We start from the raw sequence: 282,395 nt of genomic DNA, 5'->3' as shown, positions 1-282,395 counted from the left end.
CAGTAGTGAAGGTGGTAGCAGAATTTGAACCCAGAACTGCCTGGCTCTTAAGCTCATCTTCAAAGACCCTCAAAACCATCAATTCACATAGATAGGAGAATTGTAGCCTTTTGAGTGCCAGGCATTGCAAGAGGGTGTATTTATATCCAAGTACTACTTCAGGAAACCTTTCAAACCTTGTTAGTGACACAATAGGGGCTGGAACCCATACACAACGTCCCAAAGAATTCTCTTCATTTTTTTCTATAGACACACAGACCAAATAGTTTTTACTGCATGAGGGGGCAAGTAGCTGAAAATCTGTTTGTTTTGCAACAACAACAACAAAAGGATAAAGAGAGCAACTGTAGACCATTTTGTTGTTCCCGAACATCTACTGTGCCTCTCAGGGGTAGATCCAGGATGGCTTGTACTTCCCTCACTCCTTTGACAACACGCTTGATCATGTAACTTGTATTAGCCACATGAAATGTGTGAGGGGCTATATGAACCACTTTCAGATAGAAGCTTTAAGAGTCAGTGTGCTTCACTGTGTTTTCCTTTCCTGCCGTGCTGATGACCAGGAACATTCAAGGCTAATCTGTCTGCCTGGATTCCAGAGTGAAGACAACGTACAGCAAAGCTACAGCTGACTTAGGAAGGACACAAAGCATAAGCAAAAAGAACAACTTTTGCTGACTGAGTCATTAAAATTTGGGAGTTACTACCACAGTGTAACAGAGTCTATCCTGACTAATGCAAACTCCTGTTGAATTTTTTCCTTTTGGTGATCCAAATTTCTGGCGTCATCCCCAGGTATAAAAGGTTGTTTGGGAAGTAGGAGAAAATATAGGAAATGGAATGACTGGTGTAATGTAGTGAAAGCCTTTAAAAATAGAAAAAAAAAATTTTTTAAGATTTTTATCTTTTTTAAGGAATCTCTACGCCCAACGTGGAGCTCGAACTCACAAACCCGAGATCAAGAGTTGCATGCTCCACTGATTGAGCCAGCCAGGTACCCCATAAAATAAAAGATTTGGAACTCAGTCTTGATCTATGGGCTCAGACAAGCCTTTATAAGATAGGTTCCATAGACCATTTTACGTCTGAGAGAAAGTTACAAAGATAAAGATACGGTCTCCGTTCCTGAGGCAAGGGCTATCCTCATATTCTTTTTTTTTTTTTTTATTTTAGAGAGAGAGAGAGAGCGAGAGAGAGAGAGCACGCACAAGTGGGGGGGAGGGGCAGAGGGAGAGGAAGAAAGAAAGAGGGAGAGAGAGAGTCTTAAGAAGGCTCTACGCTCAGTGTAGACCCCTTGTGGGGCTCAATCCCACAACCCTGTGGGATCATGACCTGAACCAAAATCAAGAGTCAAACATAACCGACTGAGCCACCTAGGCACCCTTCAGATTAAACCTAGCGCTCTACTGGGTGCCTGGCACCCACAAGACTCTCCATAAATTTTTATAAATTTTTCTTGAACTAATGTAATGGAATGATCTGGAATTATAACTCATGTCTCTTAACTCTCCACCAAGGCTCTTCCTGTGTTGTGTATTGCCTATGTGGGCTAAGAGATCTTAGAGGGTAAGCCTATAGTAATGTCTTTTTCGTTTTACTGAGAAATAATTTACGTATGTCAGTCTATAAGTTTAAGGTGTGCAGCATGATGGTTTGATTTGCACATATTGTGAAATTATTACCACAGTAGGTTCAGTTACTCATCTTCTCATACAAATGCAATAAAAGGAAAAGGAAAAAAGGAAAAAAAAATGTCTTGCGATGAGAACTCTCAGGATTTACTTCTTTTTTTTTAACGTTTAGTTATTTTTGAGAGAGAGAAAGACACAGTGTGAGCGGGGGAGGGACAGAGAGAGATGGGGACACAGAATTTGAAGCAGGCTCCAGGCTCTGAGATGTCAGCACAGAGCCCAACACCAGGCTTGGACTCACAAGCTGTGAGATCATGACCTGAGCCGAAGTCAGATGCTCAACCGACTGAGCCATCCAGACGCCCCAGGATTTACTCTTTTAACATCTTTCCTGTGTACATGCAGCCGTGTTAACTAGTCATCATGTTGTACACTACATCCCCGGTTACTTATTTGTCTTATAACTAGAAGTTTTTACCTTTTGGCCACCTTTCTCCAAGTCCCCCTCACTCCACCCTCTGCCTCTGTTAGCCACAAATCTGCTCTTTTTCTATGAGTTTTATTTCATTTTAGATTTCACATATAAGTGAGACCAGATAATATTTGTCTTTCTCTCTCCGATTTATTTCACTTACCATGATGCCTTCAAGGTCCAGCCATGTTTTCCCAAATGGTAAGATTTCCTCATTCTCTTTTATGGCTGAGTAGCATTCCATATGTGGCATATATACCGCAACTTTTTTTTTTTTTAAATAAGGTTTACAACAACATGGGGCTTGAACTCTTGACCTTGAGATCATGAGTCACACACTCTACTGACTGAGCCAGCCAGGCATCCCCTATACCACAACTTCTTTATCCATTCATCCATCAATGGGACACTTAGGTTGTTTCCATGTCTTGGCTATTGTGAGTAATGCTGCTGTGAACATGGAGGTGCAGATATCTTTTTGAATTAGTGTTTTTGTTTTCCTTGGATATATTCCCAGAAGTGGAATTACTAGGTCATATGGTAGTTCTGTTTTTAGTTTTTTGAGGATCCTCCCTACTGTTTTCCATAGTGGCTGTGCCCATTTACAATCCCACCAACAGTGCACAAGGGTTCCCTTCTCTCCACGTCCATGCCAGCATTTATCTCTTGCCTTTTTGATGATGGCCATTCTGACAGGTGTGAAGAAATATCTCACTGTGGTTTTAGTCTGCCTTTCCCAAATGACTGGTGGTGATGTTGAGCATCTTTTCATATACCTGTTGGCCTTTCATATGTCTTCTTTGGGGAAATGTCTACTCAGGTCCTCTGCCCATTTTTTAATTGGGTTATTTGTGGGTTTTGCTATTGAGTTGTATGAGTTCTTTACGTATTTTGGATATTAACTCCTTATCATAGATACAGTTTGCAAATATTTTTTTCCTACTCTGGAGGTTTTGTTTTCACTTTGTTGATGTTTCTTTGCTGTGCAGAAGTTTTTTAGTTTGATGTAGTCTCACTGGTTTGTTATTTGTGCTAAATTTGTTATTCGTGTTGTGTTATATACTTATGGTAATATTACTACTAATTTTTATATGATACCTTATCATTTTTTTTTATTTTTTTCAACGTTTTTTATTTATTTTTGGGACAGAGAGAGACAGAGCATGAACGGGGGAGGGGCAGAGAGAGAGGGAGACACAGAATCGGAAACAGGCTCCAGGCTCCGAGCCATCAGCCCGGAGCCTGATGCGGGGCTGGAACCCACGGACCGCGAGATCGTGACCTGGCTGAAGTCGGACGCTCAACCGACTGCGCCACCCAGGCACCCCTACCTTATCATTTATATGCACTTCATTTATTTGAAATGCCACATAAATGAAAAATGTCTAGAACATTAGCATCCGCTGGGCTGGAGCATAGTAGGCACTCAATAAAGTGCACAAATCTCCCTCAGTAAATTACAAAGAGTAGAAAGCCTTGAAGAGCCCAGGGGACTTGGCAATAAGAAATCCAGCCTGAAGTGTACTATGAATCAATTTTTTAATGTGACCAGACTAAGAGAATATGCAGGAGAAGGTTAAACCCATACAAACAAAGGTACAGGGCCCTGAGGCATCTCCAAAGAGTACAGAGCAGTAATTGAAAAACTTTCCATGGAACATCCTTGAAGCAAGCATTGAAGAAAGTCATGAAAATAAATTAGGACTGCCCAAATCTGTGGATCAGTCCTTCAAAACCAGAAAGAGATTCAACCTGGTATTACTACTATTCATTTAAAAAGCTAAGATACTGTAAGTATGATTTGCATCTAATACTGAAGTAGAACAGGGTTTGGGCATAATTAGAATATCCAAAGAGCTAATACAAAGCAGAGAAATGGAGAGTTATCCAGGGAGCCTGTTTGGGTTAACCTTAGCAGGTTAACCAAACTGAAAAACATGTGCAAAAAGATTCTTAAATGTTTATTTATTTTTGAAGGAGAGAGAGAGAGAGAGAGACAGTGTGAGTGGGGAAGGGGCAGAGAGAGAGGGAGACACAGAATCCAAAGCAGACTCCAGGCTCCGAGCTGTCAGCACAGAGCCCGCTGCAGGGCTCAAACTCACAAACCGCGAGATCATAACCTGAGCCGAAGTCGGACACTCGACTGACTAAGCCACACAGGCGCCCCACAAAAAGATTCTTTATATTTTTTGCCAGGAGACCACATTGGGGATTTTTTTGGTAAAAAAAAATAAATAACAGAAATTTTTGCAACTGAAATATTTAAATTTTTTTTCAACGTTTTTAAATTTATTTTTGGGACAGAGAGAGACAGAGCATGAACGGGGGAGGGGGAGACACAGAATCGGAAACAGGCTCCAGGCTCTGAGCCATCAGCCCAGAGCCCGACGCAGGGCTCGAACTCACAGATGGCGAGATCGTGACCTGGCTGAAGTCGGACGCTCAACCGACTGCACCACCCAGGCGCCCCAACAACTGAAATATTTAAAATGAACTAACATAATGTCTGGGATTTGCTTTTAAATACTCCAGGGGGAAAAAATGTGGGGGAGATCTGTGAAACAAGACTGGCAAAATGTTAATGTCTATAGAAGTTAAGAGGAGGGAACAATGGCTCCCTCAGGAATAGGAAGTGGAAAAAGGAAGTAATATTTTGTCTTACTAAACTGCTATAATGATACTAAGTTGGAGATCATCATCCCCACTTTACAGGCAAGGAAAATTGAGGTCATATTGCTAGTGAATGACATAAAAACTTGAGCCTCAATACCATGACTTCAAAATCCCTTTTGCTTATACCCCTTATTGATTGTCTAAATATATTTTTTCGGATTCTGATATTTTAATGGAAATGGTGAAGAGTTGTTTTTCTGTATAATGGAAACTTATTTGCAATTCCTCCACCTTTCATTATAGGTTCTCATCTCTACTGTATTGTTGCTGTTGTTGTTGTTTTTACATTTTTTTTTTTTTTTAGGTAACGTCTATATGCAACATGGGATTCAAACTCATGACCCCAAGATCAGGAGTCAGATCCTCTATCAACTGAGCCAGCCGGGTGCCCCTCTCATCTCCACTTGTGAGCAACTATTTTGAATACTTTCTGACTCATGAAGTTGTTTTAATTTCATTTAATCTGAATTCATGATCCATCTGTGGTTTGCTTCCATTATTCAGCATAGAATGAATGTGAAATGGTGTTTTTTCTTTTTTGCAACAATTCTCAAAGCAGGAGATGCCAAAATGCCTGCATGCACATGCATATCCACATGTAAACACAAAGCTTATGTATACGTACTTAGGTATAGTTTTTCCTTTTTAACTACTTAGCGATTTATGTGTGGCCTGCTATGCCCACTTCCTCTACCCAATCACTTTTTCTGCCATGTAGGTATAGCCAAGCTTAACCCTTCTAGTGGGCTTTGTTCCTTGCTACCATGAAAGACATTTGTCATCCTTGTGCCTATAAATTGCATCTGGATTTGATCCATTTCTAAAATGACATTTACTAGAAAGGCTGATGTGATGGCTATCCATTCATTCAGTAAACATTTATTAAATGCTGACTCTAGGCTGGGTCCTGTGCTCAGGGTTTGGAGCACAAAGAGAAAAGCAATAGTTTGGGGACAGTACAGCATAATAATAATTAAATGACTACGTGGTTGTGATAAGTAAGCACTAGTGAATGCTAGGTGAATAGGGGCTCCCTTACCTAGGGTGAAATCCCAGCCCTGCCAGTTAGTAGCTCAATGACTTTAGTTGGGCAAATTGCTAATCTCTCTGAGCCTCAATTTCTTCATCTGCAAATGGGTAGAATAATAGTACCTACTGCATAGCTATGTTGTGAGTTAACTGAAACAATTGCACATGTAGAGAGCTTAACGTGGTGTTTAGATGTTAAAAAGTGTTATAAATGGGAGCTCTTTCTATTCCCCTGTGTGTTCATAGAGGAAGGAGAGTGGAGGAAGAAATTTGACCTGACTGGGGATGGAGTTTTTTGAATTTTTATTTAAATTCCAGTTGGTTAACATACAGTGTAATATTAGTTTCAGGAGTACAGTATAGTGATTCAACAGTTCCACACGTCACCCAGTGCTCATCACCCAGTGTACTCCCTAATCCCCATCATCTATTTAACCCATCCCCCCACCGATCTCCCCTCTGGTAACCATCAGCTTGTTCTCTATAGTTAAGAGTCTGTTTCTTGGTTTGCTTCTCTCTCACTTTTCCTTTTGCTCATTTGTTTTGCTTCTGACATTCTACACATGAGTGAAATCATGTGGTATTTTTTTTCTGACTTATTTCACTTAGCATAATACTCTCTAGTTCCCTCCATGTTGTTGCAAATGGAAAATTCATTCTTTTTTACGGCTGAGTAATGTTCCATTGTACATATATACCACATCTTTTTTTTTTAATGCTCATTTATTTTTGAGAGAGAGCAAGTAAGTAGTGGAGGGGCAGAGTGAGGTGGGGACAGAGGATCTCTAGTGCACTGTGCACTGACAGCAGCAGGCCCGGTGTTGGGCTCAAACCCATGAACCACTAGATCACAAACTGACCCAAAGTCAGACACTCAGTCACCTGAGCCACACAGGTGCCCCTACACCACATCTTCTTTGTCCCTTCATCAATTGATGTACACTTGGGTTGTTTCTGTAATTTTGCTATTGCAAATAATGCTGCTATAAACATTGGGGTGCATGTATTCCTTTAAGTTAGGATTTTTGTATTCTCTGGGTAAATACCTACCAGTGCAATTGCTGGATCACAGGGTAATTCTATTTAAAAATTTTTGAGGATCCTCCATACTGTTGTCCACAGTGGCTGCACCAGTTTGCACCCACCACCAACACTGCAAGAGGGTTCCCATGTCTCCACATCCTGGCCAACACCTTGTTGTTTCTTATGTTGTTGATTTTAGTCATTCTGAAGGGTGCGGGGCCATATCTCATTGTAGATTTGTTGGTTTGTTTGTTTTTGAGAGAGAGAGAGAGTAGGAGCAGAGGAGGGGCAGAGAGAGAGGGAGAGAGACAATTCCAAGCAGGCTCCACACTCTTAGTGCAGAGCCCACATGGGGCTTGATCTCACCAACCATAAGATCATGACCTGAGCCGAAATCCAGAGTTGGATGCTTAACCGACTAAGCCACCCAGGCGCCCCTCGTTGTAGTTTTGATTTGCATTTCCCTGCATAACTGATGTTGAGTATCTTTGCACGTTGTCTGTTGGCCATCTGTATGTCTTCTTTGAAAAAATGTCTATCCACATCTTCTGTCCATTTTTTTAATTGGATTATTCATTTTTAGGGTGTTGAGTTTTTAAGTTCTTTAAATACTTTGGATACTAATCCCTTATCAGATATGTCATTTGCAAGTACCTTCTCCCATTGTGTAGATTGCCTTTTAGATTTGTTGATTGTTTCCTTCACTGTGCAGAAGCTTTTTATTTTGATATAGCCCTAATAGTTTATTTTTGACTTTGTTTCCCATGCCTCAGGAGACCTATCTAATAAGAATTGCTATGACCAATGTCAAAGAGGTTCCTGCCTGTATTCTTTCCTAGCATTTTCATGGTTTCTGGTCTCACATTTATGTCTTTAATCAATTTTGAATTTATTTTTATGTATGGTATAAAAGAAACTAATTAAAATGTCTATGCCACCCAAAGCAATCTACACATTTGATGCAGTCCCTATCAAAATACCAACAGCACTTTTCACAGAGCTAGAACAAGCAATCCTAAAATTTGTACAGAATCACAAAAGGCCCCAAACAGCCAAAGCAACCTTGAAAAAGAAAAACAAAGCTGGAGGCATCAGAATTCTGGACTTCAAGTTATATTACAAAGCTGTAGTGATCAAAACAGTATGGAACTGGCACAAAAATAGACACATAGATCAATGGAACAGAATAGAAAACCCAGAAATGAACCTACACTTACACGGTCAATTAATCTTCAACAAAGCAGGAAAGAATATCCAATGGGAGAAAGAATGTATCTTTAACAAATGGTGCTGGGAACACTGGACAGCAACCTGGGGTGGATGTTTTAAGAAAAGTTCACAGACACAGAAACATTTGAGATCAGCCTTGAAGGCTTAGTTCAAGTTTGTTGGGGCAAGGGAAGGAGGAGGGTGATGTCAAGTGTAAAGACCTGGCCCCAGTGCTCCAGGCTGTGTATATTTGAAGGGCCCTCCTATCTCCTGAGCTCCCTAGGTGTTGGGGGTAGGGGTGCTGGATCAGATGACATCTGTTTGGCAACTGGATCACAGGTCAACTCTTTACTCTGCCCATTCCTCTTTACTGCACTCCCCCACGAGAAATATCACAAAAGCACACTTCACCCCCTCTTGCCCACAAACTCCCTATCAGAGTCTGTTTTTTTTTTTCTCAAGGAATTTAACCTACAACATTATGAATGATAATAATTGTACTTTGAAGTGGAAAGATATCATTTGTGTGTACATTGTAGAAACCTCACTGTGGAGGACAAACAAGGGGAGACATATACATTAATTTATTTGTTAAACCAACACAGTGTATTCGTCCAACACTGCAGCATGGAATATTCTGTGCTTCTTTACATCCGAGCATCTTTATTGTGCATACAATCTTGGATAAATGCTCTTCCTGTTTTAAATATGATTCTTTAATCCTCTTCAAACAGAGGCAAATAGACAAATAATACAATGAACCTTCCTCATCATCTAGCACCAACAGTTGTCAAATAGTAGCCAATCTTGTTTCATCTAGATCCCCACCCTCACCTTGCCCCTTCTGTGTTATTTTAAAGCAATTCCAGATACCATACTTCATCAATACACACATATCTTAAAGCTATATCTGCAAAAAGTTAAGAACAGTTTTTGTTTTAATGTTTATTTATTTTTGAGAGGGAGAGAGAGAGAGAGAGAGAGAGAACACGTGAGCCAGGGAGGGGTAGAGAGAGAGGAAGACACAGAATCCAAAGCAGGCTCAAGGTTCTGAGTTATCGGCACAGAGCCCGATGCGGGACTCGAACACACCAACCTCGAGATCATGACCTGAGCCGAAGCAGGCTCATGACTGAGCCACCCTGGTGCCTCAATAACAGTTTTTTTTTAAACAAATCATACCATTCTCTTATCTAAGAATTAATGGAATCTTTGAGGTCAGAAAATAAATTAAAACATGTGTTAAGATATATCTTTCATCCATCCTGTCAGTGTTTAAATTTCCAATCCCCTTATGAATTTCTTAAAATTTTGTTTGTTTGAGTCATGGCTCAAGTAACATCCACAAATGGAAATTGGATGATATGTCCCTTAATTTTTTTTTTTTTTTTTTTTTTTTTTTTTAGGGAGAGAGAGAGAGAAAGAGCATACATGTATATGCGTGAGTGGGGGAGGGGCGGAGAGAGAGACTCTCAAGCAGACTCCGGACTATCAGCACAGGGCCCCATGGGACCCATGTGATCATGACCTGAGCCGAAAACCAAGAGTTGGATGATTAACTGACTGAGCCACCCGGGTGCCCCAAATCTTTTTTTAATTTAGAAGTTCCTTCTACTTCTTTTTTTCTTGCAATGTATTTGTTGAAGAGACTACACTATTTTTCCTGTAGTATTTCTCACAATCTGGATCTTGCTGATTGCTTCCCTGTGGTGGTTTTTAACGTGCTCTGCCCTCTGCGTTGTAAATCAGTAGTTGGGTCTAGAAGCTGAATCAGATTCATGTGTGATTTTTGAGGGGTTGGGGGGGGCACAACTACTCACTGGTAGTAAGTTCTTCTGTCAAGGAGGCAACAAAATATGTGGTTCTCTCTCCTCTCCTTTTTCCTCACTAAACAGTTAAAAATTTTTTTTCTCCCAAGAAGTTACAATCATCATAACTTGGATTGCAAGCTAAGAATTGCAGATGAGGTGGGGTGCCTCGGGGGCTCAGTTGATTGAGCGTCCGGCTTTGGCTCAGGTCATGATCTCGCGGTTCATGAGTTCAAGCCCCACGCTGGGCTCAGTGCTGACAGCTCAGAGCCTGGCGCCTGCTTCAGATTCTGTGTCTCCCTCTTTCCCTGACCCTTGCCTCTCACTCTCGGTCTCTCTCTCTCAAAAATAAATAAACATTTAAAACATATATATATATATATACACACACATATATACATATGTGTATATATATGTGTGTATATATATATATAAAAGAATTGCAGCTGAGGTATAGTTGGGCAATCACAGGACAACTGATCTTTAAGGACCCTGAAGATTAGATCTAGTTCTACTGTTATCCTATCATCTGTCATCATTGTCTTATTGTTCACCAGGTATTCCTAAGTGCTAATCATGGCATCCAGGACTGGGGCTGGGCACAATGTTATAATAATTGGAACTATTTATTGAGTCCCTACCATAGGCCAGCTGCTTTATTTAGGTTATCTGTAATCACCACAACAAACCCACAATGCAAGTTTTATCATCCCCATTTTATAGAAGAAAACTAAATTTCAAGAAGATAAAATGACTTTGCTAAGGCCACACAATTGACAAATGACAGAAGCATACGTGGTATGCAAATGCAAATTTGTCTAGCCCAAAGGTCTTTTTGGTCTCTTTTTTTCCACTAACCCCCAATCCTTTGAAAACATAACTGAATTATACGAATGATCCCTGCCTTCAACAGGATTATATCTATATAGGAGAAAGAGATAAATTGCTAAAATAATTAAAGACTATCAGGCAAGAAAACACTATATAGAACATGAACAATGAAAATGTGTGCACTTTACAAGCAGTGATTGCTATAAATGAACAGGAAGGAGGAGAGGGGCCATCAATGCTGATTGAAGTTCCTGGGGGAGGTTTCATCAAGCAATGCAAGAATTATTGCAAATATAAAAGCTTTACCAATGAGCAAAGGGTCCTTTGCACAAGCATCTTCTCCCTTGGGATCCATGTCACACTGACACAAAGATTTTGTCACCATGGCAACTGGTCATTGGACCAATGAAATAATCAGTTGTCATGGTAACATGATCTCCATCTTACTCCCACCAGGCACCTGTTCCAAATCGTCACCATCCTCCAACAACCTCATGCCACCTCAGTGATCCTTTCTTTTTTCCCTAGTCACCCTGTTATCCCTAGCTACCTATGTCTGAGCCCCTAAATTTATGGCTAACTATATATTTGAGACTATTAAAGCCAGAGCAAAGGAAAGCGACTTTGTAGTGTAGAGCTTCACTACAGATGGGGGAACCCCCTAAAATCTAAGAGTTGAATAAGCCAGAGTGCTGAGGAAAAAAAGTATATGATGCGTCCCACCCCTCACCCCCCACATTTCCCTAAGTAAAATTCCTTTGGATTTTGAAACATTGCATTATTCTGATTCTCCTCCTACTTATGTCTATTCATCCACTGGGTCCATTTCCTCTTCCTATCTCCTAAATGCATATGTCTCTCAAGGCTCCACCCTTTGTGTCTGCTCTTTCTCTAAACAGGACTGTCCAGTTCGGCATCCACCAACCACGTGATGGTCATAGAGCTCTTGAAATTATAGATATACCGAACGGAGATATGCTGTGAATATAAAATGTGTACAAGATTTTAAAGACTTCATACAAAAAAAAGAATAAAAAATATCTCATTAATAATTTTGTAGTGATTGTATGTTGAAATGATAATAATTTGGATATGTTGAGTACGATTAAATATGCCATTAAATTTTAATTTTATATCTTCCTTTTTAATGCTTTTAACACGGTTCCTGAGAAATTTAAATTGCAAATGTGGCTCACATTCCTGTTTTGTGTTCTATTTCTATTGCACAACATCGCTCAAAATTTTCTCTTTCAAGCCATCTCCCCCATGCTTCAGGTGTCAGTGCCTCCTCTATGAGATGATTCTAGTATCCCAAATCGCACCCTCTTTTCTGAGATCCAAACCCACATTTCCGATGGACTTCTGGCCCTTTCACAAATAACCACCTGCTCCTTACCTCAGCAAGAGCAAAGCCATGAGCCTTCCTTCAAAACCTTTTCTTTCTCCTGATTAGTTTTATTAACCTTTTGTGTTATTTTCTTATTGTTGCTGTAACAAATTACCACAAACCTGGCTTAAAATAACACAAATTTACTAGCTTACAGTTCTGTAGGCCTGAAGTCTAAAATGGGACCTACTGGGCTAAAATCAAGGTGTCTCCAGGCTGCGTTTTCCTCTGAAGCCTCCAGGAAAAAATCCATTTTCTTACCTTTGTCAGCCTCTAGAGGCTGCCATTATTCTTTGGCTTGTGACCCCCTTCCATCTTCAAAGCCAACAATAACTGGTCAAGTCTTTCTCAGGCTGCATCCCTCTGGCACTAACTCTCCTGCTTCCCTCTTTGACTTCCAAGGGCTCTTGTGATTACCCTGGGCCCATGAGGATAATCCGTGATAATCTCCCCATTTAAACATCAGCTGAGGAGTGCCTGGATGGTTTAGTCGGTTAGGTGTCTGACTTCGGCTCAGGTCATAATCTCATGGTGCATGAGTTTGAGCCCCACATCAGGCTCTCTGCTGTCTGCACAGAACCCACTTCAGATCCTTTGTCTCCCTCTCTCTCTGCCCCTCCCCCGCTCATTCCCCCGTCTCAAAAATAAACAAACATTAAAGAAGTAACTAAAATTAAAAATAATAATTAAAAATAATTAAAATAATCAGTTGATTAGCAAATTTATTTCCATCTTCAATCTTAGTTCTCCCTTGCCGTGTAACATGACATATTCACAAGTTCTAGGGATTAGGGTGTGGGCTTCTCATCTGAAAGGTCTGGGCAGAGGGGGACAATCTGTGTGCAAGGCCAACAAGAAAAGAAATGTAATCAGGGCAGACCAGATAGATAGCTCCCATTGCTTTCAGGGCAATTGCTGATTTATATGAAACAGTTAAATTCCATATGGCTGGTGTGGACAGCAATGGTCTAACACCTTTCTTAGTTCACTGCAGAATATACCTCCTCTAAGACTTCTTTCCTGATGACTCCTTTTCCCCAGTTACACCTCCCCTCATGACAGTTTTTGTACATCCTAGACATCTGTCTTACCTTTTTGTATCATGATGATGTATGTATGCAGTTGGTCTTAACCTCTCTACTAGGTTGGAAAATATTTTGTAAACAGGAACTATTTGTTCATGCCTAACATGGTACTTAATGTAGTTTCTCAATAACGATTTCTTGAATTTAGTTGAATGGAGACAACTCATGTTGACTTACAAAGTGTGTGCTTTGTCGCCACAGCCACCGATTTCCTTAAACCGAACGCTTTTTAAATTGACTTCCACTTAACCAATACTCTCAATTCTGTTTTAAAAGGACCATCAGGGGTGCCTGGGTGGCTCGGTTGCTTGAGCAACCAACTCTATGATTTCGGCACAGGTGGTGATCCCAGGGTCATGGGATCGAGCCCTGTATTGAGCCCTGTGTTGGGCTCCACACTAATCATGAAGACTGCTTGAGATTCCTGAATTAATTAATTAATTAATTAATTAAAAAAAATAAAAGATCTATCAGTGTGGGGCGCCTGGCTGGCTCTGTTGGTAGAGCCTGTGATTCTTGATCTTGGGGCTGTAAATTCGAGCCCATATTGAGATTATGTAAGCATAAAATCTTTAAGAAAAAAAAAAAAGAAAACAATGGGGAACCTGGGTGGATCGATTTCAGCTTAGGTCATGATCTCACAATTGGGAGGGCCTGCTTGGATTCAATCTCTCTCTCTCTCTCTCTCTCTCAAATAAATAAACATTAAAAACAACAACAACAACAATCAGTATAATACTTGTAGGTAATGGGCTGCTGTGCACTTGTGACCCTGCTCATCCGGGGTCAGCTGTATTTGATTTCATAACCTGATGCCAGGTGTACTTAAATAATATAATATAATGTAATTTAAAGTTATGTATAGCAATGTAATATGAATGTCAAAAGAATGAGAATTGTTTCTATGAAGACTAAGTTGGTTATCCAAAAAAATGAAGGAATTACAACAACCTAAAATCTATTGATATTATATACCACGTGAACAGATTAAAGGAGAAAAATTGACCATGCCAGGAAATGCAAAAAAAAAATCAACAAAATTTAGCACTAATTCATGATTTCTAAAAATCTTTAAAACTGAGATTAGAAGACCATTGTCCTTATTTACAGATAAAATGATTGATTACATACAGAATCCCAAGATAATTCATAGAAGAGAATCTATTTAAACTAATAAGGGAGTTTAGCAAATTTTCTGTATTTGAGATCAATACGGAGAAATCAGTAGTGTTTCAACATCAGTAAATAATCAGAACTTGTAGCAAGAATGAAGATCCCATTCACAATAAGGACAAAAACAAGATTACTAGGAATCAATCTGACAAAATTATCCTTGTGAAGAAAATTACAAAATTGAAAAACACATGTACATATATACACACAGAGAGATCTGAGTAAATGGAGAGATCTACCAGGTTCATGAATTGGAAGATTCAATGTCATAAATATGTATGTAAATTCTTCTCGAATAAGTTCATAAATTCAATACAATTTTAAATAAAATCAAAAAATGACTGTGAAACTAAACAGACTGGTCTTAAAATTCATTTAGAAGAAAAAAAGGATAAGACAGTTTTGAAGATGAGAACAAAATAGACTCTCCCACCAGATAGCAACTTATTTTAAAGTTACAGTTAACATGGCATTATATTGGCTTAGGGATAGACAAATTGGTGAGTGGGATGGAAAAGAGACTCTGGAAAGAGGTCTGTGAACATATGCAGACTTTGATATATTCAAATGTGGCATTATAATGGGGGGGAGGGTGGAGAGGATGAACTATTCAATTATGAGAAAATTGGTAGTAAAGAATCCGAACGATACACCTGGACCCACCCGTCCCAGGAAGCCCCCAGTCACTATTGACATTTCTTCGTCTAGTACTTCTAGTTGTCTCAATCTCACCATAGAGTGAGAGCCTGCCTTCGTGTGGTCTCCATTGTTCCTAGTACAGCAGAAGACACAATGGCTCTGATGCCCAGGTTGCCCCCCTACCAGACTCATGGAGGATATATGCCTCTTCCATCACTGTCAGGCTCGGGTAAAGCATGAAGCTCTATATATAAGCACTGGAGGGGTGCCTGGGTGGCTCAGTGGGTTCAGCACCCCCCTTCGGCTCAGGTCATGATCTTGTGGCTCATGAGTTCAAGCACCGCATCGGGCTCTGTGCTGACAGTTCAGATTCTGCGTCTCCCTCTGTCTCCCTGCCCCTCTCCTACTCTCTCTCTCTCTCTGTCTCTGTCTCTCTTTCTCTCAAAAATAAAAAAAAAAAACATTTAAAAAATTTAAAAAATAAATAAATAAAGGCACTGGAGACTGGTTTGCCCCCTGGCTATACAGAGAAAATGTGTAACTCAACCCAGAAGTGAATTAAATCCCTGTGGAGTAAACTTCAACCAAGAACAGGGAGGAGAAATTTATCCAGCAGGTAAATTGTTCACCCTTCTTCCTCTCCCTGATGGACTGTTCTGAGGTGTGGTGCTTACACAGAACTTGTCGGGAAGATGTCCTAGGTGACCAAGGCTGGATTTCCTTGGGAGGCTATAGCCAGCTTGCTACCCTAACATATCAACTTGCTATTTGTTTTCTTCTACTCCTCACTTCTCTTTTCCTTAACTCTTGCTGCCCTGGGATTGCTCCTCTCAATACTTCAGCAAGAGTGCCTTGGGTTCTATTTTTCAGAGAACCTGGGGTAAGATAATTCTGTATATAGAAAAAAAGAAAGCTAGGTCCCTACTCCCACACCACACGGAAAACCATATCTAAGTGGAATAAAGACCTAAATATTAGAAATAAAACTTCAGAACATTTTGAAGAGAATGTTAGGAGAACCTTTCTCTCAGAATAAGCAAGTATTTTTTTAAAACCCAAAAGCACAAACCATGACAGAAAAGATTGGTAAATGTGATTACCTACAATTTAGAAACATTTATTCAACAAAAGATGACATGAACAGGAATGCCTGGCTGGCCCCACTGATGGAGTGTGAGACACTTGATCTCAGGATTGAGAGTTAGAGCTCCGCATTTGGGCACAGAGATTACTTTAAATCTTTAAAAAAAAAAAAGATGATATATGCAAAGTTAAATTACAAGCTGGAATCTGAGAAAGAAAGGTATTTGCAATTCATTTGATTGACTAGGTATCCGGAATTTAACAACAATTTCTACAAGTCAAGAATAAAAGACAACAGAGAAATGAGCAAAGGACAGAAACAAGCAATTTCTAGCAGAGACTTCTGGATGGCCAATAAACATATGAAAAGATAATGAACCTCATTATCGATTGGGCAAATCAAAGTAAAATCACTTAAGATACAATTTCACCCCCATCTAACTGGGAAAATCTTGAAAGAATGATAAGGTGTATTGGGTATGGAGCAATGAACTCTCACACGCTGCTAGCGAGAATGTAAATTGCTACAACCGTGTTAACAATTAATTTGACGACATACTTGTGAGGATGTGCATGCCTTTGACTCCCAAATTCCATTTCTTGTTATATTTTCTAGGCTAGAGAAACTCCCACATATATCTACCAGGAGATTTATGAAGGAATGATCACTGTAGTGTTGTTTGTAATAGAAAAAATGGAAATAGCTCAAATGTTCGATAAGAGAAAAAAACAAAGTTTTGGAATATTTGCAAAATACTACAAATTAAATGGAAATGAATTAACTAGAGCTCTATCAACAAGGATAAATCATAAATGCATAACGATGAGAGAAAATAATCAAGTTGCAGAATAATGCATGTAGTATGATACTATTTACATATAGATGCAAAATATGTAAAACAAAGCCATACACTTATCAGCACACATATGTAGTAAGTATAAAAACTCATATGGAAAAGGTAAATGCTAAATTCAGGACAGTTGTTATGGATGGGGAAAGTGGAATAGAAATGAAATCAGGGACGCGTGGGTGGCTCAGTCGGTTGAGCATCAGGCTCTTGATTTCAGCTCAGGTCATGATTTCACAGTTTGTGGGTTCAAGTCCCACGTCTGCATCAGCGCAGAGCCCTCTTGGGATTCTCTCTCTTCCCCTTCCCCACCGTCTCTCTCTCTCTCTCTCTCTCTCTCTCTCTCTCTCTCTCTCTCTCAAATAAATAAAAATAAACATTTTTTAAAAAAGAAATAAAATCAGGAGTGTGCAGGAGTTTTCAACTCTATCTGTAATGTTTATTTCTTTTTGTAAAATCTGAAGCAACTATAGCAAAACATTAGCATTCATACAGCTGAGTGTGGAAACAGGTGTTCCCTCTGTTTTTCTCCTTGTATGTTTGCAACATTTCATTAAGTTTTTTTTTTTTTTACGTGGAATGCTTTGAAAAGATTCAGTAAAAGCTGAGTCACTGAAAAACCAAAAAACAAAAACAAAAACTACCATTGAAATAAGTGTGGGCAAAACAATTGTAAGAAGTTGGGTAAATAATTCTAACCACGGTAATTTCAAGTCCCGCACACAGACTTCCTTCTCAGGTGTGTTGAAGTTCTTGTTCCATTGTAAAGAACCCAAAGTGGGGCACCCAGCTGGCTCAGTCAGTAGAGCATGAGACTCTTTCTTGATCTGAGGATCCTGAGTTCAAGCCCCAATTGGGTGTGGAGCCTAATTAAAAAGGAAGGAAGGAAGGAAGGAAGGAAGGAAGGAAGGAAGGAAGGAAGGAAGGAAGGGAGGGAGGGAGGAAGGAAGGAAAGAAAGAAGGAAGGTGGGAGGGAAGGAAGGTGGGAGGGAAGGAAGGAAGAAACCCAAAGTAGAAATCATCAAAATGCATATTGTGGGTGTAGTTTGCTCAAGAAAGATAATGCAGAGTTCCAAACAGTGGACTCATTCTCAACCTTGCCTTACATCAAATATTGATGTATATAAATATGCTTGAGAAGCATCTGGGTGGCTCAGTCAGTTAAGCATTGGACTCTTGATTTTGGCTCAGGTCATGATCTCACAGTTCATGGGATCGAACCCTACACTGGACTCTACGCTGATAGTACAGAGCCTGTTTAGGATTCTCTGTCTCTCTCTCTTTCTCTAGCTCTATCTCTCCCCTCCCCTGCTCATGCTCTCTCTCTTTCTCTATCTTTCAAAATGAATCAATAAACATTAAAAAAAATATGCTTGAAGTTAAAATATTTAAAGTAAGTACAGATCCCATTTTGTGATTTCCTACTTTAACGGAATTGTTCCATTTCTGGTCCTGATCTGTTGGATAAGAAGGCTTCTACGGTAATCATTCTAAGGCCCATAAACACACATTATGTGTTATATGCCTCCATGCTATGCATTGAACTAGGTATAGATGTCTCCTTGAAGGATTGAGTGAACCAAAGAGGTGGGGGTGCAAGCATCCTGGGCAGAGGATAAAATGGGAGCAAATTCAGCAAAACATGGACAGGAAATAGAGCATGAATTTCTTCTACTGGAAGGTGTAGGAGCAGGAAAGAGATAGGTTGAGAAAATAGGTTATGGTAAGACTGAAGAAAGAGGTATTTGAGTTTTGTCTTAATCTCGGTTTTAGCATACTATAGTTTCCAAACTGAATGCATTTTGTTCATTATATTTTTCTTAATGTTTATTTTTATTTTTGAGAGAGAGAGAAAGTTCGAGCTGGGGAGGGGCAGAGAGAGAGGGGGACAGAGAACCCGCAGCTGGCTGGCTCTGCACTGACACAGAGCCCCGAGCCATGAGATCATGACCTTAGCCAAAGTCAGAAGCTTAACCAACTGAGCCACCCAGGCACCTCTTTTGTTCATCATATTTTAAGTTGTCATGTCAGAAAGTGGTCATCTGCAGTTTCTAAAGTGCTTCAAAAAAAATGCTAATGTAACTTCTAAGAATAACAATGTGGGATCAGAGTTACCTCTATCACCTTCTATAATAATTGGTAAATTATCATATTTTTAAAATAAATTTCGACACAAAAAATTAATACACCTTTAAAAAAAAAACAAAGACCCTACGAATTAGGCCATGGTTCCTTTGGCCACCATGCCAATCCTACTTCCCCCTCCCCACAGAAAGCCACAGTCAAGACCCGTAGCTCTGAAGCAAGATTGTCCATGTTCAAATCTTTTGTTTGGTTGTTTGGTTTTGGTTTTGATTTTTTCTCTTTAAAAAAAAACACACTTTATTGGGATACCTGGGTGGCTTAGTCAGCTGAACGTCCAACTCTTGATTTCAGCTCAGGTCATGATCTCAGGGGCGTGGGATGGAGCCCCGCATTGGGCTCTGCAATGAGTGTGGAGTCTGTTTAAGATTCTCCTTCTGCCCCTCTCCTCCACTCGCACTCTCTCTAGAATAAAAATAAAATAAAATAAAGTAAATAAAATCAAAGTATAAAAACACTTTATTGATGTATGATTAACATGAAAAATGAGATGTATATATATTTCATACAGACCATTTAATGAGTTTGGGATTAAGTATAGGCCTGTGAAATCATCACCACCATTAAGACCATAGATGTTTCCATACTCCCCCAAAGTTTTCTTCCTCCCCCTTTATTACTTTTTGTTATGTGGCATTATTATTTTTTGTTGTGTGGTAAGGGCACCTAACATAATATCTACCCTCTTAGCAAATTTTAAGTATAAAATATAATATTGTTAGTTACAAGCACTATGCCATAAGTTTCTAGAACTTATCTTGCATAACTGAATCTTGTTCCTCTTTGACCATCACCTTCCCATTTCCCTCTCCACCCACCCCCTGGTAACCACTGTACTACTCTCTTCTTCTATGACTTTGACTATTTTTGATTCCATATATAAGAGAGATTATTTACAAATTCAAATCTTGATTCTGCAACTTACTCAGGACTTGGACAAGTCATTTGACTTCTCTCAGCTTCAGATCATCATGAAGGTAATAGCAGTACCCATGTTATAGGCGCGTACGGACTAAATGAGGTAAATCTTTCAAAAGGACTTAGAGCAGTTGTTTTTTAATAGAAAGCACTCGATAATAGCTATTCTTAGCTATTATTTTCAGGTCAGTAGTATCTCAGCCCTCTTATGTATTTTGGGGTTTTGTTTTGTTTTGTTTTGTTTTGAAGTAGGCTCCACACGGAGTGTGGGGCCCAACGTGGAGCCCAACACAGGGCTTGAACTCATGACTCCAAGATGAAGACCTGAGCTGAGATCAAGAGTCGGACCCTTAACTGACTGAGCCACCCAGGCGCCCCTTACTCTTATGTTTCATACACAACCTGCAGATAACAGTGTTTTGTGTGAGGTTGTTTGTACTAAGATGGATGAAATATTTTATTTTAAATTAAATTTCTCTGATTCCTGGGAGAATTGGCCAAATGTATGTTTTAATATATATGTATACATATTATGTATTATACATATATAACACACATACATATACATGTACATGTACATATATTAACTAATATGTATATTAGCACTTGTGTTTTCCCATTTGTAAATTCTTGGTATCCTATTTTCTTTTTTTTAAATTAACTATATGAGTTGTTTATATATTATGAGTTTTAATTCTTTGACACATATACTACAAATATATTTTCTCAGTCAACTAACTGCCTTTAGCTTTCCTTATGGTACCTGCTGTTCTACAGAAGTTTTTAATAGCAATATAGTCAAAGTGTCAACTTTTCTTTTAAGTTTTTCTTTTTTTTTTCTTTTTTAATGTTTATTTATTTTGAGAGAAAGAGAAAGAGCGCGAGCAGGGGAGAGAGAGAGAGAAAGAGAGAGAGAGAAAGAGAGAGAGAGAGAGAATGAATCTCAAGCAGGCTCTGTGATGCCAGCGCTGAGCCCAGTGCAGGGCTCAAACTCACAAATTGTGAGATCATGACTTGAGCAGAAATGAAGAATTGGGAGGCTTAACCGACTGAGCCACCCAGGCACCCCATAAGCTTTTTTTCCCCCTATTTGAATCTTCTTCAGCAAGATTTTTCTTACACATAAGGCCATAAACATTTTTCTATAGTTTTTTGTCTAATAATTTGATACCATTTTTTTTATATCTAGGTCTTTAATTAGTCAGAAATGTATATTTTGGGGGCACCTGGCTGGCTTAGTCTGTAGATGTCTCCAACCCCAGTTTTTGGACATCAGCTTCATTGATCTCATGCTGTACAATGCACCCATTTAAAATGTACAAGTCAGGGCACGTAGGTGGCTCAGTCAGTTGAGCACTAGACTCTTGATTTCAGCTCAGGTCATGATCCCAAGGTCGTGGGATGAGCCCCTGCATCAGGTTCTGCACTGAGCATGGAGTCTGCTTAAGATTTTCTCTCTCTCTCTCTCTCTCTCTCTCTTTTCCTCTGCCTCTCTCCCCTGTTAGCATATGATCTTTCTCTAAAATAAAAAAATAAATTAAAAAAAATCTTTAAAAAAAAAAAGATTGCCAAATAAACTAAACTAAAATATAATACACAAGTCAGTGGGGGTGCCTGGCTGGCTCAGTCAGTAGAGCATGCAACTTGATCTCAGCGTTGTGAGTTCAAATCCCACATTGGATGTAGAGATAAAGCTAAAAATAAAATCTTTAAAAAAATTAAAAATAAAATAAAATGTACAAGTCAGTGGTTTTTAGTATATTCACAGAGTAGTATAATCATCACCACAATAAATTTTGGAACATTTTCATCATTCCCAGAAGAAACCTCATCCCCTTTTTACCCCAACATTTCCCCCAGTCCTAGACAACCATTAGTCTACCTTCTGTCTCTAGATTTGCCTCTTCTGGACAGTTCGTACAAATGAGATCATACAGCATGTGGTACTTTTTGTCTGGCTGCTTTCATTTAAAATAATGTTTCAAGGGCCATCCGTGTTGTAGAATGTATCAGTATTTCAGTCCTCATTTTATTTATCTCTGCATCAGTCGATGAACATTTGGGTTGTTTCCATTTTTTTATTATGAATAAAGCTGCCATGAGCATCATTGCCCCAGGCAATCACTAATCTAGTTCCTGTCACTCTAGATTAGTAGTCCCTTTTCTAGAATTTCATATGAATAAAATCATATAGCGTGTATTCTTTTGTCTCTGACCTTTTGTACTGAGCATCATGTTTGTAAGATTCATCCATGTTATTGTACATATCAGTGGCTGACGCCTTTTTCTGACTGATTAGCATTCCATTGTGTGGATGCATCTCCAAATTTTTAAATTCTGATGGGACCCAATTTACCAATTTTTAAAAATTACATGTTTTTCAGGTCTCACTCACAATGTGCCTTTAAAATGTATTCATTGGGGAAGCTTTCTCCTTTGGTCCTGATGAATCTCGGGCATTCACATGACTTAGATAATAAAAGGTCCGATGGTCACAATAAATGACCATCTTAGTTCAGGCATTGGAATGCCGAATTCTATGTAATAATTAAAAGGCCAAACTTTATTAAAGTGAAATCTCCTCTCTTGTAACTTAGACCTTCTGCACGAACACTTACAGCAAGAATGAGGGAGATGGGGCCATGGTTATGCTCTCTTTCCCCATCCGGGGTATCACATCTTCTTCCAGGTGGCAGACAGGCAGACTCTCAGTTTTGGAAGACAGTCAAGAAAAATTTTTTCTCTCAGGTTTGGGAAAGAAACACTTTTGTTAAGTGGTTTCAAGTTCTCTGGGATTGGCAAATATTCAAAGCCGACTATTTCTTTCTTGGCTATGTTTATGCATTCTGCAGAGGCCCCCAGTAGATACCTTCTATAGTATCTGTCACAGTGCGGGTGACACCATTTTCCTTCTATTGGCTGCTCCCATCTCAGCTTTTGTGGTCTTTTGTTTGTTTTTTGGTTTGTTTTTGTTTTTGTTTTGTTTTTTAGCGGCCCACAATATCCTGGGTCTTTCTGTTGGAGTCCCATGGCTCTTCCAAGCAATTCTGCTGGGCAAGATTTAATAGGGTTTAAGCCAGCTCTCCTTCCAAAGAAATCTTCCACCCTCACTCTTGGAGTGCAGGCCACTTGACATAGCCATTTCCCCTTCTCCCCTATGGGTTGAGCAGCTACCCAGCCCATCTCTGCTCTTCCCATGTTCAAAGCATGAGGCAGTCACTGACCTACCACCTGGAGGAGTAACAGATCAAGGTCTCCAGGTGGTCCCATTGAAATGGTTCCCCCTTGAGAATGGGAAAATATCCCCTACCCCTGCTCACTGAGCATAGTTCTCTTCAGAAAAGTCCTCTTTACGAAGTTTTACAGCAACCTTAAACTCCTGAAGGTGAGAGGGTTGAGAATGTGTAAACTACGTTTTTTTAAAGTTTATTTATTTATTTTGAGGGGCAGGAGGGGGGAGGGACAGAAAGAGAGGGACACAGGGAGAATCCCAAGCAGGCTCTGCACCATCAGGACAGAGCCCGATGGGGGCTCGAACTCCTGAACAGTGAGGTTGTGACCTGCGCTGAAATCAAGTGTCAGACGCTTAACCAACTGAGCTACGTAGGCACTCCTGTGCAACTAGTTTTGACCATTTACTTTGAAACTTCCACAAGATGGTTTGCTGACAACTTTGTTATCTAATATCTACTGCCTTGGGGTTTCCAACTGAAACTTCTAATTTAAAATCCTATTACACTTGCATTTGTGAGCTAAATGCTACTTGGATGTGATGGATTATTCTTTTTACTATCCTAATGGATTACATTTGTCAATGTTTTATTTAAGATTATGGAATCTATGTTCATAAATGAAATTGACTATACTTGTGCTTTTTCTGTACCAACCTTGTAAGTATCATGCAGCAGGACAGAAATTTGCATACTATGACTCAGATGTGCCAAAGAATATAATGTTCACTATTTTCTACAATAAATTCTTAGACTCAAGCCTCTATTCCTGCTAATAGCATGGGGAAAAAAACTTTTAATTATGTTTATGTCTCTATAAGTTCAAATTGAATTTAGTCAATTCAAAATTCTACTCCCTGCTGGATGTTTTACCCACTCATAACAGCAGGGGAGGAACCCCACGCTGTCCTGTGGCCTCCCCTGATCCCACTGTTACAGCCTACTGAGGAAAAGCTAGTCCTACCTTATCTTTTGCAGTATTGTTCTGATGTCTACTACTGCAATTCATCATCTCTGCATTCTGCACCCTCCATGACAACCTCAGGCAGGAAGAGAATCCAAATTATTAAGAAGGGGAAAATGCATCAGGAGGTGTTTCCTAAACATTTTAACTAGCTTACTTATCTTTAAATCCAAGACATTTATTGTTCGTATGTTTTTGTGGCTAAATCAAGAATCCAATCACAGGACAGTTCCCAGTTATAATGGTGGGAGCGTTTCCTCCAAGTGCTTTACTCAACTTCTCAGAATCCTCTCAGGAGCCCTATGCTAATAACTATTACTTATAATAGCTCTGTCAGGTGCCTTACATATATTTTTTAATGTCTTTTTTTAATTTATTTTTGAGAGAGAGAGAGAGGCAGGGGAGTGGCAGAGAGATAGAGAGACAGACAGATAGACAGAATCCAAAGCAGGCTCCAGGCTCTGAGCTGTCAGCACAGAGCCTGATGCGGGGCTCGAACTCACGGACCAGGAGATCATGACCTGAGCCGAAATCAGACACTTAACCAACTAAGCCACCAAGGCACCCCTTACTTATAATGTTTAAATTCTTGCTATAACCCAGTGGAGTACATAATGCCATTGCCATTTTACAGAAAAATAAACCGAGGTACAGAAAGGTGACTGTATTAATTAGGATACAGGCTAAGTTGCTGTAACAAAGAGATAACAAAAGACAGTGGCTTAAACAAGCTGGAGGTTTATTTCTCTCCCCAAACACAGCAGAGGCAGGCAGAAAGTCCAGGATGCAGGTGGCTCGGCTTCACTCACCCGTACCTTTCTTCTGTCTCATTACTCCACCATTGAATCATCCATTGTGTTGTCCTCATTTGTTTGGTAAAAGCTGGCTCACCACTACACATGCATGTCCTAGCCTGTGGGAAGGAGGAAGAGAGGATGAATGACAGGCAGTTCCTTTAAGGAAATTGCACACAAACACTTCAGCTCGTGTCCCATTGTCCAGAAAGATCATAGTCACATGGCCACAACTAACTGCAAGGGAGGTTGAAAAATAGAGGCTCTACTCATGCCTAGGTAAAATCTAGTGGTAGATAGATGTGGTAATGATTCTATTACTAGAAGGAGGGACTCACGGGGGCGCCTGAGTGGCTCAGACTGTTGAGCGTCCAACTTTGGTTCAGGTCATGATCTCACAGTTCATGGGTTCAAGCCCCGTGTCAGGCTCTACACTGAGCTCTTGTTCACAGCCTGGAGCCTGCTTTGGATTCTGTGTCTCCTTCTCTCTCTGCCCCTCCCCCGCTCGCACTCTGTCTCACTCTGTCTCTCAAAAATAAATAAATGTAAAAAAAATTGTTTTTCTTAAAGAAGGGAATCATGGACACTGGGGATTGGTTAGGCATTGCTGCACAGAATCTAATATGACCCCCTCCTTCCAAATTCTGAGCACTGTGTGCAGATGAAAAACTACAGTTCCCATTTGCCTTGCAGATAGGAGCCACCAATTAGATATCAACAGAAGTCACTGTGTGGGGCTCCTGGAAAACTTCTGTTGTCCTTCCTCCCTTCATCCATTCTGCTGCTTGGAAAGCAGATGAGGTGACTAGAGCTTCAAAAGCCATATTAGACCATGAGTGACCTAGGAGGTGCTAAGGATGGTGAGGCATGCAGAAAGGAACTGGAAACTTAATGATCAAGGAGCCACCATACCAAACTGGGACAACCTAACTCTGCACTTCTTTATTTTGAGGGAGAAATCAGCCTCTTTCACTTTTCAGCCGCTTTATGACCTACACACAGCCAAATGTAATTCTTAACGAATTCAAATTATTCATTTAAGCAACATATTCACAGTCATGCAGCTAGGAAGATGTTTGTACTCAGATTTACCTGGTTCCAAAGCCCATATTCCTGCCCCTGCAGGATTAAATTGGCCTTTTACAAGACAAAAATGGTATCCTTTTGTTAACATTCTACAATGCAATGAAGAAATAGTGGTATAGTCTCCATCCTATTTAGGGAAAGATATTTATCCTTTACATCTAGAGTCCTTTATGTGATACAGCATTTTGGCTAGCAAAATATTTCTCTGTTGGATGTATGCAACATAAAATTACAGGAAAGCACCATGAGCTATCGAGCCAGGCATGATTTGTTATTCTTATCTTTGAATTTTTTCTATTAATTTTAATTGGCTTCCTATTCATTCCTTTTGTTGTCAGCTTGCACGTGCTGACAGGCAAGCAGTAGGAAGCACCAGTGTTAAGGAAGATTAATGGGGAACATTTTTGAAATGTATAACAATCTATTCATCACTGTAACTTTTTCCCATTTGGAAAAAAAATCCATAATTATTTAACTTTTAATTCTAATACACTGGGCCCACCTTATGGGACACATAGTTGGAGATTCTCTCATCTACATGATTGACAGATGAGCCTTATATGCCAGGATGGAAAACACATAGATAAGAAACGGGCCAGGAGAGCCACTATGACCCTATGAACCTGGATAAAGGCTTTATTCTTTCTTGTCTGGAGAGCATTTGGTTAAAGTAGGAAATCAACTACATGGACTGTTTAAGCCACATGTTCTAAATTGCTATTGGGGATGATATCACTAGAATTAGGAAAATTGTGCTACTTTGGGGGGGGGGTGGTAAAATACCAGAAAGTTGACATATGTTGTTTAGAAGGGCTTATTAGATAATATTGTTATTATCTCCTTTTGAGAAAAGGAGAGATGATTGTCAGAGGCTGTCAAAAATACTTAGATTTAGAATGTCCTATGTAGTATAAAGGAAATAGGTAAGACTGTGATTTACCAGCAAATGTCACTTTTTCATTGTAGGGGTTTGTGGCAGATAAAAGAATGGCCCTCCAAAGATGTTCAAGTTTTAATCCCCAAAACCTGTGAGTATGTCACCTTACATAGCAGAAGGGGTTTTGCAGATGTGACTAAATGAAAGGTTTTAAAATAAGAACATTCTACTTTTATTTATTTGAGAGAGAGAGTGAGCATGAGCAGCAGGAGGGGCAGAGAGAGAGAGGGAAAGAGAGAATCCCAAGTAGGTTCTGTGCTGTCAGCACAGAGCCCAGTGCGGGGCTCAATCCCATGAACCATGAGATCATGACCTGAGCTGAAATCAACAGCCGGATGCTTAACCAACTAAGCCACCCAGGCGCCCATAAAATAAGAATATGTTAAAGGTTGCAGGAGTCGAGATGCCATTGCTGGAAGGGGCCATGAGGCAGTGTGGATTGCCACCAGAAGCTGAAAAGGTAAGGGACTGATTGTCCCTCAAGTCTCCAAAAGGAGCGCTGCTCTGTCAACACTTGATTTTAGCCCCATAAGGCCCGTTTCTGACCTCCAGAACTGTAAGATAATAAATTTGTGGGATGCCTGGCTGGCTCAGTCAGTGCAGCATGTGAATCTTGATCTCGGTGTTGTGAGTTTGAGTCCCACGTTGGGCATAGAGATTACTTAAAATAATAATAATAATAATAATAATAATAACAACAACACCCAAGTGCCCCTCAAATGAGTTCATTTTAGATACAAATATGCAAATCAGGATAAACTCTGGCTCCTTGGAGAAATGGCTGATTCTAGGATTGGGACAGGAAATATTCAAGATGAGCCTGAAGCATCTTGTAGTGCCAGAAAGTAATGGAGTGCTAAAAGACATATATATAAATAAATAAATAAATAAATAAATAAATAAATAGAAATAAGACAGTGATGGGGATATGTCAAAGAGGCAAAGGAAGCACCTGAAAGAGCTCCTAATGGCCGAAACTGGTACAATTTAAGCAACAAAATAAACAAAGTAGTATTGGGTTATAACCCAATGTACAGAATAAATATCCATGAGAATCCAATGTGATTCTCTCCTAAATTCTGAACATGTGACCAGAAAAAAACAGACAAACTACAAAACTACATGTCCATTTATTTTGCAGATAGGAATAGCAATTGAATATAAGAAGTCACTAGGTGATAATAATGATTGAATAAATAAGTAAATGGGGGAGAAGAGACAAATGTCCCGTGCAAAAAAAAAAAAAAAAAAAAATATATATATATATATATATATACACACACACACATATCTATATATATATCCAAATAATTTATGTAGATGCTCTGCTTTTAAGGAGGTAGAACAACTCTTGATATCAGGTATCAACTGATAGGAGGTATCAACTCTTGATATCAGCTCAAGTCATGATCTCATGGTTGTGAGATAGAGCCCTGTGTGGGGCTCTGTGCTGAGAGTGGAGACTGTTTGGGATTTTCTCTCTCTCTCTCTCTCTGCCCCTCCCCTGCTCATTCTCTCTCTCTCAAAGTAAGTAAATAAACTTTAAAAAAAAAAAAGGAAGTGGAATATAATTGCCTCCCCTTACGTATGAGCTGCGGAGTGACATCTATCCAAAGAGTACAGTATGGAAAGGGGGGAGGGGAGAGTAATTTTACAGTAGAGAAGCCTGACCAACACTACCTCAACCAGGTGATCAAGGTCAACAACAGTAGTTACAAGTCATATTGACAGTATGTATCCTTGATACAATGTGATGAAAACTGGCATCTATTAAAAAGAAAACCATAAGCCCAAAATGGCATCACTTAGACCAACTCACCAAACCTGGGATTAATACCTAATCTAAATGCAATTTCAACCTCCCCCAGAAATGTAGTCTTAACAGGTCAGTCAAGAATTTTCTGGGGTGCCTGGTTGGCTCAGTCAGTGGAGCAAGTAACTCTTAAACTTGAGGTCAGGGGTTCAAGCCCCATGTTGGGTGTAGAGCTTATTGAAAAAAAATTTTTTTCTGATAAGCACCAGTGAGGTAATCTGTCACATGGGCCCTCACTGTTCCACACCGCCCAACCGGGTCCCTCCCTCCCCTACTCCCCCCCCACCCCCCAACAAAGGAAGAGGACGTAAAACTCCCTGCTCTTTCCACTAAGAGAAGTGACCCAACCTGAAACAATCTTTTCTTTCTTTTGCTAGTAACTTCCTTGCCCCACCCTCCTCCCTATAACAATCTTCTATTTTACACAACTCTTCGAGCTCCTACTTGCTGGGTGGGATGCTGCCCAACTCATGAATCACTTAATAAAGTGAATTAGATCTTCAAATTTACTCACTTGAATTTTGTTTTTAAAAAAATGAATAATAAATAAATGGAAGATTCAAAGACTATATATGTTCTCCAAGCAATCCTCCCTAAATACTGCTTCTCTGAGCCAAACTAATAACAATGGAAAGCATTTTGATTCCTAACAAGTGGTGGGTCGGAAGCTATTCTGCTCATGCTAAATACAGACCCAGCTGGGAGCAGCACTGACTGAACTTGCTTGTAAAAACTGAAGGGCTGGGCAGAGACCTGGGGCCAGAGCCTCACACAGGTGAGCAGAGCAAAGACGTGGCCAGGACAGGAATCTCTGTAGAAAATGGTTTTGGATCCACTCCAACACACAGATATCTAGGAGACCCCAGAGTTCTCCTCCAGTTAGTACTGACATGGGTTAGGTCCCAGAAGACACTGGGGGCAGATGTAGCCACACTCCAGCTCTGTCAATAAAAAACAAAGGAAACAAAACTCCCTTTGGATAACTAAAAATAAATAAATAAGTCAAATTTGTTTTTTAACAACCCTTACCTCTTGTGGTCTTCCTCCCAAAAGGCAATGACCTTTTATTCTATAATAATAATAATAATAATAATAATAATAATAATGTATCAATATTTTCATATGCTCATATATTGTCATTGTTCATATGTTCATTATAACAAATATGCCATAGTAATATAAGACATTACTAATAGGGCAAACTGAGCACAGCGTACATGGGAAATATCTTTACTATCTTTGCAAAATCTAAATTTTTCTGTAAATCTTAAAGTTTTACATTATAAAGCTTACTTAAATTTTTTTTTAATGTTTATTTATTTTTGAGACAGAGAGAGACAGGGCATGAACCGGTGAGGGTCAGAGAGAGAGACACAGAATCTGAAACAGGCTCCAGGCTCTGAGCTGTCAGCACAGAGCCCAACGTAGGGCTTGAACTCACGGACCATGAGATCATGACCTGAGCTGAAGTCGGCCGCTTAACCGACTGAGCCACCCAGGCGCCCGTATAAAGCTTACTTAAAAAGAAGGAAGAATGTGGGGCACCTGGGTGACTCAGTCAGTTAAGTGTCTGACTCTTGATTTCTGCTTAGGTCATGATCTCTTGGTTCATGGGATCAAGCCCCAAGTAGGGCTCTGCTCTGACAGCACAAAGCCTGCTTGTGCTCTCTCACCCTATCTCTCTCTGCCCCTCCCTTGCATGTTCTCTCTCTCTCAAAATAAATAAATATTAAAAAAAGAAGAAGAATGAATCTTAGTTTCTGATATATCATCTGTGGGGATAACAGACCAACGATAAGCTAGTCCTTAATCTTGTGTCATGTTGAATCTGATATTCTTGGAGGATGTCCTAAGATCCTTCACCATTCAATTTTTCCTAGGATCTCAACAGGAATTCAGCATCTACCAGGTAATTATGCAATTCCTCAATAAGTAATTATTCAATTCAGCTATCACCACACCCTGTGGCAGGCCTGGTTATCCTAAAAAAGGAAGGTACTCTGGACATAGAGCTGGAAGAAAACAGGATGAACCTACTATCCTACTAATTCTTTATCCCCTGCACCCTAATGAACAGTGTTCTGCTGGGTGTTATGTGCACTTAATTTATTTTGTCCCAAGGGGTAGGTTAGATGTGCTGTTTCACTTCTGAAACTTTAAGCCTCCCTATGAGACTAGAAAAAGGTCTAGGACTTTGTTAATGGGAAGAGTGGATGATGGAACAGTGCTTCCTCTCAATTTCACACATCCCTTCCGTTTGGCAGGTGCAGTACTCTTAGCATAATACTGGGGAGGAGAGTAAGTTATCTGATTGGTAAGTTTGAAAGGAGAATCTGAGGCTGGACAATTGGTTCCTAGACCTGTTTGAAAGCAGAAACAACACTATAGCTTTTTTTTTTTTTGAGAGAGAGAGACAGAGAACACACGCGCACACACACACACACAGTGGGGGAGGGGCAAAGGGAGAGAAAAAGAATCTCAAGCAGGCTCTATGCCCAGTACAGAGCATGACATGAGGCTCAATCTTACCACCATGAGATCACGACCTGAGCCAAAATCAAAAGTTGATGCTTAACTGACTGAGCCACCCAGGCACCCCAATAGTTGTATTAGTTATATTATTAACATAGCTCCATATTGTTCTGTTCCCTACTTATGTTTTATGCATGTCTTAAGCCCAGTGCACGACCAATCATTAACTGTGCCCTTGTAACTCTACCACTTGTTTGTACATTGATTATTATAAGAATCTGACAGGACACAGATGCTGACATTTGTCTTAAAACTATCTGATGTACCAAGTCCTGAATGGCACCTCATTGTCTGGAAGCATGTATACCTCCAGATGTTTCAAGCACCCCCCCCCCCTTAAGGTTTCAAGAAACCCTTCACCCTCCTCTCATGAATTTATCTTCTCCAAACATACATAAGCTGTGCCTAGGCTCAGCAGGGCAATGCAGCTGTTGGAAATGATCCCCTGCCTCCTCATCGGGCTGCCCTCTGATAACAAAGCTTTCTCTGCTTCAAAACCGGTGTCTCAAGACATTGGCCTATGGCACATCAGGTGCACGGACAAGTTTGAGTTCAGTGACAAAACTAGGTATGCACAGCAGAACCCCTTTCCTATCTCCTTCCTTTGGGGAGTGTGTCTGGCCAGAGTTAGCAGGCTCTATGCTCTGCTCCTTCATGTTCCCTTCATGCTCCCTTCCCTTATGGAGGAGTCCTACAGAAATCAGTGATTTCTCTGACTAGGTGGTAAATCCATCTAACTCTAGGTTTCAGCATTAAGAAGACAGTTGAACTCTCACATCTAAGCCACGTTCTCTGATGTCATAGAAACATAGTCTTTTGGCCTCCATCTACCAGCTCTTGCCTTGTTTATCAAGTGGTTCAGAACTTGGATAGAAAAGAGAAGCGTTAAGCATTACCCCTATAAGGCCTAAGCTTTGGAGTAATACTCCCCAGGGAAGTCAAGGCCATGGTGTATTGTGCTCAACTGAAAGCAAGGGTATGCAGTAGGATGCCTTGCCTTGATTCCAGGACTCTTGTGTTGGGACACAGGATCTGCACATAGCCTGGGACTATATCTTGAAATGCTGGCGTTCAGAAAGACTTCCTAGGTGTCTCATATGTCTCGTCTGCAGCCTGTGGGAATGTGATGCATATTTCCAGACCTAGACTGAGCCTTGTGTCCTATAAGCCAGGGCCCTCTCTCCCGTCTTGTAGACAACTAAGAGGGCATTTGGAACCTAAGCTGCACCATCAACAAAGTACAGATCATATCTTAGGAATGTGAACGATATCAAGCAAGGCCGGGGAGTAACCAGTAACCTTTGGGTCACATTTAGGCACATCTAGAATGGCTACAACAACATAATTCTTTATGCTAATGTTAACCACTGGTCTGTTATGTTGTATACAGCCTCAGCCTCTATAGGCACATGAAGAACTTTACTGTGTGAGTAGATCTCTTGGGATATATTTCTCTACAGTTATAATAGACAAAAGGGGAAAAGAGGCAAATCACAGAGCACTTTTAGATGTATCTATTTTTTTAATTTTTTAAATATTTATTTTTGAGAGAGAGACAGAGCACAACAGGGGAGGGGCAGAGAGAGCGAGACACAGAATCTGAAGCAGGCTCCAGGCTCCAAGCTGTCAGCACAGATGCGATGCAGGGCTCGAACTCATGAACTGTGAGGTCATGACCTGAGCGGAAGTCAGACACTTAACTGAGACACCCAGGCGCCCCTAGATGTATCTTAATCTCACACCTAGACCAAAAGGAACATTTAGGGAGCCCAGGACTAAGTATTTTCCCAGGACTGTCTGCCATGGCCCCTGTGCCCAGCCATCACACAGCTCCCTGGAAAACAACAGCAGACTTTGCAGCTCTCTAGCCTTTACCAGCATGGGCTTGTTTCCTCTGCTGGTGGGCTTAGTTCAGTCCATTTACTCCTGGTTCCTGGTATTTGTCTATGAGTTTCTCGAGTACCTAGTGACGTTCCAATAAGACTATGGAATTATAGCATTGTAGTTTATTTTATTTTTCAAAGATTTTAAGCAATCTCTATACCCAAGGTGGGGCTCAAACTCACAACCCCGAGATCCTGAGCCACACACTCCACCAACTGTGCCAGCCAGGCGCTCTGGAATTATAGTATTTTAGAGCTGGCTTTAGAGATTATTTACATAATGGGTTATCTAATTTAAAATTCTTCATCTTGCAGGTAAAGACTAGTGAGGGTTAAGTGACTTTTCTAACATTCCATTGCTGGCTAGTTACAGTGCTAGCTTGCAGGACAAGAACGTGGGTCTCCTAATTCAGTAGGTTTTTTTTCCTACTACCTGTGCTGCCCCCCATGTATCCCATCTCTTGTCTGCTGCATACAGTACACTCTCTTCTACTGGACATGACTAAATTACCTGATGCTTTAGCTGGTATCAAGATTTTAAAAATAATACAATCTGAAGTCTTCAGAGAGACGGGACCAAAGAAATACCACACAGTGTGTTGTCCGATTCCCTGACAAGAAGGGGCAGAGTCAATTACTATTAGTTTTTCCAAGTAATGGGTGTGACTCATGCAACCTTTGCTTTTCATCAAGGGTTTATTTCATCAAGGGTTTAGCCCCATGACTGCTCTCCCTTGGCAAACCAGTTTGAAAATGAATTATTCACAGACGTTTCACTCTCATTGCTGAAAGTATCCTTCTTCACAGTTTTTTTGGTGTGTGTTTTTTTAAAATTTTCTTTAATTGTGAGCAGTCAAATAGAAGCTCCTGTGCCTCGGGCTGTCTATCTTACTATCTCCACTGTCTCTAGATTAGTTTCTTCCAACTCTCTTTGATGGATTCGGTAACCACCTCAGGACACATCCCTTCCACACCTCCCTCCTACCCTGGCCCTATCACTGGCTAGAACCCCATCCGATTTAGTTTTATGGAGGATAACACAAAAGGAGAACAGGAGAACGTCTGAGCAGCAGAGTAGGAAGCAGTCCTGTGTCTTCAATTTTACACCCTTCTGCCGAAAAATAAAGCCCTAGGGCAGTGGTAGGAGAGACACAGATTGAGAAATGTATACACGTTTGACCACCTTTGACTCACCACTCCAGGGGACACCCCAGATGGCAACAGCGGCCACATTCTCCTCTATCCCTACTGGAGCGAGTGCCCACTGGGATCAAAGTGGGATTTGGGTACTGCTGGAGTGTTAACGAGATGACACGTCTCCCAGTTTTCTGCTGCATTCTGTTTTGCCCGATTGTGAAGGAGCCTTCCAGGAAAAGAACTCAAGCCATATCCACGCTGTGTATGTAGGTATGTCTGAGGGGCTGGGGGAAAGGAGGCAGGGAAGGGCTGACAGAAGCAAATTGCAGGCAGGACTCCAGATTCCCAGGAGAGCATTCATCACAAAAGAAAGGGTGCAGTATCATCGGCCACGTGCAGCATCAGGGCTACAGGTTTGGTTCGTATGGTAGTTCTGGGACCAACATGGTGGCTATTACCTAACCTTGTCAAACCCAGTCTCTTGCCATTGGTATCTTCTCTATGTTCTGGGGAACAGGAGAGGGCCAGGTTTAAGCTGCATGTAACACTAGAAAGGCCTGCCTTGGCACATTGGAGAGCCATCACGGTCTTAACAGTGTGACTAAATGTGAGCATGGCTTACTCTGACATGGTGTGATGTTCAGTACTTCCGTGAGATGGTTCTCACAGCTTTTCTTTTCTTTTTTTTTTTTAAGTTTATTTATTTTTGAGAGAGAGAGAGAGAGAGAGAGAGAGAGAGAGAGAGAGCAAGCAGGGGAGGGAGGGAAAGAGAGAATCCCAAGCAGATGCAGGACTTGAACTCATGTACCACAAGATCATGACCTGAGCCAAAATTGAGACCTAGACACTGACTGAGACACCCAGGTGCCCCATGACAGATTTTCTTAGATTTTATTTTCTATCTTGATAAGAGATGTACCAGTTTCAGAAAACATAGAACCCCCAATGCTTCATAATTTCCACAGCTCGTGACTGTGTGCTTTTGACAGCTCTGTCACATTCGTGATGGTTTTTCATTATTTGTTTGCTTTGGCATATTGAGAGGGCATATGAGGCTGTTATAGTTGGATGACAAGGTGGGATGGGCCTGTGATCCCTCCTGCTCTCCCGGTGTTATGTTTAACATAATGGCATTTCTTTGATACACTGGCAAACAAGAGAGGAAGCTGCTCCTTTGCTTTTCAGAGGAAACAGTAGGAGCTGTGCTCCTGGTAGCCTTCAGCTGCCTAGGGGCAGTCACAGCTCCTGAGGGCAGGGATCAGGACCCTAGTACAAAGAGAAAAAGTGCTTCTTCCTCCTGGAGAACACAGGTGGGTGGGTGGGTAACTCAACCTTAATGAACTACGTTTCGTGCTAGACTTTGGTCCCCATGCTTGCCCTTACTGGGTGCCCTTGTGCACTGCACAGTCTATACAACTGGACATAATGGCACAACTCTCTGGACTGGACTCCGTCAGATAATCTGGGAAATTCACAGGCACATCTCCAAATAGAGTACTAAAAGGAGGTGCAGGAAAGAAACACAGCACAGGCATTGGCCTGAGCACCAGAGTGGCCACCCACGGTCCAGCTAAGTGGCATCAACAACATAAGCAGCGGGAAATCCAAGGGAACCATGGAGCAGGAATCCACACAGAAAGCAAGCAGTGATCAGTGTGGAACGTTAAGAGCGGAAACATCGAGAGTATGACATGAAGCCTGGGCTGTTTTGTGGGAACACTGGAGATATTTAGCTGGGGACTCTCAGGCATTAGAAAGGAGAATGTGGTGGAAAGTTCTTGTTTTGTCTGCCCAGACCCACACAAATTGTGTGAGTCTGGTGAGGCTGCCAACTATTCCTCCCCACTTCACAGCCACAGGGCCCAGCCAACCAAGGAACCCAATAGCCTTGGCTATGATTAGCCCAGAGGTAGGCCAATCAGGTTCTTCCTGGGGATTTTTTTTTTTTTCCGTTTAAAGGTAGAAGAAAAGGCATGTGGCCTTCCAGATAAAGAGTGTTAAGAATGTGAATGGGGGACCTCTTCTCTGCCATGTAGAGGAAGGTATCTCTTGTAGAAGAGAATGGGGCCAATGTCAGAAAGAAGCAGAGCAAGAGTGAGAGAAAGGAAGGGACAGGGATTGAAAGAGTGAGAAAGACCAATTTTGAAAATGTATTTTAGTCCCCTAGATCTAGCTGTGACTGAAGTCCACTCCTAGACTTCCAAGGGTTGTAAGCCGCCAGTACATTCCCTTTTTGCTTATGCTAGTTTAAACGGAATTTGTTACTTGCAAATTGTCAAATGTACATGCAGGTGGGACCTATCTCTAACTCTTTAAAAATCTTTTTAAAAGTTTATTTATTTATTTTGTGAGGGAGAGAGTGTGTGCGCATGCACACACATACACATGTGTGCACATGAGCGGGGGAAGGGGCAGAGAGAGGGAGAGAGAGAATCTCAAGCAGGCTCCATGCTGTTGGCTGAAACTCACAAACCGTGAGATAATGACTTGAGCCAAAATCAAGAGTCGAATGCTTAACTGACTGAGCCACCCAAGTGCCCCCCTATCTCTAACCCTTAAGTGACCTTTTAGAGTTGGGAACCTTCAGTTCATTACAAACTGCCAATGCATCTTCATATTCTCAAGGATGCTAAGAGTTACCTGCCTCTCAGTTCCCTGGATATTCCCAAGGTCTTTGGATGATTTGACCAAATTCCTGACTTTTTATGGTTAAACTTCCTTGCTTCTGACCCATCTCTTTGATATACAGAAGGACAGATTATGTGGCTGACCAAATCATCCATCTGAACTGGGAATTCTGCCTTACTGAATAATTACTAAAGTTGCACCAAAAGAGAGACACATTAATTCCTAAGATTTTACTGGCAACTCCTTTTGTAAAAATAAAACATATTTGCAAATGAGTAACCTGCTCAATACACTGGTTTTGCATACTCAAATATTTATATTTTAAGCTATATATGTGTGTGTATGTGTGTGTGTATATATATATATACTTTCAAAATGTTTATTTTATATATTTTATAATATGCATTATAAAATAAATAAAAATATATACACACACTAGTAATTTTTCATCCAAAGAAAGTCTATATAAAGAAAAAAGTATATATCACTTTGTGCCAGTGATATGCCACAAAGCTAAGAATTGATTCCTATCTTGGACCAGTTATCTTCAAACAGAAGGTACAAACAATACTATTAATCCTAACATGGGCACATTTATTCACAGGTCAAGCATGATAGAGCTTTAGCAGGATGACCAGTGGTGAATGGGAAATGGACAGAGCCCACCAGGAGCAGAACTAGGGAAAACTGACCTAGCTAAAGGGTCATTTGTCAACATCCCAAGATAAAGAATATGCCAGGACTAAGTTCCAGCTGGTTTCAGTATCAAGGAAGTACACAGCAGATGAAGCATAGCTTAGACCTAGTGAAGGGTCTAAGATCAATGTCAGCAAATGGCAGTCATACCATGGTTCTAGGTTGGCAGCCAGCCCCTAGAGGGTAACAAAAACAGGTCTTGGGCTCACGAGGGACAGGAATTCAAAGAGCTAGGACAAGGGTCAGGATCTTAGACCTGCTAGGGTTTCAGGCTAGTCCTTTTGTCCAAATGGGAAGAATGCCCACTTAGACAGCCTGGCCAGGCCATTTTATGGATGAAAGCTATACCTCAGTGGGCATGCAGGGGGTCAGGCGATGGCACAACTTATTTCACCCACTGGCGGGAAAAGGAATTCAGCTCAACCTAGGTAGTAAGATGCAAATATGACTAAGACATAGCAAAATTGCTCTCAAATGGCTTACAGTCTAGACAGAAACAGAGCACAAGGAGATGATTTCACATGTGTGCAGATACTGGAGGACTTTGACAATTGCCAAAGGAGAAAAATGCATAGTGTGCTACCGTTGGGAAAATGAATACAGTTTTACACCATAAGATGGCCAACGGGACTAAAACAAGCTCTGGTCTCTAGTTTGGAAACCCCTCTTCCAGGTTCTTCTTGCCCTGTTTGCCACGCACACAAGCCTGCCACAGATATGGAAGCTGACCACTATAAATTACCCTTCCTCCCTTCATTCGGAGCTCAGATCTTTGGAAAAACAGTCTCCTCTGAGCCTGCTGGTGTTAAATAAATCTCCGATCCACCAAGATCTCCGAGTGCCGCTTGGTTTTTCCGCCAGCGTTCCAGCCTGGTTCTGTAACACTATCAGAACACAAAGAAGGGCCACTTACCCCAAACTAAGATACAGGAAGATTTCCTAGGGAAGGTGCTACTTGAGCCAATGCTAGCAGGCAACGAAAAGTGAGAAAGATTTACCGTGAACAGTCGTGGAGGTGGGACACAGAAATGCATATTCAGGGAATTTGAAGAAACTGGAGATTACTAGAGTGGCACATCAATAGGGTCTCTTATCCCCACATAAGGATAGGGAGGTACGGTGGGAGCTGTTCTTCATCTTCATGTCCATTTCTTCTCTTCCTTTTAGTAACAGAAGCCCTTCTCACCCCACACTGGGTTTTAGCTGGGCACACACCTAACCAATTAGGGAGTACAGTCTCCAGCCTCCTTGCAGTAGATGTGACTATGGGTCCAGGTTCTTGGGATGTGAATGGAAGTTAGGAGTATAATGTTCATGTTACATCTTTCAAAGGCGGCCACTTGTCCACTTCCTCTTTCCTCTCTTTCTCCTTCCAGAGGCCTGGAACACAGATGTGGCCACGAGAGCCGGCCCCAAACATGCCAACAATGAGTTGGTGGCACACTAGGATGAAAGGAACCTGGGTCCTGGGTTGAACCAGTGAAGCAGAGCTACTTCCCCATCCCGGACATCCTCCTTACTGGACTACTGAGTGACAGAGAAATTACTTGTCGAGTCACTGTCTTCTGGGGTCTTTTTGTTATTGAGCATAGCCTGTCCCCTAACATGAGAGGAAAGGAAAGATAGTGTTAGGATTTCTAATAGAATTCCCAACTTGGTCAGAAAAGGCTAAGGAGCTAGGAAAGGACAATGGAACAACTGTCTGTCTTAATGATTACAGCTGCATGAGGCTGGGGCTGGCAGATAACAAGATAAGCAATTATGCAGCCTTGTCTCCAGACAGATAGGGCAAGCCCCTTGAGAACTATAAACTCCTACCCGGTTCTGGGAGCCTAGTTCATCCAGAGCAGGACAGCAGCTGGCAATCCCCTCCTGGACGTCTTCTTTGTACCCTGCCTTGCAGACCTGTGTCCGCTGTACTCTTCAAAAGCTGGCTCCAACAACCTCCACATGAAGACTTCATGAAAAAACCCCATTCAGTCGTTTTGTGTTAATTAGGTTTACAAAAGAAGAATATTATTTATAATCGTGTTCTATTTCCTGAAGAGGGAAGGTCCTGTAACTGGAAGAACTTGCTGTTTTGCTGAACATGGTCATTCGTTGGGCACAGGTTTGGATGTAGAAACTAGGATGAAATGCATTCCTCTGAATAATGAAGGGTTGAGGAGTCTACATAGGGCTGGTGGGGGGGAAGGTGAAGAGCAGGAAAGCTGGAGGCTGGGAGGTAGGATGGGGTAGGGATGGGAAGAGATCCCTGTGGCAGAAGCGGAGAGTGTGTACTCTGGAGAAAGAGGTGTGTCGTAGCGGGGTTCCAGCTGCTACAGCCCACGTGACATAAATCACGTCTCCCCTTCAGCAAATTCTATCTTGTTCACTAAGATGCTGGTAGGAGAGGGCATAAGGGGTGTGAGCTTGAATAAGAGGAGGAGGGGAAAACTGACACCTGGATTACATATAGCACAGAGAGAAGAAACAAGAGCACAGAAAGTCAGAGTCAATGCCAATGATGAACAGTTATAGAATTGCAGACCTCTTCTGTTAGTTATTATTTCTATAATTCGAAATTATGTGTACTGGACTGTCTTAATCTGAGTTACTATTCACCCAGTAGCTACCCAATGCCCATTACTGGAATAATCACCACTAGCACATACTCATCACTTATGAAAATTCAGAAACAGCATTCTTCTAGCTGAGGGTAGGCTGAATTTAAGGAAGGCACCAGACAGGAACTGTATTTGAGCTGGGCCTTGAAGAATGGACAGGAATTGGTTATGCAAAGTCTTCTCAGAGGAATGAACAGCACGGATAATCTGACCAAAGCCAAAGTCATGCATTTTTTCCACATATACTTAGCAACGTGCACTGTGTGCCAGGCACTAAGCAAGGTCCCAGGGAGGTGAAGATGAATTTGGCTTCACAGGCTTCTGTTAATATATCCTGCTGTTTTTCTTTTCGTTCTGTTATTGGTTTGCCGCGTCTATCAGGTCTTTTTTGGCCACATTTCTGCCCGGCCAGTTTTTCTTTCTTGAATTGTGTGTGTGTGTGTGTGTGTGTGTGTGTGTGTGTGTGTGTGTGTGTGTTGTGAGACAGAGAGAGAGAGAGATGCTTCTTTTGCTACCTAATGCATTTTAACCTGCCATTGATGACCATTTCTCTAATTTATTGAGGTCAATTGAATTTTGATCTTCTATATACTTGGCACATCCATCTGCTTAGGGTCATATGTAATATTTATGAAGACTATCACTTTCTTTCCACTGTCCACACCCACATCTCAATACCCATTTGTGCCAGTCTATACTGAAGGTTAAAAGTAAGATGAGAAATATAGCCCCAGAATCCCAGGTTACAAAACCTAGTACACTTGACCCTTGCGCAACACAGATTTGAACTGTGTGTGTCTACTTATAAATGGATTTGTTTCAATAAATATAGTACAGTCCTGTAAGTATATTTTCCCTTCTTTTTGATTTTTTAAAAAAATTTTTTAATGTTTATTTACTTGAGAGAGAGAGAGAGAGAAAGAGAGAGAGAGAGAGAGAGACGGGGAGGAGCAGAGAGAAAGAGAGGGAGACACAGAATCCAAAGTAGGCTCCAGGCTCTGAGCTGTCAGCACAGAGCCTGCCGCGGGGCTCAAACTCACGAACTGCAAGATCATGACCTGAGCCCAAGTCAGACGCTTAACTGACTGAGCCACCCAGTCACCCCTTGATTTTCTTAATAACATTTTCTTTTCTCTAGCTTACTTTCTTGTAAGAATACTGTGTAGAACACATATACAATATATGTGTTGTTTATGTTATCAGTAAGGCTTTTGGTCAACAGAAGGCTGTTAGTAGTTAAGTTTTTAGGGAGTCAAAAGTTATAAATGGATTTTCAACTGTGCAGGGGGTTGGCATCTCTACCCACCGTGTTATTCAAAGGCCAACTGTTTATCTGTAGTTGACCACAGTTTTGTCAACTGAAATTGCAATGATGTCTCTTAACGATGGTCATAACTATTATCAACAGTTACCTGAGTACCTACTACAGGTAGAAACAGTGATACACAATGCTTTAGCCCCTGTTCTTAAGAGGCTTACTGTCTAGATGAGGAGGCAAATAGATGGTGCACAGGCCACTTTTCTATTCCTCTTCCTAACAGAGTAAGAACAGAAGTGAGAGTGTGGGAACATAGGAAGGAATTCCCTTTTCTGCCCTTTTATTTATTTGTTTGTTTGTTTGTTTGTTTCGAGAGCAAGTGGGGGAGGGGCAGAGAGAGAGAATGCCCTGTCTTCTTAATGGTTTCCTTCAGAAGGAAGAATTTGTTAATCTGATTGCTCAGAACCCAGTACATTAATGAGTTCACATTTTACGTGGTTACGGTCACTTTGTCTTCAAAGGTCACGTGGCCGTGTGTGCTGCTTTGCTCCCCATTTCCCGCTAAGTGGCCCGGCTCAGTCTCTAGCACACACTAAGAAAAGTAAATCCGGTCTGCTTTGCAGATCTGATCATCTTCTCCCCTCTTTCGGCAGGCATGCCCACGCATACTGGCCCCAAAATGTAGAGGGGGGAAAGGGAACAGGGAATTAGGGAGCTTCACTGTAGCCTGAAACCTATGCCATGTCATTCAACCTAGTCTTCTGGCAGATTTCTGTTCTGGAGGTTATTGGGTGCCAGCTCAGCTATGAATAAAATAATCCACTGGTTTCAATTCCAATTTCTTTCTTGTGCATAGTCCCCTTGGGAACTCTAAGGAGAGGAGAGATGATTAGCAGAGCAAGATTTGGTTATTTCTGGTCCTTGTGTGTGGCCCACTGTGTTGTTGGTCACAGTTTTAAACAAATGTTTGCTGTCCTTCCTTAGTGATGTCAGAGTTGGCCAGAGGAACTTTTTGTGACCAAGAACATGCATCAGTTCCAGGCAGAAATATTAAGAACTACTGTGGGATTCACATGATCACTTTTCTTCTTTCATGAGACCAACTGTGTCCAGATAAGGGTCCAGCGTGGGTCCCAGCATAAGGACAAACTAGAATATAGCCAAGTTGACCTGCCATGAACATGTAGGGTATTTCAAGAAAAAAACTTTGCTGTCGTAAGACACTTTGAGATCATCTGTTACCACAGCCTAACCTAGCTGACATATTTACTGTATTACCACATGTATTAAACACTGCTATTTGTCCCCTTAACATCTATTCTCCTTTCATTCCTCCTAAGAAAACCCCCATTTTGCCCAGGTTATTCACCTAAGTCTACATGTGCTTGGGGAAAAAAAGTCTAATTCTCAGCCACAGGGGCGAATCATAATTAATTTAAGCCATTCATGATAGTTTCTTCCTCCTTGATGGTGACTGGGTTAGATGTCAGCATATGAGATCGTGGGAAGATGGCTTGAAGAATTCCAAAACAGGTTTTCCTTGATAATAAAAGGGATACATGGGAAGAAACAGTCTCTCTACATCTGCCAGATGTTACATGTATGCATGTGTTAGGTGGAACTGTGGCAACCATTTTGTGACTACGAGGGGCACTAACCTAGGAATGTCAGAGTGACAAAACGGAAAGAATCTGTGTCCCTGAGAATGTTATTTAGCTGTTAAATGAACTAAATCTAAAGCTGCCCTACCTGCCACATGAGATAATATATTTTCCTTACTGTTTAAGAGAGTAGAATCTAGGGGCACCTGGGTGGCTCAGTCAGTTGAGCGTCCGACTTCGGCTCAGGTCATGATCTCGCAGTCCGTGAGTTCGAGCCCCGCGTCGGACTCTGTGCTGACCGCTCAGAGCCTGGAGCCTGTTTCAGATTCTGTGTCTCCCTCTCTCTCTGACCCTCCCCTGTTCATGCTCTGTCTCTCTCTCTCTCTCAAAAATTAAATAAACGTTAAAAAAAAATTAAAAAAAAAAAAGAGAGTAGAATCTGGAATGGAGGGGGAAGAGTGAGTTTGGCTTTAGGGATGTTGAGATAATGGCAGGACAGCATTCTGTTTTATACTGCTGAAGCTCAAAAGATGTCAGGATTCAATGTGAATTTGGGAGTCATCTATGGAGAAAGTTACATAACATAATACATCTGGGAAAAATAATCCTAAACCTGGGACCATATCTCTGTGCGTGAGGAATTTCCGTAATATAACAAAACGTTACACCTATACAAGCATAGCCATCTCCTAACGGGATATGCCGCTGTCCCACGTCCTCACCTGTCACCCATCCTAGAAAAGGGAGACCACAGGGGTGGTATTAACCTGCTAGCAAGGAAGAGCAAAGACAGTGAGGAAGCAGACCCTGCTCTCCTGCCTGGATATGCACCTGTATCTTCATATGACTTAAGTATTCTAGCCTCGTATAGATAGCTATGGACATAGATGATAAGCAACTTCTAAATTTACAGACCCTTATACAGTTTTCAGTAAACAAGTGTGCCAGCACTCTACGGTTCGTCATCTCATAGACATGCTATGTGTGATACTGCAAAAGCCCCATAGGAAGCACCAGGGTCAACAAGGTGAATACCATGGAGCATCAAGGAAATGGCCAATGTAGAAGACAGAGTCTCTAGTGCCCAAGCTCATCTGTGGTTAGAAGATATTTTGGGGGGGCACCTGGGGGGGGCTCAGTCAGTTGAGGGTCAGACTTCGGCTCAGGTCATGATCTCATGGTTCATGAGTTCCAGCCCTTCATCCAGCTCTGTGCTGATCGCCTGGAACCTGCTTTGGATTCTGTGTCTCCCTCTCTGTTGCACCTTCCCCTCTCACACTGTCTCTCAAAAAAATAAATAAACATTAAAAAAATTATAAATAAAAAAAAAGAGAATTTTTGGAAATTACTAATCCATAGGGCACTAGTGTACTGATTCTTTAAGAAAATACATGGTAGTCGGGGGGGGGGGGGGTACATTTTGCAACACAAAAGGATTTAGTTAACCTTGCTTGAAAAAGAATTAATTTTTGAAACTCTATTTAGATATAACTTTTCCAAAGGCACATCTAGTGGGGTAAATGCACACATCTGCATGATATTTACAGTGAAGCCTGTACCTTACCTGAGACATCTTAAGATGGGTTTCCAAGTCGTCACTGCTGGGCCTGACTTGAAATTACTCTTGCTTCCCTAAGCCAAAAAAAAAAAAAAAAAAAAAAAAAGACATATATTTTAATGAGCTGGAAGAGCAATTGCGATCTTCAAAGATGGCTAACTTCAGTCTTGCAGTTATTTAGAAGGGATCTGGCTTCAAACATTGTTTGCAGGCAGAATCTGCAATTGGCTAGGACCGAGGACGGTATTTAAAGATGACTCAGTTGTACGGCCTGTGGGGGTGGAGAGAGGGAAGACCAGCCAGTGGTCTTTCTAAAAGGACTCTTAAACCCGTTTTCGTCACATTGAGGTTCTGAGGCCCACAGCCGCCGCAAACTAGTTGGGGGTGTCCAGTGCAAGAAAATCTAAGACCCTGAGAAATGTACCTTCAAATTATCTGAATGGGAGGCGGCTAAACCCTAATCCCCCTCAACACCCCCCACCCTCCACCCCAGCTCCAGGCCGGGATTTCGGCAGAGAATTCCGAGGCCAGGGTCCAACTGGGGGCCTTCCGGGGTGACCTTCGCCAGGCCCCAGAATCCCCCTTGGGATGTCCCTGAGGCCCTGCCCGGGACTCTGCTGGGGCCCACCGGTGCCCCTCGGGCCCCGCTGCTCGCGACCGCGTTTGGGACGCAGCCCGCCGCCCGCTGCGCATCTTTAGCGGGGTAGCGGGGACACCCTCTCCGCCCCGCGGGCCGCCGCCCCGGCCCCTCCCGCTCCCGCCGTCCCACCCCGGCCGGCGACGCCACGCCCACCGGGGGTCCCGGGCGGGGCGGGGATGCCCTCCGGCTGCCGCGCTAGTCGCCCGCCTGCCACCCGCGGACTCCCCGGGGCCCGTCCGCCGGGCGCCGCCCCTCCCCCGTCCGCCGCAGGCCCCCGGCCCCGCCGCCCCTCCCGGGCGCCGCCCGCGGAGGCCGCCTCTGCAGCTGGCCGCGCGGCCGGCCCGCGCCCGCCGCCGCGCGCTGATTGGCTGGCCCGGGCCGGCGGCGGCGCTGAGTGGCCGGGCAGATTCGCTGGGTCAGGGCTGCAGAGGCGCCTGGCGCACCGGCGGGAGCGGAGCCGCGGCTCGCGCTCGCCCGGGACGCCGGCAGCCCGCCCGCCCGCCAGCCCGAGCGAGCGGCCCGGGGCGTCAAGGGGGCCCGCGCCGCGCCGGGCGCCGCCGCCCTGGCCGCCATGTGCTCCCAGCTCTGGTTCCTGACGGACCGGCGCATCCGCGAGGACTACCCGCAGGTGCAGATCCTGCGCGCTCTCCGTCAGCGCTGCTCCGAACAGGACGTGCGCTTCCGGGCGGTGCTCATGGACCAGATCGCCGTCACCATCGTCGGCGGCCACCTCGGTGAGCGAGGCGGGCCCCGGGAGGGCGGGGAGGCGCGCCGGGGTCCCCGGGAGCCGGCCGGTGGGCGCGCGCACCCGGGCCTCCCCCAGCCAAGTCTCCTTCGGGCCCCGCAGACCAGCCGCCCTCCCCCGCGAGCCCTCCTAGGGTTGGAGAAAGCCCCTAACCTTGAGAGCTTCCTTTGACCACCACCATCTGCTCCGAGACCAAGATTTGAGAACGGAATTTCACGTACTTAGGGGACTTTGTTTTGGGAGGAACTCGAATTCACCCGAAGCCGTCTGGAGGTCCGAGGAAAATTTGCAAATTCCGCTCGCATCCATACCCTGTCAGTATAGCTTTATGGAAACCCTCACTAAATTTACAAAATTGCCATTAAGATGAATGTTTTTAAAAGTTTTCTAGGAGCGTGTAAGCGTCAGTAATGCACTACATAGAATGTCATTCCCAGACTAGGAACCTACATAGGGGAAGACATTTACGATTGGAGTCACCTCTTGAGTATGTAAGTGGGAGAGTGGACCGTTGCTGGCTTCTCTTTAAACTCATCCTCCTTCCTAAAAGTGTTGAATTCTGATTCCAGAAAAGCCAAGATTTCAGGTACAGACCATTCTGGCCTCAGATTTCTCTATGCTGTGTCCAAGAGGCATTTTTTGGGTAAGACATGGTTATCATCTGTGACCCTGACCTCAAAAGGTTAAGTATGTTTTTAGATATTCTTAATTATCTTTAATACAAGCGGTCTCTGACAGGAATCCGTGGCTTAGGAACCTCCCTCTGGTTTGCAGTTTGAGTCGCTCCAGCCTCCACTCTGGAAGTAATCCAGCTACTTCAGGGGGGTCAGATGTAGGGCTGGGGGTGAGGGGAATAGGGGCCCAGTTCAGGGTGCTTTTTGGACACCATTCATAATATTTCAATCATTCCTGGTTAAATAAGCTCATAATTTGTTACTCTTCTTTAGCAGAGGAAAGGGATTCCAAATTCTGAACAGGATACTTACAGGCATTTTGAATGTGACCTGTGTAGAATGTATCTGTTCTAGATGCTTCATCCATAAATTTATCTAAACCCTTCATAAGTAATATCAGATTATATAGCCTGCTGGAGAAATATACTGTAAACATTAGGTGTCACACATTAATCTAAAGCAATGTGTCATCTATAAGGGGTACTGTCTCTCTATTCCTGATTTGTTAAAACGCTTAACAGTTAATGTAGAGTTAGATTCCTGAATAAGGGTTCTGCAAAGCTGAATTCTTACCACAGCTTTGCTACTAACAAGTATCTTGGCTTTACCTTGGCCAGGTCCCTTTATGTCTTTGAATCTCAGGTTTCTTGTTTATAAAACTAAGTGGTTCTTGCAGCTCTAAAATTCTTAAATGGAACAATCTGTTATATTTTACTGATCTAGATCTAGTATACATTTTTCTACCCCCAAGGTCAGTTTGTTTGCTCTTCATTTTATTTATTTATTTTGCAGCTTGTAAAGATGCCATTTTTGAGATATAGTCGTTGAAATTCCACATCATATTCCTGTTGTAAACCCATCACACATTCTATGAAAGAGTAGGGAAGTGCTGTTTTGTATCTAAAATCCCCTTTTAGGGGTGCCTGGCTAGCTCAGTTGGTAGAGTATGTGGCTCTTGATCTTGGAGTTGTGAATTTGAGCCCTATGTTGGGTGTAGAGATAACTAAAATTTTTTTTTAAACATTTTAAAGAATTCATCCCAGAAAAAGAGAAAATTAAATTCTCGGTGCTGCAGAAAGCATTTAAACACTTCTGTTCAGTGTCTTAAAAGTTTATAGGAATTTATGTGTGACTGTATCTCAATCTATTCACAAGCTAGGAGTTACTTCTTCTTATAGTAGAAGAAAATATAGTTATTTGCCTAGTTAAAGGAGAAACTGAAAACAGGTGTTTTTTGAAGCAGTTTTAATCTTTTGCTAATTCAGAGATAGCCACACAAAATTTATGTAATATAAAACAAACCTATCAGATAACTATTTCCTCCGTCCAAAGGAAGGGTGTGAAGGGTGATCTCGTTTGCTTGTTCAGTGCTGTAGAGATGACTGGAATAGTGTCTTACAATAATAGGCACTCAGTATATATTTTTGAGTGAATAAAGATATGCACTCTATTTCCCAGTTTCTTCTGTAGTCAAACTATAGAAAAGACTTGGTGATTGGCTGAGCCAAGTGTTCTTCTGAAATGAACTCTAGAACTTACTGGCTTTGAAATACAGAAATAGTTACTGATATTAATGCCATTTCCCATTTGAAAATTATTGAGTGAGAGCTGGGGAAGCCTTTGGGATTGTCCATCCTGACCCTTTCGTTTTACAAATGGAGAACCACACACTCAAATATACCCAGTGCCACCCAGCTGGTCAGCAGCAGCGACAGTTAAAGACCTGGTCTGATTTCCAGCTGTGGATACGGAATAAGTCTGTGCTGGGGCATCCACAGCCTGTAGTACCTTTTCCTGTGGATGTGGAATTGAACTGAATTAAATTACATTGAGGCTAGAGCGTGACTTTTCAAAGCGATTTTAAAGTTTAGGAGTTTAATGCACCACCTTTACAAGGTCTTTATTCATACCATTGCTTCCTTCATTCCTTCTTCAGATTAGTGTAGGGGTTGATGCAGGAGTCAGTATGGGCAGGACCTCAGCCAATTACTTCAGTTCTTTCCTGAGCTTCCCCCTGTGGAGGCTAGTGGGACCTTAGATCCAGAGACAGAATTTCAGGTTATATTCAGACAAGAGATGAAAAGTTTAGGATTTAAAGATAGCAGTTATTTTAAACAAGATAATACAAGTAAGCTGAAAATGCCATGCAAATGCAAAGTTTTGTGATGAGTATTTTTTTTTAGTGTTTATTTATTTTTGAGAGAGAGAGAGAGAGAGAGAGAGTGTGCACAAGCGGGGGAGGGACAGAGAAAGAGGGAGAGACACAATTCAAAGCAGGCTCTGGGCTCCGGCTGTCAGCTCTGAGCCCAATGCAGGGCTCGAACCCATGAACCGTGAGATCGTGACCAGAGCCGAAGTCGGATGCTTAATTGACTGAGCCACCCAGGTGCCCCTGTGATGAGTATTTTTAGCCAGTGATCTAGCTGCCCCAGCCTACCTTTGGATGGGGTGAGTGGGAATGGCCACTGGGAAGAGTGGAATGACCTTCAGGTGACTGAAGCAATCCTGTAGAAAACACTTTCCCTTCACCTTTCCGTGGGATGTAGCATCTCTGTTCCTTCTTAGAAACCACAAGTTCTTCATTCATTCAACAAATATTTCTTAATTGTTCCTAACCACAGGCTAAGGTGGTGGTGCATGTGTCACCAAAATGCACGTAGTAATAGTCAAAGCAAAATATGTGTAGTGTTTGTTGTGTGCCAGGCAGCTGTTGAGGTTCTTTCTGCAAATTAACTCTCAAAAACGTCAGTAGGGTGTCTGGCACACAGTACTGGCTGGCAGTGAGGACCAGTACTCAGGAATTCCAGTCTCAGCAAATTTGTTTCCTCTCTTCCACTCTGCCCCATGCATCACCTGCACTGACTTCCCTGTGCCCCGTGCACTCGATTCCCTCGGCCCAAGGTGCCCATCTGGTGCAGTTCCCCTCACATGGCACACTTTCTTTCTTTCTTTTTTTTTTTTTAAGTTTATTTATTTATTTTGAGAGAGAGAATACATGTGAGTGAGGGAGGGGCTGGATGAAAGGGAGAAAGAATCCTGAGCAGGCTCCATGCTCAGCATGGAGCCCAGCGTGGGGCTCGATCTCAAAAACCATGAGATCATGATCTGAGCCGACATCAAGAGTCAGATCCTTAACGGACAGAGCCACCCAGGAGCCCCTCATGTGGCAAATTTAGTCCTCCTCCATCCTCAGCTCCCATGATTCACCTCTGTACAGTCTTCCTCCCCTCCCCTCCCCTCCAGCAATCTCTTTCCCATTTGCTGCCAAGTAACGTTGTGTATCCTTCTAAAATAGCATCCATCGTATTTTATTGTAATTTATCTATTTACAAAGTTTGTCTTCTCTTTGTCTCCCGAAACGACTGGGGATCCCTCAAATGTATGTTCTGAAGCTGGCCTCCATACATAGTAGGCCTCCAGTTAATGTTTGGATGATTGAGTCAAGGGCATGAGAAGCTAATTTGAAGCGTATGAGACTTTTACTGTAATTAGGTTCTGTTTGGGAGATCATTTTTGGCCATGTAAATGTTTTTGTGATGAGCCATTCTATGAGGACAGAGCCACCAGTGTAAATTAAGTTCTTTGATCACCCACAGGTCTTTACAATGGCAGTTTATTGTCTCAAAAAACAAGTATAGTCACAAACTCAGGGATAGACATCGAGACCAAAAAGATGCACCTGACCTGGAAATGAGGGTGTGTGGCAGTTTGTCTCTTAGGAGCAGAATGACTCAGCATTCCTTGTCTTCCTTTCAGAGCTGAAACCTTGGTGGCCATATGGCAATTTCTAGGTCAGGTTCTTTAAGTTAAGGTGTTCTGGGATATTTTTCTTTGGTTCTTTGTTGTAATCAGCTGAGTAAGATGTAAGTGCTCAAGTGGGAGGAATCCGAACTGAATTTGATGAAGTGGTCGTGTCGCAGCCTTCCAGAAGATGGCAGAGGCCTCACAGAGAAGGGATGGTCTCCCATTGCTGTGCAAGGAGGCCCTAGCAGGCAAGGGTACATACTAATCTGTGCATAGAGGTTGATCTTTGACCTCGCGCTCTGCCCAAAGCCTGGGCCTGACACTCTGTAATCTGAATAAGCTACCATACAAGACTAGTGGAAAAGTCTGAGAGTGGATGGAAGCATCTGCCATATACTGTTTCTAAACCGACGTGAGCACTGAATGGATACGCCTTACCGCATGGGTCCACATTTATATCCGTGGGCCAACCTCAAGGACTGAGGATGGACTGGATGTGTACTTTATGATTCTAACGGTAGTTTTTAGGGATACGTCATGAACTGTCTTGGAAGGAATTCTAGAACCAATAGATTGGGGTCCTTAGTAGATCTCAAAGCCTTACTTACAGAGTTCTGAACCACCTATTGCTGTTACCGTAACACTTCCTCCAAATTTGTTAGGATTGCCTGGTGGAAGGGGTAGAGCCATCATCAGAGAGGTCCACGTAATCCCCATCCCTCCACACGTCCTTGTCACTCCCCTTATTAGCAGGGAGTCCAGTGACATCCAGGTATGTCAGTGCTAGTCTCACCCCATTCCACCCTCTTCTCCAGTGCTTAGGTACGCCAACCTTACCCACTTTCCTGAGACACGTTACCTTATCATGGGTTTATATTGTTTTAACACATAACTACAACATGATCTGAAATGTTTAATCTAGTCCCATTTGATCCTTCACTCTTAAAAAATAACTCAAGCGATGCCTGGGTGGCCTAGTTGGTTGAGCGTCCGACTTTGGCACAGGTCATGACCTCACAGTCCATGGGTTCAAGCCCCACATTGGGCTTTACACTGACAGTGTGAACCTGCTTCACATTCTCTGCCCCCCCCCTCTGCTCCTCCCCCCTCACGCACTTGCGCACTCTCTCTCTCTCTCAAAAATAAATAAACTTTATTTTTTTTTTTTAATTTTTTTTTCAACGTTTATTTATTTTTGGGACAGAGAGAGACAGAGCATGAACGGGGGAGGGGCAGAGAGAGAGGGAGACACAGAATCGGAAGCAGGCTCCAGGCTCCGAGCCATCAGCCCAGAGCCCGACGCGGGGCTCGAACTCACGGACCGCGAGATCGTGACCTGGCTGAAGTCGGACGCTTAACCGACTGTGCCACCCAGGCGCCCCAAAAATAAATAAACTTTAAAAAAATAAAAGTAATTCAAGAAGACCCCCCCCCACCATGAGAAAGTGATAAATTTAAATTAGTTACTTTGCATTGAGGAACCAACAGGAATAATGGAATAACTATATCTGTAACTCTGTTATTAATGCTTTCATATATTTTATGTGCCTTCGTCTTCACAACAGTCGTTCCCATTCACAGCTGTTGCCTGCCCAGTCTGTGCCAGGCACTGTGCTAGGTACTGGAGATGTGATGGAGAGTAAGAACAGTCTCCATCCTCATTGTTAGGATTTCGTTCATTCTTTTGGTCAACAAATACCTGTTGACTACCTACTATGTGTAAGGTATCATTCTAGGTACCAGAACAAAACAGGAAGAAATCCCTGCCTTTCCAGGAAATTAGAGTCTAGATGGGAGAGATAGGATACAAACAAGATAAGTAAAATATATAGTATGTTGGTGAAAAGGGCCAAGAAGGAAAAAGCAGGGAAAGGGGATGGCATGTTTCTGGAGGCAGGAGAGGAGATGCAATTTTGGATAGGGTGGAAGGGTGTTCCTCACCTAGGAGATGATGTTCAGCTAAAGACTTGAAGGAGGTGAGGAAACAAGCCATTTAGATATCTGAGATTAGAGTAGTTTAGGCAAGAGGGAGTAGCAAAACAATTAGTATGGCCAGAGCGGAGTGAGCCAAGGAGCAGGCCCTGGGAGAGGAGGTCAGAGAAGTGGAGAGTGAGGGGAGAAGAGCCAATATATTGGGCCTTGTGGGTCATAGAAGGACTTTGTATTTTACTCTGGATGAACTGGGAATCCATTGAAGGGTTTTGAGCAGAGGGGTGACATGACCTGCCTTATGGTCACAGGGTCACTCTGGTCACAGTGTTGAGAACAGACTGATGGTACCAAGGGCAGAAGCAGGGAGATTGCTGAGGTCATTGCTACAATTCGGGTGAGAGATGACGATTGTTGGACTAGAATGATTTCAGGGGAGGAGGTGCAAAGTAACTGGATTTGGGGTAGATTTTGAAGACAGAGTTGTCAGGGTTTGCCTACTGGATCAGATGTTGGATGTTCAGTAAAGACTAGTCAAGGAGGACTCCAATGTGTCTGTCCTGAGCAGCTAGAAGAATAAAGTTTGCCATTTACCCACCTGGAAAGGATGTAGGAGTAGGTTTGAGCAGGGGGTGAGGATCAGGACCGAGACTGAGATGCCCATTAGACATCCAAGTGAAAATGTCAAGTAGGCGGTCTGTTATATCAGTTGGGATAAAGGGGAAAGCCCTGGCCCGAAGATATCAAAAATAGAAGCATCTCCACATACCTATCAAGGGAGTGACTTCATAGAAAAGAGAAGAGGTCCAAGGACTGGGCTCTGGGGCACTCCAGTTAGTGGTTGGGGAGATGAGGAGCAGCCAGGAAGGAAACCTAAGTATAAGGGATGAAGAAATCCAGGAGAGAGGAATGTCCTGGAAGCAGAGTGGACAAAGTATTTAAAGAAGGAAGACGTGATCAGACTGTGTCAGATTTTGCTGATAGATCAGGTTAGATGAGGAGTGAGAATGGACCATTGGATTTAGCAACATGGAGTTAGCATTAGTGTCCCTGATAAGAGAAGCTTCATGAAATAATGGACAACAATGAATATACACACTGTCTTAGGAGTTTTGTTCTAAAGGGAAGGTGAAAAATGAATTAGTAGCCTGCTATGAACTGAACTGTTTCTCCCCCGAATTTTTTTTTTTTCTCTCTCTCTCTCTGCCTTCTGATGATACAGCAAGAAGGCAGCTATCTGCAAGCTAGGAACAGGGCCCTCACCAGAACCCAGTCGTGCTGGCACCCTGATGTCAGATTTCCAGTCTCCAGAACTGTGAGAAATATATGTCTGTTGGTTAAGCCCCCCAGTCTGTGGTATTTTGTTGTAATAGCCTAGCTGACTAAGACCTTGCTCAAAGGGGAGATGGGTTTGAGAGTCTTTCCTTAAGACAGAAAAAACAGTGTGTTATATGCTGGTGTGAATGATCCAGTAGAGAGAGAGAAATTGGTGATGCAGGGGAGGTGGATTGCTGGAGCAGTGCTTTGTAAGTGAGAAGGAGGGATTGGGATCTGTTACATATTTCAAGGAATTGGCCTAAGCTGGGAGCAAGGATGCTTCAGCCATTGTAAGAGGGAAGATAACCTACATGGCCAAGGTGCCAGTAGATGGATAGATGTGCTTGTGGGAGCTTATAGGGAAGTTCCTCTCTGATTGCTTCAGTTTCTCTCATTGAAATAAGAAGGAAGGAGAAAGTAGCAAGAAGAGAAAGTGAAATCGTTCTTTAGGGTCAGGGAGAGTGAATGGACCAGGGAAATAGGGTGCTTGCCAGGCAGCAGTAAGAATGCCCTTGAGACCAGTCGGCAGGTTTTTGTATTTTTTTCTTCATGTTCCACTGCACAGGAGGGAACACGAAGTAGGCAGAGTTGGATTGGTCTAACCAGGGATGTGGTTCAGCCAAGCAAAAACTAGGTGCAAGATCTGAGGATGTACCGTAGATTTGAAGATACATGCTATGGTGCTTTCCTATGAAATTTAAATAGGTTAAGGCAGGAAGTGAGGGTCTGAAGCGAGGGGCAGTGAAAAATAGGTAGTTTTTCCTACTAAAAAATGGTAGTTCCTAGGGTCAAAGTGGAGTCAAAGTTTGGCTGTAGTTGGGGGTACTAGAGAGAGTAAGCTGGAAAGATAGGAGACGGTGTTTGGAGACTGGAATTATGATTATTGTATCAAGTCTAGAATGTAACCCAGAGTGGTGACTGAGTTGGGGTGGTGGACAGACAGCATCCTTGGAGGAAATGAGGTCAGGAAACAGAGGCATGGGCATCGGAAGAATTCTGCACAAGGGTACTGAAATCAGCATTAGCTGTGGCAGTGTTGAGGGGTCAATGAGTCAGGAGCTAAAGCTTCAGAGACAGAGGTGGGTGACTGGGGTCCCTGGATGGCCTGTACAAGTGGAGTGCTGTGCAGTATGATGAGAGCTGAGCTGGGAGTTTTAGGGGAGAGAGAGGAGGAAGGTCTGGAAGCCACAACAAGGAGCGCATCTCTCCCACTGGCAGGTTCGGGAATCCCAGGTGCCAGGAAGAGAGCACAACCACAACTGGGAAGGACCGTTAGGGAAGCGGGTTAACTGGGGAGAGTCGGGGGTGAGCCACACTCAGGAAAAGAGGGTGAAGGGAACACTCACTATAAAGGTTGAGGATGGGGGATTTGCTGCCCGTTGAGTCCCAGAGGACACTGCGAGGTGGAAAGGGGTGGAAGATGGGAGTAGAAAAGACAATGTCAGAGCCAGGTGGGGATTAGCATCTAGGGAGATGAGGTGGCCTCGGAGACTGGAGTCTTGGGTGACTGATGTGAAAGGGATAAAGGGCTTGAGGAGATTTGTCTTCGTGGTTGCAAGGAGGCTCATTATGGTGAGGTAGGGGTGGGGAGGGTTTGGGAGAGGGCAGGTTGGTTTCCTGGGACCCTTCCATTTTACGGATGAGGAAACCGACACCCACAGAGACTTGTGTCTTGCCAAGTTGTTGAATGACAACGAGGCATTTTTTTAAGTTTTATATATTTATTTTGAGAGAGAGAACGCGTGCATGCTTGTGCACAAGTGGGGAGGGGCAGAGGGAGAGAGAGAGAATTGCAAGCAGGCTCCACGCTGTCAGCACAGAGCCCAACACGGGGCTTGATCTCACGAACTCCAAGATCATGACCTGAGCCGAAATTAAGAGTTAGGCACTTAACTTAACCTACTGAGCCACCCAGGTGCCCCTAAATGACAAGGAATTGAATCACGTCTCTGACTTGGAGACCAGCACTTTATCTCCATCATAATGGCCTTTCATCTCAAGTTGTCTTAACTTCTTCCAGTGCTTTTGCAAATACATTCACCCTGGGATATCCCTGAACTCAGTGCTTGTAAGATGCCAGACCTTGACCATAGATTTCTTTCTGAGAGGTGAACGTGCATTTATTAGTTTCACACATTTTTTCTGAGCCCAAAGGCACCATGAGTCAACATCTCCTTTCCGAAACTTTCCTTGATTCTGTCTCAGAGATTATCACTAACCGCTCCCTCCTCATTCACTGTCACTGTGCCCTGACATATATACCTGTTCGACTACTTGTGTTATAATCAGTCACCTCCTGTCCCCACCCACTACCCAAACCAGACTGATAACTCTTCCTAACACCCAGGTACTCTGTACAGAGCATCGACAGCATTAACCACAATTGTGTGTTGTCTTTCTTCTTAAATTCCAGGGATATCATCTGTTTCACCCACACCCCTCTACCCCCGTGCCCAGCCCTTAAGATGGTGCCTGTTCCTTAGCTGTGAGTGGCCCTCCAGTGTCCCTGTTGCCCTCCCATTTGATGGCACTGGGGCCCCACTTCTAACCGTCAACACTCGAATCTCTGAGGGCTCTCTCCGATCCCAAGAGGCCACTTGGCCCATACACGCAAGGCAAGCCAGAAGGGCCAGGAAATTAATACCACGTCCCCGGAGCAGCTTTCAACCAAAGACTGAGTTGGTGCACAAAAATTATCAATTGCCAACTCCGTCACCCCTCACGTGGAATAACTGAGGCGTGTGCACTAAACTATTTCTTACTGTTACGCAGCAGGATTAAGCCCTGGTTGCCAAGGCGGTCCCTCACTTAATAACATACCCTCTATTTGCCACATTCCCTTCTCTCCTCTCGCACCCGTGTTTCCTGAAATTACCATCCTAATAATAAACTTTTTGCACTTGTCTCGGGAGTGCTTCTGGGGACACCCAAACTAACAGTGGACTCAGCCCAGAGTAGCTGCTAAATAGATAATTGCTGAATGGATGTGTTGAGTGACAGACTGAATGTTTACGTTGTGTCTGTATGTCCCTAAGGAGATTAAGCTCCTCATAGGCAAAGATCACCTGGTTCAGCTTGGTATTCCTGCTTCATAGTGTGTGTGACTCACCCCAACAATTCACTAAAGGTTGAATTGAATTAAATGACCTGAAAATAGCAATTGGTGGAGAACAAAAGCAGCCACTTAATGACTGTGGGTTTTATGAGGTGGAGGTAAGACCTCTTTGGGCCTTGTGACAAAGAACTTTAAAAGGGAAGGAGTGGTGATAGCATCTCCTTAAAAATAAAAATAACTTCCTTCTGAGAAATAACTTCCTTATGGGGGGGAGGGGCGAGTGGAGGCTAGAAACACGCAGGGAAAGCCTGGAACATCATCGAGAGGGGCCAGGTCATGTTTCAAATGACACATCTTCCTTATAACACGATGAGATCATGTGAAGCGCTCCGTGGATCATCCACTTACTTTACTTCTGCTGTCGATTCCATTCTGACAACTTTCAGAGCTTCACTACCAGCCACTGTTACACAATCCTGAGTCTGGGTGGCTCACTCTGTTAAGTATCCGACTCTTGATTTCGGCTCAGGTCGTGATCTTGAGGTTCATCAATTTGAGCCCCACATTGGGCTTTATGCTGACGGTGCGGAGCCTGCTTGGAATCTCCTGCCTCCCTCTCTTTCTGCCCCTCCCCCGCTCTTTCTCAAAAATAAACGTTAAAAATATATATATATATGTATATGCATATACATATATATATATTTCACTGTATATGTACATATACATATATATATTTCACTATATATATACATATATATACATATATATACACACAAATATACACAAATATATATATGTATATGCATATACATATATATATTTCACTGTATATATATATATATATACATATATATATATACACACATATATATATACACACATATATATGTGTGTGTATATAGGGGTCCCGAAAGCTGCCATAAGTGAGGTCCTTGCTTGCCATCATCCTATAGTGTCCTGTGATTTTCTTATCTCTGCTGCTTGCTTTGTACATGAAGGTTTTTTTCTAGTGCACTACAAATCAGTTTACTTTTTTTTTTAATGTTTACTTATTTTTGAGAGAGAGAGAGAGAGAGAGAGAGAGAGAGTGCGAGTGGGGGAGGGTCAGAGAGAGAGGGAGACACAGAATCTGAAACAGGCTTCAGGCTCTGAGCTGTCAGCACAGAGCCTGATGCAGGGCTTAAACTCACAGACCACAAGATTATGCCCTGAGCTGAAGTCGGACGCTTAACTGACTGAGCCACCCAGGCACCCCTAAAACCAGTTTACTTTTGAAGCTTTCTCTCATGAAGCCAAGGATGTGTGCGTCTGTGCGCATAGGGTGGGAGGTAACCCATTATGCATCAGTCAATGTGGAGACTTTTAAAGTCAGATCTGGGCGCCTGTGTGGCTCAGTTGCTTAAGCATCAGACTTCAGCTCGGGTCATGAGCTCGCAGTTCATGGTTTGAGCCCCACGTCAGGCTCTGTGCTGACAGCTCAGAGCCTGGAGCCTGCTTTAGGTTCTGTGTCTCCCTCTCTCTCTGCCCCTCCCCTGCTCACGCTCTGTCTCTTTCTCAAAAATAAACATTAAAAAAAATTTTAAGAATAAAGTCAGATCTAAGGCAGGGATCCATATGACAAGAAATCTTTTGTTTATTTACTTTTAATTTTTTTTTAAGTAATCTCTATATCCAGTATGGGTCTCAAACTCACAACCTGGAGATCAAGAGCCACACACTCTGCTAACTGAGGCAGCCAGGCGCCCCAAGGAATTTTTCCTTTAAATGAGATAATGTATGTGAAAGTTCTTAGCAAAGTACCTAAAATACAACAGATGCCCACTAAAAATGCTAGCCAGATTCAGATCTGAGTGGCCTCACGTCTGACTATCTGTGCTTCTGTTTCCCTCTATTGATGTGAATGGTTGAGAATGGTTTTTAATATTTAGAGCTCTACTTTCCAAGAATGATTTTGCTTCTTTCTAAACCGATTTCTCTGTATTATAAAGTACATGTCTTTGCTGTTGTACATATAAATGCAAAAGTCTAGTTTTGATTAACTTAATTGAACCTGATATATGAGTTAGAAAAAAACAGGCTCGGTTCTTTGGAAAACGTTATCCCATTTTTCTATCCTGTTTTTAATGCAGTAAAATATTTCTGAATGTAAATAACAGACTTCAAAAGGAAATCAGAATATAATAACCCATGAAAGTAGATTATTCTTTTTAGAAGTAATATGAAGAAAACATTGTTATGGCTTTAAATGGTTGATTTAGATCAGATTGGCTGTTGGCCACTGTACTAACTAGTTTGGGGTCTGATCTTTTTCACTGTCTTACTGACCTGTTTGGGGACAGAATGATATAGTTAAAAAAAAAAGTGGTTTGAGGCTGAACAGTAAATTTCAAGCCCTATGTAGGAGTCTAGGAGAGTCTGAATATTCCAGAAACAGCTCTGCTCCCTTCCTCCTGCCCTGTCACCCAAGTCAAGGTGATGCCCAAAAGCACTGGGGCACTTAGTCACATGAAATCCCTTGTTATTTGTTATTTGAGGGCACGAGCCTCTCATTGCTGAGCGCTTTCCGTCTATCTACAGGCCGCCAAGCAGAGCCCTGCCCTCCCTGATGTCCTGCATCAGCTCTTTATTCCCTTGGCCTGAGGCCTTTGGATTGCAGTGGAAATGTTAAGGACTCTGGGAAAGGTGACACATTTAGGCTGCATCCTGTATTAAGTGTATCAGTTCCTTTCCTGAGAGCAGATATTTGAATGGGGAGAGGGGAAGCCATTTCTGAGTGATTCAAGACCTCAGAGTTCAGCAGCAGGTTTGCCAAGAGCCAGCCTTAAACTCAGGTTGTTCTTGGCCACGGCTGTGTGGAACTGCCGTTCGCAGTGAAGCCACGGGCCAGCAGCAGCCTCTTGTCTACTACTTCTAGAACCGACGATTTCTTTAGGTTTAGACGGCAAAGAGAACAGGAATGACCGGGGCAAGGGAAGATGCCCAGAGCAAGAATCGCTGGAGCTGTGGACGTGGGCGGAGGCGGAGCTGGGCGTGCACATGTAATTCCTTAACCTGTCCCACCCCTCTCGGCACAGAGCTGGAAGCAGGCATGGCCAGAGACCACACCTGTCTAACTGCTTGGTAGAGTCTTTTCGGCTACACTTAACCCCCTTCCATTCTTCATTTATTGAAGGCTCCAGTTGGAATGAGCCAGGCCCAAAGATTTACCTTTGGGGAAGAGAGATGAAGTTCTGGTAAGATTTCCTAGGTGTACGTGACTCTGCTTGAGGCCGCGCTGTCTCCGTCCACGTGTGGTTGATTATTTCCAGAAACGATTGAATTCTTTTCTTCCCATTTAGAAGCTTCACTGTTCATGTGTGGCCTCGTGTTGGGATTTAAAAGCCAGACGGTTCTGCTGCTTCTCGTTTCTCTAGGTCACTTTTCTGTTGCAAAGCCATTTTCCTCCCCAGCGGGCACGAAGCTGCATAAGTTGTCCTCGCTGGCTTCATCGAATGTGCAGTGATGATGCCAGCGCCTCACGTGTGTATGGCACTATATGGTTTTCAAAGCATTTTTGCTCATATTAGCTCCTCGTGTGATGTCGTCTCAGGCTGTTGCTTTTGCCCTGCGTGTTTACTCCCCATTTTCAGCAACATGAATACTTTTCTTTCTTTCTTCTATCAGTTTTGAAGATGCTATACGGGGTTTGCTCTTTTTTTTTTTCTTCTTCTCCTTGTATGTTATTTTCCCCAATGGCTGTAAGTGGCAAAAGGAAAAAGCCTGTATAAATGATACTGTTTTCTGACGGCAAAGGGAAGATAACCTAAATGCTCTTTATAAATCACCCCTGAGAATTCTGTTCTAGTTCCTCGGGTTCACGCTATCCGCAGAAGTACTAAAAACAATTTATCTCCGTGATTACGCCGACCCCCTTTTGTTGCATTGATGAAACATCTTCTAGAACGCGGGGGAAACTATGCAGGTTAGATCCATGTAGTCGTTTTGTGGTTTTGGTTTCTTTGCTTGTTTACTTTTGTTTTGCTCTGAGTTTTTGTATTGAGATTCTTCATCCCCCCCAGTGGAGAAATAGTGATTTCATGAGCATCTTTTGTGTTCTCCGAATTCTGTGGTTGTATAGCGTGTCACTTATGAAATAGAAGGCACTTGGGTTAAAGCCTATAAGATGGTTCTGACACTGTTTAAATTTTAGATTTAAACACTGTGTTTAGATTTTCTTTAGAGCCTGGTAGAGACTCCTTTAAGGTTCACGAAGGCTGACCAAGTAATTCCCTGAACTCACTCCTCATTGCCCTACCCATCCCATTTCCTGCCTCTGTGGTTCCAAACCTATTTCCCTGGGGCCTCTCAACAATTCAGCAACCATCAAGTGCCTATCATGCACCAGGCACTGTTCTAAGGGCTGGGGATACAGGAGTGAAAAGACAGACAAAATAATGCTCATGGATAGCTCTATCTCTTGGGGCTAGAGAAGACAAACCAAATTATGTCTTCTGCATGAAAGCCCTGCAGATCCATGAAGACTCAACTGCTGATCCTCTTGAGTCTTCACTCCAAGCTGATACTCCCCGTTTGCCCGTGCCCTTATGCTGTGTGGACCAGCTCTCTTCAGATGCATTCTGATTTTGTTTAATATTGAATTGATTTTTAGCAGATTGATATTTTTTTAAGAGTTTTGTTGTTATAAGGAGAATATGCACTTGGAGACATCTTGGAAAATACAGATAAGTAGAAAATAGGAAATTGCCTATAATCCCATTACCCATTGTTAAAATGTTGGTATATTTCCTTCTAGTCTTTTCTAACTTGTATTTATAATTTTGTGTCCTGTTTTTTTCCACTTAACATTGGCATTTTTGCATTTATTACATTCATAAAAATCATTTAAATGGTTATATAATATTCCAGACATATTTTTATCTTTTTTTTTTAAGTAATCTCTATGCCCAGTGTGGGGCTGGAGCTCACAACCCCAAGATTGAGAGTCACCTGCTCCCCTGACTGAGCCATCCAGGTGCCCCTCCAGATAGACTTTTCAAGGTTAAGTCATAAAAGACTAGTAAGGATTCCTTAAGTGAGCTGCACTGCTTCCTTTTTATTTCGTCTCCAGCCTTGAAAGACACTACACTTTGAGTAATACTAGTGCTCCATCGAAGGAAGATACTGGACTATGTAAATCTCCTGTGGATTCTTCTAACTTGGATTATTCTTGATATGCTGCTTTTCTTTTCTTTCTTTCTTTTTTTGTTTCCTGTTCATTCTTTTGTGTTTCCTCATGATCATGCTCTGCCCATTTGTGTGGAGTGCGGGGTTGACTGTAGCTTTCTTGTTACTACAGGATATCCAAGTGCCATTTTCAAGGCTGTCTCCCTGCTGGGTTGAGCCTTGAGTCTGTCAGAACCAGTTCTTCTGGTGGGACCAGACCGTGGCAAGCATAGAACTCACGCTGGCCCTTCGATTGCAGGTCTTCAGCTGAACCAGAAGGCACTTACCACTTTCCCAGACGTGGTGCTCGTGCGGGTGCCCACACCCTCAGTGCAGTCAGACAGCGACATCACCGTCCTGCGCCACCTGGAGAAGCTGGGCTGCCGCCTGGTCAACCGCCCACAGAGCATTTTAAACTGTGTCAACAAGTTCTGGACTTTCCAAGAGCTGGCTGGACATGGGGTTCCTATGCCAGACACCTTCTCCTATGGTGAGTGTCCTTGGGATTGGAACCTAGCTTTTCACATCACCTGCATCTCTATGTTTTTTTTGCCCAGAAGCGCTCCAGTATCTTGGTTTTCAGTGTGAATCTGTTCCTCTTAGGTGGTTCAACATCTTGAGTTTTTCACATGGCCGCTCCCTCTGTCTGAAATGCCTTCGCTTCTTTCTGTCTGTGATTCACTCATTCTACATGCATCTGGTACGCACTATGTGCCAACCCCCATGCTAGGTACTGGGCTATAGCAGCAAGTGAGACAGAGTCCTGCCCGGAAGGCGTTCCCAGTTCACCAGAGGTGGAGCACGGCAAGTAAACTGGAGGGTCAGGGCAGTGTAACAAGTGCCACGGTAAGAGCCAGGGCAAGGTGGTACGGGACACGCAGGAAGGCTCCACATGCAGTTTAGGAGATGTCGAGGAAGGCTTGCTGAAGGAGAGAATGTCTGAACTAAGCTGAAGTTATCCAGCTAAAGCACTGGGGACAAGGGGGTTCCCTACACAGAGAACAGAATATAGATCAGCCTGGAGGCAAGCGAGAACATGACGGATGGGTGGTACATAACATAACAGATTATGTAGAACATAAAGGTGATGGAATTGAGATTTAAACTAGAACGAGTAGGGGGCGCCTGGATGGCTCAGTTGGTTAGGTGTCTGACTTCGGCTCAGGTCATGATCTCATGGTCCGTGAGTTCAAGCCCCGCGTTGGGCTCTGTGCTGACAGCTCAGAGCCTGGAGCCTGCTTCAGATTCTATGTCTCCCTCTCTCTCTGCCCCTCTCCCGCTCACACTTTGTCCATCTGTCTGTCTGTCTGTCTCTCTCTCAAAAATAAATAAACATTAAAAAAAATAAACGGCATGGGAAGTGGAGTAGGGAGAATCCTAAGACTAATAGGAAGTTACTAGAAGGTGTTAATCAAGGAGGTGGCCCAATCAGACTTTAGTACTTCATACTTTGGCTAAAGTATGAAGAAGGAATCAGACAGGGGCAGAGTAGAGACAAGGTGGCAGTAGGGTTTTTAAACTGTCAAAGTGAAGGGCACCTGGGTGGCTCAGTTGGTTAAGTGTCTGACTTGATCTCAGCTCACATCTTGAGCCCAGGGTCATGAGTTCAAGCCCCACAATGGGCTCCATACTGGATGTGAAGCCTACTTAAAAATCAGTCTGTCTATCTGTCTGTCCATCCATCCGTCCAAGTGAGCAGTGATGATCTAAACTAAGGTAGCCATAGTAAGAATGAAGATATGTGAACAGATTCAGAAATTATGAAAGAGATCAAAATAACAGGCCATGATGACTGGTTGGATGTGAAGAATATACAGAGGACTCCAGAGTGACTCTGGTTTCTGGTTTGGGCAACCAGATGTGAAAGCAAACATTCACTGCAACTAGAAACACCAGGGAGGAGAAACAGGTTGGTGGGGGGCAGGGGTGGGGTGGTGAGGGGTTATCGGGCAGAGATGATTTCAGTTTGGGACACATTCTTTTTGAGGCGTCTATAGTATGAGCAAGTAAGAATACTCAGTAGGCAGGAGATAAATGGATCTGGAGCTCCTGAGAGAGGTGTAATTTAGGGAAGCGGATTTGGAAACCTTCATTAGGTTAAGTGAAGTCACAAGAATGGATGAGATTGCTTCAGGGAGAACGTATAGAATGAAGAGAGTGCTGAACTCTACATTAAAATGGTTAACATTTTATGTATATTTTACCACAATAAAAAATAAAATTTAGTAAGAGAGGGTTCAAGAGGGAACCCTTTAGAAAATGGGTAAAGGAAGAGGAACACATACAGGAGACCAAGCAGGAGCATTTGGAGAGGTGAGGAGGGAAGGGAGAGATGCCAGATGCCAGAGGAAAGAACATTCCAGAAAGGATGAGTGTTGTTTGGTTCTGAAAGGACAGGTGTGTTGGGTAAGTGATGGGGAGAAAAGCCCATCAAGGGTCAAGGATGAGGGAATGAATGAGAAGTGAGAAGATGAAAACCCATCTCAGTAGCTGATGGTAGTTAAGGGATGATACAGGAGCAAGAATGGCGATTTTGTTGAAGATGGGAGAGAACTGGGCATGTTTAAAATGGCGACAGAACTCGGAACAGGGAGGCTGAAGACCCGTCAGAGAGAGCACACTTAATAGCGCAAAAGCTCCGAGGAGGTGAGAGGGAGAGGGGTCTAAAGCACAGGTGCAGGGATGGCCTTGGATAAGAAGGACCCCTCTTTCACTGTTGTATACGGGAAGGAAAAAGCATAGCTAGAGACGAGTTAGATATGTCAAGGGACTTCAGGAAGTTGGGATATCCCTTTTTTTTTTTTTTTAAGGAGATAGAAGTTTATTAAATACACTGCAAGGGAGCGGCGGGCAGGAGAGAGACTGTCTGCGGGAGTTCCTTTCTAATAAAGTGTACTCTTCGTGAGGATGTTCCTGATTACCTACACGGCCTCACCATGGTTTTGTTTTAATCATTAACCCTTTTGTAAACAAGGCAGATCTTATTAGTATGCCAGGGTATTTTGCTTTGCAAAAATTGATGAACTATAATACCACCTGTAGCAGGCAGACTACTGTCCCAGAGAGGTGAATGTATAGAAAGTCAAGGACACTTATGAAACAATTTAGAAAGATTTTAATATACATTATTATTCATATTTTTAAAATTAAGAATTAGCGTATAGTGGAGGTAATTCAAGCTTTTGAGTCATGCCTTAACTGGTGAGACAAATCCCCAGGCTTAGTTTCTTTGGGCATCGGCTTTCTATTGTTGTACCACAAAGTACTAAAAACTTTGCAGCTTAAAATAACACCTGTCTAGGAGCACCTGGTGAGTTGAGCACCCGACTCTTGATTTTGGCTCAGGTCATGATCTCAGGGTTGTGAGATTGGGCCTCACGTGGGGCTCTGCCTTGGGCTTGGAGCCTGCTTGAGATTCTTTGTCTTCCTTTGCCCTGCCCCCTGCTCACGCAGCCTCTCTCTAAAAAAAAAAAAAAAGAGAGAGAGAGGGAGACATCCATTTATTATCTCACAGTTTCTGTAGGTCAGAAGTCAAGCCACAGCATAGCTGGGTTCTTGCTCAGGCCTCACCGGACTGGAATCAAGGGACAGCTGGGCTGTGGTCTCATCTGGGGTCTGGGGTCTTCCAGGCTCACTAGTTGTTGGCATTTAGTTCCTTGCAGTTGTAGGACAGAGGTGTCTACTACTTTATTGCTGGTTATCAGCTGAGGGCTATTCTCAGCTTTTAGAAGCTGACTGCTGTCCCTGTCACATGACCTTCTTGACAATGGCCAAGGACAATGTGCTCCTTCAAGGCCAGCAGGAGAGTCTCTCTGACTTTTCACCTTTCCTTAAAGGACTCACCTGATTATGTCAGGCCCACCATAAATCCTCCCCCTCTTTATCAACTCAAACTAGACTATTTATTAACCTAGTCACAGGAATATCCCATCATATTCACCGGTCCCTCCCATACCCAAGAGAGGGGATTATACAGGGCGTGTAAACCAGGGTGTGGGAATCTTAGGGCCATTTTAGAGTTCTACCTACCACAGTCATTTTTTTTTTTTTTTAATGTTTATTTTTGAGAGAGAGAGGGAGCATGTGCAGGGGAGGGGCAGAAAGAGAGGGAGACACAGAATCTGAGGCAGTCTCCATGTTCTGAGCTGTCAGCACGGAGCCTGACGCGGGGCTTGAACCCACAAACTGCGAGGTCATGACCTGAGCCGAAGTTGGCTGTTTAGCCTACTAAGCCCGCCAGGTGCCCCCTGCCACAGCCATTTTAAAGGGAAAGATACCTGCCCTGCCTATGGGATTGTTAGGAGGATTGCATGAACTAAAGCAGGTGCAGCCTTTGCCACACTGAAATACTTGAGGTGCTCCAGTTTCCTTGTGTCTCTACTCCTGCATATAGTATAGGTGCCCCATGCATGTCTGTCAGATGGAATGGGTTCGAATTGCTTTAATCAGGAACATGAGGCCTTGAAAGACATCCTACAGAAGGGGCACTGTGGGGCTGACCGCTCCCGACCATCAGCCTTACCTTCACTGACGTTTACCTTTTCTTGGCAGGTGGGCATGATGACTTTTCCAAAATGATCGATGAGGCTGAGCCCCTGGGCTACCCGGTCGTGGTCAAGAGCACACGAGGACACCGGGGTCAGTGCTGCTCCTCCTGGACTTCCGTTAGGGCCGCACCTCTGCGAGGGCAAGACCCTCATTGGGTGTCGCAGAAGCGCTGGTTTAGAGAAGCGGAGTGTCCCCTCAAGGGGCTCACAGTGTAGTCCTTCCTCTGTCCCCTCCTCTCTGTCCCCACCGTCCTTGCTTGGTCAGACCCTTCTCATCCATCCCCTGGACTCTGACTGGTCTCTCTGACTTCAGCGCCCGTGTGTCCTCTCTTCCTTGGAAGTGATTTCTCTGAAACCTCTGTTCTTGTCACTGCCTTGCTAAAAAGCCCTCCCGAGAGCCCTGTTGCCTGTTAGACAAAGCCCATATTCCGCTCTGTAGCTCTGAAGGCCCTGAAGCTTCAGCCTTCCTTTGTAGCCTTCTCTGGCCCCGTGAGCCCTCATAGTCCACTGCAGACTACTTCTCATTCACCAGCTGGACCGTGCGCTGTCTTCTCTTTCCTTTGCTGGAAATGCCATCTTCCTCTGGCACCTAGGGATGCCACCTGTAAAGGCCAGCCCTGGCTATTGTCTCTTTCCCTTCCACACCCCCAGTCTCCCTGCCTCTCTGCCAGGCAGAATTAACTGCTCATCTTTCATGTTTCCGTAGCACGTTGACCGTGCCTCTAACAGTACTGTGCTTTATGACAGTTACGGGTGTATGTGCCTTTTCCCCCTCATTGGCTGTGAGCTGCTCAGGGTTGGGAACTCAGTCCCATGCATCTCTGTCCCAGAGTCCTGCTCCAGCGCTCCGTGCACAGCAGGGACTGGTGCAGCAGGTGAGCAGGTACCCCCTGATGCAACCCAGATGGCATACTTAATTGCTCAGGGCATCTGCAGCGAGTGGAGGCACCATGAACAGACATGTCCTGAGCAGTTCCTGGGATGTAGGGACCGGGCGGTAAAATGAACTGGACGCAGTCACTGCTGTCAGGGAGCTCCAGTGTGTAGAGAGTAGAGTTGGTGGCCTTGCAGGGTGATGGCCGCTGTGGCAGGCTCATCCAGCACCCGCTTGTACCCAACAGAGGGGGACCAGCTCTGCCACAAGCAGGGTGGGCTTTGCTGGCGGGGGAGGAGACTTAGGCTGGAGTGTGCAATTCGAATTGGAGGAAGGAAGTGAAAAAACAGAAGTAGATGTGAGCAAAGCAACTCGTGGGAACCAAGGACACTGTCGAGGAGAAAGAAGAATGAGTTTGGGGGGCAGAGTGGGGCCCTCAGTGCTATTTAGATATGCTACAGTCCTGAAGTTCAACATCCCATTTCTTTTGTGCCAAAATATACAGAATTTAAAATTCAACTAATATTATTAGCCTGCAGACTTCCAGGGACTGTTCTAGCCTCTGGGGATACAGAAAGGAACAAAACAAAAACTCCTGTCCTCAGGGAGCTCATATTGTAGAAAGGTAAGAAAGACAATAAGCAGAAATTAAATAAAATACATCGTATTGTCAAACGTTTCAAAAATTGAGATGTAATTCACATAACAAAGAGTTCACCATTTTTTAAGTGTACAATTTAGTGGATTTTAGTACATTCACTGTTGTGTACGACCATAGCCATTATCTAATTTCAGAACATTTCCATCCCAGAAAAAAACCCTGTATCTATTAGGGGTCAGTTGCAATTGCTCTTCCCCTCGTCCCTGGCAACCACTAATCTACTTGTTGTTTCTATAGATTTGCCTGTTTCGAACATTTCATATCAATGGGATCACACCCTATGTGGTCTTTTGTGTCTGGTTTCTTTGACCTAGCATGATGTTTTCATGGGTCACCCATGTTATAGCGTGGAATAGTACTTTGTCCCTCAGTAATACTCTGTTGTATGGATAGACCACATTTTGTTTATCTGTTCACCAGTTGATGGACATTTGAGTTGTTTCCACTTTGTGGCTATTGTATATAATGCTGTGATAGACATGTGTATAAGTTTCTATGTGAACGTATGCTTTCATTTCTCTTGGGTATCTGCCTAAGCACGGAATTGCTGGGTCAGTATGGTAACTCCATGTTTCACCTTAAAGGAACTGCCAAACTGTTTTCCACATTGGTTATGCCATTTTGCATTCCTACCAGCGGTGTATGAGGGTTCTAATTTCTCCACATCCTTCCCAACCCTTGTTTTATTCATTCATTCATGATTAGTTGATTGATTTATTGATTGATTTTTTTGGGGGGAGTAGTAAATAAAACTTTTTGATTGTATATATTAATTTGAAAGCTTGCAGCCTGAAAAGTGAGCAGGTTTAACTTTTAGAATATACATGTATGAATGTCCTCTTTGCCTTGACAAATAAAGAAAATAGCCCCCACACTTCCACCATAAAAGCAAGCCACAAGCCAAAATACATGTTTTTCAAGCATTAGTGATGTAGAGGCCCACTTCATTTATTTTACATGTTTTTTTAAGATATGGATAAACAACATAGTATCAGTTTCAGGTATGCAATGTAATGATTCGATATTTGTATATATTGCAAAATGATTGGCACAGTAAGCCCATCACCATACAGAGCTACAGAACTTTTTTCTTATGATGAGAACTTTTAAGATTTACTCTCTTAGCAGCTAGCAAATATGTGATTTGTTTTTACCCTTGTGGTATCTTATCATGGTTTTGCTTTTTATTTCCCTAATGACTAATGATGTTGAACATCTTTTCATGTGCCTGTTGGGCGTGTGTAGATCTTCTTCAGACAACTGTCTGTTCAAATCCTTTGTTCACTTTTCACTTGGACTGTTGGTCTTTTGATTGCCGTGTTAAGAGTTCATGACAGGGGCGCCTGGGTGGCGCAGTCGGTTAAGCGTCCGACTTCAGCCAGGTCACGATCTCGCGGTCCGTGAGTTCGAGCCCCGCGTCGGGCTCTGGGCTGATGGCTCAGAGCCTGGAGCCTGCTTCGGATTCTGTGTCTCCCTCTCTCTCTGCCCCTCCCCTGTTCATGCTCTGTCTCTCTCTGTCCCAAAAATAAATAAACATTGAAAAAAAAAATTAAAAAAAAAAAAAAAAAGAGTTCATGACATACGAACATAATTGGAACAGGTTTTTTCCCTACCCTGTAGCTTTTCGTTTTCACTTTCTTGATAGTGTCCTTGAATGCACAGAAGGTTTTGATTTTGATGGAGTTCAATTTGTTTATTTTTTTTTCCTTGGGTGACTTGTGCTTTTAGATGTCATTTTCTGGTTGCTTAATCCAGGGTCACACAGATTGACACATGTGTTTCCTTCTAGGAGTTTAATAGTTTTCACTCTTACAAATGGGTCTTTGATCCATTTTGAGCTAATTATGTATATGGTGTGACAAAGAAGTCCAGCTTCCTTCTTTTGCATGTGGATATCCAATTTCCCCAGTATTACTTGTTGAAGACTATTCTTTCCCCCATTGGATGCTTTTGTAACTCTTGTCAGATGTCACCTGACCATTGTGGGCTCTCAGTTCTACTCTATTGATCCCTATATCTTTTTATGCAAGACCACACTGTCTTCATTACTGTAACTTTGTAGTAAGTTTTCAATTTGGAAGTGTCGGTCCTCCAACTTTGTCCTTTTTTTTTACTCAAGATTGTGTTGGATATTTGGGATCCCTTGCATTTCCATATGAATTTTAGGATCAGCTTGTCAACTTCTGCAAAAAAAGAAGTTGGACTTTTAGTGGGGACTGCATTGAATCTGTAGATCAATTTGAAGAGTGTTACCATCATAACAGTATTAAGTCCGCTGGTCCCTGAACATGGGATGTCTCTCCATTTATTCAGATCTTTAATTTTTCTCAAAAATGTTTTATAGTTTTCAGGGGTACGTCTTCTACTTTTTTGGTTGAGTTTATTTTTTTTTTAATTTTTTTTTTAACGTTTATTTATTTTTGAGACAGAGAGAGACAGAGCATGAACAGGGGAGGGGCAGAGAGAGAGGGAGACACAGAATCCGAAACAGGCTTCAGGCTCTGAGCTGTCAGCACAGAGCCCGACGCGGGGCTCGAACTCACGGACTGTGAGATCATGACCTGAGCCGAAGTCGGACGCTTAACCGACTGAGCCACCCAGGCACCCCTGGTTGAGTTTATTTCTAAATTGTTTGTTCCTTTTGATGCTATGGAATTGTGTTCTTAATTTAATTTTCAGGTTGTTCCCTGCTAGTGTAACATATAATATCTTAGGGGAAATGGGTTGGGAGTAAACAAATTATAGCAGCTATTAAACTTTAGTATGTGGGAATAAATCTGAAGAAGGCAGTGGGATGGTACAGGCTGTGCCCTTGAGAAAGTTACTAATCTTGTAGACCTTTATTTCCCTCTACTGTAAAACAAAAATAACTATCCTGTTCTAATGGCTTCATAGGGCTAGTATGAAGTGTAAATGAAATAATAAAAAAAACAAAGGGTTTGGTACATGGTAGATGATTAACTAATCTTAGTCCTCTTTCCCACCCCCTCCCCCTTTTTGCTCTGTGCCTAAAAACTAACTGCAGGCTAAGCCCCATACTGGAACCTGCCAGCAACCAAGGAACCAAGTCCCTGTATCTAGCCCCCATTTCTGCTGAAAATCCTACCTAATGTCCAGGGAACCCCCAGTGCCTCTAATTGAATCCCAGCCATCTAGTGTCAGTTGCCAGATCTCCTGGTGCCAAATGTGCAGTGATGGAGACGTGTGTTGGAGGTTACTTCTCAGTCTCCTAAGCCACTAGGGCCTGAGATCCATCATCACTCTTTTTATTAAGATTTCAGAAGGGTCCCAGTCCTTTTAAGGTGGTTACACACCTCCTAGGAAAACCGTGTCTTCTTTTCCCATATTTGCTAACAAGAAGGCTCAGACTGGGTATGCTCATGTCAGATTTGCAGACATCAGAATCTCTTGCTCAGATTTGTTGGCTAGTATGCAGATGGAAAGCAGATGTCGAATAATTGTAAAAGCAGTGGTGATTCAAGCAGAAAATAAAGAATTGGGAGTCAAGAAGGAATGCTTTCCCTAGACAGCAGGAGTATAGATCATTCCATCTAGGATTGAACAGGTATAGCCAAGTAAGAAACTTCCTATGTTTAAAGGGAGGAGGGAGTCTGTCAGTGGCTTCTTCTTTGAACTCCCATGGCATTTTGCATAGACCTCTTTTAACGCTATATCATGCTGTGTTGTAGTTACCTTTTGCGGGTCTCTCTCCACCTAGACTTGGAATTCCTCTGAAGTGTGTTCAGTTAATTGTGTTCTGTAAGCGTGGATTGGCACCTGCCTTGTGCCTCGAGCCCAGTGTAAGTTTTGGAGATCAAATAAATGGGGTTAGAGATGGACCCTGCCTAATCAGCATCCTGGGGTGATTGGAGATGCTAACTGCTTTTGGAACTGAATTGACTAGATCCTTAGGATTCTATGATGGCCTCTTCTCTGTGTCTCTGGAATACATTATTGTTTCATCTTGAAAAAAGAGTTGTTGAGGGAGAGGGACCTGAGTAAAACCAAGAGAAAATAAGGTTCAGTGGCCATTTGATAAGAAGCTCGAGTCTGGTCAGGAAACAGAAGGGGCCAAGGTAAGGCAAGTTTGGGAAGAATTGACAACTGTATGGGCCAGGGAGATGGGAGGGCAAGGACAGGACTCAGAGGCTTCTGTAACTACTCTTGCTCTGTGTCTTTCTTCTTAAAGGAAAAGCTGTTTTTCTTGCAAGAGATAAACATCACCTCTCAGACATCTGCCATCTGATCCGCCATGATGTGCCCTACCTGTTCCAGAAGTATGTGAAGGAGTCACATGGCAAAGACATCCGGGTGGTGGTGGTCGGGGGCCGGGTGATAGGCTCTATGCTCCGCTGCTCCACAGACGGACGGATGCAAAGCAACTGCTCTCTCGGTAAGGTATAAAAGCTCACAGTCAGTGTGTCAGTCGCGGGAGGCCACCGGGATTTTTATTAGGATGTTTGCACCCATTCAGTAAATGTGGATGGATCCCTCCTATCTTGTCAAATGCTCTGCTAGGCGCCAGGATCACAGAGAAGAGTTAGAAACAAGCCCTTGCCACAGCGAGCAGTCCAGGAGGAGAACGGACAGGTGTAAGTGCTGTGATAGAGGTCAGGCCAGGGGTATCAGGACACTGAGGTTGAACCCTATCTGGGAAGTGTTGGGACTCAGTCAGGTTTAGTGTAAGGGGTGACAGGGGGATCCGTGTTTGAGAAAAATCCTGGGTAGGGGAGGGATCGAAGGCATAAGGCAGGAAGCAGGAAGATGAGTTCAGAAGATTTTACAGTAGCTCAGGCAAGAAATAATGAGGGTCTACACTAATGCATGGCAGGAGGAGAGTGATTCTGCTTTTACATTGTAATTGAAAATTGTTTTTCTTTTTATTAAAAAAATTTTTTTAACGTTTATTTATTTCTGAGACAGAGAGAGACAGAGCATGAGCAGGGGAGGGGCAGAGAGAGAGGGAGACACACAATCCGAAATGGGCTCCAGGGTCCGAGCTGTCAGCACAGAGCCCGACGCAGGGCTCGAACTCACGGACCATGAGATCATGACCTGAGCCGAAGTCGGACGCTCAACCTACTGAGCCACCCAGGCGCCCCGAAAATTGTGTTTTTCTTATATGTATGATACTATTAGCTGCAGTTTATGTTTGGGTCAAACGCATAACCCCATCCCATGAACCTATTGTTTTTTGTGGGGTTTTTTTCTTAATGTTTTTATTTACTTTTGAGAGAGAGCGAGCGAGCATGTGCAAGTGCTAGCAGGGAAGGGACAGAGAGAGAAGGGGACCGAGGATCTGAAGCAGGTTCCACCTTGACAGCACAGAGCCTGATGTGGGGCTCGAACTCACCAACTGTGATATCGTGACTTGAACCCAAGTCGGGTGCTTAACTGACCGAGCCACCCAGGTGCCCTCCGTGAACCTGTTGTTAATCTTGTTTTCTGTTATGGTGAATGGAGGTGTTCCAGGAGGGATGTAAATTTTTGTCCCCATCAAAGAAAGCTCTCGTCACCCTCATTGAATGAATGTGTGTGTTGGTAATATGAAAGAAACGACAACAAAAAATGACTATGGTTATTTCTTAAATGGCCCGGTGAGTGTACCAAGGCTAGTGATTGATAAAGAGGCCGAGACACAGATTCGGTCCTTCATTAATACTGGTTGAGCAGCCACCACGAGCAGACTCTGTGAGTATAGCGATCAGCCGTGGAGCCCCTGGTCTGGAACAGCTTACGGGGCCATGAAGGAGAAGACACGAAAGCACATCATTGCAAGACACTGTGATAAAATGCTGTGAGGGGGGCAGATGCTAGGCTCAGGCTGACACAGTGCTAAGTACCCAGCATGCTGTCCCATCTCATTTTCGTGTGTGGTACCACCACAGTGAGTCTCGTGGATGATGCTGTCTTTTTTAGTCACCTTACAAAATCCCTTCTTTAACTAGGAACCACACAGTTTTGTCATTTACCCATGTTATTGAGCTAGTCTAAAACTCTTTTATAGCCTTTTCCTTCTATAACCTAACAGGTGGGGAAGGGACAGTGTTAAGGTAAAGACGTTAGTTGTTGGACCTGAGAACACAAGTCTTAAGTCTTTCCAGGGAGACTATTAAACCTGAGGTCTTAGCTTTGTGGTACGTAAGGGCAGTCAGACTCTGTGTCTTTGGTATAGGATTTTGTCTCATAAGCCTTTCCGTCTCCCTCTTCCTAAGACATAGTGTTAATTTTGCTTTTTCTATACGAAAGGAACACATTCTCGATGTAGAAAATTGGTAAGTATGGCAAAGTCAAATGAAAAAAGATGTCTATCATTAATCCCACTCCCTAGAGACAGCCATTGTTAACGTTTTCTTATCATTATTTCCAAAAACATCTATTTTATTTATTTATTTGGAGAGAGAGAGAGAGCACGCATGCACAGGGGAGGGAGGGAGAGAGAGAAAGAATCCCAAGCAGGCTCTGTGCCGTGAGCACGGAGCCCGACATAGGGCTCATTCTTACAACTGACCTTGAGGTCACAACCTGAACTGAAACCAAGAGTCATATACTTAGCTGACTGAGCCACCCAGGTGGCCCCAACCGACAATATCTCTTTGCACACTTGTGGTCATACTGCACAGTCTTCAGTCCTTTCACGTGTTTTTCCAAAGGATCACAAGCTCTCTACAAGCGTTATTATTAATGATTCTAAAATATGCTGCTTTCCTCCATTAGGAGATATTTGTAGCTTTTCATTTATTTATCAACAAATATTTAGTGAGTGCCTACTATGTACAAGTGTTTCAGTTTTCCAGGATTTTAAATAACTCTACCATCCATTTTGTGCAAAAAGCTTTTTTCCATTATGTAAGATTATTTCCTTAGTGGTAGGATGAGTGGGTCTGAGGAAATAAACATTTTAAAAACTCTTAGATAAGACATGACCCTGTTGTTTTCCCAAATGGTGTCCTGATTTCCAAACAGACCTTTTGTGAGTGATGACAATGCCCGTCTCACTGCCCCTCCTTGGCATTCCCCATCTCTTCTTTGAAGGGTTATTGTGTTCTCGGTGTCTGATGTCACCATTATGTCACTGTGCTTTCCCCACAGGCGGTGTGGGTGTCATGTGCCCGCTGACAGAACAAGGCAAGCAGTTGGCTATTCAGGTGTCCAACATCCTGGGCATGGACTTCTGTGGCATTGATCTCCTCATCATGGACGATGGCTCCTTTGTGGTGTGTGAGGCAAACGCCAACGTCGGCTTCTTAGCCTTCGACCAGGCATGCAATTTAGATGTGGGTGGCATCATCGCGGACTACACCATGTCCTTGCTGCCCAATAGGCAGACTGGCAAGATGGCTGTCCTCCCGGGACTGTCCAGTCCCAGGGAGAAGAAAGAGCCAGATGGCTGCACTTCAGCTCAGGGAGTTGCAGAGGGTGTCTACGCCATCAACAATGGGTCTACCTCTAGTGAGAGTGAGCCTGAACTGGGAGAGATCCGGGATTCCTCAGTGAGCACAGCGGGGGCCCCGCCCCCCATGCTGCCTGAACCTGGCTACAACATTAACAACAGGATTGCTTCAGAATTAAAACTTAAGTGAATTCCTGCTTTTTGGGCAGCATTTAAACCAAATCCTACTGCTTCCCTATAGTTTTGAGTGAATAAAATCTGGACTAATGTGATTTCATTTGCACAGAAACTAGAAATCCCATCTGGGCACTCAGCATTCTTTCTAACGATGATTTAAGCAAACGGCTTAGCTTTGTGGTTTTTACAAAGACTAACCTAAAGACACTCACCACGAGCAACATCCCGACTGATCAACTTGAGACCGATGTCTGCTGCGAGCACTTGGATATACGGCTGACTTTTAAGGCGCTGACTCTGTCCTGCTGCTTCTGGCTGTGATCAGCAGAGCCCATTAACCCAGAACGGCCCCTGGAAATACTGTACTCAGAAGCCCCACTGGACGGAGGCGGGTGCAGAAGAGACCGAATGTGACTGCGGTTATGTGCTCTTCGTTAAGTGTGTGTGTGATGTGTGGAGAATACACAGTCCAAACGCTATGAGAGGATCGATCTCTGCTCCCCGTCAATCACCATCTTGGCCATATTTCTCTGACACTCAGGATATGGTGTTTTAGGGAGCTTCCTCATTAGCAGTGAAGCACTTTGTAGAAAGTTCGAGATTGAACGTTCTTTGACTTCACTGGTTGGCAGATATCCTGCTGCGTAACTGGGGCTTTCTACAAATTGCTTTGCCGCTCCGAATTTATAGACCCTGCTTCAACTAATGCCAGCCCCAGCAGCCTCTTGCACCTTTGCTGCCTTTGGCCTCAGCTGGAAATGCACTTCAACGAGCTAGTGGCCACACACTTTATTCCTTATGCGTGCACTAGAATTGAACACCATGAACTTTCTTGTCAATGGACTCTGTTCGTTTGTCATCCAGAAGCCGGTGGGTTTTTATCATAGAAGCTACTGGAAGATAATCATTTTCCCTCTTCTCTCCTAAAACTTTGTGTACTGCTTAGCTGTAGGAGGTTTTCTTGTATGTGTTGGTGTTGTGGGCCTGTTGGGTAGATTGAGCCATTGGAAACACACTCTAATCCCCTTGACCTTCTAGTCCTATCCAGGTTTCAGAGACCTGTCCTTACCCACTTGTCCACACTGGGGAGACTCAGGTATTAGGAATTGCCCATTGCACATTTTGGGGGAGGACGGTGTTGGATAATGTAGACGTGACACCAAGTGCTTTTCATTTTAACTCTTTAAGCAGTAGATGATGATCCTTCCCTTGGGAGAAATCATGGAGATAGAGTTTTCCATTTCTGCTCATATGAAGTATGATGAGAATGAGCAAGGCTCCCTCTTTAACCACATACACTAAAACGTAAGCCCTCAAGAGTTACCATAACCTATTATTTCCTCGAGAGATCGTACTCTGGAGCTGTGATGTTACATATGCCAAGAACACATAGACTTCCTCTTTGGAATGATCTCTGAAGCCATGCAAGGTAAGAGGCCTCCCAGCCTTACAGTGAGACCTCGTTTTTCACACCACCCCTCCCGAGAGGTAGTCCCAAGCTCCATCACCCATTTTATTTATCAGACTTATCTTCTAATGCTCTTTGGCTCTTAAAAAAAAAAAAAAAATCATTCCTCAAAACATAAATCTACCCATAAAGGACAAAGACCTACCAACACTGAGGAAGCTCACAAGTGGACAGTTTCCAAGGAAGGCTCTAGAAATAGTCTGACTTAAGGTCAGCTTCACTAGACTAAACATCCATCTTCCCAAGGTGACTAGTTTGAAGGCAGCAACACCCATTTGGGTGTATAAATTCCTGGACTTATTCTGCTGTAAATGTAAAAATGTGTATAAAGCCAACACTGTCACATTTTTTCACAACACATCTAAGTAGCAATTGGCTTTTAAAATACTGTGGCTAAAAGCACATCTCACCAAGTAGTTCTTAGACAACTGAAAAACGTTTGGCTCCATGATATGGAGATAATGCACTACACCATTGTAGTCTAAATGCAGTCCAACATAGGGTGCATGCCACTCAGTTGTAACTCTAGTAAATTGTACGGTTGACGAATGATAACGCTTCACCTTTATACAGGTTACGACATTTACCTTATCTTTACCACTCAGGGTGGGTTTAGGAGGACAGTTCTAGGTCTGTTCTTGTTGAATTGTCCAAATGCTTTCTACGTAAACATCTGAACTGAGTGATGACCTTCTGGAAGCTGCATTCACTCATTCCCACTGTTCAGTGTAAGCCCAATCTCCCCACTTTATCTCAAAGGATACTAGCGGGCCCTGTGCTAAGCAGAGCAGCTAGAGGGTGCTTCCGGATTTGTCAAAGGGGGCTCATCTTCCAGCTGCTAGTGACATCTGTAGTCATTGGCACCGTTGCTTTTTGGCCCAGCCTAGAAGCAGCGAAAGCTGGGTCACACCCAACTCATAGCTCCCCTCCAGGATTTCCCCTGCTGGCCGTGGGCCCTGTGAGCCTCGGTCATGCGTCTGGGCCACACTTGTTACACCTGCCGACCAGACCTGCTGGAAGGAACGTGGGGCTCAGAGCCAAATCCCGGTTTTGGCTCTCCCCTTAAATAGCTCACTAACCTTGTGCAGTCAGGTGGAGTCTGCCTCCATTTTTCCATTCTGATAGGGGAGATGCCTACTCTGTTTACCTCTTGGGGGTGCTTTGAGGTTGACGCGAGTTAATTAATGAGACTTTGCATCATGTGGGAGGTGGTAGAAGAATACCTCCCACATCTGGTTTTATAAGTTTCTCCTCACCCCTCCCCTGAGGGAGTTAAGAAAGAAAGAGGCCACGAATTCTTGGCATCAGCACATTAAAGAGTGTCAGGGGAACCTGAAAAGGATGCAGCTTCTCAGAGGCTTCACCGCCTGAAAGAAGGAAGGCTCTCCGTGTACTCAAACAGCCTTCTGGATGTATCGTATATAACCGGAAACTCCTGACTCTCCTATATCAACTAACGGTCTTCCTTGTGTAACATAAATTGCAGTGTCTGTACACGGTCTTCCCATTATCTTGAAACTGGTCGAAACTTGAATGCCAATAGCTCAGTCACGCAGAATATATATGATCCTGCACTTGGGAAAAATGTCTTCATGCTATCTGTCTGATTGCTGAGGGGCATGGGGTTGCCAGAACTTGCGTTTGGGCCTTTTAGGTCTTTAAAATCCGATAAAATCCTAAGCTCTTACTGTCACCGTTGCAGACTCCCTGCACCCAGCTCAGAGGGGATTCTGTGACAGTTGGGGGTGGGACAAGGAGGAAAGGGAAGGAGAAAGGTCTTGGATACTTTTGTGACATTTCAGGGGAAGAAATAAGAAATTGGATCATTTGAAATTCCAGGGGGAAAGAGGAAGAAGTGGCTCTTCTGTGGATTGTTTTAAGGAAAGAATCATGCACACGTATTCTTTAGAAGTAGAGGTCTTTGAAACTCTTCTGGAGAAAGAAAATGAGATGCACGGATTCTCATTAACCCTGAGGAAGTGGGAGAGACATCCCCTAGCGCTCTATGTCCTGATGAATGTTGGTCTAAGATGATGCAAATCCAGTGGAGATTGAAGCAGCTCACCGGGGGTTCCAGGATCCCCCTAGTAACAGCTGGCCCTTCTGGAAGTTAATGACCAGAATGCCACATGCAGGCAAGCTTAGAGCCACAGCTCTCTGAGGTGGGTCTAAGGAGCCATGTCAGACCGAATCCAAAGGCAGTAAAACAGGGCACTTCAGCTTAATACTTTCCTTTGCACCTGGAGGTGAGGCTACTATTTGCTGTAAGTCTATGCAGATGTTCGGGGAAGAGTCCTGACAACGGTCATCTTTGTCCCTATCCCTGAAGTTAGTGTTGTTCCATCTGTTGCTGCAGCCCAGCAGCAAGCCTGGTCCTATTTTTGCCTCTGAGACTCAAGATCATGACTTTAAAATGTTTCTACCTGGAGAACCCCCATCTCAGGAATATGTTGTTTGAATACTTTCTTAAAACTATATTATGCTTCCATTCCAAGCCTACAGTCAGACGCTGCAGCCCTCCCTTCCAAATGAAAATTTTTTTCCTTCAAGCTCTTCCGTTTCTGGTGTGGTTCCTGTGCCCACTTGTGGCACTTTTCTGGGCCCTTGTGCCGGCATCCCAACCCTGTCTGGTAGTCTCACTGTGCCATTTCGGGTTCACTGTGGCTTCGAGGCAATACTGGGAAAGTCACCCATGAAGCCAGATTTGAGGACACAGGAACAACAGCGCTTTGGACACCAGTTCAGTTCCCCATTTTATAGATGGAGGATCTGAATCCCAGAGGCTGAGATCATTTAGCAAGTCAGCCACAGGGATGGGACCCGGGCCGTCTGATTCCCCATTCTGGTTTAGCATGCTGCCAGAGGTGGCTCTGTTCTTCCCTGGCGCCTAGCCCTTGCTCCCGTCCCGGGCTCACCCTCTGCCCTTTTTCCTGCTGAGCCTCTGTTCGGGATTAACGTGGTGTTGATGTGCCAGCTCTGAAGCTTCGGCTCTTGGATGGCTTGTGAATGAGAGCCCCAGAGGTGTATATGAGATTTCCATGGTGCAAGCTGGCCTAAGGCCCGAGCCTTCAGACCGGCTAAGACCATTTAGCCCTGCCCCACACCATCCGTGAGAGAAAGAGGGGAGGTCCCGGCTGAGCTGGCCGAAGGCTCCCTCGGCCCCAGTTTGGCTGATGTTTCCCCACTGCGGAACTTCTTGGATTTGTAGAGGCTTTTATGGGCCTCCGTGGAAGCCAAGGGCTTGAAGGGCACATATTTCTCCCATCAGGCACCCCTGCAGGGGCATCCTGATGGACGCACACGCTCCTGCTACAGCCAGCCACAAAGTCAAAAGTTCGCTCCCACTTGGTGCTTCAGCTCCATGGCGCACCCGCCTGCAGCCAGCCACTGGGCCGGATCCCTCCCTGTTGTAGCCCTCATGTCAGCTGAGGACCACCTACCCCTCGAGATCCAGACAAGCCTGATGACTGGGCCTTCAGATGTCTGCGATTTCTAAGGCGCTTACATTGTGGCAGCCACAGCTGACTCCAGACTTCTGCTACCTCATTTTAAGCAACAATGGAGTCTCATCCCTGCAGTGCATCAGCTGACACGAAGCTCGGTTCTGTCCCCCATTTTCACACAACAAAATTCAAATGAGCCAGTGTGTGTGTGTGTGTGTGCGCGCGCGCGCGCACGCGCGTGCATGCGCGTGTGTGAGCACGTGTGTGCTTATGTATCTTTCAAAGATGTGAGAGGAAAGGACATTGCAGCATCGCAGACAGGGCACTCCCATTCATTAAATGTTCTTTTGATATGCTACAGAGGAACCCATAACCTTCCACCCCACAACTACCTGTCTCCCTTCTTGGGACAGACCCAATTCATTTACATTCTCTTGTACAGCAGCATAGCCAGTCCTTTCCTTAATTTGATTCCTGCCAATGCCATTACCTTTAAGATTTCCCCTTCTCTAACAGGTGGCTTATTTAAAAACAATTTTTTTTTAATGTTTATTCATTTATTTTGTGAGAGAAAGAGTTTGAGCAGGGGAAGGGCAGAGAGAGAGGGAGAGAGAATCCAAAGCAGGCTCCATGCTGTCAGCACAGAGCCCGATGCAGGGCTCGAACTCATGAACCGTGATATCATGACCTGAGCTGAAACTAGGAGCCAGCCACTTAACTGACGGAGCCATGCGGGTGCCCCACCAGTGGCTTATTAAAGGTATTTTCCTAAACAAAGATGGCTCCCTTCTCAAGAGAAACTCGAGTGTCATCTCCCAAGGTGATATTTCCCACTCTGCTAGCCAGGCATCACCACGACTGGCTGTCAGGATCGTCATGCTTTATGGAAGGCAGCACGAACTCACGTCCGTGGCGCCAGTTTGAGTTAGACATCCCCAGTTCAAATCCTGACTCGATAACTTCTAGCGTGGGAGACCTCGGGAAAGTCACTTAATCTTGCCAAACCTTTGTTTCTCTACCTATAAATGCGATAAACACAATCTTGAGTGTGGAGCACTTGACCACATGCCTAGCCTTCAGCAGCTTCCTTTCCTCTTGCTTCCTCCACTGTCAGCAGTCACAAACAGCTCCTGGCGGTGACCGTGGCTCTGTGCCAGGAGATAAAAGCTGGCAGACAGCAGCTTTCCAGCTGGGAGGGCGAGGAGGGCCGGCAGCTGCTCAAGCATGCCGTGGCTTAGGCTTAATAATTGGAAGGCCCCCTCCATGCTTGAGATGATGCTATAGTGTAAGATGTAGGTGGTGTATTTGGCTTAGGCTTGTATTTGAAGGAAAGGCTGCCTCGGACAACTGGGAGGCTGGAAAGCTGCTGAGCAGCCTGACCTTGGATGATTTAGCACCTGGTTTCCTTGGCTTTTCCTGTATTAGGTTTGCTGGCCTTGCATCAAATGGAAGGAGGAGGTGCCAGGGACTTGAATGAAATCTGTCAAACAGAGGGTGAGGGGAGTGCAGAAGGCCAGGGTGGCACAGGGCACTCCGATACCCCAACGGCACCATCTGGACTTGGCAGGGATGACAGCCCTGAGATCAGATGGGGAAGCAGCCGATACAGTGGCTAAAGTCCCGCTGACCTGGGCCTGTCCTGAATGAGACTCCCATAATCTCCTGTCTATAAGGAACACTCGTCTCCTGAAAGGGGAGCTGGGGCTCTCGAGCCCTCTGCTGAACTAACAAAGGTCTCTGTGAAGATGGGATCGGGCAGGTCACTGGTTCCTTTTAGTCCCACCCGGAAGTCCCCCAGAGTGCCAGCGGTGTGCTGGAGCCGGCCCCTAGTGGCCCATGAGAGGAATTTGGAGAGCTGGTTTTTAAACACGGCCATCATTAAACATTAAATTCTATAAACCTACAATTAAAGTATATTAAAAACATAGGTGATAAGTACTCAAAACCCATCACTTCCTAATTATTTTACTACATTTTGCTATTCTCGATGCTCTTGAGGTTACGCTGTCCGTTGTATCTGTGCGGTGGAAACACCATGTAACGAATGGCGAGCTGCTTGCGCGTCTCTTCAAACGCCCCCCATTCAGGGACGTCACGTTGGCCACTTGAAATCAGCCGTGGTAGGATATGTCCGCCACAGAGATGCATATCCAGTCGTTCCCCCCTGGAGGGCTGGTTGTTCAACATTTGTCAGTATGCCACTGCCACGGGGTGATGGAGAAAGAAACTGAGCCACGTAAGCATTGGCACGCCTGACCCCAGGGAGGTGGCCTGTGTGATGTATTCCTCAGAAGCGAATGTGCTGGTCTACTGTGCAGAGCTGGCAAAGGAAAACACTCGAAAACGCTGCTTCTCCACCTGTTTTGTCTTGCCTCTGTCACGCGTGAGCAAGGTGTTTAGTTTGCTCCTAAACTGAACGGAGTCATGTGTAGGTTCTGTCTCACTGTGGGCTGTGCTTCAGTTCCCTCCAGGAAAGTGCGTTCGGTTCCTCCACCCTAATTGGCAAACTGGAAAATGTGCTATAAGGGACGTACCTTAACTAGGCACCAAAGGAGCTCATTTCCAAGTGGTTTCTACAGCAATAACAATGTTAACTTCTCCGACAGGGAAGAAATCATTCCTAAATGATTGTTTTGCTGTCTTTGCTTTTTATTAAAATTAGTACTGTGGGACAAAATGCCTTGTCTGCCTTTGTTCTCCAAACCCTGTGCCTTTTTCAGTGAGAACCACATGCTGAATCTACATTTTATTATCTTCATATCATAAAAGGAGGGAAAAAGCGTCACAAAAACTTCATCCCATTCACTGGCACACCAGCTGCATTCTGAAAAACCGTAATTTTCCTTTCAAGTGCCGAGTGTCATCTGAGTTGTAACACTGCCAACTCTCAACCGTCAAAATGATGGAGGAAAATACTAATGCAGATGGTGGGAGCTTGTCATGGGCCTGCTCCGTGCGTTCTCCTGGGCTGACATTTGAACTAAGACTCCAACAGCAAGAAAGGGCCGAAAGCCATTAACGACGGATGGCCGAGTGGTGCAGTCAGGGTCACGGGGGACTGAAAGGATCTGTGTACCCATCTGAAGAATGCTCCCGGGTCAGGCTGAGCCGGCGGGACCTGTGTCCGCATAACGCTTCCCAGGGCTTCCTGGCAGAAAACTGCGATCTGACCTTGAACTCACCGTGGTCAGCACCAGGCCTGAGGCTCCTGAACTTAGGCTGTTCTTCAGTTTGTGAGGGGGAGGGAGCCCAGCCTGAGGCAAGAGAGTGGCTCCATTGTTGCAGCCAGGGATGATTTGGGCATCGCTACTGTCACACCACTCATATGTGCTTCGAACCACAGACTGGGGAATGTGACCATGTTTCTTTTTATTTTATATGAACATCTTTGAAGGACACAAAAGCAAAGAGTTTAGGAAACCACCCAGATTTTAAATTATCAAAATTTTCTATTTTTACTGCATCTACTCATTTCTTTTCCTTAATTAAGCATTTAATACAAATCCCACACACTACATCTTTTCTCCTCTGCATTCTTCAGCATGTATCTCTTTTTTGAAAGAGGGCATTTCCTTATGCCTTGACCACATCTACCAAAAAAATGAACAATAATTCCTTGATAACACCCACTTCCCATTCTTTATATTTATTTATTTTTGAGGCGGGTGGATAGGAGCAGAGAGGGGGACAGAGGATCCAAAGCGGGCTCTGCACTGACAGCAGCAAGCCCAATGTGGGGCTCGAACTCATGAACCATGAGATGATAACCTGAGCCGAAGTCGGACACTCAACCGAGCCACCCAGGTGCCCCACCCACCTCCCATTCTATCTCACTCCCCAGGTTGTCTCAAGAACTACCTTTAGCTGCACTGTAGACCAGGGCATTTGATGGGGCAGGAGGTACACTGGAAAGGGTGGTGGTCGTTTTCCCACCATCCTGATTATGGCTCTGGCAGAAACAGTGGCACCAGGGGAGACACCACTGGAGGGGCACCAGCTGCCTACAGACACCCTCCCAAGTTGCGGGATCTTGGGATTTCTTCTCTTCAAGGAATAAGCCTATGAAGCTCCCCTTCTATTTTCCAGGGTCCCATGGTCTTCCTCTGAGACTTCCCCAGTCTCCACGCTGCTGGCACCCACCTGGCTGTCACACTGGTGCCCACTGCTCCTCCTGCGGCTGTGTCTTTCACTGCAGGAATTGCCTAAATCAGGGAAGGGGCTTCTCCCAAGGATGACCTCTTTCCCCAACCTCAGATCTATTGTACCCTCATGGAATCACAACTCTTCAGATCTCCCAAAGATCCTTGGCTTCTTCATTTGTTAGAAAATTTTGGCTGCGGGGCGCCTGGGTAGCTCAGTCGGTTAAGCATCCAGCTTCAGCTCAGGTCAGGTTCCCACAGTTTGTGGGTTGGAGCCCCATGTCGGGCTCTGCGCTAACAGTGTAGAAACCTGCTTGGGATTCTCTTTCCCTCTCTCTCTGCCCCTCCCCCACTCACGCTTTTTTCTCTCTCTCTCCCTCTCTCTCTCTCTCAAAAAAAAATAAACTTACTTCAAAAAAAAAAACAGAAAAGAAAATTTTGGCTGGATTTCTCATGAGAGACCAAGAGGACGTCTAAGGAGCAGCTCACTGTCACATCCGAAGGCACACCTCTGACTAAAGACACAGGGCAACCGATGTACTGCCTGCTCAGGGATTTTCTTTTGCTACAAAGAACATTAAGACAATTGCTGAAATCTGAATAAGGTCTGGATTTTATTGTCTGATAGTATCATATCAATGTTAATTTCCTGATTGTGATCATTGCGCTGATGAGCGTACGTATGTAAGAGCGTGTCCTTGTTTTTAGAAAATAACACATTAAATGTTGGGGAGGTAAAGGGGCATCATGTCTGCAACTTGCTTCCCAATGGTTTGGAAAACAGTGAATATGTAGAGAGAAAAAATAATAAAGTAAATGTGGTATGAGATGTTTGGGGAATCTGGATGAAAGATACACGGGAATTCTCTGTCTGAACAGTCTGAAGAAATCTGAAATTATGTCAGCCTCCCCTATCTTCGGTTTGGGGCATTTCCTTTTTTCTCTTCTCTCTCTTTTCCGTAGGCGATCTCCTCCTTTTCCGTGGTATTAATTACCATCTACACGATACTCTCAAATTTATCTGGGGCTCAAACTCACGCACGATGAGATCGTGACCTGAACCGAAGTCGGATGCTTAACCTACTGAGCCACTCAGGCACCCGTAGGCTGCTCTTCTTAATGTCAGAATGCATGCCCAGTTGTACCTTTCCATCTATCCTCAAATGTCTCACCTGTTTCTCAATCTTGCCCCGCCCTAGTCTCAGTGCATGTTCTTCTTTTTTTTTTAATATAAAATTTATTGTCAAATTGGTTTCCATACAACACCCAGTGCTCCTCCCAACAGGTGCCCTCCTCAATGCCCATCACCCACTTTCCCCTCCCTCCCACCACCCATCAACCCTCAGTTTATTCTCAGTTTTTAAGAGTCTCTTATAGTTTGCCTCCCTCCTCTCTAACTTTTTTCCCCTTCCCCTCCCCCATGGTCTTCTGTTAAGTTTCTCAGGATCCACGTAAGTCTTCTTTCTTCACAAACCCTCTCCTCTTCCAAGGCCTCCTCACCTGAGTGCACAATGCCAACTGCCTGCTCAAACCAGAAGAAAATAGGGGTGCCTGGGTGGCTCACTCAGTTAAGCATCCAACTCTTGGTTTTGGCTTAGGTCATGATCTCGTGGTTTCCTGAGTCCAAGCCCCTGACTTCAGGCTTTGTGCTGGCAGCACAGAGCCTGCTTAGGATTCTCTCTCTCTCTCTGCCCCTCCCCTGCCCACACTGTCCCTGTCTTTCTCAAAATAAATAAATAAACTTAAAAAAAGAAAAAAGAGAATAAGAGACTCTTAAAAACTGAGAACAAACTGAGGGTTGATGGGGGGTGGGAGGGAGGGGAGGGTGGGTGATGGGTATTGAAGAGGGCATCTTTTGGGATGAGCACTGGGTGTTGTATGGAAACCAATTTGACAATAAATTTCATATATTAAAAAAAAAAAGAAAAAAAAGAAACAGAAGAAAATAAACCACGACTCCAATACTTACTTTTGGCTACTATCTTCCCCATCCCCCATGTACACGTTTATTTCTTGTGGTGAAACTTGACTTTCAAATTATGAATGGTCTTTTGTCACTGAAACCCTTTTTTGCCTTGCTCATTAAGATGTTCTGTAAGGATCTATGATCCTTACAAAAGTTTGCAAGCAAAGGACAACAATTTTATAATATATGATCCTAGGTTTATAAGCTGGTCCCAATAGTAACTTGTTCATATGCTTTTAAAGCCTGCTGATGTTTATTGAAGACTGCTATGTTTGTGTGGGGGTAGACATCAAAATGTTTATCTCCATCACATTGCCATCAATATTGATGAATATCAGGAATGACATACCTTTTCTATCAAACAAAATGACAGCATGGCCTGTCATTCAAGTAATGGCTCATTATCTTTTTTTGAAGTATTTACTTTGTCAAACAATTGTTTCTCATGACCTGTTATTCTTGAGAGATGTCGCACTTCATTGGGCCATCGTGAATACAGAGACCCCTCACTTGCCTGTGCATGTACATCTGTAGGTAGGGGGACCGACTGGTGGGTAAAGCAGTTTGTTACTAAGCTTGGTCATTGGAGGACCTATGACACAGCACCACTCCACAGCCGTCAGTGATTAAACGTTATATAGAAGGAAGGCAGAGCAACCACTCAAAGTGAATTTCTGTTAAGGTTCATAGACAACATGATCAAATTTGTAACAGTGAATATGTACTTGCTGGTAGAAAAAATTTAGCTAGACCTTTCAAGGATGATTCCTCAACTCCATGCCCAAAAATTCTGCTGAAGATGCATGGGGAAGATGCGATGACCTGGCGGGAAAGACAAGAGACACTCTGTGGAGGACCCAGAGCCTCACCGAAACTCCTGGTTCCCTTTAACCTGCTTGTACCTTTCTGGGTCAAGCAAACCCCACTTCGCAGAGATCTTTGGAATTGAGATTATGTCCTGCATCACTGTATCACATATGAAAATGAAACACATTTTCATTGAAGAGTCAAAAAAGTGAGGGCAAAATAAAACATTTTAAGATTAACGAAAGAAAGAAAATCTGAGAATTTGTCATCAGCACACCCTCACTAGAAGAAATACTGAAGGATGTATAAGTAATGTGAGCCCAGGTCAAAGTAGGAAAAGCAAGAAGGATTAGGACGACTTTATAAAATAATAATAATTGTGACTTGTGGCCTTTTTTTTTTTTAATTTTTTTTCAACGTTTATTTATTTTTGGGACAGAGAGAGACAGAGCATGCACGGGGGAGGGGCAGAGAGAGAGGGAGACACAGAATCGGAAACAGGCTCCAGGCTCTGAGCCATCAGCCCAGAGCCCAATGCGGGGCTCGAACTCCCGGACCGTGAGATCGTGACCTGGCTGAAGTCGGACGCTTAACCGACTGCGCCACCCAGGCGCCCCTTGTGGCCTTTTTTTTAAAGTTTATTTATTTATTTTGAGAGAGCAGGAGAGCGCATGTGCATGCTTGAGTGGGGGAGGGGCAGAGATGGAGAATCCCAAGCAGGATCGGATCTATGCTGTCAATGCACAGCCCATCAAGGGGCTCGATCCCACGAACTGTGAGATCATGACCTGAGCAGAAATCAAGAGTCGGACACTTAACTGACTGAGCCACCCAGGTGCCCCATAAGGTATATTTAAAATAAATAACAGTAATAACATATAAGTTAGGGGGCAGTAAATGGAATTAAAAGGTTTTAAAGATCCTGTATTATCCAGGATGAGAGTAAACATCCTGAGGAATTTGAGACTTTGTTAAGTTAGGAATGAATATCTGAATTTCTGGGGTAACCACTGAAAGAATGGAAACAATGGTATATACCCTACAATCTAGTAGAGAGGAGGAGAAAATAAAATGAGAAAAATGTATAATCAATCCAAAAGAAAGAAGAAAACAGAACATGCAGAATAAATAGAAGACATAAAATAAGATCGTGGCTTTAAACTCAAATAATTCAGTGTGTAAATAAAATGTAAGTGGCTAAATGATTCTTTAACAGTCACCAATATAAAAATATCCAACTATATTTTTACAAGAGATATATCTAAAAAATAAGGATACAGACTGTTTGAAAGTAAAAGATTGCAAGAAGAAACATCAAGCATTTCAGTCAGGTTTTAGCTGGGAAAACAGAAGCCTCTAGGTGTTCAGAGTGAAGAACTTTATTTAATACAGGGAATTAGAGACTTCAATGATCTTTGAAACAGCCGGGTGATAAAGAGCAGGGAGCAAAGGTCAGCAAGCTGCTTTCACACAAAATCTGCTTTCAGGAAAGCACCTGGGTGATTTTCAGGAAGATTAATAGCTTCTCCTTCTCCTCCAGTTTCCAAATCCTGTGCAGTTGTCTCTCACTGGCTAGGTTCAATCCAGAATCATAAAGAAAAGAGATACAGGGAACTGTAGTTCCAAGCTTCCTATTGGAAACAGAGATAAATGCTGAAGGAAACAGTGAGGATGCCTACCTGAGATCAAGCAACCCAGCCCAAAAGGAAACAGAGGTAGCTATGTGAATATCAGATCAAAGTAGACTCTAAGGTCAAAAGTATTACTAGAGACAGAGAGAATCGCTTCATAATACAAAAAATAATAAAGATTCAATTCAAATCTAATATTTGAATTTGCACTTGCCTAATAAGAAAGCCTCAAAATATATAAAGCTGACAGAACCACAAAGAGAAGTAGATACACCCACAATCATATTGGATGGGTTTTATATACTTCTCCCAGAAATAAACAAATAATTCAACAAGGATGTATAAGATTTGAAAATATGAACAAGGTCACCTTAATGGACATACATAGGGCAATGTGCTCAATAGTTCTATTCTTTTCTAGCACACACAGAATGTTCTCAAATAATGAGCATATCCTGGGAGATAAGGCAAATCTCAACAAAGTTCTAAAAATCAGAGTTGTACACAACTGACCTCAATAAAATTAAGCTAGAAATCAACAACAAAGAGGCAATTAAGGTCATCTTGTTTCAGAAATTAAGAGTCATAGATCATAGAAAATTAAGAAATATTTAGAACAAAGAAGGGGTGCCTGGGTGGCTCACTCAGTTGAGTGTCCAACTCTTGATTTCGGCTCAGGTCATGATCCCAGGGTCATGGGATCAAGCCCCACATCGGGCTCCATGCTGAGCCTGCTTGGGATTCCTTCTCTCCCTCTCCCTCTGTCCCTTCCTCACTTGTGCATGTGCACTCCCTCTCTAAAAGAAAAAAAGAGAAATATTTAGAACAAAACGACAATTAAAATGCTGTACTTCATAGTATGTAGGATAAACTAAGGCAGTATTTAGAGGAAAATTTGTAGCCTTAAATGCAAGTGTTCAAAAAACAGAAAGACTGACAATTAAGTTACTAAACATGTGAAAAAGGAGAAGACTATGGCCCATAACCAAGAGGAAAATTGGTCAAAAGGAACAATAAACTAAAACACTTTAATTTAAACAATAATTTTATAAATGCACTCAGTGGGGAAGGACTCATGAACAAGAACTCTGGGGTGGAGAAGACAGAGAACAGATATCAGAGGGGGGACGAAAGAGAAAGGGGCCAGTGAATATGGTTGAGGAGAGAGCTAGGCTTAATGAAATGGATTTGACAGACATCTTCGGAATAGGGAAGTTCCAATATTTTCTTTTAAATTATCTGCTAAGGGTTGTTGATCCCCCTCTGCACCCCTCCAGTCTTCACCAGACGTCTGTTTGAAAGAGCCGACTCTTATCTGGGGTCAGAGGGTGAGAGTCAAGCAGCAGGGGGTGTGTTCTGGGAGAGAGGAACAAACAGCTGCGGGATGAACTGTGCAGACAATGATGCAGCTGGAGTGCCAGGCGTGGGGCAGGAAGTAAGGCCCTGTGACTTTAGCCATCATGGAGAAGCAGAAGAAACCCACGGGTACGGAACAGGGGTGCCAGCAGATTTTCCCTAGACCTGTTTATTATGCATGTCGGGGTGACTGAATTTACAGGGAGGAGCATAAAGCTACCCCACAGGTCCTCGGTATCCTCTCCCCTGGATGCAGATCTACCCAGGATGCAAAGTGCTAACGGGCAGGCTGCTTGGCGAGTCTGGAGGCAATAAAAGGATGTGCTAAATAACCAGAGTCATCGATGGGACGTGCCGATACAGCCATGGTCACCTCTGGGCCGTTTTACAACAATGGATGAAGTTATGGGCGGGGGAGGGGATCAGGGTCACAAAGCTATTAAAGTGAGAGAACGGGGATTTGAACCCGGGTATGTCTGCCACAGAGGCCTGCACTCTGTCCTTCACATCAGCATAGATGGCTCACGTCTGTTTCAATCATTGTCGAGGAAAAGAAAGACCCCAGCCTGGAATGGTATCTCAGCCAAGCCAGACTGGGTGCTCTGCAAAGACGTATGATGGATGTCGCATTTTGCTACTTGTATTTGATATGGCTAGTGTCTTTTTGTTCTGCTATTCCTCCTTTTCTGCCTTCTTTTGCATGAAGTGGATATTTTCCAGTGTACCATTTTAATTTCTTTGTCGATCTGTAACTACCTTTCAGAGTAATTTTCTCAGTGATTGCTCTAAGAAGTATAATGGACATTTAAGTCACAATCTACCTCAGATTAATGCTAACTTAATTCCAGTAGAACAGGAAAACTTTGCTCCAATATAACTCTATCCCCTACACCCTTCTTTGGCAAAGATCTATGAAACATGTGGCCCTGGGAGACTTCTGGTAAATAATAAACTATTTGTGCTTTACTTATAAGTACCATATTAATGAGCTGACAGCACATTACTCAAAGTCATACAAAGTCACGGCAAGCCAAGTGCAAAGGTCATAATTAAGACCACTTTTACTTATTTTTATGTCTAAAGCTCTATAGTCCTTCGCATATGCTGTGTTAAGAATAAAAACATGGCTATGTTTGCACATGTGTGCAGTGCCAGGGGGAAAGAGTGTGAACTTCAGCAAATCAGAACTTCAGTACCTCAAAGCAGTTGTGCAAGCTGAAATGCATTAGACGTTCAATAGCCCCTTGAATAGCCCCTGATGCAGAGTTCATGGGTCACTAAGTAACAGGATGAGTTTCTTCAGCTGAGATAAGACTTAGTAACTCTTGAATGGTACTTTGTTCATGGACACTGAGATGGTGTTCTTTGGCTAGACCGAAGGCTCTCTCAGCATATTCTTGTGCCTGGAATGGAATTACAGTTACAAAAGGAAGTCATCATAGGAAAGCTTTATACTGGGAAGCCCCATCTGTGCTCAACATGGGAAAGGACCCATCAGCTTCTCACACCAGCCACCGGTGTGAAAAATTTCCACTTTTGGAGTTTCCACTTGCTGGAGACTTGCGAATACCCACTAGGTCCTTACAACTAGCCACACATGTGCTGAGTGGGGCATGGGGGACCAGAGAAACCCACCTGGCTTGACAAACTAAGTACAAAGTACGCCTTCTTAACAAAGTGAGATCTCCACAGGATCTGAATCAGGACCCTCTGAACCAGCACCGGGAGGCCAGGGGTGACAGGTTCCACAAGCGGCTTCCCATCCTAGGGGCCATGGTCTAGAGTTTTGACTTGGACAGAGCCTTCACAGGACATCCTGGGACAGACTCTGGGCTGGCTCTTCTCCCCTCCTCCCCCTTCCTCCCTTCCTCCCTCACTTCCAATAAATATTTATTGAATGGCTACTATGTTCCAGGTATTATGACCACAGGTGGAAATTCCTGCCCTCCTGGAGCTTAAAGTACAGTGAGGGAGAGAGGCAATAAACAAGACAAACAAGTAAAACACCACAGTATCCTCAATAGTGATACATGTTAAGGAAAAGGATAAAGTAGGAAAGGGGGGTTGGAAGCACCAGTGGCAGTAGCAGGGTTTTGCAGCTTTCGGGGAGGGGGGGCAGAGAAAGCTTCGCTGAAGACAGTTGAGGAAAGACCTAAAGGAAGTGAGGTGGCAATCTGGAGTAGATATATGTGTCCCTATTCTCTAAGGACCTCTTACAGATCTAACACCCTTCACATGCCTTAGGGTAAGGACTTCCTTGAGTACACAGTAGAAAATTGGACCTGGAACTGTAGAAAAGAGGTTTTTACAGTGTGAGCTTGGAAATTCAATGGAAATGTTTCCCTGTTCCCTAAGCACTCTTACTACATCCCAGATAGGGTTGGTGTCCCTCTCTCGCATTCCCACAGAGCCCCGGTCTTCACGATCACACTGGATTATAACCTACTGACTGCGAGCACCTCTAGGTCCTGGCATACAGAAGGCACTTAGTAAAGTTTGCTGAAGAAAGGTAGGGAGGAAGGGAGAGGGGGGAAGGGAATCCTAAATTTTCCGTGACACCCACACACAAAGGCCTCCTCCAGCCAGCCCTCCCTCTCTCCTTGCCTGCTTTCGTTTGCTTTGCAGCGCTATTTGCGATCTGAAATTTTATTCCCCATCAAATGTTGCCTTGTTTATTGTGACCTCCCCTCCTCCAAAAGAAGTTGGGCAAATAATGGACCCTCTCTGCGCCTCAGTTTCCTTACCTGTAAAGTGGGAATAATAAAATACCTACTTCATAAAGTTGGCCTGACAATTAACTGCATTAGTTCGTGAGAAGTACTTAGGCTAGTAACGGGCATATCCCTCTGGAAGAAGACAATGCAGTTTCCATTATGCAGGCTGGATTCAACAAATGAGAAACATCACGAACATCTGAACTCTTCTGAAGTGCGGCCTTACTCAGAGGGCAGAAGCCAGTGCAACTGGGCAAAACACAGCTGAATTCAGCTAGAGGAACTTCTACCTCCATTAGACATGGCGCTTTTCTGGGGAAACTTGCCTTTGAAGAATTCATCATCAGGTAGTAAAGCATGACCAGGGTATTCAGAACAAAGATAGTTTTTTGGGGGGCTGTGTCGGATGTAGATTCTCGAATGTTCCAGACTGAAGTCAGGATCTGAATGGCTTCTGCTTCCTGGGCTTCATCTGCAAGGGGAAAGGGAGGAAGCTGGAAAGAAGAAACAGGCTGCGGGGAGCCGCTGGGTCTCCCCTCATGGGTGAGCACAGAGCTGACAGGGCACTGGCCTTGGGCACAAGGCACAGCAGGTTCTTCACCCAGAGGACTGCGGCCACACGTGAGCAAGAAGCCGGGCAGTTTCAGGCAGCTCCGTAAAACCTGCTCACCCCAGTGGGTCTCAAGGTAACTGCGATTTCTGTCTTTCAGAGTCCTAAACTCTCGATTTCTTAGGCTCCAAATGCAGAGGCTGTCCCAGTGGGATTCCTTGGTCTCACTTAGCTTCCGCCTGAGAGCCAGAGAGGGAGCGGGGACTTCCAGCAGCCAGCAAGCAGCTTAATCTCCCAAATCCAAGGGTGCTGGCACCTCGGCCTTGCTGCTTCCCCGTGTAAGTTTGTTTACACTTCCTTCCAGTGGTGTTAGGCCCTACTCTAGTGACTATTTATTCACTTATTATGAGTTATTTGGGGCCACATACTTCTAAACACTTTTTACATACTAAGAAGTACGTAAGAGAAGAAGACAGAAAGGGCATACACCATAACCCTGAGGTTGGCTGCCTTTGGATTTCTAAGTTTTCTGCTTTCACATAAACCACTTTTATAATGAGAGAAAACTGAATAAAGTTATTAATTTAAATTGTTTTTAATGTTTATTTATTTTTGAGAAGGAGAGACAGAGAGACAGAGCATGAGCAGGGGAGGGTCAGAGAGAGAGGGAGACACAGAATCTGAAGCAGGCTCCAGGCTCTGAGCTGTCAGCACAGAGCCCGACGCGGGGCTTGAAGTCAAGAACCATGAGATCATGACCCAAACCGGAGTCACTTAACCAACTGAGCCCCCCAGAGGCCCCTGTCCTAATTTTTTAAATCTTAGTTCAAAACCTCTCCTCCAAGAAGTCTTCCCTATTTAACACCATCCAACTATCCTCACCTCTTCATTCTAGGACTCATCTTGTAATATAATTTGTACTTGTAGGCGTTTCCTTTTATTTCATATAGGTCCTGTGTCATCAACCACACCGCATGTCTCTTTTGAGCAGAAACTAGATCCTCTGTCCCTTTTTATTACCTCAGAGGGAACGATGCTGTACAGTGCCACTCAGTACTCACCCTCTGTTGAGCCTGGGGACAGAGAAATAATGAGACCCGGCCCTGCCGCTGAGAAGCTCACTACCCAGTAAAGGAAGAGGTGAAGGCCCCAGAACAAATGCGCAGTATGAGAGAGTTTACCTTGCCTTATGTGCCCTGGAGACATGGAGGCTCTGCAGAAATCACAGGGGGCTCTTGTAAGTCTTTTTCTCTTCACATCCGTACCTTATGAGCCCCCGGAAAGGCTGTGTATAGTACCAGGGCTCTGAATTCTTCCCAACACTGGTGAAATCCCTTTGGTTTTCCTATCTCAGTGTCTGCTTCAGCAAACTACAGGAGATGGCACTGGTGTGCTCGTGACAGGGACAGTGGCTCTCCCTCTTGGGGAGAAGGCCTGTGGATTAGGTGGGGTGAAGCCACTGCTCTGTTTCCCAGGGAGAGCTGCCACTTACCCAAGCCGGTGTCAGTCTCAAATCGTTTGCCCAGTAAGTCTATCTGTTGGATACGAGCCTCTGAGAGCACTTGGTAGCGATTGTTCAAGTATTTACTCCAGATCTCAGAGACCTGTTGGGAAAGCAGACACAATCAGAGAAGCAGGCCAGACCTGAGCCTCGTGTATTTTGCTGGTAGAGAAACAGGAAGAAAGAAAAGTGGGATATATCGTGTATCAGGCCATGTGATCTTGGGCAAATCATCTCATCTTTCTGTGCCTCAAATTTCTCATGAATGGTCTGATGCCAGTTGTAACTTAGAAGGCCAAAGCATCAAGGCTCAACTCCCATATTCCCCAGCTCACCTTCGTGTACAATGTGTCTGCCACGTCCAACTTTTTAAGGCCATAGAAGATATTAGCCAGGTGGAAGTAGCCTCCTGACGTCCTGATATCCTCTGTTCCAAATGCACAACTGGCAAAATAAATCTACAGCAGAAGGAAGAAGGGGTGCTTCAGTTGCCTTTGTAAATCATGTATCTGATTTTAAAAACGTGTACACCTAGAATTTGTAACGATACAAATAAAATTAAAAAGCGGGCAAAGGATCTGCATAGACGTGTCTCCAAAAAGATATGCCAGAGGCTAATAACACATGAAGTGATGCTCAACATTATTAGTCATTACAGAAATGCAAAATAAAATTGCAGTGAAATACCACTTCACACACACTAGAATGGCTCTCATCAAAAAGACGGAAAATCAGCGTTGGCAAGGACATGGAGAAAACGGAACCTTCGTCCACAGCTGGTGGGAATAGAATATGATGCAGCCTCTGTGAAAGACGGTTCGGCAGCTCTCCAAACATTCAACAGTGAGTTACTACATGACACAGCAATTTCGTTTGTAGACGCACACCCAAGGGAAATGAAAACTTGTGTCCACACTAAGACTTGTACACAAACATTCACAGCAGCGATACTCGTAACAGTGGAGACAACCCCAATGTTCATCAGGTGATAAATGGCTGGACAAAAATTGTGTATATCCAGGAGATGAACACTACTCAGCAATAAAAGGAATGAGGTATTGATACAACAACATGGATGAACCTCTAAATAATTCTGCTAAGTGACAGAAGTCAGATGAAAAGACAACATATCATTCTGCTTTTAGTAAATGTCCAGAAAAGGCAAATCTAGGGAGACAGAAAGTGGTTGCCTGGGGCTGGGGGTCAGAGTGAGAAATAAACTGCAAATGGATATGAGGGATCTCTGGGGTGATGGGAATGTTCTAAGACTGGACTGGACTGATGGCTGTACAACTCTGTGAGTTTACTAAAAATCATTGAGTTGTATACTGAAAGTGGGTGAAGTCTATGATATGTTATCAATGAAGCTATGGTTGATTTTTTTTTGAAAGGTAGGCAGAAGAATCTGAGTTTGATCTGTATCTTAACTGTATGGCCCAGCTCAAGACAGAATCTGTTCCTCTGTTTAATTTGTTGTAGAGTGAGAGTATAGAGAGAAAAGGCAGAGGAAAAAGTGTCTTAGTCAGTCTCCTAGGTGGAAATAGATGGCACCTTCAAAGTATTTCCTGAAGACAGTTTAATGAAAGGATTCTTTAAAGAGACATACAGAGGTCAAGGAACCAACAAGAGCTAGTAAAGCCCCAGGGACCATGAACGGCAAGCAACTATTACTGTCCAGACTCCTGAAAAAGCGAGGGAGAAAGCAGGGTCACCGGGGCCCCACAAGAGCTAGAGCAATGGGAGAAGGCCACCTGCCAGGAGCTGTGGCCATGGAGGAGCACTGCTCATGCCAGAACTGGGGTGGAGCAGGAAGGCAGCAGAGAGAGTAGATACCCAACCTCTATCTCCTCCCAACATCCACTCCCCTGTCACGCCTCTCACTCTGCAAATCCAACAGAAGCCAAAAAGCAATACAGTCCGGTCATGTAGTCCACAGAGGTCGGCCTCCCAGGGCACAGTAGAGCAGAGAATGGATTTGGGGTAAGGGGATATGGAGACTAGCCAGCACAAGTTTCCAGTGGATTTACCGACATTGTGCAGTGGCAGGCAATCAGAGGGAGGGCTGCCCGGTGGAGAGGCTGAAGAGACAACCAACTTGCGTGGAGACTGCATCCTGACCCTAACCTCATCCAGATTTCAGGCTCAGGAACTTTTCTGTCTGGTAATATTGTCCACAGCTGAAATCCTAACAGAAACAGCATAAATTCTGAAAGAACAGCTCAGTCCTCACCCTCATCATCATCTTATCTAACATTTGTACATAGTTTCATAGTTTATAAAGTATAGTTTATAAAGAACTTTCATATGCCAACAGCTCTGAAGTAGAAACATTGATGTTATATGTAAAAATAACAGCCAAAATGCTGCATAGATATTGTCCTATTATTAATCTCTTCAATGACCCAATGAGGCACAGGCTATTTGATGATTTCTGTCTTATACTTGATGAAAGAGTTGAAATAATTGGTCCAAGATTATGGCCAAGAGTAAAGTAAAGCCCTTCTCTTAACCAGTGTGCTGTTCTGCCTCCCTTTATTATCCTCAGAGCAGTCGGGCTTGCAGAAGTGGCGTGACCTGGCCTAAGGATGCACAGTCAGGAGGTGGAGAGGCTTGAACTCAGGTTGTTAGAACCACGTTCTCGCTGATACCTCACCGGTCAGTTGTAAACGGAAAGTTTTAGAGAAGGGCTCAGTTAAAAAAGAACAAACAGGGGCGCCTGGGTGGCGCAGTCGGTTAAGCGTCCGACTTCAGCCAGGTCACGATCTCACGGTCCGTGAGTTCGAGCCCCGCATCAGGCTCTGGGCTGATGGCTCAGAGCCTGGAGCCTGTTTCCGATTCTGTGTCTCCCTCTCTCTCTGCCCCTCCCCCGTTCATGCTCTGTCTCTCTCTGTCCCAAAAATAAATAAACGTTGAAAAAAAAAATTAAAAAAAAAAAAAAAAAGAACAAACAAAGCTCAGCATAGCTGTTCTCAGAAACATTCAGGTGTCATAATTTAGCTTGTTTACATCATTGGCCAGATGATAACGGGCTTCCTCGTAGTTTTCCTTAGCTATGTGGAGAAGTCCCAGGTTCCGATGCAGTAAAGACTGGATGGCATAAGAGCATTCCGTTGATTTGAGGACTGTCCACTGGGCTTGGGATAGGTATTCCTCAGCTTGGACAATCTGGCCCAGACCTGCCCAAAAGAAGTAAAGAAGGTTAGGATTTATATCCTGGCCAGAGAACACATGATGAAATATGAGTCAGCACCCATTCACTCATTTATTCATTGACTCAAACATTTATTGACACACAAAACTTGTACATGAACATTCATAGCAGCCTAGCCATAATAGCCAAAAAATAGAAACAACTTAAATGCTCATCAGCTGATGAGTAGATACACAAAACGTGGTCTATCCATATCCATGGGTGGAATATTAGTCACAGAAAGGAATGAAGTACTGATCCAGGCTATAGCATGGATAAACCTTGAAAACATTGCACTAAGTCAAGGCAGACAGATATAAAAGGCCACATAATGCGGGATTCCACTGATATGAAATGTCCAGAACAGGCAAATCCATAGAGACAGAAAATGGTGGCCAGGGACTGTGGGATGGAGAACGGAGGGTGACTACCAATATTCCATATTGGTATGGGGTTCCATTTTGGGGTGACTAAAATGTTCTGTAATTAGACGTGGTGATGGTTGCATAATCTTGTGAATACACTCAAACCGCTGAATTGTACTTTAAAGGAGTGGATTTTATGCATGTGAATTGCATCTCAATTAAAAAGTTATGCCTATGTATATTTAATATCTTTTATGTACCAGGCCTTGTGTTGATTGATGAGGATTCAAAGATGAATCAAAGCCACTGCCCTTCAAAAATTTACAGCTGGGTTCAGGAAATGCATGTGTGTGTGGCATGAAAACAAACACATTTGTAAAATAGTGTAAGTGCAACAATAGTAACATCATAAGGTTTGGAAGTGGCAGAGATGAGGAGGTGTTTAATTCTATGGATGGGGTGGAGAGGGGGCATTGGAATGGGGAGAAGCATGGTCAGTGCTCTGGATTGAATGCTGTAGTACCCCAAAATCCATAGTTGAAGCCCTAATCCCCAAAGTGATGGTATTTGGAGGTGGGCCTTTGGGAGGTAATTGGGTCATGAGAGTGGAGCCTTCAAGAATGGGATTGGTGCCTGTAAAAGAAAAGGTACAAGAGAGATGATCCCTCTCTCTGCCCTATGAGGATGCAGTGAGAAGGTGGCTGTCTACAAGTCCAAAAGTGCGCCCTCACCAGATACCATATCTGCTGACAACTTGATCTTGGACTTTCAGCCTCCAGAACGGTGAGAAATAACTGTTTAAGCCACCCAGTCTGTGGTATTTGTTACAGCAGCCGAACTAAGACAGGAAAATCTGAGCTGAGTTTGGAAGATGAAAAGAAGTTTTCCTGACAGATAAGGGAGGGCGGGCATCCAGGGTGGAGGGTAACATATGCAGAACCATAAGATACGAAATAGTGGGCTGTGTTTGGAGAACCATATATGGGTCTGTGACGCTGGAGGACAAATGTGTGAGTGATCGAGTGGCAGGAAATGAGGCTAAAGAGGCAGTCATAGGACAGGTCATAGAGGGCTTGGTAAGTTGCACCAAGGAGCTGGAAGCACGTGGATAAAAGGTAGAGGATTTTCAGAAAGGGAGAGAGAATTGGATTTAGATATAGAAGGATACCCAGGAGCCAATATGGAGGAGGGACCAGAGGGGAGGAAGAAAACTGGAAGACTCTGGAAGACTTTGGAAATAGTTCAGGCCAGAGCCTGAACTAAGGCAGTGAGTAAACATGGAACAGATACACAAGAGGCATTTAGGAGCCAGAATGGACAACACATCGTTACTAGATAAAAGGCACCTTTATTTCTAATGTTCAGATATTGCTGATGCTTAAAACTTTTTCTTTGGTTGTGGGGCGCCTCGGTGGCTCAGTCAGTTGAGTGTCTGACTTCGGCTCAGGTCATGATCTCACAGCTCGTGGGTTTTGGCCCCACGTCTGGCTCTGTGCTGACAGCTCAGAGCCTGGATCCTGCTTCAGATTCTGTGTCTCCCTCTCTCTCTGCCCCTCCCCCGCTCATACTCTGTATCTCTCTGTCTCGAAAATAAACATTAAAAATTTTTTTTAAATAAAAAAACCTTTTCGTTTGGTTGTAAAGATACATAACAGTTTCCTGCCTACCTGCTTGCCTTCTAGGGAGGCTGTCAGAAAACTAAACAGAAAACTTCTGTGACAGCCTTCTGCAGAGCAGGAAGCATGCTCTGGGTGCAAAGTATTTCACGTAATGGGTGCTGCAGCAGAAATGGTCAGGAGATGAGGCCACACACCCCTCACAAGACAATCTTCAGTTCTGCTTATGCTTTCTCCCAGGCCCAGTTCATATGTAGGCATTTTTTATTCTAGTTGTAATCACAGGTCACCGAATTAAAGGAGGCGAGCTGAAGAAGCGGCAAGCTAAGGGAGGAAACAAGGAACTTATCTTGACTGACGTTCAACCTAAACAGGAAAATCCTCAATGAGAAGCAAGAGGCTGAGGCCATGATCCTGGCTCATGCGGACATGGCAAGTCACATCTTCCATGCGGATTTGCTCTGTAAAATAAGAGCTTGAGACTGCGGTCCTCTCAAATTTAAAGAAGCAAATGACTCTTAGCAAAGATTATTTAGACGGGGGAAATTGGTAGAGGGCATTGACGTATATTGGACATTTCTCATTCTCACTGTCCAGTTTTCATTCAAGAAGGCCATGCCAAGGAAGGAAGGGCCCAAGGCCAAGCTGTACCAGCAAATAAGAAGCATCCCAAAGGAAAAGGCATCCTTGGGAGAAAAATATTTGAGCCCCCAAATCCAGAGAGCAGGGATAGTGAGGCAGGAGGAGTGCACTGCTCCACGCAGGTCAGAACTGAGACTGCGGCTGCTGGGTCGGTAAGTTCAGGCATGTTCTCCTAGGCACAGTGTTCGCCTGGACAGGTGTAGGGATGGAGTGGAGATACTAGATACACAAAGTTGCCAAAGGAAGTGAGACTCTCCTAAAAGGTCATGTCCTAAAACGTATGGAATAGAAAAAGAAGGGATAGCCAGTTAAGGAGTAATGACACTCATCTGCAGGGTGAGACAATAGGCTTACGCCGGGCTGGCGGCCGAACTGAGAGACATTATGGAGGAAGATTTTGTAAGGCTTGGTGACAAAAGCAAAAGAGCACAGAATAAAGCAGTCACAGATAATCATCTGGGAGGCTGGGAGGCATCCAGGGGAAGGAAAGGGAATTCGTATTTACTGAGGGCCTGCTATTTGCTGTGTGTACGTCACGCTAGGCCATTTGCATCTGTGATCTAAGTCTGCCAACAACCCTGTGAAATACGTATCAGAGGAGGAAACTTCATCCATTCATTCAACCGTACATTCGTCTAATTTAGACTCTGCACCGCTCTGCTAGCTGCTCAGCGCATGCTAGTGAGTGAATAAAACACTCATGATCTCTGATCTCAAGGAGCTTATAACCAAGGGAAGTAGACACACAGTAAAGAAACAAAAATGAAGTGCTGCAAGGGAAATGAACAGAACACGGCGATCAAAAAAAAAGAGGGAAGAAACCTACCCTGATTGGATGTTTAGGGAACACCTCTTGAGAAGGTCATATTTACGCAGACACCTGATGATTGAAGAGAAGCCAGCTGTTGTATAAGGGACTAAAGCAAGAGTTGGAATTTGAACCCAGGTTCTCCTGCTTCCAATGTGCTGACAACAGTGGGGGAGGGTGAATGAGGTGGCTCTTCGAAGTGTGACTGAAAATATCATCTCTAGTTTATTAAAACTCCAAAGTTTGACGGAAAGGAAAAGAATAGGCTAAAATACCTCTTATTTTTCCACTCCAGTCTGAAGGAACCTCTAAGATGAGAAAGAGACATGTGCTCAAGGAATGTGATTTATTTAGGGGCGCCTGGGTGGCTCAGTTGGTTAAGCGCCCGACTTTGGCTCAGGTCATGATCTCACGGTTCATGAGTTCGTGAGTTTGAGCCCCATGTCAGGTTCTGTGCTGAAAGCTCGGAGCCTGGAGCCTGCTTTGGATTCTGTGTTTCCCTCTCTCTCTGCCCCTCCCCTGCTATTAAAAAAAAAAAAAAAGAATGTGATTTGTTTAGACTGACAAAAAGGTTGAGAAAGTTTTCAGTCAATGACTGGGGGAGGTATTAATGAGAACTTCTATTTAGACAGAACCTTCCAGCTTGCAAAGCACTCTCACGTTCATTACACACAAATTCATTTAATCCTCAAAACAATCCTGTGAAGGGCACTTAGATTTGCCAAACGCTTTCTCAGGGCCCACTCGGCGCCAGGTTTGTCGGGGGAGCGGGGGTGGGGGGGGCTTGAGCACCTCCTCTGTGTTAAGTGCTGTTCTGTGCGTGAAGACACTCTGATGAGTGAGAATAGGGACAGTTCCAGTTCTCCCTCAGCTTATAGTCCAGAGAGAAAGAGAAACTGTAATTAAGTAATCTCATCAATGGATATGTACACCCAGAAGAGGAAGAGGTTTTTAAGGGGACATATAAAAAGAAACCTGGTCCAGTCGGGGGGCTTAAAGAATTAACTCTTTAAATTCTTTTTTTATATTTTTTTATTTTTTATTTTTATTAAAAAAATTGTTTTTAGTGTTTATTTATTTTTGAGAGAGACAGAGACAGAATGCAAGTGGGTTAGGGGCAGAGAGAGAGGGAGACACAGAATCTGAAGCAGGCTCCAGGCTCCGAGCTCTCAGCACAGAGCCCGGCGCGGGGCTCAAACTCACGAGCTGTGAGATCATGACCTGAGCCAAAGTCGGACGCTCAACCGACTGAGCCACCCAGGCACCCCCAAATTTTTTATTTTGAGAGAGAGAGAGAGAGACCAAGCAGAAGAGAGGGGCAGAGCTGGACAGAAAACCCCAAGCAGGTTCCATGCTCAGTGCAGATTCTGATGCAGGATTCGATTCCACGACTCTGCGATCATGACCTGAGCTGAAATCAAGAGTTGGATAATTAACTGACTGAGCCACCCCCATGCCCCAAGGGGGTGGTAACTCTTGAGTTTAGACCTAAAGGATGAATAGGAGTTAGTTAGGTGGAGGGGAGGGGAGAAGAGATGGGGAGAGTGGCTAAAGAGGAGGCTTCCCAAACAAGGAGAAGGCCAATGTAACTAAAAGGGAGAGAGAAGATGTGAGATGAGGTGACAGAATTCATAAAGGCTCGATCACGCTGCAGCTCATAGGCTGCTTGGAGAATCTGGTCCTCACCTAGTGGAATGGTCTGATCACATTTTGTGTGGAGGCCAGACTGGAGGGAGGCCAGATCTCAGCTAGTGAGCAATAGTCCAGAAGAGAGATGATGAAACTTAGGCTAGGGAGACTTTTCCCAAATCCCACAGCTAGTCAGTGTCAGAAATACACAGAGCCTGAGCTGTATCTCTTTGCCCAGTGCTCTTCCCAGTAGTTTTGGTGGAGGGACAGTTGGAATGGGGAGCCAGACCTGAGCGAGTGAGGAGGGGCATTCTCGTAGTTACATGGCCTGGTAGAGGGGAGTAAGAGTCCAAACTGGTGAGGAGGGGATCGATGCAGAAGCAGAAGCCCTGACTGAGGAGTCAGAGCCCATGGAAGGAGAGAAGGACATCTGCAAAGGGAAAGAGTAGGGGTGGAGATGGGAGATTAGTTCATACAGGGGAACTGATGAAATGTATTAATGAAAAAGGAAGCCAGCATTCTCACTGTCAGAGAAGAGAACTACAGATATGGAATGGGAGGAAGTTAGATTGGGCATGGGTTCATGCCAGTACCTCTAAATTCAGTCCAACAGGTGTTGGTAGAGGTACCAGGTACTGGCATGGACCCATACTCATATCTCTATCTCTATCTATCTATCTATCTATCTATCAATCTATCTATTCATCTAACTATCTTTCTAGAGAGAGAGAGAATGAATTTACATGTAAAATGTGCATACATTATTATATTCATACATATTCCCTAACTCTGTCCATTGAGAAGGCCTAGGAGTAGCCCTACCCCAACAGCAATGCGCATGTCTAGTGCACAACTCTTGGCTTCTGAATCCCATTTTCCACTTAAAAAAAAAAAAAAATCAAGGCTCCTTGGAGGTATGTTGAGAAAGCAGGAAAGTGATAAAGAACATTGGGGATTGTCAAGGAGACACAGAAGCCAGTTTGAATGGGCAGCCACAAAGCATAAGAGACTCTTAAAAACTGAGAACAGGGGCGCCTGGGTGGCTCAGTCGGTTAAGCGTCCGACTTCAGCTCAGGTCATGATCTCGCGGTCCGTGGGTTCAAGCCCTGCTTCAGGCTCTGTGCTGACAGCTCAGAGCCTGGAGGCTGTTTCAGATTCTGTGTCTCCCTCTTTCTCTGACCCTCCCCTGTTCATGCTCTCTCTCTCTGTCTCAAAAATAAATAAACGTTAAAAAAAAAAAAAACTGAGAACAAACTGAGGGCTGATGGGGGGTGGGGGGGTAGTAACGGGTATTGAAGAGGGCATCTTTTGGGATGAGCACTGGGTGTTGTATGGAAACCAATTTGACAATAAATTTCATATATTTAAAAAAAATGAATGGCCAGCCACTTAGAATAATCTAACCACCAAATTAATGATAGTAACAGATTATTAACCCATTGAATAGAACAGGGAACCAAGAATTCATTCTGATATAAATAAATAAGTGAATATATTAAAAGTTTGATGGAATGGGATATTTCTATAGTTTCAGCATACCTCCCCATAAAATACTTACTAATTGCAAAGAGAGGGAAGAGTATACAAAGAAGCCTGTCAGACGCCACCAGTAAAGTAACTTAAATGGGTATCATCAGTAATGAAACAAATTGAAAACATATGCCAACTTGCAGGATGAGGTGAGAAAGAATACAGCCCCACTTCTGTGATATTCCTGCCAAAGATACATCACCTAGTCCAGTTGTGAAGAAACATCAGAGAGACCCAAATCAAGAGACATTTTACAGAATACTTGGCCTTTAATCTTAAAAGCGTCAGAGTCATAAAAGCCAAAGAAAGATTGAGAAACTATTCCAGAATGAAGGAGACTAAAAATACATGGCAACAAAATGAAAAGGATGATTTTGAACTGTATCCTTCTGCTATAAAGATGTTATTGGGACAGTTGGAGAAACTTGAATGGGATCTGCTTAGTAGATGATTGTAGATGGTGGTGGTACTGTGTTATGAAGGAGAACGTCTTTGCAGGAAATGCATCAGGCAAGCAACTTACTCTCAACGTAGCTCAGGGAAAAAAAGTTCAAGGTACTGTATTTCCAATAGCCTTTCTTTTTAAAAGTTTGTTTTTAATTTTTTTTAATGTTTATTAATTTTTGAGAAAGAGAGAAAGAGGGAGGCAGGGTGGGAGGGGCAGAGAGAGAAGAAGACACAGAATCTGAAACAGGCTCCAGGCTCTGAACTGTCAGCACAGAGCCCAAGGTGGGGCTCGAACTCACCAGCTGTGAGATCATGATCAGAGCCGAAGTTGGACACTTAACCAACTGACCCACCCAGCGCCTCTAAAAGTTTGTTAAAAAAAAAAAAAAAATAGTGGCTATTAAGATGTATAAAATGGTTGGACAGTAATTAAAACATTGCAGAGGCTCAAAAAGGTTAATTCCCCTCCAAAATGCTAATTGTCTTCTTGTAGCAACCACCGTGTGGGATGGAGCTCCACCAAGGCTGTGCTTCCCACTTTCAGAACCCCCTCTCCCATCCACGGGAGCAGGTTCTTATACTCCTGTTACCATGTGACCCTGACACAAAGGTAGGTAAAGGTAAACACCACACTCAAGCTGAGTCAACACAACCGTCTCTTCTAGGAATTGAACACTGGAAATCAGATGCTAATTAGTTTCTATTACCCTCCTTGAACCTGGAGGACACGTAGATTCCCTGTAAATTCAGCCACATCTCATATTTTGGGTAGCTGTCTTCTGTGGTAGGCATCGGGCAGAAAAATCTGCAGAGGTGGAAAATAAAGCAGATGCGAAGACAGAAGCAGAGACAAGAGACAAGGCCCAAGAGAGAAGCAGAGCAGAAGCAGAGACAAGAGACAAGGCCCAAGAGAGAAGCAGAGCACCAGCCTCAGTTGGTTACAACACTCTGATTCTAGTGCCTCATGAAGACTCAATTCCCCTGGGACACCCCAGGGTCCTCGTAAATGTCCTCTTTCTGCTTAGACCAGCTATTTAGTGGATTTCCATCAGTAGTAGCCCAAAGTTGATGACATCTACTTCCCCACCTTATGCCAAACTTTACAGCAACACTGTTCTTTTACGAAAAGTGTCTTGGTGCCACTTCCAAGGTTGCACTCTTTGGCCACTGAAACGACCCGGTATAGTGCTCTTCAAGGGGCCCGCCCCCGGGGATCTCAAGTCATTTCCCTTACCCAGGCTCGCCTCGGCCAGCAGCAGGTAAGCAGGCACAAGCTCTACGGAACTCAGGCCGTGTAGGTTCATGCGGAAGCGAAGCGAATGCAAAGCTGCTGGGACAGCGGCTTCGTGTTTTCCTTCAAAGAGGTATTTCTGGGCTACAGTGTAGCAGAATTCAATCAAGTGCTTCTGCGGAAGAAAAAACTAGACCATCAATGGCAGGCATAGGTACACCTGGAGCAAGGCCAACACCTAATGAACTGGTCGAGGGCACCTAGCTAACCTGCTTGTATTAGGGTGGCCATGAAATCCAAAATAGGTGATAGAAAAAACCCGGACTGTGAGTTCCTCAAGGGCCAGGAACAAGTGTCCTTTCACCATAGTTCACTGATCAGCATAAATGAGTGCTTAATAGAAAACTATGCAATAAATATTATTCTTATATTTGTAATAAAATTGTGGTTTAGCAGAACTGTCATGTCCTAGGACATTCTAAAAAAATCTGGCTTTCTGCTTGAGTTAATTTTTTTTTTTTTAAATTTTTTTTTTTCAACGTTTATTTATTTTTGGGACAGAGAGAGACAGAGCATGAACGGGGGAGGGGCAGAGAGAGAGGGAGACACAGAATCAGAAACAAGCTCCAGGCTCTGAGCCATCAGCCCAGAGCCCGACGCGGGGCTCGAACTCACGGACCGCGAGATCGTGACCTGGCTGAAGTCGGACGCTTAACCGACTGCGCCACCCAGGCGCCCCTGCTTGAGTTAATTTTGAGAGAAATATCTTCTCTTTCCTTCTGGAGTGAGGATAACAGATATAGCGCATATCGGAAATAACTTAAACTCTGCATTGTCCCAAGGCCATTCTCAAAGTGCCACAATACTAAAATGGATGAATCTGGTGTTTTGAGATTTATGGCTTATAAAGCCCTAATTTTTTTTTTTAGAATAATTGAGATGCTTATCAATGCCATAAAATCTCCTTTATGTATTCCCTAGTGTATTCATACATCATTTTTTTGACCTCCTCCTATGCACCTATGCTGTTATCAACATACTTGGCATATATGGGTGTTAAGGCTGAATTCTGTTCTCCCCTCCCCCAAACTCAAGCTCTAACCCCTAGTACCCAAGAATGTCACTGTGTTTAAAGACAGGGCCTTACAGAGGTGATTGTTAAAATGAGGCCATTAGGGTGGCCCCTAATCCAATTTGACTGGTGTCCTTTTAAGAAGACATTTGGAAACACCAGGGATGCCTGTGAACAGAGAAAACCAAGCCTGTTGATACCCATCCTTGATCTTGGGACTTCTAGGTTCCAGAATTTCTGTTGTTTAAGCCACCCAGTCTACGGTACTTTGTTATGGCAGCCTTTGGCACCTAATACGGTAGGTATTCAGTAAATATGTGGGGAGCAACTGACTGAATGGTACTGAGGGCATAGAGCCACAAAACAAAGTCTCTGTCCTCAAGGAGGTTCGCCCTTTCTCCTGGGAAGTTTCGCGGCACCCGTGAGCCACCCCTGTCCCAGTCCCGCAAGACCCACCTGCCGCTGCCGAAGCTGCTGCAGGCCGTGCTGCCGCTCTTCCTCTGAATTGTAGAAGGGCATGGTGGTGCGCAGTGGGATCAGGAGCTGACAGATCTTCTCATGGATGCTGTCCCAGTCAGCTCTTTGATGAACCACACCACTGACAATAAAAGCACGGATTTCATGATCTTTACCTTGGGCCTGACCCACCATTCTCTTGGCCCTACTACTGGCCCAGCCCTAAAAACTAGAGAAGTAAGCCCAACACATACCGTCAGGCAGGGAACCCAATGCCATTTCTGACACAAATCTCTTTCTTGTCATGAGGCTATTTGATGGTGTAAGAACTAGTTGGGGAGGGAGGCTGCTGTTTCTTTGGGCACAGGGTCACGTTCCGAAGTCACGTGGTGACGCCGTGGCTGTTGCGCTTTTCTGCTTGGTTAGGAACAACAAAGACGACTTTATCTCTCCATTGTCCTAAGACCATTTTCAGAATATCTGAACACCAAAGTTGATGGGCGAGAGGGTCTTTTCCTCAGGGAAGGGAGAGGAATTTACATTGGTTGAGGCTCTAGGAGACACTTTCCTATCATGAGTGCCACTGTGTCACTTAGCTCTGGAGAGCTCTGCTTGCAGTGTCTGTTGTTCCAGGGGGCACACTGACACGAACACCCTGGGAACGGCCCCAAATCCCAGTGGCGCAGCAGGTGTTTTTGCTAGTAACTATTTCATTTTTTGAGAGCAAAACCAAAGCTATTATTTCAAAGATAAGGAAGCATAGGTGTGGAAAGCTTAAGTAGTTACTCCGAGCCTATACTCCAGAGTCAGGTGTTTTCTTAGTTCTCCAGAGGGAAGCACTGTGACAGTTGGTATAAAGCTTTTCTGAAATTTACATACAGATTTAGTATTTTTAAACACTTAATTGGACAGGACAGCAGCCCTACAGAGAATCCATTCCCATTCCTTAAGTAATTACCTCTGTGAATGATTCCCAAACCTATTACCTGATTCTGACCCTTTCTCCAATTATTTTTGTTTTACATTTCTTTTACATTTTTTAAATGTTTACTTATTTTTTGAGGGAGATGGAGACAGAGACAAGAGTGTGAGCAGGGGTGGGACAGAGAGAGGGAGACACAGAACCCGAAGCCGGCTCCAGGCTCTGAGCCGTCAGCACAGAGCCCGATGTGGGGCTTGAACTCACGAACCGAACTGTGAGATCATGACCTGAGCGAAGCTTAACCGACTGAGCCAACTAGGAGCCCCCTTTTTTACATTTTTAAGTATACTTTAAATTCAGTGGTTTTTAGTATAATCACAAGATTGTAAAACCATCACCCTATCTAATGCCAGGACAATTTCATCAATCAAAAAAAAAAAATCCATTTGCTCTAGCCGGTCCCCTCATTTTTCTCTCCACCCACTGATGCCCAGAAACCACTAATCTACTTTCTCTCTGTGTTTGCCTCTTTGGGACATTACATATAAATGTTAACAGATAACATGGGGCCTTTTGGGTCTGGTTTCTTACACTTAGCATGATGTTTGCAAAGTTCATCCATTTCATAGCATTTATCAATATTTTATTCCTTTGTACGACTGAATGATATTCCACTGCGTGGCTGTATCACTTTTAATGTTTATCCATTCATCAGTTGGTGGACATTTGAGTTACTTCTACTTTTTGGCTATGATGAATAATGCTGCTATGAATACTTGTATACAAGTTTTTGTGTGAACATATGTTTTCTTTTATTTTAAAGTTTGAAATTTTAGTATTTTAATAGTGTGGGAAGAGGAGAACTTTCACGCAAAAATTTGGATGGTTTTATGGTGATGTCTAGCAAATTTATACATATGCATGACCCTTGTCCAAGCAATTCTCATGTAAGAATTTGCACAACATATGCACAAAACTGCAGCAGACTACATGTGAACATATTATTACTTGCAGAGAAAAATGGACACAACTCACATCTCCATCATTCTAGACTGAACGTATGTTTTCAATTCTCTGAGCACATACCTAAGAATGGAATTGCTGGGTCATATAGTAACTCTATGTTTAACTTTTTGAGGACTGCCAAAACGTTTTCCACAGAGGCTGAACACTTTTATAGCCCACCAGCAATATATGAAGGGTTCGGTTTTCTATATCTTTGCCAACACTTGCTATTCTCTTTTTTTAAATTAAAGCTATTTTAGTGTGTGTGAAGTAGTATCTCATTGTGATTTTATTTTGCATTTCCTTAACAAAAATGTTCAGCATCATTTCATGTGCTTATTGGCCATTTGTAGATCTTCTTTGGAGAATTGTGTATTCAAATCTTCTGACCATTTTTTAACTGAGTCTTTTAGCTTTTTGCTGTTGAGTTTTAAGAGTCCTTTACATATTCCAGACAGAAGATCCTTATCAGGTATCGGATTTGTAAATATTTTCGCCCATTCTGTGCGTTGTCTTTTCACCTTCTTGATGATGTTCTCTGATGCACAGTTTATTGGGTTGTTGTTGTTGTTTTCTTTTTTGGTACTTACTTTATTTGTAAAAAAAAAAAATCTGCCTTTTCTTTATAACAAATTTCTAATTCTTTTTTTTCTCTTTTCAGATTTTTATTTAAATTCAAGTTAGTTAATATAGACGGTAAAATTGGTTTCAGAAGTAGAATTCAGTGATTCATTACTTACATACAACACCCAGCGCTGATCACAAGTACCTTCTTTAATACCCATCACCCGTTTATCCCATCCCTCTATCCACCTCCCCTTCAGCAACCCTCCATTTGTTCTCTATCATTAAAAGTCTCTTGTGGTTTGCCTCCTTCTCTGCCTTTTTTCTTATTTTATTTGTCCTTCCCTTCCTCTACGCTCATTTGTTTTGTTTCTTGAATTCCACATATGAATGAAATCATATGGTATTATCTTTCTCTGACTTATCTTGCTTATCTGATGCACAGAAGTTTTAAATTTTTATTTTTTAAGTTATTTTGAGAAAGAGAGAGAGCAGGGGAGGGACAGAGAGGGACAGAGAGACTCCCAAGCAGGCTCCACACTGCCAGTGCAGAGCCCCACACAGGGCTTGAACTAACGAACCGTGAGATCATGACCTAACCCGAAATCAAGAGTCAGGCACTTAACTGATTGAGCCACCCAGGTGCCCCTGATGCACAGAAGTTTTAAGTTTTGATGAAGTCCAGCTAATCCACTTTTTCTTTGGATCTTTGTGTTTTTAGTGTCCTATCTAAATGGTTGCCTAATCCTAAATTACACAGATTTACAACTCAGTTTCCCTCTGAAAATTTTGGTTTTAGCTCTTACATTTAGCTCTTTTCGTATATGGTGTAAGGTAGGAGTCCAAATTCATTCTTTTGCATGTGGCTATGCAGTTATCCCAGCACCATCTGGAAGGGACCATTCTTTCCCCAGTTGAATGGTCTTGGCACCCGTGTTGAAAATCAATGGGCCATAAATGTATGTGCTTATTTCAGGACTCTCAATTCTAGTCCATTGATCTATATGTCTATCCTTACGTCAGTACCACACAGTCTTCACTACTGTAGCTTCATAGTAAAATTTGAAACTGAAAAGTATGAGTCCTCTAACTTTGTTCTTTTTAAAAGACTTTTTGGCTATTTCGGGTACTTTGCATTTTCATATAAATTTTAGCATCAGTGTGGCCATTTATGCAAAAGCGACAGTTGGAATTTTGACACGGATTGCACTAAATCTGTAGATCATTTTTAAGTGTCACTATCTTAATAATATTAAGTCTTCTTAATACTTCATAAACATATTCATAAACTATGAATATGGAATGTCTCTCCATTTATGTAGGTCTTTCATTTCTTTCAATAATGTTTGTGTATATACAGTCTTGCCATTCTTGGATTAAAAAAAATTTTTTTTGACGCTATTGTGAATGGAATGGCTTTCCTAATTTTCAGATTGTTCGTTGCTAGCATACAGAAATACAACTGATTTTTGCACATTGATCTTGTATCCTGTAACCTTGCTGAATTCATGTATTAGTCCTAATAGTTTTTTTTTTTGTAGGTTCTTTAGGGATTTCTCTATATAAAATCATGTCATCACCAAAAAGAAGTCTTTTTTACTCCTTCTTTTCCAAGTTGGATGCCTCTTATTTCATTGTCTTGCCTAGCTGCCCCAACTAGTCCTAGAACAATGTTGCATAGAAGTAATAAAGGTAACATTCTTGTCTCATTCCTGATTTTTGGGGGGAGGGGGGGAAGCTTTCAGTCTTTGATCTCTCAATATGATGTTAGCTTTCTGTTTCTCTGTAAGTTTATTCACAGATACCCTTTACCAAGTTATGAAAGTTTCTTTCCATTCCTAATTTGTTGTGTCTTTATTATAAAGGGTGTTGGATTTTATCACATGCTTTTTCTGTATCTATTCAGATTATTGTGTGGTTTTTGTCTTCTAATCTGTTAAAATGATGTCTTAAACTGATTGATATTAGCATGTTGAGCCAACCTTGAATTCCTGGAAGAAATGCCACTTGGTCATGATGTATAATCCTTTTTTATATGCTGCTGGATTTGGTTTGCTAGTATTCTGTTGAGGATTTTTTGCACCCATATTCATGAGGGATGTTTATCTGTAGTTTTTTCTTGTGATATTTTTGTCTGGTTTTGATATTAGGGTAACGTGGGCCTCATAAAATGAGTTGGGGACTTTTTCTTCCTCTTTTACTTTTTGGAAGAGTTTTGAAGAATTTGAAGTTTTTGAAGAATCTTGAAGAACTTACTAGCATTAATTTTTAAGTATTTGATAGAATTCACTAGTGAAGTCATCTGGTCCTGGGCTTTTCTTTGTGGGAAGTTTTTGGTTGCTAGCTAAATCTTTTTAGTTAATAGATCAACTCAGATATTCTTTTTCTCTTCAGTCAGTTTGCCAGTTTGTGTCTTATTAGGAATATATTTCATCTAGGTTTTCTAATTCGTTGGCATACATTTCTACATTGTATTCTCTTATAACCTCTTTGATTTCTGCAAAGTTGCTACCAATGTCCCCACTTTGATTTCTGACTTTAGTAATTTGGGTGTTCTCTTCTTGGTCAATCTAAATAAAGGTTTGTCAATTTTGTTAATCTCTTTAAAATATCAATTTTTAGATTTTTTTTGCAAGATGGCGGCTTAGGAGGACGCTGGGCTCACCGCACGTCCTGCTGATCACTTAGATTCCATCTACACCTGCCTAAATAACCCAGAAAACCGCCAGAGGATTAGCAGAACGGAGTCGCCGGAGCCAAACGCAGACGAGAGGCCCACGGAAGAGGGTAGGAAGGGCGGCAGGAAGGGCGGCGAGGCGGTGCGCGCTCCACGGACTGGCGGGAGGGAGCCGGGGCGGAGGGGCGGCTCGCTGGCCAAGCAGAGCCCCCGAGTCTGGCTTGCAAAAGCGGAGGGGCCAGGTGGACTGTGTTCCCACAACAAGCGCGACTTAGCGTCTGGGAGGTCATAAGTTAACAGCTCTGCTCGGAAAGCGGAAGGCTGGAGGACAAAGGGAGGGAGAGCTGCTGAGCCCCCTGACGACAGAGCTCAGTTTGGTGGGGAACAAAGGCGCTCGCCAGCGCCATCTCCCCCGCCCATCCCCCAGCCAAAATCCCAAAGAGAACCAGTTCCTGCCAGGGAACTTGCTCGCTCCGCGCAAACACCCAACTCTGCGCTTCTGCGGAGCCAAACCTCCGGCAGCAGATCTGACTCCCTCCCGCTGCCACAGGGCCCCTCCTGAAGTGGATCACCTAAGGAGAAGCGATCTAAGCCTGCCCCTCCTGCCCCCGTGCACCTTGCCTACCCACCCCAGCTAATACGCCAGATCCCCAGCATCACAAGCCTGGCAGGGTGCAAGTAGCCCAGACGAACAACACCACCCCACAGTGAATCCCGCCCCTAGGAGAGGGTAAGAGAAGGCACACACCAGTCTGACTGTGGCCCCAGCGGTGGGCTGGGGGCAGACATCAGGTCTGATTGCGGCCCCGCACACCAACTCCAGTTATACACCACAGCACAGGGGAAGTGCCCTGCAGGTCCTCACCACGCCAGGGACTATCCAAAATGATCAAGCGGAAGAATTCCCCTCAGAAGAATCTCCAGGAAATAACAACAGCTAATGAGCTGATCAAAAAGGATTTAAATAATATAACAGAAAGTGAATTTAGAATAATAGTCATAAAATTAATCGCTGGGCTTGAAAACAGTATACAGGACAGCAGAGAATCTCCTGCTACAGAGATCAAGGGACTAAGGAACAGTCACGAGGAGCTGAAAAACGCTTTAAACGAAATGCATAACAAAATGGAAACCACCACAGCTCGGCTTGAAGAGGCAGAGGAGAGAATAGGTGAACTAGAAGATAAAGTTATGGAAAAAGAGGAAGCTGAGAAAAAGAGAGATAAAAAAATCCAGGAGTATGAGGGGAAAATTAGAGAACTAAGTGATACACTAAAAAGAAATAATATACGCATAATTGGTATCCCAGAGGAGGAAGAGAGAGGGAAAGGTGCTGAAGGGGTACTTGAAGAAATAATAGCTGAGAACTTCCCTGAACTGGGGAAGGAAAAAGGCATTGAAATCCAAGAGGCACAGAGAACTCCCTTCAGACGTAACTTGAATCGATCTTCTGCACGACATATCATAGTGAAACTGGCAAAATACAAGGATAAAGAGAAAATTCTGAAAGCAGCAAGGGATAAACGTGCCCTCACATATGAAGGGAGACCTGTAAGACTCGTGACTGATCTCTCTTTTGAAACTTGGCAGGCCAGAAAGAATTGGCACGAGATTTTCAGGGTGCTAGACAGAAAAAATATGCAGCCAAGAATCCTTTATCCAGCAAGTCTGTCATTTAGAATAGAAGGAGAGATAAAGGTCTTCCCAAACAAACAAAAACTGAAGGAATTTGTCACCACTAAACCAGCCCTACAAGAGATCCTAAGGGGGACCCTGTGAGACAAAGTCCCAGAGACATCACTACAAGCATAAAACATACAGACATCACAATGACTCTAAACCCGTATCTTTCTATAATAACACTGAATGTAAATGGATTAAATGCGCCAACCAAAAGACATAGGGTATCAGAATGGATAAAAAAACAGGACCCATCTATTTGCTGTCTACAAGAGACTCATTTTAGACCTGAGGACACCTTTAGATTGAGAGTAAGGGGATGGAGAACTATTTATCATGCCACTGGAAGCCAAAAGAAAGCTGGAGTAGCCATACTTATATCAGACAAACTAGACTTTAAATTAAAGGCTGTAACAAGAGATGAAGAAGGACATTATATAATAGTTACAGGGTCTATCCATCAGGAAGAGCTAACAATTATAAATGTCTATGCGCCGAATACCGGAGCCCCCAAATATATAAAACAATTACTCATAAACATAAGCAACCTTATTGATAAGAATGTGGTAATTGCAGGGGACTTTAACACCCCACTTACAGAAATGGATAGATCATCTAGACACACGGTCAATAAAGAAACAAGGGCCCTGAATGAGCCATTGGATCAGATGGACTTGACAGATATATTTAGAACTCTGCATCCCAAAGCAACAGAATATACTTTCTTCTCGAGTGCACATGGAACATTCTCCAAGATAGATCATATACTGGGTCACAAAACAGCCCTTCATAAGTTTACAAGAATTGAAATTATACCATGCTTACTTTCAGACCACAATGCTATGAAGCTTGAAATCAACCACAGAAAAAAGTCTGGAAAACCTCCAAAAGCATGGAGGTTAAAGAACACCCTACTAACGAATGAGTGGGTCAACCAGGCAATTAGAGAAGAAATTAAAAAATATATGGAAACAAACGAAAATGAAAATACAACAATCCAAACGCTTTGGGACGCAGCAAAGGCAGTCCTGAGAGGAAAATACATTGCAATCCAGGCCTATCTCAAGAAACAAGAAAAATCCCAAATACAAAATCTAACAGCACACCTAAAGGAACTAGAAGCAGAACAGCAAAGGCAGCCTAAACCCAGCAGAAGAAGAGAAATAATAAAGATCAGAGCAGAAATAAACAATATAGAATCTAAAAAAACTGTAGAGCAGATCAACGAAACCAAGAGGTGGTTTTTTGAAAAAATAAACAAAATTGACAAACCTCTAGCCAGGCTTCTCAAAAAGAAAAGGGAGATGACCCAAATAGATAAAATCATGAATGAAAATGGAATTATTACAACCAATCCCTCAGAGATACAAACAATTATCAGGGAATACTATGAAAAATTATATGCCAACAAATTGGACAACCTGGAAGAAATGGACAAATTCCTGAACACCCACACTCTTCCAAAACTCAATCAGGAGGAAATAGAAAGCTTGAACAGACCCATAACCAGCGAAGAAATTGAATCGGTTATCAAAAATCTCCCAACAAAGAAGAGTCCAGGACCAGATGGCTTCCCAGGGTAGTTCTACCAGACGTTTAAAGCAGAGATAATACCTATCCTTCTCAAGCTATTCCAAGAAATAGAAAGGGAAGGAAAACTTCCAGACTCATTCTATGAAGCCAGCATTACTTTGATTCCTAAACCAGACAGAGACCCAGTAAAAAAAGAGAACTACAGGCCAATATCCCTGATGAATATGGATGCAAAAATTCTCAATAAGATACTAGCAAATCGAATTCAACGGCATATAAAAAGAATTATTCACCATGATCAAGTGGGATTCATTCCTGGGATGCAGGGCTGGTTCAACATTCGCAAATCAATCAATGTGATACATCACATTAACAAAAAAAAAGAGAAGAACCATATGATCCTGTCAATCGATGCAGAAAAGGCCTTCGACAAAATCCAGCACCCTTTCTTAATAAAAACCCTTGAGAAAGTCGGGATAGAAGGAACATACTTAAAGATCATAAAAGCCATTTATGAAAAGCCCACAGCTAACATCATCCTCAACGGGGAAAAACTGAGAGCTTTTTCCCTGAGATCAGGAACACGACAAGGATGCCCACTCTCACCGCTGTTGTTTAACATAGTGCTGGAAGTTCTAGCATCAGCAATCAGACAACAAAAGGAAATCAAAGGCATCAAAATTGGCAAAGATGAAGTCAAGCTTTCGCTTTTTGCAGATGACATGATATTATACATGGAAAATCCGATAGACTCCACCAAAAGTCTGCTAGAACTGATACATGAATTCAGCAAAGTTGCAGGATACAAAATCAATGTACAGAAATCAGTTGCATTCTTATACACTAACAATGAAGCAACAGAAAGACAAATAAAGAAACTGATCCCATTCACAATTGCACAAAGAAGCATAAAATACCTAGGAATAAATCTAACCAAAGATGTAAAGGATCTGTATGCTGAAAACTATAGAAAGCTTATGAAGGAAATTGAAGAAGATTTAAAGAAATGGAAAGACATTCCCTGCTCATGGATTGGAAAAATAAATATTGTCAAAATGTCAATACTACCCAAAGCTATCTATACATTCAATGCAATCCCAATCAAATTTGCACCAGCATTCTTCTCAAAACTAGAACAAGCAATCCTAAAATTCATATGGAACCACAAAAGGCCCCGAATAGCCAAAGGAATTTTGAAGAAGAAGACCAAAGCAGGAGGCATCACAATCCCAGACCTTAGCCTCTACTACAAAGCTGTCATCATCAAGACAGCATGGTATTGGCACAAAAACAGACACATAGACCAATGGAATAGAATAGAAACCCCAGAACTAGACCCACAAACGTATGGCCAACTCATCTTTGACAAGGCAGGAAAGAACATCCAATGGAAAAAAGACAGCCTCTTTAATAAATGGTGCTGGGAGAACTGGACAGCAACGTGCAGAAGGTTGAAACTAGACCACTTTCTCACACCATTCACAAAAATAAACTCAAAATGGATAAAGGACCTAAATGTGAGACAGGAAACCATCAAAACCTTAGAGGAGAAAGCAGGAAAAGACCTCTCTGACCTCAGCCGTAGCAATCTCTTACTCGACACATCCCCAAAGGCAAGGGAATTAAAAGCAAAAGTGTTATTACTGGGACCTTATGAAGATAAAAAGCTTCTGCACAGCAAAGGAAACAACCAACAAAACTAAAAGGCAACCAACGGAATGGGAAAAGATATTCGCAAATGACATATCGGACAAAGGGCTAGTATCCAAAATCTATAAAGAGCTCACCAAACTCCACACCCAAAAAACAAATAACCCAGTGAAGAAATGGGCAGAAAACATGAATAGACACTTCTCTAAAGAAGACATCCGGATGGCCAACAGGCACATGAAAAAATGCTCAACGTCGCTCCTTATCAGGGAAATACAATCAAAACCACACTCAGATATCACCTCACACCAGTCAGAGTGGCCAAAATGAACAAATCAGGAGACTATAGATGCTGGAGAGGATATGGAGAAACGGAAACCCTCTTACACTGTTGGTGGGAATGCAAATTGGTGCAGCCGCTCTGGAAAGCAGTGTGGAGGTTCCTCAGAAAATTAAAAATAGACCTACCCTATGACCCAGCAATAGCACTGCTAGGAATTTATCCAAGGGATACAGGAGTACTGATGCATAGGGCCACGTGTACCCCAATGTTCATAGCAGCACTCTCAACAATAGCCAAATTATGGAAAGAGCCTAAATGTCCATCAACTGATGAATGGATAAAGAAATTGTGGTTTATATACACAATGGAATATTACGTGGCAATGAGAAAAAATGAAATATGGCCTTTTGTAGCAACGTGGATGGAACTGGAGAGTGTGATGCTAAGTGAAATAAGCCATACAGAGAAAGGCAGATACCATATGGTTTCACTCTTATGTGGATCCTGAGAAACTTAACAGGAACCCATGGGGGAGGGGAAGGAAAAAAAAAAAAAAGAGGTTAGAATGGGAGAGAGCCAAAGCATAAGAGACTGTTAAAAACTGAGAACAAACTGAGGGTTGATGGGGGGTGGGAGGGAGGAGAGGGTGGGTGATGGGTATTGAGGAGGGCACCTTTTGGGATGAGCACTGGGTGTTGTATGGAAACCGATTTGTCAATAAATTTCATTAAAAAAAATAAATAAATAAAATAAAATAAAATATCAATTTTTAGTTTTGTTGATTCTTTCTCTTGCTTCTCTATTCTCTATTTCACTTCTCTCTACTCTAATCTTTAATATTTTCCTCCTTCCATTAGTTTTGGGTTGAGTTTGCTTTTTCTTTCTCTAGTTTCTTTTTTTTTTTTTTTTCCAACATTTATTTATTTTTTGGGACAGAGAGAGACAGAGCATGAACGGGGGAGGGGCAGAGAGAGAGGGAGACACAGAATCGGAAACAGGCTCCAGGCTCTGAGCCATCAGCCCAGAGCCCGACGCGGGGCTCGAACTCACAGACCGCGAGATCGTGACCTGGCTGAAGTCGGACGCTTAACCGACTGCGCCACCCAGGCGCCCCTCTCTAGTTTCTTAAAGTGGAAGGGCAGGTCACTGATTTGAGATCTTACTTCTTTTATAACGTATGTGTTTATAGCTAGAAATTTCCCTCTGAGTACTGCTTTTACTGCATCCCGTAAGTTTTAGTATTGGTATTTTTGTTCTCATTTCATCTCAAAGCATTTTCTAATTTCCCTTGTGATTTCTTCTTTGACTCACAGGTTAAGACTGTGTTATTTCCATACATTCATAAATTCCCCAAATTTCCTTCTGTTATGACTAATATCATTCCGCTGTGGTTACAGAACATACTTTGTATAATTTCAACCCTTATAAATTTATTGAGACTTGCTTTATGGTCTAATACATGGTCTATCCTGGAGAATATTCCATATGCACTTGAGAAGAATGTATATAGATATCTGTTAGGTCTAGTTGGCTTATAGTGTTGTTCAAGCCTTGTATCTCCTTGCTTATCTCCTGTTCATTATTCACGGTGGAATACTGAAGTGTCCAACTATTAATTATTTCTCCCTTCTCTACTTCATGCATCTTGAGACTCTGTTGTTGGATACATAAATCATGAGTTTTTGCATTTCTACTGCCGATTATGTATTTTTACTCAAATGTCTAAGTTAACTGATTCAATTTATACATATTCCAAAACTGGTAACGATAACCTAGCACAGGGTCAGCAAAGTTTGTCTGTAAAGGGCCATATATTTTAGGCTTTGAGAGCTACATGGTCTCTGTTGTAAAAATTCAACTCTTGTGGTAGCACAAAAACAGTCATAGACAACATATAGCTTTGTTCAAACTCTCTCCCCTTCTTTCCTTCTGGGACAACGGAAATGCAATGAAGTATTTTCTCTTTAAACTGTAACTGCTATCATAGAAATGACATAAAGCACTTAAAAATTTTTATAGAGAATTACTGTAAACAAATCAATTAAAGCACTTAACAGCCAGGATATAGAAACAGTTGAGTTCCATAGGATATTTATTAAATAGGGACTTTTTGAATAATCGTGTGAGCAATGGAAATATTAATTTACTTAGCTGCCTGAATTTTTGTTCCACTGAGAGCATTTGACATATCTAGCCTTTCCAAATAAAATGAGCATTATTTATATATTCATGAGTTCTTTTTCTTATTCATCTGTCTAATCCCTAATACCCAGCACAGTCATGCATAAAGGAGTTGAAAATATATTTTCAATCAGGGCTCACAATCAAGTAGCCTGTGAGCTAGACATTTTTTGGCCAATATCATGTTTTGTTTTGTGTTTTAATAAGTTTGTTTAATTTTTTTTAAGTTTATTTATTTAAGAGAGACAGAGACAGCATGAGTAGGGGAGGGGCAGAGAGAGAGAGGGAGAGAGAGAATCCCAAGCAGGCTCCACGCTGTCAGCACAGAGCCCAAAGTGGGGCTTGAATTCACCAAACCATGAGATCGTGACCTGAACTGAATCTAAGAGTTGAACACTTAACCGATGAAGCCATCCCAGCCCCCCAACCATTACCATGTTTTTTAGACTAAATTTGGAAGACATTAGGCAGGACACTCATTCTGCAGTTTACCACAGATCATACTGTCTCCTACTATTGAATGCCACTTCACTATTCGTTTTCTTTTCCTGATCAGTGAAAACATTTAAATTTGTGCCCCACATGTTAAATAAAACTTACTGCAAATCACTCTTATCTATATGCAATGATTTGTTAACTTACAGTACTAAAGCCTCTTGTAACTTTCTGTAATGTTTCAGTGTGCACTTTAATAAAATTGCCTTTTCTTACAAATGTTCTGTTTCCTGGCTATATTCTCATAATCCAATATAGAACAATATGTGCAAGATTAACAGAGTGTATAAAACAGATGTGTTTATATGAAAAGAGTATAAAGAAGTTGACCAAAATATCAGACTATTAATCTCTAAATTGTGAGACTATACATTTTTCTTCTTTATTTTTTATATTTTCAAATTCTCTATAGTAAGCATGAGTTACATTAATAATTAGGGAAAAAAATCTTTTGGGGTGCCTGGGTGGCTCAGTCAGTTGAGCATCCAACTTTGGCTCAGGTCATGATCTCACAGTTCATGAGTTCAAGCCCTGCATCGGGCTTTGTGCTGACAGCTCAAAGCCTGGAGCCTGCTTCCAGTTCTGTGTCTCCAGCTGTCTCTGCCCCTCCCCTGATCACCCTCTGTCTCTCACTCTCTCAAAAATAAATAAACATTTTAAAACATTTTAAAAGAAAAAAACTCTTTTGCAAAAAAAGAGGAAAAAAAAACTTTCACAAATTCAAGTTTACTGTCCTTCTGGCTCCTTAAATTTGGAATGAAGGAAAAGAATATTTACTGAGTGTCAGTTTGGTTTCTGGCATGATGCTACATGCTTTGCACTCAACCACAAAACCTGGTGAGGGAGGAGTATTAAAGTCCCCATTTCTGAGATGCAGAACAATTAACTCAGCTTTATTTTATGGAAAAATCTTAAAATCCCCAGGACACAAGCATAGAGAAATCTGAAGAAAAGAAGGTGGAGGGGAGAGGAGAACACCTTAAAGAGAATTAAAGGCAGTGAAAGAAGAGAAAGGAACTAATGGTGGATAGGGGCATAGGAAATAATAACTTATTCATGCATTCATCACATATTTAGTTCTGACTGTTTCACGACACTCTGCAAGAGACTGTAAGGTATATACAGATGGGTCTGACACAGATCAAAAGACAGCATTTGCAGGATAGTCCTACACATATTCAACATAATATCCTGCATTAATGGAACATAATAAAATTGAGATAGCACACATGTCAACAACTAAAATGAAGAAGGGAAGTAAGAGTCATCTGAGAGTAGAGAGTGACGACAAAGTGAGTTGAGAGGAAGAAGGAATTACTTCTGGCTGCAGGGATGAAGGCAAGAAGGAAAGAAGTAGATGCTCATATCAGGTAGAGGCTCTCCTCTCTCCCCTGAGTGCCAGGCCTGTACTTGAAGTGGTTTACTAGCCATCTCTCCCAAGGGACCTGAAGGCCCTCAAACTGTGTATCCCCTACCCAATCTGTCACCCCCCACCACCTCCTTCTGTGTTAATAGGTTTACTATCCACTCAGAAGCTCGCTTATTCAACAAATGATCACTGAGTGTGCGGTATGTGCAGCCAGTAGGTTTAGTAAGAGACACAGATACTAAACAAGTAAACACGAAATACAAAAGTACAGGAAAAACGAAGAAAAAGGTGAGCGAGAAAACTCAGAGAGGAGTACTTCCAGAAAGACCTCTTTGAAGAAATAACATTCCTGAGAACTGAAGGATGAGAGGGAGCTTGGGGCTGAAGAGGACGTTCCTAGTAGAGAAAACAGTCCAGGCAAAGACACTGAGGGAGGAAAGGACTTGGCAAACTAGACCTGAAGAAAACCTCGGTAACTACATCAAGGAGAAGAGAGGGTGAGTGTAGTGGGAAATGAAGGTAGAGAAATGACCAGGGCTTTGTAGTTTTTGCTACAAATCCTGAATTGTATTCTAAAGGCAATGAAGACACTGCAAGAAAAACACAGATGCCATCCCTTCCCTCATGGGATATACAGACCTAGTGAGGAATATGGACTATTAAACAACTGATGTCAATCTGTGTCCTAAATTTTAGGCTAGGGAACATATAGAGTGCTGCGAGAGCACTGAGGAGGAACACCTAATTCAGTCGGAGAGAGGTAGATTCACTTTCTACTAGGATCACTGCAACAACTTCTTTTTTTTTTTTTTTTTTTGTTTTAACATTTATTCCTTTTTGAGAGACAGAGTGTGAGCAGGGAAGGGGCAGAGAGACAGAGAGAGAGAAACAGAATCCGAAGTAGGCTCCAGGCTCTGAGCTGTCAGCAAAGAGCCCGATGAGGGGCTCAAACTCACGGACTGCAAGATCATGACCTGAGCTGAAGTTAGATGCTTAACTGACTGAGCCACCCAGGTGCCCCAACTGCAACAACTTCTTAATCAGTGATGCGGCCTCCAGGGTCTACCTTCCAATTTATCTTCCACACTGCTACTGTCATCCTTCCTTAACACAAGGGAGAGCCCGTCAAAACGATCCATGACATCCCAGAGGATAAATTCCAAACTTCTCCATCTCATGTCACCATCTGGCCCTAACCTGTATCTTCTTGGTTTAAACTCCTACTACTACCTACCACAATCGTTTTTAAACGTTCTTTTTAGTAAGAAATACATTTTACCATTACAAACACACATATCCACATAAAATGCTAAAAATTTTCAAGAAACAATTCAAGTAGGGTTACTCTGATACTTTCTATGTTATTCTACTTTCTTCCTTAAAAAAGTGCATTTTCCTTAAAACGCTGGTTGTGATTTATCCATGATCTGCTAATGGGTCCAGTCTGCAATGTGAAAATGAGCAACTGCTTCCTCCACTACCTTCTCTACCCGGCTCTGAATAAACTCTGTTCTTTTAGCTTTTACCCAAGTAGACCTGGATGCCAGGAGTACCCTGCCCTTCTGTCTTCATTGTTCATTCACCTAGCAATTTCCTACTGACGTTTCAAGAGTCATCGCAAACATTATTTACTCAGAGAAACCTTTCCAGATACTGCCCCCAGCCACTAGGCTTCCATCCTTAGAGGTCCCCGGAAACAGCGCACCTTGAGTGACAGTACTTGTCATGCTGAGTCTACTATAATGACTTTTTAAAACAAGTTAGTTTGCTGGACTAGGTTTCTGGCCATCTGCCACCTAGCAGTTTTATCTCAGGTCCAACATAGGTCTAATTGGAAGCAAAGATCAGGGGATGTTATGTTGAACGAATGAAATCTCATCTCATTTTCTACTACCCTCCCCACACTCTCACCGTCTTGGCTGTGCACCAAACTGGCCTGGTTTCTATTCCTCAAACACACCACAGCCTTTACACCCTCAGAGCCCAGCATTTCCACGTTGGACTGCTCCTACTTTATTTTCACATCAGTATCTACCCTCCAAGAAGCTGTCTGCCCTACTTCCCATCACATTTCCTTTGTCTTTATGGCATTTATGACTCTCTGAAATTATCTTGTTTTCTTTTTATCTATCTTCCGCATTAGTATGTTAGATCTTTGAGGGGCACAGTCCACCAAGTTTCCACTAGTAACTTCAGCTTCTAGAACAGTGCATTGCGCACAGTAGGCGGTCAACAAAACATCTGGTGACGAATGAATGAGTGGGAGAAGAGGCACACACAGAAGTCTTGGGGACCTGTCTTGAAACCGCCTTGAGTGTTCCCTGGCAGAGCTGGTGCTATGGCTTACGTTGGGCACCCAGACCTGTAATGGGGAGAGAGGGAGGGAGTTGAGGGGCCCACGTGCCACATTTCAGGGCCTACCAGTAATAAGTGACCGTGCAGGCCGTGCACACGCGCTCGGCCGGGGCTTCGCACACTTCGCAGCAGAGCCGGCGCCCCTTGGGCACCGCCAGCGGGCAGATGATGTCCATGTTGCAGCCAGCGGCGTCTTCGGTCCCCAGGACGGTTGCCTGGAGAGGACACGCCGGACGCCGGCGTCACGTGACCACTACCGGGCAGCCTCGTTCCCAGGAATTCAAGCTCAGGGGGGAGAAGCGCAGTTCCACTGACATCTAGAGTGTATTTGTGGGCTTAAAAAATAATAATAATTTAAAAAAAAACACACAAAACTCCCTCCCCCCCCCCCCCCCCCGTTAAGTCCCGAAGGTTAAATGGCCGGGCAATCTGACTCCAGTGGAATCAAAGTCCAGGAAGGTCTATACGGTGGCCGGTTAGAGGCAAAAACGGACAGTTCATTACCGGAGGAGGAAACTAACATGAGGGGATGTGACTCTTCCAGATGCCTGCCCGCCCACAAGTCCCGCTAGCTGAGGGTCACCTCTGCCGCGCTGTGGGTCGAAACCGGCACGCCTCCCCCGACGCGGAGAAGGCTGGCGCCGGCGTGCGGCGTAAGGTAAAGGTCCGCCCCCTCGCTATTGCGGCTGCGCGGGGACCTGGAGCCGGGCTGGGGCGCGGCGCCGGTGGCGGTAGAGTGTGCGCCAGTGTGGGGCGCGCCCAGGGACTGATGGCGGAAGTGGACCTGGTCGCCGAGTTCCCCAAGCCTGCGGGAGCTGCGCGCTACGCCGAGGTTATGGCTCGCTTCGCCGCCAGGCTGGGCGCGCAGGGCCGGCGGGTGGTGTTGATCACGTCCGGCGGCACCAAGGTCCCCCTGGAAGCCCGACCAGTGCGCTTCCTGGACAACTTCAGCAGCGGGCGGCGCGGTGCCACCTCGGCCGAGGCCTTCCTGGCCGCGGGCTACGGGGTCCTGTTCCTGTACCGCGCTCGCTCCGCCTTCCCTTTTGCCCACCGCTTCCCGCCCCAGACCTGGTTGTCGGCGTTGCGGCCCAGCGGCTCAACCCCTTCGGGCTTGCTGAGCCTGGAGGCCGAGGAGAATGCACTTCCGGGCTTCGCGGCCGCTCTGCGGAGCTACCAGGAGGCTGCGGCTGCCGGCACCTTCCTTGCCGTGGAGTTCTCCACTTTGGCGGACTATTTGCATCTGCTGCAGGCTGCGGCCCAGGCGCTCAATCCGCTGGGTGCGTGCTCTAGGAGTCCAAGGTTTCCTGCAGGCAGAGCCTTTCTCCCCCAGACACTTTTCCCCTCACCTTTTCATTATCCGCGGTCTCACAGCCAAGGGAGCCTGAGTTGAAAAGGACCCGATCCCATATCCCACTCCGATTTATTACACCCTGTGCTTCTCTCTGCAGGCTCTTCTGCGATGTTTTACCTGGCTGCGGCCGTGTCAGATTTCTATGTTCCTGTCTCAGAAATGCCTGAACACAAGATCCAGTCATCTGGGGGCCCACTGCAGGTGACAGGCGCTTCTCTTCCAGAGATCTGATCCCCCTATAATCAATCTTGGGTTAATTCCCTCTTGATCTGGAGATGGCCTTTCTGCATTCCGTATGTGCTAGGCACTAGGGATACAGAGATGAATAAGACACCGCCCTCCCTCAAGAACCTCACACTCTAGTGAGGGAGCTGGACACAGACATAATTACAGTACAGAGTGATAAATGCTCTAGTAGAGGTACGTACAAAGTGAAGTCAGAGCATGGGGTGAGTGAATCTTGGGGAAGTCAAGGAAGGCTTCCTGGAAGAGATGACATAACTGGGTTTTAAAAGATGAGTAGAGAGTATACCAGACAAAGTAGGGAAGGTCATTACAGATTGAGTACAGATTGAAGTTTGGAAATGAGCAGTATGCGGTGAACTGAAATTCTTTGGTAAGGCTGGAGAGCAGGGAGAGTGGGGAGCTGGGCAGGGGGTGGGGAGACTGAAGAGAGCTTACTTCGCAGAAGATTTTGTATTCCCTCTTAAGGAACTTTATCCTGTGGAGCTAAGGAAAACAAGTAGGAGAATGAGACAAAAATTCTTGTTTGAAAAGAACATTCTGGCATCAATAGGAAAGGTAAATTAGAGAGAGAGAGGTGGGTGTAAGATAACCATGGTGGCTGTAGTTTGAGGAAGGGGTATGGGGTGGCTAGTGGTGTGGTTCAGATGTTGAGATGATCTGGCTTCTTGGAACCTGAGAGAGTTCTTAATCATTTATGATACAAGCAGAATTTAAAAGGAGAAACTCTGCCTGTGGGACACTTGCTGTTCATTTGTTCAACAGATAATTTATTGAGTACCCTCTATATGCCAAATACTATGGCAGGACTTGGAGATAAAGCAGTGTAAAGAAATACACTATGCCCCTATGTTACTTCTCCTTTGCAGAGGAGACCATAAATAAGCCAAATCCATACTATGTTAGATAGTGGAAAATGCTAAGCAGAAAAATTAAGTGGGGAATGTATGTATAATCCCTATGCTAACTTTCTGAGGGGGAAATCCTGATAATTATCGTAGTAAATTCACACTTTTAAAAATCTGGGAGCTTTGGTGTATCCTGTATTTTTCGGTTCTTCCTTGAAAGTACACAAACCGACTCAACATTCTTAGAAGGGATCAAGAATGGCATAGTGGGAGTTTTGATCAAATGAAAATAAAAATCAGTTCTGTTTCTTCACCGCTAAGATGTGTTACGAGTGACAGTGTTTAAGTGGAGTCAAATAGCCATTCTACCGGTGCAAGAAATATTTTAGGCAGAGGTTTAAAAACCCAACTTTAATTAAATTTCTGCCAAAGTTACATTTGGGTTATAGATTTGCATGAACAGATTATTTGCATTTGTTTGAGTGTTTGGTACAATGAGGGGAATGTTGAATAAAATATAATTCTCTTTTCCTAGAGCTCTGTTAATGGTAATGAGGGTGGTAGGGCAAGGTTAATTCATGGCTTGTCCCAGGATTTGTATAAAGCCTTGGAATTAGGTATCTTTATGAACCCTCTAGAACCAAGGCTTTTAAGCCAAGCATGTACAAATGCTTTGAAAAGTTTGACAATGAGAAATACCACTTAAACTGACTTAGCCAAAAATCTGAGTCCTTGCTTCCTTAGTTTCCCATGAGATTGACCTGGTAGATACTGAGCTTTGTTTGCTTATTAAGCTTTTCTTTTTCCAATACAGATAACAATGAAGATGGTGCCAAAAATGCTTTCTCCTTTGGTTAAAGACTGGGCTCCCAAAGCATTTATAATTTCCTTTAAGTTGGAGACTGACCCTTCCATCATACTTGATCGTGCACGGAATGCTTTGGAAGTTTATCGACATCAAGTGGTGATAGCTAATAGCATTGAGTCACGACGGTCCTTTGTGGTTATTCTAACCAAAGACTCAGAAACCAAGATATTGCTATCAGAGGAAGAAGTAGAGAAAGGTGTAGATATAGAAGACAAGATAGTGGATGATCTTCAGTCTCGACACACGGCTTTTATACATGACAAAAACTGAAGTGAAAAGCCTTTGTAGGATCAAAACTTGTTCAGCGGATCAGGGCTCTTACAAGTGGTGAAAATAAACCCTTTGCTTTCATAAAGACAGAGAAAATGAAGGGAGAAAGCAGTGAGTGGTATGCAGGTGAATATAGTTTGGTATTTGTCTTTTAAAGGTCATTTCATACTCCATAAAAATGAAAACAAGAGCAAAGCAGTTACGACCAAACCACCTGACACACTCACCTGATTATCATCTGGATTTTGAAAATGAACGCAAACTGTTGCTCACCTTTAGAAAAAGAGCTCATTGGGAATTATATGCCTCCGCATATACGTGTGAGGCCTGAATATCAACCTTCTTCATACTATGAGAAGGATTAGGGATGCATGAATGGCCATGCCTTGAAGATCAAATATTTCTTGATGCCTACTATGTGGTAGGTCCTGAGGATTATGAAGATTAAAAAGATGAGTAAATATGTCTCTGTTTGGGAAATGGATGTATGAATAATAAAGTGCAATAAAGTATGTGCCCAAAAGCCAACACAATGGAAATGATGTTGTTTTTATCAAAGATGGGAGTAGGAGAGAAGGACACTTCCCTTGGGATAGATTCCCTGTAGAATGATGTGCTTCCTTCCCCCTACATTTACTTTTTGCTCCTTTTTCTAGATTGACTCTATTTGACATAACAGTTTGCCTTTCAAATATTTTAGAACTGCTCTTAGGGGAAATTTAACTTTGGCTTCTACCCCGGGGCCAGGCAGGGACCTATTAGTGCCTTCTGCCTTGAGGGAAGCTTTACAATGTGGTAAGGAGTATGGGTTTTGGAGTCAAACCTAAGTTTGATGGTTCCAGCTGTGTCACCTGTGACCTTTGTAACCTTACACCCTTAACTTCCTCTCAGGCTCCTCATTTATAAACCAGAGATAATAAATCTCTCTGCTAAGTAATGCCCTTTGTGGCGAGGATTAGATAAAACAGTGAAGATAAAGCATTAGTCTGGTGCCTGGCATGTAGATTTTTCACCTGCGCTTAAGTTTTCTGGTGTATTTTCTGGCGGTGGCAGTATTATTCTGGTGCCTCGCTTGGTCCCTGAATTCTTAAGATTTCAAAGCAACTTTCACTGTCCTGAGCTTTGGGTTGGGAGTGCACAAGAAGTGTGGTTCAGAAAAATCCCCTAATGATCTGTAGGATGATCCAGAGTGCATATTGAAAAATTACCATTAATAAGTAGATAGAAATAGGAGTTATACATATTTGATTTAAAATGCTGTTAGTGGAGCACCTGGTCACTTGGTAGGTTAAGCATCTACCTCTTGGTTTTGGTTCAGGTCATGATCTCGCGGTTTCACGAGTTCAAGCCTGGAATCGGGTTCTGCACTGGCAGCACAGAGCCTGCTTGGGATTCCCTGTCTCTGTCTCTCTCCCTGTCCCCCACTCGCGATGACTCTCTCTCTCAAACTTTTAACAAAATAAAATATAATTAGTGCTATTTCATGGAGTTGGGAAGGGTACCCCCTTGTGTCTAATGACAGGCACAATTTTAGTTGAAAAGATTTGAGTAGAGGTGCCGAAATGCACTGAAATAAATCAGTAAGTCAGGAGATGTGACTCTTTGAGCAGAGGAAAAATAACTGCAGCAATCAGGACTATTCTGTAAGCAGCAGTTTCGTTGAACAAAAATTTTAAATTAACTTAAGGTCCAATTAGCAAAACCTCAAAGACAACAAGCTCTGTCAGCAGTGGCTGCAGTACTGAAGGGATAGGAAGCAAAAGATTGATTTTCTTCCCTACATCTATAGCTTTATGTGAATGATGACTGTCATTATGATGTTGGAATGTCCAATAAGAGCAAATGGAGTGAAAACTAGAAGAGATCTTAATGTTTGTTTCTGCCATAATTATTACTTCCCTGGAGAACCATTTCCTATCCTGTTTTGTTATGCTTAAATAAACGCCACTTCCCTACATGCAATTATTTAAAGTGTTTCCCAATTCAGTTTAATTTTCATTTGAAGCACTTAAACAGTATTCACACATGTTAATATTCCAAGAGATTTTTTGTTTCTTTAACAGCAAATAGGAGTGTGCAAGGGAAGAAATAATGAAAAGGAACATGAGTCAATGAGAGCGAATGAGAAGGCACTTGATCTAGATTGGATGACCAAGGATTGTTTGGAGGAAGTGACACTTGAACTGATAAGTAGGAGTTAAGTGGGCCGGAAGTGATGGTGGTGAGCATTTTAGATCAGAGTAAAAACACTTGCAGGGCTCTTGCACGAGGAAATGGTTGAAGCACTTACAGAAAGTAAGGGATAAGATCTGTCCAGACAACTGGCCAAGCTTTGGAAAGGATCCTATGTGGAACTAGAATAAGACTGAAATGTACCTGTGTGGGATATCAGCAAAGCAAGGGCCCCCAAAACAGGAGTCAAATCAAGCTTTGAAGAACTAGAATCTTGCAATAAGAGCATTTAAATGAAGATGATATAAACCAAGCCTCTGTCAAATTGTCACTTAGAAATTATTTTGCATGACATAGGTGGAGGAAGGAAGGGTTCATCCAAACTGAATTTTCAGTGCTTGGGACTTCTCCTTCCCCTCCTCCTCCTCTTCTTCCTCCTCCCCACCCCCCCCCCCTTTCTTCTTCTTCTTCTGCTCCTTCTTCTTTAGTGCTTAGAACTTCTAAAGGACTCTGTCTCAGGGACAATTCTAGTCAAGTCCGGTTTATTCATGTTTTACAGTAATAAAGACGGGTCCAAAAATGTGATTTGTCTTAGGCGCCCCAGGTAGTGACGGATCTAGGCTTAAAACTCAGAACTCCTGACCCCTCTCCCTTTTAAGAATGAAGTTACTTCTAGAAAAAAATAAAACCATTAGGCCCGGTCTTTAGATAAGGCCAGGCGGGAAGCTATTTGATAGTTATAAATGCCCGCTAACAAAATGTATCCCCGAAGTAGCAAGCGTGCGCCGGGTTGTGACCATGGTTACTGCAAAGCCAACGGAATGAGCCGTACCTTCAATCCTGCCCAAAAACCCCGCCCCACGACCCAAAAGCCAATGGTGTGCACTGTCTCCACAGGAAGAGCAGCCCCTGAGCCAATAGTGCGCGTCGTTTCTATGGTTCCCGCCGGAAGGATGCCTTGGCGTCCCTGCGGCCAGCGCGGTTGCTATGACGCTCCGGCCTGAGAAGGCACCTGCAGCTGGCAGCGGAGCAACGGTGGAGGAGCCGTGCGACTCGGGACTCTCCAAAAGACAATTTCCGACCTGGTTCCTGAGGTTCCCCCTGTTCCCGCTTCAGCCCCGAGGAGGAAAGCGCCTACTCCCCGTCCCTTTTCAGCATTCTACGTCTTTCCCGCTCGTCTCCCCAGTATGGCCTGAAACAGGAGAGCCTGTCGTAGCTCTGCCTTTGTAGTCGCGGGCTGGAGTGAAACCGCCTGAAGAAGGGCTCGTCCGTCTCCTGGGACCCAGCCGCCCCAGGCCTTTAGGTTTAGGCTGCCTGTCTTGCTGAGAGAGAGCTTGGAACCCCGTCAGTCAGCTAGGCGGGCGTTCCTTTTCCCACCGCCCAGGCGAAGACTCGGCCCTGCACCGCCAACCGCGCCTGAAGGTCCCGGCCCGGACGAAGTCCTCGGAGCCACGGCTTCCCCTGGTTGTAGGCTGTTTTCTGCCTTTTCGCCTTAGGTTCATCATGCGGAACCTTAATTCCCGATGAAGCTCTGGAGGCCTTTTGTATCTTCAGCATCAGACGTCATCAAGTCAGTTACTTTCTGCCTTTCCAGCTACAACCTCATCCATTTCTCTCATCACCCAGAGTGCCAGTTTTCTCATCCTGCTCATTCCACAGCCATTTTCACCCTTTCTTGTCCACGCTGCGCGTCACTGAATGTCCATTCGTCTCCACCACCTCTGCCATCTATAGACCACCTCCCTCTGCTTTCCTACTACAATGCTTTGGGTAGCTAAGTATTCCACATTCTCCAGCTCTGGGATCATTTGGAAGATTTTCTCTGTTTCTCTGCACTGTGGCAAGCTTCCTGTCTTGGGTAAACTAGAGACTAACATGGAGAAGCGCACATTGGTAAATACAAACAGTAAATTTCTACAAGCCTAGTGTGTTTTGAAAGTGGAGGGGAAAACAACCAAAATGCATTTTTAGGTCGGTCCCAGGCTTATATAAAGAAAGAAGATTGTTCCTGGCTCAAGTGAATACTATGTTAGGTATACACGATGCTTTCATGCATGTGAAAAGATCATTCAGGATGATCATGTAACAGGATTTCAACTTTCATAAGCCTATATGAATTCAATGCCTTGATACGATAGAATTTTCTGGAGAGGAGATGCTTGAAACAGCATCTCTTGTGCCTTCTCTTCATGTCAGTTTCTTAATTAGAAGGCGTTCTTTGCTATGTGAGCCAAGAAACAGAAATGATGAGGAGTGGTTGAAAATAAATATTTTTGGCAAAGGAGCACTCTTAGTGGTCCTTAAAAGACTGGAACATAGGACCTTAAAAATAGAGTGAGTTTCATTTAGAGCCAGTGCAATTTCCTTTTAGTTGGAAAACTTTATTTAAATTGTCTTAAAGTATGTGTTCCTTGTTGAGTCTTACTATTTCTTTCTCAGTATTCGGATTTAAATGTAAACCATTTTGAATATACGCAAAGTGTACACTTTGAGAGGGTATTTTGGGAGCCAGAATGATTTGGATATTTTTATTTCTCAGGTCAATTACGACACTTATTTATGATATCTCATACTTACAGCCAGGTCAAGTTTCCAAACACTGAGAAGTTCAGCTTTCTCTTCTATAATAGATTGGGGGGGGGGGGGGGTAGAAGTTCTGAAACTTTTTCAGTTGTTCACATTTAATGGATAAATTCTAACTTTTGAAAAAGAGTGTTAGATGCTATATCGCAAGGGGTTTACCTTTCCCTTCCAAAATGTATATTCTGAACAAACATGATGGCAACATTGAAAAGTAACTCTTTTTTTTAAGATTTTATTTTGAAGTAATCGCTATACCCAGCGTGGGGCTTGAAACTCACAACCCCACAACACCGTGATCCGGGGTCCTATGTTCTACTGACTGAGCCAGCCAGGCATCCAAACAGTAACTTTTAAAAACTTTTCTTTCACCCTGCACAGTAGTTCTAAACCCAGGGGGTGATCCTGCTCCCCAAGAGATGTGTGGCAATGGATAGAGACATTTTTAGTTGTCACAGCTAGGGAGATGTTACTGGCATCCAGTTGGCAGAGGCCAGGGATGCTGCTTTATATCCATCTGTGCACAGAATATCCCCCCACAACAAAGAATTATTCAGCTCAAATGTCAGCAATGCTGAGGTTGACAAACCCTGCCCTAACGTATCGAGTTTATTTTTCTGTTCTGGGTCAGTCCTTGCTCGTGCGTGTGCATTTTTACATAGCTGTAATGATAGTGTACACGTTGACTTTCCTTTTCTCTTAATTTTATATTTTAAGCATTTAAACATTGCTTTCAATTTGAGAGAGGGGGGGAGGGGGCATGCACGTGCCAGCGCAAGCAGGGGAAGGGCAGAGGGACAGGGAGAGAGAGAATCTCAAGCAAGCTGCACACCCAGTGTGGAGCCCAACGAGGGGTTCAATCCCACCACCATGAGATCATGACCTGAGGCGAAACCAAGAGTTGGATGCTTAACCACCTGAGCCACCCAGACACCCCTATAATTCTCTTAATGTGTCTTTATTTTGAGAGACAGAGAATGAGTGGGGGAGAGGCAGAGAGAGAGAGAGGGAGAGAGAGCATCTGAAGCAGACTCTGCACTCTCAGCACGGAGCCCAATGCAGGGCTCAATCCCACAAACCATGACATCATGATCTGAGCTGAAATCAAGAGTCAGATGCTCAACCGACTGAGCCATCCAGGCAGCCCAAGATGTCTATAATTTTTAAATTGTATTTGTGTAGAAGGAAGAAAGAAGGGTTAGGGTGAGTAGCCTATCTGGATATTTCAGTTTTTGTGGCCATGCTATTTACGTTTGTTTCCTAATGTCATTCTAAGACCATGAGATCCCAACCTCATCTTTCGCTCGGAGCCAAAAGATGTGCTGTAGCACAAGGTGTGGTCCTGGCCCCTTCACCGTAGTTTGAGGGCACCTGTAGGGGAAATAAGAACGAGAAGCGATGAATCTACGCCCATTCTTCTTGCCCTCGTTCCATTTAAAATCCTTTTTCTCTGTCTCAGCTTGCTTTGACAGCTTTACCAACTCGTTCTTTACATCTGGAAGTTTTGAGGGGCCCCTAAAAGTTTTTAAGATACTTAATGAACATTTATTCAGTATCTACTTTGTAGAGAATAGTTGTGTGTGCTTTGATATGTGGGTAATTTGAGGCACAGTTTAGATGTCAGAGCATTTATAATTCAAATAATGGATTTATATTGCTTTAAGGTCTGCTTTTTTAGAATTTTCAACCTCCATTGAGTCCCAGTAAATCCCCTGGGAAAATGTGCATTCTTGGATGTCATAGCAGAACAGGCAGAGGGGCCCAAATGTTCAAAGTCATGGAAATAATCAGCAGCATGAGGGGGATCAGTGAGTGTACCAGCATGGAAGGCTAATGTCAAGGTGTGGCGGAAGACAAGGCTATAGAGACAGGCAGGAACCAGGTTGTGAAGAATCTCTGGTGCCAAGCTAAGGGGTTGAACTCTTCCTGAAAGCACTGCAAATAATAAGCAGCAAGTGATTTGCATTCAGAACGGTCAGTCTGAGGGCTGTGGATGGGGGCCAGCCTGGCAGCAGGGACATCAGTTACGGATACAATAAACTGGACAATAAATGAGGAGAGCCTACACTAAGGCAGCACCGTTAGATAAGAGGGAGAATCTACACATTCAGGGACTGGTTGTTAATGAGAGTGGGATAAATAAGAAGGCAGGGCCATGGATGCCTCCCAGGTTTCTGGCTTAGGAAACTATATTGATGGTGATTTTATTAACTATTGAATACAGAAGGCGGACCAGGTGGAAAGGAAAGATGAGTGGATTGTTCAAACTGAGTTGTTCATCAGACAATTAGATATGCATTGGTCTTAAATAGTAGACTCATTTTAGATTGCCTTCCTCGCCTACATCCTCTTCTTTGGAATTTGTACCTCTCCAGCAATCCTTGCTTAAAGAGTAGACTTTGGTTGGGGTGCCTGGGTGGCTCAGTCGGTTAAGGGTACGTGACTCTGGTCATGCATGAGGCGCTCTGTGAGTTCAAGCCCTGTGTCGGCCCTGTGCTGACAGCTAAGAGCCTGGAGCCTGCTTCAGATTCTGTGTCTCCCTCTCTGCCTGCCCCTCCCCCGCTCGTTCTCTCTCTCTCTCTCTCTCTCTCTCTCTCTCTCTCTCTCTCACCCTCTCTCTCTCTCAAAAAACAAATGAACATTTAAAAAAATGTTTAAAAGAGGAGACCTTGGTGGCTGTATTTTTACCCCTACTTCCAAACCATTCTAGTCACAATGGACTGAATGAGGATTATACAACTAACTTTGGAGAGGGGGGCACAGTTCATTGGGTGAGCAAAAAATAATGATCCCTCTTTCATGAATTTGAACTAAAAGATAAAGAACAGAAATGACTTATCTGAAAAGTTAGATAGGCTTAACATGTGAATGGCTGTTTTTAGCCTGGCCGATGAGCAGGCAGAGAAAGTCCATCCATGTAGAAAAGCTAGCAAATGGGGGCAGATTCATGTGGAAACGACAGAGCCAAAAGACCTCATGGGTCAGGCTAGACTAGTTCCAGTCTAGTCCAGGATGCGCTGCACAGTTCCATATCCAGCTCCTATGTAGTTATATTTATTTTCCAGTGTATGCCCTTGTATTTTATTCTTTAAGTAACCCTCCTGTAGTAGTTTGGATTGGTTGGCCATGAGGCTCAGAAAGCTCACAATAAAAATGGCTGGAGAAAGATAGAAATTTATTTCTGCCAAATAAGAGTCAAGAATAAATCAGTCCAGACATCTTGAAATTGTCAGAGATTCACAGATTTCTTTTCTCATGATAGTATATTATCTGTGGCATGTGGCTTCTACCCCATGGTGTCCAGGATGGCTGCTCGAACTTCAACTATCTTGTGTGCATTCCAGCTAGTGGAATGGAAGAACGAGTGAGGAAGGGGGAATCCTGTTCCTTTCAGGGCACTTCCTAGAGGTGGCACACAATTCCACTTGCATCCCATTGATTAGAACTTAGTCACATGGCTGTATCTAGCAGTAAGGCAGGCAGACGTGTGATCATTCGGGAAACCAGATTATCTTACGCTGTGGGAAAGGGAAGAATAAATATTGGAGGACAAAGCGCAGTCTTTGCCACATGCACTTGTGTTTATTCTAACTTCAGTGTGTTTCTGTTTCTTCCCATTTTTTTCTAGATAGATCTGGAGCTTCACAGAGATGGATTATTATTTAATGCTAACAATCCCATGAGGTAGGCATTATTATTAATCCACTTTGGGGGGAAACCAAAGTTTAAAGAAGTTAGGTGACTTGCCTAGTCATGAAACCAGAAAGTGGTGGAGGCAGGGTTTCAAGATGTGTCAGACTCCTATACCCAAGCTGTTAATGACCATAGTAGTGAGAAAGGCAGAGAGCCAAAGGCAGAGTTCTTAGGAATGGCAGCATCTCAAGGGGCTGTGGATGAAGAGGAGCCCAGGAAGAAAACAGAGAAGGAAAGGTCAGAGAGGTAAGAGTAAAAACAGGAGAAAGTGATGTCACAGAACAGAGAAGGGAAACACTTTCAAGATAGGAGTGGACATAATGCAGAGAGATCATATATACAAGTTACAGAAACATGTCCAATTTGGCATTTTGAAGGTTATTGGTAACTGATTTTTAAAAAAAATTTTAACAGTTATTCATTTTTGAGAGAGACAGAGCATGAGTGGTGAGTAGCAGAGAGAGAGGGGGATACGGAATCCGAAGCAGGCTCCAGGCTCTGAGCTGTCAGCACAGAGCCTGGCGTGAGATCCAAACTCGTGAACTGTGAGATCATGACCTGAGCTGAAGTCGGAAGCTCAATCAACTGAGCCACCCAGGTGCCCATTGGTAACTGATATTTTGAGTATCGTGGTAAGAACAGAAGCCAAAATGCAGTTATTTGAGGAGGGGAAGACAAATTAGAAGAAGGACAGTAGCTTCTGAGGAATGTGGTGGGGTCAAAGGAGGGTTATTTTTGTATCTTTATTTTTAAGACAAACATCTTGAGCAAAGGGCAAGAGATCAGTAGAGAAGGAGATAATGAGTATACAGAAAAGAAAAGCTTTCTTGAAGAAGCCATAGGGACAGGATCTAGAACACAGGTGAAGAAATTTGCTTTGGTCAGGAGGATGGAAATCTCCTCCACTGAGGGGGAAAGAGAACAAGGTCTCTAATGATGAAGGCTAGTACCTTGCTGTAAGGGAAGAAGCTGACAAAGTTATATGATGACCCTAGTTTTGCTAGTGCTGTGGGAGACAAGGTCATCTGCCAAAAGAGGGGAGAGGTAAGACTTGGAGTTTGATGGGAGAGATGAAAGTTCTGAATAGCTGCTGAGTGAAATGGTAACAGAATCTGGTAAAGAATGCATAGAATGATCTAGCAGCTGAGAAGCTTGTCTCAGGCTGCAGCCATGAATTTGTAGTGGCTTCAGTCGGCTTGCTTGTTTTATTTTTCTGTACCAGCACTCAGCAAACTAAAATAGATGTAGAAAAGGCAAATGGTTGAACTTTTCCAGGGCTAGGATTTTCAGGGAAGGTGGGGCAAGGAGCAAGATAATGGGGGACATTGATGAGAGGTTGAAATGATCAACTGTTGGGTCCAGGCTTGGCAGGAAAAGCCAAAAATATCTGGTAGTTTGAGAGAGGTAATGGTCCAGGGACTAAAGTCTCACTGTCATTGTAAAACAATTATAGTTTAAGAGAGCAATCACCTCACACCCGTTAGTATGGCTATGATATATATCACTGTATATATAAGGCAAATATAACAAACGTTGTCAAAGATGTGGAGAAATGGGAACCCTTCTGCATTGCATGGTGGGAACATAAAATGGTGCAGCTGCTTTGGAAAACAGTACAGCAGCTCCTCAAAAAGTTAAACAGAATTCTATGATAACAATTCTACGTCTAGGTATATACCCAAAACAATTGAAAGCAGGGACTTAAATGGATATTTGTATACCCATGATCACAGAACTGTTAATTCACACCAGTTGAAAGGTGGAAACAGCCCAAATGTCCATTACAGATGAGTGAATAAACAAAATGTAAACACATGTGTGCACACACAGACAGGAACTAGAATATTATTTAGCCTTAAAAAGGGAGAAGGAGAATGTGAATGGGGACCAGATGATGGGAATGTGGGGGGGAGGAGCATGACAAGATTTTTAGCTGTCAGTCATGAGGAGGACACATAGGGTACAAAGATCCAGACCTGGGTCCTTTTTTCTTCCTGTGTGAGATTCAGATGATAATTAGAATTCTATATTGTCCATTAAAACTATTAATGTGAAAATGATAAGACTCTGAAGAACATAGCAAGAAAGGAGAAAAATAATAAAAAATATGATTTTGCTGTTAAAAAAACAAAACAGTATTATTTCTGTGGACTGTCTGCAGTACAGTAATAATTATGCATATCACTACAATTTGGGTCAGATTAACTTGGTTAAAAGTTGTGTTTGATTTTAACAGCAAGTCTGATTCACAGCTGGAGGTTCTAGTAACACAAATACAAACAACTCCAGCAAGCGGGAATCTATGTTTCACCTACTATTATAGTGTAAACTGTTTTGTAGCATGACTACTTTGAGCTGAAAAAGCTAAAGATTATATTGATGGCAGGCTTATATCAGGAAGTTTTGGAAGAGAGCTGAATGATTTAGAAGTCACCAGAAATTATAAGCCATATACTGTGAGCACAATAATTCCTTGATGGCACAGGAGCAGTGTGTGGTCTAGCTTCCAGAGGAGTCCCTGTATCTCTCAAATTCAACTGAGGGCGCTTCTTTGGAATTTATAACTTTGCAAGGGGCCTTTGGGCGATTTTCAGATTACTAAATTATAAACTTCAGAACTGGGTATACAGAAAAGCGTGTATTTTTTTTAAACACACATTTGTATTGTGTGTGTGTGTGTGTGTATATATATATATATCATGTTATCATTTCTTTTTTTTCATCATTTCTTATTTTAGAGATACTGTAAAGCCGTTTGAAACTTTAATTTTCTTTGTGTTGTTGGCTACTTCATGTAAGTGTTCATCATAACTGGATAACATACCCATTAATTAACAGAACTAAACTATACTTTGTACAGAGACTAACTCTGGATGTATATACATATCAGATTTCTTGCATGCTCAGTTGTGTGTGTGTGCGTGTGTGTGTGTGTGTGTGTGTGTACATACACATATGCTCATCTCTTCCACCAAGGCACAAGTGCAGTTAGAATACGTACTTCACCATCTTGACAAAGAAGGGATTGGACCCCTTGTTGCTACAGAAGAACCACTCTATTTTGTTTATTCCAGAATGAAGACAGGCTGAGCACTGCTACCAGAAATTTAGAAGAGCTTACAGTGAAGCACACGGAAGCAATGAAAGAAGTAAGAGCTAATAACATAAAGTTTTAAGATACCTGTGGTTTTGTTCATTGTCCTTCATTAAACTGACACATTAAAAACCAACATTTGAATATTACTGTGTAGTTTGCAAAGCACTCACAAGTATAATTTTTTTCATGAACTATACCAACAGTCTGCATTGGTTTCCAGTAGAGTACATGTACAGGATGTTACCCAGAAATGAATGGCTGAAGATCCCAACAGGTCTGCTCAAGGCGGCTTTCATTATCTTTGTTTCAATAACCCACCCTCCAGCCGACTCTCTTGCTTGTAGGCTTAGAAACCTGAGTAGTCAGTGTTCTGTAAGAGGATCTGTTTCTCAAATATGATCTTGAATTAACCACACTCACAAAGAAGTTTATAGAAAAATAGATACCAGCTTACTAACTGACGGTAAGAAACATAATTGTCACAGGAACGAGACATACATGTCCTGTGGCTGATGGATTCTTTCCCTACAGGTACACTACATGGGAAGCCAAACAGATGTTTGGTTACAGATGTTTACTCGCTGAACAAATCATTCTAAATTTTTATAGCACTGGCTAAGATAGCCTGAATTCCACAAGAGGGCTAATCTATACCTGCCCTTACTTCTGGACCTGTTATAGACTAGAACCAGGGTCCCCAGCCCTTAGATGAGTAGATAATGACATCTTTTGTCTTTCTTATCACTCTTTTTGATGTTTCCAATACTGATCAACATACTTTCTGACGTATTCTTTCTTTAAACAAGTTAAGAAATTCAGATTGCTTGGAAATCACTCTGCTGTGTTTCATCATCTCAGCTCAGGTATGCAACTTACTGATTTTTAAATTTAACTCTTAGAGGACAATTTTATTTCCAAACTCAAAGAAGAATGCAGCTCCTTTAGAACAAAAGCAGGATAGCATAATAGACGATGCTATTATTATCGATAGCATAATAGACCAATAATAGACCATGAACTTTAACATTAGGCACAAGGGGATGAAGCATTGCCTTTAGTACTGTCTTTGTGTGTAACCTTGGGTAAGTTACTTCACTTCTTTGAACTTGAAATTCCTCACCTGTAAGATGGGGATGATAATAGCTTCTTCAAAGAGATTTGTGAAGTTTACAAGTACATGTGAGGTTAAAGCACACAAAACATTTCACACACACATACTTGACACCTAGCAAGTATTCAATAAATTATAGGTGTTATTATTAGAAATAGGTAGTGTTGTTCCTGCCATTTTGAAGAGAAAGACGTTGAAGATTAGCAGAAAGTTATTAAGTTGGGTGGCAGTGCTCTGTTACCTCTACTATACCACTCAGCTTTTTGTGTTTGTATTGTGAGGAGTTGTCCTCACAATTCAGTAAAACTAAACTCAGTTACTTTGGTAGTCTATCTCTAAGCAATTTGGCACGGTAGGTAAGAGCTTAGCCTCTGGGTTGGCCTGCTGAGTGTGAGGTCTAGCTCCTCCTCTTACTCAATCCTGCATGACACAGCAAACCCCTTGGACTCCAGCCACCTGCTTCCTCCCCTACAAAGCGGGAGGATAACAGTCTCATAGGATTGTGGTGAAAAGTAAATATTTGATGTCCTTAGTACAGTACCCAGAGCATCGAGTTAGCTTGTAATCTATTATTATGAGCCACATAAAAGTACCTGTTGTGAAGCTGCCATATGAACCAGAAGCTATTTTTTTAATACTCAATAATTTATTTTAATGCAGTCTTCTATTAAGATTTCAGACTTCTTAATCATCATTGTTAGCATAGGAGTATAAACAATTATTGTGGAGATTTTTCTCTGTTTATGAGTATCATGACTATATTCCCTAAACTATAGATAAGGCAACTTGATTTAAAACCTGATATGTTGGGGCGCCTGGGTGGCGCAGTCGGTTAAGCGTCCGACTTCAGCCAGGTCACGATCTCATGGTCCGTGAGTTCGAGCCCCGCGTCAGGCTCTGGGCTGATGGCTCGGAGCCTGGAGCCTGTTTCCGAGTCTGTGTCTCCCTCTCTCTCTGCCCCTCCCCCGTTCATGCTCTGTCTCTCTCTGTCCCAAAAATAAATAAAAACGTTGAAAAAAAAATTAAAAAATAAAATAAAATAAAATAAAACCTGATATGTTAATGAAAAAAAAAAAAAGTAGAGATTGTGACTGTCCCAGAAATTTGTGGTGATATATCGTCATATCTATGGGAAACAATGACTGATAACATAAAACAGCTGGAAGGAAGTTTAGGGAGGGAGACCCACACTTAAGGAAAGCTGAATTTTCTGCCTATTTCTTAGATTATAGACACAACAGTATAGTGATCTCTTCATGACTCTTTCACTTCATAGACTTGATATGGGGTACTGTATGATCCATGGACTAACGGTAAAAAAAATGTATTATTTTCTTTTTAGATGGAAAATTATGCAAACCGTGTCCATACCTTAACAGAGGAAAGAGAAACATTGTCTCACGGTTGTGAAAAGGAAAACAAACAGTTTAGACATGAGGTTAAAGTGCTCCAACCAAAACAGGGTAATTTTTCCTTTTATAAAAATATAAAGTTAATTTTTTTTCTAATTCTAAAAGTAATATGCGACAATTATAGGAAATTGGAAAATGTATAAAAGAAGGAAGGGGAAAATTACTATATGTCTTCCACTCCAAGAAAAGTACTTATAATGTTTTGGGTGTATTTTCTGCCTGGTCTTTTTAAATTATCTGTTGTGAAATAGTCTAAAATGTGTGTGAGAGAGCACAGGATGGTCATTTCCTTCAGCCTCTATTAGAGCACTTACCACACTGTCCTAGTGACCTGTGTCAGCTCCTCTGGGGCAGAGATCTTGCCCTGGTCTTAGTGATTTCTGTGTTCCCCATCACACCTGCCCTGTAAAGTACCTAGCATATTATGGACTCAGAAAATATTTAAGTACTACAAAGCTACAAAAGAGGATACAGATAGGACCCCTTTAGAATATTCTATTTTGTTTAACCTCACAAATTAGATATTATTATATATGGTCAGTGATTATATCTACCACACATTAATTATTTTCTGTACTCAGCATTTTTCCTTGCATCTCAGATATTCTATTTGAAATCTTTTTTTTTTTTTCATTTTAGAACTTCCTTTCATGAGGGTCTGCTGATGGAGGTTTTTTCTTTATTTTGAATCTCAGACGGAAACGTTGAGTTAATCACAGGATATATCTCATATGTACTACACTCTTGTTTCCTTTATTTTCATTTCTTGTTTTGCATTGAATATACTGAGTTTCCTTCTGCTGGCTTAATAGTTTGTGTTCTATTTTTGTTTGTATAGTGGTTGCATTTTAAGAGTTTTAAGTTTTCTTCTGGCATTTTTAGCTATTCTCAGCAGGAGTGTTGTTCAGGGCTCTAAGCTGCCATTCCATGAGAAACAGAAGATATGTATGTCCTGCTGCCAGCATAAATTAGCCTTTGAAGGATTGGTAAATAGGGGAATTATGTCATTTCAAGGCAGAAGTTCATATACAGTTTCCCCCAGCATGTTAATGATTTTGGCTTACCAGCACGCAAGCCTTGGAGTTTACACATGAAACTCATTTGTCCCACATTATTCTTCTGGCCTCAGTTTGGCCACATGTTTCTCCTTGGAAGTGCTTATTGTAAAGATATCCCTAATCTTTGTGCATTTTGCTTTTGTTTCCCTAACTCCACAGACTCAGCTCTTTTAGCTCGCCTTTACAGCAAGCCTGGTTTTTTAAAAGAAGATAAAGCCCTATATTTACTATAGTATTTCTATATTTGATGGAATCTGATGTAATTCTTTTAATGTACCAGTATAATTATAAGGATTGTCAGTGTTTTTTATAGCACTCTAGTTACACAATGACAGAGATTTAGAATGGTCTGTACCAATCTGTTTTTTTCAAGAAGCGTTATTATTTTTAGTGAGCACTTTACAAAATACAAGTTTGTTTGTTTTGGGCACATAAAACTTAATTACTCCAGAACAGCTTATATAATTGAAGGTTGAAGATAGAGCTAATATGACTAGATAATGGACGTAATGTTGGGTGGGAGAAAATGGGGGAAATCACTGGTGTCCCAAAGCTTTCTGGCCTGGGCATTTGGAATATTAGAGTTCCAGCTACTCAGGTGGGGGAGACTATGGGAAATCCCATTTGAGGAAGACCGTAAAGAGCTTGCTTTTGGACATGTACATTTTGATGCATGTAGTAGACACCCAAGTGGGAATGTCAAGTAGACAACTGTGTAAGTTTGGAAGGCACCACAAGCTGCAGCTGTGAATTTGGGAGTCATCAGTATATAGCCAAACCTAAAGCCTTGGGACTATAGGGATTATCTGGGGAGTAAAAGAGGATTCGGGGATGGGACCTGGGACATTCCTATGTTTAGAGGCTAAAAAGGTGAGAAATTAGCCAAGGAGTCTGTGAAGAAGTGGCCCACAAGGTGGGAGGAAAACCAGCAGAGTGTGGGGTCCCAGAGAGAAATGACGACAGTGTTTTAAGGAAAGGATGTGAACAAGTAGGTCAGATATCACTGATAGGATATGTAGAACAAGGACAGATCATTCACTATAGGATTTGGTCACATGAAGGTCATCAGTAACTTTGACAAGAGCTGCTTCTGTGGAGTGGTGGGTATGAAAGCCTGCTTGCAGTGAACTCAGGAAGGAGTGGTAGGAGAGGAAGAGGGGACATGGCAATGGTTGATCCCTTCTTGAAGCTGTGCTGTAAAGGAGAGTGAGGAAGCTGTGTAGAAGCTGGAGAGGGATATGAGATTGAAGGAAGATTTCTTATTGTTTTCATTGTTGTTTTTAGTGGGAGATATGATAGCATGTCTTGAAGATAATTACAACGCTAAGTTGGGAAGAAAGCTTGATGGGGCAATCAAGAGAGGAGTCAGCTGCAAGCGTGTGGTCTTTGAGATAAGTGGGAATGGGATCCAGTGCACAAGGGGAGAGTTAGGAGCAAGGATAGTTTGTTAAATTGCACAAGAGATTTATAAGATTTAAAAGATTTTGGAATCTTTGAAAGATCGTGCAAGCTGTCTTTGGAGTGTGCTTTTTTTCTCCGTGAAATAAGAAGCAGGGTATTCAGCGGAGAGTGAGGGCAGGGAAGGAGCTGTTGGAGACTTGAGGAGAGAGAGGAATGAAATAATGGTCTAGAGCTCATTCTCTCTAGAAAATGAGAGAGAATTCTGGGGAATTGTGGGAGGATTGCTGGACAATAAGGACTCACTTGAGACGAGTAGACATGAAGTGAGAGTGAAACCAATCAGCACTGGCTGTGCAGTTTTCTCCAGCAACATTCAGCTTCTGGAGTGAGGTGCAGTGGGGCTGAAGGGTTGGACTTAAACAGGCTGGAATTCTGTCAACCAAGTATAATGGAAGGAAAGAGGGGCATGGGGGTTGTGAATGTTTCAAGAGAGTGATGATAACAATGAACTGATTGGATGAATCTAAGCTAGTTAAGAAAGTGAGAACAAGAGTGGGAAAGGAACACTGAGCAGTGTTTCAAGTCAGTGGATTATAGTTACCAGTGTGGCCAAAAACTTGTTGACATCCAGCTACTAGAAGTACATAGGAAGGGGTGATTGGAGAATGGGATGCTTGAAATTGAGACTGGGGAGTTGCAGCTAATGACTCCCATAGAATTACTATGGGAGTAGAGAATGAGATGGCGTAGAGGACTCTATGGAAGTTAGTTGCTAAACAGACTGAGAAGCCAGGGCACTACAATAATCTATCTGAATGTTGAAATCACCAAGAATTTTGGTAAGACTTGTTGCGTAATGTCATGCAAGTTAATTGGCTTGTCGGTGCCTGCATCCTTGTCCCATAAATGAGATAATCATGTTTCCTACCTCAGTGGCTTTTGCAAGGATTCGATGAGATAAATTTATCTTAAATGCTTAGTACAATACCTGCCACATAGTAAGCACTCAATAAAGCAACAACGAATTTTAAAGTTATCCAATAGTAAGAATATCTACCATTTTTGAGAACCTTTTCCCATTTTTTTTTGTTATTATTTCTGAAAGTTTGAAAACACCCTGGACAGATAGAAAGAAGGGTGGTAGTAACAGTATAACTGATTTTTTAAATTAATTTGCTGTGTAATTAAGAACACATTTAACATCATATAACAGCAATTATTTGCCTGCATTTCTTTTAATAGTTTTGTATTTGTTATTTCTTCCGAACAGAAGTGCAAATAAAAGAGGTTGAAGAAATGTTGTATCAAGAGGGCTTATCTGAAATAGCTCTGAGCAGCCCCAGTGAACAGATTGCATACTTACTGGTAGAAAGAAGTACACTGTTGCAGAAACTGGAAGCCCGGGGCCCAAAGCCAGAGTCACAAAGGTGTATGACCAGTAAATTCCTGAAAGAACATCCCCAGGTATTCTGAAATTAACTAGGTAATTGAATAAGAGGCAGGCCAGTCTTTTAGTACTTGTTTTTTCAATCATTCATTCATTAAATTATAAGGAAGCCAGTTTTAACAATGCTTAAGAATATAAGTTTTAGGGCACCTGGGTGGTTCAGTCAGTAAAAGGTCTGACTCTTGATTTTTTTTTTAATTTTTTTTAATGTTTTTTATTTTATTTTGAGAGAGAGACAGAGTGTGAGTGGGGAAGGGGCAGAGAGAGAGGGAGACACAGAATCCAAAGCAGGCTTCAGGCTCCGAGCTGTCGGCACAGAGAGCGACGTGGGGCTTGAACTCACGGACTGTGAGATCATGACCTGAGCCAAAGCCGGACACCCAACCAGTTGAGCCACCCAGGTGCCCCTGACTCTTGATTTTGGCTCAGGTCATGATCTCACGCTTCTGCCTGAGTCTGAGCCCCACTGTGGGATTCTCTCTCTCCCCGCCTCTCTCTCTGCCCCTCCCCTACTCACATGCTCGCTCTCTCTCTCTCTCTCAAAATAAACTTTAAAACAAAAAAAGAATATAGGTTTTAGATTGGGGTGGACTTCCCCTGCTACTTGTTTGTGGTATGACTTTGCACAAGTTACCTTTTGTGAACCTTGATTTTCTCATTAATAAAATCTGAGATCCACTCAACTACTCCACAAGGTGATCATGAAAATGCAATAACATATATAAGGCTCTAGAATAGTACCTCACACATTTATTAGCATTATTGTAGGGGACTTTTTCTCCACAAAAATCTGTAGTAAAAGGTAAAAGATTTATGCCATCTGAAAAGAAACCGGAGTATTAATTAGCATTATTGTTTTTATTTCTTGAGAACGTTCCATGTGCCAGGATCTGTGCCAGTGGATGTAGAAACAAAGTCAAGTCAGACGTGATTTGGACTTCCAAGGAACTTACAAGCTAATGGAGGAAGGAAAAAAAGCCAGTGGTTACGGTTCAGTGTGGAAAGTCCCATGATAAAGGCACAGAAGGCTAGGGAAACTCAGAGGAAGGGCTGAGTCAGATGTGATGGGTTAGGCAAGAAAAGCCTTCCAGAAGAGGTGTTGAGTAGGATTTTGAAAGCTGAATAGGTGTTCATAAAGCAGCTGGGAAAGGCATTGCTGGCAGGGGAAACAGTGTATAATGCATACTGGTTCATGTGAGTGAATGCTAAGAGATGTGGCTGGAGAGATTTTCAGGAACCACATCATGGTGAAACTCATATGCTGAACTGAAGTTTGTACTTAGCACCCAGCAATGTTCCTGGATCACAGTAGAGGCATAAAATCATTTTTTAAACCATTTTATTTTTAAGTAATTTCTACACCTAACGCGGGCTCAAACTCACAACCCGAAGATGAAGAGTTGTAGGCTACACTGACAGAGCCAGCCAAGCGCCCTGAGGCATAGAAACATTTGGAATGCATATCTATGCTGGACTTGGGTGTAGAAGGTCTGGAGAGTCACTAAATAATTTTAAGAGGAAAGACTAACGAGCTGATTCATGTTATTACAAAATCTGAGATTTTGATTTTTGGTTGTATTGAATCTATAAATCAGTTTAAGAGGAATTTACTATCTTAAAATATTGATGTGATCTGTGATCATGGAATATCTCTCCATGTATTTTTAAAAGTATATCAGTAAAGTTTTATGATTTTCCCTACAAAATCTTGCACTCTTTGTTACATGTATTCCTAGGTGCTTCATATTTTTGGATGCTATTAATAGCAAATGCTATCTTTTTTAAAAGAATTTAATTTTCTAATTATCTTTTGCTGGTATTTGGAAGTTAATTGTTTTACATATTGGCCTATACCTAGGATTGTTGCTAAAAATTTCCATTCACTTTACTTATTTATTTCTAAAATATTTTTTTCTCTTTATTTTTAAAACTATTTACTTATTTATTTTGAGAGACAGAGAGACAGAGAGACTGAGCAGGGGAGGGGCAGAGAGAGAGGGAAAGAGAGAATCCCAAGCAGGCTCTGTGCCACCAGCACAAAGCCCAACATGGGGCTCAAACTCACGAACTATGAGATCATGACCTGAGCTGAATTCAAGAGTTGGACACTTAACTGACTGAGCCACCCAGGTGCCCCTTGTTTATTTTCTTAAATAGGCTTCACACCCAATGTGGGGCTTAAACTCACAACCCCACAATCAAGAGTCACATGCTCCACTGACTGAGCCAGCCAGGCTCCCCTCTCGTTCAATTTAATAAGTAATTTAAAGATCTAAAGTATTTTCTACCTGTACAATCATATTACCTAAGAAGAATGATACTTCTGTTTCTCCCTTTTCAGTCCTTATTCCTTTTAATTCTTTTTCTTGCCTTATACTGGCTAGGCTCTCTAGTATTATCTTCATCTTATCTTATCTTCATCTTATCACTGGTGTTATCTGGTATTATTGTCTTGTTATTGATATCAGAGAAAGTATTCAATGATTCACTATTAAGTATGATGTTTGCTGAAGGTTTTGTTTCAAATGGTACTGTTTATTTATTATTTATACTCTTATTCCTAGTTTGCTAAGAGTTTTTATTAGAAACCAGTGGTAAGTATTTTAAATATTTTTTTTATAGCCACTGAGATGATGAAATAATTTAGAACTTTAATCTGTTAATGTGAGAATTTTGTTGATTTATTTTTCTAATGTTAAACCTATTTTGCATTCCTGGGGCAAATCCAGCTTGTTCATGATATATTATCCTTTCTAGATATTACTAGCTTAGATTTGATAAAATTTTGTTTAAGATTTTTACATCTATGTTTATGAGTAAGACAATTGCCCTGTGATTTTTCTTTCTCATGTTATTTTTGTTGGGTTTTAATCTCAAGGTTTGTCTAGCCAGTGTTAGCCAACCATTTTTCGTTATTTCCTCTATCATGAGAATATTTAGATAATTTTTCCTAATCTCTCTCCCATGAAATTTTAATACTACTGATAGAGTTCTATTTATATACTGTGGAGTTCTATTTATATACTGTAGGTATATCTTGCTTTGTAATAAAAAGAGTAAGAATTTTTTCGCCCCCTCAGAGTCAATTTTCACTCCCTTGGGGATGATGTTATCTCATTGAGAATGCATGATCTAGCCTCACAAAATGGATTGGACTGTGTTCCTATATTTTGCTTTTAAAAAAAATTTTAAATGACATTATTTAGGAAGACCGATTGATGTAAATTTCATTTATCTCTTGTTATTTATTTAGGAGAACTTTGAACAAAACCACCAGCCTCTGCGGAGAGAACAGGAGAAACATCAGGAACATGTGCAGCAGTCTAAAAAAAATCTGAGAGAGGTAAAAAAACAATCCTTTACTTAATAATAGTAGCTTTTACCAACTATTTTGTTTGAATATATTAAAATGTATAGATTCGTGCTGTGAAAATTATAAAATTGTGCATAAAAGTATTATAAACACATCACAAAAATTTGAGAAGAAAGAAGTTAATACTGATTTTTATTGAATGTATCAAAATTTAAACAGCGTGTGTTATATCCCTTGAAAAATCACTTTGGGATAATACATACTTCTTCCCAAATATGTTTGGAGCCCTTTTTGTGGGTAGTCCTTTAATATATAGCACATTGTTTTAAGTAGAATCAATTCTCTTCATAGAATTAAATTTTTTGATCTGAGGAAATGTTATTAAGCACTAAATCCAGTGAATAAAGTATTTGCTGGGAATTTAACCACAGGAAGTAACCCAAGATAAATATATATGGATGAAACTGTATATCATAGCGGGGTTTTTTTTGTTTTTTTTTTTTTTATTTTTTTTGAGAGAGAGAGAGAGAGAGAAAGAGAGCGTGTGCACATGCACGCGCACAAGCGGGAAGGAGAGAGAGAATCTTAAGCAGGTTCTGCACTCAGCACAACCCTGAGATCATGACCCCAGCTGAAATCAAGAGTCTGTCACTCAACCAACTGAGCCACTCAGGCACCCCTCATAGTGTTGTGTTAAATAGCAAAAATGTGGAAACTACCAAATGCTTAAGTGATTATATAAATCATGTTGTACCCACTCTGGAACATTATATAGACTTTAAAAATTATCGTTACAAAATCGGCGCTGTTATGTGGGAAAATGTTTCTCATACAATGTTAAATGAAAAAGCCAGACAGAAACATGTACATAGATTGGGATTATGGCTATGTAAAAAATGTCTATAAATAAAAAATATTGCAAGGATATATACCGATACACTAGTAGTTTTGTTATGTATGTGGTATTTTGGTTGTCTTCTTATCTTTTAGAAAAATTTGTATAATGACTATATAAATTAATACATATTTGGGGATCAAAAGCAAGGTATAATTGAGACTGACTTTCTTAGCTCTTAAAATGCTTTGAAAATAATTACAGGGGCGCTTGGGTGGCTCAGTTGGTTAAGCATCCAACTCTTGATTTTGGCTCAGGTCATGATCTCATGGTTTGTGAGTTCAAGCCTTGTATCCTGCTCTGTGCTGACAGCATAGAGCCTACCTGGGATTCTGTCTCTCTCTCTCTCTCTCTGCCTTTCCCCTGCTTGCTCTCTGTTTCTCTCTCAAGATAAATAAAAATAAACTTAAAAATAAAGATCAAGGTATAATTGAGACTGAATTTCTTAGCTTTTAAATGCTTTGAAAACAATTGCAGAAAAGGAGCTGGAGCTGTAAACATGATTTGAGTGTGTGCATATGTTGAAATTAAATGAAATACGTTATGTGAATGAATTTTATAAACTGTATTTAATGGACTGTATACATGAGGATGACTTTCTCTCTTTTTTCCAGATGATACTCACTTTTATGATAAAGTTTCTATTTTTTATAATTCAATAATTTAAATTATATATTTAATTTAATATATAATGTATAAATTATATAATTTAAATAATAATCTCTTAGATTAGGTTGAACTATATGAAGTTGTACGTTTATAGTGGAAAAAGATTAAATATCACCAACTTTATATGGTTTAACTTAATAAAAGAAATACATATAAATGAAATATTGTTTGCTACTTTCCTTTATTAGCTTTCAAACGCTTGTAGGAAATAGTGCAGTGTTAAAAGAGTACATTTAATTTTTGTTTTATGACTAAAAATAGTTTTATTTCAGTCCCATAATGAAGACCTGGAAAAAGATAAAACATCACAAAACTGCCTAGAGAGAAATGCAGAACAAGTAGCAGAGAGGTTAAGGATGGCCCAAGAAGAAATCCGAAGGCTCACTGATGAGCTACAAGGGAAGGAGAAAGAACAGAATAAGTTAGGTAAGTTGTGGTTACAGAGGAACATTTCTGACCATGTTTTAATTATATATTATATATGATACATTATATATTATATTATGTATTATATTGTATATAATATTATATATTATATATATTAAGTTGACATTTTCTCAGGATAGAATTTGAGTACATTGAGGGAAAAAAAATCTCAGTTTGATAAACAGCTTCTTTTTCTCCAGTGTCCAGAAATGTTTTACTGAAGCATAAGCATAACCTACCTACCAAAATGCTTAAGTCCCAAGTTTACACCATGCTGAGCAACAAATTCCCAGAAAACCCCTTTGTTTCTTCCTTCTAGGTCTACATCTTACTCAGAAGTAACTTTTAGCATTATTTCTGAGTTTTGATTGCAGGCAATACGCATTCTTAAATTGGGTTTGTTTCTCTCGTTCAATCTTATGTTTGTGAGATTCCTTCATGTCATTGCATGTAGCCGTAGTTTATTCACTTATGCTGGTTGTGTAATATTCCACTGAATAAATATACTACAGTTTACTTTATCTAGCCATTCTACTGTTGATGGATATTTACATTGCTTCTACTTGTGGCCTATTACGAATAGTGCTGCTATGAATATTCTTGGACTTACCGACACATTTCTGTTTGTGATATACCTAATTATTGGATCAAAGGGTTATGTGTAGGTTCTACTTTGGTAGATAGCTGCCATACTGTCTTCCAAATAGTTGTATTAATTTAAGCTCTCCTCACTTGTATGTGAGACTTTGTGAGTACTTGATATTGTCTATCTTACTAACTTTGCCTTTTCTGGTGAGTGGGTAGTGGTATTTAGTTATGGCTTTAATTTGCATTTTGCAAATGGCTAATGAAGTTGAAAACCCTCTCATAATTTGTTGTTATTGTTGTTGTTGCTCATTTGAATATACTATTTTGTGAAGTACCTGCTCAAGTCTCATGTATATTTTTCTATTGGGTGGTATCTTTTATTAATTTGTAAAATTTCATTTTTTTTCTTTTTTTTAAGTTTACTTATTTTTGAAAGAGAGAGTGCAAGTGGGGGAGGGATAGAGAGAGGGAGAAAAAGAGAGAGAAAGGGAGAGAGAGATTGAGCAGGGGAGGAGCAGAGAGAGGGAGAGAGAGAATGCCAAGCAGGCTCTGTGCTGTCTGTGCAGAGCCCAACGAGGGGCTCTATCTCAGAAACTGTGAGATTGTGACCTGAGCCGAAATCAAGAGTTGGATGCTCCACCGACTGAGCCACCCAGGCGCCCCTAATTTGTAAAAGTTCTTTATATATCCTTGGGACTGTCGGCTGGGTCAGCCAGTTGGCGGAGCATGCAACTCTTGATCTCAGGGTCATGAGTCCAAGCCCCATGCTGAGTGTTGAGATTACTTAATAAAAAATTTTTTGGTTAATTCTTTATGTATTCTGGATATGAGCCTTTTATTGGTTCTAAATGTTACGTTGGAGTTTTTGCTATATCGAAATGCTAATATTTATCAAGTCAGGTTTAACACAGTTATTTTGTATGGCTTCTAGGTTTTCACTCATAAAGCCTTTTCTATATCACTATAAGATTATTGAAATGTTCATCTCTATGGTGTTTTATTGTGCTTTTATGGTTTCATTGTTTATATTTCAATCTTTGCTTTATCAATAATTTATTTTAGTATGAAGTTTAAACTTTTAAAACTATCCCCTTTCTATATTATAATTTACAATGATTATGAAATTAGGCTGATTTTCAAATGCAGCATATAGGTTTCTTTAGGATCGTATCTTTAAAGCGTTAAATGTATAAAACAGTAATTATTCCGCCAAACTGATCATGGGTTTAAAAACAATATCAGGAGGGTTGAGATTTTGTTAAGTATGTGTTTTAAATAATGAACACAAATGAAATTTTGGAATATGGAATTTTTCTATATCCTAATAGGGTATATACACCATTATATATGTTTGTTAAAATTCACCGAACCATACACCGATAAGGGTGAATTTTACTGGATGCAAGTTAGAAACCCAATTTCAAAAAAATTTTGAAAAGAAATTTGGCTATGTGAGTATGATGAGAAGCAGTCTTTGCTGCTTGCAATACAGAAGGAAAAAGGAAAAGCAGGAGACCCATTCCTTTTAGTCACATTTGGACACAACAGAACTCAATCACATGGCACTCTGTTCCATCAGCAGTTGGTTGGTCTGGTAGATCCTAAACTATTAACTGAAAGTTGTCACCACAGTAAGTATACTGGGGGGCTGTTGGGAAGCTGAATTAGCAAGTCCTTTAAAAACATATGTAGTATCATGGGGCACCTGGGTGGCTCAGTCAGCTAAGCATCCGACTTCGTCTCAGGTCATGATCTCATGGTTTGTGAATTCGAGCCCTGCGTTGGGCTCTGTGCTGACAGCTCAGAGCCTGGAGCCTGTTTCGGATTCTGTCTCCTCTCTCTGCCCCTCCCCACTCGTGCTGTGTCTCTCTGTGCCTCAAAAATAAATAAATGTAAAAATAAAAGTTTAAAAACATGTGTAGTATCAAAAAAATTAAAATAAAATACTGTAGTACCAAAGTGTGCCCTAGATATAACTTCTTGAGTCATCGGTTTACAAGTCAGAATGTATTCCTAGGTAAATGTGTTATTCAACAGTGTTTACCAAGTATCAGTCTACTTTCAACACCCTTTTTTTGTTGTTTTTTTTGGTTGTTTTTTTTTTTTTGAGAGAGAGAGGGCGCAAGTGAGCAAGGGACAGAGAGAGGGAGACAGAGAGAAGTGGGGCTCACCTGATGCAGGGCTCCAGTTTTACCTGAAGTGGGGCTTACGTTCACCCAAAGTCAGATGCTTAAAACTGAGCCACCCAGGTGCCCCCAAACTGACTCTTCAAAAAAAAAAATTTTTTTTTAAGTTTATTTAGTTTTGAGAGAGAGAGAGACAGAGACAGAGTGTGAGTTGGAGAGGGTCAGAGAGAGAGGGAGGCACAGAATCTGAAGCAGGCTCCTGGCTCTGAGCTGTCAGCACAGAGCCTGAAAAGGAGCTTGAACTCATGAGCCATGAGATCATGACCTGAAGTCAGAAGATGCTTAACTGACTGAGCCATCCAGGCGCCCCCAAACTGACTTTTAAATGAAGGACTCTATTTTAGCTTAATCTCTACTTCTGTCTATATCACATCCAAAACCTTGGATGGGAATGAAAAATTTTGGACAATAACAAAGATATTCTTCAAGAATAAAAAAAGAGGGTCACCTGGGTGACTCAGTCAGTTAAGCATCCGATTTCAGCTCAGGTCATGATCTCATGGTTTGTGGGTTCGAGCCCCATGTCAGGCTCTGGGCTCTGCTGACAGCTCGGAGCCTGGAGTCCACTTCGGATTCTGTGTCTCCATCTCTCTACCCCTCCCCTTCTCGACTCTTTATCTCTCTTTCAAAAATAAATAAGCATTAAAAAAAAAGAATAAAAAAAGAATTAATGTCAAATATTTATAGTATTCTTCAATAAATAAATTATATGAAAAAGATGAATTTTTTTTCATTTAAGGGAATTATTAACCAGTTATAATGTGTGGACTTTACTCGATACTGATTGAAACAAATTTTTAACATTTGTGAAAAAAATTGGAAATGTGGATATTTACTGGATATATAAGGAATTGCTAAATCTTCTTAACCACATGTGTATTGAATGTTTAAAAAGACTTCTTTTAGAGATATATAGTGAAATATTTATGGTTGAACAATATGTCTGGGATTTGCTTTTATAAAGACCCCTGTACCACACCCACACAAAAAAAATAACTCAAAATGGATCACAAAGCTAAATATAAGAGTTAAAACTGTAAAACTCTTAGAAGAAAACATAGTAACTCTTCATGATCTTGGATTAGGCAATGATATTTTAGTAGAGCACCAAAGCAAAAGTGGTAAGAGAAAAACTAATAAATTGGACTCAGTCAAAATTTGAAACTTTTTACAAATTAAGTTATTTATTTGTTTTAAGAGAGAATCCTAAGCATGCTCTACTCTGTCAACACAGGGCCCAATGCGGGGCCTGATCCCATGAACTGTGAGATCATGATCTGAGCCAAAATCAAGAGTCAGACACTTAACTGACTGAGCCACCCAGGTATCCTCCAAATTGAAACTTCTATACTTCAAAATGCAACATCAAGGGACACTTGGCTGGCTCAGTCAGTAGAGCATGTGACTCTTGATCTTGGGGTTGTGAGTTCAGGTCCCATGTTGGGTATAGAGATTACTTAAGGAATAAAATATATTTTTTAATTTTTTAAAAGTTTTACTTATTTTGAGAAAGAGAGAAAGGGAGCATGAGCATGGGAGGGACAGAAAATGTGAGAGAGAATCCCAAGCAGGCTCTGTGCTCAGCGTGGAGCCCAACACAGGGCTCCAACTCAGAAACCACAAGATCATGACCTTACCCAAAATCAAGAGTCAGACACTTAACCAACTGAGCCACCCAGGAAACCCTTAAGAAATAAAATCTTTAAAAAAACAAAACAAAACAAAACAAAACAACATCTGAATGTCCCAATCAGATGTGAATATTTCTATTCATCAGTTTTTTGGATTTGTTTTATATTAATAGTGACACAAATAAATAATGATATTATTGTCATGAATCTAATATTTGCAGCTAGATGAATAATTATGTGACTCATTAAATCATAAAAGGAAAACAATTGTATTTCTATATGCTATCAAGAAACTATTGAGGGGTGCCTGGCTGATTCAGTCGAGGGAAACGTGATTTTTGATCTTGGGGTTGTGGGTTCGAGCCCTGTGTTGGGTGTAGAGATTACTTAAAATAAAATCTTTAAAAAAAAGAACTATTGAGAAATGAAATAAAAATTACCACTTGCAATATCAAAAAAAAAAAAAAAAACCAACATCAAGAAAAAACCAAGAAAGTGAAAAAGACAACTCACAGACTAGAAGAAAATGTTTGCAAATCATGTTTGATACAGGACTTATATTTAGAATATGTAAAGAATTCTGATAATAGTAAAAGAAAGCTTGATTTAAAAATGAGCAAAATAGTTGAGTAGACATTTCTCTGGAGAAGAAATATGAAACGATGCTCAATATCATTAGTCACGAGGGAAGTGCAAATTCAAACCACAATGAGATACCAGTACACACACACTAGAATGGCTATAAAAAACCAAAACAAACAAAGAAGCAAAACAAAGCATGACAAGTGTTGGTAAGGATGTGGAAAGATTAGAACCTTCATATATTACTGACGGGAATGTAAAATGGTGCAGACACTGGAAAATAATTTGACAGTTTCTCAAGATGTTAGATGTAGAATTATCATGTGACCCATCAATTTAACTCTTAGGTATCTACCCAAGAGAAATGTGCGTGCGAATGTTCAGAGCACTATTTACAATAGCCAAAAGATAGAAGTGACCCAAATGTCTCTCATTGGATGAATGGATAAACAAAATGTGATACAGTAATTCTGTGTAGGAAATAGTTAACAGAGACCTGATGCTGCTATCCTTAGAAAGGCATGCTTGTGAGGTCAGCCCTTGACTAGCATCTGGGAACTTGGATTTTGGGAGTGTTCCCACCATTCCCTAACTGATAATAGGGGCTCACTGTGCCTAAACTGTTTGTGCAAACAGTGTGGTTTATACTTATATAGGGTCCCAGGATACAATTTCAAGGTGGGAGAGGGGTGTTTCTCTCACACCACCAAGCAATTCTTGGACATCATTTGGGTGTCCTACATTTCAACTTAATTCTGACACTATTTACCTTTAATTCTGATGCTGTCTACCTGAAGATAGTGTCAGATTGTACAGGCTAAGGCTCAGTCTTGTAAGACTGCTCCCCTCCTTCAGATGCCAGTTGCAAGCCTCGGGTATCACCTGTGCTTCTGACCAACTGGCTATAGATTGGAATTTCCAATTACCCCCTCCTTGGGTTTGATGAATTTGCTTGAGTGGCTCATAGAACCCAGAGAAATATTTAATTTGCTAGATTACTGGTTTATTATGAAAGGATATAACATAGGAATAACCGGATGGAAGAGATGCATAGGGCAAAGTATGGGGACAGGGTGCAGAGCTTCCATGTCCTCTCTGACTACACCATCCTCCTCAAACCTCCATGTGTTCAGCAACCCAGAAGCTCTCCAAACCCTCTCCTTCTGGGTTTTTACAGAGGTTTCACTACAGGCATGGTTGATTAAATCATTGGCTATTGGTAATTGATTCAACCTCTTGCTCCTCTCCTGTCCCTGGAGGTCAGAGGATAGGACCTCTAATCCCATGGTTGGTTCTCCTGGAAACCAGCCCCTGTTGTTAATTGCTGGCCACAAGTCACCTCATTAACATAAGATGGCTTTTTCGCTCTCATCACTTAGGAAATTCCAAGAGTTTTAGGATCTCTGTGCCAGAAATGGGTTGAAGATAAGGTCAAATGTATATTTCTAATCACAAATTGCAGTATCACAGTGCTCAATACCTGCCTTCCTTCTGAGAATCTGGAATTTTGGTACCTGGTGGGCAGAAGTGGTATATATGTGACTAGCTAGCCCCAAACAAAAACCTTGGGCACTGAATCTCTAATGAACTCCCCTGATAGAAGATACTTCACATGTATGATCAGTTTGTTGCTGGAGAAATTAACAACACCCTGTGTGACTCCACTGGAGAAGACTCTTGGAAGCTAGAGCCTGATTTCCTCTGGCCTTTGCCCCATGCACCTTTTATCTTTGCTGATTTTGCTTTGTATCCTTTTGTTGTAGTATGTATCAGCTGTGACTATTAGTATATCTTTAGTCCAGTGAGGCAAGTCCTAAGAGTCACCGACCCTGGGAGTGATTTAGGGGACTCCAAACACTCATGCAATGGAAGACAATGTGCCTGTAAAAACCAAATACTTAACGCTTGCTACAACATGGATGAATCTCAAAACCATAATGCTAAGTAAAGAAATCAGATGCAAAAGGTCACATATTGTATGATTATATTTATATGAAGTGTCCAGAAAAGGCAAAGTAGATTAATGGTTGCCCAGGGCTAAGAGTGGGAATTAGGGTTAACTAAATGGGCATGAGGTTTCTCAATGGGGTGATAGAAATGTTCTAAAATCAGATTGTGGTGGGTTTCACAAATGTAAATATACTAAAAGTCATTTAATAGTACACTTTAAAAAGGCAAATTTTATGGTATATAAATTTCACCTCAATAAAGCTGTTAAAAATAGAAGAACTGGTGGAAATAGGTGTATTAGATAGAAATCTAAGATGGTCTCCACGAGCCTCACCTGGTATACACATACCTTTTGCAAGTTATTCAAAAATCAACTACAATATAGATGCTGCTATGAAGAGCTTTTGCAGATGTAGTTAAGGTCCCAAATCAATTGGCTTTAAGAAAGAGAGATTATCCTAAGTGAGACTGACCTGATCAGGCGAGCCCTCAAAAGAGGTTAGGCTTTTCCCTGAAGAAGATATTCAAAGTGTGAGAAGGATTTGATGTGAGGTAAATTCTCCTTTGCTGACTTTGAAGATGGAAGAGATCACGTGGCAAAGAATGGTGGTTGCTTCTAAAAGCTGATAGACCTCCCAGGCTAACAGTTAGCAAGGAGATGGGGACTTCAGTCCTACAACCATGGGACTGAATTCAGCCTGCAGCCTGAGTGAGCTTGGAACTGCATTCTTTCCCAATACCTCAGAGATGAACACACCCAGCTCATACCCAGCTCATACCTTGATTTCAGCCTCTCACGAATCTTGAGATCATGACATGAGCCAAAATCAAGAGTTAGACACTCAACCAACTGAGCCACCCAGGTACCCTCATTTTAAGTCACTGAGTTGTGGTGATTTGCTTTACAGCATTAGAAAACTAGTGTATAATAGTTATGGATATAAATGAAACAAGATTGGCCATGGCTTGATAATTGTTAAAAGCTGGATGATTTTTTAAAAAGCTGGATGATAGATATAGGTATTTCCATAACTGTTCTATCTACTTTTGTATATGTTGGAACTTTTCCTTAATAAAAAAAGTTCTTAAAAAAATACCCAGGGCAACCACTAAAAGGAGTAGATTTAGAAAATAAAACTGTCAAACAGTAGAGAGGTCATAGAAACTTGGTCATAAAACCAACACAGTTTTAGAAATATTACTAGTTTAAATGCTCTGAGAGAGAGCTATGATTTGCAAATATCTGTGTGGACATGACAGGAGATGCTAACCTGGCAGTACGAGTTCATGCATTTGGTGGTCTCTGATATACCTGACTTTGGTATATGACATATTTGGTGTATGTGTTATTGTAGAAATAGGTTTTTTTTTTAAGTGGAAATTAAATCTAATGTTCACAGAACCTCTCAATTACCTCCTCAGTACTTTAAGCTTCCATAAAAAAATTTATTGTGTAGAGTAAATTCTGAGCTCTCTAAGGCTTTTCTGGTTTGCCTCCTGCGTATCTATCCAGCCTCATATCCCACGTTTCCCCTAATCCTTTGCTCTGTAGGCCCAAGCAGTATCAGACTACATATAGTCCCCAGAACACTCAATGTTCTCTCCTACCCATTCTTTTTCATTTATGCTCTTCACTCTCTCTGAAACATCCTTCCACCTGCTATCATTCTACTCCCTCTCTTTCCATAGATGAACACTTAGGAAAATCATTGTTTTAGTAAAACAGACTCTGGCACAGTGTAGTCAAACAGACCTGAGTTCAGATCTCAGATTTACCATTTGCTTGTTGTGTGACATTGAGCAAGTTGGTTAATTCTTCTGAGCCTCCCTTATCTTATATATAAAATGAGAATGCTAATATCTACTCTGAAGGTTTGTTATAATGTTAATACATCTGACACTAGTAACTGCTGTTGCCAGTAGCAGTGGCAGTAATAGTATTGTTATGGTCAGAATCTAATTTTAGGTGAATCTGGTAGATTAGACTAGGATTTACTCCAAAGAACTGAGCGTTTTGGGATCAATAATGAGACATGCACGATTGTGCTAATGTACTTACCTTGTGATTAGGAATGATCTCATAAGATTCACCTTAGTCTCTTACCTCTTGGAGGTTCTTCATCCTGACATAGGAAGCCAACCAGACATACCATTGGTGATGACTAGACTCCAGGAGGCCAAATGATAAAACCTGGATTAGAAAACGCAAATCCAGTTGACTCCAATGCTCCATGTTCTTGCCCTATACCATTCTGCCATCTTCATATAATTCTTGAATAGTATCAAAAGATACTTCCTGAAATTCTGTTGTTTTGATATTTCTAGCAACTACTGGTAAAATTCTAAATATTACTAATTGCAGGAACTAATTTTAATATTTCTGAGTATAATTTTCTTTTTTTAAAGCTGATAGTACCATGCTTAAAAAGTTTAGCTTTTGGGGCGCCTGGGTGGCGCAGTCGGTTAAGCGTCCGACTTCAGCCAGGTCATGATCTCGCGGTCCGTGAGTTCGAGCCCCGCGTCGGGCTCTGGGCTGATGGCTCAGAGCCTGGAGCCTGTTTCCGATTCTGTGTCTCCCTCTCTCTCTGCCCCTCCCCCGTTCATGCTCTGTCTCTCTCTGTCCCAAAAATAAATAAAAAGTTGAAAAAAAAAATTAAAAAAAAAAAAAAAGTTTAGCTTTTTTCTATTTGTTTATAGTAGTCCCAAACTCTTCAGCATGGAATCTAGTTAGGGAAACAGAAATATTATCAGATCAGATAATCATGAATAATAATAAGGTGCAGCAGGAACACTAAAAGGAGTCTGGAAAAGCTTTCTGGAGGTGACATTTATGCAGAAACTTAAAGGAAAATCAGCAGAAATAGAGTGTTCCAAAACAGGAGAACACTTCAGATTTGATCATTACACTAACCATTCACTCCTTACAGAAATATTTTGTTTCTTTTTTCTTTAGACTCTGCACTTAAGAAGTCTCAACTAGAAATAGAACACTTGAAAGAAAATTTGATAAAGCTGAAAGAGAATGGTGAGTCATGCATGTTAGTAGATATAATGTTTAATAATACATTAAACAATAATTTAATATGTATTAAATATGTTTTAATATAATAATATCTTTAATAATAATACTAATAAAGCACTATTGCCATTGTTACTACTTATTTCTACTACTATTACTACTACTATCACTAACTGCTTACTAAGTAACAGGTATTCTCCCAGGCACTTTATATGCATGAACTCTAATCCTCACAACCCTTCCAAGTAGTATTATTATTCCCATTTCAAACACAAAAAAAACTGAGTTATGGAAGGTTAAGTGAGTTATCCAATAGCTACATTAAGTATTAATGAATTAAGTAATGCAGAGTGAGTATTAGAACCCATGTATCTGGGTTAGTCAGATACTCATGTATCTGACTCCAAAACCTGTGGTCAACACAAATAATACCTATTTTGCCCCTGACATCAAGACACCTTATGATGAATTTAACAATACTTCACACACACGTGTTCACTGGGAAGCCAATAGGCTTGGAATCCATGGTGAATTAGTTAACCTGTCCCTGGCTTGACTGTAAAAATGCTACCAACTATAAATAATACAACAAAAGTTGAGTGTTGTAATGGTTAGCAACTACAAAAATAATGAAAAACGTGTTACCAGTTTTAAATAATTCTAAAATTGAGCTTACCCAGTGATACTGTGATTTATAATAAGAAATTTATATTTAGTCTTTGGCCCTGTTTCTGACACCATGCTTCTAAAACCCTGCAAATTTCCCATGTGGAAATTTGTTAATGAGGACTCTTGGAAAGCCCCTGGTTTACCAATGCTGGAAGGGGACAGGGCTGGAGACTGAGTTTAGTCACCAATGGCCAATGGATTTAATTACTCATGCCTATGAATCAAGCCTTTATAAAAACCCCAAAGGACAGGGTCTGGAGAGCTTCTGGTCAGTGAACACATGGAGATTTGGGGAGAGTGGTGTCCACAGAGAGGACATGGAAACTCCTCACCCCTTTACTCATACTTTGCCCTGTGCATTTCTTCTATCTGGCTATTCTTGAGTTATATCTTTTTATAATAAACTGGCAATCTAGTGAGTAAAATGTTTCTCTCAATTCTGTGAGCCACTCTAACAAAGTAATCAGACCAAGATGGGGGTCATGGCAACCTCTGATTTATAACCGGTCAGTCAGAAGCACACATAACAACATGAGCTTGCCATTGGCATCTGAAGTGGCGAACATTCTTGTGGGACTGAACCCTTAACCTGTGCAATCTGATGTTATCTCCAGCTAGATAGTGTCAGAATTGAGTGGAATTATAGGATGCCTGGCTGGTGTCCAATAATTGCTTGGATGTATAGGAGAAAAGAACCCTTACATTGTAATTGGTGATCAGGATTGTTAACCCTCCTTTTCAAAAGTATGTGATACAGTTATAAACACTGCCTCCTTAGTAATTGATAGAATAATAAAAAAAAATCAGTAAAGATATGGAAGACTTAAGAACACTACCAGCCAACATGATAATTATAGAAATTGATAATTATGGAAATTTTTGATAATTTCTATAATTGATAATTATAGCAAACTCCACCAGATGACACATTCTTTTCAAGTATACATGGAATGTTCACAAGGAGAGACCATATACTGAGCCATAAAATACATTTCTGTGGAAGAACTGAAATCACAAATTATGTTCTCTGACCATAATAGAATTAAACTGAAAAGCAATAACAGAAGTATGTTTAAAAAATCCCCAAGTATCACAATTGCACCAAGAAGCATAAAATACCTAGGAATAAATCTAACCAAAGATGTAAAAGATCTGTATGCTGAAAACTATAGAAAGCTTATGAAGGTAATTGAAGAAGAGATAAAGAAATGGAAAGACATTCCCTGCTCATGGATTGGAAGAATAAATATTGTCAAAATGTCAATACTACCCAAAGCTATCTATACATTCAATGCAATCCCAATCAAAATTGCACCAGCATTCTTCTCAAAACTAGAACAAGCAATCCTAAAATTCATATGGAACCACAAAAGGCCCCGAATAGCCAAAGTAATTTTGAAGAAGAAGACCAAAGCAGGAGGCATCACAATCCCAGACCTTAGCCTCTACTACAAAGCTGTCATCATCAAGACAGCATGGTATTGGCACCAAAACAGACACATAGACCAATGGAATAGAATAGAAACCCCAGAACTAGACCCACAAACGTATGGCCAACTAATCTTTGACAAAGCAGGAAAGAACATCCAATGGAAAAAAGACAGTCTCTTTAACAAATGGTGCTGGGAGAAGTGGACAGCAACGTGCTGAAGGTTGAAACTAGACCACTTTCTCACACCATTCACAAAAATAAACTCAAAATGGATAAAGGACCTGAATATGAGACAGGAAACCATCAAAACCCTAGAGGAGAAAGCAGGAAAAGACCTCTCTGACCTCAGCCGTAGCAATCTCTTACTCGACACATCCCCAAAGGCAAGGGAATTAAAAGCAAAAATGAACTACTGGGACCTTATGAAGATAAAAAGCTTCTGCACAGCAAAGGAAACAACCAACAAAACTAAAAGGCAACCAACGGAATGGGAAAAGATATTTGCAAATGACATATCGGACAAAGGGCTAGTATCCAAAATCTATAAAGAGCTCACCAAACTCCACACCCGAAAAACAAATAACCCAGTGAAGAAATGGGCAGAAAACATGAATAGACACTTCTCTAAAGAAGACATCCGGATGGCCAACAGGCACATGAAAAGATGCTCAACGTCGCTCCTTATCAGGGAAATACAAATCAAAACCACACTCAGATATCACCTCACACCAGTCAGAGTGGCCAAAATGAACAAATCAGGAGACTATAGATGCTGGAGAGGATATGGAGAAACGGAAACCCTCTTACACTGTTGGTGGGAATGCAAATTGGTGCAGCCACTCTGGAAAACAGTGTGGAGGTTCCTCAGAAAATTAAAAATAGACCTACCCTATGACCCAGCAATAGCACTGCTAGGAATTTACCCAAGGGATACAGGAGTACTGATGCATAGGGGCACTTGTACCCCAATGTTTATAGCAGCACTCTCAACAATAGCCAAATTATGGAAAGAGCCTAAATGTCCATCAACTGATGAATGGATAAAGAAATTGTGGTTTATATACACAATGGAGTACTACGTGGCAATGAGAAAGAATGAAATATGGCCCTGTGTAGCAACATGGATGGAACTGGAGAGTGTGATGCTAAGTGAAATAAGCCATACAGAGAAAGACAGATACCATATGGTTTCACTCTTATGTGGATCCTGAGAAACTTGACAGAAACCCATGGGGGAGGGGAAGGAAAAAAAAAAAGAGGTTAGAGTGGGAGAGAGCCAAAGCATAAGAGATTCTTAAAACCTGAGAACAAACTGAGGGTTGATGGGGGGTGGGAGGGAGGGGAGAGTGGGTGATAGGTATTGAGGAGGGCACCTTTTGGGATGAGCACTGGGTGTTGTATGGAAACCAATTTGGCAATAAATTTCATATATTGAAAAAAAAAATCTTCCTCATGAAGAAAACTGAGTTCAGATATCTTCATTAGTGAATTCTAAAAAACTTTTAAAGAATAAATAATACCAATTTTACATAAATTCTTCCAGAAAATTGAAGAAGACAGAATACTTTCCATATGGGCAGCATTACCCTGATAACAAAAACCAGGTGGAAATATTACAGTATCCCTGATGACTACAGAAGAACTTGTGAAAGTATGGAGAATAAGAAGTAACTTTGGGAGTAGTTGTGTTTCTCCACAATGAATTGGCCAAATAAGTGGCTGTGCATCTATTCATAAGAATGACATAGATGTATGTGCATGACACAAATAGATGTCCATGATATGTTATCAGGTGAAAAAAGCAAGTTGTACAGTACTATATGCGGGACAGTGTTATTTTGGCTTTTATTTTGGGGGTCTGGGTGTATGTGTGTGTGTGCCCACAGGACTTTGATGAAGTGGTACACATTAATGTGGGGCAGTAGAGTCGTGAAGACACTGGAATAACTTTGCGTAAGTTGTAAATACCTGCTGCACTGAGTGTTTCAACTGTCTACCACCCACCCCACTATCCCAGCTCCTTCCAGCCCCTGTCTTCCCAGCCGCTAAAGGAATAATACTTGGCAGTTCTCTAGAATTTTCCTCCTGAGCTCATTCTTACAGGTGAAGGTCCATGCTTTAAGAGTTGTTAAATATTTTTAATAAAACCCTTGTCTGTATGTTAGAATGTGTATATAGAATCTTTTGAAGAGTATTTACTAAGTATTAATATTATTTTGGGTGAGGGTGGTGAATAAGGGTTAGATGAAAATATTCAGTTTGAACATAACATTGTTTGTTTGTTTGTTTAACTAAAAGCCTATATTCCATTTGTGATCAGCAAAACAATATTGCATTTAAAACAAGCCATAATTCAACTGCATTTTTAAGATTTATGAAAACTAAAACTCTGGTAACCTCCAGTGTGGACAAATGGGGAGTGTCATTGTACAGAATGTAACTTTGTACAATCTTTTTGAAGATTTGTTTTGGCAGTATCTATTACATTTCCTAAATGCACATATCAGCTGATCCAGTGGTCCAATTTCTGGGGATTTGTTTCTTGGAAGTAATGTCATAAGTACCTAAAGATTGATGAAAAAGGATAATGATTTTAGAATTGTTTATAAGAGCAAGTCATTGGCAACACACCTGAATCTTCATCAGTAGGGGAAATGAACGCACTGGGCAGAATAAAATGAGAGGATGCGTTGAGACCAGTAGATTAGTAAGTGATGTATGAATAAGATGGACTAAAGTAGACAGGAATAAATTACTGATATGACACAGCTGCATACCCAAAATATATATTGAGTGAAAGAAGCCTCACACACACAAAATATGTATATTAAGAATCCATTTGTATGAAAACCAAGAACCACTAAAACTAATTTAAAAGTAGTTCCAGGGGCGCCTGGGTGGCGCAGTCGGTTAAGCGTCCGACTTCAGCCAGGTCACGATCTCACGGTCCGTGAGTTCGAGCCCCGCGTCGGGCTCTGGGCTGATGGCTCAGAGCCTGGAGCCTGTTTCCGATTCTGTGTCTCCCTCTCTCTCTGCCCCTCCCCCGTTCATGCTCTGTCTCTCTCTGTCCCAAAAATAAATAAACGTTGAAAAAAAAATTTAAAAAAAAAAAAAAAAGTAGTTCCAAATGAGAAATGGAAAATGACTTTGTAAGGACAGTCCTGTAAAGACATCCATGATACAAAACAACAACAACAACAACAAAACCCACACATCGGTATGGTAAAGCTGCAGACAGATTGTGTAGCATCATTTAAATCTTTGAAAAATTGCACAAGCCAAAAAACAAATGTCTCTGTCTCTGTATATATGCACCCACCCACTGACACATATACAAGGTGGGATTGTGAATGATTTTTTTTTCTTTTTGGTGTGTATTCAGCACTTTTCAAATTAAAAAAAAATTACATGCTAAGAGGGGGAAAGGAAAAGGAAGCAAGGAGGGAAAAAAAGGAAAAAAGGAAAAATACAAGGAATAATTAATACAAAACAGGTGATAAAGAGGGAAAACAAAGGAGACTCTTTTTTTAAGTTTATTTATTTTATTTGTGTTTGTGTGTGTGTGTGAGAGAGAGAGAGGAAGCACAAGCCAAGGGAGGGGCAGAAAGGGAAAGAGAGAGAGAATCCCAAGCAGGCTCCATACCACCAGCACAGAGCCAGAGCCCTATGTGGAGCTCGAACTCACAGACTGTGAGATCATGACCTGAGCCGAAATCAAGAGTCAGAGGTTTAACCAACTGTGCCACCCAGGTGTCCCAACAAAGGAGACTTTTAAGCAGAAGAAGAAAAATTAAGAGAAATATATGTGGAAATGGCTAAAAAGAAACAGCTACAAATTCAGGAAAGTTTCCCATAGCAAGTTTGCAATAATAAGGAAACTGATGAGCCCTGGAAAGAGCAGGTCTTAGAGTGGACTACCATTTTTTGGGCTGTGGTGCAGGCAGAAAGATGGTTTTGATACATTAACTTGATTTACCGTAGAAAATCTGTCCATTCACTGCTCATGGCTCACCATTTGTTGTCTGTGGGGCCCTACTATTGCTGAATAGAAGTGTCTAGGAGTGTATGTGGTATGTATGAGAGATAGGACCACAAGCAAGTAGGAAGATAATTTTCTCTGTGCTGAACTTCTAGGAGGTAGGCTCCACTGCTTTAAAAGTACATCTCCTCCAAGAGCCTCTAGTGCCAAAAACCCTATCCTCAAAATATCCAGCTCTGGGGCGCCTGGGTGGCTCATTTGGTCAAGCGTCCGACTTCGGCTCAGGTCATGATCTCACGGTCCGTGAGTTCGAGCCCCGCGTCGGGCTCTGTGCTGACAGCTCAGAGCCTGGAGCCTGCTTCAGATTCTGTGTCTCCCTCTCTCTCTGACCCTCCCCTGTTCATGCTCTGTCTCTCTCTGTCTCAAAAATAAATAAACATTAAAACAAATTTTTTTAAATATCCAGCTCATTAGTCTGGTGTGAGAAACAAAAAAAACTGTGTTCTTTTCTCTGTTTTAGATTCAATTGACCTACAGAAAGCAAAGGAACGTAATCAGAGACTGGATGAAGAAATTCTGGCTTTAAGAAATCGGGTTCGATCACTTGACTCAGAAAAAAAAGTGCTTGGAGAAGTAGTAAGTTGTTGAATGTCATTTGTTCTTAGAATTTATTTAAATGTGTATAAAATAACAATCAGCAGCTAGAGCAACATAGATATGTATTACCTATATATATGATTATATATATATATATATATATATATATATATATAGTCATTAATGAGGACTGATACTGGCAGCTATAGCATCCCAGATAGATGCCATGCTGTGACTTAGACGACCTATCAGTATTTATATTTTATACATTTTAGCTACCTGTGCTAAACAGTAATGTTACTGCTCTTATGTCAGTTTAGGACCTTTTTAATAAGGATTTAGATATCAGTTTACACTTAATTTAGCAAATAGAAATTATTATTCTATTGGATAAATTTGACTTGTGCCACATTGTTGAATTATTTCTTTTTAGTAATGTATTGATTTTTTTAATTTTTAGTTTTTTTAATGTTTATTTATTTTTGAGAGAGACAGAGACAGAGCGTGAGTGGGGGAGGGGCAGAGAGAGAGGGAGACACAGAATCTGAAACAGGCTCCAGGCTCTGAGCTGTCAGCACAGAGCCCAATGAAGAGCTCAAACTCACCGACTGTGAGATCATGACCTGAGCTGAAGTTGGATGCTCAACCTACTGAGCCACCCAGGCGCCCCTGTATTTATTGATTTTTAATATGGACTTCTAAGTTCTGGATATATGTCTCTTCAATTTTAGTTTATATTCATTTTACAGTCATATCTCTAGTGTCTCACACAACAGCCCACATAAACTAATTGCTCAAGTAATTTTGTTGCAAGAATGAATAAATACCCAAGAGGATGGCTATTATCAAAACAACAGAAAAAAAAAATGTTGACAGTAATATGGAGAAATTGGAGCCCTTGTGCATTGTTATTGAGAATGAAAAATAGTATTGCAGTGACTATAGAAAACAGCATGGCACTTTCTTTAAAAAGTAAATGTAGGGGCGCCTGGGTGGCTCAGTCGGTTGAGCGGCCGACTTCGGCTCAGGTCATGATCTCGCGGTCCGTGAGTTTGAGCCCCGCGTCGGGCTCTGTGCTGACAGCTCAGAGCCTGGAGCCTGTTTCAGATTCTGTGTCTCCCTCTCTCTCTCTCTGCCCCTCCCCCGTTCATGCTCTGCTTCTCTCTGTCTCAAAAATAAATAAATGTTATAAAAAAAAATTAAAAAAAAAAAAAGTAAATGTAGAATTACCATATGATTGAGCAATTCTGCTTTTGAGTATATACCCAAAGAATTGAAAGCAGGGACTTGAACAGATTTGCACACTCATGTCACAGCAGTGTTATCCACAACATCCAAAAGGTTGAAGCAATGCAAGTGTCCCTTGATGGATGAATAGATAAGCAAAATGTGGCACATACATTTGGAATATATAGATAAACAAAATGGAATATTACTCAGCCTGAAGGGCATTCTGACCTGTGCTACAACAGGGATGAAACTTGAAGACATTATGTTTATTAAAATGTTAGTCACAAAAGGACAAATAGTGTATGATTCCCTTTATATGAGGTACCTAGAGTAGCAAAATCACAGAGACAGAAAACAGAATGGTGGTTGCCAGGGGCTGGGGGGAAAGAGAGGGACAGAATAGGGAGTTCTTATCTAATGGGTAAAGAGTTTCAGTTTTGGAAAATGAAAAGAATTGTGGAGACTGATGGTGGTGATGGTTACATAATAATGTGAATGTACTTAATAGTACTGAACTGTGTGCTTAAAAATGGTCAACATGGTAGGGACGCCCATGTGGCTCAGTTGGCTGAGCATCCAACTCTTGATTTCGGCTCAGGTCATGATCTCACTGTTCATGGGATTGAGCCCCAAATCAGGCACTATGCTGACAGTGTGGAGCCTGCTTGGGATTCTCTCTCTCCTTCTCTCTCTGCCCCTCTCCCATTTATGCTGTCTCATGCTCTCTCTCTCAAAATAAATAAATAAATAAAACTTTTTTAAAAAGGTCAACATGGTAAATTTTGTGTTACGTAGGTTTTATCATAATTTTTAAATGTAATCATAAGCATGAATAAACAATGACTGTTCAAGTTGTCTTAGTCTTTGTAAATTTATATATTTAATACGGACATATACTTATATGTTTAATACATGCATGTACATATATACACCTGCATGATAAAATTCAAGAAGGGTACATCCCACACAGTGTTGTTTCTGGAAAGGGAAAAGGGATTGTGGCATAAGGTTATGATAGGATAATATCATTTTTTTTTAAGTTTATTCATTTTGAGATAGAGCGTGTGAGTGGGGGAAGGGCAGAGAGAATGGGAGACAGAGAACCCCAAGCAGGCTCTGCACTGTCAGTACAGAGCCCGACTCAGGGCTGGAGCTCAAGAACCATGAGATCATGACCTGAGCCAAGATCAAGAGTCAGAAGCTTAACCCACTGAGCCACTTTTTACTCTATAAACCTATGTGTGTTAGTTGAATTTTTTTCATGAAGAATGTATTCATGTATTACTAGTACCTTTTAATAGCAAAGCAAACCCCCTCCCCAACCCCATACTCTCATATTTAAAATACTTTTGTATTTAAGGTTGAAAGGCTCAAAGGAAAGATTCATGAATCTCAAGAGAATAAGCAACTTGTAAACCACTCCCCTGGGAAAACTGTGGGTGCTGAACAGAGAGAACAGGTATTTGAAAGTCTATTCTTTCTGGTTTCATATTTTGAAGTGAGTCCCATTTTTGCAGAGTATACCAGAGCGATTGGTGCTGATCATTTATTACTCTCCTCTTATTGCCTCTTTTTCTATTGCTCAGCCAATTAGAGTGGAGGAAGAAATTGGGGTTCAGAGGATGTGTTTCTGTTCACTTCTTCCCCACAGGGGAAATGTATGTGAAGAATGTGATGGATTATTTCTTTTAAAGAAAAGAGGAAAGGAATCTTACAAAGAGACAACCAATTTGAGCATTTTTAATCATCACAATGAAGTTGATTTATAGAATCAACCAATGGTGGGAGAGGGGGTAGTTGGAGCCACACTTAAAGTAATAAACCAGGGTAGAGAACGAGAATGGCCTAGACGCCATGTACAGTGTCTAGTCTTTTCAGTGTGATCAGCATCTGAAGCGGTGGACAAAGTGATCGACTTTAGGGCTGGAATGAAGCAGAAGCCAGTATGTGTTAGATAGGGCTGTTTCAGACACTCAGGGCAAGGAGCTAGACTGCTTTGGGGGGCTTTCCTCTTATATACTTAAGATGAGTGACATCCCTTGTTGCTGAGGGGTCTCATTCATGACAGCTGTTTTTATTGTAGCTCCCTGGGCCCTATAGCCCAGACCTCTTAGGTATTATGGAAACTACAGCTACAGAATTTCTTGGCTCTGACCCAAGGAGTTAGTATCCTTTCTTGTCTTTCAAAACCCTTTTCCATATAAGCAGTACATTTTTGTAGGAAAGAAAGGAAGAAAAGCAGGGAATGAGGAGTGGAGGAAAGAAAAGAAGGAATTTACAATCAAGACTGCAGTAACTTTTACCAAAATCATTCTGCAAACACTCAGTAGGGCTCTAGTTACAAGCAAGTTGATTATTAATAACTATTTTGATTAGTTTCTTATTTATCCTTCCAGTATGTCTTTATGCAAATGTAAGAAATTTGAATATTTACTCAGATTTCCTCCTTTCCTGATTTCTTTTTCTTTTTACTTCTGTATCATACAAAAGAGAGATCCTTCTGTATCATACAAAAAAAGTCTTCCTCATTCTTTTTTCTTTTTAATTTTTTTTTAACATTTATTTATTTTTGAAAGACAGAGACAGTGCATGAGCAGGGGAGGAGGAGAGAGAGAGAGGGAGACACAGAATCCAAAGCAGGTTCCAGGATCTGAGCTCTTTGTTAGCACAGAGCCCAGCACGGGGCTTGAACTCACGAATTGCAAGACCATGACCTGAGCTGAAGTCAGACACTCAACCAACTGAGCCACCCAGGCGCCCCAAGTCTTCCTCATTCTTTAGAGCAGTGTAGCTTTCTATTGTGTGGATGTACTACATTTAACCAGTCTCCTCTGATGAACACTTGGGTCGTTTCTAGTCTTTTGCACATGTATGCAGGTGTTTCTGTAGGATAGAGTCACAGAAATGGGATTATGGGATTAGAGATTAGATACATCTGTAATTTGGGTAGATATTGCCCGATATCCCTCAGAGAGAATTATACCAGTTTCCTCTCCCTCAGCAATGCATGTGAAAACCACTTTGGTAAAAAATTCACCAACTGAATATATTGTCAAAATTTTGTGTTTTTACTAAATGAGAGCTGAGAATGGGTATCCAAATGTAGTTTTCATGTTTATTTATCTATTTACAGTAAAACTGAGCATTTTTCATATGTTTAAAAGTTATTTGTATTTCTTTTATAAAATAGCTTGATTGAAATACCTAATACAATACAGACATACATATTTTAAGAGTTGAGTTTAATGAGATTTGACAGGTGCATACACCTGTATAACCACAACCGACCACTGCAATCAAGAAAGAAAACACATTCATTAGCCTAACATATTCATTAGCTCCCTCCCCCTTTGCCATCACACCCCTCCCTGCCCTGTCTCCACTCCACCACTTTCTGTTATAATACGTTTTCTAGAATTTCTAATAAATAGAATCATCTGGTATATACTCTTTTGTGTTTGGCTTCTTTCACTTGAAATGATGCTTTTGAGATTTATCCATGTTGCTGCCTGTGTCAAGAGTTCATGTTTTATATTGCTGAGTAATATCCCTGTATCTGGATATACCATAAACTATTTGTCTACCCACTGGTGGATAGAACATTCAGATTATTTTCAGGTTTTGACTGTTATAAAATAAAGCTGTCACTAGTATCCTCATACCAGTTTTTTTTTTTTCATCTTGGATAAATACCTAGTAGTGGAATTATCAAGTCATAGAGTCAGTGCATGTTTAACTGTATGAAAAACTGCCAGACTGCTTTCCAAAGTAGTGGTACTAGTTTACATTCCCATTGACGATGGTATGGAAGTTTCAGTTGCTTCCTCATCTTCAACAATATTGTTATTGTCAGTCTTGTGAATTCTAGACTTTCTAGTGGACACGTAATGGTATCTCACGGTGCTTTTAATTTGACTTTTGAGAGTATCTAATGACAATGAGTATGTTTTGATGTGTTTATTGGCCATTAGTGTATGTTCTTTTATGAAACCTCTGTTCAAATATTTTGCTAGTTTTTAATTCAGTTATTTATATTAAGTTGTAGGATTTTTTTCTATTTTTTGGATAACTGGCCTTCATTAGATAGATGTATTTTCAATATTTTCTCTCAGTCTGTGTCTTGTCTTTTCGTCTTTTAAAACAGTGCTTTATGAAGAGTAGTTGTTTTAAAATTTTGATGGATCCCAATTCATCAAAGTTTTCTTTTATAATTTTATGATAGGACATAAAAGCCATCTAAGAACGAAGGACACAAAATATTTCTCCTCTCTTTTCTTCTAAAGGTTTTATAGTTTGAGCTTCTACATTTAGATTTATGATCCATCAGAGATCATTTTTGTATATAGTGTGATGTAAGGGTTGAGGTTCATTTATTTCCAAATGTATATCCAATTATTCTAGAACCATTTATTGGAAAGAGAGTTATTTCCTTATCGAATTACTTTGGCTCCTTTAGCAAAAATTAGTTATACAGCTCAGTTTCTGGACTCTATTCTGTTCCATTAATCTACGTTTATTCTTAAATAATGCCATGCTGTTGTTTTATTGTAAGTCTTAAAATCAGAAAGAAAACCTTTCCAACTCTGTTTTTCTTTTTTAAAATTGTTTGGACTGCTCTAGGTCCTTTGCATTCCCATATATATTTTATTTTTTAATGTGTATTTATTTATTTTTGAGAGAGAGAGAGAGAGAGCAAACATGAGCAGGAGAGGGGCAGAGAGAGGGGGAGAGAGAGAATCCTAAGCAGGCTCTGCACTGTAGCAGGCTCTGCGCTGACGGTGCAGAGCCCAATGCAGGGCTCAAAGTCACAAACCATGAGGTCATGACTTGAGCTGAAACCAAGAGTAGGAAACTTAACCGACTGAGCCACCCAGGTACTCCCCTATATACATTTTAGAATGAGCTTGTCAGTTTTGACAAAAATGCCATGTAGGATTTTGATTGGAATGGCATTGAATGTTCAGATCAATTGAGGAAGAATTTATATTTTAACAATATTGGGTCCACCAATGTGTTAACGTGGTCTATATCTTTACATTTATTTGGGTCTTTAATTTGTCTCAGCAATGTTTTGTAGTTTTCAGCACACAGTTCTTGCCTATGTAGAATTACATTTATTCTTTTAAAAAAAATGGGAGTATAATTTACATTGCCATAAAATTCACCCTTTTAAAGTGTACAGTGCAGTGAATTTTAGTATACTCACAAAGTTATGCAATTATCACTACTGTCTAATTTCAGAACATTTTTATCTCCCCAAAAGAAACCCCATATCCATTAGTAGTCATTCTCCATTCCCTTAGCCCCCAGCCTCTTGGCAACTACTAATTTACTTTTTGTCTCTAAGAATTTGCCTATCCGGTACATTTCATGCAAATGGAATCATAAAATATGTGGTCTTCTGCATCTGGCTTCTTTCACTTTAGCATAATATTTTCAAGACTCAAGCCTATCATAGCATAGGTAAGTGCTTTATCTCTTTTTTGTGGCTAAATAATATTTCATTGCATGGATTATACCACATTTTGTTTTTCCATTCGTCAATTGAGGGGCATTTGGTAGTTCCCACTTTGTGGCTATTTTGAATAATGCAAACTTTTTGTGTGGACATGTTTTCATTTCTTTTGGGTATGTACCTAGGAGTGAAATTGCTAGGTCATATGTTAACTCTCTGTTTACCCTTTTGAAGAAATGCCAGGCTGTTTTCCAAAGCAGTTGTTTCATATAATATTCCCATCAGCAGTGTATAAGAATTCTAATTTCCCCACATCTTCACCAATATTTGTTATAGTCTTATCTTTTTTATTATAGCTCTCCTAGTGGGTGTGAAGTAGGATCTTAATGTAATTTTGATTTGTGTTTCCTGTGTAATCTTGAGCATCTTTTCTCACGCTTATTGGCCATTTGTATATCTTCTTTAGAAAATGTCTATTCATGGGGTGACTGAGTGGCTCAGTTTTTTAAGCATCCAACTCTTCACTTCAGCTCAGGTCATGATCTCACGCTTTGTGGGATCGTGCCCATGTTGGGCTCTGTGCTGACAGGGTGGAGCCTGCTTGGGATTCTCTCTCTCCCTCATTCTCTGCCCCTCCCCTGCTCACGTGTGTGTGTGTGTGTGTGTGTGTGTGTGTGTGTGCGCGCGCGCGCGCGTGCATGCGCACTCACGCATGCACACACGCGAGCTCTCTCTCTCTCTCAAGATAAATAAATCAAGGGGTGCCTGGGTGGCTCAGTCGGTTGAGCGTCCGACTTTGGCTCAGGTCATGATCTCATGGTTCATGAGTTCAAGCCCCGCGTTGGTCTCTGTGCTGACAGCTCAGAGCCTGGAGCCTGTTTCAGATTCTGTGTCTCCCTCTCGCTCTGCCCCTTCCCTGCTCATGCTCTTTCTCTGTCTCTCAAAAATGAATAAACGTTAAAAAAAATTTTTTAAAGATAAATAAGCATTAAAAAAAGAAAATGCCTATTCATATTCTTTGCCAGTTTTAATGGAGTTGTCTTTTTATTACAAGAGCTCTTTATATACTCTATTTATTAATCTCTGTCATGGACTGAATTGTGCCTCCACTGAAATATGTTGAAGTCCTAACCCCCAGTACCTGTGAACACAACCTCATTTGGATACAGGGTCTTTGCAAATGCAGTCAAGTTAAGATGAGGTCATTAGGATGGGCCCTAATCCAATAGGACCGGCGTACCTGTGAGAAGAGGAAATGCTATGTGAAGACAGAGACACACAGGGAGTGCCATGTGATGACAGATGGAGAGATTGGAGGGATGCAGGTACAAGCCAAGACATGCCAAGGATTGACAGCCACCACCAGAAGCTAGAAGAGGCAAGGAAAGATTCTACCCAGAGTCTCAAAGGGAACATTGCTTTGGTAATAGCTTGACTTCAGAGTTCCAGCCTCCAGAGTGATGAGGAATAAATTTCTGTCAGTTTAAGCTACCCAGTTTGTGGTACTTTGTTATGGCAGCCCGCAGAAACTCGTTGACATTTTGGTACCAAAAAGTGAGGTACCTTCTATAACAAATAGCTAAAACAGTAGAAGTGGCTTTGTACTTGTATTACATGTGGAAGCTGGAGTAATGTTGGGGTGCTAGATAGAAAAAGCTTAAATTGCCTTGAAGGGATTGTTGGTATAAATACAGACTTAAAGGTGATTCTGGTGAGAGTTCATGAAGAAGTGAGACTATAGGGAAAGCTTCTGTCTCTCGGAGAATACGTAGATTGCCATGATCGGAATGTTGCTTAGAAACATGAACTCTGAAGCTGCTTCTGGTGAGGCCTCAGAGAGCAGTGAGGAACATGCCCTATTTGACTCTGAAGAAGAGATGATCCTTGTTATAAAGTAGCAGAGAACGTGGTTGAATTATGTTTTACCACTGAGTGGAAAGTAGAACCTGGAAGTGATAAACTTGGATATTTAACTGTGGTGATTTCTGAACAAAATGTATAAGGTGTGGCCTGTTTTAACCGTGATGCTTATGGTAAAATATGAGAGGAAAGAGATAAATTGAATGAACTTCAATAAAAAAGAACAACACTCGATGTTATAAATCCTATAATATATTGTTAATTATTTTTGCTTAAGCCTTTTAAGGGGAACCTTTTAAGGGGAAAACAAAAGTATTTCATATTTAACCACATACTGACCACTTCTAGAGTTCACCATTGCTTTGCATAGATCCAAATTTCTACCTGGTACCATACTTCTTTAGCCTAAAGACCATGATTCAACATTTCTCCTGGTACAGATCTACTAGTGATCAACTTTTTGTTTTTTTTTTTCTTTTTGTCTGCAAAAGTCTTTGTTCTACTTTTGTTTTTCAAAAATGTTTGTTATTGTGATAAAATACACATAACTATTTTTAAGTGTACAGTTCAGTGATAGTAAGCACATTCACAATGTTGTGCAGCTATTACTAACATCTACTTCCAGAACTCCCTTCATCTTGCAAACCTGAAACTGTGTATTCGTTAACCAATAATTCCCTCTTCTGCCCTTCCTCCCAGCCCCTGGTAACCGCCATTCTACTTTCTGTCTCTATGATTTGGACTACTGTAGGTACCTCAAATAAGGGGAATCACATTCACTATTTGTCCTTTGGTGACTCACATTTCAATTAGCATGATATCTTCCAAGTTTCATTCCTGTTGTACCACATGTCAGAATGCCCTTCCTATTTCAGGCTGAAATTCCATTGTATTGCCACATTTTGTGTATCTATTCATCCATCAAGGGACACTTGAGCTGCTTCAACCTTTGGGCTGTTGTGGATAACACTGCTATGAACACAAGTGTACAAATATCCATTCAAGTCCCTGCTTTCAATTCTTTTGGGTATATACCTAGATGTGGAATTGCTGGATTATAGTAACTGGGTTTCATTTTGTTGAAGAACCATCATACCGTTTTCCACAGTGACTACACCATTTTACTTTCTCACTAACAGTTTCACAAGGGTTCCAATTTCTCTATATCATCATCAACAACACCTATTTTCTGTGGTTTTGGTGGTAGCTATCCTAATGAGTACAGGGTAGTTTCTCATTGTGGTTTGAGTTGCATTTACCTAATAATTAATGATGTTAAACATCTTTTCATGTGTTTATTGATCAATCATATGTCATCATTGGAGAAATATCTATTCAAGTCCGTTGCGTATTTTAAAATCAGGTTGTTGTTATATTGTTGAGTTTTGGGAGCTCTTTATATATTCTGCTTATATCAATCCCTTATCAGCTATATAATTGCAAATATTTTTCCATTCCATAGGTTTCATTTCATCTGTGTTGATGCACAAAAAATTCTAAATTTCATGGTCAGTTTGTCTATTTTTTCTTTTATTGCCGTTGCCTTTGATGTCATATCCAAGAAATCATTGCCAAATTTAATGTTATAAAGCTTTTTGCATGTTTTCTTCTATGAGCTTTATAGTTTTACATCTTATATTTAAATCTTTGATTCATTTTTAGTTAATTTTTATATATGCTGTTAGGATACAACTTCATTCTTTTTGTAAATAGATGTCCAATTTTTTCAGCATCATTTGTTGAAAAGACTGGTCTTTTCCCATTGAATGGTCTTGGCACATCTGTCAAAAATCATTTGACCATATCGGGACACCTGGGTGGCTCAGTCAGTTGAGTGACTGACTTCAGCTCAGGTCATGATCTCACAGTCTGAGTTCGAGCCCCGCATCGGGCTCTATGCTGACAGCTCAGGGTCTGGAGCCTGCTTCAGATTCTGTGTCTCCCTCTCTCTCTCTGCCCCTCCCCTGCTCATGCTCTGTCTGTCTCTCTCTCTGTCAAAACTAAATAAACATTAAAAAAAAAATCATTTGACCATATACATGCAGGTTTATTTTGGAGCTCTGTATTCTATTCCATTGGCCTATATGTCTGTATTTATGCCTGTACCACACTGTTTTGACTACTCTGGCTTTGTACTAAATTTTTAAGACATGTTTATTTTGAGTGAGAGAGAGAAAGAGTGCATGCTTATGCGCATGTGAGCGGGGGAGGGGCAGAGAGCCAGAGTGAGAGCGAGAGCGAGAGCGAGAGCGAGAGCGAGAGAATCCCAAGCAGGCTCCATGCTGTCAGCACAGAGCTCTAGCACAGAGCATCATGGGGCTCAGTCCCACGAACTGTGAGATCATGACCTGAACAGAAATCAAGAGTTGGACCCTTAACTGACTGAGCCACCCAGGCACCCTGCATATTTTAAAATCAGGAAGTATAAGTCCTGAAGCTTTGTTCTTCTTTTTCAAGATGGTTTTAGCTGTTCAGCATCCCTTGAAATTCCATATGAATTTTAAGATGGGTTTTTCTATTTCTGCAAAAAAAAAAAAAATGTCATTGGGATTCTGACAGAGACTGCATTGAATCTTCAGATTGCTTTAGATAGTATTGACATCTTAATAATATTAAGTCTTCCAATCCATGAACATGGAATGTGTTTCCATTACTTTCTCTTCTTTAATTTTTTTCAGCAATGATTTCTAGTTTTTATTGTACAAGTCTTTCACCTCCTTGGTTAAATTAATTCCTAACTATTTTTTTGATGCTACTATAAATAGAAGTGTTTTTGTAATTTCCTTTTCAGATTGCTCATTGTTACCATGTAGAAGTGTGACTGAGTTTTGTGTGTTGACTATGTGTCTTGCTGCTTGGCTAAATTCATTTATTAAGTCTGACTGTGGAATCTTTAAGGTTTCCTACATATAAGATTATATCATCTGCAAACAGAGATAATTTTGCTTCTTCTTCTCCAGTTTGGACGTCTTTTATTTATTTTTCTCTTGCTTAATTGCTCTGGCTAGAATTTCCAATACTATGTTGAATAGAAATGGTGAAAGTTTGTTCCTGATCTTACAGGGAAAGCTTTCAGTCTTTGACCATTGAATATGATGTTCACCATGGGTTTCTTATAAATCTTTATTATGTTGAGATAGTTTTCTTCTTTTCCTAGTTTATTTTGTGGTTTGTTGTTATCGTTGTTGTTGTTGTTTCAAGTAGGATCCATGCCAAGCATGGAGCCCAATGCAGGGCTTGAACTCACGACCCTGAGATCAAGACCTAACCGAAAATCAAGAGTCAGACACTTAACCAACTGAGGCATCCAGGCACCCCTCTTTAATGTCTTTTTAATCATGAAATGGTGTTGAATCCTGTCAAATGCTTTTTCTGCACCAATTAGATGATCATGTCAATGTTCCTTCATACTTTTAATGTGGTGTATCACAATGATTAATTTCTATATATTGAACCATACTTACATTTCAGGAATAGATCTCACTTGGTTATGGTGTATATCCCTTCTAACATGATGTTAAATTCATTTTGATAATATTTTTTGAGGATTTTTACATCAATTCTCATAAAGGATATTGGTCTGTAGTTTTTTCTTCCTTATAGTATCTTTGTCTGGCTTTCATGGCAGGGTAAGCTGACCTCACAGGGTGAGTTAGAAAGTGTTTCTTCCCTTTCAAGTTTTGGGAAAAGTTTGAGAAGGCTTGGTGTTAGTTCTTTTTTTAATGTTTGGTAGAATTTACCAGTGAGGCCATCAGGCCTGAGACCTTTCTCTGTACTGGAGATTTTTGATTACTGACTCAGTATCCTTACTCATTATAGGTCTATTCAAATTTTCTGTTTCTTTATGATTCAGTCTTTGTTGGTTTTGTGTTTCTAGGAATTTGTCCATTTCGTGTATGTTGTCTAATTTATTGTGTACAATTGTTCAGAGTACTCTTTTTTTAAATGTTTTTATTTATTTTTGAGAGAGAAAGAGAGAGAGAGAGAGAGAGAGAGAGAGAGAGAGAGAGCGCGCGCACAAGTGGGGGAGGGGCAGAGAGAGAGAGAGGGAGAAACAGAATCTGAAGCAGGCTCAAGGCTCCAAGCTGTCAGCACAGAGCCCGATGCAGGGCTCGAACTCATGAACTGCAAGATCATGACCTGAGCTGAAGCTGGAAGCTCAACCAACTGAGCCATCCAGGTGCTCCTGTTCAGAGTACTCTTATAATTTTTTTTTTAATTTCTGTAGAATCAGTAGTAATATACTCATTTTCAACTCTTACTTTAGTAATTTGAGTCTTTTTTTTTTTCTTAGTCAGTCTAGGTGAAGGTTTGTCAATTTTGTTCATCGTTTCAAATAACCAATTTTTGGTTTCACTGATTTTATATATTGATTTTCTATTCTTTATTTTATCTGTGCTCTAACCTTTATTATTTCTTTCTACTATGTCTGGATTTAATTTGTTGTTCTTTTCATACTTTCTTAAATTATAAAGTTAGGTTGTTGATTTCAAATCTTTCTTGTTCTTTAATGTGAGCATTTATTGCTATAAATTTCCCCCTTTTATTACTTCTCATAAGTTTTGCTATGTTGTACTTTCATTTTCATTCATCTCTGGGTATTTCCTAATCTCTCTTGTGATATTTTCTTTGATCCATTGGTTGTTTAAAAGTAAGTTGTTTAATTTCCACAAATATGTGAATTTTCCAGTTTTCCTTCTGTTCTTAATTTCTGTCTCCATCCTACTGTGATCAGAGAAGATACTTTGTATTACCATATTACCAATCTGTCTTTTAAAATCTGTTAAGATTTAGTCTGTGGCCTAAAATATGGTCTGTCCTGGAGAATGACCTGTGTGCATTTGAGAAGGATGAGTACTTTATTGTCATTGAGTAGAGTGTCCTGTATGTCTGTTAAATATTACTGCTTTATTGTGTTGTTCAAGTCCTGTTTCCTTACTTATTTTATATCTGGCTGTTCTATCCATTATTGAAAGTAGGATATTGAGGGGTACCTGGATGACTCAGTCGTTAAGCATCTGACTTCAGCTCAGGTTATGATCTCATAGTTTGTGAGTTCGAGTCCCACATCGGGTGAGCTTGAGCCCCGCTTCGAGTAAAAACATGAACCCCAGGTGAGCCCTGCTTCTCTCTCTCTCTCTCTCTCTCTCTCTCTCTCTCTCTCTCTCTGCCCCTTGATAACTTGCACCCTCTCTCTCAATCAAAAAGAAAAAAGAAAGAAAGAAAGAAAGAAAGAAAGAAAGAAAGAAAGAAAGAAAGAAAGAAAGGTATTGAAGTCTCCAATTCTTGTTGTAGAAATGTCTCCATCTTCTTTCAGTTTGGCCAATTTTTGCCTTATATATTTTGTTGGTGATTAGGTACTATTGTATCTTATTGCTGTATTGAATGTTTTATTAATGTCCTTCTTTGTCTCTTGTAATCTTTTTTGATTTAAAGTCTATTTTGTCTGATATTAGTTTTACTAGCCCTGCCATCTTTTGGTTACTGTTTGCATGAAAAACTTTTTTTATCCTTTATCTTGCAACCTGTTTGCATCTGAAGTGAATCTTGTGTGGACAGTATATAGTTGGGTCATGTTTTGTTTTTATTCATGATACCAATGTCTGTCTTTTGATTGTAGAGATAATTATCTTAAATTTAAAGTAATTATTACAGTAGGACTTTTGTCATTTTGCCATGTTTCTATGTATATTATAGCTCTTTGTCCCCCTCATTTCCTGCATTATTGTCTCTCTTGTGTATAGTTGATTTTTTGGTAATAAAACATGTTAATTCCTTTTCATTTCCTTTTGAGTATACTCTATAACTATTTTCTTTGTGGTTACCATAGGGATTACATTTAACATGCTAAAGTTATAACACTCTAATTTGACTTTATGCCAGCTTAACTGTAATAGTATGCAAAAATTCTACTCATTTACAGCTCTGCTTTCAGTAACTGACATCCCAAAATTACATTTTTATATATTGTGTGTCCAAAAACATGAACTAATAATTGCTTTTTTAAATGTATTAGTCTCTTAAATTACATAGAAACCAAATTATGGAATTAGAATGAAAGTTACAATAATACTAGCTTTTAGGCTAATAATTTTAAACAATATATTCATCTCTTAAATCATGTGAAAAAAAAGTTGAGTTTTAAATCATTGTTACTATAATACTAGCTTTTATAATTGCCCATGTATTTACCTTTACTGAGATGTTTATCTCTTCATATGGCTTTGAGTTACTGTCTGGTATCTTTTCATTTCAACCCGCAGGACTCCCTTTAGGATTTCTCACAGGGAAGGTCTAGTAGTAACAAACTGCCTCAGCTTTTATTTATCTGTGAATGTCTTAATTTCATTCTCACTCTTGAAAGGACAGTTTTGTTGGATATAGAACTCTTGGCTGACAGGTTTTTCCTTTTAGCATTTTGAATATATCAGCCCACAGCCTTCTGACCTCCAAAGTTTCTGATGAGAAATCTGCTCAATAATTGAGGATTATTGAGGATCTTATTGAGGATCTCCTGTAAGTGACAAGTCACTTCTCTCTTGCTGCAGTTGAGATTATCTCTTTGTCTTTGCCTTTCAATAGTTTAATTATAATGTGTCTTGGTGTGGGTCTCCTTGATTTCATCTTTCTTCCAGTTCATTGAGCTTCTTGGATGCTTATATTCATGTCTTTAAACAAATGGTCATTTTCTTTTGTCTTTGATGGTGACCACGACTGTGGCCCATTCCTGGTCTGTCACCCATATATCCACTGAAAGGAGACTGATCTGGGAAGCAGGCACCAAGACAAACCTAGAATTACAGGGGAGTTATTGGGGGTGGTACCTGAGAAGGATCAGGGAAGGGCAGACATGAGCTAGCAAAGCCTTTAGATCGTGATTCAGGTCTGATATCTGTTAAAGAAGAGGGAGATGGAAGGAAGATTGGAAGGAAGAACCTCAGCCTGTGGTGTAGCTCTGAGAAGTCTCATTCAGACCAACAGGGCTTTGGCTCTGTGATAACCTGTGACGAAATTCCACATTAACCAGAAATGGCCAGACCTTAATATCCCTGACCATGCTCAGTTGTTCACTGGAGGATGCCTGGGAAGTGTGTGCCAAGTTCTCTCCTGAAGAGAGAGATACCTACCAGGGGTACAGTTCCATGTGGCCCTCTGTATCACAGAATCCTTTTTTTTTTTTATGTTTATTTTGAGAGAGAGAGAAAGATTGCTGGTGGTGGGTGGGGGTGGGGCAGTAGAGAGAGACGGAGACACAGAATCTGAAGCAGGCTCCAGGCTTCGAGCTGTCAGCACAGAGCCCAATGCAGGGCTCGAACCCACAAACTGGGAGATCATGACCTGAGACAAAGTTGGACACTCAACCAAACCCAGGCGCCCCACAGAATTCTGGATGGTAGAAAAGATTCTTGTAGAGTAACTGGTAAATCCACCTCCCTCTATGATAGATGTTATCTATGACATTCTGAATAAATGAGCATCTGTCTTATTTTAAAACGTTTAGAAAAGAAAACACATTTTCCTATCATGTTTAATATTAAATACCAGGGTTTTTATCTGTCTGATCTTAGTCCTGCAGCTATGGTATAAACCAGTTTTCTTTACCTTGTCATCAAGACTTGAAATATGTGTGGATTTCTAAAATAATAAAGATTTATATTGACTTTTAATGATCCTTTCATTTCATCCCACATAGAGCCCCCTGGAAGGGGCTAAGAAGGAACATTGTAAATATATGTGTCTTCCCTTTAAGAGTGTTTACAAATAGAAGTCTTTAAAATTAGAAAAGGTATTCAATGAATAAGTAATAAATTATAGTTAAATGGCCTTTTAAAGTCATTTCTTGGGGCACCTTGGTGGTTCAGTCAGTTGGGCGTCCAACTTCAGCTCAGGTCATGATCTCACGGCTCGTGGGTTCCAGCCCCGTGTCGGGCTCTGTGCTGCCGGCTCAGAGCTTGGAGCCTGCTTCAGATTCTGTGTCTCCCTCTCTCTCTGCCCCTCCCCTGCTCATGCTCTGTCTCTGTCTGTCTCAAAAATAAATAAGAACATTAAAAAATTTTTTAAAGTCATTTCTTGAGGAAAGAGGAAGTAACTAAATAGATTTTTGCCATTGAAGTTCTCTTGTGATCTTTCAAGAAGAAAAAGACTGAAGCTTTCTTGATTGTGTTTAGCAGCCAGGCAATGGTGATATCACTCAGTATTAACCAAAGAATCATTCTCAGCAGCATAATCGAGTGAACTGAATGCTGTAATCCGGGGGTTAGGAGCTTTAGATCTTGATGCAGGGTCACGCTCCCCTTGGCCTGCATCATCAGCTTTTAGACGGGTGCTCAGGTGCCTCATGCCATCATTCCTGGTCTCTGACTACTTTACTTTCTGTTTCCTACAAATAGAAAGTAAAAGGATGGAAATTAAGATCTGAGTGCCTACAATGTTGTAAAGACTCTGCTGTAGGTTTGATATCACGCATGTAATGTTAACAGAAAATTCTGGGAGGTAAGTATCGTTCCGTCTTCTGCATAGTGAGGAAACCAAGATCACAAATTCATAAATGTGGAAGATCTCAAATTTCAACTGACTACAAAACCCACATTTTTGCCACTGTGACTTTCAAACTGTGTTTTAGGGATCCTTGACGTTCTACAGATGCAAAGCTCCAGGCCTACTGCCTCCACACCGACCAGAGAAGCTTCCATTTCTGGGAGCCCTGGAGGCAGTTTCCCCATAAGAATTCTTTTGAAAATAAATGAGAGGGGGTGACTTAAAAAGAACAAATAATTTAGTGACTACTGGGTGGCTCAGTCAGTTAAGCACCCAACTCTTGGTTTCTGCTCAGGTCATGATCTCACAGTTCCATGGGATCGAGCCCGCATCAGGCTCTGTGCTGGCAGCATGGAGCTAACTTGGGGTTCTCTCCCTTCCTCCCTCTCTGTGCCCCCTTCCCAAAAACAAATAAGCATTTAATTAATTTTTTTAAATTTTAAAAGAAGAACAAATAATTTAGAAAAGAAATCCTTTAAACCAAGTCCTCAAGATAATAATCTGTATTCCTTACCAATTTCTATATGCAGACAGATTTATCATTAATTAGATCCTCTTAATGTGGCTAGTATGCATATTCTCAGAGAAAATGCTTAAAAGAGAAGAAATGCTAGGTATCTGGTAAGAATGATAATAGCCACAATATGTCAAGCATCTCTCATATGCCATGTTCTGTTCCAGATGTTTTATAAATATAGTCTCATGTAATCCCTATAACAACCCTCCCCAAGGTAGGAGAGATAGTCCCACTTCATATTTGAGAGAATTTAAAGGAACTTGAACAATGTAAGAGACAGAGCTAGGAGTTATTCCAGGTTTGTCTGGCCTTCCAGCTGATTTTGTTCATCATATTAACTCTTATGAGGATTTATGGAGGAATTTATATAGGGGATTTATTATAACTGATGGGGGTTACAGCATGCCCAACACTGAGCACATGAACCTGGAGGTGATGACCTGGCATGTTTCTTCCTGTCTGGCACCCACATCCGCCACCCCATTGGCTATGCCTGTGCAAGGGCAGAGCACAGTGCAAGCACACAGCACGGATGGCAGGAACACTTGTCATACTGTGCCCAGGAGGCACAGTTTGGTTCAGAGCATTAGATGATCCCCACCTTTCAGGTAGTGGAACACTGAAAGTGGAAAGTTCCAAGCTGTTATACCGTTCTCCAGAGCCATTGGTAGCTACCCTGTGCCAGTTAGGCAGTTCCTTAGCACGTCAGTCAGTGCTTCCCTCTGTTTGCTGTTGCCTGACAGATGAGGTAGGCTCCCTTCAGCTGCCCAGAGCTCTCGCCATCCCACTGCTCATCTCTCACATTGTTTGCTGCCCTTTTCCTGTGTATTTCTGCTTGAAACTTTGGTCACCACGAAGTCTGTGAAGGACATAAATTGCCTAAGCGCATAATTATTTTTAGAATGGCATAAATTATGGGAGATTTCAAATATATATCCCTTTGAAAGCTATCTTTTAAAAGTTATGACATTAAAATACATGACATTCTTATGCTAAAAACACAAAGGGAATGAGGGGAGTTGAACCATTTCCCTACACTTTGCACGGAGGCATCTCAGGTGGCGGAAGGGTGGGGCCAAAAAGAGCTTTGCCTTGAGTGCTGAATGCTCAGCGTGTCAGGTATGGATGTGCAGAAACATTCACCAGGGCAGAAGAGGGTGGGTGATATCCTTTCCTGTATCCTTGTATGGTGCTGCTAAGAAGTCGACCTCATTCTTAGCCAGGTCTTTTTTCTATGCCCTTAGACAGGAGGATTTGCAAAAGTTACACCGAGGTTTTAGCATCCATTTTTCCAGTTTCCTTTTCCATTCTTTCCAACACATCTCTTCCTGTTTTATTGATATTAAACACAAAAAAGGGAAATTATTAATAATCAACGTTACTAAACTAATGGATTAATTCTGGAAAAACCTGTAGGTCAAATGAATACATATCTGGCAGTAAATTATGAATCCAGAAGTACAAGCAAAGCTCCAGCATACTTTTGTCCAAAATTTAATTAGGTAAAACTCTTTGGCTGATCCACCCTTTCCTTTCTTCAGCTTAAGTAAATATATCTGAGCCTCACCTCTGTTCTCTGTAAAAAGAAAAAAAAAAGTAGTTCCAATTTTGTAGGGTTCTGGGAAAATAAAATGAGATTGTGCAAGTAAAACATGTACCGTAATGTCTGACATATGCTAAGCACTAACTGACTATTAGCTGATCTCATTATTATTGCAATTATTATTACCAACGAATTTAGAAAGATTTCAACAATACTTTGCATTTCGTAGGTGCTTAACATTTACAGAATACTTTCAAAATCTCACTTTATTCCTACTCTGATGGCCATAATGTATGTAGGACAAGTATTAGCTCCATTTTACAGTTGAGAAAACAGACTCAGAGAGAAAAATGTCTCTTACGAACTATGGTACCATGAACTATTTTTCCCAGCTTTATATCTCCTTTAGGTGACTTTATAATTTAGTTAGGGTGTAAATTAGTATTATTAGAATTTATAGGAAACATTATTGTGTGTAGAAATAATTATGCAAAATGCTTTTTTGCAGATTTTGAAAATGAGCCAAGAAAAAAATGACATATTTGAAAGTAAGTTGTCAGAAGAGAGAGAAAGGAGAAAGCAATCGACATCTGATCTTAATACTGTACAGAAGGCTTTGGAAGTTGATAGTGAGGTATTCTGCCACTCAGGATGTTATTCTCCTCTTTTTGCATTCCTAATTTAGGGATTTCATGTTACCATTTATTTTGATTTTAAAATAAATAGTAGCTCTAGAATATGTGTTTCTGTTAGTAATAATGGCGTGACTGTTGTTCCCTCACGCTGAGTTCCAGCTCCAGCACTAGCCAAAAAGAGACCTTGTAGTAGGTGGTTTGATTATTAGGGTGGCCATAGAGTCATGGACTTGTCTCTCCTTTTAACTGTTTGTCCTACTATCTTGGAAAGGTCTATCAGGAGACAACCAGCCTATATTTAAAAGAGAGACCTGGAAGTGAGTCCATGGAAGTCTAGATCACCAATTTAGAGGATGGTGACATTTAATCAGTTTGCAGGGTGGGTGACAGCCAGTGCAATGCCCCAAATCCCATCCTGATGACCTACAGGAATTTCCAATACAATGAGGTAGGAAACTGATACCACTTGCCTTCTTCCTGTGGCCACTCTCTGTTCTCTCTCCTTTTTGCCCAACACTTTCCTCATCAACATTCTCTTCTCCTTCTGATTTGAAGGCTTTGGGAAAATACCATGTAACTCCTTTCCTAAAGTAAATTTAATATCATCTGTTTCCTTCACAGGACACCACAGACTAACTCTCAGGCCCCAGTCATCCACCAGCCAAACTACATCTTCCATGTCATCGATGTAGAAATTTGATAAGACTCTACATATAACTAAAGGGTTTTCTCTCACAGACATAGGGGGAAGAAATCAGAGGATTAGAGGAAGCCCTAGTTGATTAAGTCACTGAATACACATTATTAACTAAGGCAGCATAATTTGTTGTGAAGAACACAGAGTTTGAAGTTGGTCAGATGGTTGAATCTCAGCTTTACCACTTCCTGGCTATGTGAACTTGGGCAGGCCACTTACACTCTCTGAGCCTGTTTCAGTAGCCCTTCTGCATGAGGTTGTCACAAGATTAAAGGCTAGTTATTCTGTAAAAGGTACATTTGAAAAAAGATACACTTTAAGAAAGAAAATATAATTAGTGCAGGAGTTGCTGAAGAATGTACCCTCTCTACAAGCCTTGCAAAAAGTAGGAAGAACTCTAGAAACCCAGTCCTTCCACCTGTGAGTGATAGAAGCTAAGAATGCTCAGTTTCATTAATTGACTTAAGTAAACTTTACTACTTAACTACCTTAACTACTTTCTTAAAAGTAGTTCTGCTAGAAGAATAAGTTGGGGGGGGGGGAAGCAAAAAAAAAATTGTGACAGTTGTTTCAAAGATTCCATTTTAGAAATATTATACCTTTTATGGGGAAAATCTCATTTTACTAAATGTCTTTATTTCTTAATCAGGAGTTGCAAAAATCAAGGTCAGAACTTATATGCCTTTATAATGAAATTCAAAGTCTTCCAAGGGCAGCAGAATACAGAGACAATTATTTAATAACATATGACCTGCTACAAAGAGAGAATTCTGAATTAGAAACAAAGGTGAGACTGAATTAATTATTTAAATGTTCAGTGTTTGCCTTTATCTCTTATGAGGATACAATAAAAGGAAATTAATTTTCAATAAGAGATTACATGTAAATTGGAATTTCTTTTATTATTATAGAATAAATTCCCATATAGTGTAGGCTATAAGCCAAGCTATGACTCAGAATAGACTTCAGTCTTTCACTCTTAGAATTAATCTGTGAATTTTTTTTTTTTTTTTTTTTTTTTTACTTTGAGTCAGTTTCCCAAAAGCTTAAATTTTGGAGCACATATTATAATGTAAAAGGTTTGCTCAAAAATACAACCACCAAATGATCCAGCAATTCCGCTATCTAGAGAGATATACCCAAAAGAATTGAAAGCAGAGTCTTGAAGAGATATTTGCACACCCATTTTCACGGCAGCATTATTCACAATAGTTAAAGCTTAGAAGTATCCCAAGTGTTTCTTGATGGATGAATAGATAAGCAAATTGTGGTATATACACACAATGGAAAGTCATTGAGCCTTAAAAAGGAAGGAGATTCTGCAATATGCTACAACATGGATGAATCTTGAAGACTTTATGCTAAGTGAAATAAACCAATCACAAAACCACAAACACTGTATGATTTCAATTATATGAGGTACTCAGAGTAGTCAAAATCATAAAGACAGAAAGTGTAATGGTGGTTGCCCAGGGACTGGGGGAGACAAGAAAAGGGTGTAATTGTATAATAGGTATTGGGTTTGTTTTACAAGATGAAATGAGTTCGGGGGATGGATGGTGGCAGTGGCTGCACAACCGTGTGAATATATTTAATACCATGGAACCACACACTTAAACTGGTTAAGATGGTAAACTTTATGTTAGGTCTATTTTACCACCACCCACCCCCCAGTACTCAAAACAAACAAGTTTACTTAAGTGTCTTCAACCTTAAATCTTTGAATCAAAGCATTTTTTTTTCAGTTATACTGAAAATTAGGCTTATACTTAGAATTAGAAAAATATTTAAGTGTCCTGACCCCACTTTGTTCCCCAAGTGTAAAAATGGCTGCCAGACCAGGGTTAGTCAACATTGGAGGTTGCCTATAGTGTAATTTCTGGAGTCCTACCTATTATTAACAACTCTGGGCTGAAAATTCCCTTCCTCAGTTACTCTCTGGGTCTTGATTAAAATGGCAGAAAGAAGTGAAGGCTTGAACACACAGTTAAAAGATATTGGGTTATATTTTAGTACATGTGAAATGGAGGACTAAGTCCAGGCCTCATTTATGTGAGGTTTTTATCCTGAAAGCAGGGTACAAGTTGCTGAGAGATTGGGATATGGATCAAATAGTATGTGACTTAGGGAGGGAAAGGTTCAGAACATGGGGTTTGCTGTCTGGGAAGGTAGATTATGGGGCATAGCCTATAACTAAGCTTTGTTTGTGGGATCTTGTCAGCAAAGTGAGTTACCCTCACACTGTGCAGTTAAAGGATCTTGTCTTATGAAATATCATTGGATAGTTTAACACAGGAGATAAATGTAGGCAATAAGAATATAATATAAAAATGAGAGAGCCGTATCACTATCCTGCTAATCTGGCTCTCTCTCACTTAAAAAACTTTTTATTTTGAAATAATTTCAAACTTATAGAAAAGTTGCAAAAATAGCAAAAAGAATGCCCATGTACCCTCACCTCTCCAATGTTAACATGGTTGGTACTACATTTGCTTTATCTTTCTCTCTCTCCCTCTCTCCAAAAATACCCTTCTTTAAAACCATGGATTTATGCATCCTTATGCCTATGGTAAAAATGGATTAATTATATAACAACTGCAAAGTGTTAAGTTAAACTAGAAGAAGATCCTTCAATTAGATGTTAATTTATATTACTTGTCAATAATTATTTAAGCATTTAATGGACTAAATGACTAAATGTACTTTTTTTCATAATTATCTGTAAGAGTATGCAAAATAGAATATTTGTCTTTTCACTTTAACTTTATAGGTCTTGAAGCTTTCACAAGAATTTGAACAATTAAATCATTTTACTGTAGAGAGAAAAACTGCAGCTACTAATTTAATTACAGGTGAAAATATCTGTAAAGATCTTGTGTCTAAAGAACCAATTTTGGAAGTAGAGATTCAAAGCCCAAAGGAAGAGGAAAAGGAACTCTGGTAAATTGAGAAAATCCCATATCACATTAATTATTTGGGGGTACATTTGGCTTAATCATCATAAGAATTTGATATTTGTTGCCAAATGATGTGAGTGGAAAAATTAGTTATAAGCAAGCATTCCCCAAGAAGTTTGTCTTTTAATATATTATTAAATTTTTAAATCTTTTCCTGCTTTTTAAAATAATTTTATGCTTCTTGTAGAAAATTTGGAAAGCATGGAAAAGTGAAAGGAGATGTTAATAGCCCATAATGTCACCAGGGGGATATGTTAATGTCCTAATTTTTCTTTCTTCTCTCTATAAACATACATATATGTGGGATTTTTTTTTTACATAATTGGACGATACTCTAAATATCAAAAAAGCTGAGAGATTTTTGCTGTTTTTATTTAACATTGTATCTGATAATTTTGATAACCCTTTTCTTTCTTTTTCATTCTTCTTTTCTCTCTTGTTAATCTTGCCCTTTAACTCTTGTCTTTCTACTTTTTCACCAAAAGTATTTTTTCACAGAAACTTGTTAGACTTTGGGCAAATGTATTACTCTGCCTTGGCACGATAATAGATGGAATCGAATTCTGTCCAGGCAAAAGCCTAGAACTAGATCATCAAAAGGGAATGAAAGTATATATATATTATATACCAAAGGATACATCATCAATGAACTAGGAAAATATGGTCTAGGTATGGCCACATTTATATCTTTCAAAATGTTTTAACATACAAGGAGGTTTTTTTGCTAGTTTTGGACCTCTGAATTGTATGCCCTCCTAAAAGTTGCTTTTAACTTTAGAGTGTGCTTTGAGTCCAAGATTCACAACCATGAAACCTAGTTGCACAAGTGGGAAAAGCATATTGGAGAGGTGGTGGGGAATAGGTGTAATAGTGGTCACAAGAACAAAAAGCCAAGAAGCTAGATCACAGCATTTAGGTTTGCTGTAGGGGAAAAAGGAGGTCTAGTTCTTGAGCACTGGAAAAGTATATTACTGGGTTTTTGAGGGAGATTATTCTAGAATCTCTATAAGAGATAAATTAAAGAAGAAAAATGGGGGGCGCCTGGGTGGCGCAGTCGGTTAAGCGTCCGACTTCAGCCAGGTCACGATCTCGCGGTCCGTGAGTTCGAGCCCCGCGTCAGGCTCTGGGCTGATGGCTCAGAGCCTGGAGCCTGTTTCCGATTCTGTGTCTCCCTCTCTCTCTGCCCCTCCCCAGTTCATGCTCTGTCTCTCTCTGTCCCAAAAATAAATAAAAACGTTGGAAAAAAAATTAAAAAAAAAAAAAGAAGAAGAAGAAAAATGGACCAATTAATCCAGATATGAGCTACAGATGAAGAGACAGTGGCCTAGATTGAGTAGGCAGCAGTGGAGATGAAGTGTCCAATTTGAACACTCTTCAGAGAAGAAGCTGACATTAATTATCAAAGCTGACAAAAATCCACCCACCTGACTTGGGGTAATTGGTAGGGATACTTGCCCCACAGAACAAGGCTATGGCCTTAATTCATTTGGAGGTGGGGAACCTTGCCATGATAAAGATACTGGACTTCTCTATAAAGATCTCCTTGCTGCCACCGGTTTCCATGACTTGGTCTAAATTACTTCCCAGCACCAAGACTGTGAGATGTCTACATACCTGCCCTATGCTTCCCTCTCTCCTCATAATGTTTCCTTGCTTATCTCCTCTGTCCCACTTCACAGCCTCCACATATCTCAGATCCATTACACAATCACAATCAACAGTAAAATTGCCTATCTACCATGTGCCAGGTACTATAGGAAGACACTGAGGATACAAAATAAGACACAATTTCTACCCTTATGGTCCAAATAGCCTGCTGGGGGAAGATGGTGTTGGATACTATGGAAGCACAAAGGAGGTGCCCTGGCCCGGGCTAATAAACCAGAAAATATTCTTAAAGGAAATAACAAACCGAGTCCTGAAGTATGGGTAACCGAGAGCCAAGCAAAAAGATGGGGGATTAATTTTCAAGGGGGGTATGACATGTACAAGAGAAGGCATGATTTGTTTGAGGAACTCAATGACCTCAGTGCTGCTACAGCATAGAGCTTGAAGAGAGGAACTGGGGAAGGAGACCATGAGAGTGAAGAAGTAGGCAGGGACCTGATCATGAGGGAACATGAGTGTCTGCATGAAGAAGTTTGGACAACAGGAAACTACCACAGGGTTTAGTAACATAAAAGAGACTAAGAAGATTTGTGCTTTAGAAAAATCACTCTGCCAATTGTATGGGAAATTGATTATTGTACAGGAACAAAGGCAGTGAGACCAGTTAGGAGACTGTTGCCATAATCTAGCTGAGAGATGGTGGTATTTGTGAGGAAGAGAAAAGTAAAGGGAATTGAGAAGAGGTAGACTCAACAGGACTTCAGGATTAATGAGTATAGGAAATGAGGAAGAAGGCATGGAAGTCAGAGTGTGGGCAGAGTTTAAAGAAGGCTTTCAAGGTTCTGGTTTGATGGTGTCATCCTCTGAGTTTGGGAACACAGTTTAGAGGGAGGAGGGGAAGGAGTTCAGCTTTTGAAACACTGACTTTGAAGTGTCTCTGGAGCAGCCATGCCAAGAGCAAATGAAGACTGGGCTGGAGATAAATTTGAGAATCATCTATAAGTGGACATAAGCAGAAGTCATATGATGGATGAGATGGCCCTGGTTGTTGTCTCATGAAAGTACCTGAAGGCAGAAACCAAAGAAAAGCCTCTTTATAAGAGACAAAAAGAATTACCCTCAGAAGTAACTGAGACAAAACAGCCAGAGAAGTAGAAGGAAAGTCAGGAGAGTATGTGTTACAGAAGCCAGATTAAAGAGTGTTTCAAGAAGAAAGGAATAGCAAATAGTGCCAGGTACTGCCAAGAAAATAAAGAATAAAGAGTGATTACTGAATCAGATTAAGAATGTGGTTGGGGCGCCTGGGTGGCGCAGTCGGTTAAACGTCCGACTTCAGCCAGGTCACGATCTCGTGGTCCGTGAGTTCAAGCCCCGCGTCAGGCTCTGGGCTGATGGCTCAGAGCCTGGAGGCTGTTTCCGATTCTGTGTCTCCCTCTCTCTCTGCCCCTCCCCCATTCATGCTCTGTCTCTCTCTGTCCCAAAAATAAAAAAAAAAAAAAAAAAAAAGAATGTGGTTGAAGACTTTAGTAAGAGTAGCTCCAAGGAAGGGCAGAAAACAAATGGCTTCCTAGATCCCATCTCATGGGATGGTGAATGGGAGTGAACTGAGGAGTGAGTGGAATTTGAGGAAGTACAACTGGTGAGTGTAGCTGCTTTCCAAAAAGTTTGGTTGTGAAAGGGAGAAGGGAATATGGAACTGAAGTGAGAGAAAATTTGTGTATGTTTAAATGCTGATCAGAAGGAGTCCCCAAATGGACAGGTTTAGGATTCTGCATACCAGCGAGGGGCTAGCCTTAGGAAGTCAGCCACCTGGTCCGCTGTAACAGGAGGAAGAAAGGGAGAATGGACAGAGATCCAAGTGAGTTTTTAACTTGAAACCAAAGGATTGTGTGACGATTTGTGTCTTCTGTGAAGTAGGAAAGAAAGTCATGTGCTGAAAGAGGAATAGAAATATCAGAGTTTATAACATAGTGAAAAAAGTTTGAAATAATCACTATGGTGAGTGGAAAGGGAAGCTGACTAGGGAGGGCAGGTAGTGTTGAGGACCCAGTTAAGCTAGAGACTGTGACTTTGTATGGCATCTGTCTTTGAGAATATGTGATCTGTGGGGCAACATTTAGTATAGGCATGAGAAGACAGTTGGATTCATCCAGGACCAAGGTTTTGCCACACGAATGCAGTGGAAGGACAATGGGGGACGAAAGTTGGACATTTTATTTAGGCAGTGATTAAAATAATGAACAGTAGGCCCTACGTTGGATAAAGAAGCAGGTAAAGGGAGCTGATAGAAAAAGGGAAAAGTAATTGAAGGTACTTATGTAAAAATTATGTAAAAAGAAAAAGCTGAAATCTGGATATCTAATTTTAGTTACTTTGGAAGTGAAGCATTTGCTGATGATACAACTCATAGTGTGGTTATGCAAGTAGCTGGCAAAGAGGGAGAGATGAGAAGATAACTGGAGATAAGGAGACTGAGGAAGTGAGATGCCAAGGCATTGGTGGGTGATCTGTATGGACCTTGGAATCTTCCAGGATGATTGCAGGACTTGGGGTGAAGAAGACTCCAGAAAGCCATGAGCCAAAACCTTCCATTTGAAGAGAAGTAGAAAGTATTTACAGCACACCTAGCATGGTCCAATGCACATAGAAGCTGCTCCATAAGCCAAATTGATTGATTCTTGTAGCACATCTCTTCTACTAGATTTTAGCTCCTTTAAGATAATGGACTCTTTCTTGTTTTTCTGTTGTTTATAGTGCCTTTCTTTTAGAACAACAGATCTTAGAACAGGAGGGACCTGCAGATCTTCTAGTGGTTTACAGAGGTCAACCTTCTAAAACTTTAAGAGCTCTTTAAGGGTCTCAGAAACTGCCATGGGAGATGAGGAAAGACTGATGAGTGGAATTCTGTGTAAGATTTTACTTCAAGAAAGAAGCCACAGCTAAAATGTTTGAAAACCACTGCTATTTAGCTAAGTCTTCTCCTTTCACAGAAGAGGTCTCTGAGACCAAGAGAACTAAAATGACTATTTTGGTCACAATCACATACTTAGCAAGTTATCAGCAGGACTGCAAGAGGTCCACATCCCCTAACTCTGAGTCAGAGGTTACCACTTTATCTACTTTGTATAGGACATAGTCACAAATATCCCAAGGGCAAGAAGGTGCTGGGACACTTGGGGTCTAGGTATTTGCTATGAAAGTGAGCTTTATGGTGTTAAAAAATTACTCAGGACTCTGTCTCTGTATATGCATAACATGGAGGGAGGAAAGGGGAGAAGAATGAAGTCCCATCTGTCTTGTTCTGGACTGTCTCCAGTGTCTAGAACAATGCCTGACACACAGTAGGTACTTTTAAAATATTGGAATGGGGCGCCTGGGTGGCTCAGTCGGTTAAATGGCCGACTTCAGTTTAGGTCATGATCTCGTGGTCCGTGAGTTCGAGCCCCGCGTCAGGCTCTGTGCTGATAGCTTGGAGCCTGGAGCCTGCTTCTGTTTCTGTGTCTCCCTCTCTCTCTGCCCCTCCCCCAGTTGTGCTCTGTCTCTCTCTGCCTTTCAAAAATGAATAAATGTTGAAAAAAAATTTTTTTAATAAAAAAATAAAATAAAATATTGGAATGAATGGAGATTTCCTCCTACTCCCACTGTGTACTTGCAGCTAAACCCAAAGTTGGACTTCCAAGAGCAGCTCTAAGCTTGCAGAGCCCAGCTGATCTCAACCTGGGTTTGCTTTATTAGGAAGCTTGGGCCAGAGCAGCTGGTAGCTTCCCTTGACCTTAATGAACTGTATTTTTTTCTAACACATTCTCATTTACCATCTCATTACATCTTACTACCTTTATCAAGAATTATATGATAAATCAGGGCACTAGTGTGGCTCAGTTGGTTAAGCATCTGACTCTTGATTTCACCTCAGATCATGATCCATAGTTCATGGGGTTGAGCCCCACATTGGGCTCTGTGCTGACAGTGAGGAGCCTGCTTGGGATTCTCTCTCTCTCCCTCTCTGCCCTTCTCCAGCTCATGCTCCCTCTCTGTCTCTCTCAAAATAAATAAGTATTTTTTTTAAAAGAATTATATGACGGGGCGCCTGGGTGGCGCAGTCGGTTGAGCGTCCGAAGGTCACAGTCTCACGGTCAGTGAGTTCGAGCCCCGCGTCGGGCTCTAGGCTGATGGCTCGGAGCCTGGAGCCTGTTTCCGATTCTGTGTCTCCCTCTCTCTCTGCCTCTCTCCCGTTCATGCTCTGTCTCTCTCTGTCCCAAAAATAAAATAAACGTTGAAAAAAAAATTTTTTTTTAAATAAATAAAAAGAATTATATGATAAATGTTCAAGTTGATTTTCATTTCCGATTCAACTTGACAGTGAATTTATATCCATTGCACGAACTACTGATGCAATTTTCCTCTTCCTCTAAACTATTCCTTCCCCGGTCCAATCTATTCAGTGAATAGTCCCTCCCTTCACACAGTTGATCAAACCAAAGCCTAAGGAGTCACTTGCTTCCTCCCCACATCTAAGTCATCAACAAATCCTGTCAGTTCTACTATGAAAACATAAAATATTTAACCTATTTATTTCTATCTGTATCTCCACTGTTACTAACCCACTCCCTGACACTGGTATCATTCACTGGGACTATCACGATATCTTCTTAACTGACCTCCCTGCTTCAATACCTCTTTCCTAATCCATTCTCCATAGATTAACCAAAGTGGTCCTTTAATAATGCAACTTGAATAATATTACTCCCTCTCTTAAAAACTTCTCAATGGCTTCCCATTATGCTTGAAATAAAATCTAAACCCTTACCATAACCAGTAAGGTCTTCTGTGACTTGGCCTCTGCCTACCTCTCCAATTTTATCATCATACCATTTTATGCCTTGTTTATCATGCAGCCTTTCAGAGCCTCTAGCCCTTAAAGCACTTTCCCACTTCAGGAATTTTGCACTGACAAGCTCTTCCTGCCCAGAATGCTTCTCCCCCAGTTTTTCATGCGGCTGACTTCTCTGCACATTCTCAGGTAATCACTAAACACCATATTAGGAAAAGTCCTAACTCCTGCTCTCCCATGTTACCTTATTTGTTATGTATCATAATCTGATTATCTTGTTTACTTGTTTGTTGTTTGTCCTCATATTCTTCCTCTTGGTGTGTGCTCTATGAGAGCATGGTCCCGGCTGTCTTGGTCACCGTTAACTTTTTAGCACATACAACAGTGCTTGGCATATAATTGATATTCAATAAATATTTGATGAATGAATGAGCTCATCTTTTCTTTTGCTTCCTCTCTGGAAACAGAGTTCTATTGCTACCCAGAAAGAAAATGCACGTGAGCAAGGGAGATGGGCAGAGGGAGAGAGAGAGAGAATCTTAATCAGGCCCTATGCTCAGTGGAGAATCCTACGTGGCACTTGATCCCACGACCCTGGGATCATGACCTGAGCTGAAATCGAGAGTCGCATGCTCAACCAACTGAGTCACCCAGGCACCCCTCTATTTTTTTAAGAAAATCTTTTTATTTTTAGGTACTTGTAGATTCACATGCATACGGTTGTATGAAATAATAGAGAGATCCCATGTACCCTTTATCTGTTTCCCCCATTGGTGACGTCTTGTAAAATTGTATTGTAATAGCATAACCTGGATATTGACATTGATACGGTCAAGATACAGGACACTTACATCACCGCAGGGATCCCTCATGTTGCTCTTTTATAGCTACCCCTCTCTTCCCTCCCACCTCACCCACTCCTTAACTCTAGACCCTATTCTATTGTAATTCTAACTAGTCTATTCTCCATCTCTGTTAGTTTTTCATTTCAAGAATGTTATATAAATATAACCCTAAAATATGTAACCTTTTGGGATTGGCTTTTTTCACTCAACATAATTCTCTGGAGATTCATCTGGATTATTGATACAATAATTGGATCCTTTTGACTGTTATGTAGTATTCCATAGTATGGCTGTTCCACTTTAACCACTCATCCATTGGAAGACATCCAAGTTATTTCCAGTTTGGGCTATTTTAAATAAAGCTCTGTAAATATTTAAGCTTTTATATGAACATAATCGTTCATTTCTCTGGGATAAATCCCCAGGAGTGCAATTTCGGGCCACATGGTCATTGCACATTAGGTTTTTTTTGTTGTTTTTTAAGACACTGCTAAACTGTTTTTCCTCCAGTGGCTATACCATTGTACATTCCCACTAACAATATAGAAGTGATCCATTTTTCTGCATCTTCACTAGCATTTGGTGTTGTCACTTGTAAATTTTAGCCATTCCAATATGTGTATAGTGATATCTCATTATAGCTTTAATTTACATTTTCCTGAAGGCTAATAATATTGAATATCTTTTCATGTGTTTATTTGCATCTGTCTTTCCTCTTCATTGAAGTCTCCTTTCAGACTTTTGCCTATTTTCTAAGTGGGTTTGTTTTTTTCACTGTTCAGTTTAGAGAGTTCTTTATGAATTCTAGACACTAGTCCTTTGTCAGACATGTGATTTGCAAATATTTTTTCCCAGTCTGTAGCCCATCTTTCACCCTCTTACCAGGATTTTCTCAACATGAAAGTTTTTCATTTCAATGACATATCCATTTTTCCTTTGATGGATCATATTTTTGATGTTAAGTCTCAGAATGCTGCTTAACTTTAAATCTTGAAGACCCTTTCATTTTGTTTGTAATTTTCCATTTAGGTCCATTTTGCATTTGAGTTTTTATTTTGATTATTGTATTCTTCATTTCCAAAATTTCCATTTGATTCTTCCTTATATCTTCTCTTTCTGTGCCAAGACTTTGTAGTTCTTTTCTGAGACTTTGCATTTTTTCATGCATTTCAAGTATATTCATAAGTTTATCAAAGCATTTTTATAAGAGCTGATTGAAAATCTTTGTCAGATAATTCTGACAAGTTGGTTTTTTCATCTATTTTTGCCTTTTCTCATTTTCCTGCATTTTGGAATGAGTAATTTTAGATTAAAATCTGAATATTTTGGGTATTATAAGACTCTAGGTCTTAATTAAACCTTCAGTTTAGCTGGCTTCTTCCGATACCCCTCTAGCAGGGGGAGTAGGAGAGTGCTGCCTCATTGCCACCCCAGGCAGGGTAAATCCCCGTCAACCTCCATGGACACCCAAGGAAAGGGGAGGGTGCTCATTACAGCTGGTGAGGGTGGGAGTTCTTACTCCCCACCAGGCCTCTGCTTAGACTGCTCTGGCTGTGAGTGGGGGGAATGCCTTGTTACTGCTACCACTGGGTCTCCAAGACCCCACAGGAAGTGGGTAGGGATGATCTTGTTATGCTGGACAGGGGTGAAAGTCCTTACTCTCCACTAGGCCTCCTCTGACACCATCCCAGTGGAAAGGGAGAAAGGTGCCTCCTCACTGCCAGGTCGGGGTGAAAGTCTCCCCATGTCTTTTACTGCTTGGCAGGGATGAAAGTCTCTGCTCCCTGTTAGCCTGTGACACCACCCCAACAGGGAGTTGAGGTGCCTCATGATAGCCTGGTGAAGGTGGGAGTATAGACTCCCAACCTGACCTTTGCTGACATGGGTGAGGGTGGGGCCACAATTTTTTTCTGTGGCATTTGGAGTAAAGCAGATATTGTCCACAAGTTTTCTTACTTGTTTTGCTGTCCATTTCCTGGTCCTCTGTGTTTGTTGGTGCTGTCTGGGTTGCCGGCTTCTCCACTTGCAAGTCTAAGATATTTGAGGTTAAAAGAAAATGCAGGAAGCTCACAGTCATGTCATTCCTCAGGTCCTGAGTACCCTACCTAGTCTGCCTTCTCTCTACCTGTCAGAGGCTCCTTATGTCTGTCTTACATATAATCCCCATGTTTTTAGTTGTACTTGGTGGGAGAAATAGGGAAAACTATGTTTACTGTTTTCCTGGAAACAGAGTTAGTTTTTCCATTTTAAAAATTATGAGGTACGGGGAGCCTGGGTGGCTCAGTTGGTTAAGTGTCCAACTTCAGCTCAGGCCATGATCTCACAGTCCATGAGTTCGAACCCTGCATCAGGCTCTGTGCTGACAGCTCAGAACCTGGAGCCTGCTTTGGATTCTGTGTCTCCCTCTCTCTCTGCCCCTCCCCTGCTCATGCTCTGTCTCTCTCTGTCTCAAAAATAAAGAAAAACATTAAATTTTTTTTTTAATTATGAGGTGTATGTTTGCATTTTCCCAATCTTCAAGTGTATCTGGCTTCCACTGGAAGTAGGAAAAGGAAAAGAGTTTATGGAGGATGGAAAACATCATTGTTATTTTATCAGAAATTATTTTTAAAGGATTTTAGTCTTTATTTCATATTGTTTTGTATAGTTTGAATACATCTTTTTTTTTTTTAAGTTTATTTCAAGAGAGACAGAGAGAGTGGACAGGGGAGGGGCAGAGAGAGAGGGAGAGAGAGAATCCCAAGCAGGCTCCACACTGTCAGTGCAGGGCCCTATGTGAGCCTGAAACTCATGAGATCAGGACCTGAACTGAAACCAAGAGTCAGACATTTAACTGACTGAGCCACCCAGGCACCCCTCGTTTGAATATATTATCTTTAAAAAACTGCTGAGTTCAAAATAAAATATTTAATTCTTTTTTTAATACAGTACTAAAGGAATTTTAAAAGGGAAAAATAAAGACTCCCTGACATAATTTTTCCCCTGTTCCTTTCCAGTTTCTTCTATATGTACATTTCCCATGGTATCATATATGTTTATACACATATACATACACATATATAGTTTATTGTCCTACCATTTTACTTTAATTAACGTATTTTTCATGTTGATGAATAGTCTTTATACCACTTTCAAGTTGATTTATCTTTAATTCTCTCAGCCATTTCTGTGTCTCCATTTAATCACTGTTCTAAATAGCATGCTTATGAGCGTTATTGTACATTCAGCTCTTTTCTTCTCATGAATTATTCTACTGCAGTAAATTCATTGGTATTCAATTATTCAGTCAAAGGGTCTGAACATTTTTATGGCTCTTGATCTGTACTGCCAAATTGCCTTCTTGAAGAATTTGAGCACCAACTATGATTTGTGAAGCATGCTATGCTAGGCTCCAAGATAGCTGAAACAAATTTAAAATGAAGGAGCAAAAATAAAATCGGCATGCTTGTGTTCATACTACTTTTCATCCACTCTATCTAACCACTGAAGGTGCATTCCCTCCCCTCAGCTTCTGTGTCTCACAGTCTCTTGGTTACCCTCCTCCCTCCCTGGCTTCTCAGCTTCCTCTCCAGACTCTCATTCCCCTGCTTGTTCCTTACCAGTCTTTAGGTTCCTATCTAGAATGGTCCTCCTCCTCTCACTTCCTGCCTTCTCCTTGGCTCATGTTATCCCATCCCAAGGCTTCTCACATTCTTCTGTATCTGTATCTTCACCAGAGGCATTTTTCCAATTTTTTTTTTAATGCTTATTTATTTTTGAGAGACAGAGACAGAGACAGAGAGGGATCAGGGGAGGAGAAGAGAGAGAGAGGGGGACACAGAATCCAAAGCAGGCTCCAGGCTCTGAGCTGTCAGCACAGAGCCCAAAACGGGGCTCAAATTCATGAGCTGTGAGATCGTGACCTGAGCCAGAGATGGACACTTAACCGACTGAGCCACCCAGGCGCCCCCATCTTTCCAATTTAAATCCCCATTCCCCCTTCTTGGTCTACCATCCACTGGCCTCTCTGCTCCAGGCAGAAATCCAGGTGTCATCCTTTATTCCTTTTTCTCTCTCCCCTGCCACAGCCAGTTCATAACAAATTTTTATCAATATTGTGTTCTAAACATCTCTAGAATCCACCACTTGTTTCCATCCCCACCACCCTGTTCTAGTCCCTGTGGTTTATCACATGGATCCCTACAATAATCTCTGGTTTCCCTGCCACTTGACATCCAAATGATCTTCCTAAAGGACGTTCTCTCTTTTGTCTCTGGGCCTTTACCCATTTTATTTTTTAAGACATCCTCGAACACCCTTTTTTTCCCCTCTGTTCTCATCTATACCAACACCTTCTCCCAACACACCTACATACACGCGAGTATGCACACACCTGTCCCTTTATGTTTTCCTAGTTTGTGCCTACTCATCCATCAGGACTCAGATGGCTTACTACTAGTTTCATCTACTCCCTTATTTACTTATCTTTTTTTACTCACTAAATTGTAAGCCCTTTAGGGCAGGGATATGTCCTAGTGCCTGCCAAAATGCCTGGTGCTTACTGAGTAATTTTAAAAAAAATCTTTAGGGGTGTCTGGATGGCTCAGTTGATTAAGCAACCAACTTCGGCTCAGGTCATATCTCACAGTTTGTGAGTTTGAGCCCCACGTGGGGCTCTCTGCTGTCAGCACAAAGCCTGCTTCAGATTCTCTGTCTTCCTCTCTCTCTGCCCCTCCCCTGTTTTCTCTCTCTCTCTCTCTCTCTCTCTCTCTCTCTCTCTCTCAAAAATAAATAAAATAAACATTTTTTAAAAAACAAATTATAAAAATTTTTAAAAATCTTTATAAGCTGTGTCTGCCCAATGTCATACTTAAAGTTGAAAAGTGAAAAATTCATTTAACTAGTTGTTTTGGTATAGACAAAAGTCTTTGATGGGTCATCTCCCTGAATGTGAGTAAAAAAAAAAAAAAGGACTTATCTGTATTTAAAGTTTATTTATGAGAGTAATATAACTGTTCTGCTATAGAATTCAAGTTGGAGGGGTGCCTGGGTGGCTCAATTGGTTAAGCATCCAACTTAGGCTCGGGTCATGATCTCACAGTTTGTGGGTTTGAGCCCCGCATGGGTCTCCGTGCTGACAGCTCAAAGCCTGGAGCCTTTTTCAGATTCTGTTTCTCCTTCTCTCTCTGCCCTTCCCCTGATCATATTCTCTCTCTCTCTCTCTCTCTCTCTCTCTCTCTTCCTCCCTCTCTCTCTCTCTTTCTTTCTCTCAAAAACAAACATTAAAATTTAACAAAAAAAAAAAGAATTCAAGTTGGAAAATTGGCTTGTAGCACTATTAGGGTTTTTTTTTTTTTTCCTCCATATTCTGCTACTGTAATGAACATTTTGACAGTTTCTTGTTGTTATATTTGCACCAAGTCCTGAACTAGGAGAAAGTAAGCAGAAGGAAATTCCTGAGGAGTCAGTAGAGGAGGGCACTTTGCCAAAAGAGAGGCAGGAGGAGGAGGACTCACAACAGAACCAAGATATGAAAGGCGGAGAACAACAGTTGACCTTGAAGCCTGAGGAAACTGTGAGGCTTAGACAAGAGCTGAATTGTGTAAATTGGAGCTTCCTTCCATCTCAGAGCTCTGGGGATAGTTCAGATGACAGTGGTACCCAGGTAGGTGCTGTAAACACATGCTCTGACTGGGTCCATTTCCTCCGGTCAGCTGTGGATATAGGCATAATTTTTACATCAACATCAGTGTGTTTTGTTAAGCACGCTCACAACCATGGCCTGAATGGTAATCAAATAGCAACCAAAATCTGAACTAAGCCCGGTCATTGATGCACTTTTTTATAAAGGGCTCTTAGGCTCGGTTAGGCTCCGCAGAAAAGAATGCTGATTGGTTGTCAATGTCTGCCCTGGGGAGGTAAGACAGGGAAGGGCAGGATTTGTGCCACATTTTCTGTTCATTGCACCTAGCTTAGATGTACAAAATACTTTGTTTGGGTGGGGAAGAGATCACAGACTTGGAATTAAGTCTGGCTTTTGCTATTTACTAGATATCTACCTGCTGGAGAGATCAAGACAGTGACGACCAACCACACTTCAGCTCTTACAGCTCAATTTTGCAGGTTCTCTCTTATACAAATTAAGATATCCCTACACATACCTTTCTAGGAATTATTCTGAGATCCACAGAGGGAAGCCTTTGTACACATAAGTAAACTAACTTCAAAAGACTGACAATAGGCATTTAAAAATGGATTCAAGTGTATATTTGGTGGGGGGGGGGGAGGCAGAGTAATAGTAAAGGAAGTAAAAAAAAACTTTTGAAAAGAGATTCAGATATAGAGTCTGAAAACTAGGCAAGTCACAGTAGAGAAAGAAAATAGATACCTGAAAGGATTTTCAGATACATTTGAAAAAGAAGGGAGTCTCTGGGTTTGTTCAGAAGACCAGAGGGATCTAGGACATCAAATGTTCAAAAAGAAGTTCATTTTCAAGCCCCCAGGCAGTCTGTTTATTGGGAAGTAAGCCAGTGTAGGCAACTTGGAAAGAGGCTGAGCACTGTGGTCACAAAGATTATAAAATCTTTTGTTTATGAGCTTAAAATGATCAATGCACTTACAGAGTAATGAGTTGAAGAGTATGAGAAGTAACACCCTAGTTAATTTATTAATTTTATTTAATTTATACTTTCTCATTATTTGAAGAATCATTTCTCAATACTAGGGGGATGTGACAACTATTAAATATATATGAATTATATGGGAAATCTGGGCAAATAGCCACTTTGTGAAAGGACAAATAGCCCTTTATGCCACACAGCTTCTTAGGGTTTCACTGAATTCTTGCAGAGTTCAGTAATTTTATTCCACAATAATGACTTTGAATTATTGAAAGAAGAGTAAGTTGCTCTTACTCGTTTATCCAGCTGTTGTTAATTGAGCATCTATGATGGGTCAGGCCCCGTGTTAGGGCCCATACAGCAGGAAACAAAATAGACGTGGGCTTCATGGGAAAAAATAACGTATTCGTGTTTTGAACTTTACATTTCCCAAAACAGTATAACACACACTATTTCATTTACTTCTTTAAGGAGGCAAGGATTTTGGACAGACTTTAGTGTTTCTGCAGTGTGCTGTGCAGTGATAATTTCAGAACCTTTTTCTGTGTAGAGGGTGCTTGGATCTACTGGTGGCTATAAATTGTTGTACTTTTTAGTTCTTGTGTATGTGAGGGTTGTGGTCTTCACCCTGTTGTCGGATTACAGTGTCTAGTGCCTAGCTGATTGTTCATGTGTGCTGCATCTTCTTAATCTCTTAACATACACATTTAAGCAACGATAGCTAGGGGTGCCTGGATGGCTCAGTCGGTTGAGCGTCCAACTTCGGCTTAGGTCATGAACTCACTGTTCGTGAGTTCAAGCCCTGCGTCAGGCTCCGTGCTGACAGCTCAGAGCCTGGAGCCTGCTTTGGATTCTGTGTCTCCCTCGCTCTCTCTCCTTTCCCTGCTTGTACATCTGTCTCTCAAAAAATGAATAAATGTTAAAAAAAATTTTTTTAAGCAACTGTAGCTTGAGACTAGATATCAGACTTTAAAGAATGCTTATTGATAGTAAATACATAGAAAAAGAATGGTGAGAGCCTCTTTTATGAGTAAGTACATGAGCTCTATTGTTCATATGTATTTGTGACATCATTTGTGGCTGTCAGTTGCCTTTGGTGGCTTAACTGCTGTTCAACAGTGTTCCAGGTACGATTGTGATAGCTGAATTCTAGATTATTACTTTCCCCACATTCATGAAACCAACTGGAATCACCATTAATTATCTGAATGTTATAGGTTTAAAATCTAGTTTCATGGTTTTACATAGCATTATTGAATATTTACTATGTTCCAGGCACTATACTAAATACCTTGTGTATATTAAGCAACACAACAAGACAGGATATTATTGTTGCCACTTTATAGATGAGGAAACTGAGCCTTTAGAGAGGTTAAATAATTTTCCCAGAATAACACATTGTGATGGAACCTGGGTCTGTCTACTCTAGAGCTTGACCTTTTAGCTGCTATTTGATTTGTTTCCCCCTGCTGAGAAGTTCAAAGAAAGCATACACTTCTCATGTAGAGCTAACTTCCTGAGGAAGGCTGACAAACTGTCTCCCAAAAGGCCTCTCAGGGTGTCTGTTATAGATTATCTGAGTGAATTCATTCAGGGTTTGATGTAGGCTTGTAGGCTTGATGTATTAGTCCCCCTAGAATGGATCTGTATCTTGGGGATAAACTCAAACCAAACTTTTGAGACTATTGGGTAAAATCAGAATGGCTGTTAGTTATTATTCTGTAATGATTAATCATAATTATCACTTGAACTTGTTTAAATAAACAGCACATTTACCCATAGAGAGTGAAGAAAAATCAAAATCTGAAGGATGTTTGCTGAGTAGAGAGACAGAACAAGTGGACTTTGTTTGTTGAGTGACACATTCACAGGTTGGATAGCCCATTCCATCCACATTCACTGGATGAGAATATTTAAGGTTCGTAAGCTTTAATTGTTTCCACAAAAGGAATGATCTTGTCATTGGGACCAGTATATGGATTTGGTTCATATTAGATTTTTCTTTTGTGAAGACAATATTTTAAAATATTAAAAGCTAGATTTTAAGCCTATAAAATTAAGATAATTAGTACTGGTTCCATTTTTATTTATTTTAATTCTTAAGGAATTATGAATTCCTTAAGAAGAGACATTACGCATCATCTGGTCTTATGCCTTTAATTTGCAGATGAGTCAGCTGAGACTCAGAGAGGATAATTGCCTTAATAAATCTGTTGATTGATCAAGAAAGGATGCTTGTGTACTTTCCTTTGCACTCCTACATGGTTCCTAGTAGCCTGGCTGAGTCTAACCGCCTCTGTAATAACTTTCTACCAGGAAGCAATTTACATGTGGGGAAAAAATAAGGACCCTGTATGTTGGTCACTTGACTGTTTGGTAGCTTCTTTAATGGTTGCCTTTCATAAAAAACAATTTGCATTTCTACTCTGGCAAAGTGACTTGACTAGAAAATGTAGGCAAGAAAAACTATTGTTCTGGCTTTTCTCATCTTCAAAACAGGCTAAAAACTTCTGTACATGGGTGTAAAGGGGGTGCTTCTCTTGTATATCTTGGGCATGTTTAAGTGGCCATATGGGCCGCCAATTACTAATTGATTATTAAAAGCTGCTGTTGTCTGATAGTTAAATAAGAAGCTGGACTGGTGATCAAGGCTTTCCAGGTTTCAGGAGAACTCTTGTTTCAGGTGGAGCAGAAGGCAGTTAAAATAAAATTGGGTAGCATCCACAATAATGGGTAGTGGGTAATGGGCGGTGTCACTGAGTGCTTCTTGTGTACTATGTCATGCTGAGTTCTTGCATGCATTATCTTACTTACCCTTCACTCCATCCAGCAGTTATCATTATTATCCCCATTTTAAGATGAGGAAAATGAAAAGCAGAAAGACTAAGGAACTCCTCCAAGACAGATTCAGGACTGAAACCCAGATGCATCTAGTTCCAAAGATAGGGTTCTTAATAACTACACTAGAATTCCATTAAAGAATTTTTTTCTAGGTATCTTAGACACTTGCAACTCTGGGACAAGCAAATTTGGATTTAGACTGCCTTTTTGAATATACCAAGATGAGAATTGAAGGGCTTATAGGACTTGGGCAATTCTGTGTTGCAGTTCTGTTGTAAGCAAGAGAGACTAAGCAAGAGACATGGGCTTTCTGGGAAGTCATGGACAGGAAGTACACTGGACCAGGACTCAGGAAACTCTATATCTTATCTGTTAACTGGATACAGTTGAATTCTTTATCTACACAGCACACCGATGTGAGCCTACCTTTTAGAGAATCCAAATGACTCCTCCTTTGGTCAAGGTGGTTTTATTGCGCTGGAGACCTGACAGGAGGGTGTATGGTTGTCGAATAGTAACTGAAGAAGAATCATCTGGTAGTAACAAGGAAAGTGATGAGGAAGGCTGAAAATTTAAGATCTCCTGCTAAATGTTCTTTCTTTTTGCCAACAGACACCACACACATGCACACATACTACATACACATTCACACTTTCCTTCTTCACATTTTGGCTCTTTGAACTTTCCATTGAAATATTTTACCCTAAAACGGTCCATGCTTCTGTTTCCCTTCATTGATGTGAAAAATAAGAAAGTTAGTTGTCTATGCTTAACTGCTTTGCCTAAATGATTTCTTTGATATGTTCATTCTAAAATAACAAGAGTTAAATCATACGAACATGTACCAACTAAACATAAGTATAGAAAGAGTAATTTGCTATAGGTAAGCCAACTCCAAAAATATTTACCTATGAATAATCAGGTCCTGACATTTCTGCTTCTGATAGCTGGAACCCACGTTTTACCAATATTCTTTCAAATTGTCCATGTTTCTCTCTTAAAATGTTTGTTTTAGTATCTATCATCTGGAGAAAAACAGAAATACCAGCAGCAAGAGGATGTACAACAGCTTCGCCAGAATTTACACCGGCTCCAGATTCTGTGCAGCTCAGCCGAAAAAGAGCTCCGGTATGAGCGAGGAAAGAATTTGGACTTAAAGCAGCATAATAGCTTACTTCAGGAAGAAAGCATTAAGGTAACTCTAGTGGGTGTGTCCTTGATTGGAGGGTCTCAATTGCTTAATCAGCCCTGTGGATAAATGAATTAGAACTCCTCAGCTGCATAGTTCATGATAGGATCCACAGATGTGTGGACAATGTGAGCTCTCTGATAACTCCCTCTGACTTTGCCCTACCAAGTAGGTACACAGTTCAGTTGTTTCTCTGCTGCTGAAGCTGTGTGTATACTGTCAACCTGTCAATGTGAAACACTTTAAGTTATACAATCTTTTGAAATCATTAGCTACAACTTTTAACACTTAATCAATTTGAACCACCTGACCCCAAACACTAGTGGTCTTGACCTAGTTCTAGCTGCAGTCTTATTTATTCCCTAAGAGATGTATCCATTATTATTGGTTGAATCAAATATCGACTGCACCGAGGTACAATTCCTAGGAGGGCAAACTTGTTCTTCCTGACTCAAGACTATCAAAAAGTTAGGAGGACATCCCCTAAACATGCCTGTTTTAAAATAACCTATCGTGGATGCCTAGGTGGCTCGGTCATTAAGCATCTGACTTCCACTCAGGTCATGATCTCATGGTTTGTGAGTTCAAGTCCCAGATCAGATGAGCATGAGCCACACCTCGGGTAAAACACGAGTCCCATTTCGAGTGGGCTCTGCTTCCTCTCTCTCTCTCTCTCTCTCTCTCTCTCTCTCTCTCTCTCTCCCTCTCTCTGCCCCTTTCTCACTTGTGCCCTCTCTCTCTAAAAAAATAAACAAGTAAAATAAATAAAATAATCTATGGAGAACGTCATCCACAGAGTCATCTAAATTTTGTGAACCACATAAATATTCAAACTGAACCATCATGTAAAGTAGTGCTTCCTTTTAATTGAGGTTCAATTCTGTAAGCATATATCAGGGACCTAGTTTCTATAAGTCCCCATCTAAAGTTCTGGAATTCAACATTCAACAAATATTTGCTAAGCATCAGTCATATCCTGGGCAGGCAATCTTGTTGATACTGAAGGTTTAGTTGTAGGTAAAACCAATACAATTCTTATCCCCTGGTTAGTAGGGACCCATCCAGAGTCAAATCCTGCCTACCTTTTGTTTTTGTAAATAAAACTTTATTGGCACACAGCCATACCTGTTTGTTTACATATTATGGATGGCTGCTTTTGTACTACAAAAGCAGATTTGACTAGTTCTGACAGAGACCATGTGGCCCACAAAGGCTAAAATATTTGTGCTCTTGACCTTTTATAGGAAAATTTGTCACATCTGGTGAGGCAGGAACAGGGTAACTTATTCAAATAGTGACATAAAAATGAATTAAGGGGCACCTGGGTGGCTCAATCAGTTGAGCCTCTGACTCTTGATTTCAGCTCAGGTGATGATCCCAGGGTTGTGGTATCTAGCCCCGTGTGGGGCTCTGCACTGAGCATGGAGTCTGCTTAAGATTCTCCCTCCCCGCCTCTCCCCTGCTCACAGGCCCTCTCTCTCTCTCAATAAAAATAAAAAATAAGATAAAATTTTAATAAATTAATCAAGAAACGTCCCTACTTTTTAGTAACTCACAATCTAGTATAGGAGATATAGATGAAAACAAGCATTTATGTCAAACTTTAAGGGAAGCCTTTCTTTTCTTTTCTTTTTTCAATATATAAAGTTTATTGTCAAATTGGTTTCCATACAACACCCAGTGCCCATCCCAAAAGGTGCCCTCCTCAATACCTAAGGGAAGCCTTTCTAGGGAGTCCTAGTGTTCCAGGATTATTTGAATAAACCTCTTTCTTACCCTCACTCCTCATGATTTTTTTAATATTGGTCACATTCTCTCAAGCCTTTGTAGTTTTAAATTAAATTCCAAATCTTTATCACATTTCCTTATAACACATTTCTGAGATCCTCTTAACTATCTAACTCTGAAAATATTCAAGCAATACTACATCTTTCTTAAGGTGTGATGATCGGACAACACAGATTATAATGCCTTATCTGTGGTTGACACCCTAGAAATTTTTGTTGAATTAATGAATGAGTCCTTCAGGGATAGGTAAATGATAAATTGGTAAAAAGTGAAGCCATCTTTTGTTCTGTTTTAAATCCCTTCATGGTGGGATAAAATATTGGCCATTCCAGTAATGAGGCATCAGTGTTTTGGCTGATCCCTTAGGCCAGGCACCTAAGCAAAGTCATATATAACAGCCAATTACCTTTTATTGACAGTTTGTCTGTTTTATCTCTTATAAACCTCCCTACAGCCCTAAAGGGTCAGCATTTTATAGATGAGAAACTATTCAGTATTGCAAAGCTAACAAATCATGGAGTCAGAATTTAAATTCAGGTCTGTTTCTCTTTTTCCTATGAAGGAATCTTTCTGTATTATACCTTTCCTCATTTTGGAACCTCAGCTTTGCAAACTTAGAACTCACTCTTTAAAATCCACTCAGAGATGATCAAACTCTGGGGCTCTGGCTAATGTTAGGCATACTTATAAGACTGATTAAGAAACCAGAGAATGGGATGCTTGGATGGCTTGGATGGTTGAGTGCCCAACTCTTGATTTTGGCTCATGTCATGATCCCAGTGTCATGGGATCAAGCCCCAAGTTGGGCTCTGCACTGAGCATGGAGCCTGCTTAAGATATTTCTCTCTCTCTCTCTCTCTCTCTCTCTCTCTCTCTCTGTCCCTCCCCCACGCACACACATACACTCTCTCTCAAATAAGAAAGAAACTAGAGTATTAATTTATTACTTTTAAACCATTTTATTATGAAATATAACACTCAGAAAGTACCTAAGTATATAGTTTAACAAATTGTTATAAAGCAAGTACCCATATAACCACCACCCTGGATAAGAAACAGTGCATTGCCTGCACACCAGCAGCCCCTGCCTGCCTCTTTCCCATCTATAATCCTGTCGCCTTCCCATTTTAGCAGTAACCACTAATCTTGATTAATAACTCTTTTGCTTTACTTTATAGTTTCACCAACTGTGAATCTCAAACAAAATAGTTTTGCCGATTCTTGAATATTTTACAAATACAATCAATCAGTGTATGCACCTTCTATCTTTTTATGACCTACTTGTTTGGAACATTCACCCATGTTGTGCTGTATAGCTATTGTTCGTCCATTTTCTTTGCAGTATAGTATTCCACCATAAGAAATTGCCATTACCTATTCTTTCTATGGTTTATGGGCATCTTGTATGTTTCCAGCCTGGGCTATTAAGAAGAATGCTATAGGCTTTCAGAGCTTCAGGCAGAGAATTGTTCTGACAACACCAGCACTGAGACACTGAACTAGATCCTCTTACTGGTGTTTGAACATCCCAGCCTGAAGCTAAAAATGCCCTCCTACATGCACATATCATTGGCCATAATAGTGTTTGCTCCACTGTTGTCTCATTCCATCAGTACCAGCATGATCAAAACGCTACATGTTAGCCCTATGACTGATGATCACAAGTCCCGGAGGCCTTTAGCTTTCTTGGTCTGTGGAAGAGGTGGTCTTGTATGAAAGGACTTGTGCCTTTTCTATTTACAGTAAGAAGTTTAGGTTTCAAAACCCTGACCTAATCCAGTGCACCAAATATTCCAACACTTGATTTTTTCTTTTCCCCTATTTCTTTGTTTCTTCTTCTAGTCATTAGATCTGTGTCTTACTGAGTTTTTCATGGCTACATTTTTCTTTTTTTGTAACCTCATAATCCCCTTCACCTCTTTTGCCCATCTGCGCCACCTTCCTCCCTCGTGGTAGTAACCAGTTTGTTTTTTGTATTTATGAATCAATTTCTGTTTGGTTTGGTTTGTTTCAGATTTCCCATATAAGTGAAATCCTATGTCTTTATCCGTGGCTACACTGTTCTTGAAAAATGAAAGTTCCAGGCTAACTAATAGGTTAGAGTGCCCTTCAAGAAGAAATCGAGATTTAATAGATTTGTTCCTGTCAATGAGGTTTCAAAAACTGTACCAATCCTCCAAAATAAAATGAGAAAAATTTTTTTTTAAATTAAAAAAAAAGGGGGAGAGAGTAGTTGAACTGGTTTAGAATAGTGGAGGGAGATAAAGGAGGATTTTTACTGAGAAAATAGGAGGCTTATTAAAGTCAGATCTAGAATTTCTTTTTGATAATACCAAAGAGACTAGCTTATTACAGTAGTTTTTTCCTCTTGATCTACATTGACCCACCAGTGATACCAAGGCATATTACTTGTAGGGTTTAATTTCTTCATTTCTACACGTGTTCATTTCTACTCTGTTTAATAAATTATTTTGACCTTTTTACATGCCTGTTAACATTTTTGGAGATGGCATATCTGGTCTTCAGAAATTAATGCAAAAGGAGGTATCATAAGCTTAGCACTCTGGATGCTTGAGTAGCCTTTATCCAAGGATCTTTGCTTTAAAACAGAGAGCATAACAGCACATTATTTCAGACATGTTCATTTATTGAATGTAAGACTCTTTCCTGAACAGCGAGATGTACAAAAGGATCTGAGTTAACATGTCTACTTTTTAAAAAACTGCTGCTGGGGCGCCTGGGTGGCTCGGTCGGTTAAGTGTCCGACTTCAGCTCAGGTCATGATCTCACGGTCCGTGAGTTCGAGCCCCGCGTCGGGCTCTGTGCTGACTGCTCAGAGCCTGGAGCCTGTTTCAGATTCTGTGTCTCCCTCTCTCTCTGCCCCTCCCCTGTTCACGCTCTGTCTCTCTCTGTCTCAAAAATAAACGTTAAAAAAAATTTTAAAAACAAACTGCTGCTGTGAACGTTCGTATACATGTATCCTGATGTCCACAGGACATATTTCTCTAGGAAGGGAGTGGGAGTGGAATTATTGCATCACAGCGTATGTGTTACTTCAACTCCTGTCTAAAGGTTTATACTCCCACCAGCAGGTAGGAAGGTTCCTGTTGCTCTGCGTCCTCACCAACTCTTGGTACTGTCAGACTTTAAATTTTTTTGCTAATCTCGGTTACATGTATAGTGGTATAGCTCCTAGCATTTTAATGTGCATTTCCCTGTTTACAAATGAAGATGAACAGCTCTCTCTAAATGTATTTGACATCTGAGTTCCTATTTTGTGAACTCCCTGTTTAAGATTTTGTTTACTTTTCTTTGGGACTTCTGTCCTTTTAATTTTCCCATTCATTTGTAGGAATTCTTTGTATATGAAGCCTTCATCAGGTTTGTATCACCAACACCTTCTACTCTGTGACTTACATTTTCACTCTCTAAATAGAAGTTTTGATGAATCAAAGTTTTTCATTTTAACCTAATCAATGTTTACCTTTATAATTGGTGATTTCAGGTTCTGACTTAAGAAATCTTTGTCAGCCTCAAAGTCATAAAGATATTCTCCTACATTACTATCCTGTCCACTAGGACATAAGAAATGTGTGTGGTCTGTTTCTGAGCTCTCTCTTTTGTTCCATTGTTCTGTCTATTCTTGTGCCGATAGCATGCTATCTTAATTTAGCATTATGCAGACCTCAATATTTGATAGAGCACAGCTTTTCATTTTGTTGTTCTTGTTCTAGGATGCCTGGATATTCTTGGCCATTTGAAATTTTATATAAATTTTGTCATCAGTTTGTCAAGTTACACGCACAAACCCACATGTACTCACACACAACATACATATACTAACACATAACCTTTGGGGATACACTGAATTTATATACTAAATCTATAGATAAATTTGGGCAGAGTTTAAATCTTTACAATATTGAATCCTCCATGAAATATGTGTGTATTATATTTAGGTCTTCTTTAATTTTTCCCAATATCCTAATTTTCTTTGTGGAGATCTTATACATCTTTTATGTTAGACACATTCCTAGGTGCTGATGTTTTCCATACTATTGTAAATGGTAACTTTTTAAAGTTCCATTTTCTAACTATTGCTAATACATAAACATGCAGTGAATTTTTTCGAATAAAAACCTTGCCATATTTTTAAATTACTTCTTACAATTGATGCTTATATTATTTTGTATTGTATACACAAGCAATCATATCATCTAGGAATAAATATAATTTTCTTTCTTTCCTTCCACATGTTATACCTTTCATTCTTTTTTCTTGCCTAAGCAGTGGCTAGTACAGTGCCAAATAGAACCGATGATAGTGGGTAACATTTTCTCATTCCCAGTCTCAAAGAAAAAGTTCTAAAATATCAGTTAATATGCCTTGTAGGGTTTTTTTAATAGACATTTTTTAATCACATTAAGAAAATTCTTGGGGCACCTGGGTGGCTCAGTTGGCTAAGCATCCAACTTCGGCTCAAGTCATGATCTCACATTTCGTGAGTTCGAGCCCCATGTCGGGCTCTGTGCTGACAGCTCAGAGCCTGGAGCCTGCTTCAGATTCTGTGTCTCCCTCTCTCTCTGCCCCTCCCCGGCTCTCACTCTGTCTCTCTGTCTCTCTCTGTCTCTCTGTCTCTCAAAAAAAAAAAAAATTTTTTTAATAAAATTCTTTTATAGTTTTCATTCAATGTTTTTGGATGAGTACATGTTGAATTTCATCAAATTATTTTCTGCATAACTTTTTGAGAAGATAAGATTTTTATATCTGTTAATACAGTGAATTATATTGACTGATTTTCTAATGCTAACTCAACTCTGCATTCCTAGGATAAACCCATCTTCATCCTAAATTATTATCCTTTTTCTGCATTGCTGGTGTTAGCTTGCTAGTATTTCTTTGGTATTTTTGCATCTTAGTTCGCAAATGAGACTAGCTTGTCATTTTTCTTCCTTATAACATTCACATCAAACTTTAGCATAAAGGTGCCCCGCGTCAGGCTCTGGGCTGATGGCTCAGAGCCTGGAGCCTGTTTCCGATTCTGTGTCTCCCTCTCTCTCTGCCCCTCCCCCGTTCATGCTCTGTCTCTCTCTGTCCCAAAAATAAATAAAAAACGTTGAAAAAAAAAATTTTAAAAACTTTAGCATAAAGGTTACCCTAGCCCCTTAACATAAGACAGGTAACATACCTTCATTTTTTGTTCTCTGGAAGAGTTTGTAAGAGTGAATTACAGTTGGGGCACCTGAGGCACCTGGGTGGCTCAGTTGGTTGAGCATCTGACTCTTGATTTCAGTTCAGGTCATGATTTTGGTTCAGATCGTGATTTCACGGTTGTCAGATGGAGCCCCATGTTGGGCTCTGTGCTGACAGGGCAGAGCCTGCTTGGGATTCTCTCTCCCTCTCTTTCTCTCTCCTCCCCAACTTGTGCATGCTCTCTCTCTCAAAAATAAATAAACTGTAAAAAAAAAAAAAAAAAGGAGTAAATTACAACTATTTCTTCTTTAATAATTATAAGACCTCATTTCTGAATCCTTCTGATTCTAGAGTTTTCTTTTGGGAAGATTTTCAATTACTGATTCAGTTTCTTAATGGTTATAAGAAGTCACATTTTTAATTTCTTCTTGTATGAACTTTGGTATGTTTTATTTTTATAGAAATTTTTTTCGTTTAAATTTTCAAAATTTTTATTAAAGTTAGTCATCAACTTTTAAAAATAGAGATGGCCCTTTTTACTTTCATGATTCTAAATAACCTGTGATTTAAAAGAGGTTGGCAGGGGCGCCTGGGTGGCGCAGTCGGTTAAGCGTCCGACTTCAGCCAGGTCACGATCTCGCGGTCCGTGAGTTCGAGCCCCGCGTCAGGCTCTGGGCTGATGGCTCAGAGCCTGGAGCCTGTTTCCGATTCTGTGTCTCCCTCTCTCTCTGCCCCTCCCCCGTTCATGCTCTGTCTCTCTCTGTCCCAAAAAAGTAAACGTTGAAAAAAAAAAATTAAAAAAAAAAAAAGATGTTGGCAAAGACCAGACCATAGAAGGCCAGGCTAGCTGCTGGGATTTGTTTCCAGAGTTTCAGGAAGCCTGAAAGATTTAAGCAGTGGAGTGAATAGTTCAATCTATGTTTTTAAAAGAACACTTTGAGGGCGTCTGGGTGGCTCAGTCGGTTAAGCGTCTGACTTCCGCTCGGGTCATGATCTCGCGGTCCGTGAGTTCGAGCCCCCCGTCAGGCTCTGTGCTGACTGCTCAGAGCCTGGAGCCTGTTTCAGATTCTGTGTCTCCCTCTCTCTCTGATCCTCCCCCTCCCTCTCTCTGTCTCAAAAATAAATAAACGTTAAAAAAAATGTTTTTAAAGAACACTTTGGCTGCATTGTAGAGAACAGATTAGAAGGGCGTAAAAATGGAAGTGGCAGAACCATGTCATTATTGCAACAACCAAGGCTGGAGACCATGATGTTGGAGAGGAGGGTGTGGTAGACACTGATGGGCCGATGCAAGACGTGTTGTGGAGGGAGCACGACAGCAAGTGCCGAAGGGCCTCAGGATGGGAAAGGAAGACTCAGGATTACTTTGAGACTGCTGGCCTGAACAAAACCTTGGATGGAGGCATCATTTATTGAAATCGGGAAGACTGAGAGAGAAAAATCATTTTTGATATGGACAGAATCAGGGAGTTTTATTTTGGCAGTTCCAGGCACAAAGATGGTATTTCAAATTGTGACAGTGAACTAGGGAAGGAATGATCAACTCTTAAAGCCTAGGAGAGTCCAGTGATATTTAGAAGCTGGGCAGCATTAGAAGAGTCTACACAAGAGACCAGGAAGGAACTGCAAAGAGATGCAAGCAAACCAGGAGAGTTTGGTATCACAGACTCCATGATAATTTTCTGAGACAGAGGTAGTGAATGCTACCTAAGAGGTCAGTTGTCCACTGGATTCATTTTGGCAGTGGGGACATCAGTAGTGCCCCAGCATAAATAGTTTCATGCAGGAGTGGGAATGAAAGCCAGCGTGCAGTAGATTTTTAAAAAAGGATGGAAAATGTTTAGACCGTGCATGTGTAGAAACATTAGGAAAATTCCTCTGTCCAGCGGTCATCTGGCAAACCTTACTGACACAAGACAGTTCCGGGGAGTTAATCATCCACGTGACATTCGTTATTTGTCAGCTCTTAGGGGACTGCACTGCTTGGAAAAGTGCTTATTCTGGCTCATGTTCATGTTCTTTCCATGCTTATTTCTATCACTCTTGTTTATTCCCCTCCTCTAGATCAAAATTGAACTAAAGCAGGCCCAGCAGAAGTTATTAGATGGTACAAAGATGTGCTCTTCACTCACGGCAGAATGGAAGCACGGTCAGCAGAAAATCAGGGAACTGGAGCTGGAGGTACTTAAACAGGATCAGAGCATTAAATCACAGGACAACCTGAAGGAAAAGCTGGCTCAAGAGAAATCAAAAGTCGCTGATGCAGAGGAAAAGGTAATTATCCTCATGCTTAGTAAGTACCATATGCTGGATACCAGTACTAAAATCCTGTTTCCCTAAGGATTTTAAGAAGTAGCTATGATGCACACTTCATAGAATTCCAGGGTTTTTCTGTGCTCTTCCATGCTTTCCTCTCTTTTGACTTCACCTGCTCCTGCAGTTCCAGTAAATCTCATGTTTCTTTAAACTGCATGAACTTGAAAAGGTAAGGGTCTGTAAAGCTATAGCATGAATTTAAAGTGACTGAAACCATATGACTTTTGTTTTATACTTTCAACTTTTAAAAGACTTATTCTCCTCTCCTTTGGATTGTCTCTCTCTATGGTTTTTATTTTATAATTTTGGGGGTGAAATGAACCATTTTGAAATAATGCCCCTGCATTTTAGATTCGCTAACACCAGGTGGCAGTAGTATGCAACAGTTGCACATTTTGATCTGTGGGTTTCAGTCAAATCTCACGTAAAAAATAAATCCTTAAATAAATAAATAGTGTAATCCAACAGTATAAATATGAAACAAACATCAAAAAGCAGATGACAGCAATCTTAATTATGCTCAAAAGCCTAATTTTGAGCTAAAGAAACCAGAACAAAAGACTTCATACTATGTAATTTCATTTATAAGAGGTTCAAGAAGAGACAAAACTAAACAGATGAACATAAGGGAAGGGAAGCAAAAATAATATAAAAACAGGGAGGGGGACAAAACATAAGAGCCTCAAACATAGAGAACAAACAAAGGATTGCTGGAGGGGTTGGGGGGGCGGGCAATGGGCTAAATAGGTAGGGGCATTAAGGAATCTACTCCTGAAATCATTGCATTATATATGCTAACTAACTTGGATGTAAATTAAAAAATAAATAAATTATTTTAAAAAAAAGAATGACAAAACTAAGCTACGGTCAGAGGATGTTGGTTGTCTTTATGAGGGTTATTAACTGGGAGAGGATGAGAGGGACTCTTCCATGGTGCTGGGAGCATTCTTTATCTTAGCGTGGGAAGTAGTTATGTAAGTAACTTCATTCAGTATGCTTCAAGATATGTGCACTTTATGTATGTTAGTACTCCATTAAAAAAGTAGTTGGCTGGGGCGTCAGGGTGGCTCAGTTAAGAATCTGACTCTTGATCTTGGCTCAGGTCATGATTTCACAGTTCATGGAATTCAGCCCCAGATCAGGCTCTGTGCTGACAATGCAGAGCCTGTTTGGGATTCTCTCTCTCTCCCTCTCTCATGACCCTCCCCTGCTCATGCTCATGCTCTCCCTCTTTCAAAATAAATAAACTTAAAAACAAGAAGTAGTTGGTAAAACTGATACAGATTAGTAAAAAACTCTAAATTTAGACAGTACTAAATACTGGTGAGGATTTTGTGCAACAGGGACCTCATATATTGACTGCAGTTGGAAGAGTAAATTAGCATAAACACTTCGGAAAGCAATTGGCATTTGCATCTAGTTAGGTTAAAGACATGTGTATCATACAACCCAATGCTTCTACTACTGGGCATAAATACTAGAAAAAGTGTTATACTGCACAGAGGTATCAGGAGACAGGAATACAATCATTTTTGTAGAAATATTGTTCCAAATAGCAGAAAATTGGAAGCAACCCAAACGTCCCCTGACATAATATCAAATAAATAAACTGTATATTTACACAATAGCATACAACAGTGAAAATAAATGAATTACAAGTACATGCTGTAGTTCAATATATATTGAATAAAAAATCAGGGGCACCTGGGTGGCTCGGCTGGTTAAGAGTCCGACTCTTGATTTTGGCTGAGGTCATTATCTCACAGTTTGTGAGTTCGAGCCCCATATCGGTCTCTGCACTGGCAGTGTGGAGCCTGCTTCGGATTCTCTCTCTGCCCCTCTCTTGCTCGTATTCTCTCTAAATAAATAAATAAATAAACATTTAAAAAAATCACCAAAAACACGGTATGATTTCATTGATTCAGAGGTCAAAATTATGTAAAGTAAAAGCCATGTTACACAGATTATATATTAAAGAAAAAGCAAGGGAATGATTAACCCAAAACTCAAGATAATTGGTTTTCTCAAGTGAGGAGGGAAGGGGGATAATTGACAAGGTCCCAGAGTAGACTGTAAAAGTATTGGAAATGTTCTTTTCTTAACTGGGTGACAGGTTCAAAAGTCTGCATATGTCCCTGATAGAGAAGCCAATGGGGTGGTGATATTTGCCTCTGTGGAATTAAGACTGAATATCTTTAAGGAAGCATTTTCCCTTTGTAGGACTAAACAGGGGCAGCTCAAAGGAACTTGAACTGGCCATGGATGACTGGCCGCCCACTGCCATTGCTCTCGAATCATTCTGCATTTCTGCATCTTCACCTCTCCTATAGTTTGTGGGCTCTGCCAAGACCTAGGGCTGGTGCACAAAGCCCTGCTCTTAATGCCGTGCACTGGCGTTCACGAGTGTTTGTGGGGACTGTGGTGCCAAACCATCATAAAGAATGCATTGTTGGATCAGGGCCAGGAATACATTCAGGAGACAATAGCTATTCTGCTAAGAACTACTCATTCAGCAGATATTTATTGAGCATCTACTATGTACCAGTCACAACTTAGGGTGACACAAAGGTTCATAAAAATATGTAAACAAATTAAAAGGATACTTATCTAATAAAAAAAGTTTTAATGAAGCTTTTAATCTAACATGTAAATTCTAAAATAAAATTATACATCTCTCTTTCAAATTCATAAATCTTATTGTTAGTCCTACCAGTGCATTAAAGAGCATATTACTGGTGCAAGGTGATACGCTAACAGGAACTCGATTTGTAAGAGACTCCTACTTCGTTTTAAGATCTTATCCTGAATCTAGTCACACTGTGGAGAAACTAGACACACTCCTACATTGCTGTTGGAAGTGTAAATTGGCCTAATACCTATGGAGCCAGCTTGGCATTATCTATTAAACAAACAAATAATAGTAATCTCTGCCCTAGCAAACCCACATCTCGTCATGTATTCTAGAGATTTGTTGGTAATAGCAAAAAATTGGAATCAATTTAATTGTCCATCAGTAGGGGTCTACTTAAATAAGTTATAATATATCCTTATATATGCAGCTGTAAAAGAGAGAGCGATTCTACATAAACATATAATATGGAAAAATCACCAAGTGTATTTTTATTTACAAAAAGCAAGCTGCATAAGTATATATGGTATGCCATCATTTGTGTAAAAAATATGTATATGAAGGAGAACTGTATAATAGTATTTATTTATATAGGCATAAATAAATCCCTGGAAGGGTACGTAAGAAACTAATACCAGTAATTGTGTATTTAGTGGAGGAAAAGAGGCAGGAAGACAGGATAAAGATGGGAAGGAGTTTTCACTGCATAGCTTCGTTTACCCAAACATACATTAAACTACGCGAATGTATCATGTAGTGTAAAACTTAGGTAACTTATTTTAAAATTAAATCTAGCCACATTCTCTGCTTTAGATCAGGTTTGTTTGTTAGCACTATGTTTGCTAGTTACTCATCCAGCATTTCCCTGATTGGAAAAAAAAAGGTCATGCTTAATGTTTTATTTGTGAAATTTTTCCTTCAAGATTTTGGATCTGCAGCAGAAATTAGAACATGCTCATAAAGTCTGTCTCACAGACACTTGTATTTCGGTAAAGAAGCAACTAGAGGAAAGGATAAAGGAAGCACTAGGAAATGAAGCGAAGACAAAGCAACTATATCAGGAGGAACAACAGAAGAGGTAAGAGGAGCAAAGATGTCAGTTTCCCATGGGCCAACCTGATTGAGTTTAGCAGGAATGTCAGTTTACGGATCTATTTCCTCTGTGTTCCCACTGCAGTGAACTATATTACACAACTTCTTGTATATAACACTCGTTACACTGTATTCGAATTGTTTTTCCTGTTTGCCTTTCACAAAAGAGTGTCAGATTCTTCAGGGCAGGGGTTATTTCTCGTTGCTCTGAGCCGGGTGCTCGGGTGCACGAGTAAATTTTCTTGAATGACTGACTAGATTACCTATGAAATATGATACTCTGGGCTTTGCTTTTCCAACTCTCACATGATTGGCATAAACTGCAAACTAAAGGAAATTGATTTTTGTATTTATCACCTGATTTCCTTGAAAGAAATTCCAAGTACTTTACAGACCTCTTAATCATCAGTAATCTGTCACCAAATAGGAGCTTTCATTTTTTTCTAAAATTATTATGATTACTATTAGAATTCTTACTTAAATGATCTTCCTGGATGCCCTAAATTTCAGTAACTGATGCTTCTTATTTCTATGGCACTGAAGAGTGAACCACATATGGGTTTTTTTTAATTTTTTTTTAATGTTTATTTATTTTTGAGACAGAGAGAGACAGAGCATGAACAGGGGAGGGTCAGAGAGAGAGGGAGACACAGAATCTGAAACAGGCTCCAGGCTCTGAGCTGTCAGCACAGTGCCCGACGCGGGGCTTGAACTCACGGACTGTGAGATCATGACCTGAGCTGAAGTCGGCCGCTTAACCGACTGAGCCACCCAGGCGCCCCTGAACCACATATGTTTTAAGAAAAATATGGTTGGGGCGCCTGGGTGGCGCAGTCGGTTAAGCGTCCGACTTCAGCCAGGTCACGATCTCGCGGTCCGGGAGTTCGAGCCCCGCGTCAGGCTCTGGGCTGATGGCTCAGAGCCTGGAGCCTGCTTCCGATTCTGTGTCTCCCTCTCTCTCTGCCCCTCCCCCGTTCATGCTCTGTCTCTCTCTGTCCCAAAAATAAATAAAAACGTTAAAAAAAAAAATTAAAAAAAAAAAAAAAAAAAAGAAAAATATGGTTTTAGCCACTGAAAAGACATGCAGACATTCACATACATAATGAAGCTCAGAAATTTATTTTCAGCTTTAGCTAAAAGCTCTAACATCAGCCCTGGCACTAAAAGGTACTCAGTAAATACTCAGTGAATGAATAATGTGTAAGTAAGTAAATGAATGAATGTATGAATGAATAATGAGCTCACTCAGGGAAGTACAGTAGAAAAATACTTGTCTCACTGCTACAGCTAACAGGATGGCAGACCATCCTGTTGTAATACACTTAGATCCTGAATAAACTATAGTAAGTAAACCTTTTAAGTGTTGCCCGCAATAAACCAAGAGAAAGTGCTAAGAGCAAACATACAATAAGCTACAACAAAAATGATGAATGGGGCAAACAAGCTTCTAAGTCAGGGGGCAAATAATAATATCAGCCCCAGGTTTGAGAGAAGGAGCTGAGGAAGTTTGCCCCAAGGGGGAAGAGGTGAACTAGAGATTCTAATATTAAAGCTGGGAAGCTTGAAGGAGCTGAAGTGTTCCCAAACAGGCAGCCCCCTGGCTTTCCCAAATTATCTCTGGAGGAAAACAACCCCAATTTTGATATTAAAGATTCCCATTTTAAAAAAAAAATTTTTTTTGATGTTTATTTATTTTTGAGACAGAGAGAGACAGAGCATGAACGGGGGAGGGTCAGAGAGAGAGGGAGACACAGAATCTGAAACAGGCTCCAGGCTCTGAGCGGTCAGCACAGAGCCCGACGCGGGGCTCGAACCCACGGACGGTGAGATCCTGACCTGAGCCGAAGTCGGACACTTAACCAACTGAGCCACCCGGCGCCCCTAAAGATTCCCATATATTAAGTTTAGTCAAATGTAAGCTTACAATGAAAAATCAGCAAATAACACAAGGAAGCTGGCTACCATAAATGATAGTCGGTAGAAACAACAAACACCAGAGTTGTAACCCCCAAGAACTCCAGCAGCTGGGATTATGAATAATAGATTGTAAAACAACTCTATGAAGTTTTTAAAGAAACACAATATGAAGGAACCCTCATACGCTGTTGGTAGGAATGTAAATTGGTGCCGCCACTGTGGAAGACAGTATGGAGGTTCCTCAAACAATTAAAAATAAAACTATCATATGATCCAATAATTCTACTACTGGGTATTTACCCAAAGAAAATGAAAAAACATTAATTTGAAACGATACACACATTCCTATGTTTATTGCAGCATTATTTATAATAGCCAAGATATAGAAGCAATCTGCATGCCCATTAGTAGACAAATGGATAAGGAGGATATGATGTGATGTGTGTGTGTACCATACATAATGGAATATTATGCAGTCATAAAAAAGGATCCGATTGTGCCATTTGCAACAAATTGGATGGACCTGGAGTGTATTATGCTAAGTGAAATAAATCAGACTGAGAAAGAGAAATACCATATGACTTCACTCATATGTGAAATCTAAAAAAAACAAATGAACAAACAAAAAGCAAAATTGGACCTATAAATACAGAGAACAAATTGAGGATTATCAGAGGGAAAGGGGGTAGGGACATGGGCAAAATGGGTGAAGGGGTGTGGGAGATAAAGGCTTCCAGTTATGGGATGGATAAATCATAGGAATAAAGCAGCATAAGGAATATAGTCAATGGTATTGTGATCGCATTGTATGATGACAGACTGTAGCTACACTTTTGGTGAGAACAGCATAATGTATAACCTTGTTGAATCACTATGTTGCTATGTTGTACACCTAAAACTCATGTAATATTGTATGTCAACTATAAGTGAAATAACACAATTAAAAAATAACTCAAAGAAAAACATTTTTTAAAAAGGGACAAAAGATGTAATTCAAGAATAGAACAAGGAAAAAGGCTATTTAACTTTCCTGAAACTAGGTTTTTTGTGTCTAAAGTGGGATTAGTAATACCAGCTCAATGCATCTTCTGTGAAGCCTGGCTGAGATGAAATATGTTGAAGTAATATTTAAGCTAGCTATAAGAGAATGGAATACTGTAGGGTAGGGAAATTCTTCTCTACAAAAAGAATAATATAGTATACATTGTTTCAAAACCTGGAGGAAAGCAACTCCAATTTAGATATTTAGATATAACCTACTTTTTTCACTGTTCTGTTTATCTTCTTTTAAATCTTCTAGAACATTATTTTCACAATGTATCATAATGAATTTAATCCGTTATTGCTGGATATTTACATTTTCCCCAGTTTCTTGCTATAATAAACGATATAATATTTTATCCTTGTAGTCAAATTTTTGTGCACATCCTTTACTACTTCCTTGGAATAAATTCTAGCAAGTACAATTGTAATTATAACTACTTATATGAAATTTAAATTATTAAAGAGCTATATAAAATAAAAAGCATAAATCCTTCAGATTTCTGTTCTTTGGCAGTAACCACTTCAAGTGATCAGATTTTTTCTATGCATATGCATATATTTTTTGTTGTTCTTATTTTGTTAACAGAAGTTGAGCCATTTAAATTATATTGCTTTGGAATTTGCCTTTTTCACCTAACAATATTACATGGGTAACCTTTAGCCACTTAAGAGCTACAAAATCTTAGACAAGTTTATCTTTTCAGTGCCTGTCTGTACCAACTTCATAAGATCATTGTGCGGATTGAATGAGTTATAAGTGGTTGGTTGGCTTATATTATCAGTATATGGCGCATAATAAGCACTTGTATCAGTCCAGGTTCAATCAGAATAGAACTAGCAGGAGAAATATATGTTTAGTAAGAGATTTGGTATGGGGATTTGCTCTTTTTTTTTTTTTTTTTTTTTAAGAGAGAGAGCACACACGAGCTGGGGAGAGGGGCAAAGGGAGAAAGAGAGGATCTCATGCAGTTTCCACATTCAGCACAGAGCCCTATGGGGTCCTTGATCCCACAACCCTGGGATCATGACCTGCTCAGAAATCAAGAGTCAGAAGCTCAACTGACTGAGCCACCCCGGCGCCCCAGGGGTTTGGTGTCTCATGCAGTTGTGAGCAGGGCTACACAGCCTGTAAGGCTGTCTTCATTCATCTTATGCTGGAGCTTGAAGTCCACTCAGGAAGTGAAGATGGGTACCACAGGAGGGAGAGCAATGTCAAGCTAAACCTATGAGCACAGGATGGACCCATGTCAGTTCTCCCTACCTCCAAACCTGATAAAGTAGGCGTCCTGCAGGAGAAGATGGCCCCCTCATCAAGGACCTAAATGGACACCTGGCCCAGGAGCTGGGGAAGGTGAAGGAGGACCCGAGGGAAGGTGGAGAAGTTGCGGGCCTGGCTGTTGCCTCATGCAGAGGTGAGCAGCAGATACCTGGTGACGGGGATGAGCTACAAAAGCACTTGGTCCGACTTTCCAAGTGTAAAATCCAAACTGCTTCACTTCCGCCCTCCATCCCCTGCACCAGTAAACTGTACGCCTTGTAGCCCACTCTAATCAGAAACATACACAGAGGTCATGCCTAGCCAAGCTGACACATTACCAGCCACTACTAAAAAGGTGCTATTATTATTCTTGCAATATTTGATGTTATTTTTGTTACTATTGCCATCATCATCTTCAGTAAAGTGAGAAATGTTCATTTTTGCCAGAACAAAATGTTTGGGGATGAGGGAAGTATCGAGAAAAGGAGGCTAGAAAGGTAAGCTTGACCTGGGTCCTGCTGGACCTAACAAGCCACATAAAGGACCTTGGACATGTTCATGGAAGACACTGGTTCACAGCTTTTGTTTCCTGTAAGGTCTAGATCTGGTTTTGGTATTAGGGTGATGCTGGTGTCATAGAATTGAGTAAGTGTCCCCTCTTCTTTGCTTTTTCTGGAAGAGATTGCAAAGAATTGCTATCATTCCTTTTCCTCCTCCTCCTCCTCCTCCTCCTTTTTAAAAATGTTTACTTATTTATTTTTTGAGAGCGAGAAAGTGCAAGTGTGAGCAGGGATGGGGGCCAGAGAGAGAAGGAGAGAGAGAATCTCAAGCAGGCTCCACACTGTCAGAGTGGAGCCTGACGCGGGGCTCCATATCACAAACTGTAAGATCATCACCTGGGCCAAAATCAAGAGTCAGGAGCTTAACAGAGGTGCCCCAACATTATTTCTTCTTTAAACGTTTGGTTGACGGGGCACCTGGGCAGCTCCGTTGGTTAAGCATCCGACTTCAGCTCAGGTCATGACCTCGCGGTCCATGACTTTGAACCCGCGTCAGGCTCTACGCTGTCAGTTCAGAGCCCGGGGCCTGCTTCGGATTCTGTGTCTCCCTCCCTCTCTGCCCCTCCCCCATTTATGCTCTGTCTCTCTCTGTCTCTCAAAAACTGAATAAATGTTAAAAAAATTTTTTTAATAAATAAATAAATAGAAATAAATGTTTGGTTGAATTCACCAGTGAAATCACCCTGGCTTACTGCTCTATTTTTGGAAAGTTATTAAATATTGATTTAATTTCTTTAATAGGTATAGGCCTATTCAGAATATCTATTTCTCCTTGTGTAAGAGCTGTTAGATTGTGTCTTTCAATGAATCAGTCCATGTCATACAAGTTATCAGATGTGTAGGCATAGAGGGGTGCCTGGGTGGTTCAGTCAGTTAAGCATCCAACTTCAGCTCAGGTCATGATCTCACAGTCCGTGGGTTCGAGCTGCGCGTCAGGCTCTGTGCTGACAGCTCAGAGCCTGGAGCCTGCTTGGGATTCTGTGTCTCCCTCTTTCTCTGCCCCTCCCCTGCTCATGCTCTGTCTCTCTCTGTCTCAAAAATAAATAAAAACATTAAAACAAAAATTTTAAAAAAATGTGTAGGCATAGAATTGTTCAAAATATTCCTTTATTGTCCTTTTAATGTCCATAGGATCAGTTGTGATGGTTCCTCTTTCATTTCTGACATTAGTAAATTGTGCCTTCTTTGTTTCTTGATTAGCCTGGCTAGCGGTTTGTCAATTTCATTGATCTTTTCAAAGAACCAGTTTCATTATATTTCTCTATTGTTTTCTTGTGTTCAATTTCACTACTTTCTGCTCTGATTTTTGTTACTTCTTTTCTTCTTCTTTCTTCAGGATTATATTGATCTTCTTTCTCTAGTTTCCTAACATGGAAGCTTAAATTATTGATTTTTGATCTTTTCTTTTATAATATTTGCATTTAATGCTGTTAAGTTTCATGTATAATATTTTTAAAACTTCTCTCAAGACTTCTTTGACATGTATTATTTATAAGTATGTTGTTTGATCTCCAAATATTTGAGGATTTTCCAGCTATCTTTCTGTTATCGATTTTTAGTTCCATAATATTATTTTAAACAGTTGTGTGGCATTCTGTAACACAGATATATTATAATTTATGTGAAATGCTTTTTAGATATTTTTGCTGTTACAAATAATGATGTAACAAATATCCTTGTACATAGACTTGATGACAAGTGTTATACAAAGGGAGGCTTAGGATGCTGTGATAGTGCATAGCAGAGACACCTCGTCTGGTTTGGGGAACTCAAGAAAGCCTTTCTCAAAGAAAGCTATTCAAGTTGAGCGAGAGATATTTGGGATGGATGGCTAAAAGAGAATATTAGGGAAAGGAAGGTCTGGAAGAGGAAGATAAGGAAAAGGAGTTGCAAGGAAGGAATAAGTGTAGAAGATGACTTATTTCAGGAAGTGAAAAAAAGTTCATTTTGCCTGGAGCAAATGCTTGGGGGTAGAGGGAGGGCAAGTGAAAGAGGCTAGAAGGGTAAGCTAGCTCATAAGCCATATTGAAGTGTTTGGACTACATGATATGATGAGATTGTGGTTTAGAAGGACCACTCTGATTGCTATATAAGGGATAGATTGAAAGAGAGGTTAAGGCTATTGGGGAGACAGAGAGTTTTATCAATCCACTGATTTCTTAATTTCTTTTTCCTTTTTTGGCTGGGTATAGTATATGTTATTGATGGTAATGACAAGGTAGGGTTCCCCAAGTCCCTCCCCTTCTTCAGGAGGTCTAGGATAGAAACTGCGGAGGTCAAATGATTCTCAGTGTGTTAAGGGATGCATTGGGGCAATGACTCCCCAACAGTCCTTCCTCCTGCTCTCGCTGGGACTGGTGGTCCAGGAGGCTCTTACTCCTTGGAGGCCATGTGGACCCTAAGGTCTGCCACCCAGTTGGTGTAGCCAAATTCATTGTCATACCAGGAAATGAGCTTGACAAATTCGTCACTAAGAGCAATGCCAGCCCCAGCATCGAAGATGGAAGAGTGGGTGTCACTGTTAAAGTTGCAGGAGATAACCTGGTCCTCAGTGTAGCCCTGAATGCCCTTGAGGGGACCCTCCAATACCTGCTTCACCACCTTCTTGATATTGTCATATTTGGCAGCTTTCTCCAGGTGGCAGGTCAGATCCACAACTGATGGATTATGGGTAGGGACACAGAAGGCCATGCCAGTGAGCTTTCACTCAGCTGGGATGACATTGCCTACAGCCTTGGTGGCACCAGTAGAAGTAGGGATGATGTTCTGGGCAGCCCACGGCCATCACACCACAGCTTCCTAGAGGGGCTGTCCGTGGTCTTCCAAAGGGCAGTGATGGCATGGACTATGATCATAAGTCCCTCCACAATGCCTAAAGTCGTCATGGATGACCTTGGCCAGAAAGGCCAAGTGATTTGTGGTGGAGGAGGCATTGCTGACAATCTTGAGGGAATTGTCGATTTTCTCATGGTTCATGCCCATCACAAACATGGGGTCATCAGGAGAAGGGGCAGAGATGATGATCCTCTTGACCCCACCCTTCAAGTGAGCCCCAGCCTTCTCCAGGGTGGTGAAGACCCCAGTGGACTCCACAACATATTCAGCACCAACATCACCCTATTTGATGTTGGCGGGATCTTGCTCCTAGATGATGGAGATTGCGGATGCCTGGGTGGCTCAGTCAGTTAAATGTCCAACTTCAGCTCAGGACTTGATCTCACAGTTTGTGGGTTTGAGCCCCACATCAGGCTCTGCGCTGATAGCTCAGAGCCTGGAGCCTGCTTTGGATTTTATGTTCCCCGCCCCCTCTCTCTCTCTGCCCCTCTACCACTCATGCTCTGTCTCTCTCTCTCCCTCTATCTCTCAAAAATAAAATAAACATTAAGATTTTTTTAAAAAAAGAAGATGGTGATGGGCTTTCCACTGATGACAAGTTTCCCATTGTCAGCCTTGATTGTACCATGAAATTTGTCATGGGTGGAATCATAGCGGAACATGTAGACCATGTAGTTGAGGTCAATGAAGGGGCATTGATGTTGACAGTATCCATTTTGCCATAGTTAAAAGCAGCCCTGGTGACCAGGTGCACAATAGGGTAGGGCCACATTTGTTTACTCTAACCATCACCACCATATCTGGGGGATGCAGCTGGCACTGTACCAGGAAATGTGGCCATCTGTCGAGTGGGGAGGAGCAGAGAGCTTTCTTAATCTCATTCATTGGCATAGCTGGTTTATTTGTTAGTCTTTGTTCAAGCTATATGTAATATAGGAGTTAATTTCTAACATATTTATGAGTTGCTCTTTAAATGTTGACTTCCTATATTTCAATGCCGTTCTCCAACTCCTAAATTCTATTGAGGTAACTCAACTTTCTTTAATTCTAGCAGTTTAAAATTTCCCCTTCAGCCCCAAAGCTTTTCTCTTAGTCTGGCCCCTTGATCAGAAATTCAGAATGGAACCAAAAATGGGAATGCAAGCTGGTGCAGCCACTCTGGAAAACAGTATGGAAGTTCCTCAAAAAACTAAAAATAGAACTACCCTACAACCCAGCAATTGCACTACTAGGTATTTATCCACGGGATACAGGTGTGCTGTTTTGAAGGGACACATGCACCCCTATGTTTATAGCAGCACTATCAACAATAGCCAAAGTATGGAAAGAGCCCAAATGTCCATCAATGGATGAATGGATAAAGAAAATGTATACACACACACACACACACACACACACACACACACACACACAATGGAGTATTACTCGGCAATCAAAAAGAATGAAATCTTGCCATTGCAACCACGTGGATGGAACTGGAGGGTATTATGCTAAGTGAAATCAGTCAGTCAGAGAAAGACAAAAATCATATGACTTCACTCATATGAGGTGTTTAAGAGACAAAACAGATGAACATAAGGGAAGGAAAACAAAAATAATATAATAACAGGGAGGGGGACAAAACAGAAGAGACTCATAAATATGGAGAACAAACTGAGGGTTACTGGAGGGGTTGTGGGAGGCGGGATGGGCTTAATGGGTAAGGGGCACTAAAGAATCTACTCCTGAAATCATTGTTGCACTATATGCTAACTCATTTGGATGTAAATTTTAAAAAATAAAAAATAAAATTAAAGAAAAAGAATAATAAAGAAAGAATGGAACCAAAAAAAAGTAGACAGTAATAGCTGGGAATTGCTGAGGTTTATAATGATGAAACAGGTGAAGGGGGTGGTGCTGGTGCAGGGGTGGATGTGAATGGGAGAAGTTCAGCTTAGAGAGCCTGTAAGCCTGCACTTAATATCGGGAACCATGATAGGAGCTGGAAGTGCTGGAGGTTGAGAGTGAGGAGTCCCAAGTCTCAAATATCAATCTTTGCCAGTAAACTATCAGTTTTTTCAGAAAACTGAAGTTAGAGAAAGGGAGCGCTTGTCCAGTCTCAGTACTTTAATGACCCAGCATGTAAGTGCTACCTCAGCATCCTCATCATATTCTTCTGGGTAATCTCCTAGATCCAAAGAGCCTTGTCGGAAATCTTCCACAACTATAGTCCGATGAGATTCCCTCTGAAGGAGTTAAGTGCTTTTGGCCCTTTTGAAAAAGGGTGAATTTCCTCATCAAACACAGGCTCGTTTATGATTCAGCTCCTGCAGCCTTAACGTGTGTGCATTAGTATCAGTAGTGTTTGTAACTTACAACCCTATATTGAACCAAGAAAATCAAGGGACTCAACTTGTAAAGCAGTGAGGATGCGTAGAAATAACAGAGGATTCAGGGTTAGAGCCCCACCTCCATCTTGTCCTAGCAAGTTAATTAAAACTCTCTGTTGCCACAGCTTCTTCTGTGAAATAAGGGGAGTTATTTTCTTTTTCAGAGGTGTTTTTTGTTTTTTTTTTTTTTTTTTTTTTTTTTTTTTTTTACGAATGAGAGAAAGAATTGAGAAAAGCCTCACAAAGGAGGTCCCCTGTGTCGGTCTCTTTATTTTATGGACACATACCCGACCTCATTGAACTAATAAAATCCCTTGTGATGGTATAACAATTTTAGGTCAAAGAATTTCATAAATCCGGTGTGATTTAATGTACATTAATTGCCCTCAGGAAACTCCTAGATCAGAATGTAAATGAGCTACAAAAGCAAGTGAGAATCTTACAAGATAAAGGGAATCAACTGGAAATAACCACTTCTCAGCAACAATCCAGAATTCAGCAACAGGAGGCCCAACTTCAAAAATACTTGGAAAACAAGAAAGAAAAATCGGATGAGGTAAGAAAGTAAATAGACATACTTTCTCAGTTTTCCTGTTTCCATAGACCCGAGTGATCTAATCGTAGCTAATAATAGCTAGTAATGAGTGCCTAGCATTTTACCCCTTAGGTTTATCGGGAAAGCAGAAACTACTCTAGGTATTTCAAGCAAGAATGGGTTTAACACAGGGAATCACATGCTTACAAACTGTTGGAAGGGAGATGTAAGGGTGAGGAGAAGGTCAGAAAGAACTGCTGCTGGCCTTTAATAACCCCAGTTCAGAAATCCCAGGGAGGGGCGCCCGGGTGGCTCAGTTGGTTGAGTGTCCGACTCTGGCTCAGGTCATGATCTCACAGTTTGTGAGTTCAAGCCCCACACAGGGCTCTCTGCTGTCAGTGCAGAGCCCCCTTCATATCCTCCGTCCTCTCTCTCCGCCCCTCCCCTGCTCATGCTCGCGCTCTCTCTCTCTCTCTCTCTCAAAAATAAAACATTTGAAGGAAGGAAGGAAGGAAGGAAGGAAGGAAGGAAGAGAAAGAAAGAAAGAAAGAAAGAAAGAAAGAAAGAAAGAAAGAAAGAAAGAGGGAGAGGGGAGAGGAGAGGAGAGGAGAGGCCCCTTCACCCACCTGTGCTATCAAGAAGGTCTGGGAAATGTAGTTTTCAGACTTCCAACCTTACAGCACAGATTAAAAAAAAATTGTTTTTTCAGCATCTCAAGAGCAACGGAGAACTGTCAGAAAAGCTGTCCAAGTTGCAGCAAGAGAAGGAAGCACTGTGTAAAGAATATGCGCAACTTTTGAAGCAGATGGATGCCCATATGAGGTAAACAAAAAAAAGTTCTGGAAAGGGATTTCATGCCTTTTCCCAAATACACCCTTTTCATTTGCCTTCATGCTTTTATTCCCCTTCACATACTTGGCTCAGTCTGGACCACCCCCTCCCCATTTCAACTCTTCATTTCAAATCCTAATTCTTAGACTAGGAGTCACCTTCTCCAAGAAGCCCACCTTCCTTCCTTCCTTCCTTCCTTTCTTCCTTCCTTTCTTTCTTTCTTTCTTTCTTTCTTTCTCTCTCTTTCTTTCTTTCTTTCTTTCTTTCTTTCTTTCTTTCATCTATTTTTGAGAGACAGCGTGAGACAGAGCACGAGTGGGGGAGGGGCAGAGAGATAGGGAGACACAGAAATCATGAACCGTGAGATCATGACCTGAGCCGAAGTCGGACGCTTAACCGACTGAGCCACCTGGGCACCTCTCCAAGAAGCCTTTCTTGACCCCACCAGCCTGGGCTGGGTGAAGTACTCATTCTTTGTATCCTCCTCCTAGCCCTTTGCACATGCCTCTTTGTACTTATTTCAGAGCTTGCCACTTTGTCTTGAAATAGTGTGAGTTACTACCTGTCTTCCTCACCAGACTGTAGGCTTTTCAAGGGCATGGGCCATGGTCTTATGCATCTTTTTATCCATAGTTCTGATTATATAGTAGGTGCTCAATAAAAAATGTGTTTCTGAACTTCCTTCTCTTTCTGCCATTCACTGCTCATCATTCCACCAGATTCCTCCTACTCTCCTCTCTGAAATGTAGCAGAGTAGTTCAGAGTATGGACTCTGGAGCCATGTTGCCTGGGAACAAATCCTGGTTCTTCCAGAAACTAGCTGTGCGACCTTGGGTGAGTTATGTAACCTTTCTGTGCCTGAGGTCCCTCATCTTTAAAATGGGTAAAATAACAGCACTTACCTCAGAAAGTTGTTTTGAGAATTAAGTAAATCACTATATGTAAAGCACTTACTTAGAACAGTGTTTAGCACACAGCTACTATCATATCTAGTTATTGTTCATTGTTTTTCCGTGATCCACCTTTCTCCTACCAGCTCTGTAGTCTTCTGCTCTATTCCTTCCATTAGGCTGAAATTTCTTATCCTCTTGTGTTCTTACCTGCGTAATTATCACATTGATGAGAATGATTTAAAAACCCCTGTTTACTGCTGTAGAGCAGAGTGTTTTTAGAGTCACTGGTATCCCTTACCTTGCTTTGATCATCATAATACTGAAAAATGTAGAAACCATGGTCAGGGGAGTATGTGTGGTTCAGTTCATGCTGCTTACAAACCTAAAGCTAGAACTCAGTCGTCTAATAAGCTCTTTAGGGGCACCTGGGTGGCTGAGTTGGTTCAGTGACAGACTCTTGATTTCAGCTCAGGTCATGGTCTCACAGTTTGTGAGTTCAAGCCCAGCTTTGGACTCTGCACTAGCTCTGCTCCTGCCCTGCCCTGCTCACTAACTAACTAACTAACTAACTAAATAAATAAATAAATAAAGTGAATAACCTATATAGGGCTCTTTCCACATCTTGCCTTGGTATTAGAGGGAGTTGAAAGAATGAAGTGCTAGGTCTAGGGCATATAAAATGCCACAATTCCTGACAAGTGAGTTGATCCTGAATCTAATATGTGTAGAAATTGCTTACCCAGAATCCTTTCTGTGTTTACTCCTAGTCTCTGTCATTTAAACATAGTTTTATGACTTTACTATCATAGCTTGGATAAAATTTTATATTCTCTTCCTCTTTTTTTTTTTTTTTTTTTTTTGATGCAAAAAAGGTGATTTTATTAAAGCACAGGGACAGGACCCATGGGCGGGAAGAGCTCTCTACTGCAAGTGTGGAGGTGACCCTTTTATAGAGTCTGGGAAAGATAAAGTCAAGAGGAAGTTTCCAAAGAGACTTTCACATGCTAAAGACTTACTGGAAGCCTAACTATTGTCAAGCTAAAGTTGTTTATCTCTTTAGCAAAGCATTATCATTAAGACCGGAGGGAGTTCCTGGACTTTTGGCCATTGATGGGATTGCCTTTTTGTTGTAAACTGGTAGTGACTATTTGTTTTTTGTCCTTTCCTGTTTTGGGATAGCTGGGAGTGTCCAAGGACTATCATACATGTCCTACCTGCGGGGGTGGGGGGTTGCTGTTAGCCTGTACTTTACCCCCAGCTTGCCCCATGCTCCCCACTGAAAAATTTTGACCCTTAAATCTTTAAGGTTGTTGAAAGTGGAAGGTCTCATCTTCTGTAAATTCTTCCTGCTGAGTAAGGTGTAGAAATGTCCCTACCTATAAGGGTCAATATTGTTCAGTTGGGGAAGGTATAGGGGAGTTACAAAAGACAGAGGCAGCTGAATCCAAGGTGGACAATGTGTATGAACCTTCCTGAGTAGAAAGGATCATCTGTTGGCTTGAAGTTATTGCAGTGATGGAGTCTTAGCACCAGGCAGAGAGACATGGCATAAAACAGCAAAACATGATTAGAATAACTAGAAAGATTAGCCCAAGTAAAAGTCCTTTGGTAGTTGACAAAAATCCTCCAGTTCAGAAATTTAACCAATCATTAAAGGAAAGAGAGGGATTGTTTCCAGCACCAATTCAAGTATTCATGTCAGTTAGAAATCCGGAAATATTTTTGTGGTCATCTGGAATGTATACACAGCATTTTGTTTTTATGAGAGTACAAGTTTCACCTTGTGCAGCAGTTAAGACATCTAATACTATTCTATTTGGTAGAACTGCTCTATGCATAATGTTATTGAGAGTCATTGAAGGCTTTAACTGTGTAACAGGTGGTGTTTAACCATCATATAGACTCTGTTTTGTTTAGTAAGCAATTAGTCAATCAATAAAAGGTACTTTTATAGAAACAAGAAAAATACAGGTTAATGGTTAGAGCAAATTACAAACCCAGTGTTTACCAGTGCTACCAGTGAGATTTTTAGGTGTCAGGCTTGAAGCATCCTCCAATGGGAGTGGGAATAGGCAGCAGGAATCAGATGGGTTTTTCTGATTTGTAATTCAGATGTCTCTTGTGATCCTTTTGAATGGCCCATTTTAAGAAGGAATTGTTAGTATAGATTGGGGAAAGGAGAATGAAAGAGAAAGGTACAACCATCCTAAGAGAAGTTTGAGCAAAAGTTTGAGGTCTTCCACGGGTTTACAAGAACAAGAAGGCACATTAGTTTGCTCATTGGTTTTCTGAAGGAGATACGGGTTTTATTTTAGATATAGGAGCCCGTAAAGAGTGCCCCTCTAATTTTACTTCAGTGGGAGTATATGATATGACCCCGTAGGGGACCTTTTATTTTGGAGTTAAATTCCCTACTGTATTGGACTTTCTTTTTTTTTTTAATTTTTTTTTTCAACGTTTATTTATTTTTGGGACAGAGAGAGACAGAGCATGAACGGGGGAGGGGCAGAGAGAGAGGGAGACACAGAATCGGAAACAGGCTCCAGCCTCTGAGCCATCAGCCCAGAGCCTGACGCGGGGCTCGAACTCACGGACCGTGAGATCGTGACCTGGCTGAAGTCGGACGCTTAACCGACTGCGCCACCCAGGCGCCCCTGTATTGGACTTTCAATTTACCAGGTCTCCTGGGTTTATATGGATGGGGTGGGTTTCTGTAAATGTCAGATCAGGTTTAGGGAGACTATGGTTTGCATATCCACTTAAGAGATTTATGAATTAACCTGGATAATTCAAGTGGATAACTTAATAAAGTGAATAATTTAATAAAGGACTATAGTCTTTATCTATTGATAGGTCTACAGGGAGAAAAGTCTTTTCATACAATCTTTGGGGAATCCATCCCATTTTCCAGTTGTTTAGATAATCATATGCCCCTGGGGTTTTGTTATTATCACCACAGAATAACAAGCAAGAAGATTGTCCATATCTGTGGTATTATGACAATTTTTCTGAAGTTTACCTCAAGTTGTCTAGTTTAGGCAAACAACATTTAAGACGATCAGAACTAGAATTTAACATTCATAAAGGTGTGTTATTGAAACCTGTTATTGAAACCTCTAAAAACCCTCATTTCCAAAGACAGCCAAATGGAAACCAATTTGTTTGTAGAACAAGTTCAGTTTTAACAAACTTGGCCTAATTATTTACAGAAGTTCGGCAAGAACAGTTATTGATCATATATATCTTTTAAATTTTACTTTGCTGGAACTTCTTAGAAGGAATCTCCAGATTGAACTTTTTAGTAGCCTCTCCAGGCCAGAAGCCAAGCCAAGTACTTGCTGTCAGACATGCCTGCAATACCTGTAGATTTGGGCGAATTCCTCTTCACAAGGTGCTGAAGATATCCCGAGGTTCCTGCACCTGCCAGGAAGTGACATTCTTTACTCACCTGGTTAGGCTGCTGGGAACTTAGCCAAGGAGCTTTATGGCTCCATGTGTCATAAAGTCAACCTTAGTTCCTTTTAACTGTATGGTCATAACTGAGTCTATGCATGTCTCTCAAATGTGACATTCCAGTTAAAGCCTTGGTAAAATTACCAATATTTCCAATGGTGTCCTGTTCCAAGGAGAACAGATTCTTATTGAACTTATGTAGCAGTGAGACATACACATGGAGACGGGACACCAAGGCTTTTCTTTACAGGAAGCACTTTTATTTGTGCCAGCACAGGCTCAGCGGGCTAAGACCCAAAAGGCTGAGCCCTGAGCACCGTGGGGGGCAGGAGAGGGTTGCCTTTTGTACAATTTTTGCTCCTTTGTCTCCCACATATGGTAACCTACAGTCTGAATGGGCGGTCTATGTTACAGAGTCGTGAGGAATGTTGCGCACGTGCACATAGCCAGGTTGCCTTCCCTTGTCTTGAGGTTTTCACCACATTCCTTAGGGAGGGGCTCTACCACACTTATGCAAACAAGTATGATGGCCACGGAAGAAAGAATGCTCACTGAGAGCTTTTGAATTTGAGAGGGTTTAGGTAGAGAGAAAAGTTAAATACTTTGTACACAAATAAATACTTTATGACATTTCTGTATAGCACAGATATCTTGAGAAAGTTTCCTTAACCTGGAAGAGCAAATGTTAGAGAACCGGCAATACTTCAAAACAAGAGCTGCAAAACGATAACCATCTTTTTCAGTTCATTTAGTCCCATGTTACTAATTCTTCTTCTGTTTCAATGCAACTTTTTAGTTCTGAAAATTCTTACCCATCTTAATATTAATCTTAAAGATGTCAAATGCCTGTATGTATCCTAAAAGTTCTTTGTATAAGTCTCCTTGAAGATGAAACATGTTTTCTTATACGCATCCAGAACAAATAACTATAAATGACAAAATCTCAGAAACGGACATTGGTAACAATCTAATATGAGAGTTCATTAAGATGCAATTGACAGGGGCGCCTGGGTGGCTCAGTTGGTTGAACGTCCGACTTCGGCTCGGGTCATGATCTCATGGTCTCTGAGTTCGAGCACGGAGCCTGTTTCGGATTCTGTGTCTCCCTCTCTCTCTGACCCTTCCCCGTTCATGCTCTGTCTCTCTCTGTCTCAAAAAAATAAATAAACGTTAAAAAAATTTTTTTTTAATTAAAAAAAAGATGCAATTGACAAGGAAATTCGGTTATTTTTGTGACACATAACACTTCAATAATCGGCATAGCCAAATGCCGACCTTATTACCAAAACATATTAAAACATCAGGATTTGCATTTATATTGGAGCATTTACCCATGTATTTACCCATGCACTTACCCGTGCAACACAACCTAAGGTTTACCATGAATGACAGTGTCTTCCAAGTAACTTCACATACCAAAAAAAGGCCTAACTGGTCAAAAAGACTTCATTTACAATTTAAATCTTGGGAAGTTTGTTAAAACCTTAGAAAGTTACAGAGCACAACCTAAACAGGATTACTGCTCATTACAAATTTTATTTATTCATTTAACCAAGGTGGCACTGAGAGATTCCAAAGGCAAATATATAGGGTTATATAGTTGTTAGCAGAACTTAGCTCCTTTCACATTGAGAAGTTTTAACTTGAAGTAATCAAAGACTTGATAAAGAGGAAACCCAAAGCTTTGGTTTTCTCCGGCAGACCAGAGAGAAAAATTTTGCATATTATTTTTTTATCAAGAGCAGATCAACAATCCAAGAAAACTTTCGTGTTTTGAGCAGAGAGAAAAGCAGAATTTTAACCTTATACCAGTGTACTTTTAAAATCCATTCGTTGCAACCTTTGTGCATCCTAACCACACATGAAATTCCTTTCCAGAGATTTTCCTTCACGAACCTTCTACAACTTTCCTTTGCCATCAGATTTTGTTCCAAACCATTTCTCTCCAAACAGCCCTTCTCATTTAGGACAAAATTACTTTCTTTTACCTTCCACAAAAATGTATTTCCATTCCTTATATTCTTCTTACACATTTCCTACATTTTTACATACCGAGTTGTTTCCCTTATTTCCATTAGTCTTAACTACATTCAGCAGAATTTTAACTCTTAGAAACCTTAGTTTCCAGTGAAAACTTAGTAGTAACCGATTGTGAACTGTTACCAGAATTCTTTAGATGGCAAATTTATGAACCACTTAAGCACAAGCATGTTTGCCGACAGACCCAAATAGCCTTAGTTTCTCTGCAATAAGAAGTCAAAGCGCAAACCTAATTAATGTTTTAGCATTCCATTCTATTTGGAAAAGACCTAGATGTCCAATGAATTCTATCCCATTCATTATACAATCAAAACTTTAATGTTTCAGGTTACCAAAGACTTTGAAAGCTGTCTTAACAATTACTGCTGAAAACTTCAAGACAGACAAAATTAACCATTATTTTAAGTCATCTTTTTGCTAACAAATTGCAGAGGTAACCTGAGCTTATTTGACCTTCAGCAAACCCAGATAGAATAAAAAAAAAGTTTTATATTTAATGCTGATAAACAGGTTTATCTCAAACCAGCAAACTTAAATTAGTTTAACTACCAAAAATGTTACCCCTGCATCCACTTAAAAGTCAATCAGTTTGTTCCCCGTCTTTAGTTTTTACCTGGAACATCAGCGGGGAATATGAAGTGGGGAGTCCAAGGGGGTGTCCTTTACTCCTTGACTTAGAGGGTGGGAGGAGGAGCCAATGGTGCCTGAGGCACCAATGATGGTATAGGAACCAGTTGTGCAGGCTGCACCCAAGGTGGTGCAGAAATAGGAGGAGGGGGAGGGGAAGGCTGAAGAGGTGAGGTTCTACCCAGAGGCCTGAAGGCAGATAAAATTCCAGAGGGCAGAGAGAGAGAGAGAGAGAGAGAGGTCTACTTGGTCCTAAAGCCTGTCCACTTGGACAGATGAGCAGGCATCAGGTTTTTTGTTTTGTTTTGTTTTGTTTCCAAAGTGGAAATATGGAGTCCATGTCAGGTAGGAGAAGGCAGACATTTGTTTCCCTGAAACAAATGGAGTCTCGGCAGCTGCTTGGGAATATTCCTTACAGTCCCCGTCCCTAGGTAGACTAACCACAGTTAGTTCCAATTATAGCCATTAACCCAGGAAATGAATGAAGGAGAGGCCCTCACATCTATTAGCAGAACAGAGAGAGAGTCAAGTGTCCCCTTCATTAGGGATGGCCTGGGTTTCCTCCAGCAACTTAGTTCTATCAGGAAGAGGCCTGTTTAGACATCCAGTATGTCAGGAGGGAGTTTACTAACCAAACACATTTAGGCAAATACATTCTGTAAGAGGACTTTTCGTCTGGGTCCTGATTTAGAGCTGTGAATGCCTGGACCTAGGGTACCTCTATCCATTTGCCAGATTTCCTGCAGAAGAGATCTAACAGCTAGATCCTAGTAAGGCCATGCAGTGTTATGGGAGATCAGTCCTTTCCTAAATTTTGCAATGCAAATTGTCTCCACTGGATTGAAAAGGCATCTCAAGGGAGGATCCCTGAGAACTGAAGAGGAGCTCCCATGTTCCTCCTTCCTAGAGAGAGAAGTAGAGAAGGTCCATTACTACGGAGATCCACCACCTCACCACCACCACCACCCCCCCCCCCCCCCCCCCGCCGACTCCCGACTCCCAGTTGGCGTCCCACACGCAGGATGTGTCAGAGGTTCCTGGTGTTAAAGTGACCTGAGGCATCCCTCGAACAAAGTTGCTATGATCACTGACTGACCAGCCAACTAAGGGCCCCTGAAGGAAGGATGCTAGGGTCCCTCCCTCCCTCCCCCGGCTTCTCCATTGCATCCTAGACTACAGATGGGTGCTGACGTATGGACTGAGTTTGCCTTGTCAAAAAGGCTGAGAAGAAACTGCCATTTTTAACCCAAGGAAAATACTGGAAAAGTTTTACAAGGGGGAATTAGCCAATTTTGTAATGTAAGTAGCAGTTAGTAGAAGACGTTGACAGAAAACAGTAAAGATAGAAATCTATCATGATCTAAGCGACTTTCCAACACATATAGGCTTTACAGCCAGCTTCCCTGGGAAATGGTCCCCAGTTGGGTTTTAATTCAATTGAGTACTGGTTTCGGCTGGCTCCTAGTGGGGGTCTCCTGGCCAGAGGCCGCTAGTCCAGAGATTTGGAGGGGAATTACCAATGAGGAGGAAACCTCACACTGGAGTCTTAGGATCGGTGGCCGTCCTGGTGACTTAGGTGGCTGTCCCGTGCCCAAGACAGACAACTTTGTATAAGTACAGGAATGAAGAGAGGGCATCAAGCTTCTGGGTCTTATTACCATTCCCGCCAGGGTACTAACTTTCAGCCAAAAGGCAGGCTTTTTCCTTCCCATAGAGTAGCCACAGCTAGAGGATTGCAACCTAAGCAATCGACATGAAAGTGTTCCAATTCGACCACATTCCTTGAAAAGCCCCTGAAATGAGAGTAAAGGAAGAAAAGAAAAGGTACTCATCAAGTTTGCACCAAGGCTCAGAGTCCAGATGAAAAGACTCAAAGCTCCCATGTAAGGGCACCAAAATGATGGGATTCTTACCACATGTAATCTTTTGTGTCCAACTTCTTTTGCTCAACATATTCTATGATTTTTGATGCTCACGTATAGTCATAAATATTTGTCATTTTATCTTAAAATTTTTTGCTGGCTGTGAGGCTGGTTATTCTTCCATGTTATTTTCCCCTTGCCTTTGGGACAGTGGATCCTGACCCTAGCTGCATGTGCCTGGGCACCAGCATAGATTTAGTTAGATCAGAAGCAGTGGGGATAGGGCTTAGGGATCACTGTTTTTATAAAAGCTTCCTCATGTGATTCTGATGTGCCATCCGGTGTTAAAAAACACAGATTTAGGAAAGAAAATGGAAGGAACTGTCAAAACTCGAAGTTCATTTTTGTTTTCATTCCCCTGATCCCAGTCCTGGCCTTTATGGACCATGCCTAATTTTTCCATGTTTTCCCAACCACTCTTCCAGAGGAACAAATTCCTTGCCTTTTTGAAAGAAAAATAATGGAAAAGTCCATCTGGTTCTACTCGAACATAAACAAAAAGTTGTCCCTAAATTTTAAAACATGAGTATTGTGCTGCCTCATAGATCTAGTAGTTAATAAAACCGAAAATAAACTTAGAAAATGCATGTGCTCTTCAGGCAAGTTGGCCAACAGAGCTTCTGACCAAAGCAGAAAGTGTGCCAAACAGCCAGTCAGCAATGGCAAGGGAAGGCTCCAGCCTCTCACCAGCTGTACTGCGTCAACATACTCTTCAAACCATGCATAACACTACAGGAAGAAGCCTGAGTATCAGGCAGTAGGAACTAGTTAGGTCAACCCTAATCCACTCACTTAATGGAACTTCATTCCACTGTAAAAGATGGGGGCCCTGAAGGTGAGACAGCAGCATGAGGAAATGCTTACAATATAATAAATGAAAAGGGCATAAGATAAAAATTTTAATATAGGTAAGATTTAAGGAAAAGATGCTTATAAAAAGACTAGAAGGAAATACAACCACTATTTTAATACTAATCATATTGGGAGTTGGGTTTTCTTCCCAAATTTTCTATAGCTTATCATCTTACTTTAAAAAATAAATTAATTTCTGGGGCGCCTGAGTGGCTCCAGTGGGTGTCTGACTTCGGCTCAGGTCATAGTCTCACAGTTTATGAGTTCAGGCCCCGCATCAGGCTCTGTGCTGGCAGCTCAGAACCTGGAGCCTGCTTCGGATTCTATATCTCCCTCTCCCTCTGCCCTACCCCTGCTGGTACTCTTTCCCTCTCTCTCTTTCGAAAATAAATAAAACATTAAAAACAATTTTTAATAAAAAAAATTTCTTTTTTTAAATGTTTATTTATTTATTTTGAGAGAGAGAGAGAGAAAAAAAAAAGAGAGAGTAGGGGAGGATCAGAGAGAGAGGGAGAGAATCCCCAACTCCGCTAACAACACAGAGCCCGACCTGGGGCTTGAGCTTTAAGCTCGACACTGACAGTGTGGATCCTTCCCCCTCTCTCTCTCTGCCCCTCCCCTGCACCCGCTCTCTTTTTCAAAAATAATGAACTAAAAAAAAAAAAAAAAAAAGGACATAATTTACAAGGCTGTACGACTCTCTTGGAGTAGCTCTTCCATCACAGTTTGATTAGAATTAGCATCTAGATAAGTCTGTTTTGCTCCTCCCCTCCAGCTGGTTCCTAGTACTTGTATAAAACAAAATATCAAACCCACACATATTTGGTCAATTTATGACAAGGAAGCAAAGAATATACAGTGGGGAAGAGACAGTCTCTTCAATAAACAGTGTTGTGGAAACTGGATGGTTACATGCCAAAGAATGAAGCTGGACCACTCTCTTATACCATACACAAAATTTTACTCAAAAAATGGATTAAAGACTTGAATGTAAGACCTGAAATGTAAGCCTACAGATAACACAATATTCAATGGTGAAATGCTGAAAGCTTTCTCTAGTAGATCAGAAGATATAAACTTTCTGTTTTTAATAAAACAAATAAATCATGGAGATGTAATGTATAGTATGGTGACCAGAGTTAGTATTGTATTGCATCTTTGAAAGCTGCTAAGAGAGTAAATCTTAAAAGCTCTCATCACAAGAAGAAAAGTTTCTAGGGGCGCCTGGGTGGCGCAGTCGGTTAAGCGTCTGACTTCAGCCAGGTCACGATCTCGCGGTCCGTGAGTTCGAGCCCCGCGTCAGGCTCTGGGCTGATGGTTCGGAGCCTGGAGCCTGTTTCTGATTCTGTGTCTCCCTCTCTCTCTGCCCCTCCCCCGTTCATGCTCTGTCTCTCTCTGTCCCAAAAATAAATAAACGTTGAAAAAAAAAAATTAAAAAAAATAAAAAAAAAAGAAGAAAAGTTTCTATATATGGTGACAGATGTTAGACTGTAGTGATCGTTTTGCAATATACACAAGTATCAACTCATTATGTTACACAGCTAAAACTAATATAATGTCAATTATGCCTCAATTTAAAAAATAATGAAATTTAATTTCATTTTTAAAAATTAAAAAATAAATTTCTTACTGGAGAAATCAGCAACATCTGGTTTGCTTGGCTTTGCTGGCATTATAGCATTAGGGTAGAGTGGGAGATCACAGGCTCTAAGGTCAGATTCTTCTTTGTACAAGTAACTTCCTTTTGGGTCAGGAGTCTCAAGAGCACCCTTAGGTTTGTGATTCATTCGGACTCACAGAACTCAGAAAAGCTGTTATACTCATGGTTATGGTATATTACAGTGAAAGAATACAGATTAAAATCAGCAGAGGAGAAAGGCACATAGGATAGAGTCCAGGAGAGACAGTATGCAAGCCTGTTGTCCTCTCCCAGTGGAGTAGAACGGACAGTACATAATCCTACCAACAATGATGTGTGGCAACACGTATGAAGGTTTCCCAACCAGGGAAACTCACCTGAGCCTTGACATCCAGAGATTTTTATCGGGGGTCAGTCTCATCGGCATGGAGTGCCCCAGTGATTACCATTAACTACTCAGTCTCCAGACTCCCAAACCCCCAAGGTCAAACTGACACAGCATGGCCCAGGGCCCTAGGAGAACAAAAATGCACTCACCATAAATCATATTGGGTTTTTTTTTTTTTTTTGAAATGTTTATTTATCCTTGAGAGAGCACAAGCAGGGGAAAGACAGAGAGAGGGGGACAGAGGATCCTAAGTAGGCTCCGTGCTGACAGCATAGAGCCCGATGTGGGGCTCAAACTCATGAACCGCGAGATCATGCATGACCTAAGCCGCAGTCAGATGCTCAACCGACTGATCCACCCGGGTGCCCCGATCGTGTTGTTAACATAAAATATTGGTGTAGTCCAAGGCCACAGGTATACAAAGATGTTATTATCGAGCAGGATATTCCAAGGCCTTAGAGAGCTAGTCAAGGAATGTGAAGGGTTTGGATACCTCAGTTCCACTGAGTAAACTCTACTGCCCAGCCTCCACGTCCTGGTTCATAGAGAAGGAGATTGGCTGCACAGCTTTGCTTTAAAATCAAATGAGAAAAAAATAACAATAAAAATAAATAAATAAATAAATAATAAATAAATAAATAAATAAAATCAAGTGAGGTGTGTGAAAAGCCTGGAGCACAGGTTTTTAGTTAGCTGGTAGTTCCCTTCCGTCAGGGCTTCCCCCAGTTTAAGTATCAGAGGTAAGATCAGACAGTTGACATGTGCAAACTGCTCAGCACCGTAGGCCTGAATGACTGTGCCCTCAAGTGTCTACAGTACCCAGAGTGGATTCCTCATTCCTTAAACACTTTCTGTTTCAGTTAAAAAGGCATTACCCAAATGTCTAGGCATTCAGGGAAATCAGGGGGCTACAGAGACCATTAGAATAGTTTCTTCTTGTTTGGAGTAGTTGTGGTTTTTTGTTTTTTTGTTTTTTAAGCTATCAGGATGTAATTAACCACAAATAAAAATAAAGTGAAACGAAAGAAACCAAAAACTTGACATTGATTTAGACCAAAATTTTCTTTTACATAAATAGAAATCTGGAGGAAAGTGATTGTTGGGGTAGCTTTAGCTGCTCAGTAGTGTCGTGAAGGCCCAGGCTCTTTCCTTCCTTTTGCTCTGCCATGCTTGGTGGGTCAGCACCTTTGTCTTTAGGCTTGTCACATCATGGTTACAAGGTGGTGACTGTAGGGGCAGGTGGCGCAAGCTCAGCAGGAGGCCAGCCAGCGCAGAGAGGGCTGGTTTCTGAAGTTCCTGGAAGTGCCCAGCAAGCATACCTTTGTCACAGGTCCATCCCTGTAACCACACACACACACACACACACACACACACACACACCTGGGACCCACCCACCTTTCTTGAGATCAAGAGCTCTCTGTGGGCACCTAAATGAAATCTGGGTTTTGCCAGCAGGAGCGAAGAAAGGCTCTAGGTACACTTAGCCTGCCACAAGTAGTCTGTTTATGATGAAGTGGAAGTGGGGAGGGATCCCTCCCAAATATGCCCAGGGCTTTCTCTCAAGCTTTAGGTTGCATTAGAATCCCCAGAAGTGTTGCTAAAACACAGATCCACTCCCAGGGTTTACTATTCTGCGGTCCCGGGAGAGAGCCCGAGGCTTTGCACCTTCGAACAAGTTCCCAGGCGATGCGGATGTTGCTGGTCACAACGCAGCTTGGGGAACACTGCTGTAGGCTGAGAAAACCTGGTTTAGGAACGTTAGCTACAGCAGTGCTTCTCAGTGAGCAGTGGTTTGCCTCCCAGGGCAAGGGAACATTTTGCAATGTCTGGAGACATTGGTATGACTGGCATCAAGTGGGTAGAGGCCAAGGATTCTACAAAGCACAGGATAGCCCTCCACAACAAAGACTTATCTGGCACAAGATGCCAATGGGGCAAAGGTCAAGAAACCCTGGTGTGGAGTGATTTTGTGTTATCAGACCTAATAGGTTCAAAGTAAAACTTCTCCTCAATTTTTCATTAGAAGAAGCACTTTCTGAATAACAATGTTCTTACTTGGAAAGCACAGCCATTCTCAAAGAGGTTTGCCTAGTGGTGGCATTGAGGTATTAATCTGTTTTCTTGTTTGCTCGGATTAGGTGTTATAGTAGCTTGAAATGATCATTTAGATTTTTGTTCTTTAAAAAAAACCCAACAGGTTTATTGATATAATTAATACACCGTATAGTTCACCCACTTAAAGTGTACAATTCAATGGCTTTTAGTTGTACATCCATCACCACAATCAATTTTAAAACATTTCACACCCCCAAAAGAAGCCTTTTAGCTGTTGTCCGCCATCCTCAGTTTCTCTCCCCACCCCTAGCCCTGGGCGACAAGGAATCCTCTATTTGCCTGTTCTGGACGTTACCTATAAATGGAATAATATAATATGTGGCCGTTTGTGACTGACTCTTTTCACTCAGCATAATGCTTTCAAGGTTCATCCATAGTGTCACATGGATCAGTACCTCATTACTTTTTGAGGCAGATTCGTGTTCCATTGTACAGATATCCCATATTTTATTTATCCATTCTTCAGGTGATGGTCTTTGGGTTGTTTCTACCTTTTGGCTATTGTGAATGGTGCTAGTATGAATATTCATATACAAGTTTTTGTGTGGACATATGTTTTCACTTCTCTTGGAGAAATACCTAGGAGTGGAATTGCTGGGTCATATGGCTCTATGTTTAACCATTTGAGCCAGGCTTTCTCCAAAGAGGCTGCCATTCCTACCAGCAGTGTTTGAGAGTTCCAATATCTCTACATCTTTGCTAGCACCTGCTATTATCTTTCTTTTTCATTTTAGCCATCCTAGTGGGTGTGAAGTAGTATCTCGTTGTAGCTTTGACTTGCGTTTCCTTAATGGCTAATGACGTTGAACATCTTTTCATGTGCTTATTGGCGTTAAGTTCAACTTATGTCAGAATCAGAGTTCGAGTCTTGAGCAGAAACCTACAGAGAACTGGCCTGCAGAAGTTCAGACTTGGGGCAAGGATCAAGAGCAGACTCAGTTATCAGAGACTGAAGTGGGTTATATCACTGTCCACAGGTATAGCCAAGAACTAGAAACTTAAATTAACAGCTGACTCCATGGAGCAGGATTCAGAATTAGATGTCAGGGGTCAGAAATCAAGGAGTGTTTCCTGAGTTGGGGATGACTAAAGCTGGTGTTATTTAAGAGGTTATCCTTGGTCCATTCCCCTACTTGGGGGCAAGAAGTCCTGCAGGAGTGAGGCAGGACGAATATCCACATCTGGTGGCAGGCCTCGACAGAGCAAAAAGAGGACACCCGAGAGAGGCGCACGCACACGAGGAGGCAACATAAACTTCCACAGTGCTCAGCTGGGCCTCTATTTAAATTTACTTTGGGGGCGCCTGGCTGGCTCAGTCAGTTGAGCGTCCAGCTCTTGATTTCAGCTCAGATCATGATCTCATGGTTTGGATCGAGCCCCGTATTGGGCTCCATGCTGTTAGTGGAGCTTGGGATCTTCTGTCTCTCTGCCCCTCCCCTGTTCACACACACACACACACACACACACACACACACACACACTCTCTCTCTCTCTCTCTCTCTCTCTCTCAAAATAAAGAAACAAACTCAAAAAATAAACTAAAATAAAATAAGAATAAACTAATAAATAAGCAAACAAATAAATAAATAAATAGAAATTTACTTTTACAGAGACTTCAATGAGAAACATCACCACCACAAAGTCAAGCTTGGCCGAGTCAAGAACCTTTTACTTCAGGAAGTAGAGCTGCGAGAAAAGAGAATTGAGCATTTGGAAAATGAAGTCAGAATCCTGCAGCACCAAGTGGAAAAGGTGGGCAGAAGCGAAGAGCTCCCCAAGTTGTCGCTGCTCAACCCATTCGGGAGAGCACGCTTGGGCTGCAATCCACCCGGTGGCCCCTTTGCAGCCCAGGTTTTCACTTCTTTGCACCTTCTTTTGATGTGAGTCATCCTTTAAGACCTGCCAGAAAGGATGTAAGACTCTTGGGGATGTTGAACCGAATCAGACGCTGAAAATAGCCCGCACTTCCAACTCAGGAGCAGTGTCTGGTCTTCTCTGACATACCCTTCCGAACCACACTCAGTAACTCATTCCTACTCCACGTTGCCCTCATCATGCCTTGAACTCCTGTCGGTCTTAAATGGCAGTGAAAATATGTGGCCCCTATTCCTTTAGCAATCCTTGTGGGGTGTCTCCAAGCCTTTTTCTAAATATCCGTGGTTTCTTTATTCCTGTCCCGTTGCCCCTGTGACTTACTGGTAAGCGAGAAGACAATGAGGCAGATGGCACGGTATTGACTGCAGAATGGTCTTGAGATCATCAAACGACACAAATTCAAAATGGAGAGCGGCTGACGAGGCCAGTCATGCTTTCCCTTCTTGAGATTCCCTAGCCCATTTCAGAATTTTGAAAACTCTGTCCTCACTCCTAAAATACTCATAGCTATGCACGTGCCAAGGATTCCAGAAGAATTCATGCAATTTCAGTCATTCCACGGGCTGTTATGGGATGGTGAAGAATTCTAGACTACACACATGAGACATTTTTGGATTATAACAGATGGGTCACCAATGTTGGATTCTTAATTAAAAAAAATCCTCCTGATACTCTACACTATAGTGAGGGAGAAAAATAAGCTGGATTTTGCAGTATCCTTTTATCTGGGCACTACATCGGCAAACTTTCAAAGACTCAGATCTAGGTTAGATTCACAACTAGGAAAGGTATGCAGAAGAAAGGAGCAATCCTGGCTCATGGGCCCACCAGAAATATTCTGCATTATCACTTTCTTGTACTGCCTGCCTTCCACTTCTAGTCTTACGTGACAGAAACAACCCCCCTCCTTTCAGCAGGCATCTTCTCTTTCTCCCTGACTGTACCGGGTTAAATAACGTCCTCCACAAAGTCGTGTCTATCCAGAACCTCAGAGTGGGATCTGATTTGGAAATAAGGTCTTTGCAGGTGGGATTTGTTAAGATGAGGTCATAGTGGATTCGAGTTGGCCCTAAATCAAGGCCCGAAATCCAGTATGTCTGATGGCCCTATGAGAAGAGCAGACACACATAGACACGTGCAGGGGAAGATGGATGATGGATGCAGCTCCATCAGGGAGCACCAGGGAGGGCTTGCCAACACCAGAAACTGAGAGAGAGGCGTGGAGCCCCCAGAAGGAACTAACTCCCCCAACACCCCAATTTTAGACGTATGGCCTCCAGGAATGTGAGAAAATCAGTTCCTCTTGTTTTAAGCCATCCAGTTTGTGGTTCTTTGCTACAGCAGTCCTGGAAACCTGACATATCTACCCAGAGAGTGGCAGGTCTCCAGGAAGTACACTGGAGGAGGCAAGTAAGCAGAGGCTAAGGAAGAGCAGTTGACCCTTTTCTCACTGCCCTTGAAGGGGGGCTGTGGACTCTGGCCTTAAACAGACTTGGATGCAAAATCTAGCCCTGCCACTTAATAGTTCTGTGACCTTGCACAAGCCTCTGGGTATCCTTTCCTCATCTGTAAAATGGCATTGCTAGTACCCATCTCACAAGGCTTTTTGTGCAGTTAAAATATGAAATGCCCGTACCTGACACATACAACTTTCCATAGATGTTACTTTCTTCTCTTTTGTGTGTAAGCTCTCCTAGAAACATGTTAACTGGTAGATGCACAGTTCACAAGAGAAATTGTTAATGGAGTAGGAAATACTTAGCCTAGAGAAGACTGATGTGAGATCTTCTAATGCCACAGTGGTACAAACCTGGAGGTCCTGACTTTACTTAGTTTAGCGTCTGTGGATCAGAGCCATGAGCATAAAAAAGCTGGGCTCCCTTTCCAAGCACCAAATGTCCAGAAAGTAGTGCCACTTTTTTGGGCTTTGTTCCTTCAGCCTTCTCTTTATAGGGTGAGCCAACTGAGTCTCCTGACTATTGTAAATGTCCAAACCAGAGTTCTCCAAATATTTTATCCTTTTATTAGAGAATGTGTCCTGATTTTCTGGCTACAAAAAAAAAAAAAATAGGGTATTTCCAAAGGGCAGGGTGTCAGTAGCCTTCTCCCTCCAGTTTCCTTTCTAATCCAGTTGTAACTGTGGAGTATTATCTGTGGGATGGCTTCTTCTCAATCCTTACCAAAAATGTATTTAAATAAGAGTAGGCAAGATTACTGTTAGACATTGAAGGGTCCTGGATGCAGGACTTTAAAACCTGGAGTGGTTTGTTTCAGAACATAATGTAATATCCTTTCCTATAATTCTTAAATAATAGATGGAGTCTTTTCTGAATGATCTATATTAGTGTCTTTCTTAAAAGTAAGAAAGTTGCCCCTCTTAACTCCATGATTCTCACCTGCCAGCAGCTCAATATTCTTCTCCTACCCCAACTCACTCCCGCCATCAGCACGTGGGAACAAACACAGAAGGGTGAGGGCACTTAACACGGACAGTCATTAGTGACGTGAGGAGGGCAATTCTACACTTTTGAGCTTCTAGAGTCCTCCCCAACAGTGACATTTATTAATATCTACTGACTCTTTCAGTATAAGAAGTTTAGTATTGTTTTCACAAGACACCCTCCTTTCTCACTTTAGCTATAGCTTCACTAGCTGTTGCTTTCAGGGAAAATTGTTGGTAGAAAATGAAACATGGTGTTAAGATGGAAGTCTCTTCTGCATGATCACTATACGGATATTCTCAGTAGCCAGCTTACCTGCTTGATTTGCCAAGCCAACTGAGATCCTGACACTGGTTGCCAAGTGAGGGGACTAAATGCCCATCTTCTTGCCTTTGCCTTAAGAAGACTATCACCACAGTGCAGATGGAGATGTATTATATGAAAAAATGTCAAACTGGAGCTTCAGGGAATTCAGTTGTATTTGTTAGTGATTTGATACCTATGGTATTAGAATAAATATGAGAAGCTTGGGAACTTATTGAAGTTGAGGTCTCAGATATTTTTAAATGTTAACCCAGAAGAATGATTAATTACTCAAAAAAAAATACATGACAAAAAAATAACCAAAATAAACAGAAGAACTCTCTAGCTGACAATGTCAGCAAACAGGTGAAAAACAGACCAGGGGGCAGGAGAGGAAAAGTCAACAGGGGAAATTTGCTGTCAACTTTGTAATTCTTTCTCCTGCTGTGGTAACAAGGGGCTTTATTATCTCTAGGAGAAGGCATTCCAGGACAAGATCATTGCTCAAAATGATATACTGCTCCTAGAGAAAAGGAACCTTCTGGAAAAACTCACAGAGAAAGAAGAATTAATCAAGAGCAATAAAGGGGTAACATCTTCAGTCCAGAACAAGTAGGTGCAGTCCTGACTGAGGAGCCAATGAACTCTATAAAGGTGTTCCTCCCTCCACAAAGAGATTGCTCCAGAGACTATCCCTTGAGTTTGCAGCCTATCCCATAACTGTTGCTCTGCTGTCTGCTGTTTCCAGTAGTTTATGCAAAAGCTGTGAAATTAAAGAGAAAAAGATCACGGAGGAGGCGGCTCGGCCATTTAAATTTTTTTTTTTTAATGTTTATTTATTTTTGAGACAGAGACAGAGCATGAACGGGGGAGGCTCAGAGAGAGAGGGAGACACAGAATCCGAAGCAGGCTCCAGGCTCTGAGCTGTCAGCACAGAGCCCGACGCGGGGCTCGAACTCACAGACCGCGAGATCATGACCTGAGCTGAAGTCGGATGCTTAACCGACTGAGCCACCCAGGCACCCCGGGTTGGCCATTTAGATGGGCTCTCTCACATAGGCATTGCCTGACTGAGGGCCTAGCTATGCTTATTCTGGCCTGTCACTTTGTGTTTTGACACTCATTTGTATCATTTGATACCTATGGAATCAAGAGAGATCGAGAGAGGAACAGGCTCATACTAGTGACTTAAATTCATTAAACCCATAGGATACCCAATGTATTAACTTGTAATGAGAAGTATCCACAGCAAAGATAAATTCACATATTAGCCAGTCCAAGCCCTCTCTCCTCTATAGGAAACTTCAATTATAATCAAAGTTTTCTTGGAGCACAGAATTAGGGCAAAGAGAGTGGGTTGAACTTAACAGATAGTGTCACCAATAATAACTGTAATGAGGGCACCGGGGTGGCTCAGTCCTTAAGCGTCTGACTTTGGCTCAGGGCATGATCTCACAGTTCATGAGTTTGAGTCCCACACTGGGTGAACTTGAGCCCTGCTGCGGGTAAAACACAAGCCCTGGGTAAGCCCCGCTTCCCTCCACCCCCCACCTCTCTCTCTGCCCCCTTGCTCACTTGTGCACTCTCTCTCTCTCAAAAACAAAACAAAACAAAACAAAACAAAACAAAACAAAACTATAATGATTAACATTTTTCAAGCACTCACTATGTGCTTGGCACTGTTCTAAACTCTCTCTCTCACCAATCCTCACACTAATCCCAGGAGGGAGACACTGGGATTAGACTTATTTCATGGGTGAGAAAGCTAAGGTCCAGAGAGGCTCAGGAACTCAGACAGCCTAGTCACTGACAGAGCAGTGTGTGAACCCCAGTAGCTTGGCCCTAGAGCCCACAGCACCACAGTCTGTGGGGAGATCTGTTCAGCAGATTGGAACTCTCCTTTCTGCTGTTGGGGGCACCTGCTTCTCTGGGCAGACCTGGAGAGTCTCTGATTATCTTTTACTATCTATGTCTCCCCTTTTATGTACTCTAAATAATCCATGGCTCTTCTCAATCTACATCATTGATTTTGACATTCCCAATGCAACTGACTTGTTAGCTGTGCCTTAATATTAATGATATTTCCATATTGTCCTCCTGAAGGCACACTCTGGCCATCTGGATTGGATTTGTATGTTTTCCTTAGAGTAAGTTTCTTCTACAGGATGCTGTTTTCTTTTACAGATGAGAAAAACTGAGGCTCAGATTTGGTTTTTGTCAAGGGTCACACAGCAAGCAAATGGTAGAACCAGAACTCAAACACAAAACACAAAAAAAATCTCTGATCAAAACTATGTTTTGATCATGTGTCCCAAATAAACCATGGTCCTGGAAAATGAGCCTGGTATAGTGATTATACCAGGGCTTATATAACTTCTATAACTCGGGCTTAGAAGTCTGAAAGATCTGGATTGCATCTCAGCTCTCCGATTTTCTGGTTTTATGTTGCTTTTCTCTGAGCTTCAGTTTCCTCATATGTAAGATAGGCTCCATAACGACATCAATTTCATGGAGTTGTAAGGATGAATAAAATGAGCCAATACAGGGGCGCCTAGGTGGCTCAGTCGGTTAAGCGTCTGACTTCGGCTCAGGTCATGATCTCATGGTTCGTGGTTTCAAGCCCCACTTCGGGCTCTGTGCTGACAACTCAGAGCCTGGAGCCTGCTTCTGATTCTGTGTCTCCCTCTCTCTGCCCTTCCCCTGCTCATACTCTGTCTCTCTCTCTCTCTCTCTCAAAAATAAATTAAAAAAAAAAACATAAAAAAATTTAAAATAAAAAAAAATGAGCCAATATATGAACATTTTTAAGTGTCTACTCTGTGGGTAGGTTATAGTGCCTAAGCACATGATAAGTACTTGGTAAATGGTTGCTGCTGCTGCTACCACTACTGCAGCTGTTACTACTACTACTACTACCACTACTACCACCACTACTGCTGCTACTGCTACTACTACCACTACTACTGCTACTGTTATTAGTGCTACTGCTACTACTACTGCTGCTACTATTACTATTCCTGTTGCTGCTGCTGCTACTACAAAAGTAGAGGATGACTGTATGAGATCAGAACCAGATGCAGTCTGTGTAGCTACAATATTTGAAGGGATGCAGAGTCTCTTGTTTCAGTCCCACCCCTGAATAGGATCGTATCCTTTGTTAAGTTTCTCTGTTGCATACGGCATGTCTCTGTTCTCAATTTGTATTTAATGACTAGGTATAGGCCAGAAGCTTATTAATTTCGACTTCATCTTGGAACATGGTAGGAATTATTCTGCCAAAGTTGGTTCCAAAATCTGGGCAGTGGGCTAAGACCCAGAGCTAGTGGGAAGTGAGGACACAGTTTTGAGTTTTTAGTAATTAATAAATACTATGCATTATTATTATTTATAATAATACTATATTATTAGTTAGAAAGTAATAAATTGGTAAAAATACAGAAATTTTTAGTTATTCCTCTGATTTATCCCATTCTTAGAGTACTTCTCCTGGACAAAGAAAATAAGCATTTGCAGGAAACCAGTCTCTGGCTCAAACACCAGGTTGGCTTCTTAGAGAGTATCATAAGGAGCATCCAGATTCGCAGAGAAGAGGTAAGCTGGGTGCTGCTGTGAGGGCCTTCATATGAATCCTGGTTGCTAAAACTATTGTGTTCTCTCTTCCCTTCATCTTCCTGTAGCTGTAGGCTGTACTTGGCCTCATGGTGGACTATGGCAAAGAGGCCCATGGGCTGCACCAGGGCAGCACACCCTGAGACTACTCTTGGCCAGCTTTGCTCTTCTTTGGGTCAGCTTTTATTAAATACTCTCATCCTATGTGATCCCAAAGCAATTTGTGCATGCTTCATAGCTTCTTCCTTAACACTGTATCATCATTGCCTATTTTGCTTCTCTATCTCATCCACTTAGCAGTGAGACCCTGGAGGGCAAGGATTGTATCTCGTATGTCATTGTATCTATAGGCAGGTGCTCCATAAACATTTCAGAGTGAATGAATATTAAATATTTTCACAGATATGCCTCATTCTCAACAACCCTGTTTGCCATGGATTGTTTTAGCCCTGTCTGAGAAATGAGCAAATCTGAGACTCCTAGTGGTAAATGAAGCTAGTCTGGTCTGGCAAGGAGTCAAGCCTAAGGAGAACATCAGAGTCAGAGAAAGAAAGAGAGTCAGAGTCCAAGAAATTATGTTACAAAAATCCAAACAGACAAGTGGCCAAGTCCAGGCAGATGTGGCAAAGAGTATAAGTTCAGAGAAGGTCCAGAGTCTAGCTGGTGAATGTGTCAGCAAGAGGGACTTCAAGGAGCAGAGTTGCATTCTGAATCCAGGAGAGAGGCTGCTTTCTTTCTCCCCTGGCTTATATCACCTCCTAGATGTTTCATCCCAGGATACTTTGTGTAGCTCCTGCCTGTTGGGTACTATTGCTATGGGCATAAGACCCACATCTGGTTTGCTCTAGGAAAGGTGATTATTTCCAAGCTATATGAGTTGTGTTGTAGATTTTTTTTTCAAAAGCAGAACTTCCAGAGGCGCTTCCAGATTTCAGCTCAGGTCACGATCCCAGGGTTGTGGGATTGAGCCCCGTGTCAGGCACTGCATTGAGTGTGGAGCTTGCTTAAGATTCTCTCTCTCTCCCTCTGCCCCCTCCCCTGCTCACGCTGTTTCTCTCTCTCTCTCAAATAAAACAGGACAAAAAAAACTATTTTTTTAAAAAAGGAGAACTTCCAGATTATATGGCTTAATTTCCAGTAGTTTATGTTTTTGCTTGAGCTACAACTATGCTCAACTGTCTAGACATTCATGGGTGCCTGGCTGGCTCAATCAGAAGGGCATGTGACTGTTGATCTCAGGGTCGTGAGTTTGAGCCCCACGTTGGGTATAGAGATTACTTAAATTACATCAATTCCAGGAACTATGCTATGTCCTAGGAATATGAAGATAGACCCTGTTTCCAGAGGTCTTTAGTCTAGTAGAGAAGGGCAGAGACATACATGAATAAGCACTATAGTATTATATAGGTGGTGAGTTGGAGCCTTAATGGAGTATATACTAGAACAATAGCTTTGATATCCACAATAGTATCCTCAAACAAAATAAATGTGAAATGAGTCAGGATTACACTACATCGAGCTCAATGTTTCACATGTGACAAAAGTACCAACTTATAGCATCTTCATATCTGTTAAACAACCCCAAAATTGTTTTTAAATTTAGAATCTTAAGGATCTTCCAATTCAGCCCCCTCATTTTATACAGGAGGGAGAGAAAACTCAACGAGGTTAAATGATATGCCTGAGTCACACAGCAACTGCTGACATTTCTCATATCTCTTGATTCTCGGTAATTGAGTATCATGCTAAAAACAGACCAGCATATAGATCCTGAGATCAGATATATCCTAGATCTCTTCCTTCCTTGCAATACCTCAGAAGCTAAAGTGGTGAGAACTTGACCTTTGGTGAGTGCTTACTATGTGCCTGTTATTGCACTAAGCATTTTATGTATATTATCTCATTTAATCTACAACATAGATTCCCATTTTCACAGCTGAGGAAAACTGAGCTCTAGAGAGGTGAAGTGACATCATTGCCCAGGGCACATAACTAAGAAGTAGAAGAGCACGGACTGAAAACAACTCTCTTCGGTACTTTGTTCTTTGTTCTTAGCTGCTATCTCATTATACCCTAAGTCTACTGTTTCCCTTTCAAGGGTATTGGGGTAACTAGGGACCTAGCCTTGTAAGAGACCATATTGCTTCCTGCATTGTAATTCCATCTTTCTTCTCTTCTGGATTATAAGTATACTCCATGAGAGCAGGATCTATGTCCATCATGTTACCCTCTGCATCCCAAGCACTTAGCACTTGAGTTACAGCAACAACTTAATGCAGTCTTTCCTCCTAATCTGTCCTGCCCATGCCTCTAGACTAATCTTCATGAAGGACTACCTGCTTTCATAGTACTTCATCTCATAGAGTTTCAGAGACTTCCTTTGTCTATAAGACAAAGTTCATTCCTTCAGCAAATATTTATTAGACATATATAGGCATTATAATCCAATATAGAATATGGGCCTCATTCTGTTCCCTATATGGTCTAGATATGATGATGTATGAGATACAGTGTCTGCCCTCACAGAACTCAGCCCTAGTGAGAGTGACACCAGATAGCTGGCAACTACCATACGTTGTGGCAAGTTCTATAATAGCAGTAGGCCCAGAATGCTGTGAAAGCAGAAAGAGCGATAACTAAACCTCTCTGGGGTACTTAGGGAAGGCTTCCAGAGTTGTTGATGTCTAAGCCAGGAGAACTGAAGCCACGTAGGAAATACCTTTCTGACATCAAACAAGCCTGATCAAATGAAACCAATCTATTTATGGTCTCCCCCAAAGCTCTGAGGTTTCCTCCCTCTGGATCTTGTATTTCCCTTACTTGGAAAGACACATCCTACTTTCCTTCTTCCATCTTCCTGGCTTTTGTGTTTTGAAGTCCTACTGTTCCATTAATCTATAGCCAAAGTATATTTACAAAATACACTCTGAGCATATGACTCAAAACGATGCAATGGCTTCCCACAGTCTTCACAATAAAACCCAAATTTTCCAGTGCAGTGTTTGTATCCTCCATGACCTTGCCTCTGTCATTCTTATCCATCTCATCGCATCTCATCCCTGGTTGGTTCCTCTCTCCACTCTGGGCTCCACATTGTCTGTGTCCCTGAATTCTATGGCATCAGCTTCAGGCTCTTCCAGGAAATCCCTCTCCCTCCACTGCCTTCTCCCACGCCTTTCTTCCCTCAGATTTTCTCTTGGCTTGTTCCAACTGTCTCTCAGAATGCAACCTAAATAGCTTCTTTTCCATAGAGCTTTTTCTGAATCTTCCCCTCCCAAAATCTTATCCTCCCCTCCCAAAATCTGGCTTTGTGCCCTTGATAGGTTTTCTCATTGCACCTTATGTGCCAAATCCCAGCTTAGCATTTTACTAGCTGTGTGAAAAAGGGAAACCTTGTTCACCTTCTAGTTCCCTCATCTGGGAAATGAAGGAATGACACTCAAAGGTGACTGTTCCACATAAAAATCTGCATATGAATATTTATAGCAGCATTATTCATAATAGCCAAGAGGTATAAACAAGCCAAATGTCCATCAACTGATGAATGGACACATAAAATGTGGTATATCCACACAACAGAATATCATTCAGCCATAAAAAGGAATGGCGTATTGATCCATCTTATAACACAGATGAGCTTTAAAGATATTATGTGAAATGAAAACAGCTGGTCACCAGAATAGGCAAATCTATAAACATAGAAGTAGACGAGTAGTTGCCTAGGGCTGAGGCATTGAGGGATAAGGGGGTATAGTTAAAGGGTATTAGGTTTATATTGGGAGCGATGAAAATGTTCTAAAATTGATTGTAATCATGGTTGTACAACCCTGTGAATATACTAAAAACAATTGAATTATGTATTTTAAATGAGTGAATTATATAGTGTGTGAATTATATCTTCATAAAGCTATTGTAAGAATGAATGAATGAATGAATTTCAGAGATGGCAACTGGGGATAAAGTAGGATAATTAGAATAATGTACATAAATTACCCAATGTAATAGTTGGCAAATAGATGGCCTTCAATAAATATAGCTTCTTTCTCCCAGTACACATATATTCACCTGCTTCAAAATATATTGAATATTTACTGAGTTCCTCCCATTGTTAGGTATGTTCACGTTAATTTTCACAACCCTGGAAGATTAGGTATTGTTATTCTCTCATTTTAGATGTAGGAAACAAAACTCAGAGAGGTGACAAGACATATCAGAGTCTAATTAGTAGAGCCAGAATTCAAGCCTGGTCCTCTCAGTCTAGTAAAATTTCTTTTCTTTTTTTTAACATTTATTCTTTTTTTTTTTTTTTTTTTGAGAGACAGAGAGAGACAGAGCATGAGTAGGGGAGGGGCAGAGAGAGAGGGAGACACAGAATCCAAAGCCGGCTCCAGGCTCTGAGCTGTCAGCACAGAGCCCTACACGGGGCTCGAACTCACAGACTGTGAGATCATGACCTGAGCTGAAGTTGGACACTTAACTGACTGAGCCACCCAGGCGCCCCTAGTAAAATTTCTAATGCATTATAAATTTCTCTGAATGCTAGTTTTTTCCTCCTTATAAAAGCTTCTCATTTATTTCAACACAACTAAGAATTTCTTACAGGAACTAGTTGGCGTGCATCAAAGGTTAAACAGAGGTCCAAGTTTAGGGGAATCAATAAGCCTCCATAACTGTATGTAAAATTTGGTCTGTGTTGATTGGTTCCTGTGAGAAAGGGTATTTGGTTTGTTTGTTTTTAATTTTTTTTAATGTTTATTTATTTTTGAGAGAGACAGAGACAGAATACGAGTGGGTTAGGGGCAGAGAGAGAGGGAGACACAGAATCCGAAGCAGGCTCCAGGCTCTGAGCTGTCAGAACAGAGCCCAACACGGGGCTCGAACTCACGAGCTGTGAGATCATGACCTGAGCTGAAGTCGGATGCCCAACCGACCAAGCCACCCAGACGCCCCAAGGGTATTTGGTTTTTAAAGTCATAGGATTTACCAAAACATAGATACTTTTTATCCATGATTTAAAGGGACATAAAATGTTTACCAGAGTATTAATTAAAAACTTACCTGAAAGTAGAATGGACTGATTATATCAGCCAATATAAAGTAATTCGTGTATAAAAATAGATATAAAAAGCTGGCTTACAATGAAAGCGCTAATACAAAAGTATAAGATTTATAATTGCCAAATATTCTTCAGGTATTTAGGGATTACATTTTCTTCAGTTTTTTCGAGATGTAATTGACATATAACATTCATTGTATAAGTTAAAAGTATCCGGCATAATGATTTGATATATGTATACAATGCAAAATGATTATCGAATTAAGATTAGTTAACATCTATCACCTCACATAGTTTTTTTCCCTTGTGATGAGAACTTTTATAAGATCTACTCTTTCAGCAACTTTCAAATATACAGTACACTATTGTTGACTATAGTCTTCATGTTGTACATTACATCCCCAGAATTGATCTTATAACTGGAAGTTTGTACATTTTGAGCATCTTCACCTAATTCCTCCAACCACTACACCCCCACCTCTGGCAACCACAAATCTGATCTCTGCTTCTAGGAATTTGGTTTTTGGTTTTTTTTTAGATTGTACATATATGTAAGATCATGAAGTATTTGTCTTTCTCTAATTAACTTATTTTACTTAGCATAATGCTCTCAAGGTCCATCCATGTCTTTGCAATTGGCAAGATTTCCTTCTTTTTTCATGGTTGAATAACATTCCGTGTGTGTGTGTGTGTGTGTGTGTGTGTGTGTGTGTGTGTGTGGTGTGTGTGTCACATTTGCTTTACCCATTTATCTGTCCATGGTGTTGTAAATAATACTGCTACAAACCTGGGGAGGGTGAAGATATCTTCAGACAGTGATTTCATTTTCTCCAGCTATCCAGAAGTAGAATTGCTGGATCATATGGTATTTCTATTTTTAATTTTTTGAGGAAACCCCATAGTGTTTTCCATAGTGGCTGCACCAATGTACATGCCTGCCAACTATGCACAACTATCCTTTTCTCCACAACCTCACCAGCATTTGTTTTCTCTTGTCTTTTTTATGATGGCCATCCTAACAGGTATGTAGTGAGGGGATTAAATCTTTAACCAAAAATGTATATAAAGTATAAGTTTTAGGATAGTATGGCCAATGGCTTATTATTATAATTTTAAATATTCATCCTTTCTTTTCTTTTAGGGGACAAAAATTAGTAACATCCCTGAATTTGAAGTATTTTATAAAATCTTGCCCCTTCCAAACTCCAGGTTAGTAAAGCCAAGACAATCCACTGCATGCTTGAGACTCATGTCTGCCTAACTCATCCTGAGTTGCTTGTTGTCTTGAAGAAACATAGCATTTGGGGGTAATTTGGTTTTATATTTAGTATTTGAATCCTTTTCCAATTCCTTTTCTCTTTCCACTTTTTCACTCCTACACCTGACAGAATCTTGACTTAAGGTAGAAAGTAATCATAAACATAAGTTTACGCTAAATGTTATTTGGTTTCCTTTGTGCTTGACAGTTGTAAAAACTGAAATCCTATTGATGCCTTATCCCCATACCCCCAAAGTGCTACCAGGACATCCTGTTTTCACAAAGTTCTCACATATGGCCATTCTTAGTTTTTCAGGAACAGGTTTGGTAGAGTCAGATGGAAGTCTTCAAGGGATTGAAGAAAATAAGTCAGAAGAAGCAATGCCAAACCCCAAGTCCTCCAAGTCTCTTTCATGTTCACAGAATTCTAAAGCTGGATATGTAAATGTGCCTTTTCTTAAAGAGACACATTGCATCGTAGAAGAAGACCAGAAGTCAGAACTATAAAATCATTGGTGGCTAAACTAGGCTGATCAAAGCTGCTAACTTAAAGCTTGGGCATGAAGGTGGAACATGACGTGGAGAACAGTTACCACAGATCCTCATGGGACATCAACCAGGAGCCTTCAGAATTGCTGATAAATTCATTAAACCAGTTGTAAAAATGGATTTCTCAAGTTTGCTTGATATCCTCAAATATCCTTGTATTGATCAATAATAGTGATTAGTTCAATGGTTTAATTAGGTTTCTGTTTAGCAGAGCATACATAGGCTAATTCAGCACTTTTTTACTATTATGGGTATTATTCATTTTTTAAAAGTTAAAAACAATGTAATTATATTAACGCAAATACTTTAAAAAGAAAAAGATATCTCCTATAATCCTGCATTCTCAACACAACTATTTTCATTTATTCCTTTTGGTTATTCAAATGCATATATTTTAAATGGTTGTAATATTGTATGTTCATTTTCATGGTCTGATTTTTAGTTTAATATAATACATTTTCCTGTATTTCAACAGTCTTCATAACTATTCTTTCAATAGCCACACGATATCCTATCATGTTGATGTTCCATAAATTCTGTTGTTTGCATTTTAGTTGTTTCTACTTTCTCACTATTTGAGATTATGTTGTGGTGAAAGTGTTTGTGAATGTAGCTCTTTTTTTCTATTGAGTTACTCCAGAAAAGATGAGCATAATTGGGTCAGCAGATACAAATGTTATATAGTTTTGGTATATCACTTATCTCATTGCTTTAAAAAAAAGTTGTGTCAACATAATGTTTCTATAGTCAACCTCCAAGCTTCAATTTCTTGATGCATAAAATGAGAACAATAGTCATTCCTGTCCCATAGAGTTGTGAGGACCAAATGAAATGAAGCATGCATGCATTTAGAACTTAGCAACTGCTTAACAAATGCTAGATATCATCATTTATTTTCACTAGCAGTTTGAATATACTAGTCTTTACACAACCTCATCAACATTGGATATTACCAATTAAAAAAATTATTTTAAAATAGCATAAAGTATACTGAAGGGGGATTGCTGTTCCTTCTTCCCTTCCTGCCCCTTTCCCTCCTTATTCTCCTTCTCTTCAATTGGAGATAGAGAAGGAGACCAAAGGGAAAGGAAAAGTAACCAAAAATTAAAAAAAGATATAAGTTGAGACATTGAATTTTTACATGTAACCCTTGCTTCCTCAGACCACTGACCTAGAAAGGATGATCAAAGGATATAAGACATAATAGCTATATCAGATACATGCTCTGGCTCCAAACCGTGCCCAAGGTCACCTTCTTTCACTCAATTCATCGAATCTATTTACTGAATTCCTGCTATGGGCTAGTCAATAGTAGGCACTATAGATCACCTATAGTCTGTCAAAGACAGACAAATTTGGCATGAGGAAATAAACCAGTGATGCATCTGAAAGAGTGGGCTACTTTAGACTGAGTGCCAGTGTTCCCTTCTGAGTGACATTTGAGCTGAGACCTGAAGTATAAGGAGCACTTCCTACCTCCATTAAGACCTAGAAGAGTATTAAAGACAGTTAACATTACCAGGTCTCTACAGTATCGATCTCCGTGACCTCGAGGGACAGAAAGGCCTGAGTATCATACCTATCTGGCTCCAGGTATGCGGGGCCAGATAATGTAATATAGGCCCTTGTATGTAAGGAATTGGATTTTATTCTAAACATGGGAAGCCAGGAATGATTTATAAGCAGATTAATTTTAAAAGCTCCAGCTGGGGAAAAAAAAAAAAAAAAAAAAAAAAAAGCTCTAGCTGCTCTGCAGGAATGAATTGTAGGTGACAAAAGCGGAAACTTGTGCCCCAACTGGTGTCCGGACTTAAAAGAAGGGGTACCTATGTCAGGCTGTTCTAAGCGCCGAGGACAAACAGATTCCTGTCTTCGTAGGGCGCACTGACTTATAGGCGGGGGTAAGAAACACCACGTATAGCGGTTTAGAAGTCCTGGCCGAAGCCACCACCGCAACGCCCAGTTTCGTCGAGAGACGCAGAGAGCGCTCCGCAGGGGGGTCGCAGGGCGGGGCTTCCGGGGGCGGGACCCGGCCTAGGTTGGTTGGTTCCGCGCCTGCGCCGGAGAGTAAACTGGCGGAGCGGGGAACAGGTTCACCGGAACCCGGCGCCCCTGACTTCTGCTTCCGGGTCGCAGCCATGGCGGTGGCAAATTCAAGCCCTGTCAATCCTGTGGTGTTCTTTGATGTCAGCATTGGCGGCCAGGTGAGGTCCAGGCAGCCGCCGCGCCCAAGGGACACTGCACGGGGCCAGCCAGGAAGATCTCACCCACCCAGGGAAAGCGGACTCGAGAAGCCAGATAGCATTACTTGGACCAGAACCTACCGACCTGCGGGGCGGGGGCGAGGGAGGGAGAGGAGGAGTCTTTCACATTTGAGCGCCCCTGTGGGGGAGGGAATGGGCGCCACGCGAGGACAGACTATGCAGGCGGAGGTGGGAGAGACCAAGCGGCAAGCGGGAGAGAGGGGTCGGACCCTCCTGTTCCCTGCTGGCTGAGTCCTCGGTGGTCTTGGACCGGCCATTCTGACCGTCTCCTGCCGCTTGCAGGAAGTTGGCCGCATGAAGATCGAGCTCTTTGCCGACGTTGTGCCTAAAACGGCCGAAAATTTTAGGTAAGAAGATGATGCTCCAGCTCTGCCAGATTAACCCAAGCAGAAGCTGGACCGGTCTGCGGAATCGTCTGCCTGCCTCTATCCGTCCACTCACTGCCCTTGAGATCTGAGTCCCCTTTGTATCGCTCTGTCTGAATAGTCACCGTTTTTACTGTTCCCATGTCAATATATGTTGTTAGTTTTATGCTTAGTGTCTGGACGTCGGCTGGCCAGTTGATGGGCTTGCTGGCGCGAATGTTACCCCACCCCCACCTCCCATATTAGGGGCGCTCTCAGCTGTGATGTCATGGTGACTGAATCATTCACTCTTTTCTCTTTCAGACAGTTCTGCACTGGAGAATTTAGGTAAGTCTCAGACGTGGTTGGTTTCTCTGCTTGCTCCTGAAGCGTGTCCTGGGGCTGCAGTGGGGTTTTGGGGGGAACCACCGGCAGGCCTTGAATGATTATTGGTGACAGTAATAGGTAATACCGCCATGGGTCTGTCTTCAGTTTATTTGCCTTCTTTGTCTCTGTTCTCCTGACCTTTAGGAGAGTCCCTTGGCTCGAGTGTGTGGTAAACTGGAAAGGCCTATGATTACCTGTCATCATTCCAAGTCTCTTTCTTTTTGGTTATAGAAAAGATGGGGTTCCAATAGGATACAAAGGGAGCACCTTCCACAGGTAAGTCCTTGGCAAGCCATCCCTACAGGCTTTTAGAATTACTTCCTTAGGGGATTAGTCTCTTTAGAGGAAAATAAAACCATAGGATAATTCCTAGATCTTGAGAAGGAATGGTTTTGTGAACTCAAAAGCTTATTTGAAGGCTTATTAAAAGCCAAAGTGATAAACATTTTATTTTTAAATCAATGTTAACCTAAAGTATAATGACTAAATCAATGTTTTTCTAAACCTCAGAGCCTTCTCTCAGGATCCTTAATTCTCTGTTTCAGGGTCATAAAGGATTTCATGATTCAGGGTGGGGATTTTGTTAATGTAAGTACTATCCCTTTTCTATCAAAGACCTATAGGAATATTGTTTTTTGTTATTGCTGCTACTGCTGTTTTTACTACAGGGCCCAGTCTTAAGGCTTGAAAACAGTAGCCAAGTTTGAAGGAGGAGGGGGTGATAGGAATGCCCTTTAGGGTTGCTGGCTACTACTCTTTAACCATTAGATGATAGACATCAGCGTTTTGATTGAGTCACTGACTTCCAAATCTTAGCCTTTTAGGGCCAGAAACTGAACTTTTCCAGCACACCTATAGATGATTCATGAGAGACACAAACTAGTTAGTCACATGAAACTTCGATAGATATCAGATGAAATTTTTTTTTGTTAATTTCTAAATGGCAGTAAGTCCTTTTCCAGTGAGCTAAATTCTTATGCCCCATTTCCCTTCCATTCCTCGTATCACAATGCCTGGAAAGCTGAGTTTTTCATCAGAAACTGATTAGTGGATAAAGAATTAGAGCATCAGAGGTAGATTGTTCTGGAGGGGTATTTCCTCTGTTTTCTAGGAGAGCCTGGTGGAATAGTTCTTCACTGCGAAGCATGTCTTTCTTTTGACCAGACTACCTGTGTCTCTCATACCAAATCTCATTTCCTTCTTCTGACCTTGGCAGGTGTTGAATAAACCATATCTTTTCTTCTTAAACCTACTTTTGTCCTTGGCCAACCTCTTGTGTGCATGGTCTTTCTTATTTATATCATTTGGTTAGTCATGTTGGGATTTTCTTGGATCTGGAAGACATTCTTTCTCCTTCATAGGTATATTTATTTAACTCTTAGGAGTTTTTTTGTTTTTAACTTTTTAAAATGTTTTATTTATTTTTGAGAGAGAAAGAGAGACAGAGTGCAAGCAGGGAGGGGCAGGGAGAGAGGGAGGCACAGAATCTGAAGCAGGCTCCAGGCTCTGAGCTGTTAGCACAGAGCCTGATGCAGGGCTTGAACTCATGCCGTGAGATCATGACCTGAGCTGAAGTCGATGCTTAACCGACTGAGCCACCTAGGTGTCCCTAATTCTTAGGAGTTTTTGAAGACCTGTCTCTTTCCTATCTAGGGAAGGTTACAAAGGGGCAGATTTTAGGCCAAATCAGGCTTTCAGATATGCTTTGTTTCATGTGTGTGATGTTGTAAAACTGGGAAATTTCACCAGAAAATTCCAGAGTTTTCTCTCTAAAGAAGGGAAAATAGAGGTGCATTAGGCCTGTGTTTCTCACATAGCAACAATTGTTTGGAATCACGTAACTGCTCCCTTTAAATAGCATGTGTCCTTGCCATTTCACCACAGCCACTACCGCCTGCTTTCCTTATTTATGTCACTTGCCTCTGTAGGCATTTAAGTTTGCAATCCCTGGCCATAACTGATGGTAGTAGGGCTTGAGTGACCGTATACTTTTTTGTTAGCTGGTAAGAAGGGCTAAGAATCTATTCTCTGCCTTCTTTTCTTTCTTCCCTAGGCTCCTGTGTTGCCATGTTGTCTTAAGAGGGCCAGGACCAACTTATTGCATCATTGCCAGGCACATCTAGTCGTTTGCTGATAGCTCTAGAATCAGACAGTACAGTTGGTCAGCCAAAGGCTGTGTCAGCAAGAAACAATTGTTCAGAGCCACTCTTAGGAAAGAAAAAATAGAATGAGCAAGAAGCAGAATAAGTAGGTATTGAGACCTTCTAAAGTTGGACCAAGAATATGTGTTTCTTTGTTTTAATAATTTTTTTTCTGATTGCAAAATTGCAAAATTATCTCTCAAGGAATCTCACTTCTCAAGGAATATATTCTTGGCATTTTAGTTTACATTTGCCAGACTCATCATTGCACGTGTATGTGTGTCAAATATAATTCTTAACAGACTTAAAATCACGTATATATTTTAATTTTTTTTTTTTTTTCAAAGTTTATTTTTATTTTTGGGACAGAGAGAGACAGAGCATGAACGGGGGAGGGGCAGAGAGAGAGGGAGACACAGAATCGGAAACAGGCTCCAGGCTCTGAGCCATCAGCCCAGAACCCGACACGGGGCTCGAACTCACGGACTGCGAGATCGTGACCTGGCTGAAGTCGGAGGCTTAACTGACTGCGCCACCCAGACGCCCCTATATTTTAATTTTTTATACTTAATAATTATCTACATTTTCCCTTGTCATTAAGTCATTTTTTATAATAGCTACCTAATATTCCATTATGAATAGATAAGTTATTTGATCAGTCCACTGTGGTAAAAAGATTTAAGTTGCTTTCTATTATTTTCTCTGAAAATTAATTTTGTCATTTTCCCTACTCTGGCTCCTGGAGAGCAACCGATAGTGTCATTATAGAGAACGATGTGGTAACTGATCTGTCCCCCAGGTTTGTTGGGAAATTGGAAATGAACTTGTTTTTCTCTTCCTTCTGTATATATGTAGGTATTTATGTGGAGTTAAAGATATAATAGCTCACATTTACATAATTGTGTATCAATTGCAAGGTCTTTTCTCAGACACTGTTTAATTCGATCTCCATGGCAACGCTGTAAAGAGCAGGTGATTTCATCTTCACTTGATAGTTGAGGAAACTGAAGCTCAGCGATGGAAAGTGACTCTCCCAGCTTATAAATGATGGACCTGGAACTGACATCCAGGCCTTTCCACCATACAGAGCTTAGTTTTATTGATAATTTTTAGTCAAATAAAGGTTTGATTTTGATTTTGATTCTTCCTTCCTTGGCTTATGTTAATACCCTTTGATAATCTTTTTCCCAATAAAGGCCCTTTGATTCTGCCCTAGGCCGGTGCTTTCCCTCTCTACCATTCACCCAATATTCTTTGGCTGGAAGAGATTGGGTTTTGGCAGGCACCTTCTCATTATTAGCTTTAGACCCCAGGGATTCTGTTTAAGGTACTGCAAATATGGCTGTGGTCAAGTTGCTTTATTACCCTGACATAAGTTGGCTCACTTGAAAAATGAGGAAGATGATAGCGCTTATTCCACACGGTTACTGGAAGAGCAAAGAGATAATGAAAATAAAGCGGGTTTAAGCTAGTTTAAGAAGAAACAGAACTAAGAACTGGAAAGCCACATGGGACCAAGGCAGTCCTTTTTCTCTGTTTCTCTCGTGCTCTCTACACCTGTGTATTGCCTTCTCTTTCTGTTCTCCAGTCCACCTTGCAGAGCATGGTCACTGCTGGCTTCCAGGTTTACATGATATACATTCAACATCAAAGAGAGCATCAGTCCTTCATGATTCCCAGAGAAGGAACTTTAGTTGGCCCTGCATTAGTTAGGCATGCTCTCCTGGATCAACCAACTTTGGTCAAGAGGGTGGTGTCCATACAGACTAGGCTTCCAAGAGCCCATCAACCTGCAGTTTTGGGGAGCAGGGATAGTGGCACTTAAGTGGGTAATTTTATTTGATAACAGGCATGAGAGTCTTTGGGAGTGGCAAGGATTATGTATGGGATCACTACACTATTGTTCCCTACTCTGCCTTGTCTTAACTGAGCTTTCTAGAGGCCCAGCTGTGACCTGTTTTACCCAATCTGTGAGATGCCCCGGCCAGTCTGTGAGCTGCAGGTGCCTGGGACAGGGCCGGCTTTGATTATAAGACAGGGTCAGAGAGGTATGGCTCCCAAAGTGACCTTCAGGAGTAAGAGTGCACCTTCAAAAAGTTGGCTACGGTACAGCAGCATTCCTCCAGGGGGCCCAAGGAGGGGGAGCCCAACAGTCAACACTTGCTAACACGTCCTTTCTCTCTGCTCAGGGAGATGGTACTGGAGTCGCCAGTATTTACCGGGGGCCATTTGCAGATGAAAATTTTAAACTTAGGCACTCCGCTCCAGGCCTGCTTTCCATGGTAAGTGAGAGCCAGTCAAGGTTTTGGGTTAGATTTGTAGCCACCGGGTCTGTGGGCGCCCCTTGAGGCACGGTGCCATCTCTTGGGATGGAAGCTCGTTCTTTACTTCTCTCACTTGTCCCAGGACTCAGCTCTGCCACACCTACCTCCTTCCTCAGTCGGCTTTGACTTCTTTGGGCTGGGCCCTCAGCATTGGAAGTTTGGGGGGGGGGGGGGGGGCGGGCAAAACTGAAACTCTGATGTGTGTTTTCTTACCTCGCTCGAGCGAGGGTGTGCGGCTCAGCCTTCAGCCCTGCCGCTCGGAGTGCAGCCAGCTGTGCTGTCGGGACATGGCGCCCATGCACTTGGTGCTCCACCCTGGCGTCCCGAGATGACTTCCCACTCATGCTGCCTCCTGGCTGGTCCTCCTCTGGGCTCGCTGACCACTCTCGCTCCCTCGGCCTGGCACCCCTTCCTACTTAGACCCCCCACTCCCACATCTCACTTGCCTTTCTCAGCTCCCTATCTGCCCCACTTAACCCCCTCATCTACCCACTCCTGATCGCTCCCCCTGCTTCTCCGTATTCACTCTGCCCTCATTTTTCCTTACCCGTCTCACCTTCCTTCCCTCTCACTCTCCAATCTCCTCCCTGCCTCCCCTCATCACCCATTTCCCTGGCAGTTTCCCCACACTCTCTCTCCCAGACTCAATATTTACAGGCACACGTTCTGTCCTTCTTGCCTCCCCTTCCACTTATCTACACAGGCCTTTATCAAGTGAAGGTTTACCGACACCCACTTTGTATCAGGTCAGGGTAGGGTACAAGGATACAGACCTGATCCCTGCCCTTGTGACACTTAACATCTAATGGGGGAATCACACATGCAAAATGACAAGTCCAGTATAGTGTAATTCATGCCACTGTGTTTTAAGATGAGGGCACCTTAGGGTATGTAAAAGTACCTTGAGGGCCCCATGGAATGAGAGTAATTACTTTGAGGGGTCAGGCACAGCTTCATAGATGGGAGAGCTTTTGAGTTCTGGAAGGAGCTCTATTCCAGATGGCATTTCAAGTTGAGCAAATAGCCTAGGCAAAGCTGTGTGACCATGAAATGGCAGGGTGGCATAGTCAAGGGACCAAAGGTGAGGAAGGTGATGAGAACTTAGGATGTGCATGGGGAGGGGGAAGGGCCAGTAGAGACTACTGAAGAGACTGGTGGGTCTAGCTCCTAAAGGGCTTTAAATGCCAGAATAAGGATGAAGTGTGTGGACTTGAGTTCACAGGTTATGGAGAGGTGTACGCTTTTTTGAGCAGGGTTGATCAACTTTGTGATTTAGAATGAAGACCCTGGCTGCAGTGTGAGTGGCAGATGGGAATGGAGAGCTGGGGGCAGAGAAGCCAGGAAGGAGGCTGCCATGAGAACTGGGCAACACTAAGCCTAGCAAACAGTGTGCAAGTCCCTTTTTTCAGACAGCCAGGCCAGGCAAGTGCAGGTTAATGCTGCAGGAGTAGTTTAGGTGGGCTTGGATCTTTGCCAGGAGGACTAGAACCCTCTAGGTGCGTGCCACCTGTTAGCATCTATGGAGGACTCAAAACTGGAAGGAAACATTGGTCTCTACTCCCTTCAGGCTGACACTGGTGAAGTTGTGCTGTCCTTTCACATACCATGTAATGTCCTTGTTTTTGTTTCCATCCTCTAAATCATGAGTTTCTCAAGGGCAGGGACAGGGCCTCATTGATCTCCAAGCCTTACTTACTACCTGATACTGAAAGGTGCTGAGTAGATACCTATAAACATGAATGACTGAAAGATAATCAGAATGATGGCTACCATTTATTGGACAGTTACTCAACAAGCACCTTATTTGCATTAATTTGTTTTAATCCTCTCAACATCCCTTTGAAATGGGTACAAATGAGGATACCGAAGCACAGGGAGGTTATGTGACTAATCTGAGGTCACACGTTCAGTGGTGAAACTGGGATTCCAGCTAGGTCATCACCTGGCTCCAGAGCTTCTTCTCGAAAGTAGTAAGCCATGCTGCCTAAAAGAATGAATAAACGAGTGGCTAAGGGCAGAGCGTGTCCCCTGAGCTATAAAAACATATGGGACTGTTTTCCTGCCTGTTTGCTAATAAATATTTATACAGCAAGCAGCTACTTAGGTAGATTGATTGGTGGAAAGCTTGATTGAAAGGAAAGAACTGGGAGTCTGGGAAGTCTAGCCCTTGTTCCACAGCGCCCTCCTGCTGCTGCTGACTCAGGCACCCTCAGCCGACTGAGCCACTCAGGCAGCGCTCACATGGGGAATTTCTAAGTATAATATAAAATCCCCAATGAGAATGTACCCCTGGACAGTGTCTTTAATGTATTTCATACACATTTTTATTCTTGCACGGTTGAACACAGAATCAACCAATTTAAATCCATCAAGCATCCAATTACTGCTAGTGACCTATCTAATAATTTCCAGTGCTGCTGTAGTCATATTAATTTTAGGAGACCTATGCTGTTAATAGTACTTTCAGTTTCCCATTTTCCACTCCTTTTTTCCAAAATAAGGGAAGTATGCAATAAAATGTGCACAGAGTTAGTAGGGCAGTGCTTTTAAACGGTAACTTGGATTTGTTAATGTACAGAAATCTGAATTTAGCATATTAAAGGCAGTTTAGTAGTATCAACATGTAAAGTATGAAAGTACACTTCCTATGAAAGTTAAATTTCACTTTACAAAGTATTACTTTGCATTGTAATACTTGCCTGTTCTTTTACAGTGCATTATGAAATGTAAAGATACAGAAAGAATTTCAGGGGAGGAGACTCTCAGATTCTCAATTAAAAAAATACTTCTTCCTGTAAAATTCAATAATAAAAGATTTGGGTGTAGCTGTAAAAAGCAAGCATCATTGATTACATGCAGTCTTTTTTTCCTAGCACAGCACTAGTGTAGCAACTTCTCTCACCTTCTTAAACTTCTTTATTACCATTGTTATGATGCAGTACAAAGCTATTCAGTTTATGGCATAGGCAACAGGCTTTTTCTCACTGGTATCTAGTTTATAACTGTAATCCAGTTCTAACCAGTATTGGATTAAATACAGCAAATTGGGCCCCATGAACAATTGTTCCTTTAATAAAAATTCACACTGCAGGGGAATTGTACATTTATTCAGGAATCTGGCTCCTTGACGGCAGATACTGTGTATCCTAATTATCTCGGTATCCTTGGATCCTAGCTCAGGAACTGGCTTATAGTAGATATTCAGTAAGGTTTGCTGAAAGAAAGGAATCAGGGCTATAGGCTCTTTGGGAGAATCTCACCCTTCGGCTAGCATGGCCAGGAAAACTCACTGAAGGTATATTTGGTTTCTGTCAGGCAAACAGTGGTCCCAGTACAAATGGCTGCCAGTTCTTCATCACCTGCTCTAAATGTGATTGGCTGGATGGGAAGCACGTAGTATTTGGTGAGTCCTATTCCTGTCCTGGAGTCCAGGCCACATTCACCCAGAGTGGGACGTCCAAAGGAGCCAGCCCCCAGACTCCAGTACCGAGAGTGCCCACCTGGTGTAACTGGTCTGGCAGTAGCAGGGAAGGCGGAAGTGATGGGAGGTGGAGAGAGCTAGAGGGAAGAGCAGAGGGCTGTGTGATGTCGAATGCAACCACTTGGGTGATACGTATGTCTGGGGTGGACCCGGATGGTATCACTTAAGAAATGTCCTACAGAGGCAGCGTGGTACAGTGGGGCTTTGCAATCGCTCAGACCTAGTACTCTGCTCCCTATGAACTGTCTCTTGGGCAAATCATTTCACTTCCATCAAGTCCCAATTTTCAGATGGTCGTATGAAGATCAAATGAGATGATAGATAAGAGTGGACATTGCAAGCTGGAAAATACTCTGCAAATGAGAGTAATAAAGTCCAGCTCGTACTCTTCCCACAGGAAAAATCATTGATGGACTTCTAGTGATGCGAAAGATTGAGGTGAGTCCTATTTTGATTTCCTCTCTCGCCCATTCTGGTCCCGTAGCACCTGACTAGTGTGGAGGGGCTGGAGAGCCAGGAGATGGCTCCAGTGTGTTAGGTCCAGTGTTTACTGTCTCCAGTTGCATGGGCTTCCTCAGGAAGGGGGAGGGAGTACAGGAGTAAAGGACCCCCACCTCTGTTATCTTGGCCTGTAAGTTTGCCTCTAGTGCATACTGAGGTTCGGCCTCTGGTGGCCCCTTCACCTACTTGATAAAGTCCTACTCAGCATTGAATTCAAGATCCTTCATGACCTGGTCCCCACTGTCTCTCCACAGCCTCTTCTGCCACTGCTGCCTCCATGTTCTAGTCACGTTAGGCCACTAGCTCTTCTCTAAATATGCCATACACATTCCTGCCTCTTGTTGCTTTCTGCCCCCAAACGTTTGCTCATGTTCTTTCTGCCACTGGAATGCTCTTTTTCTTTCTTTTCCTCCTGGTGGGATCCCATTCGTCCTTCTAGGCCCAGCTCGAATGTCCTCTCTTGTGTGAATCCTTCCCTGACCTGTTTAAGCAGCACTTTAGTTGCTTCCTCTGCCCTGTTGTATAAGCTCCCTCTTATAACTTATTACACTGTTATATGTCATAGGTTTGCTGTTTTTTTTTAAATGTTGTACATTTTCTTTTTGATCTGGATTATCTATACCCTTCTGCTAGGACATGCATGGACTGTTACCATTTCAGTCTCTGAGTCCTCGGTCCTTAGTACAGGGGCTGGCAGGCGTCAGTAAATGTTTGGTGAGTGCATGTGTAAGTCGATGAATCTCCACCATGCTTTCTCTCCTAGAATGTTCCCACAGGCCCCAACAATAAGCCCAAGCTACCTGTGGTGATCTCACAGTGTGGGGAGATGTAGTCCAGAGCGAGACTGATCAGGTACGTGTGTCTTTCTCCTCCTGGTTAGGAGTCCCTAGTGAAGTCAGCACCGTCTAGGGGAAAGAACTTTATGCTTGAAAACTTGGGGATTAAGCCCATTTCCTCTCTCTGTGACCTTAGGGAAATCCCTTCCCTTCTCTGAGCCTGTTTCCTCATCTGTCAAATGGAGATAATATCTATCTCTTAGGCTTATTGTAAGGATCTAAAGAGAAAGGGTTATTAGGGCATTTTCCTCCTACCACTTTGCAGTTTACAAAGTATCAACCTGAAAAACAGTAAATAAATAAACATTAAAAAAGTTAGGGGCACCTGGGTGGCTCAGTCGGTTAGGCGTCCGACTTCGGCTCAGGTCATGATCACAAGGCTTGTGAGTTCAAGCCCCATGTCAGGCTGTGCTGAGAGCTCAGAGCCTGGAGTCTGCTTCGGATTCTGTGTCTCCCTCTCTCGCTGTGCCCTTCCCTCATTCATGCTCTGTCTCTGTTTCTCTCAAGAATAAATAAAACATTAAAAAATAATAATAATAAAAATAAAATTAAAAATGGGCACCTGGGTGGCTTAGCCGGTTAAGCGTCCAACTCTTGATTTTGGTTCAGGTCATGATCTCACACTTCGTGAGTGTGGAACCTGCTTGGGGTTCTCTTTCTCTGCTCCTCTCCTGCTCGCTCGCTCGCTCTAAATAAACTTAAAAAAAGAAAACCTGACAATATACTATGTTTGTAGCATATAGCTTTTTTTACCCTTCTCTTAGGAATTGAATAGTTACAAATTCTGAGTCTTTGTTCTTTATTTTATATGTCGTGACTCTTTTGTCCAGAATGTATTTTAAGCAAAAAACTAACATTGTGTTGCTTATCTTAACTTTGGTGATCTTCTTTGTTAAACAGAAGTTCTAAATTTTGATGGGGTCAAAATTATCAGTCTTTTCTCTTATGGCTTTTGTGGTTGTGTCTTATTTAAGAAGGTCCTTAGTATCTCAAATCATAATGTCTTTTGTATTTTTTCTAATGTTTCTGTGATTTTATTTATATAGTTAAATTATCTAGAATTTATTTTTCTTTTCTCTGCCTTTTTTTTTCTGAATGGAGATGTAGTCAAATGTCAGACCATTTTAATGACTGTACATACCTCTTTATGTGACTTAATTTGTGTTCATAGCATCTGGCACTTGCAGGCATTTATTAAAAATTTACTACATGAGTTAATAGAGAGGGAGAATGTCAGGCATTTTAGGCAGGGAACTGATGTTAGCAAATGCTGGCAGGCGTGCACAAGTTTGTGCTAGAAGCTGCACGTGGTCCTCTCTCTTGTCCAGCCAGATGGTCCCTTCTCAGGCACAGGCGACACCCTGAGCTGTCTCTCCTATCAGTACTAGAGGTCCCTAGCTCTCAGCCTGGTGTCCCCCTTCAGTAGTGGCTGGCATTTCCCTCCTAATCCCACTTATTTCTTTGCTGAACCTAAGTTAAGCTACCAGGTCCTTTTCCTTTTAAGGATTGACCACTGATCACTACTGGAGGACAGAGATGAAAAGAATAAAGCTTAGGGGTGCCTGGGTGGCTCAGTCAGTTAAGTGTCTGACTTCAGCTCAGGTCATGATCTCACAGTCTGTGAGTTCGAGCCTCGCATTGGGCTCTGTGCTGACAGCTCAGAGCCTGGAGCCTGCTTCAGATTCTGTGTCTCCCTCCCTCCCTCTCTCTCTCTCTCTCTCTCTCTCTCTCTCTCTCTCTCTCTCTCTCTCCCTCTCCCCCTCCCCTGCTCATGCTCATCCCTGTCTGTCTCAAAAATAAATAAAACATGAAAAAAAAGAATAAAGTTTAGAAATTTTTTGTTTGGGGCCTTTTTTCTGTGTTTTTCTGAGTCCCTTACAGAAAGTTAGTGGCAGTCCTTGTTGGGGGTTTGATTTCTGAGGGTGGTGCTCACAACCCTCCCCTCCTCATCCCTTAATAACAAAGGGCATGTAAACCTTTGCCCCCATGGAAGCCTCTCTTCCCAGCCTGCAACCCAAGCAGAACAGATCCCACAGGGGCCATTTGATGTTCCAGAGGCTTCTAGACCAGAACTGTCCAATAGAAAGTCCTCTCTGTGGTGGTGGAAATGTTCTGTGTTTGTGCTGTCCATCATGCACTTCCAGCCTCATGTGACAGTTGAGCACTTGAAATGTGGCTGACGTGACTGAAGGGCTGAATTTTTTATTTTATTTAATTTTAATTAAATTTAAATATAGTACCTCCAATTCAGTCTCCTACCCCTGACTTGCTCAGGATTGAATCTTTCATAGGTAATACTTAGGGGCAATATAATAATAGCAGTTATCATTTATTACATCTTCTATCATTTATTTATTCTTCTTGTGCTCAGATATTGAGCTAAGAACTTGAATGATCTCATTTAACTTTACCAAAAATCCTTATGAGTTTTAAGGTGTTAGGGAATCTAGATGCTTTGGGTTTCTAAGTAATGTGATGTGGGAGAAAGTAAGGAAAAGTAGAGATTAATTCCCCAGGGAGTATGGGAGTATCATCCCATTATTTACCTTCCTAGCTGTTAAAGTTATAAGCATCTCTAATTCCCATGGGAGTGTTTCAGCTCTCCCAGGTTGTTTGGGCAGGATAATGGTTGACAGCCAATACAGAGGCTGTTTTCAAGCCCTGTTGAACAGTACTTCTCAAACTTTACTGCATTTACAAATCACCAGGAGATCTTGTTAAAATGCTGGTTCTGGTTCAGTGGGTCTAGATGGGGCCAGAGATTTTGCATTTCTAACTAGCACTTGGGAGATGCTGATGCTGACTTTGAGTGGCAAGGCGATAGTGGAATAACAGAGCCTGCTTTCTCATTGAGAAGCCACCATATCCCAGTCAGAAAAGACCCAGGAGATCCTCTCTTGGTGGCCCTGGTCCAGCAGGAATCTACTGCCTTCAAATCAAAGTATCACCTAATCATGCATGTGGGGCCTTGTGCCTAGGCACTGGAAATAAAAGAAGATGGGATGGAGATAGAAGACAGGTACAGTGATTTAATCAGCAGTACTTCCCTAGGAAGCACTTCCTTCTAGAACTTCTGTGTTTTGCCTTAGGGTCCTGACTTTGGTTTTGGTGAGGATGAAGTTTCTGTACAACTCTAGATGTAGAAACCATGTTTTTTTTTTTAATCTCCATGGGTCCTGTGAAAGCTTTTTGTGAGGAATTTGGTTAGGTATACATAAGTGAACCTTGGCCCTCAGGGTTCGCCTGCTCTAGTCTGAACTGGGTTCTTTGCTACTTACAACCACTTGAGGGCTGGTGGAACCTCTGTTTTGAAAGCCAGAGCGTCTCTTGGAATAGAGAGTGGCTGTGGGCTCTGGCAGCCCAGCTAGTCTGAATTGTTGCCCTTCCAGTTATCCACAAATCTGGGGCCTGTAGCGAGGTGTAGATAGCTTTCTTCTGGCATTGTTTCCCAAATTTCCCTAAGAATCCAATCACTCAGGGGCATTTGTTAAACCTACTAATTCCCAGATCCCTCCCCTGGAGAGTTTGAGTGAATGAGTTTGAGTTAGGATCCTGGATGCTGTGTTTGTAACAAGCACCTCAGATGCTTCTTATCAGAGAAATGTGGGTAACACTGCTTTAGGTAGTCCTGTGATGAATATCTTTTAGCATTTGCATCTTAGAAAGAATACATAATTAGCGCAACACAGAATTTTACAGTTATTATAACTTACAGTAAGGCATTATTAAAGTTGTGATTATGTTAAAAATTAATTGTACTTGTGGATGATGGTTATGAGGACACTGGTGACGGTGCTGTTGGAATTACTGAGCTTTAGGACACACTGTCCCCCAGCTCCTGGAATTACCTGTCGATGTGATGTGTTACTGTAGAGGAAGGTTATGAAAGACATGTTGGTAGCACACGGACCGGTCCTTCATTCCTTCCACAACTAAGCACTACTTAATTGAGATGGGTCCCATGCTGCGTATGAGGCTGCAAATATGAAAAGCCCAGTTCCTGTCTTCAGGGAACTCACAGTCTCTTGAGGAAACTGACAATTACAGTAGAGTAAAGCACCGGACTGGAAAAAGTCAGGGAAGCCAGAATGCCTGTGTCTGCCTGGAGTGGTTTGGGAAGACTACAGAAGAGATGATGCTTTGGCTGAGTACAGGAAAGAAGAGAATGTCTCGGGTGGCTAAAATGGGAAGGCATTCCAGGCAGAGGGAACAGCACGGGCAAAGTGTAAGGGACACTGCTAATAATTCCATATGGCCAAAGCAGGAAGGTATGAAAGAAAAGCAAAGGGTACGAGGTAAGGCGGGTGGAGGCCAGGGCCACTCGTGAGAACCAGTGCAGTCTGAGACATTCATATGTTATCCTGAGGTAGGCTTTAGACAGTATGCACCTTTTTCCCCCAGGGGTGAGAGTCTTTTGTACTCCCCAGATTCTCAAAAGGGAGCCTGGCCCTCCAAAAAGAACCAGGCCAAGAGGAGCCACTGGAGGATTTTGAGCAGGAAAACTTGGGGATTGGACTTCCTTATTCTGAAGATGATTCTGGCAGCCATGTGGAGGATAAGCTCAGGCCAGGGAGGTGTCCACTGCAGCAGTCCAGGCCAGAGAACAGGTTCCACATGAAAATACGGGTCTAGGGAGCTCCAGAGATTTGGCAGCAAATATTTGCATGCCTGCTGGGTTTGTGACACTGTTTGTTCCCTGCCCTGAAAGACAGACGCCCTGCCAGCTAAAAAAGGGAGGGGAGGGGAAAATGGCTGTATTCCAGTTCGATCCAGTACAAAGGCAGAGCTCCCAGCCTCGTAATCAGGTCTCAAACATTGAGGTACACCACATCAGCAAAATACTACATGGCCTTAAAGGTAGATGTGTATGTGTTGGCAGATTTCTAGGGTACATTAAGTGACAAAGTCAAGATTTAGTACATTTGAGTAACTCAGAAATTACTGTTGTGACATATAGCCAACTGTTAGTAATGGTTACTTCTGCAATGTAGAGATAGCAGAGTCCTTTCTTCCCGTTGCTCCTACTGTTGTGTATATGCTTGAAATTTCTATATTGAGCATGTATCTTATAAGAGAAATATATACTGTATATACATAATTTTAACAAATCCTCCTTCCTCTCAGCTGCTCCGAGGAGTATGTGGCTGATATCAGTGTGTCAGTCACTCCCTGGTTACTCCATCTCCTCCCAGGTCTAGGCCCAGGCAACGGCGCCTTCCTCGGTGCTCCCACAGCACTTGATTCATCTCTCTACACAGCATTTAATGCAGCATATCACAAATGTGTTCACTTGGTTTTCTCTAGACAGAACTCCTTGAGGCAGAGACCATGCTGACTGACAAACACAGTGCCTGGTCTACAATACAGCTTAGATCCTGGAGCACCATGGAACTTACAAAGCACATCTATGCAGTTTTGTACATTCTGCTTGGGGGCCCAGGGTTAAACTTCTGTCTGAGCCTGCAGTATGACACCAGGACTCACTGTCCCCTGGAGGAAAAGGGGTGTGGCTATGTTTAGGGAGAGGGAGACCATAGTTTCTGAGTGTACTCATTCTGTTCTTTTAGTAAAGCTAACTCCAAGGCCATAAACAGGGTGTGACTTTACTTTCTCTATAACCCTGGGACCAAAACCTGCAAGGAGGAAGGATTTCTCTTTGTTCTAGAGTTCCACAGAGAGCCGTCAAGGTCTGGCAAAAAGTACACAGACTTTGGAGCCAAGTAGACCAGGAAGCCCCATCACTGTCAAACCATTAAACCCCTTGGGACTCTAGTTTTCTCCTTTACTTAACTACAGGCGATATATACTGCACAGAGGTTCTGAAGGGTAAATAAATGCGATGATATGTGTGGCCATAAATGTTAGTTTCTTTCTTCTTGGTTCTTATGTAATATACCTCTCAACTTTACCCTGGGGAACCAAAGGTCTGACCTAGGGCAAGAGACCAGTTCTGCTCTTGTGGGAAAAGAAGATTAGGAGTGTAGAGAAGAGCCGGGGGTGTTGTGTCTCATGAAAGTCCCCTTCCAGTGCCTCTGAGCTGCTTATCTCTTCCATCCCTAACAGACTTCCATGTCTCTGCCATTGTAGGCCTTCCCTTGCTCTGGGTGACGCTCTTGAGTAAGATAATCTGGATTGGCCCCTGTGTTTGCTTCCCTGCCTGCTGCTGCCCTTTTTGATCAAGAGACCTTGGAAGTGTCACAGATTCAGAACCCAAGATTTTCTGCTTAAGTTTTCAACTGTAAATAAAGTGGTTTGTTTGTTTTGTTTTGTTTTGTTTTTGTACACGTGTTATTTTTAAATGGTTGTAATAATAGACTGTCTCCTCACGCTTTAGCTTCAGCTGGGAAGACTGGCCCTTGCCAGGGCTAGCGGGGACCAGACCCCAACTGTGGCTGTGACTAGGTGACGCCTCAGACCTGCAAGCAGTTGTAGCAGTCCCCCCTCAGGCTCCAGCTGCTGGGCAAAGACGGTAAAGCCTCAGGGCTAGAAGCGCTAGTTATTCCAAGGATATTCCCAGTAGGTTCAGTTTGGTTGGTTCTAGAACCTGTGGGAAAAGGGTCACTCACTTGGGATAGTTTTGGATGGGAGACCATTTGGTAGAATGTGTCTTGATCATGAGGAATTGGGAATAATTTACTCAAAAATCTTTGTTTCAATCTGGGGTCATTTTATAAAGAACAGAGGTCTTGAGAAATTTTCTTCCCCTTTCATAGCCCCAGTTTTCTCCTCTGTAAAATGGGGATAATAATACGTATGTACTTCATAACACTGTTGAGAGGGTCAAATACGAGAATGGATAGGAAGGTAATTTGTAAACAATAACATGCCTTGGAAAATGCTTATCTTGAAAGGACCTAGCCCAACATAGAAAGATCCCACTGAGCATAATGTTCAGGAGGTAAAGGGAGTTCCATAGTGTTGCTTTCAAGAGGCAGTTTCAATGCTATCCCATTCCTCCTTTTTCTCTCTTGGCTCATGGGCAGGGATGATT

The 282,395-nt window shown here is 41.6% G+C and overlaps 5 protein-coding genes and 1 long non-coding RNA gene across 23 annotated transcripts; 4 read left to right on the top strand and 2 right to left on the bottom strand.

The window, feature by feature from the left end:
- Positions 1 to 24,899: 24,899 nt before the first annotated feature.
- LOC125171686 (uncharacterized) lies at positions 24,900 to 45,572 on the bottom strand. Of its 2 annotated transcripts, none has more exons than XR_007154413.1 (3): positions 45,468 to 45,572; positions 44,681 to 44,748; positions 24,900 to 25,058 (listed from the first exon to the last, which is right to left on the bottom strand). It is a non-coding gene; the product is annotated as an uncharacterized LOC125171686 (long non-coding RNA). The 2 variants fall into 2 exon arrangements; XR_007154414.1 differs by having other exon boundaries at positions 45,444 to 45,555.
- Positions 45,573 to 45,885: 313 nt separating this feature from the next.
- Positions 45,886 to 76,467, top strand: RIMKLA (ribosomal modification protein rimK like family member A). Its single transcript, XM_047871947.1, has 5 exons — positions 45,886 to 46,048; positions 62,240 to 62,470; positions 66,532 to 66,618; positions 72,252 to 72,455; positions 75,155 to 76,467. Exons 1-5 carry the CDS (start codon positions 45,886 to 45,888, stop codon positions 75,643 to 75,645), a joined length of 1,176 nt encoding a protein of 391 aa, XP_047727903.1. The 3' UTR covers positions 75,646 to 76,467.
- Positions 76,468 to 88,660: 12,193 nt separating this feature from the next.
- Positions 88,661 to 125,574, bottom strand: ZMYND12 (zinc finger MYND-type containing 12). Of its 6 annotated transcripts, XR_007154929.1 has the most exons (10): positions 125,429 to 125,506; positions 124,974 to 125,242; positions 108,194 to 108,335; positions 106,669 to 106,840; positions 98,214 to 98,383; positions 95,543 to 95,665; positions 95,199 to 95,310; positions 93,483 to 93,628; positions 91,639 to 91,845; positions 88,661 to 89,086 (listed from the first exon to the last, which is right to left on the bottom strand). XR_007154929.1 is itself a non-coding variant. In XM_047871952.1 (9 exons), exons 2-9 carry the CDS (start codon positions 125,081 to 125,083, stop codon positions 91,720 to 91,722), a joined length of 1,101 nt encoding a protein of 366 aa, XP_047727908.1. In that variant the 5' UTR covers positions 125,084 to 125,224; positions 125,491 to 125,574; the 3' UTR covers positions 91,486 to 91,719. The 6 variants fall into 6 exon arrangements, 5 of the variants coding, with proteins under 5 accessions (XP_047727908.1, XP_047727906.1, XP_047727904.1 ...); XM_047871952.1 differs by lacking the exon at positions 88,661 to 89,086 and having other exon boundaries at positions 91,486 to 91,845; positions 124,974 to 125,224; positions 125,491 to 125,574; XM_047871950.1 differs by lacking the exon at positions 88,661 to 89,086 and having other exon boundaries at positions 91,486 to 91,845; positions 124,974 to 125,224; positions 125,429 to 125,556.
- Positions 125,441 to 129,015, top strand: PPCS (phosphopantothenoylcysteine synthetase). 5 transcript variants are annotated; one of them, XM_047871956.1, is made up of 3 exons: positions 125,441 to 125,565; positions 126,356 to 126,459; positions 128,164 to 129,015. In XM_047871956.1, the coding sequence occupies exons 2-3, from the start codon at positions 126,367 to 126,369 to the stop codon at positions 128,485 to 128,487; spliced, it is 417 nt and encodes a 138-aa protein (XP_047727912.1). In that variant the 5' UTR covers positions 125,441 to 125,565; positions 126,356 to 126,366; the 3' UTR covers positions 128,488 to 129,015. The 5 variants fall into 5 exon arrangements, with proteins under 5 accessions (XP_047727912.1, XP_047727910.1, XP_047727911.1 ...); XM_047871954.1 differs by lacking the exon at positions 125,441 to 125,565 and adding an exon at positions 125,594 to 126,184; XM_047871955.1 differs by lacking the exon at positions 125,441 to 125,565 and adding an exon at positions 125,601 to 125,739.
- Positions 129,016 to 131,652: 2,637 nt separating this feature from the next.
- On the top strand, positions 131,653 to 263,246 carry CCDC30 (coiled-coil domain containing 30). 8 transcript variants are annotated; one of them, XM_047873832.1, is made up of 25 exons: positions 131,653 to 132,229; positions 136,868 to 136,923; positions 140,007 to 140,081; positions 140,836 to 140,892; positions 142,483 to 142,603; positions 146,282 to 146,475; positions 149,712 to 149,801; positions 151,608 to 151,761; positions 161,652 to 161,723; positions 168,318 to 168,433; positions 170,985 to 171,083; positions 188,046 to 188,171; positions 189,519 to 189,656; positions 191,640 to 191,809; positions 204,511 to 204,754; positions 209,566 to 209,745; positions 218,785 to 218,994; positions 222,589 to 222,743; positions 233,131 to 233,296; positions 233,985 to 234,097; positions 249,646 to 249,787; positions 253,130 to 253,266; positions 256,131 to 256,245; positions 262,461 to 262,528; positions 262,886 to 263,246. In XM_047873832.1, the coding sequence occupies exons 3-25, from the start codon at positions 140,073 to 140,075 to the stop codon at positions 263,082 to 263,084; spliced, it is 3,075 nt and encodes a 1,024-aa protein (XP_047729788.1). In that variant the 5' UTR covers positions 131,653 to 132,229; positions 136,868 to 136,923; positions 140,007 to 140,072; the 3' UTR covers positions 263,085 to 263,246. The 8 variants fall into 8 exon arrangements, with proteins under 8 accessions (XP_047729788.1, XP_047729789.1, XP_047729787.1 ...); XM_047873833.1 differs by having other exon boundaries at positions 131,653 to 132,552; positions 136,872 to 136,923; XM_047873831.1 differs by having other exon boundaries at positions 131,653 to 132,552.
- Positions 263,247 to 265,205: 1,959 nt separating this feature from the next.
- PPIH (peptidylprolyl isomerase H) lies at positions 265,206 to 281,668 on the top strand. The gene is made up of 10 exons (XM_047869656.1): positions 265,206 to 265,330; positions 265,673 to 265,737; positions 266,059 to 266,082; positions 266,353 to 266,397; positions 266,667 to 266,709; positions 270,452 to 270,544; positions 273,902 to 273,989; positions 274,465 to 274,505; positions 275,332 to 275,420; positions 281,492 to 281,668. Exons 1-9 carry the CDS (start codon positions 265,265 to 265,267, stop codon positions 275,398 to 275,400), a joined length of 534 nt encoding a protein of 177 aa, XP_047725612.1. The 5' UTR covers positions 265,206 to 265,264; the 3' UTR covers positions 275,401 to 275,420; positions 281,492 to 281,668.
- Positions 281,669 to 282,395: the final 727 nt, after the last annotated feature.

This window comes from Prionailurus viverrinus, chromosome C1, assembly GCF_022837055.1.
Source record: "Prionailurus viverrinus isolate Anna chromosome C1, UM_Priviv_1.0, whole genome shotgun sequence".
Lineage (NCBI taxonomy): Eukaryota > Metazoa > Chordata > Mammalia > Carnivora > Felidae > Prionailurus > Prionailurus viverrinus.
Note: the sequence above shows the minus strand (reverse complement) of the source record. Positions and strands in the feature narration are given on the sequence as shown.

Excerpts from the sequence above, each read along its gene's own strand:
- PPIH (XM_047869656.1), top strand. The coding sequence starts at position 265,265 with ATGGCGGTGGCAAATTCAAGCCCTGTCAATCCTGTGGTGTTCTTTGAT. Across the intron at positions 265,331-265,672 it reads ATGTCAGCATTGGCGGCCAG|GAAGTTGGCCGCATGAAGAT; the intron begins GTGAGGTCCAGG and ends TGCCGCTTGCAG. Across the intron at positions 273,990-274,464 it reads TGGGAAGCACGTAGTATTTG|GAAAAATCATTGATGGACTT; the intron begins GTGAGTCCTATT and ends CTCTTCCCACAG.
- RIMKLA (XM_047871947.1), top strand. The coding sequence starts at position 45,886 with ATGTGCTCCCAGCTCTGGTTCCTGACGGACCGGCGCATCCGCGAGGAC. Across the intron at positions 66,619-72,251 it reads GAGCACACGAGGACACCGGG|GAAAAGCTGTTTTTCTTGCA; the intron begins GTCAGTGCTGCT and ends TTCTTCTTAAAG. Across the intron at positions 72,456-75,154 it reads GCAAAGCAACTGCTCTCTCG|GCGGTGTGGGTGTCATGTGC; the intron begins GTAAGGTATAAA and ends CTTTCCCCACAG.
- CCDC30 (XM_047873832.1), top strand. Across the intron at positions 204,755-209,565 it reads CAGATGACAGTGGTACCCAG|TATCTATCATCTGGAGAAAA; the intron begins GTAGGTGCTGTA and ends TGTTTGTTTTAG. Across the intron at positions 218,995-222,588 it reads TCGCTGATGCAGAGGAAAAG|ATTTTGGATCTGCAGCAGAA; the intron begins GTAATTATCCTC and ends TTTTCCTTCAAG.
- ZMYND12 (XM_047871952.1), bottom strand. The coding sequence starts at position 125,083 with ATGGACATCATCTGCCCGCTGGCGGTGCCCAAGGGGCGCCGGCTCTGC. Across the intron at positions 106,841-108,193 it reads AGCAGCTTCGGCAGCGGCAG|AAGCACTTGATTGAATTCTG; the intron begins GTGGGTCTTGCG and ends TTTCTTCCGCAG. Across the intron at positions 93,629-95,198 it reads TGAGACTGACACCGGCTTGG|ATGAAGCCCAGGAAGCAGAA; the intron begins GTAAGTGGCAGC and ends TTCCCCTTGCAG.
- PPCS (XM_047871954.1), top strand. The coding sequence starts at position 125,677 with ATGGCGGAAGTGGACCTGGTCGCCGAGTTCCCCAAGCCTGCGGGAGCT. Across the intron at positions 126,185-126,355 it reads CCAGGCGCTCAATCCGCTGG|GCTCTTCTGCGATGTTTTAC; the intron begins GTGCGTGCTCTA and ends TTCTCTCTGCAG. Across the intron at positions 126,460-128,163 it reads CATCTGGGGGCCCACTGCAG|ATAACAATGAAGATGGTGCC; the intron begins GTGACAGGCGCT and ends TTTCCAATACAG.